Source organism: Bos indicus x Bos taurus, chromosome 23 (assembly GCF_003369695.1).
Source record: "Bos indicus x Bos taurus breed Angus x Brahman F1 hybrid chromosome 23, Bos_hybrid_MaternalHap_v2.0, whole genome shotgun sequence".
Classification (NCBI taxonomy): domain Eukaryota; kingdom Metazoa; phylum Chordata; class Mammalia; order Artiodactyla; family Bovidae; genus Bos; species Bos indicus x Bos taurus.
The window spans coordinates 10,218,152-10,445,910 of NC_040098.1; the positions used below are offsets into that span (position 1 = coordinate 10,218,152).

The 227,759-nt window shown below is 49.1% G+C and overlaps 4 protein-coding genes across 15 annotated transcripts; all 4 read left to right on the forward strand.

Annotated features, from left to right (window-relative positions):
* Nucleotides 1–24,650: 24,650 nt before the first annotated feature.
* Nucleotides 24,651–59,533, forward strand: SCUBE3 (signal peptide, CUB domain and EGF like domain containing 3). 6 transcript variants are annotated; one of them, XM_027524412.1, is made up of 23 exons: nt 24,651–25,237; nt 38,712–38,834; nt 39,811–39,936; nt 41,551–41,685; nt 42,713–42,838; nt 43,010–43,126; nt 45,251–45,298; nt 47,572–47,688; nt 49,399–49,521; nt 50,008–50,124; nt 50,608–50,733; nt 51,018–51,134; nt 51,275–51,379; nt 51,669–51,785; nt 52,102–52,260; nt 52,503–52,718; nt 53,065–53,226; nt 53,434–53,601; nt 54,043–54,255; nt 54,676–54,873; nt 55,308–55,460; nt 55,576–55,655; nt 57,338–59,533. In XM_027524412.1, exons 1-23 carry the CDS (start codon nt 25,153–25,155, stop codon nt 57,485–57,487), a joined length of 3,081 nt encoding a protein of 1,026 aa, XP_027380213.1. In that variant the 5' UTR covers nt 24,651–25,152; the 3' UTR covers nt 57,488–59,533. The 6 variants fall into 6 exon arrangements, with proteins under 6 accessions (XP_027380213.1, XP_027380215.1, XP_027380217.1 ...); XM_027524414.1 differs by having other exon boundaries at nt 54,094–54,255; XM_027524416.1 differs by lacking the exon at nt 53,065–53,226.
* A 12,887-nt stretch (nt 59,534–72,420) lies between these two features.
* ZNF76 (zinc finger protein 76) lies at nt 72,421–102,518 on the forward strand. Of its 5 annotated transcripts, none has more exons than XM_027524419.1 (14): nt 72,421–72,746; nt 87,615–87,782; nt 91,331–91,411; nt 91,528–91,605; nt 92,820–93,019; nt 94,977–95,093; nt 95,432–95,507; nt 96,050–96,175; nt 96,287–96,466; nt 97,260–97,493; nt 97,588–97,751; nt 98,453–98,617; nt 99,376–99,489; nt 101,653–102,518. In XM_027524419.1, the coding sequence occupies exons 2-14, from the start codon at nt 87,710–87,712 to the stop codon at nt 101,755–101,757; spliced, it is 1,713 nt and encodes a 570-aa protein (XP_027380220.1). In that variant the 5' UTR covers nt 72,421–72,746; nt 87,615–87,709; the 3' UTR covers nt 101,758–102,518. The 5 variants fall into 5 exon arrangements, with proteins under 5 accessions (XP_027380220.1, XP_027380221.1, XP_027380222.1 ...); XM_027524420.1 differs by having other exon boundaries at nt 72,424–72,632; XM_027524421.1 differs by having other exon boundaries at nt 72,639–72,746; nt 98,453–98,587.
* Nucleotides 102,519–104,204: 1,686 nt separating this feature from the next.
* On the forward strand, nt 104,205–131,249 carry DEF6 (DEF6, guanine nucleotide exchange factor). The gene is made up of 11 exons (XM_027524418.1): nt 104,205–104,361; nt 114,934–115,074; nt 115,724–115,909; nt 117,565–117,801; nt 117,890–118,036; nt 127,314–127,422; nt 127,611–127,909; nt 128,956–129,122; nt 129,235–129,433; nt 130,377–130,467; nt 130,670–131,249. Exons 1-11 carry the CDS (start codon nt 104,266–104,268, stop codon nt 130,891–130,893), a joined length of 1,896 nt encoding a protein of 631 aa, XP_027380219.1. The 5' UTR covers nt 104,205–104,265; the 3' UTR covers nt 130,894–131,249.
* Nucleotides 131,250–136,854: 5,605 nt separating this feature from the next.
* On the forward strand, nt 136,855–222,574 carry PPARD (peroxisome proliferator activated receptor delta). Of its 3 annotated transcripts, none has more exons than XM_027524188.1 (8): nt 136,855–136,993; nt 140,563–140,647; nt 208,021–208,251; nt 216,674–216,828; nt 217,593–217,731; nt 218,948–219,150; nt 219,319–219,769; nt 220,640–222,574. In XM_027524188.1, exons 3-8 carry the CDS (start codon nt 208,122–208,124, stop codon nt 220,885–220,887), a joined length of 1,326 nt encoding a protein of 441 aa, XP_027379989.1. In that variant the 5' UTR covers nt 136,855–136,993; nt 140,563–140,647; nt 208,021–208,121; the 3' UTR covers nt 220,888–222,574. The 3 variants fall into 3 exon arrangements, with proteins under 3 accessions (XP_027379989.1, XP_027379987.1, XP_027379988.1); XM_027524186.1 differs by having other exon boundaries at nt 136,864–136,993; nt 216,620–216,828; XM_027524187.1 differs by having other exon boundaries at nt 136,865–136,993; nt 216,647–216,828.
* Nucleotides 222,575–227,759: the final 5,185 nt, after the last annotated feature.

Genomic DNA, 227,759 nt, shown 5'->3' on the forward strand with positions numbered 1-227,759 from the left:
ACTGGACCCCCAGGGAAGTCCCCACCTTAAATATTTTAAAACTTATTTTGTAGTTTGTAATTCCACCCTTAGAGATTCACTCCTCTGGGCTTATTGCAACACCCATTTCAGTAAAATAGAGAGGATAGCTAGCTGCTAACCCTTTTTAACATTAAAAGTGATCCTTTGCTTATATATTTCTCTTCACAAAGTTGAAATCATTTTCAGATACAGGATCCCACTTGGGACTGTAACAGTTCAGGAATTAGTTGACCATTGATAAGTTAAGACCTCAGAGGCGGTAACTCAAGATAAGAACCTGGACACAGGTGATCTCCTTCTAGGAATTACCTACATTTTAACAGAGGAACATCCTGAGGGTAAGAATAATCACAAAGGAATGCCTCTCTGGTGGCAGGAATGTCAAACCCTGTGATGCCAGGCATGTGATGTTGTCTAGTATGGCTGGGAATGAAGGGGCCACCCACGAGTCAGTGTGTGCCCGCTCAAAACCCAGAGCTGTTGTCAAATCACCCAACAGGCCCTCAGTGGTTCATTGGACCCCTTGTGGGGGCAGGTCTATTTGGGCAGGTGTCTGGGTTCACAAGAAACACCCAGAGAACAATAATGACTTGAAAAACAGAGGAAGGGAGAGTGTAAGTGCAGAGGGTGGGATGGGAAGGGGCAAGGGTTGGGACAGGATGAGAGCCAGCGTGGAACTTGGAAGGCCACAGAAAGTAACTGCAGGAAGAAGGGGGTGGGGGCAGTGGTGGTCTTCTCCACAAAGGGCTACCTGAGCACAAAATCTCATTTGAAATTGGCCAGTAATAATTGGAGACCAACCCTGAATCAAATTGCCAACATCCATTGGATCATCGAAAAAGCAAAAGAGTTCCAGAAAAACATTTACTTCTGCTTTGTTGACTATGCCAAAGCCTTATGACTGTGTGGATCACAACAAACTGTGGAAAATTCTTCAAGAGATGGGAATACCAGACCACCTGACTTGCCTCCTGAGAAATCTGTAAGCAGGTCAGGAAGCAACAGATAGAACTGGACATGGAGAAACAGATTGGTTCCAAATTGGAGAAGGAGTACGTTAAGGCTGTATATTGTCACCGTGCTTTTTTAACTTATATGCAAAGTACATCATGCGAAACACTGGGCTGGAAGAAGCACAAGCTGAAATCAAGATTGCTGGGAGAAATATCAATAACCTCAGATATGCAGATGACACCACCCTTATGGCAGAAAGTGAAGAAGAACTAAAGAGCCTCTTGATGAAAGTGAAAGTAGAGAGTGAAAAAGTTGGCTTAAAATGCAACATTCAGAAAATGAAGATCATGGCATCTGGTCCCATCACTTCATGGCAAATAGTTGGGGAAACAATAGAAACAGTGACAGACTTTATTTTTGGGGGCTCCAAAATCACTGTAGATAGTGACTGCAACCATGAAATTAAAAGACGCTTGCTCCTTGGAAGAAAAGTTATGACCGGCCTAGACAGCATATTAAAAAGCAGAGACATTACTTTGCCAACAAAGGTCTGTCTAGTCAAAGCTATGGTTTTTCCAGTAGTCACGTATGGTTGTGAGAGCTGAACTATAAAGAAAGCTGAGCGCCGAAGAATTGATGCTTTTGAACTGTGGTGATGGAGAAGACTCTTGAGAGTCTCTTGGCCTGCAAGGGGGTCCAACCAGTCCATCCTAAGGAAATCAACCCTGATTTGGAAGGTCTAATGCTGAAGCTGAAACTCCAATAATTTGCCCACCTGATGCAAAGAACTGACTCATTTGAAAAGACCCTGATGCTGGGAAAGATTGAAGGCGGCAGGAGAAGGGGAAGACAGAGGATGAGGTGGTTGGATGGCATCACCGACTCAATGGACGTGAGTTTGAATAAGCTCCGGGAGTTGGCGATGGACAGTTAGGCCTGGTGTGCTGAAGTCCATGGGGTTGCAAAGAGTCGGACACAACTGAGCAACTGAACTGAACCCTGAATCACATTTGGTATCCACAATGAAACAGAATGACCATTTGCCAGGGCTCCTAGATCCTAGATAGTTTCTATGCAATATCTTGTTTGAGCCTTGACCTACCCTAGAGGCAGATCTTATCATCCAGTTTACAGAGAAGCCAATTGAAGCTTAGAAAGAACATGGAACCTTCTAAAGTCACACAGCTAGTAAGCGGCAGAGCTAGGAATCAAACCCAAGTCAACCCAGGCTCCAAAGCCTGCCTTTCAACCACTTCTGCAAGGGTAACAGTCATCTGCTAACACCGCTTCCTCTTCCCCATAAGGGCATTTTTTTGGCTCGAAGAGCATCCTGGCAATTTCCTGCACAGACCATTCTTGACCATTTTCCATGCAACAAGTAGTGATAGGGTTTCCTCTCTAGCACTTGAAGTTGCCTCGATGATGACAACTTCCAGGAAGAAAGTGTCTTTACACTCTCAGTTAAGTTCAGTTCAGTCGCTCAGTCGTGTCTGACTCTTTGCGACCCCATGAATCGCAGCACGCCAGGCCTCCCTGTCCGTCACCAACTCCCGGAGTTCACTCAGACTCACGTCCATCGAGTCAGTGATGCCATCCAGCCATCTCATCCTCTCTCGTCCCCTTCTCCTCCTGCCCCCAATCCCTCCCAGCATCAGAGTCTTTTCCAATGAGTCAACTCTTTGCATGAGGTGGCCAAAGTACTGGAGTTTCAGCTTTAGCATCATTCATTCCAATGAACACCCAGGACTGATCTCCTTCAGAATGGACTGGTTGGATCTCCTTGCAGTCCAAGGGACTCTCAAGAGTCTTCTCCAACACCACAGTTCAAAAGCATCAGTTCTTCGGCGCTCAGCTTTCTTCACAGTCCAACTCTCACATCCATAGATGACCACTGGAAAAATCATAGCCTTGACTAGACAGACCTTTGGGGATCCAGCAAATTTGTTCTGTGAAGTGCCATATAGTGAATGCCTCAGGTTTTGCAGATCACTCGACCTCTGGGGAGCCACAAACATGTAAATAAATGTGTGTGGCTGTGTTTCAATAAAACTTCAATTACAAACATATCTAATCCATACATTTATCCATCCATTCATCTATTCAGTCCATTCATCTGACCATTTATTTGTTCTTTTTTGTTGAGCACTTTCTTGAATCAGACACTATTCCAGGTGATGGTGTAACAGGATGGAAAGGGATAGGGCACAACTTTTGAAAGAATGACATAGCCCAAGGACACGACACAAGCTGATTAGAATCAAATGGGACCAAGATGGCAGAGAAGACTAGACCTTGATCCTCAGTTAGCAAGTGAATGACTCACCCAGAGGTGCCATGACAGTTCCAAGGCAGTGTCAAAAGACCAAGGAGTGGGCAGTGGCCCAAATCCTGGAAATTTCCACCCCTTCCCCAAAATAGTTGGAGTAATCCTCCCACTCGTTAGCATATGAAATTACCCAGCCTATAAAAACTAACCATGCCACATTTCACCACACTCGCCCTTTGCGATGGCCCACACACTGTCTGTGGCGTGTGCTTCTCACTGAATCTGAATAAATCCACTTCTTACCTATCAGTTTGTCTCTCACTGAGTTTTTTCTGTGATGAGACATCAAGAACCTGAGCTTCATTAGGTCCTAAAACCAGGTACTATAGGTTTTGGCGAGGTTCAAGTCCCAGCCACATGTGTTTGAATCCCAGCCATGTGGGTTCAAGTCCCAAGGAGCGTTTGGGCTGGGTTTGAGTCCCTGCCACATGGGTTCAAGTGCCAAATTGGGTTTTGGCTGGGTTTGAGTCCCAATCTGAGGTAAATGGTTTCAATGGGAATGCTTCACATTCTCTATTTGTAGCCTGATTGGTGACTGATCCGATGTTAAATAGAGTAGAATCTCTGTAGATCACAGAGTGCACATATTAGGCATTATTTGACGGGTTTTTGACTTAGAGGAAAAAGGCAAGTCACATCTAAAGATGAAAGGCAGTATAAGACAGTGGTGAAGTAGAGACTCCAGAGCCACATACTGAGAATGTGTCCTCAGACAAGTTACTTCGCCTCTCTGTATCTCAGTTCCCTCACCTATACAATTGGATAACAACAGCAGAATCTAACTCCTAAGACTGGGCTGAGACTCAGCTGAGTGAAAAGTTTATGAAAGATTGCCTGACTCGTGGGAAGCACATTATAAACTTCTGTTATATAAAGGAGACATCCAAGAGAAAGAAAAAACAGCAACAATTAGGAGATACATCATGAGATAGTGCCGACTAATTCCAATTTTGCAAGTGTACTACACTGGACAAACTTTTTAATCTTCCTTTGCTCCTATTTCCACATTTTAAAGACAAACGTAGGAACTTCCCTGGTGGTCCTATGGCTACGACCCCACACTCCCAATGTAGGGGGCCCGGGTTTGATCCCTGGTTGGGGAACTAGATCCCACAAGCTGTAACTAAAAGATCCTGCATCCCACCGCTAAGACACATCATACCCAAATAAACACAATATTTTTTAAAAACAAGACAAATATAATTTTCACTCCCTCCTTCACTTAGGGGCTTCTCTGGTGGCTCAGAGGGTAAAGCATCTGCCTGCAACGTGGGAGACCCAGGTTTGATCCCTGGGTCGGGAAGATCCCCTGGAGAAGGAAATGGCAACCCTCTCCAGTACTCTTGCCTGGAAAATCCCATGGACGGAGGAGCCTGGTAGGCTACAGTCCATGGGGTTGCAAAGAGTCGGACACAACTGAGCGACTTCACTTTCACTTTCCTTCACTTGGGTAGAGTGAGTCCTCATTACTTGCTGATCCCAAAAAAACAAAAAAACTCTATTTACTAAATGATGGCCTGAGCTACAGTGTGCTAAAGTGCACAATCAGGTTGAAGAAGTAAGATTAAAACAGGTGGAACAATTAAGTCACAGGACTTGAGCAACAGGATGAGTGTAGAGGACTAAGGAGCTTTCATTAGGTGGTGAATATTCTGATTTGTGGCATTTGCATGTTGGGGAAGAGTGCAGGATGAGAGAGGAAAGGCGGACTAAGGTTAGATTCTGGAAGTCTTTGAATACCAGCCTGATCTGACTTCATTTAAACTTTACTTTCAGGACCAGAGGTTCACAATAGTATTCCCCGCTTTGGGATCGCATGATAGGTGACTTTCATATGTGAGACTTACACCTATAAGTATTCACCAGAATGGGCTGTAGCAGAGATAAAGGAGACTTTGAGTTCCAAAGAATTCCCTGTGAATGAGTATACATTTCCAAGTAGATATAAAGTCCCACCTCATCCCACCCTACCATTTTAATGTTAATTGCTTATTTTCATGTATTAAAGACATCCTGGAATGTGAAGTCAAGTGGGCCTTAGAAAGAAAGCATCACTACGAACAAAGCTAGTGGAGGTGATGGAATTCCAGTTGAGCTATTTCAAATCCTGAAAGATGATGCTGTGAAAGTGCTGCACTCAATATGCCAGCAAATTTGGAAAACTCAGCAGTGGCCACAGGACTGGAAAAGGTCAGTTTTCATTCCAATCCCAAAGAAAGGCAATGCCAAAGAATGCTCAAACTACTGCACAATTGCACTCATCTCACACGCTAGTAAAGTAATGCTCAAAATTCTTCAAGCCAGGCTTCAGCAATATGTGAACCGTGAACTTCCAGATGTTCAAGCTGGTTTTAGAAAAGGCAGAGGAACCAGAGACCAAATTGCCAACTTCCGCTGGATCATCAAAAAAGCAAGAGAGTTCCAGAAAAACATCTATTTCTGCTTTATTGACTAGCCAAAGCCTTTGACTGTGTGGATCACAAGAAACTGTGGGAAATTCTGAAAGAGATGGGAATACCAGACCACCTGACCTGCCTTTTGAGAAATCTGTATGCAGGTCAGGAAGCAATAGTTAGAACTGGACATGGAACAACAGACTGGTTCCAAATAGGAAAAGGAGTACATCAAGGCTGCATATTGTCACCCTGCTTATTTAACTTATATGCAGAGTACATCATGAGAAATGCTGGGCTGGAAGAAGCACAAGCTGAAATCAAGATTGCCAGGAGAAATATCAATAACCTCAGATATGCAGATGACACCACCCTTATGGCAGAAAGTGAAGAAGAAATAAAGAGCCTCTTGATGAAAGTGAAAGAGGAGAGTGAAAATGTTGGCTTAACACTCAACATTCAGAAAACTAAGATCTTAGCATCTGGTCCCATCACTTCATGGGAAATAGATGGGAAAACAGTGGAAACAGTGTCAGACTTTACTTTTTTGGGCTCCAAAATCACTGCAGATGGTGATTGCAGCCATGAAATTAAAAGATGCTTACTCCTTGGAAGGAAAGTTATGACCAATCTAGAGAGCATATTCAAAAGCAGAGACATTACTTTGCCAACAAAGGTCTGTCTAGTCAAGGCTATGGTTTTTCCAGTGGTCATCTATGGATGTGAGAGTTGGACTGTGAAGAAAGCTGAGCACCGAAGAATTGATGCTTTTGAACTGTGGTGTTGGAGAAGACTCTTGAGAGTCCCTTGGACTGCAAGGAGATCCAACCAGTCCATCCTAAAGGAAATCAGTCCTGGGTGTTCATTGGAAGGACTGATGCTAAAGCTGAAACTCCAAGACTCTGGCCACCTCATGTGAAGAGTTGACTCATTTGAAAAGACCCTGATGCTGGGAGGGATTGGGGGCAGGAGGAGAAGGGGATGACAGAGGATGAGATGGCTGGATGGCATCACCAACTCGATGGACATGAGTTTGGGTAAACTCCGGGAGTTGGTGATGGACAGGGGGCCTGGCATGCTGTGATTCATGGGGTCGCAAAGAGTTGGACACAACTGAGTGACTGAACTGAACTGAACTGAACTGATGTGCAGAGAAAATGGCTGGTATAATGGAGGGTGGTTTATAATTTGGGGGGAGTTTATTGTATGTGAATTCTAAACATGTATTTGAAAAAAAAAAGTGTTCTCAGTTTGTAGGGTACAACATATATTAGTTAAAGCTTGTTAACTTTGTCACTCAAATCCTCTATTGTTTTCATTATGACTTTTTTCTACTTCACTTGCAGCTTTTGGGGCCTTCATCCATGGCAATAGATTTGTTCATTTATCCTTGATTTCCACTAACATTTGCTTTATATATTTTTAAACTTGACTGTTAAAAATCATAGATGTTAAAAATTTTTGTTAAGACTTTTTTTTCGGTGAATCTTGTTTCTTTTAGAGCATTTTGCCTTGAATTCCAAATTATCTAATGTTAATATATTATTTTTTCTACTTTTGTTATCCTTTGCTTGGTATATTTCCCCCATCTGTTCATATTCAAAATGTTCTGCCACTTGGTTTCAAACGCATCTGTGTAAACAGTATATAGCCGGATTTTGCCCTTTAATAGAAGAACCCCATGGACAGAGGAGCCTGGTAGGCTGCAGTCCATGGAGTCTCTAGGAGTCGGACACGACTCAGCGACTTCACTTTCATTTTTCACTTTCATGCATTGCTGAAGGAAATGGCAACCCACTCCAGTACTCTTGCCTGGAGAATCCCAGGGACGGGGGAGCCTGGTGGGCTGCCGTCTATGGGGTCACACAGAGTCGGATACGACTGAAGTGACTTAGCAGCAGCAGCAGAACTGTCTCTTTTTTCAGGTAATATTAATGATATTCAGGTAAATTAATTCAGGTAAAATTAATGCAGACTTACCCTGTCCTTCTATGCTTCCCCTTTACCATGCTTTCTTTTTATTTTTTAAAAGATCTTTTCTTCATGCTTTTTCTTAGATTAAGTTTTTTGCCCTTTCATTCACTCTTGTGATTTGGAAGTTGATTTTCCAATATCCCATTTTCTGTTCTTGAATTTGAATCCTATATTCTTAAAAAAAAAAAATTATTTTTGGTGTTAGTTGTGGCGCACGGCATCTTTGCTGTGGCCCGGGGGCCTTTTAGTTGAGGCGTGCAGGCTTAGTAATCGCCGCGTGAGGGCTCCCCAGCCAGAGATTGAACCTGGGTCCTCTGCACTGGAAGGTAGATTCTTAACCACTGGACCACCAGGGAAGTCCCAAATCCTGTGTTCTTTAACTCACAATTTTCTATCAGTGTCTAGAGATAATTAGAAGCTTCTTTCTCCATTAATACACGTCAACATTCTTTTTCCTCCACCGTGTTTAGATCTTCTGGGTAGATTATGGATCCAAATTGTTATTTTTGAAGTGTTTACAGTATGCCTCCATAATTCAGACTTCACTAAAAGTTTTACTAATTTCTTTGCTCACCACAGTTTCAGCATTCCACGTCTTCCTCTTTCTTACGTCCGCTTATCATAATTGAAGCATCTCCCCTAGGAATTCTTTAAAGAAAATGAGAGTGGCAAACTTTCTCCTTATAAAACAAAAAATGCCTTAAACTTCCCTCCCACTTGAATATTTCATTTCCCTTTGGAACTTGGAGATTGTGCTCCATTGTCTTTTAACATCCAGTTTCATGCCAATATAATATTATTGTGTTAATGACCTGCTTTTTCCTCTCTGGAAGCTTCCAGTTTTTTTTCCTTTATCTTTGGTGATCTGAAATTTCACCAAAATGTGTCTAGGTATGAGTCTTCCCACCCCTCACCCCGCCCCCTTGGGAACATTCAATCTAGTAATTAATTCCTTTCTTCAACAATGGAAAATTTTCTTTTATTACTTCTTCAATTACTTTCTCTCTTCTATTCTCTTAAGTTATATCCTTTTATAACGCCTATTAGACAAATGGCTCTTAACTTTTCTCTCGGACTTTCCATCTCTTTACGGTTTTCCTTGTGTTTAAGGAGACTTCTTCAGCTCAGTCTTTCTAATAATCAGATCATTAAATTTATCTCAGACCATCTACTGAGATTCAAATTCTGACGATCAGTTTTAAAATTTCTAAAAAATATCTGGTTGGTTTTTTTAAATGGACTTTATTATTATTTTTCATCTCTTGAAAATAACTATTCTTCAATTCAAGTGATCTTACCAAAGACAGTTAAAGAAACAAAACCAACAGTTTTTTGTTCTGTTATCTCTATTTCTTTGGGTGTTAATTCTTCTACGTGTTAAGTTCAGGGCTTTGCTATTCAATACAGTATCTGCTTTCTATTTAAATTTAAATTAGGATACAGTTTAATAAAGAATTCAGTTCCTCAGTTGAAGCAGCCACATTTCAGATGATCACTAGCCACAGGTGGTGTGCAGCTACATGTTGGACAACTCACATGCAGAACACTTCCATCGTCACAGCAGGTTCTGTTGGACAGTGCTGGCCGTGCAATGCACTTTCTCTGTACCATGGTTTTATTTTTCCTTTCCCCTTAGCGATTCCTGGTGTTTTGCTCATTTTTGTGTTTGAGAATATCTGTTTGCCAGTTTTGTGTTCACTATAGCCTTGTCACCGGTTATTGAGGGTGGGAGAGAGAGGTGTGGCCTGCCAGCAGCTTTTCTTCTGAATGAGGACTCCCTACTTCCCTTTCAGAGTGTCAGTAGCTGCTTGGAACGTTGCTCTGCCTCTCTAACCCCAGCAACCTGGGGCAAATCCTCTACTGTGAACTACTAAACACACGTCAGGAAGCAGCAAGGAACACTTCTGGGACCTCCTCTGGTTGTTTTGAGTCTGTCATCTCAGGCTTAGAGCTCCCCTCTGACCCTTGTCTCCCAGACCACTTTTCCCTCCTCCGTGGCCTTCTCCTTCATATCTATTATCCAGTTTTATTCTTATAGCTTTGATGCTATTTGTTCTTTATCTTTCTGGTACCCAACACGTCTGATAGGCTGAGGGTTCTCTTTTCATTTTCTCACACTATAATATAGTTTGTTTGTTTTCTTGTAGCTTCCTGTCATTCTGTGGATTGGGGCAGGAGAAAGAGTCTTCTGCCAGGTTGACCCAAATTTTAACAATGCCTTTGTATCAGCATGATTTTGCTCTTTGTAGACCCATTTCATAACTAATACTTCCCTAAACCTGGGGTTCCCAAATTCAGACAGGTACTGGTTGCATTAGAATCGCCTGAGAATCAATGGGCTCCACTCTTTGGGGATTTGAATGCATAGCTCACTGTGGGAAGCTTCAGCCTACTTAGTGGGATGGGTGGAAATGAGGCTTAAATCCTGGAGACAGGCCACCTACTTTGCAGGCTAGTTTGTGTCCAATGCCCAAATGGCCAGGATCTCTCATAGTCAAATGACTGTTTCTGGAAGTGAATGGGGCACTGAGTGTGTGCAGAGATGGGGAACATAAGGAACCTCTTCCTCCTTGAACTGAAGGAGGGTGAGAAGTTACAAAACCCTCTGAGGATTAACTCAAGGACAAGAGAGATCCAATGCGTGCAACTGAATGGAACTGACGTGAAGGATGGCTGCAGGCCCCTCTCCCTCCCACAACGACATCAATTCTGAAAACCCCCAAAATCAAAATGGGCCAGAAAATTCCCCCATCTAGAGATGTTTTTTAAAGCTTTAATTGCTATCCTACTGAGAGCCCCAACTCCAGCTTTGAGGAGATATATTTACTGGTTAGATTTACAGTAATGATTATTATTGTTACTGTTAAGAAGAATCCACTCATTGTCTCCAGTGAGCTCATAACGTTGCACAAACATGACCTCATTTCTCCTCTGAACGGGGCAGGTATTGTTAACTCTGTTTTCCTAAAGGAGGATGCGGAGGTCCATTGCAGTCTAACGCCTTGAGCAAGGCCACACATCAAGAGAGGGAGGGAAAAAGGAAGCAGGCCCCAGGCCTCTTGCATTGGGGTCCCAGGGTTCTCTGCACTGGTCTAGGCTCCCTTGTCTGGTCAGTTCCCGTGACTTCCTTTGGGGACACAGATCTGGTTCCAGGGTCGAAGGGGATCAGAGCCGTTTGGAGTCATGGACATCAGATACCACAAGAGGAATAATCATTACTTTTCATAGGCTCAGCCAAGTCTAGACTCCAGGCTCAGCAATCAAAATCCTCCCTGTTTGTCTCCAGTTTCACTAGGCTCCTACTCTGCTGACTTTTCTCCCGACTTTTCCATCAAGGGACACAAACACTTCACCCCTGGATCCATTCAGACCGGATGTTGTATTCACACTGCATTTGTTCTTCTGCCCCTCGTGGAATGTCTGCGGCCTGCGTGTTCTTTGGGTCAGTTGCAGTGCCTGTTGCCCACTGTGCTTTCTTTGGGCTTTTGCTTCCGCCATCCTCTAAGCCCAGTCCTAGAAGTCATTTCCCCCTTCCTGCCCTCTAGTCTTCCTACCCAAGAAGATTTCCTTTGATTTTCCAGAGGGGTCCATCTCCCTCTCTGAGCTCCTGCCATCCTCATTTATTCACTCTACAGATAATTATTCAGAGCCTGCTAGGTGGTGGGCACCAGGGGCGGTAATGCAGATACAACGGTGAACAAGCCACACACTGTCCCTGCTCTCAATTGTCATAAGGGTGTATGAAAAGGCTTCCAAAACATAGCCAATACTTGCCAGTGTCTCTCCATCTTCTGTTTTGTCCAAGAAAAAGCTCAGTTTATCTAGGTATATCAGAAAATTCCATGTGTCAAAGACAACATAAAAGCAAAGTCTCAGTTTTGCACAATAATAGCATTTTAGTGGAAACCAAAAAAAGTACAAAATTAAAATATATGATAAATATGGCATGATTCTTAAGATTGGTTCATGCGGTTTGAATTGAGTTTCTTTTTACAACTTATAAATTAAGAATAATTGGTTTTTCTTTCACTCTACTATACACACACACACGTGTGTGTGTATATATATTTAAATAAAAGTAAATCTTTTAAAAAAGCTTCCCTTGACTGGAGGGTGACTGATGGTGGACAAGAGCAGAGAGGCATGCCTGAGGCAAGACAAGCTCACGGAGGCCTTGAGGGCCACGCTGAGTAGCTGGATTTCATCCTCAGAGCAGTGGGAAGGCACTGCAGGATTATGCAGGGAGTGACATGATCTGATTTATACTTAATGACAGAAATCCTCAGTGGGATGGAGGTGGGGAGGGGAAATCTTGCCCCCCTTTCCTGAGTGACCCTTGACAGTACCTGGTCGTCACAGCTTGGGCGGGGGTGCTCCAGTGGGTAGAGGCCAGGATACTGCTGAACGTCCACCAATGCACAGGACGGCCCCCCCAACACATGTCAAGAGTGCTGAGGTTGTGAAACTCTGTTTTTAAGATGACTCTGGCTGCCATGTGAAGAACGGGCTCTCAGACCCCAAGAGTGAAATTAGAGAGACTACTTGAAAGGCCACTTAACTTCATACAGCCATTGCACTGATCTGCTGGAAACTTCTCTCCATGTATGCCAAACCTTATCCTCTGGGGTCTGGGGACTCTGCTTTCTGTTGGGTGACAGCCAGCCAACCAGCCCTACTCATCTTCCCAAGAAGCCCCTTTGCATTTTAATAGGGGCTTTCTGAGGGCAATGCCGTACCCTGTGAGAACAGTCAGCCTTAGCTGAGCAGGAGAGGAGCCGCTCTGAGGCATCACTGTGCAGGGGCCATCTGCTCTGTCTGGGAGTATGCGGGGTCTCAGAGACTAGCTTCCATGCCCTCTTCCCCGGTAGTCACAGCTGTGACCTTGTCATGACAGCTGCAGCCAGCTCAGCGTTCCCCTCCTCCCTGACCTCCTGAATGCCAGGCAGGCCTATATGGGGTTTGCAGAGGATCTGGGCGCCCAAGACATGTGATGCCCGGCACTTACAGTGAAGTTTATGAGTATTTACACCAGGCATGAGAACCTATCATTTACAGCCTTGCCATGTAAATCAGTAGAGTTAAAGGGCTCTGTTCTTGCCCCTGCCCCCAGCTTGAGGTTGGTTTTAAGATTTCGGGGAGGCATGACTGAGCAGTGGTGACTGTGGGAGGTCTGTGGAAGAAGTCTCTCCAGAGAGCGGGGCGGCGGGTTTGGGAGCAGCTCCTCCTCAGGGGTGGGACTGGCCAAGCAGTAGGAGAGTTTGTCTTCTGGGCCCCAGTTATGAACCACTCCTCCCACTTCCAGAGAGGTTTTCTGTCTTGTGTGAGGGGGCGGGAGTGTCATGAAAACTTTGAAGAAAGCTATAGAAAACCCCTCTCTGGAAAAATGACCACTGGGGATAAAAACCCGTATACAGTACAGGAGATTCCCAGATCCCTTTGCAGCCAATCCATGACCTTACAAACTGATTCACACCAAAATGCAAATGACTAACAAGGTTCAGTATATTTCCATTTTAATGGGGAGTAAAGCCCTTAAGCCACACTGGATTTCACTCCAACGGTGGGTTGAGACACATCCTAAAGCAGATGGGAAGCATTTCCTAGCTTCTGAGTTCTTCCCAAATCCCTGCTGTACCAACATAGAAAACTGGGTTTGGAGGAGGAGAAGTAACAGAGGGAAGAAGGGAAACAGGGACCATTCTTAGGCTAATTTGGAATCAAAAGGCCACCTGAGACTGGACCCAATGGGGCTTGTTGGGAACCCACACCAGATATTCCTGGTCAGCCCAGGGCATCTGATCTTGTTAATGGGCCAATAAAAATTAGGGGGACAAAGGCTAAGCCCTGGCAGCTCAAATGAATCTCCTCTGCAAGAGGGAGCAATCTCGTAAAGAGTCATAACCGAGCAAACGGAGAACTCCTTGTGTTTCATTAACTTTAATAGTGCTTGTTAGGTTGGCTTCCAAAGGCTGCAGGACAGGAGAGAGAAGGCCAGACTCATCATCAGGGCTTGAGAGCAGGCAGGCTCGCGTGGACTCCCCCTTTGGCCCCCAGTGCTGAGCTGAAAGTGGCTGCTGTTTGTACCCCTACAGGCTCCCCAGCCCAGCATGACATCCTGGCCACACAGGCAAGGAGCCCAGGCCTCAAGGACTTTTAATTCTTTCCTGTTGGGGTAGAGAAAGACAAGGACAAAGAGCTGGATGCAAACCATCTCTGTGCCTGGGCCAGCCACCACCTGGCTCTGGGTGCCCACATAGAGGCCTCTCCCAGGAACATCCAAAGTCCAGCTCCAACGCCCACAAGCCCCCACTTGAAGAGTCCCAGCGGCCCAGAGCCTGACTTGGGGACCGCTGTCACTGTGAGCCACAGTGCTGATCTCCTCCTTCTTCTCTACCCCAGATGTGTCCACTGCCAGGAAAAAAAATAATAATAATAATGGAAAACAAACAAACAGGGCCAGCAGCAAACACATCACCAAATAAGCCCGCCTCACATTGTCCTCTGTGGTTGCCGGGGCTGGGAGCCAGAGGCCGCTGGCCTGGAAACGCCCAGACAGCTCCCTGAGCACAGCACCGGGCTGAGCCTCCTCCCAGCACAGGCGCTGCCTTCCTGCTCCTCTGCGGCCTCCCGTCCTTCTCCATCTTTTCTTCCTTCTCCATCATTTCCCTCCCTGTCACTTCTTTCTGTGCCTTTCTGCCTTTCTGCTCTCTGTTCTCTTCCCGCATCCTTGATGAAATAAAGTCGCTAAACGTTGAAGAAGTCCCGTAGAGCACATCACATCCAGGGTATGGAAAAGCAGTTTATGACAGGAGCCAGCCCTGCTGCCGCCTTGCTTAAAGTCCTTCGGGTTCTGGAGCCACGGCAACAGGATCGACCCCTTAGCCCCGGCGGGGAACAGGCTCTTCCCCACCCCACCTTTCAGATCTTCCTCTCCAGCCCCTTAAACCCTTGTCAAACCACATTATTAATTCCTGGTAGACATTCCCCCTCAAATCCTTGCTCACCTTGTTTCCGCCACCTGGAAAGCCCTCACCATCTTCACCCAACTCCATGTATAGGAAGTCTACCTATTCTTTGAGGTCGTTTTTAAACCCTCTCCTCCTCTGAGTCGTTCCCCAAGCTTCCAGCTGGAATTAATCTGTCTCTTTTAATGCTTTCATTAGAATTTTATGTTGGCACCTCCGTATTTGGGTATTTACCATGTTCTGCCTTTTTAAAAAAAAATTTATTTCGTGTTGGCTGCCCTGGTCTTCGTTGCTGTGCAAGGGCTTTCTCTAGTTGCAGGGAGTGGGGGCTACTTTGCGGCTGCAGTGCGCGGGCTTCTTACTGGGGTGGCTTCTCCTGTTGCAGAGCACAGGCTCCAGGGTGCATGCTCAGTGGTTGGAGCACATGAGCTTGGCAGTTGCGGCTCATGGGCTCAGCTGCCAGCAAGTGGAATCTTCCCAGAGCAGGGATAGAACACACGTCCCCTCCATTGACAGATATTCTTAACCAATGGACCACCAGGGAAGTCCCATGTTCTACCTTATATTCTAATTATTTAGATGCAAATTTCTCTCTCCTGCCTAATTATGAACTTTAAAAGAGGAACCATGCCATCTTTGAACGCCCATATCCTTTAAGTTCCTGGCATGCAGCAAGTGCACAATCAATGTCAAACTGATTAAAAATTGAACTCTGTGGTTATTCAGAAACACACAATTAATTCCACATTTTAACTTCATCGATGTGGGAGTATCTCATTTATAATAATTTCATTTGCAGATTGTTTGAAGCGCTGGATGCCTTGGGTAGGCTCCCCAAGGTTTGGCTTCGGGACTTCACCAAAGACTGGAGGATGGTATGTTAGACGGCGGCACCTACTGGTGAAGGGTAACATTACAGCTCGGGTCTGGCAAGGAGAAGCAAGGGAGTTCCTCGGTCAATCCCAGCAGGACCCTACCCAGGCCGGGATGGGCGGAAGGGCAGAAGACTACTAGAAGGAGTTCCCCTCACTCTTCAAGAGCCCCGAGGCCCAGGTCAAGGTCAAGACTTCTTCTTCAGGCTCCTGCAGGCTGACTGTTGCAGGACCAGAGTGAGACACCAAGGAATCCCAGCCTGGCTTTGACGCCCATTAGCTTTGCCGAGCAAGCTCACCAAATGCCCCAGGACAGAGGAGAAGTGGCGGCATGAAGAAAGGAGAGCCTGTCACCAGACAAGGGAGGCGCCCTTTGTGAGGGCCTCAACATTCAGCTTGAGCACACAGGCGGCAGAGATCCCAACCCCTTCCTCGCTCTGGGTTTTCGGCTTCTTCTAAATGGATTCTCAGTCCGATAAGGGCCCTTCTTGGAAAACAGAATAGAAGTTACTGGGGGAACCGAGTTTTGTTTTACAGCATTCACTTTATACGTTGGTTGGCGAGTACCATGAACTTTGTCCCGATATCTCCACCTGCACTCATCCCTGCTTTAACCTAGGATGCCCGTGGAAAGTCCTCCTCCATCTCTCCAGCTTCTCCTCTGGGGAGACCTGGGGGAGCAGCACTGTGAGGAAACAGGGCAGGCGGAGCAAAAGCCGAGCCAGTGCTCAGCCAAGTCCAGAGGTCCAGCCAGTGTCCCTGTAGCCCATCCTTTGCCACGGTATTGTTAGAGCTTCAGCTGATAACTAACATTTTAATTCACAAGGAGTAATCTCTCACAGGGATATTTGTATTTGCTGCTGCTGCTAAGTCGCTTCAGTCGTGTCCGACTCTGTGCGACCCCATAGATGGCAACCCAGCAGGCTCCCCTGTCCCTGGGATTCTCCAGGCAAGAACACTGGAGTGGGTTGCCATTTTATTTGTATTTGGGACCCAAGAAATACAATTTTAGCTCAAAGGAGTTATCTTCTAATGATGACATTTGAGGCATCAGTATGAAAGATCTCTGATGAAGGGGTAGAGACGATGAGGTTTCCCCTTCCTGAGTCTGCTTCCCTGGGGTTCAGCTGGGGAACCTGCCTGTAGACACCACCCACCTCATCCATCTTGGTCCCAGGCCTCGGATCACTGCTTCTCGCCCGTTTCTTGCCTCCAGCTGCTTTACCCAGATTGCCATCATCCAGTTCTCCAAACCTCTGGGGAGACCTTGAGTTCTGGCTTGGAAGGTTCCAGCTCGGATTCTGTGCCTCCAGAAGCTCAGAGTCTCTGGCCAGAAGAGCCCCTCCCAGGGTCCCCTGCTCCTCTGTGATCTGTCCTCAGCCTGGCCTCTCCACGCCACCCCTGGCTTCCATGCTGCGCCTCCCTTTAACACCCTCTGCTGCCACCAGTCCTTTAGGTAACACAACTCGGGGCTGGTGGGAGGCAGGGAGACAGGTCAGGGGTGCGCTGCCCACCTCCTTGGGATTCCCAAGAGCTCGCCATTCCTTCATTCACTCGGCACTCACTCACTGAGCACGACTATGTGCCAGGCATATGCTCGGGGCTGGGGATGCGATGGTCCTGCCCTCAAACGTCTGACAGACTACTGAAGAGAAACCATTACAGCGCAGCACACCCAGGGCCATCAGGGTAGGCTTCAAGGACCACTGAGCACCACGCCTGCAGGGGCGGCAAGAAGATCTCATAAACAAGGCACATCTAAACCGGATCTTGAAGGGCAATAGCGGTTTCCCAGCTGTCAAGGCCATGGTATGTGGCAGGCATGGTGTGGCTTGGGTGTACCGACGGTGAGATCAGAGGAGAGACACGAAGTGTCTTTGGGGAAGAGGGCTCAGGACTGGCACAGAGGCCCGTGTGTGTCCACGGGAGACATGCTGAGTGCCTGGAGGCTGAGGCAGCAGCAATGGAGGTGGAGAGGAGGCGTAGAATTGAGGGAGGTTTCAGACGTTTCGCCCTCAGGATGCAGTGACCTCTCAGATGGGAGAGGAAGAGAGAGTCTTTTCAGACTCTGAGAAAGCCAGCTGGGGCCACTGAGTGGTCATGGGGCCATTACATGGAGGTCAAGAAGAGGACAGGTCAGGGGTGAGTGTGGAGAGGGACAACGTTCAGCTGGGGTTGGTTCAGCTTGAGATCTTGAAAAATACCAATGGAAATATCTCTCAGTAGGCAAAAATATAGGGCAAGTTAGAAAAGAGAGAAGAGAGCTAGACATACAGGCCTGAAAACTGGACACACAGAATTAGAGTTACAAGAAAAGTGGGGGCTAGAGATATAGATTTGGGAGTCATCACATTGGTGATAGTTGGCGCCGTAATGTCCCACAGTGGGGCACAGTGCCCCGCTTTGTGCTGGGCCTTCCACTAAAACTAACATTTTAATTCACAAGGAGTAATCTCTCACAGGGATATTTGTATTTGCTGCTGCTGCTAAGTCGCTTCAGTCGTGTCCGACTCTGTGCGACCCCATAGATGGCAACCCAGCAGGCTCCCCTGTCCCTGGGATTCTCCAGGCAAGAACACTGGAGTGGGTTGCGATCTATCTGTTCCCTCCAACAACCAGCAAGGTCAGAATTTCATCCTCCCATTTTCTAGATGAGAAAGTTTATGCTCCAAGAGGTAAAAAAACTTGTTCAAACTCATCCTTTGTTGGGACTGGGATTGAAACCTAGAACCATCTGACTTCAAAGCCGGTATTCTTCCCTCCACCCGCTGTCCCTGAGGGAGGTCACTTAGGGTGAGAAGTGAAAAGAGCCAAGCTAGAAGCACTTAAGAGGCCAGTGAAGGGGGAGTGACTGGCAGGATATGGGGGGAAAGAAAGGACCCAGGAAGGGAAAGGAAACCATTCAGAGGCTTCCGATGATGCAGAGAGGTCAGGATAGGTAAGGACCAGCAGGCAGCCTCAGATATGGAAGTGGGGAGGTTGGTGGAGGCCTGGCAGAGGGGTTAGAGAGGGCCTGGGCCGGATTGCACAAGGGCAAGGGGTGAAGGAAGCAGGGCAGATGGAGAGCAGGAGTCTCCTCCTAGAAGTTCAGGAGACTGGAAGGATGGGGGCATCGAGGTTGAGGGGAGCTTGCGGTTGCTCCTGTGGGATGCTGCAGGTTACACTGTGTTCACAGGAGAAGGAGCCCAGGTGAGGGATTTGGGAAAGGGAAGGGGTAACTGACAGCACCAGCTCCCTGTCGAGGCAAGAGGGGGTGGGATCCTTGTGCATGCATATGGGGGCTGGCCTTGGTCAAAAGGAGGAACCCCTCTCCTAGCAGTGGTGGGAGAGGGAGATAGGAACTACATGCCAGATGGCTTCTGGCTTCTCAAGGAAACAGGAGTTGAGAGCACTGATTGGGGAAGTAAGGGGGCTGAGCCTGGTGGAGGGGCATCTGAAGTGTGGAAGAGCAGCTGTGTCGGAGGTGACAGGGCGAAGGCTCGGGGCAGTTTGGAGACTTGCCTTGCGATGTGGAGAAGTCTGGAACCACACATCAGTGCTCATGCCAATTGGCAGGTTGGAGATTTTTGCTTCCTTCATGAAAGCAGCCAGGGAGCAGGTGGGGAGGAAGCAGGTGGCAAAGTGACTCAGGTGTGGGGGTGGGCAGGGAGGAAGGGCTGGGGGAGGCACCCTGGCATGAGAGGCTAAGGAGGCTGCCCAAGTGGGGAGGTGTGGGCAGCTCAGACCAGGCTCTCCCCGCCCCCAGTAGGTCCTGGCAGGACTGCCAGCAGACCTCTGCACAGAGACAAGACCAGGGGCCTTGGGGAACAAGTTACTCCTAGAATCCCAGGGCCAGGACACATTTTGAGAGACCATTACCTCCAGTCTTTCACTTATCTGCCCAAACGGCTGCTCAGCCATCCTGGACAGGTGGGAAACAAGGACTGGCCAGGGTCGACCTGTCCACTGACCTAGCGTGCGCCCCACTCCTTTCGTCTATTTCTTTTACCGTTATTGTTGTTCTGACTGTTCTTTATCTCTGTCCCTGATTTTTGTTTATATTCCTCTCTTGTCCCTCTCTTTCTAAGTGTCATTAAGATTTACCTCAAGTCCCTCCTAATGTCCACGGAACCTACTTGGATGATCGACTCCTGTTTCCTCTGACTTTCTCTGGCACTCTCTGTCTGGATTGCTTGACGTTGCATTCAGATATTATTTTGCATATACAAACCTTGCCTTCCTGGTGAGATTCAGGGCATTTGGGGGATTTGCTTTATGGTGCAAAGGGGTCTGAAAGCATACCCTGGTGATGAATTGATTTTTGGTGGTGCTGGGTCTTCACTGCTGCAGTGTGGGCTTTCTCTAGTTGCAGCGAGTGGGGTCTACTCTTCCCCGGGGTGTGCAGGCTCTAGGGCATGTGGGCTTCAGGAGTTGGGGCTCGGGCTCAGTTGCTCCGTGGCACATGGGATCTTCCCAGACCAGGGATCGAAACTGTGTCCCCCGCATTGGCAGGTGGAATCTCATCCACTAGATCACCGGGATTCCCCTGATACACCTCTTTGATTGGGGATCACATTTTCTATTTCTTTTGTACATTCTAGAGGGCCTCAGACAGTGTGCACTGGGAAGGCCCTCAGTACTTATTGCAATAAGTACCATATGCCACTTGACAGAAGGATTTGTGTCCGATCAGATCATGAGGAAAAAGAAAACTGAGAACTGGAAGAGGGGAGATTGGCAGCTCTCAGGGTACAGACTAAGGAGCACTGATCCAGGAGTCAGAAGTCAGAGGAGGGACTTCCTTGGTGGTTCAGTGACTAAGACTCCATGCTCCCAAAGCAGGGGGCCCTGGTCCAATCCCTGGTCAGGGAACCAGATCCCGAGTGCCACTAAGAGTTCACGTGCCCCAGCTAAAGATCCCCCATGCCACAGTTAAGACCTGGCACAGCCAAATAGACAATAAAAATAAAATTTTTAAAAAAAAAGACGTCAGGGGAGACATGGATCATGCTTCTAGCTTTGCCTCTATAATATGTCGTGTGACCTAGGGCAGTCATGTGACCTCTCAGTCTTCTGAAATCCTACCTCTGTGTGATCCTCCGGGACAAGGGTACTGCCCTGCTACCTCTTGTACGTAAAGGGGCTGATCTACCCCAAATAATTAAATTGTAACAGTGGCAAGAAGATGTTGAGTCGCTGTGTTTTCAGAGGAGGCAGAAAAGAGAATGGGGAGGCCATACCCATTTCGGAGTCAAGCCTGCATCCCAGATCCTGGCTTCCTCCGTTCTTAGTCAGTCATCTGGGCAGGCTGATGTTTCTTCGCTTCAGTTTTCCCACCAGCAGAATGAGGCTAGCAGTTCTTGCCTGATGAGTTTGTGGTGGAGCGCCTGGCACACAGGAAAGCTCCGAATTGATGTAACCATGAGTTCTCATTAAAGTGTCTGTGCCTTCTGAAGACCGGGTAGGAGGTACAAGGTGGTGGGGAAAGAGCTACTCTACCTGGTAGGTAAGTTTCCTTCCAACCTTCCAATTTGGAAGTGCTGCTGACAAGGGCAGTGTGCTGGAATGCATGGCATTTTTGGAACCTTCTCGGAAGGAATGTGTGACAGACGGGAATCTATGGAGGGTGGTGAGGTTGAGCCCGGTTGGCTGCACTCGTGCTCAGCTGCATCAGAGTCTGGCTGCACCAAGACTGCTCCTTCCTAGGCACTACTATACCTTTACCATCAAACACCTGTGGTCCTTGTTCCTTCTGAGAAGTAGTCGAAATAACAGCAATAGCCACCACCTATTGGATGCCTACTGTGTGCCAGGGTTTCCCCATTCATTAGCTCATTCAGTTAACACCATAACCCGATGAGGTTTCTATTCCCTTTGTCATAAAACTGAAGCTTGCTGAAATTAACTTATCTGAGTCACACAGCTGAGATTTGAACTGCAGTTTTATTTCACTCTAGGGCCGGTGTAATATATGCCTCAGCTATGCGGTTGTAGGTGCATATCCATTTTATAGATGAGGAAGCTGAGGCTCAGCAAAATGAAATAAATTACCCAAAATAGATGGCTGGGAAATGGTAGGGCCTGACATTGACCTTGGGGTACCGTTGTTTCAGTACATGCATGTTCTCCATTAAGACTATATCTTCTGTTAAGATAGAGGCATCGGATTCATATAACAGATGGGGTAGCTCAGGAGCAGAGAGAGAAAAAGCAAAAGCTCGTGGAAAGAGACTTGGCAGCGGGGGTGAAGTCCCTGGAGGTGGCAGAGACCTGGCAGAAGTATTCCTGGAAGCAGAATGAGAACTGAGAGGTATTAGCTGTGGGTCCCCCAGCCCCACCCTTCTCCCTCAACATCTGCAAGAGAAATTAGAATGAAGTGAATGTCAGAGGTATCCCTGAAGGAGAGAGGCACCCAAAAGCAAACTGCCACCTGAGGTGAGTGTGGGAGGCCCCGGAGAATGCAGGGACGTTTTACCCACCCCACACCACCCGCACCCCGCACCCCCTGCCCGCTGCCCCTTGAGGGCGTGGCATGTGCTGCTGCTGTGTAGAAGCACTTGCCTTATTCCTTCCTTGTCACCGTCCTGAGTAACTCTCCCGTCATGAGTCCCTGCAGAAGTGGACAGGACAGAGGGCAATGTGAGCCACACCCCACTTCTACAGACTCCTCTGAAGGGCTGAGGGTAGGCGCGGACTAGAATGGAAGGTGGGGAGCAGGGCAGGGAACTGCCTCTTCTGCCCAGAGGTGGAGAAAGCTCACCTTCCTAGAGGAACAGAGGAACAAATAGAGGAAAGTAAGGAGGGGGGAAAGGAAATGAGTAAAAGACACTGAGCCTCCCAGAGATATAGCAGCTAAGGTGGGGCCACCCACCGTTCCCTCCCTGTGAAGCCAGGGCAATGTCCACACTCAGAGGATCAGGAAATCACGCTGCCCTGGAGAGAAGGTCTGAGTTAACCTATTAATCTGCTCATACAGAACCCTCCATGCCCATCTCACCTGTGCTTTAGAGGGTAGGCGGGAGCCCTCCTCCCTAGGGACCCAGAGGAACTTACTGATGCTCCTGCTAAGTCACTTCAGTCGTGTCCGACTCTGTGCGACCCCACAGACGGCAGCCCACCAGGCTCCACTGTCCCTGGGATTCTCCAGGCAAGAACACACCAGTGTCCAAATCAAGGCAGAGACAAAGCGAGCACAGTGCAATCTCCCCTCCCTGCCTGGGGGGCGCTAATCAACCCTCTGTGCCCCAGTGTGGATAGGCACCCTCTGATTCCTTTTTTTTTTTTTTAAACCACTCTCCTGTTTAGGGCAGAGAGGATGGCAGGTTTGCACTTGTCCTCTAGTCCTACACATAATTGGTGGCAGCAGGCAAAGCTGTTTCAAGGGGAGGGGTTTGCCAGTGGAATGAAGGAGGGAGAGAGCCCTAGAGTGACGGGTCTGAAAGGGACCTCGGAGATCGTCTGACCCAAACGTTTGTGGCCTTCACTCCATTCCCATGTTCTGTGCGCTCCCATCCCAACTGCCATCTCTCATGCCATGCAGGGAGTTCTCAAGGCCTCCTCCCCTAGGCTTCCTAAGGGCATTGTCTCTTTCCAACCACTGTGCTAACCCAGCCTCTTCTTTTCAGTGACGACACTGAGGTATGATTTGCCCAAAGGTAATCTTCGTCCCAGGATAGAGCCAGGACAGGAAACCCAGATGCCTGAGTCCGCATCCTCCCACTTTTCCACTCAGTCCCTAGGGGAGGAACCCCTTCACTCTTCTCCCTGTGGTAACCCTCTGACAAAGCATAACTGTCACCCAAGCTGATACGGGCTGCCGGTGTGAAGGGTCTAAGAACTGAGTTATTTTCAGGGGGATGCTGATCATTATCCCTTCATCCAGGGTACCCTGAAGACAGACCCTTTGAGGTTAGTCTGGGTCCCAAAGGTCTCTTTCCTCCAGAAGTTTGGCTCTGAAGCATAAGTGACTGCCTAGGGCCTGGCAGTCTTATTCCGACCGAACAAAGCTCCATACTCCAGAAAAGCTCTCACCACTATCAAGAAGTCCTTCATCTTTCCCCTGGGATGGAAGGAGAGAAGAGGCAGAGCTGGGACATGCATCAGGTGGCGTTGTCCATGCTTCAGGGACACTGCTCCATTGACACACTTTGCCCCTATTTTTTAAGATATCGTTTATCTTCCCTTTTCTGCCCCTGCAAGTTGGAAGGATGAGGGCTTAAGAATGTTCTGGTGAGGACCACATCTTGAAGGTGGGAGGGCAGGTTTGGAGGAGAGAGTTGCGCATATTTTGGGGGGTCTCTGTGTTTATACACATAGTCAGGTTTCTGCGGGTTAGCTTTTGCCCTGTGCTGAGCGCGAGTGTTTTTTACACATGAGTCCAGGTCTCTACGGGGAGAAGGATGAGCGGGCTACCTCCGAGACAGTAACTGCAGGACAGTCTGCCCTAGAGCTAGCACTTTCAGCTGGGGAAAGGCTAATTTCTTTTTGGTCCTCGATTAAAGAGGACTAGGCACTAGGAATGGGAACTGAGTCCCGAGGGCGTGGGGGTGTGGTGGAGGTGAGTTAGGAGGGCATTAACTCGGCCGCTGTCGGAGCCGCTCTCAGCTTTCCGAGGTCCTATGTGGCTGTGCCCCGCGTATCGGGCTGTGTCGGCGGGCGTCCCGGAGTGCCGGTGCGATTCGTTCTGCCCCGGCCTCCCCGACACCCTTCCCTCTCTTTGTCTGCTCTGTAGGTGTGCGTGCAAACCTGCGTCGCACAGCCCTCGTCGCGTGCGAACGCGGGGGCGCACCCTGGCTCCCCCGCGCTTTCCGCGGGTAGACAGGACTAGCCGGAGCCCGGTGCTGTTTGGTCTGGAGCCGAGCGGGGCTTGCATTGATCCATTGATTGTGCGCGGTCTGCGCCTGACCTCCCTGCTCCCGGGGAAGCCGTCTCCATGGAGACCGGGCCCGCTCCCCCAGCGCCGGATTGTAAATTCCTGCAGGCAGCGGCCCGGCAGCCTGGGGAGGGGGCCGCCGCGCCCGGGCGCGCAGGGGGAGCGGCCGCCGCGCCGAGGCCCCATTTGAAAGAAAAAAGGGCACGGAAAAGGAGGTGGAGGAGGAGGCGGGTGGGGGGAGGAGGAAGAAAACGAAAAGGAGCGAGGAGAGGAGGAGAAAGAGGAGGAGGAGGAGAGAGGCGAAGAAAAAGAGACGGAGCCCGAGAGACGGAGAAAGAGCGAGAGAGGAAGAAAGAGAGGCAGAAAGGGCGTGTTTCTGGCGCTGCGTTTCTCCTCCCCTTTCCCAGGTCCCTCGCCCGGGCTCAGCGCGCTCTCCGCGGCAGCTCTCTCCCGGCGGAGCTGGGAATTGGGTGGAATTGTACGGAGCAGCCCCGCCGCCGCCGCTAGCGGAGCCGGCCTTGGAGAGAGCGGGGGCTCCCCTCCGTCAGCGGCGCCGGGCGCCCCCAGCCCCGTCGCGCCCTCCTCCGCCTCGCTCTCCCGGGCGTCGCGCCGGGAGAAGCCGGCAGCATTGGGAGCCTCCCGCCGAGGGCGCCGCTGTCCGCGCCCCCCGCCCACAGACCCCGGCCCGGCCCCGGCCGGGCGCCCTCGCCCCTCTCCCCTTCGGCTCGCGGGGGCCCGGCCCGCTTCCGCCCTCCCTAGGCTCCGAGACCGGCCCCGGCCGCCCGTAGCTCCAGCCATGGGCTCGGGGCGCGTGCCCGGGCTCTGCCTGCTTGTCCTGCTGGTCCACGCCCGCGCCGCCCAACACAGCAAAGCCGTGCAAGGTAAGGAAGGAGGGGCGCGCGGCCGCCGGGGCTTCAGGGTCCGAGGGCGGGGGCGCGATTTCCGAGGGGCAGGGCAGGTGCTGGGAAGCGTGCTCCTGTCAGGACCGGGCACCGTACACCCACCCTCCTCGGCGGGGGACCTGACCTCTGGGCACTACGCCCCGGGCGAAAGGCTACAGGAGACAGGGGCAGCACGGATGAGTGAGAAGTTTGGGGAGCCCCGGGCAGAAGTGACCACGCGCCTCCGAATGCTGCCCGACTTCACTGCCACCCCAGCATCTTCCAAAGACTTCTTGCCCTCCAAAAAGTATGAGAGAATCTTCTCTTCTCCCAAACATTGCCAGAAACTTAAGTTTTGGCCTGGAGAGACTGAAAGAATGAAAACTTTTTTAGCCATGCCATACATTTCTTCCGCTTGCCCCCAATTCTCCTCAAAGTTAGAAATTTCATAGTTGTCTTATCAGAAAAAAAAAAAAATGTTAAGGAAAAATAGGATCTTTTATGGAAAACTAAAAAAAAAAAAAAAAATCAACTTGTCTCCCTCTGGATGGAAGAGGGCTGAAGAAGTGAAGAAAATTTCTGTGATTCTGGCTCCCAGCAAGAATGTCGCATTTCTGCCTCTTTGGGGGAAATCTTTTTCGTCTTGCATGGCTTTCATTTCTTATCATAATATTTATTTATTAGGGCCTCGGGTTTCCAATTCCATTTAAATCCAGGTCAGAATTGCATTAAAATAACAAAGTAAAATTCCAGGCTGGGAAGCTCTGACAGATCCCTCTAGGAATTAGGGAGAGAGAGAGAGGGAGGCCCTCCCGCCCCCATCTCTGACCCCAAGCTCCTTGCCTGATCAGTCCCAAGGCTGTGCTGGGAGAAACCAGGCTGGTGGGCTCCAGTTCTCTTGGGGACAGCCTCCCCTCCCCCTTGACCTCCTGCTGTACCCTTTCCCCCTCGAGTCCTCACCCAGGAAGAGATTTATATGGACAAAAAGAAAATTCCTCCTAGCAGAGCTTCACCCAGGAGGATATGATTCTGCCTATTGTCCTAGGGGCTCCTTGAAGCCGGGCTGGGGTGTGGAGGTGGCTGGGCCAGAAGGGAAAGTTGAACTTGGGAGTTGGGGAAGCCTGAGTCTCTGGCAGTCAGGTTGCTGCGTCCTGGAGCCTGAGCACTTGGCTCTTAGGCTGCTCTGTGTCCTGGATGGACTCCTGCTCCGTTAAAAGGAAGGTGCTGTATCAGTGCACCCTCTTCCCCCCGGCACTGCCTCTTCAACTACCCTCTTCCTCCTCCAACCTGTTCTTTAACAGAAACAAAACACGAGAGACCCTCTGCTGTCAAATACTAGACCCCCATCCCTACCCCTTCCAAGCCCAACCTACCTCTCTTCCCTAGTCCTGGTTCCAGACAGCCCACTACCACTGCCACCCCCAGCCTGGGAGCAGCCCTTCTTCCACTGTGGATTTGCTTGTGTTTTCATAAACAAAGCTGGCTTTTGTAGTGCATGCTGACTTACTCATAACATGGAATTAGCTAGGGAGTTTAGTCTGAAGGAAGGAACAGATTTCATGCAGTAATCTAGAGACAAGATAAGGGCCTCTTTCAAGTTGGAGCCAGTGTCTGTAGTGGCCTCGTGAGACTGGAGCCAAAACGGGGAGCAGGCAGTATCCTCAAGGGGGTTCCTGGGGCAGATGGAGAGTCTGAGAAGGGACAGGTGCCCTCAAGCCAAGGCTTTCAAGCCTGGGAGATCAACTATCCTTCAGGGACAGAGGGACTCAGAATCTTTCCGAGGTACTTTAGGGCTCTTTCATTTTATCCTGCTGCTGTTGCTGCTGTGGGAAACGCAGCCAGAGTGGAGACCCCTGCCCTCAAGGGACTTACAGACTCTAGTGTTGCCCAGTGCTGAGCTCACGTTCAGCCATGCTTGCTCTGTCTGCACTGCAGTTAGCTTGGCATCTTCCTTCCTTCTGACCCCAGAGTCTAGCTGGGCATAGATTCCAAGCCAGTCACTTTTAACCCTACTATTCAGGGCATTTGTCAACCTGGTCTGCTAGAGTTGCCTAATGACAGGTTTGCTGGGTTCGTGGGACATCTTTGGTCCCAGATCTGCACACCAGTGTTGCAGGAAGGACAGTTACTGAGCGGGCAGGGCAGCCTTACCCATAGGCAGAGCTGTGGCCATCCCTGGCTCTCAAATCTACCTCCAAGATCTCACCAGTGCCAGAAGGTGTGCCTTGACTGCCACATGCTTTCAAACGAAGCTCTAGTGGGTCTTTAAAATACAAATAACCTTGGCAAGTATCTTGTCAAGAGTTACTATAGCACTGGGGATATCTGGGCCTCTGTCCCTATTCTTGAGAGATTCACCGGGGGGGGAGCCAAAGTGGTGTGGACTGGAAAGGAGGGGAGAGACACAGAAGGGAGCCCTGAGTGTACAGGTGAATGTGTGTGCGTGCGTGTGTGTGAGGTTTACCACGATTACCCACAGGTGACATAGTTGGGTGTATGTGTCTGTTGTGACTTTGTTGTTAAGCATGTATACAGATGTTTTAGTGTCTTTGAGAGCTGGTATGGATGAGTGGGTGGGTAAGCTTCTGTGACTAGGAATGAGTGAGCATGAGGGTACATGGTTTTGAGTGTTTTTCAAGTGCCTGTCTGTGTATTTTAAAGTAGACAGACTGGATAACCAGGATAATTGTTAACTTAAAAGCATTAATTTGCTTTGCTTTTTTTTTTTTTTTTTAAGGGGGCTGGTGTGCAGCAGTGGTTAAAAAAGACCTAATCCTTGCATGGGGCTCAGGTTACAGCTGAATGAAAAGGTCTCCTGGGGAAGACTTGTCCCCAGGGCGGCAGGGCGCGCCAGCCTGGACATTTAGTTTACCTGGTTGTTTTCTCTCCTCATTAGGGACAGAATTTTGATAAAGTCGTATATTTAGAGTTTCCAAGTAACACCGTCCCTGGGACTGGGAGCGTTCATCTGGCAGCAAACAGTGTCTCTCTGTCTCGGTGCGTCTCTCCAAGTCTCTGTCTGGGTGTAAGTGTGTCTCTCTCTTTCTTCCCCCCACCCCTCTCTTCCTCTTTAATGTGGCTGTTTCCTCTCCTCCCTGCTTCCCTGGGCTCCTGTGGCTGGCTCTCACAGTGAGGGGACTGTTCCTCCTAGCCCCTCCCTCCAAAATACAAAATGAAAACTATAACCGTGTCAGCGGGTGAGGGTGGCCCCGTGGGCCGCTGGCTGTTGCCCGCGCCCCAGCCAGGCCACGCGGGAGAGAAAAAGGGAGAGTCAGCCCCGACCCTTGGAGCCTGATCGTCCCTTTAAGCCTGACCCCCACCCCTCATTTTTCCAGAGGGTGGAGAAGGGGGGTGGACTGCTTAGAAATTCCTCAGGAATCCCTTTGACCTCTCTTCTCTCAGTGACATGTCCCCTAGGGGGATGGGGAAAGCCCACAGCCAAGGGAGAACTTTTCCCCTTCCTACCTCTCATCTCCCAAGTCTCTGCTGGGTGGAGGGAGAGAGAGGGGACAAGAAGACACAGAAGCCACAATGACTACAGGCGGAGAAAGAAAGTTATCAGCAACCCCTCAGTGAGATTGTTTCCTGAAACCTTCAGGAATCTGAGAGCATGAGAACCGGTTTGAGATGTGAATGGCTGGGACCTGTTGTAAAAGGAGCCAGCCCTGGGTGTGAGTTTGAGAATGCGTGGTGTGCACTCACTAGGGTGTGTGAGCGTGCGTGTGTATGACTCAGGGTGTGTGTGTGTGTGTGTGTGTGTGCGCGCGCGCGCGTGCAGTGCTCCGGTGAGAGGAAAAAGGAAGCAGGCAGTGTGCATTTTGTTTTCATTGGAGAAGTGAAGAAGTGGAATGGCTTGGTCCTGTGCCTTGAACTGGGTGTGGGGGAAGGGAGCAGATGGCTTCAGACCCTCCTGTGAAGATGGAGGTGAAGAGCTGCTGCCTGAACTCACCCCAGGCCCTGCCCCCGGCGCCGGTCCCCTCGTGTCCGGGTGTGGGCCTCCGTTGACAGCCCATACCCCTAGCACATGACCGCTAATAAGAAAGAGTCCCTGTCAGGGCTGGAAACTGCGGAGCTGCTCTGAGGCTGGCAGTGCCCGCAAGAGGCCCAGACCTGGGGACAGCTTCTTCGGGCTTGGCTATTAGACAGGAGTCTGGAAACAGAGGGACTGCCGATCCTTGTGGGGGGAAGTGATACAGCTGCCAACCCAGAGCTGTTTGAGGGGTGGGGGAGCTGGGTGCTTGTGCCAGGAGGGAACGTGGACCCTCCCCTTGCCCCCTTTGCCCCCTCTGTCACCAGACTGCCCATTCTATTCATTTCATGCCCACGTACTGCCAACCCCACAAGGCATGGGGTGGGGACTACGGCAGGTACCAGTGGGTTTAGGTAAATGCAGAGCCCAGGAATTGGGCCCTTTGAGGAGATAACTGAAATTCTCCTCCTCACATATAAAGTGGACGAGAGTATCAGTAGGGTCCTTTTCATCTCTGAGATTATGCATCTCTTCAAAATGCTTCCTGCTGGGTGTGGGGGGAGAAATCCTTCCTGCTGATGGTAGAAGACACTGTAGCAAGCCTCTGTCCTGCAGCCGGGCCTCCCCAGGCTCCTTTCCTGAATCTCGTACCGTTTTCTCCCCGATTCCCGCTTCATGGTTCCCTGCCAAGTCTAAGTCCTCCACCCCAGTTTCCTGGGGCCCCATGTGCCTGGTAGTTCTTACTGTGTCCTTAAGTGGGGTATTTCCCCTTGGAAACAGTCCCTGCAGCACAAGTGTGTGCTTCTATGTGTGTAAATGTGTGTGTCTCCCATAGCATTGGGAAGTAGAGCTGAAATGTTTCTCTTCTGGGAACTGAAGACCAGCTGGGCAAGGCCCCACGGCCCCAGTCCTTGGCCCCACCCTGTATTCTCAGTTCCAAGACTAGCCCTCTCTGTGCTTCTCCAGCCTAGATGTCTCCCCTCTTCAGGCCACGGCACTGCTCTGTAGCTGCCATTGGGTTTGCACTTTGGCTCTACAGGTGGACGGACGCCCCTGACCTAGGGTACCATGGCCCTCACTCTTCCCTGTGCTTTCCCTGTGGCTGGAACCAGGGCCCTGGAGAGCTGTGGGGTTGGGGTTTCAGAGCCCTGGGCCAGGGGCTGTCTGCATCTGGGGACAGACCTGGGCAGGAGCCGCTGGGCTGGGGAGGAGATCCAAAACAAGGAAACAGATCTGAGAGGTCCCTGGAAGAAGGTGGGGTGTCAGGATATGTGGGCTTGGGGGGGAGCGGGAAGGAGCGGGGTGCTTAAAGCACAGACCCTGGGGAGCAGGTTTACAGAGAGGACGCTTTTACAAGTTTCTAATTATATTTATTTGGAGTTTTCCTCTGGCGGTCTGAAGCTGTTAACAGCAGGAACCTGTATCCCTGGTGTTTGTTTTTGTTTCTAACCAGCTGCTTGGCCCAGTCTAGTGACTCCGAGGGCAGGAGACACCTGCCCACAGCCACGTCGCCCACCCCTCCTCACGGCAACGCCGTCTGCACCCACCACGGTGCAGCCAGTGCCCTCCCTGCCCACACTCAGCCCTGCCCTCCTCCCGGCTGCCCCCATGCCCAAAGCCCGGAAGGACCTGCACACCTACTGCCAACTCCCCCCAGGAGCATCCTAGAAAGTTCCAGGCCATTCCGTGATTCTGGAGTGGATGCTTGCTTCATGCTGAACCAAGTGCTGAGCTGGAGTGCGCGGTGGGGGAGGCCACAGTGACAGCTAAGGCATGCGTCTCTCCCTCATGTGTTTATAAAAGGCAGTGTGCAGTGAGAGAACACCAGACTGGGGGTCAGAAAACCTGGGTTTTCAGACACTGGCTGTTTTCTCTTCCCCAAGATATCATCTCTGGGCTTGTTTCTCATCTAGTCAGTGGCAGACAGGACTGTTTAAGGATCACATGAAATGACCTAAGTGAAAGGCCTTTACTGGAATTAAACATCATCTGACATCATCGTTTATCTTGTTATTTTCCACATCAATGTGAAGAGATAAGACTGGTCATCATGAAGCAGGGACTCTGCACGCTGCCTGACTCCCTCTCCAGTGTTCTCTCCTTTCCTCTCCACTCCCACTCCCTCTACTCTACCCATTCTCTAAAGACCTCTGACTCAGGGTGGTGGGTTTAGTCCACACTGAAAGGGAGAAAATTATTGTCCATTTGGGGGCATATTCAAATAAGCAAGGATCTGGATTGGGGATCAGGTAGGACACTATGAGGCTCAGCCCTGCACCTCTCCAGTTGCCAAGCACCAACTGCTTTTCCTGGCTCTTCAGTTGAGCAGGCTAAGCTTGGATAAGAGGGAAGTGCACTTTTTAAAAACAAGAAAGTGCTCTGTCCTCTCTGCCCGTGGGGTCATCTGTGTGGTTTCTGGGCTCTTTCCAGGCCTCCTCACCCCTGCCTGGGCTTTGTCCAGGCTGAGGATGGGCCCAGGCTCTGGCTGGGGTCACATCCCAGTTCCAAATTGGGAAGACGGCCTGATAAGCCAGAGCTGGGGAGCCAGGCTCGCCCAGTTCCTCTAGCTGACCTAGAGGTGGAGCAGATGTGCACATGTCGCAGGTCAAGGTATCACAGGCGACAGCTGGGCTCGCTCTACTTCAAATGTTACTTGGACATGGGAGGCAACATGGAGGAGAGGGTAAGAGAACTGACAAGGAGTAGCAGTGGAACCATGGCCCCTGGTACCGTCATCGGGTGTTAGCACGGAGGCTAGGGAACATCTATCTAACAAGGATGCACTGAAGAGATGTTTGAGAAGCCCCAGGTAATATCTGAAAACCCTGAGGTCCTGTGAATTCTGTAGGATTCCCTAGAAATCCTATCTTAAATTTGTCGGTCCCAATCTCTTCTTACCTCAGCACAACCAAATAGATGCCTTTAAGTGGGTATCTTCCCTTCTCTGAGTTTCCTGTCTGCCTACCCTTAACTTAGGACTAAATTCCTTGGGATTGTCTTCTACCCAGAACAGTGGTAGGGTTACAGAGGAGAAAAGAAATGAATTTTTTCTGTATAGAAACATAGAAAAGATGCCAAAATATAGACCTCATCCACTCACCCACAACCCATTCATCTATCCATCCATCTACACATCTGTTTAGCAAATATTTACTAAGTGCTTTCAATATATTAGTTTGTCTTGTTCACTGCTGAATCCCCAGCACCTAGCACCAGTGCCTGGCATGTTGCGAATGCTGTTTGTTGAATTGTTGCATAAATATGCTCAGCTCTGTTCTAGCTGCAGTACAGGTTTCAGAGATTCAGAAGCCATGGTCTCAGGGAGCTCACAGCTTCCTTTGGAAGATAATACACAGAAACCAAAAGTTAAATAATGGTATCAGTTCAGTTCAGTCACTCAGTCATGTCTGACTCTTTGCGACCCCATGAATCGCAGCACACCAGGCCTCCCTGTCCATCACCAACTCCTGGAGTTCACCCAGACTCACATCCATCAAGTCAGTGATGCCATCCAGCCATCTCATCCTCTGTCGTCCCCTTCTCCTCCTGCCCCCAATCCCTCCCAGCATCAGAGTCTTTTCCAATGAGTCAACTCTTCGCATGAGGTGGCCAAAGTACTGGAGTTTCAACTTTAGCATCATTCCTTCCAAAGAAATCCCAGGGCTGATCTCCTTCAGAATGGACTGGTTGGATCTCCTTGCAGTGGTAGCATATAAGACGGAGAAGGCAATGGCAACCCACTCTGTCTTGCCTAGAGAATCCCAAGGATGGGGGAGCCTGGTGGGCTGCCGTCTATGGGGTCGCACAGAGTCTGACACAACTGAAGTGACTTAGCAGCAGCAGCAGCTGCATATAGGACGTATCTGTACAAGACAGCAATTGGTCAGAGGATGCAAGGACCTGACAGTAAAATCTCCAGAGTTAAGAGAAAGGATAAATTAGAGAAGGCTACCACAGTCAAAGGCAGCTTCCCAGCAGGGGCACCTGCATTGGGTCCAAAGTGATGGGTGAGGTTCGAAGGCATCTCCGGAGAGGAAAATAGAGGGACGAGGCAGACCCCACACACATCTGGGGCTATCCTGGCTGGGCAGGAAGAATGCCACAGCCATGTGAGCACGTGAGGGCGTCAAGCAAGCTGCTCTGGACCTTCTCACTGGGCCCAGTAAATTTGTCCACAACTACCCCCAGCCCCTCTGAGTTCAGTAAGGTGACCATGGTAGTAACCTAAAGGTGGAGTGGACTCTTCCTACAGGCATCTGCTTACCTGCAGCCTGCATTCCTGCTCATTTCAGTGGTGGTTATTCCAGAGCTGGACCTGGGCAAAATTTTTAAGCAGACAAAGTGTTTCCTTGGGTGTCCTCCTGCTTGTCTTTTAGGGTACACTTCTCCATCCTCAGAAGGGAATCTTAGGGCTCCCCGTGTCATATTACTTCACCTTTTCTAGTCTGCTCTAACCCTCGTATTCTCTGCCTCATCCCATCCCTCTTTCCTACATTTATCAGAATTTATGGAGTGCTCTAGTACTCTTGCCTGGAAAATCCCATGGATGGAGGAGACTGGGAGGCTGCAGTCCATGGGGTCCCATGGATGGAGGAGACTGGGAGGCTGCAGTCCATGGGGTCTCGAAGAGTCTGACATGACTGAGCAACTTCACTTTCACTTTTCACTTTCATGCATTGGAGAAGGGAATGGCAGCCCACTCCAGTGTTCTTGCCTGGAGAATCCTGGGGATGGGGGAGCCTGGTGGGCTGCCGTCTATGGGGTCGCACAGAGTTGGACACGACTGAAGCGACTTAGCAGCAGCAGCAACATGAACTGCTCTGCTAGGTGCTGAAGCAAATCCAGAAGAGACATCAGATGGTGCTAGGAAAAGCTGCTGCCATTACAGACCTGTGCATTCATGCCAGGAAGAGTGAGACAGGGAGGTCTTGGCTCGTCTATGGTGTCTCTGCAGCCACCACTCTCCCCTAATTCAGCTTATGAGCCAGCCCGGTGCCTGAAGTTGGGGTAAGGACACAAAATAATTGCCTTCACAAAGGACTGTGGAGGGCAGCTTTGTGCTTCCCAGCTGGCCTCTCACCCGCTTTGCCCTGCTCCCGAACCAGCACAGGCAGAGCAGGCAGTGACGCAGATGCCCCCGAGGATATGTCTCTCCAGATTCCCTGTTGCATCACATGTTCTCCTGGGGCTGCATCTCCCCACACCAGGCCTCCAATGGGGCTTTGATAAGGGGACTGGGGGAGAGGACAGGGGTTCAGAAAGGATACTGTGGGGAAGGTTGGAGAGAAGGAATAAAAATAACAAGCCTTTACTGAGCACTTACTGTATGCCTGCACTGCAGTACTAAGTACTTGCCAGGTATTAACTCATTTGATGTTCCTGGTGGCCCCATAACCAGATGCTATATCATTATTCCCATCTACAGAGGAAGGAGCAGCTAAGTTCAGAGGCTGGCCAAGGACCACACAGACATGCATGCAGCTGGCATCTGAACAGACACAGCCTCACTCCAGAACCCCTTTTCTCAAATACTCTGTCATGCTGTTGCCCCTGGTCTCTTGCTGGCTTGGGCAAATAGTCTATCACATTATCTGAGATGGGAAAGGAAGACAGACAGCGGTCCAGCCTCATTCTGGAGATCCCGATGCAGCTGGTCCAAGAGAGCGACCACACTTTTAAAAGGGGAACCCCAGGGTGCAGCCACTGGTCTAAACCAATCCCCACCCGACAGCATCCCCTGGTTTGTCAGGCCAGCTCATAAACACCTGCACCCTGAGAGAATGAACTAAGATGAGACTGTGCCCACAGGTGCTGAAGGGATCCCTGCAGGACAGGTTGTGAGTGGGCAAGATGTCGGGGGAGGGAGCCTTGAAAGAATGGGCTGGCAAATGGAAGACACTGGATATGATTTGGGGCCCTACTTCAGAAGTCTGTTTTAGGATTGTTCTGCTGCAAAAGATTCCATCCAAACAGTTGAAGGGTCCCTTCCTCAGTCAGTAACCAGTCAAGTGAGGAGAGCTGAACATGCCACACAAGATGAGTGAGCTGAGGCAAACCAGGCAAACCAGTCCCAATGGGACTCACTGGGAATAGGGCTTACTAGGAAGAGCTTTTGGGAAGACAATTTTTGAGCTAGGTTTGGAAAGTTGGGAACAGTGCGTCTACAAGAAAAAAGAAAGGACTGCATCTCAAATGCAAAAAAATGAGAAGTGCAAATGTGTGGAAAGGAATTGAAGGGTTTGGTGTTGGAGAGGGCAAGTATCGTGGGCCGAGAATGGGTGGGGGTAGTCGAGACGGCAGGAAAAGCCCAACTGCCCAAAGGGTCTAAAGGCTCTTCCAGGAGGCCCAGGTTTGCTGCAGTCAGCATCGGGAGCCACTCTAGTACTTGCGAGCACTGGATCAGCAGCCAAGGAGAGAACAAGGAGCTGATACGGACCTGTTGTAAAGCCCCAGATGATTCAGAGACAGGTGGGTACCTCTAAGATGGCCCCAGAGGAGGAGCTTCCCAATGAGTTTCCAAGGTGCCCTGCTGGCTGCTGGGGAAGTGGTGAAGAAGCACACGAGGGGAAGAGGGCTCAAAGCAGGATAACAGGATGGTTATTAGTCACTGGGATTGCCCTGTGCTCTGCACCTGCCTCTGAGACTCACAAGTTACCACAGTAGAGACAGGACCTGACGAGAACATCTCAAACTTTGGATTCCATTTCAAGACTGGAATTAGTTGTTAAAAGATATTTTCCCCACCATGGGGGCGCGTGCAAATAAATGTGGGGAAAGAGAATAAGGACTTGGATCTCAGAGTGCCTTGTCTTTCTTCATGCATCTAACTACACTTGAAATTTCCTTTCCCCTTCTAACACATACCCAGCTTCCAAAACTCAAACTTGAGTCCCACTCCAAAGAGTTTTTGTAGCCTACTTCAGTTCAGTTCAGTTCAGTCGCTCAGTCGTGTCCGACTCTTTGAGACTCCATGAATTGCAGCACACCAGGCCTCCCTGTCCATCAGCAACTCCCGGAGTTCACTCAAACTCACTAGGCTCAGGGTATTTCTCATTCAGAACTCCTAGAGCTGAATAAGGTTCCAATAGAACCTCCTGTGCTGCTGGAAACGTTCCATACCTGTGCTGTCGTCCACTAGGGTAGCCTTTAGCCACATATAGCTATTGAACATTTGGCCTGGGGCCAAACTTTACATTAATTTAAATTTAAAATATCCCCATGTACCTAGTGACTACTATCTAAGACAGCATAGTCTTAGAGCACCTATTGTCTGAACCAATGATTTTATACTTATCATCTCAAGCTTCCATGCATTAGGAACATAATATTTACTAAATACTTTATTAGGTACTTTATACAAATTACCTTTACACAAATTATCTCATCAACTGTTCACAGCCTCTCATGAGAAGGCTACGTTAAAGATTATGAGAAGGCTACATTAAAGATGAAGAAATAAAGAGAATTGGAAAACCCTATTAAGTGGCAGAGCTGAATTTGTATTTTAGACTGAACTAATTCGGGAGGTTAGGCTCTATGATAGGGTGTTTCTTAGTACCACTTTGTCTTCATCAGTTGGACAGACTGATTCTCCATGTAGCCTCTTACTGTCTACAGAGGTCCCTCTTGCCCTCTCCCATGAACTAGAATCCTGTGCTGCCCTCCTCTCTATCCATTCACTTTGGGGTAACTTCCTAGGGTGGACCAGCAGGCAGACACCATCACTGCACAGCCTGAGGGAGGTGAAGAATAAATAAATGTGAATTACAACAATTAAATCACTGGGCATGGTGGGCTGTACAGAGGGGTCAAAGAGAGTTGGAGGATAGAGTGCAGAGCTGAACAGAAGCCCAGAAGACTTGAGGCAGGTGTTTGAGAGCACTCTTCAAAATTTCACTTCTCTTCTTAGCCCTAGGAAGCCTCAGTCTTGCCCCTGAAGTACTTGAAATAAAAGAACAGATAACTGTTTCAAGCTAGGACTCATGGGTGTCTATACATTGGAGCAATTACTGGTCCATTCATTCATTCAGTAAAAAATATATCAAGTACCTTAAGGATTTAGATTCAGTAGGTCAGCAATCGAGCCTGAGAATCTGCATTTTAACAAAAGCTAAGCAATTCTGTGGCCCACAGATCACACTCGGAAGTTATGATCATTTTCTGAAAGTAAAAGAAAAAACAATTTCTTTTTCTTGCAGGTTGCTACACTTTCCTGGGTTTTCCCAGTTCACAGCTGGAAGTGGTCTCTTCCTCTTCTGATCTTCTCTGTAGTGGAGATTCTCAAGCCTGGCTGCATATTAGACTCACCTGGGTAGCTTTAGAAGCCTACTGATAACGACGTTTCAGCCCAGACCAGCTGACCGGCATTTCTGGGGGTGGCACTTGGGCATCTCCTAGGTGGTTGACTCTGACATGAGCCACGGCTGAGGACCCCCTTTCCTTATTCTAACGCCCTCACGGCACTCAAACATATCCTGCTTCATGTTACTCGTGTGTTTCTCCTCTTGGCTGGGCTGAGTCATCTCTGAACCGCCACAGCCTTTAGTTATAAAGCATTTCAGCTGAAACAAACATTTCCCCCTATTTCAGTTCAGCTTTATGGGCATCATAACATTGCCCCAGAAGCTGCAGTCTTTTGCCCAAAGGTGACAAATTATTCTCTTTCCTGTGTCCTTTCTGAACGTCGTCTTTTTCTGCCAGGTCTTGGGTGGCCCTTCTTCAGCGCAGCTCTGTGAGTGGCAGCTTGTGTCAGAGCGAGGTGCACCTGGGATTGGATGACAGCACTCAGGGTGGTGGGATGGAGGGGCTTGGATGAGTCAGCTGGAGAGCTGCAAAGACTGCACTTATCAGGCTTTGGGTTGCTGGTGCCAGCCCCTGCCAGCTCCTAGTCCCTCCGCTGTTGACAGCACAGGGGCCTCGGCAAATCTTCCGGGATGGAGCTTCTTTCCTTTAAAGATTCTTGGCGCCATGGTGGGCAAGTGGGAGCAGGCCTGGTCTCAAACAGAACTGTGAGGCAGAGGAAGATTCCTCAGATGCCCTGTCTCCCTTTCTTCCTCCTTTAATTACCAGCAGTCACTGGACACTGCCACTTGCCCAGAGGCCACTGTCCTCATGCCGTTCTCTTCCCCTCCCTCTAAGCCTGCTCCTCAGAAAGGTAAACTAATTCACCCTAGGTTGAAAGTTTCTAATCAAGTTAAGTGTGCTACCTACCCAGTCCAAGGGTTTTTTGTTTGTTTTTAAATCAAAGAGGAGTGTTTCAAATGATGGAATTTCAGCTGTCATTGTGGATTAAGTATTTTTGAGGGGAGTGGGGGTGCTTTCTGAATTCCTGAAATTACAGGGTCAGCCCACTCTGAAATCAGAGAGGTGTGGGAGGCCACCTGCTTCTGGAGGGATTGCTGTCTGTTGTAGAGGAGAGGGGATTTTGCCCTGAGGAACCACCTTCAAGACACCCCTTGGGAGGCACCAAGAGAGGGTCTCACACGTCCCTTCTGCCCCTGCCAGATGTGGACGAGTGTGTGGAAGGGACCGACAACTGCCACATCGACGCCATCTGCCAGAACACCCCACGGTCGTACAAGTGCATCTGCAAGTCTGGCTACACGGGGGACGGTAAACACTGCAAAGGTGAGGCTGGGAGGGCACCTGGAGAAGGGAGAGCTGCCAGAGGGGGAGACCGTGCCCCCGCTCTCAGCTGGCCATGCTGTGCAAGAAGCCCTGCACTCCCTGCTGGCGTGGGACGGGGCTAGAGGAAAGCAGCTCCTTCCCAGAGAGGGTATCGTTTTCTAATTTGCACAAAGACACCATATATACATGCTCAGGCCCGGGTGGGAACAGTTCACAGCCATACAACCTGACTGGGTGAGGGGATCAGGATCACGGGACTAAGGCCTCAGGTTCCCTGCTATTGGAACTTCTGTCTTTAGACCCTTACACCATGCCCAAAAAGAATGAGAACAGACAATTTACCCTAGGGCAAATTCATACTATAAACAAACACATCTCCTCATAATTAAAGCAATGCAAATTAAAGCAGTCTTGAGATGTTATTTTAAATTTATGACCTTCTGTGTTGGTTAAGACTTCAATAGACAAGGTATACTCATTAATTCCCGGTGACATTATAAATTGAAAAGTGATTTTGTCATACCTAGAAGGAATCTTGAAGTCATTTATACCCTCCAACTCAGGAATTTCACATTTAGGAACTTATTTAAAGGAAATTCAAAGAAACAATATATGAGAGAAGATGTTTTTGATGCATTATGAGAGAAAAATAAATGGAAGGAATCTAACAATAGAAAAAAGGGATTAATAAATTATGATGTAGCAACATAATGGAATATTTTGCAACCATGTACAGTGATAATTGGAAAGATCTGATGAAGTATAAAAATGTTTATGACTGAAGTTTAGATGAAAATAGCTAAATGCAAAATGGTTTGTAGGCAATGAGAGTAACTATGGAAACAGAAATACACACAAGCACACACACATACACAGAGGTTTTGTATTTTTTAAAAAACCACCATAAAGCTGAGCCCAGGGATGGACGGTCAGGGGGATGCAGGTGGGTCCAGCTGCCTCAACTATTTGCCCACAGATGTGGATGAGTGCGAACGGGAGGATAATGCAGGTTGTGTGCACGACTGTGTCAACATCCCTGGCAATTACCGATGCACCTGCTATGATGGATTCCACCTGGCACATGATGGACACAACTGTCTGGGTGAGCGAGGGGTGAAGGTATGGGGGCAGGGGATGTCTTGTGGAGAAGGAGATGTTTTCAGCATTTCCCATTCTCAGGCACGGAGAGGAAAAGTAAACAAAAAGCTGCATTCCCACAAAACAGAAAACAAGGTCAGCCTCCCCTTTGAGACAAGATGCTGAGGATGAAAAAATCCTTCTGAATGAAAAACATTAAAGAGATGCTGCTAGAAAGTGTTCTCAGGGGAAGGGCCAGCAGATGACAATAGTGGCTGAGTCACAGCAGGTGGAGCATGGTGGGAAGGTGGTTTGGCTCCAAGCAGATCCTGGCTCTGCTGCTTACTGGCCGTGCAGACTTGGGCAACAGGGAAGGTAATAACCACCCAAAGGGCTGCAGTGTGATGACACAATGTGCGTAAAGAGCCCTGTACCATCCTTAGGACATTGGGAAGTGCTCAGAAAACAGGAGGAATGTCATCCATGATGATGCTTCCCTACCTTAGGGTTAGGGTTCCGAGTCTTATTAGCCTTTAGCTTTTAGGGGAACCCTGTATAAGTCATCCATCCCCTGGGCCTCAGTTTCTCCACCACAAATTGTAGGAAAGAACTTGGCTAGAGTCACAAAATGACCAGGTTGGACTAGAAGGGAGCAAACAGAAGGATGGAATGTAGGACAGGGTAAGAGTAGGAGGACAGGGATAGGGAGAAGTCAGGGGCATAGGAGATGGGACGGGAACAAGGCAAAACCGAGGACACCTCCCTGGCTTTTCCTCCAGGTGCACTCCTCAGCCAGGAGCCTGCTAGGCCTGGGCCCCTCTGCCCTTGGCCAAAGAGTGAAGGACGGGGTCTCAGGGCTCAGCAGAGAGGAGGGGAAGAGAAGGCCCTAAGGAGTCGGATCCCTTTGGAGCTAGAATGGCCCATTTGGGTCCCTCTCCGATGCCTCCTGCACCAAGGAAAACAGAGAAGGACTGTGAACTTGGGAGGGTAGTAAGGCGCATGAGATGGAGTCAGGGCACTGAAGTGGGAGCCCCGGGATGAGCCTGGGGATGGTGATTTGGGGTTGGTAATTAGGGTGTGGCCTGGCAGCTCTTTCCCCATCCCTCTCCGCCAAGCTACCAGACTTTGTTTTGTTAAACCAAAATAGGAGAAAGGCTAGGGAATGTGGCAGCAAGCCCAGGCATGGGAGAAGGGGAGGAAGGACAGGGCCATGGTCCCTCCACAGAAATGGCCCCTGCCCCACAGTGAGTTGAAGCTCACTACCTTTCCCCACCCGCCCCCTCCAACCTCAGCACCATTGCCAGAGCTCTCCCCGCACACAGAGCCCTGAGTCCCTGGCTGCTCGTCACAACCGCTGCTCACAGGTCTTGCCCCTGACCAACCTCCATCCTTGTCTTCATCTCTGCTCCTCTCGCTCTGCCTCCTTTCCTGATCTCCTCTGCCTTCAGACCCAGTTTCAACAGGTGAGGGAAAGAGAGGCACGTCTTCCCCTGAGTGAGCCATTCTCGCATGTCCCCTCCTCACTTGCCGCCCCCTGAGGGTGGCAGTGGGATGTGAGAACCGCCTGGCTTCCAGCTGGGTGCTGGGTTTCATGGAAGGCCTGGCTGCGCCCGCCTCACCACCCGCCTGTCCTGCGCAGATGTGGACGAGTGTGCCGAGGGCAACGGCGGCTGTCAGCAAAGCTGTGTCAACATGATGGGCAGCTACGAGTGCCACTGCCGGGAGGGCTTCTTCCTCAGCGACAACCAGCACACCTGCATCCAGCGGCCGGAAGGTCAGCCTCTGGCCGGGGGGGGGCCCGGCCCCGAATGCCCGTGCTTCTCTCTGTCTGCTCAGGAGCCCTCCCTCAGTCCCCCCAGGTCTACCCTCCACTGCTCCTTTTGTCCCTGAACCCAGTCATATCCTGAGGGTTCCGTGAACAGATACTCTGGGTTAGAGTGAAGTCTGGGAGAATTCATCCGGGGCTGGGGGTCATGGTGGGATAGAGGCTACCCTGGGACATCCTCTGTGTCCAGATCTAAGGTGGGTTTGTGCCTCACTGTAGAGCACTGACTAGAAAGTTCACTTGGGCTTTTCCATAAGATGGTACAGAAAGACCCAAATGAACTTTTTTGCCAAGCCCGACAGATGGCCAAACCCTAAACCAAGGTCACCTGTCCTTGCCCGTGCCTCAAGTCTTGGGCTGGACTGGAGCGTCAGGTGGGAATATGGGGGCACATGTTGTCTGTTTCTGTGACTCCACCCTCACCCTCACACCCCTGCCCACCCCCAAGGGCAAAGACTAAGCCTAATTCATCTTTGTATCCCCAAAACCTAATATACTGCCCTGCTTGTAGTAGGAGCTTAATAAATATTTGTTGAATAAAATGTATAATAATGACCCTTGCCAATTACTCCTCACTCACATGATAAATGTTATTTATCTTCTTCCCAGTTTGACTGTAAACTCTTTGAGAAAAGAGATCATGTCTTATATATTTCTGGGTCCCTCCTATATCTACCCAGTATAAGCACAGTGCTGGGCAACTATTAGACACTGTTTTTTAGTTGCTTGAAGGAGAGGGTGATCATGTAGAGTTTAGGGGGCCTGGATGTATCATTCAGAATAGCTATGAGCTCTGCTCATTAGCACCGGCTCTGTGGCCAGGACAGGGGACCTGTGAGGGGGAGAGTCAGTCTCTGTGCTGCAGCCTCCAAGAAACTGTTCCAGTTCCTGGGGCTCAAGGCTTCCCTTCTAGTCTCTCCTCCTCTAGGTGCCCAAGAGCACAGCACATTCACCCCGCCCTCCTCTTCCCTTTTAGAAGGAATGAACTGCATGAACAAGAACCATGGCTGTGCTCACATCTGCCGGGAGACACCCAAAGGGGGTATTGCCTGTGAATGCCGCCCTGGCTTCGAGCTCACCAAGAACCAACGGGACTGTAAATGTGAGATGACTGGGATGGCCGTGGGGGAGGAGGGGCATGGGGCCTCGGCAGCAGCAGTAGGAAGAGACTGGCGTGCGGGAGAGGCAGCTAGCTTCGAAGGCCAGTTTCTGCATTACGGAGAGCCGGAGTGCCCGGGGGAGGCGAGCTGACAGGCATGCCCTCTCTGCACAGTGACCTGCAACTATGGCAACGGTGGCTGCCAGCACACGTGCGACGACACGGAGCAGGGGCCCCGGTGCGGCTGCCACGTCAAGTTTGTGCTCCACACCGACGGGAAGACGTGCATCGGTGGGTGAGGCCAGTGGAGAACTCAGTCCACTTGCAATGGGGGTAGGGGTGAGGGCCCTGGGGAACCAGGGGAGGGGGGAGCACCGAGGTGGGGCTCAGCTGCTGAGCACAGGCGCACTGGGGAGTGGGCTGAAGCCCCCAGACAGTGGCAGGTCTAGTGAGAGTGAAGGGCTCACCCAACCTTCCTCCTCTCCCCACCCCTTGGTTCTGCACTGCCCCCCCACCCCCACCCCCGGGGAGCCTCGCCGTCCTCTTAATGCAGGATGAAGTGTTGACAGGTTGGGAACTATCAGCTGAGGTGCTTGCTGACCCCAGGCTGTGCTTGAGAAGGGGGAGAAAAGGTGGGGCAGTCGGTGAATTAAGCCTGACCAGAGGCCCTAGTTGCGTAGTGTGGTGAGATGCGAGCTGTCACAGCCCACCATCCACACTCAAGGGTGGGACAGAGTGCCCTTTCCTGGGACAAGATGAGTGGGGTTGCCTGGCTCCAGTATCTTCCTCTTTCTTCTGTCTCTCCTTGCTCTCCTCCTACAAATCTCCTTTCCAGTCCTCCCAGCTAGGCCCCCATGTTCTCCTCTCTCTTCCATATTCCAGTGGAGCTCGGCCTGGGGTCCTCCCATTTCTTCCCCAACTCTAGAATCCCACCCTCTCACCCTGACTTGGTCTTCTTAATACCTGGACCCCTTTTCCTGAATTCCTAGGCCTTACCTCACATATCTTTAGGTCCACAGATGAGTTCAGTTCTTTGATTCCTAATTCCCTAAATCTTCAGGGGTTTGTGTGTGTGTGTGTGTGTGTGTGAAGGCCAATTACTATGTGCTTACAGAATGCTGAGAAAGATGATGGGACAAGGTGTCCCCTTGGCAAAGTGGAAATTAAAGTAGAGAGTCTGGGCAGGGGAAAGGCTGTGTCTTGGGCCGGGCAGAGGCAAGCTTGTCCTGTGGGCATGGGTGTTTATGAATGGCCATTCATCTCATGGGCTGCAACATGCTAGGGATGGGAAGGTGTGAACACAGTCATTTGGTGTTTATCAGAGACAAGACATTCTGTTTCAGAACCAGACTGTCTTCCAACTCACTCTAGAAACCCCTCTGTCTCTGCAGAGAGCACTCCTTTCCCCCAGACACAAGGACTGAGCAGGTGGGGCTCTTCAAGGCCTCCCTCAGGTACCTGCTCCAGAGACTTGCACACACAGTTCCAAAGTTCCTTAAACTCTTTCTTGCTACATGTTTCCCTCTAAACTAACTCTCTTAAATCTTGGAACATTTTCGGGTCCTCATGTTGCCTTCTTGAGGCTGGTTTGTTCCAGCTCCATTCATTTTTTCCCTCCTAAGTCTAATTCTTCTGCTTTCAAACCTCCTGCGATGCTCTGGACGCGCTTACACACCCTTAGAGACTCCCAGAAGAAACTGCATGCAGCCCCCCAAAAAAGCTGCATGTGTCACGACGGGGCCGTGGATGGGAGGCCGGTCCCTCTCTGATGTTCTCTCTGTTTAGATAGTCCCGGGCATGGCTGCTTTGAACATACTCCCATTAAGCTTGAGCTCTGCTATAATGCAAGACCCATCCACCCTCTGGGCCATGGCCAAGTGAGGCAGAAGAGAGCAAATAAGGCTGTTCTAAGGTTCTATGTCTTTTTCAAGTTCCTCTCCCTCTTCTCCAGAAGAACTTATTTTACCTTGACCTGTATCTTATTTTTCTCCCCAGCCCTGGTAGGAGGAAATGCCATCATTTGAGGCCATCAGGACGTTCAGATTTAGTGGGGAGACTGAGAGGGCAGTAGTTTAGCAGTAAGGGTGGGCGCCCTCTGGGATTTGGGATTCGGCAGCTTGTAAGACTTGAGGTTGCATCCCAGCTCTGCTTCTGGCATGCTGTGTAGTACTGGGACCATGACTGCCCCTCCCTGAGACTCCGTTTCCCACCAGTTGCTTGGTGGGAGCCTGGCTTCTTTGAGGGTACCAGGCAGGGCGAGGCTGGGGAATGAAGTGTAGGAGTCTCAGAGCTCATCATTCGGGGCCAGTGGTTTGGGCCTGCAGGGCGGAGGAGGAGGGTGGGAGGGGGTTGGGGCGCAGAGGGCCACAGTAGCTCTGCCCAGCATCTAAACAGCTTTTTTACAATGTCAAACAGGGGAAAGGCGGCTAGAGCAGCACGTCCCCCCTCAGGCCGTTTCTAATGGTAAATATGTCTGCTCTCTCCGCTTGCTCTCACTGGCTTGCTAGGGGAAGGGCTAACCCGCTGGGGCTCCCACTAACCGCATGCCCATTGGGCCCAGCCTGACTGGGCTCCCCGGCAGCCTGAGCGCTGGGCCCATCGAGTGACAGCAACCTGGGTCCCCAAGAGCTGGCCCAGAAGCCTTCGTGTTGGTTTCCTTTCTGTGATACGGCCATTCTCCTCTCCTTCCTCTCACGTTCCTTTGTCCCACCTTCTTCCTCACCCAGCTTCTAACACCTCCCCACTTCCCAACTCTCTGCCCCCACCCTCCTTCTACACAAGAAGACTGCGCCAGCTCCACGTAGCCAGCATGCCCACAGTGCCACCCGAGATCAGGGTGGGGTAGCGTTAGGCGCCATCCCTTCCTTAGGATCTCTTTCTTGGGTTCTTACCCGTGTTAGCTCACAGGCCCAGCACCTCTCGTCCTTCTCTCCCACCATAACGGTTCAGTGCACGACATTTGAGTTCAGACAGAGCTTGAGTCCTGGCTCTGCCACCTTCTAAGTTTGCCTCCTTAAGCAAGCTCCTTTCCTCTCTGGTCCTCAGCTTACTCGTCTATAAAAGAGGGAGAATGAGAGTCCTCTCTTAGTGTTCCTGCGATGATGGAGATAGCGCACTGGAGCGTCTGCTAAGTGCCTGACACAAAACAAGCACAGATTAAACCATGATTTTAATGCACAACCTGAGGAACAAAGGTTTGAGGCAGCCAGAGAGGCCACTCTGGAGAGCTCTACCCTGGGGTGGCGGGCAGGTTTGCCCAGCTTCCTGTCCAGCCTGGGATGATCTGCTCCCCACCGGGGACCCCCCAGAATTGACTAGACTTGGTACAGGATCTCTGTTCCCCTCTCCCTGCTCCAGGGCTTAGAGGGCTTTAATGCTAAGAACACTCTTGTAGGGGTGGCTGGGCTTGGAACCTGAAGTCAGGGTTCCCTCCCAGGTTCCTCCCATGGTCTTGGAAACCTAAGGAGACTGAGGTGGGAGTGGCACACAGGAGATCCCACTGGGACCAGGGCATCTACCACCGGGGATAGAGGTGGGCTTTTTCTGAGCCCTTGCTTTGCTCTTCTCAGTGACGTGGGTTGGGCCTGAGTTTCAGGAGTCAGAGATTCGAAATGACAACGCTCTCCAGTGCTTTTCTCACTCAGTTCTCTTGATTCTGAGATCCTCTCTTCTCTCTTCCACAGCAGAAGCCTCTTATCTCTCTAATGGGAGAATTCTAAGCCCGCGCCACCCCCCCACCCCCGAGGATGGCCCACACCTCCCTCACAGCCCCTGTGTCAGGGCCTTGCACTTTTTGAGCTGATGTTTTGTTTTTTTTTTTTCCTGGGCTCATCTCACTCTCCTGAGCTGTAGTTTAAACCTATTTTTCTCCTGCTCTGAATTCAGAAAATAGGAAGTGTGGCCCATCTATATTCCCCCCAACTCTAACCTCTCAGCAAAGGGAAAGCTTCAGTCAAGAGGGGAGCAACAGAAGAGAGGCTCTGAGGTTCTCTAACTCTCTCACTTACTTTCTTATGTCCTTCCTTCCCCTCTGGCTTCTTCTCCTTTTGCCCCTTCCCCTTGCCTAGACAGTATCTACCCATTAGGAAAGTAAAATAACAACAGCCAGCTTATCTCTATCTGGAACTAAGAGGACTCAGGAGGAGTTGGAGGTAGCCAGGAAGGGGCTGGGGAATGATGGAGTAGGAGCTGTCTCCTCTGGGATCTTTCTTAAGCTAGCTGAGCAGAGAGGAAGGGGAAGATGAATTGATGGTCATCTCTCAGCTGTCTCAGGAATCACCAGGCTCACTCTCCTCAAGACTGTCCCACCGTGACCCCACCCGCCAACGAGACAGTGGGGGGAAAGAGGAGGAAACTCCTGTAGCCCCTTCCTGTTCCCTGGGAGTGAGCACCACCCTTACGTAGCTTTCCCTCCCTGCACCCTCCCCTCTCCGCCTCCTCCGCCCTCAGCACATTCCTGCCTGACAGCTCTGGCTTGTACCTGCCTCACCGCTGTCCACCTTGTTTCAATCAAGTAGGGGGCAGGGAAGTGGACTGCTTGGCTGCACTTGTGAGGGGCTGGGGGCTGGGAGCGAAGGGAGGAAGGGGGCTGGGAGCCTCCACTTGATGCTCCTTCCGCAGCACAGGGAGGCAGCCGGGGCCTCCTCTTGGGCCTCTGCGCCCCTCCTCTGCCCTCTGCTCTGGGACTCCTCCATGCTGATAGCCAGGTGACCATCCCCCACCTCCCTCCTAAACAGAGACCTGTGCTGTCAACAACGGGGGCTGCGACAGCAAGTGCCACGATGCAGCGACGGGCGTCCACTGCAGCTGCCCTGTGGGCTTCATGCTGCAGCCAGACAGGAAGACCTGCAAAGGTAAGGGTTTTCAGAGGACAGGAGTGTAAAGATAAGGAGCTAAGACTGCGACCAGAGACAGGGTACCTCATTGTGGGACCTCCTCAACCCCCGCAAGTTATCCTGACTCTAAAGAACTGAGGCTGTGACGAAGGCTTGTCTCCTGTCCGCCTTCCCCATCTCAGTCCAAGAGGCACCAAAGTCCAGCCAGTTCCTTAGCGCCCCTGCCCCGCTTTGTTTTCCTTCCTCTTGTTCCTCTTCTCCCTGCAGGTCCCTAACCCTCTTGGTTAATGAACATGCTGTTCACGTTTGTTCCTGAGTCTAGAAGGGTGTTTGCGCCCTGATTATGTATGCACAAGGTGACAAGTGTGTTCCTTCTTAGCCCACAGTCCCCAGACCTTCCCCGTGGAAAGGCTCTCCTGATCAGAGGGAGATTAGGGGAGCAGGTAGGAGCACTGACACTAGAGCCTGGCTCCCTGGCTCCAGATTCCAGCTCGGCCTCTTATTAGCTCTGTGATCCTGGGCTAGCTCTTTAGTATCTCTGTGCCTCAGTTTCACCACAGTAAAGGTTCAGTGCCTCACAGAAATGCTACAAGGATTAAACAAGTTACATTTCAACCATCAACTATATGTAAAGTCTTAGGACAGTGCCTGGCAAACGGTAACAATGTGTTAGCTACTATTATGATAGAATTTCCCACACTGTCCATTCTGTTTCCCTTTCCTTTTGATGAGCCCGCTTTAGGGGAAAGGCACAACAGGGGAGGAAAACGGGAGGGTGGCCCTACTGAAAATACGATTCATCAGGTCTGTGTCCCTCGTCACAAGGTGGAGGGACTGGAGCAAGGCCGGGTGTGCTCTTTGTGCCTCTCGGCCCAGCAGCTGGCAAACAGACCAGGGAGGAGGCTGGGGCCGGGCTGGGGCGGGGGTGTTTGTGGCTGGGGCAGCAGGTCAGACAGCCAGAGTTGAGAAGTTTGCTGCTAGGAAGGACTGCTGACAGGTATGCTGAGAGTAAAGTGCAAGACTGCCCTCTCTGCCCCTTCCCCCAAGTCAGGGTGAGTAGCCTGGGTCCTGTCTGCCACCAGCTTGGGGAACTTGACCTCAGGAAGGAAGCCACTCACGCGCCCCCTCCTTCCCTTCCCTTCCCAGTGCTGAAAGCTGCCTTGGGCCTGAGTCTCTCCAGACCTCCCCAGTCCAGCCCCCTGCCTGGCCCCCACCCTCCCCCAGCAGCTCCCCTGCCTCACTGGCTTTCCTGGAGGTCCTCCCGCCTGGCCTCTCTTCCAGCTCCTCCTCTCTGATGCGCTACCCCTTTGGGTCTCCACTTCTTTGCCGCCCCCACCCCCGAAGGCTCTTACGACAGACAGGAAAGGGATAAATCCTGTCTACCAGCGTTTTTGGAGAGGGGCCATCAGTGGCAGAATGAGGGGCAGAGACTAGCCCTGTAGGTCAGATGCCCACCTACTTCTAGGCCACTCCCTGAGGGTCTGACACTGGTTCCCATCTCTCCTGTTCTAAGAGGACTCAGACCCAAGAAACAAGGTGTTAACTAATGGCCACAGATATCCTGAAGAGGGAAGAAACAGAGATGGGAGAGAAAAAAAAGAGTCAGCAGAGGCAGACCCAGGGCTCTCCTTGATGTTCCCATCTCTGTGAGGGAGGGAGGGTCTTGTCTCCTCATTTGTCCCTAGTCTTCAGTATTACCTTTGGTTCTGTTTTGTCCTGCTTCCCCAGACATAGATGAGTGCCGCTTGAACAACGGGGGCTGTGACCACATTTGCCGCAACACAGTGGGCAGCTTCGAATGCAGCTGCAAGAAGGGCTATAAGCTTCTCATCAACGAGAGGAACTGCCAGGGTGAGCAGACCTGGGCCAAGGGAGAAGCCTCTGGAGAGTTTCTAGAGTAGGAGAGCTTCAAAGAGGCCAGAGGGCCAGAGTCTGAGAGGGGAGACTCCACAGGCAGTGTCATGCTGTGACCTAGCAAACATGCTCCTTCCTCTTGGCAAACCAGCCCTTCTGGGGCACATGGCTCAACAAGGAGGGAGAGTGGATTTCACCCCAGTTCACATCCTTGGCAGGATCCGACCAGCCTAACCACACATGGTGGCCCTAATCCACAGGCACAGATCTCAAAGTTCCTGACTTCAAAGGCTCCAATGGAGGGGCCTAGGGGAGTGGGTAGGCATTGCTGAGTCACTGATCTTAGGGCTGGGCCAGAGGTAGGAACTCTTCAGTTTGAGGAACAGAGCCAAGGCCCCTCCCTGGGGCCCTTCACCTGAGTAGGAATCACAGGGTCAAGTGGCCCCAAGACAGATGCAGTGGCTTGAAACCTTGCTCTTCCAGATATAGATGAGTGTTCCTTTGATCGGACCTGTGACCACATCTGTGTGAACACGCCAGGGAGCTTCCAGTGCCTCTGCCGTCATGGCTACCTCCTGTATGGCGTCACCCACTGTGGGGGTAAGCTGGCACCTTTGACCCTCAGCCCCTCACCTCCTCGCCTTTCAGCTGAACACACCCGAGGTGGCTTGCGTCTGTGGCGGTCCCCAGGTGCATGTGCCATGCCTACATCCATCATGAGGAAATGGGAGAAGTGAAGACAGTGGAGACACTGGGGTATCAGGGAACAGCATCCTGTTTCCAAAATTTCTATCTCCCATCCCCATCACTGTCCCTTGACTCCCATCCTCAGCCCCCAGATTACAACTCCTCTGCTAGGTAGGCATGGAAAGCTTTAAAAACTTTGTTAGCTTGGTCCCTTCTTAATCCTTCTTTGGACTGAGAACAGAGACCAGGGAAGAAGGTCTTAGGTTTGAACTCTTCTCAGACTGGGAATCATCTTAGGGTACCTGGAACTCTAACGAAAGGCCCCCCACTCACTGCCCACGTCCTGGCTCCTGCTCCCCCCATTGTTTGTCTGTGTCTCCCGCCTCCTTCCCCCAGATGTGGATGAGTGCAGCATCAACCGGGGAGGCTGCCGCTTTGGCTGCGTCAACACTCCTGGCAGCTACCAGTGTACCTGCCCCGCAGGCCAGGGCCGGCTGCACTGGAACGGGAAAGACTGCACAGGTGGGCGGCGCCCTCTGCTGGCGGAAGCTTGCACTGCAATTTCAGGGAAGGGGGTCGCTGGGGTCCTGGAAATCGTGGAGTTAGGGTATGAAGGATTAGGGGATAGAGAATGTAGCCGTTTGAGACATGGAGTTCCTGGTAAATAACTCCTTCGTCCATTTCCATGTACAACTGCAATTCTGCATGTAGCTCATTCTCTTCCTCCAATTACACACCTGACTGACAGGCTAGAGCGGGTAGGAGAGGAAGAGCCTCTCTTCCTCAGGCTTCTCTGCCCTTCCTAGAGCCAGTGAAGTGTCAGAGTAGTCCTGGTGCCTCAAAAGCCATGCTCAGCTGCAACCGGTCTGGGAAGAAGGACACCTGTGCCCTGACCTGCCCATCCCGGGCCCGGTTTTTGCCAGGTACATAGAGGAGGTTGCTGGAGGGCTGGCTGGCAGGGAGGAAGACTGGCTGTTTAGGCAGCTCCTCTGCTCCCCTTGGGTTCCGTCAGCCAGTGAGGGGCAGGGGGCAGGTCAGAGTGGTGACAGCCCCCTTCTCTCAGAGTCTGAGAATGGCTTCACCGTGAGCTGTGGCATCCCCAGCCCCAGGGCTGCTCCAGCCCGAGCTAGCCATGCCGGGAACAGCACGAACTCCAACCACTGCCATGGTGAGCACCAGCCCAGATGCCTTGTCTCAAGCTATTCTCTGGCTTATTAACCCCAATTTCCCTTCCTTATTAATCCTCCTGGCCTTACTTTTTCCTGGATCCCCTTCTTTACTCTGTATTTGTCTAGCCCTGCTGCCTTGCTCCCTCTGCCCTTGACATCTGATGCTCTTGGCTTTAGTAACCCCTCTCCTCCAGCCAAGACCCCGGCCCCAGCTTCCCAATACCCTCTATAGCCGCCCCCACCCTCACGGGGCCCCCAGGCTATGCTGAGCTTCTGCCATCCCTCTAGAGGCTGCAGTGCTGACGGTTAAACAGCGGGCTTCCTTCAAGATCAAAGACGCCAAGTGCCATTTGCACCTGCGAAACAAAGGCAAAACGGAAGAGACCAGTAGAATCACGGGGCCAGGTCTGGACTGGGGACCCTACTCCAGTGGGCTATCTGGCCACCAAACCCTTCCCACCCCTCAACTCCTCAGCTTAGTGAGAGCTCCAAAAACCCGCTGACACCCTGAATTCTGGACAGAGCAGGGGAAGAAGTGGTTGCAGGCGTAGGGTCCAAGGAAGTCCTAGGATGTTCCCCACAAACTAATAACTATCCTAGACTAAAAGGACAGTCAAAGATCTGGTCAGATCTGTCTGGGTTGGGATGGAAAAATGAAAGCCAGGAGTGAGAACACTGTCTCCAGGGGGTACCCCTGAGGTTGACTAGGCCTCTTCCCTAGGTGGCGCCCCCTGCTCTGACTGCCAGGTCACCTTCATCCACCTCAAATGTGACTCCTCTCGGAAGGGCAAGGGCCGGCGGGCCCGGACCCCTCCAGGCAAGGAAGTCACTCGGCTCACTCTGGAACTGGAGGCAGAAGTCAGGGCCGAAGAGACCACAGGTGGGACTGGGGACACCGTTGGGAGGAGGATGGAAAGGGGAGGGCAAAGGTGGGCAAACAGCAGGTCTCGGCAGCAAAGGGAAAGGGCAGAGCCTGTCAAAGGGCAGAGCCTGCCTAAAGCTAAGTCAAGGACCGGTCCCTCTCCCCAAGCCCCTCCTAGCTCCTCGCTTTGCTGTCTCGCCCTCCTGCTCACAACCACTCTTTCTCTTTCTTCTCCAACTCATAACACCATCCATCACCAGCTGGCTGTGGGCTGCCCTGCCTCCGACAGCGGATGGAACGGCGGCTAAAAGGATCCCTGAAGATGCTTAGAAAGTCCATCAACCAGGACCGCTTCCTACTGCGCCTGGCAGGCCTCGATTATGAGTTGGCCCACAAGCCAGGCCCAGTAGCTGGGGAGCGAGTTGAACCAGTGGAGGCCTGTAGGCCTGGGCAGCACCGCTCTGGGGCCAAGTGTGGTAAGGGAGCTTGCTGGGGAGCAGGGGAGTAGGGGAGTAGGGAAGGCTCAGCTTGGGTCTGGTTCAGAGCAGGACACTTTACATCTCTCAAGGTGTGAGGCAGCCAAGACCCTTCTGCCCATCATCTTCCCCTCCTTGGTCCCAGACTGAGATCTAGAGGGCCATCATGTGGAGCTACCAACCCTCCTGCACATGGCTTTGGCCCCTGAGCCTCCCCAGCAGGATTCTGTCTGATCCCAGACCAAGAGGTTCTCCTTGAATCTGGGGGAGAGGGAAGGGGAGCCCCAGACCCGGGTGGTGGGAAATAGGTGGGGGTGGGTGGCTAGCGCGGCCGACTCTCCCTCAGTCAGCTGCCCGCAGGGAACGTATTACCACGGCCAGACGGAGCAGTGTGTGCCATGCCCAGCGGGCACCTTCCAGGAGAGAGAAGGGCAGCTCTCCTGCGACCTTTGCCCTGGGAGTGATGCCCACGGGCCTCTTGGAGCCACCAACGTCACCACATGTGCAGGTGCCAGGGGAACAAACAATACAGAGTGGGGTAGGGTGGGCACTGGGACGCCCATGGGCATGGGACTTCCCAAGGGCAGGCCCAGGCTCCAGGCCACTCTCCTCATCAACATCCTATTTGTGTGTGCCTCTGTCCCCTGAGACTGGGTTACCCTGTGGGGATAACCAGGACCACCCCCATCAGAGTTGGGCCCTTGGCTCATTGCAGGTCAGTGCTCACCTGGCCAACACTCTGCAGATGGGTTCAAGCCCTGCCAGCCGTGCCCACGTGGCACCTACCAACCTGAAGCAGGACGGACCCTGTGCTTCCCATGCGGTGGGGGCCTCACCACTAAGCATGAGGGAGCCATCTCCTTCCAAGACTGTGACACCAAAGGTGAGTGGGCTGCTCATCCTGGTAGGATCCCCAGCCCCAACTACCTCCCACACTCTCTCCAGGTCCCCAGAGTAGACCCAAGTATGCTGCCCTACCATCTTCCCCAAACCACTAAAGGCCCAGCTGCATGACCAACCCCACCATCCTACTCACAGGACGCATCCTGGCCCTCCAGCAGTCCTAAGCCTAGGAACTGGGGAAAGAGTAACAGCTCCACTTAGCCCTCTGCTTTGGGAGTGGCGCCACCTCTCCTCAAAGCTGCAAACGAGTTTCTCTGCAGGTGCTCAGTGCCCGAGAGAACAGGCTGACACTGACCAACCGCGCTGGCTAGTTTGTGTCCTCCTGGGCCTAAATTCTGGAGTGACTAGGGAAGGCTGGGACTCCAGAAGGAACTCTGGTGTCTTTTGTTTACTCTCTATGATGAACGTGTCCCTGCCCCAGAATTCCTTCTGGCCTGCCATCTTAACCCCTGCTCCTCCCCGCTGCCTGCAGTCCAGTGCTCCCCTGGGCACTACTACAACACCAGCATCCACCGCTGTATCCGCTGTGCCATGGGCTCCTATCAGCCTGACTTCCGTCAGAACTTCTGCACCCGCTGTCCAGGAAACACAAGCACTGACTTTGATGGCTCTACCAGTGTGACCCAGTGCAAGAGTATGTGGCAGGCCAGGCTATGGAAAATGGGGCGGAGAGGCCTGGGAGCAGTGGGCATGGGAAGAGGTGGGAGGTGGGCAAGGTAGTGAACCACAGGGAGCAGGGCTGGGGGTTGGCTAGGCAGGCAAGTCCCACCCTCCCTCTCTTCCCAGCCCACCTACACTCAAGGCCTGTTGTTGGGCTGGGCCCTGAAGTGCCCTCTCCCTGCAGGGGAAGGAGACAGGTAGGAGGGAGGTACGGACAGGTAAAGTGAGGCAAGAAGGTATTAAAAGGGCAGGAAGGAAAGGGGAACCCAGAACTTGGAGGAGATGACGAACTCCATGTGTCTGAATTCCACTTCAGAACTCTTCAATTTCCCCAACCTGTTTACCCACTGACTTCCCTTTTCTTTCTTGCTTTGTCCACTGGGCTTGGCTACAGATCGCCAGTGTGGTGGGGAGCTGGGTGAGTTCACTGGCTATATCGAGTCCCCCAACTACCCAGGCAACTACCCAGCTGGTGTGGAGTGCGTGTGGAACATCAACCCCCCACCCAAGCGCAAGATTCTTATCGTGGTACCCGAGATCTTCCTGCCATCTGAGGATGAGTGTGGGGACGTCCTCGTCATGAGAAAGAACTGTGGGTGGCTGAAGAGCTGGGCCAGGGAAGGGGGGAGAGAGAGAGAGAAAATTGGTGGTGGAAGAATTGGGGCCATGATGAGTAAGGCCTTGGAAGCAAAGGAAAATAGCAATGAATGCTACATGTCCAATGGAGGGCAGAGTTAAGAAAGCCAGCTTTGGAAGTAGAATTTCAATAGTGTTACATGTGTTACTTTCCTATTCTAGAATTTTTACAGCTCCATTCATTTAAATGTTAAACTTTTCACACTGTGTGAGTGCCTGGGTGTCAAAGAACATGCCGAGGGCCGTGAGAAAGGCTATGTGTATGGGTGTAAGGAGGGGGCTGGGGGAGCTACGCATATGAGGGAGGGCCTCTGTCAGCCTGAGTCCTCGCTCTAGGAGGACTTGGGGAGCTTGCCTGGCTCTCTCCTGACCTGCTGCTTACCTTCCCAGCCTCCCCATCCTCCATTACCACCTATGAGACCTGCCAGACCTACGAGCGCCCCATCGCCTTCACAGCCCGCTCCAGGAAGCTCTGGATCAACTTCAAGACAAGTGAAGCCAACAGTGCCCGTGGCTTCCAGATCCCCTATGTTACCTACGATGGTGAGCAAAGGCAGGAAGAGCCAGGGAGGTGGGTGAGGAAGGGGAGGTTCCGGAATCTCAAAGGGAGGAGCAAGAGTTCTCACGCATGGGCTCCTCCCCTTCATGGACTTTGCAGAGGACTACGAGCAGCTGGTAGAAGACATTGTTCGAGATGGCCGGCTCTATGCATCTGAAAACCACCAGGAAATTTTAAAGGCAAGTGAATATTAACAATAATGACAGCCAGTGTTTAATGAGCATGTAACAATGGGCAGGCAATATGCTAAGTGCTTACTTGAATATTCTCTTTGATATACACAACAGGCCTATGGAGTAGGTACTTTCATCATTCCTAACAAAAAGCCTTTCATCTTTACCGATGAGAAAGCTCAGGCACAGAGAATTATAGACCGCGCCCCAGGGGTAAAGCTGGAATTTGAGCCCAGACCCATCTGACTGCAGCGTCAGCCATACTATCTTACACTCTGGGGGAAGAGAACAGGAAGATGAGATGAAATGTCCTCTGCCTCTTCCACCAAGAAATATATGGAAAATAAGGTTTAGAAAGATGCTTTTGGGATTTCCCTGGCAGGGAGCTCCCTCCTCAGTTCCCAGAGAAAAACAGTGCTCCTGTACAGCGTTTCTCAGGGTTAATTCAGTAGAGACCTCTTTTAAAGGAAAAGAAATGTTTCCAACATTGAAGGGTGGTCTGGATACTCAGGTCCATGGATCCCAGTTTGAGAATGTCTTACTGAAGAAACTATAGTCCTAGTCACAGTATTATCCTTCATAAACTATCAATGCAAAAAATGTTATTTTATGATAAATAAAATAATTTTTTATTATTAAAATGAGACACAATGACAAAAATCTCCTAGAACTGGTTGACTGCAAAGAATATCGCAGCAATGCTTCTCAAAAAACTTCAGAGCATCTGAATCCTTATTTCAAATGTGCTGTGAACTCCAATGCATAAAGTTGAGGTACCATTTTGATTAAAGTGGAGATGAGAGGCTGGAAGCTCCACCTCCTGTTTTAAAAAATCTCCTGATGCAATGTGAAGAACACTAGCCCAAAAGCCGGAAGAGCTGAGTCCTAATGCACAGTGCTTGGCACCCAGTAGGCTCTCCACACATCATACTGCTGTTTCAGACAGGTGGTCAGGAAAGGCCTCTGAGAAGAGACCTGAATGAGGTAAAAGGCTACCTATTAGAAGATCAAGAGAGGATCATTCCAAACTCAGGAGCATGGGAGTCATACAGCATGTTCAAGAACCTTGAGGCCAGTGTGGCTCAGCAAAGCAAGGAAGAATCAAGGGGGGATACGGGAAAGACAACGGGGCACAGATCACATCCCATCGATGGGGCATGCCAGGGATTCAGCTTTGCTGAGTCATAAAGAACCCAGAGAAGTTTTTAGAATAGAAAAAGGACATGATCTAATTAAAAAACAAAAGTCATTCTGCTGCTCCTGGGGATAGGGAGGGAGAACAGTCTATAGAAGGACAAAAGTAGGTGGCAGTATGGCAACCAGGTAGGAGGCCATTGCCAAATGAAATGATGGTCTTGGACAGGGTGGTAGCTGTGGAGATAGTGAGAAGTGGTCGGACCCCGGATATATATTTTAAAGGTAGAATCAACAGGTTTTGCTGTGGTTGTGAGTGAGAGAGAGGAGTCAAGGATGGCTCCAAAGACTGAGACTAAGCAATGGAAAGATGGAGCTGCCACTGACTTGAGTTGTAGAATTCTAAGGAGCAACAGATGGTGGGAGGGGATCCATAGTTCACTTTTGGATGTGCCTATTAGGCATCAAGAGGGACTGCTGCTGGGTGGAGGCCAGTGGTCCTCTTTCCCACCACTGACATTGATGCTGATATTGCCACTTGCCATCCTCTGCAGGACAAGAAGCTCATTAAGGCCTTCTTCGAGGTGTTGGCCCACCCCCAGAACTACTTCAAGTACACAGAAAAGCACAAGGAGATGCTGCCAAAATCCTTCATCAAGCTGCTCCGCTCCAAAGTTTCCAGCTTCCTAAGGCCCTACAAATAGTGCCCCTAGGCCCAAGACCCAGGTTTTGAAGCCCCCAGACTCTTTAGCCTTCAGAGCCAGCAGCCCCCTCCCTCAGATGAGGGACTCCTTCTGATCTCTCTTTTTGGAGAGGAAAAAAAATCTCCATATAGACTAAGCGCTCTCCCTTTCTGTTCCTCTAGCTTCCTTTCCTTGTCTCCTTTGGCCTCGCTGTTTCTCTGTCCTTTCTCACTTCCTACATGCTCCTGGAAAAGCCATCCAGTGCTGGCTCTGTTCTCCCGAGGGGTGGAGGGATGGTATCCCGCTCCCCTCCCTAGCCACACTGCCCAGTTCACCAGCCCATATCCTCGGCCCTGTCATCTTGGAAGGGTGCTCGAGGCCCACAGAGGAAGTGGGTCTACTGGGGGAAGGGGAGGAGGGGCTTCTGCTGTTAGAGGTTGTGCCTAGCGAATCAGGAGCCAAAATGTCCCCTGACTGTGCCCCCCCAGGGATATTCTAACAGCCCAGGGTTCTGCCGAAGAAGCCTTTGACTTGGAGGCTTAATGTCAGCACTCATCCTCTGGGACGCCTGGTTTGAGCCCTGGACCGCCCACATAGCCAACCTCCCTGTCTATGTGCAGCTCCTCTCCTTCTTGGCCCATGTCTGCCTGGGGTCCAATCCCTGAGGGCTTACAAAAGACCCACACTACTGGCTAGTGGACACCAACTGAAATGAAGAAGAGCAGCAGGAATTACCATGTTGAATATGCGGCTGTTGCTCCCCAGACAAAGACTCTCTCTGCAGGACAGAAACCAAGTTTTCAAGCATCGCCCAAAAAAGAAAACAAAAAGAAAATGTGTCCTTTAAAGGACTAGACTACAGACCAATTGGAAGCCAGCCTCAAACACTAATCCCTTTTCTTACTTGTCTTCCCTGGCCCAGCCATTCCCTTACTCCCACCTGAGTGCTCCCTGGGGGAGCCCCACTCCCCATGCTGAGTGTTGCCCTTAAAGAAACATGACTGCTGACCAAAAGCCAGTCTGGGCCTTGCCCCCAGAGTTGTCTTTCCCTTGCAGTCCTGGATGGCTTGTGGGCTCCACCAAAGAGGACCCCGCTCTGTAGCCAGCCCAGAGCCACCTACCTCTGGCCCCAGGCCATAGGCAGCAAGAGGAATGTGTGCACTTGGCGAGCCTTCTGCCCACCTTGTCCACATCTAATAAGTGCAATCATTTTGAGTCTTTCTATGTTGACTAGAGGGAGGGGTTTTTGTTTTCTGGTCTTGTTTTTTGTTTTTGTTTCTTTCTCTTCAATTAGAACAACCCTATTTATAGCTGCCCAAGAGAGAAGAGTGTATGTTTGGAGTGGAAGAAAAAAGGTTTTGAATCTCATGAGCCTTGAGTGCTGGAGCATCTGATCTGTCTCTGCTCCACCAGCAGAGACCTGATGTGTAGGACAGTAACTATGGGGACTTGGTGGAGCAGTAAGGAGAGGGACCTGTGTTTGCTAAACCAACCCCACCATCCCTATGCCTCCATGGATTCAGCATGGACCTCAAGACTGTAGAGGCCGATGGAACTGGTTAGCAATCCTCCACCCCGAGTAGGGAAAGCCTCCATCTTTTCCCTGCTCTCATCCAGTTTTCCCCTGATGTGCACGAGGAAGAGGACCAGGACAAACCCCCTGGGGACAGGCTGACTCAGGGCCCTGAGGCCAGAGACGAGGCTGTGGGAGCCAAGAATAGGACAGTTATCCAGGCATGGAGTTGTTTGCCTGACCTTGGCCATTCTGCCTACCCCTGTTTGCCAATTCCTCTTGGAGCTGACTTCAAGCCTAGCTTCCTCAACTACTGCTTTTCAAAAGGAAGAAGAATCACGTCCATGTCCAAGTCCAGATCCTTCACACACTCCACCTTCAGTCAGTGCTGCCTGTAAAATTATTTTCCATTTGCTCCTTCTAGTTCCCCCAAAGCTGTACCCCTATTCAATCAAAAGCTAACAGTTGACTCCTATGGCTCACTTCTAATGACTATCTCAAGCTATTGTTCCTCAAAGAGGCTCAACAGTGAATAAAGGAACCGGCAAGCGCTCCCCTTTGCCCCACCCCGACTCCCGCCCCAAGTCAGTACCATTCACCAACCTTAGGCAGTAGGTAACCAATGTCATAGCTAGATCCACTGACATCCATTAGCCAACACCATGGCCTGGGGGTGGAGGATCTGGCTGCCTTTGTCTCTCTGGGCCAAAGAAGGCTCTGCTATAGAGATACAAAGTGGTTGCTTCCAAGCAGGTAAATGGTCATTTAGTAGAAGGATACACACTTTGCAGGAAATGCCATGAAAATTGCTTTAACCAACTCTGACCATCCTCATTCTCCACTAGAAGCTAGGATAACTTTCTGATTCCTCTCTCCCTACCATTTTGCATCTCTCTCAAAGCCAGAGTGCTTCCCAATGCATGCCTTCAGGGCCTGGCTTCTTGCTCTTCTTTCCTTTCCTGTCACCCCATACACAGAAACACACTTCCTCTAACCATTTATTCCATGGTTTCTGTGGCTTACAAATGATTTCCACAGTATGGAAAGTACAGACCACCAAGATTCTTAAATAATGTCAAGACAGATCCTGGAGACCAGATGAAGACCTACTAATGTCCACCAAATTTGATTTTTAATTTAGGTTGTCCAAGTTGGGAGTTAAGAATCCAGGCAAAGTTGCTTCTGTAGGCCCAGGGGCATTAAACTAAGAGTTAGTAGACTGAGGGGTCCACATTCAAAGACTCTCTAGGCCTTTACAGGTCAGAAAAAGAGGTTTTTTTTAATCAGTGTAGGGAAGTAGGAAGATGGTGTAAATGGGAACCCTTCATGAACAAGCCAAGAGGTATTTGTAGGGTCACAGTATTGACCCTACATAACTGAGGCCTCATTTATCTTAGTACAAAACCTGTCCTGATTTGAGTCTCAGAATGGGAAGCCATTCCTGCAAGGGCTCCAAGCACCAAGTGATGCATATCTGAAAGGCACTTATGACTTCAGCAACATGGCAATCTCTTTACTTCTCTTCCTCCATCTTTTTGTATTCTTGGGCCAGGCCCATTCCCAAAACCTAGAGGAACAAAGTCAGGAGAAAACTGACCAGAGCCTGGACTTGAACTGCCCTCCCAGGCCTGCAAATTCCCAGAGGCTGACATCAAGCTGTGACTGCTCTGACTCCCTCAGGACTGGATTAGTGTGAGGTGCTGGAGGTTCAAATTCATTGTTGAAAGTTCAGTAGTATAGCCCTGGTCTTTAGCCCTAATGAAAGTTTTCATATCTAAGAAGTTCTCTCCATACGCATGTTTGAGGTGACTGGAGGTTACGGGGCCGTATCTCAAAATGTCAGAAAACATAAGAGTGCTGAAACTTCTGTATTTGCTGCTTAACCTCAATATAACAGGCTCAAACTAGAGAAAAAGAGACAAAGTATAACTGACCATAAGCAGAAAATAATGTTAACCTGCTTGGCTTCTTTCTTAAGCATTGTAAAAGAAAAGTGGAAGCAAACAACACAAGGATATCCTTAAATTTTACTTGTCTCAGAGGTAGCATACTCTGTCCTTGGGCCATTATTTGGACTAGGAACCCTCTACAAAAATGTGTGATAACAGGGACTATAACCCCCAGTTCTGTTATCAGCTTAGCTAGACAACACAAATTATAACTGTTTAGACAAACCAAAAACATTCTTCTGTGTGAGCTGAACTTAAGTTTCAAAAAATAATCATTACCATGTGGGAGGCTTTTTTTTTAATGCATAATGCAGAAGAAATCTCAAAATATTTGTATTTATATCTACCTTCCACTGCTGCCGATATAGTAAGCATCTCCTACACAACAATAAATGATGCAGTTCATAGAGTATTTTGCACTTGGGGAAAAAAAATGTATCTGAACTTGTAAAAAGAAATGTTTGGATTTTGTATTGTCCTTTTTATAATTATTATTAAAATACTAAATGAAACGCCTCAGCCTGACATCTTTTCCTGTCTCAACAGTTTACCCTAGAACTGAAAAAAGCTTTGAAGAAAAAAATGTGTCTTCTGGCTTTCAGACAGGACTTACCCCAATTTTTCATTTATCCTTCTTATTCATAATGATTTTAGAATCTGAAAAGGCTTGTCTATTTTAAAAAGCAATATCGAGAATTATCCTGAGTGCAAGAAATTTGGAGTATCATTGCTCATCATAGTACAGGGCCCAAAATCTAACCATAAGACTTCCCTAGCTATCTAGTGCTTACGGCTTCACCTCTCAATGCAGGTGGTGCAGGTTCCATCCCTGGTTAGGGAGCTAAGGGCCAAAAACCCAAAATGTAAAACAAAGCAATACTGTAACAAATTCAATAAAGACTTTAAAAATGATCCACATTAAAAACAACAACAAAAATCTAACCATGGTTCACCTTCCTAGTTTAGATGTCCCATTTCTAGCAAAGCACCAACACAGAGTCACCAGGGTTTTCTTTTTATGCAGTACACTCTTGGTTACAAACAATATTCTGAAGTACAGATCATTCAGGGTCAATGATTAGTACATAGGTCATGGGAAAGTAATCTCTGTTGCTGCTAAATCGATTCAGTCGTGTCCGACTCTGTGACCCCATAGACGGCAGCCCACCAGGCTCCCCTGTTCCTGGGATTCTCCAGGCAAGAACACTGGAGTGGGTTGCCATTTCCTTCTCCAATGCATGAAGGTGAAAAGTGAAAGTGAAGTCGCTCAGTCCTGTCCGACTGAGTGACCCCATGGACTACAGCCTACCAGGCTCCTCCGTCCATGGGATTTTCCAGGCAAGAGTACTGGAGTGGGGTGCCATCACCTTCTCCGAAAGTAATCTCTAATCTCTTAAAAATGAACAGTCTCAATTTCTAGGCTCAGAGATGATTGTTGCAATTATATAATTCCATGACATGAAAGTTTATTGGATTTAACAGTTCTGTGATATAGCCATTTAAGAGGAATAAGGAAAAATCAACCTGATCAAAAACTACGCATCTAAAAAAAAACACATCTATAAAGCACATCGGTGCATTCTATTGCAGTTACTGAGCTCATCATTATTAGGCTATCATAGCTTGATAATAATAGCCATGCTCAAGATCTGCATTCTTCATGTAAGACTGATTACAACTGACCTTTCCACATGGATCTGCCACCAGGCGAGAGAATCCAGTCTACTTGGTAATTATGAGTATAAATTAATTCAATGGCATTCTACTTCATACATTAACTTCCTGTAAGTTTGATTCACACCTTTGTGTGAACTGACAAAATCACATTTTTAGAACTGCAAAGCTGAGGACCATATCCAGGATCATAGTGAATGACTTCACCAACTTGGGGTCATCTTCTCTGACTTCTTTCCTAACCCTCTTCTATTCCAAACACACCAAGCCTACTCCTCCTCGCTAGGACACTTGCAATTATGTCCTAGAATAATGTATAGTCAGGACCAGTGGAGTATGGGTCTGTCTATATCAAGCAATCTTTAAAGTGAAGCACATGAAGACTTTCCAAGGAAATCTTCCTAAAGTATGTGAAGACTTTCCAAGGGATACCTGGACAAGGAAATCAATCTGAGGAGAGTTTTAAGCAAAAACACTCCAGTTTCTCAACTTCTGTAAGAGATCTTCCCTAAAACTAATCTGTTTGAGATCCAGCCAGTATATATATATATTCGTGTTATCTCCATTCCACCTCCTCTTTCACCATAGTCCTTGTCTTACTTTACAAAAGAAAGGTGTTTCCCTCACCTACACTGAATCTTGACGCATGGCCCAGAGTGTAAAAACCTGGGGAGTAGAAGGAAGGAGTTGTTTTTTCCCTTCATAACAAAATATTCCCATTATAATCAGTACTCTTGTTTCATCTTAGAAAATGTTTCCTATTTTCTACCACCAGCTAACAAAAAAATGAAATTGTTAGCTGCTCAAATGATTTCCTACTAAAATGCTTTTTTTATTAAATACTTAAGTTTGATCATGAAGTATAACAAAATTATTGGAGTTCTTTCTTTCTTCCGTTACATGATTCTTTAATTGTTCCCAAAAGCCAAACATGAGAGTTCAACACAAGTAGATACCTGTATTTGCCAAGGAACTAAATAACACACCTTCTATCCTACTTTTAATTTAATAAATTAACTAATAGATTTAGCTATACATTTTACAGCATTATTACAAATTATACAATGAGAAAAAGTACCATCTTGGTTTTACAGTTTTTATAGTAATATTAGATCTATATAATTTTAATCATGACTGACTTTTAATAACCTATTTTATAAGCTACAATTAATAATTTATTTCCCAGTGATTTTATAATATTCTTTAAAATGAGTATTAGTTAATTATTTAAACTGAAGAATAAAGTCAGATCTTTCCCTAACAGAAAGTAAGTCTGATTTGAAATGAAGACTGGCTTTGCTGATTCTACAAATGGTAGGTATTTTCCATATGGATATGAATCTGCGCTTCAATATTTTAATAAAATGATACTGAAAGCATGTAACGATAAAAGAATTTTACCGGTGAATTCTTCTCTCACCACAGCGTGTCAGCCTGGATTTTTATTCCTCTTTCTCAGCTCTATAGTTCTTCTGGAAAAGGTCAGTTGTCATTCCAATCCCTAAGAAAGGCAATGCCAAAGAATGCTCAAGCTATCAGACAATTGCACTCATCTCACACACTAGCAAAGTAATGCTCAAAATTCTCCAAGCCAGGCTTCAAGAATATGTGAACCGTGAACTTCCAGATGTTCAAGCTGGTTTTAGAAAGAGGAACCAGAGATCAAATTGCCAACATCCGCTGGATCATCGAGAAAGCACAAGAGTTCCAGAAAACATCTATTTCTGCTTTAGTGACTCTGCCAAAGCCTTTGAATGTGTAGATCACAATAAACTGTGGAAAATTCTTCAAGAGATGGGAATACCAGACCACCTGACCTGCCTCTTGAGAAATCTGTATGCAGGTCAGGAAGCAACAGTTAGAACTGGACATGGAACAACGGACTGGTTCCAAATAGGAAAAGGAGTACGTCAAGGCTGTATACTGTCACCCAGCTTATTTAACTTATATGTAGAGTACATCATGAGAAACTCTGGGCTGAAGGAAGCACAAGCTGGAATCAAGATTGCCGGGAGAAATATCAATAACCTCAGATATGCAGATGACACCACCCTTATGGCAGAAAGTGAAGAAGAAATAAAGAGCCTCTTGATGAAAGTGAAAGAGGAGAGTGAAAAAGCTGGCTTAAGCTCAACATTCAGAAAACAAAGATCATGGCATCTGATCCCATCACTTCATGGCAAATAGATGGAGAAACAGTGGAAACAGTGGCTGACTTTATTTTTTTGGGCTCCAAAATCACTGCAGATGGTGACTGCAGCCATGAAATTAAGACGCTTACTCCTTGGAAGAAAAGTTATGACCAACCTAGACAGCATATTAAAAAGCAGAGACATTACTTTGCCAACAAAGGTCTGTCTAGTCAAGGCTATGGTTTTTCCAGTAGTCATGTATGGATATGAGAGTTGGACTATAAAGAAAGCTGAGCACCGAAGAATTGATGCTTTTGAACTGTGGTGTTGGAGAAGACTCTTGAGAGTCCCTTGGACTGCAAGGAGATCCAACCAGTTCATCCTAAAGGAGATCAGTCTTGGGTGTTCATTGGAAGGACTGATGTTGAAGCTGAAACTCCAATACTTTGGCTACGTGATGCGAAGAGCTGACTCTTTTGAAAAGACCCTGATGCTGGGAAAGATTGAGGGCAGGAGGAGAAGGGGACGACAGAGGATGAGATGGTTGGATGGCATCACCGACTCAATGGACATGAGTTTGAGTAAACTCTGGGAGTTGGTGATGGACAGGGATGCCAGGCATGCTGCGGTCCATGGGGTTGCAAAGAGTCGGAGACGACTGAGCAACTGAACTGAACTGATAGTTCTTTTAGGTTACTTGGTAGCAGTCTGAGCCCAAAGCATCGCCTTCCTCTGGAACCCAAAGACCTAGGAGGATCTTCAAATTCTTTTAGGTTACTTGGTAGCAGTCTGAGCCCAAAGCATCGCCTTCCTCTGGAACCCAAAGACCTAGGAGGATCTTCAAACTGTGACTAGACTCCCAATGGATTCATCTGAGGATAACCCAACCTGGACCCTGGAGTATCTTAAAATGTTGATGGATGAAGCTTCCTAAGCAATGCCAGTTGCCTCTTAACTCTGAAATGTTAACAAAGAACCTCAGTAACTTGACTCTCAATCCTAGTACCAAACTGGCATATCTACCAGAAGATCCACCTCAGCTGATTGGGAAGTTTCCTGGTGAGAAAAAAACCCAATAAGAGGAGAGGCATGAGGACACTGTTGAGTGAGGAGAGATACAGGATCCAAAGGTTGACTGAATCTCTCAGACTTTGCTATGGCAAAGGAGTTCCTCGGTGTGACTCCCAAAGAGAACTACAGCAGGAGGAGGACATTGAGACTAGATCAAGAGTTCGAAGATTTCAATGCACCTGTAGTTACTGCAGGTTTAACAGAGATCCTTCTGAGGAAAATTATGAGAATTATCACAATACAACATACAGTAATTATGCCATGGAGTTGAATGAGTCATAAACTTTATTCCTGTATTATTTTTTCTTGTTGGTAATTTTAGGATCATTATGAAGCAGCTTGGGAAAGACTGTGTACCAGTATTTTGATAACCTATAACTTGGTCTTTTTTTCTTGCAGTTTTTTTCTACCTTAATCTGGTTATGAAGAATCTATGTAGCTTGTATTTGAAATGATTTGAATATACTTTAGTTCCACTTTGATTTGACAAAAAGAAATACTAATAAGTCTCATTAACTCCAGAAAGAATGAAGGGATGGAGCCAAAGCAAAAACAATACCCAGTTGTGAATGGGACTGGTGATAGAAACAAGGTTCAATGCCGTAAAGAGCAATATTGCACAGGAACCTGGAATGCTAGGTCTATGAATCAAGGCAAACTGGAAGTGGTCAAACAGGAGGTGACAACAGTGAACATTGACATTCTCGGAATCAGCGAACTAAGATGGACTGGAATGGGTGAATTTAACTCAGATGACCATCGTATCTACTACTGTGGGCAGGAATCCCTCAGAAGAAATGGAGTAGCCATCATAGTCAACAGAAGAGTCTGAAATGCAGTACTTGGATGCAATCTCAAAAATGACAGAATGATCTCTGTTCGTTTCCAAGGCAAACCATTCAATATCACAGTAATCCAAGTTTATGCCCCAACCAGTAATGCTGAGGAAGCTGAAGTTGAACAGTTCTATGAAGACCTACAAGACCTTCTAGAACTAACACCCCAAAAATATGTCCTTTTCATTATAGGGGACTGGAATGCAAAAGTTGGAAGTCAAGAAACACCTGGAGTAACAGGCAAATTTGGCCTTGGAGTACAGAATGAAGCAGGGCAAAGGCTAATAAGAGTTCTGCCAAGAGAATGCACTGGTCATAGCAAACACCTTCTACCAACAACACAAGAGAAGACTCTATACATGGACATCACCAGATGGTCAACACCGAAATCAGACTGATTATATTCTTTGCAGCCAAAGATGGAGAAGCTCTATACAGTCAGCAAAACCAAGACCAGGGGCTGACTGTGGCTCAGATCATGAACTCCTTACTGCCAAATTCAGACTTAAATTGAAGAAAGTGGAGAAAACCACTAGACCATTCAGGTATGACCTAAATCAAATCCCTTGTGATTATACAGTGGAAGTGAGAAATAGATTTAAGGGACTAGATCTGATAGACAGATTGCCTGATGAACTATGGACAGAGGTTCGTGACATTGTACAGGAGACAGGAATCAAGACCATCCCTAAGAAAAAGAAATGCAAAAATGCAAAATGGCTGTCTGAGGAGGCCTTACAAATAGCTATGAAAAGAAGGGAAGTGAAAAGCAAAGGAGGAAAGGAAAGATATACCCATTTGAATGCAGACTTCCAAAGAATAGCAAGGAGAGATAAGAAAGCTTGCCTCAGCGATTAATGCAAAGAAATAGAGGAAAACAGTAGAATGGGAAAGACTAGAGATCTCTTCAAGAAAATTAGAGATACCAAGGGAACTTTTCATGCAAAGATGGGCACAATAAAGGACAGAAATGGTATGGACCTAACTGAAGCGCACAATAAAGGACAGAAATGGTATGGACCTAACTGAAGCAGAAGATATTAAGAAGAGATGGCAAGAATACACAGAAGAACTGTACAAAAATGATCTTCACAACCCAGATAATCACAATGGTGTGATCACTCACCTAGAGCCAGACATCCTGGAATGTGAAGTCAAGTGGGCCTTAGGAAGCATCACTATGAACAAAGCTAGTGGAGATGATGAAATTCCAGTTGAGCTATTTCAAATCCTGAAAGATGATGCTGTGAAAGTGCTGCACTCAATATGCCAGCAAATTTGGAAAACTGAGCAGTGGCCACAGGACTAGAAAAGGTCAGTTTTCATTCCAATCCCTATGAAAGGCAATGCCAAAGGATGCTCAAACTACCACACAATTGCACTCATCTCACATGCTAGTAAAGTAATGCTCAAAATTCTCCAAGCCAGGCTTCAGCAATATGTGAACAGTGAACTTCTAGTTGTTCAAGCTGGTTTTAGAAAAGGCAAAGGAACCAGAGATCAAATTACCAACATCTGCTGGATCATCGAAAAAGTGCAAGAGTTCCAGAAAAACATCTACTTCTGTTTATTGACTATGCCAAAGCCTTTGAATGTGTAGATCACAATAAACTGTGGAAAATTCTTCAAGATGTGGGAATACCAGACCACCTGACCTGCCTCTTGAGAAACCCGTATGCAGGTCAGGAAGCAACAGTTAGAACTGGACATGGAACAACGGACTGGTTCCAAATAGGAAAGGGAGTACATCAAGGCTGTATATTGTCACCCTGCTTATTTAACTTATATGTAGAGTACATCATGAGAAACTCTGGGCTGAAGGAAGCACAAGCTGGAATCAAGATTGCTGGGAGAAATATCAATAACCTCAGATATGCAGATGACACCACCCTTATGGCAGAAAGTGAAGAAGAAATAAAGAGCCTCTTGATGAAGTGAAAGAGGAGAGTGAAAAAGCTGGCTTAAAGCTCAATATTCAGAAAACAAAGATCACGGCATCTGATCCCATCACTTCATGGCAAATAGATGGAGAAACAGTGGAAACAGTGGCTGACTTTTTTTGGGGCTCCAAAATCACTGCAGATGGTGACTGCAGCCATGAAATTAAAAGACGCTTACTCCTTGGAAGAAAAGTTATGACCAACCTAGACAGCATATTAAAAAGCAGAGACATTACTTTGCCAACAAAGGTCCGTCTAGTCAAGGCTATGGTTTTTCCAGTAGTCATGTATGGATGTGAGAGTTGGACTATAAAGAAAGCTGAGCACCGAAGAAATTATGCTTTTGAACTGTGGTGTTGGAGAAGACTCTTGAGAGTCCCTTGGACTGCAAGGAGATCGAACCAGTCCATCCTAAAGGAGATCAGTCCTGGGTGCTCATTGGAAGGACTGATGTGAAGCTGAAACTCCAATACTTTGGCCACCTGATGCAAAGAGCTGACTCTTTTGAAAAGACCCTGATGCTGGGAAAGACTGAGGGCAGGAGGAGAAGGGGATGACAGAGGATGAGATGATTGGATGGCATCACCGACTCAATGGACATGGGTGGGTGAACTCCAGGAGTGGGTGATGGACAGGGAGGCCTGGCATGCTGCGGTTCATGGGGTTGCAAAGAGTTGGACACAGCTGAGCAACTGAACTGAACTGAGTAAGTCTCAGGTAATGTCTGTTTCATAAGCCTGAAGTTCTGTAAGATGAAACTCAGTATCAAGAATTTGAAACAAATTAACTTGTGGAAGGAAAGTAAAGAAAACATTGGTTGGCTTGGCCAGAGCATTGTTAGCATGTTGAAATGTAATAAAAATTTTTGATGTGCTATTTCAATTTTCAGTAGTGAATAAATATGTTTATAGAGGATCTTAATAAAACGTGAGACTTATTTGAACACCTTTTAAAAAAAGGAATTTTATCCAAAAAATTGTATTGACAAAGAAATATGAAAACCAGTCTGATTAGCTGCCTCTGAGTGAAAAGATGACATAATTATTTTGATAAGACTGAAATCGATACTCAAACGACTAACAAATCCTTTTGCAAGATCTGTGGTTTCCAATTCTTTTAATTAAATAAAATTTTTAATACAATTAAAGGAGGAGTCTATTTGGTAATGTGACACTTATGAGGAATTGTTGTGATTGTTGGCATGTAATTTAGAAGTAGTTCAAAGGCTTTAGGGATATCATTTTAACAGTCTCTTCCTTTCCCAATGTGAACATTCCTCAACATTCATGTCTATAAAAATAAAAAACAGGTAGAAAATTGTTGGGCTTCCCTGGTGGCACAGCACTAAGGAATCCACTTGCCAATGCAGGGGACACAAGAGATATGAGTTCAATCTCTGGGTCAGGATAATTCCCTGGAGTAGAAAATGGCAATCTACTACAGTATTCTTGCCTGGAAAATTCCATGGGCAGAGGAGCCTAGCGGGCTTCTCCGAAATGGATGCTGGTGGGCATCAAATATTTAGGGTATTTGGAGCCCACTAGGAGAAGGCCATGGCACCCCACTCCAGTACCCTTGTCTAGAAAATCCCATGGATGGAGGAGCCTGGTAGGCTGCAGTCTATGGGGTTGCTAATAGTCGGACACGACTGAGCGACTTCCTTTTCACTTTTCACTTTCATGCATTGGAGAAGGAAATGGCAAACCACTCCAGTGTTCTTGCCTGGAGAATCCCAGGGACGGGGGAGCCTGGTGGGCTGCCGGCTATGGGGTTGCACAGAGTCGGACACGACTGAAGTGACTTAGCAGCAGCAGCAGATACATTTAAGAATGATATAATGGTTATATTTTAAAACATCAAAATTTGCGGTAAGTCAGAAATTATATCCTCTACAAAAATTTATATGATGGAAAATTTAGGTGTCAACTTAGGAATGAACAAGGAGATACATAGTTCTTTAAAATTCTTTTATAGAGTCCATTTCAAAAAATGTCTGAAGACCACCAGCCTATACAGTATATTGTGGAGATGGGGTTCAAAGGTAGAACAGAAGCTGCTAGAAATGATCTTCGATCCTGCATTCCAAATTATATTCCTCCCCAGTTCTCCTGAGTACCTGAAATTACCCATCATCAGAGTCCTAATACTTCAAATTCAGACACTGGTTTCCCACAGTTTTTGTTGTGTAAGAGGAGAGGTGATTACCAAATAGATTAGGATCTGCAAGGAATATGAGAAAGGATAGATGTATTTTTTATTATGGAAAAAGGTGGTGGGGGTACAAATTAGGACACCTGAGTATTAGTCTCTGCTCTATGTCTATCCAGAAGTTTAAGCTACAGGACAAGCTACTATATTCTCTATCTAGGTATTAATAACTTGTTAAACTTCCACCAAAAAGGAACAGGGAGGGGGCACCTTAAAGGTCAGGCTGCTTATCTCTGTATCAGGAGGTATAGAAAGGATTGGGACTTCCCAGGTGGTGCTAGTGGTAAAGAGTCTGCATGCCAGTGCAGGAGTTAAGAGATGGGTGTTCGATCCCTGGAAGAGGGCACAGCCACCAAATCCAGTACTCTTGCCTGGAGAATCTCATGGACAGAGGAGCCTGGCTGGCTCCTCTGACCCCCATAGGGTCGCAGAGAGTCCGATACGAGTGAAGCAACTTAACACACAGCACATAGAAATGATTAATTATTAACCACAAGAAGAGGCCATCAAGTGTCACTCACTGCCCCCCTAAGCTGAGAGCTTGATGAGAACTATAGCCCCAGTTCCACCTCTGGAACTGTGGTGCCCAAACTAGGAAGATGCGGAACAGAGAATGTCTAAAGCTTTGTGGTTAAGCTTTGTATAGACAAGGGAGGAAAGCAATCACCCATGCCTCCTATGGCATCTTTAGCTACCACAGACCCCAAACACAGTACTTTGTAAACGTTTCTAGTTTATTGGAACACTCCCTTCAAAAAAATTTTTTTAAGTTAAATTTTTTTTGGGGGGGAGGGGAGAGAGGAGACAAAAGAAAGGAGTTAAAGTCTAAAAGGACAGAGAAGGTAAAGCTTCTCACCTCATTCCTCCAGTCACCCAGTTCCTCTTCTAAGAGGCAACCTTTACCAGTTCCTCATCTAACTTCTCTCTTTTATTTATTTTTACCAAAAGCTCACTCTCTTTTACTTTGTTTGAAAATTCTCCAATCATAGTCCCTCCTGGTGACAGGGGTAAACCATAAAGGGCCTGGCTTTGTTCACCCGAAACGAACCTACGAGGGTCAGTGGTAGCTGGTTTCGAGGCTGGGGGTGGGACTGACGGGGGAATGAGCGTGAGAGAACCCGAGAGGACCGTCAGGGCGCACTCCCTAAACAGGCGAGTCCCTCACGGCTCCTCGACGTCGTCCTTTTCAATAAGGTGCTAGTAATACCTGCAGTTGCTTCCTTCAGGGGGTGGGTCGAAGATCGCAGGCCGTGCGTGCGGACTGCGCACAGCAAGGCGCCTCAGGACCCTAAAGGCGCAGGAGGCCGCCTGGCGGCTCTGAGCCCTGAGGAGAGGCACGGCTTCCCTCACAATCAGCCCCTCCGGCCCTCCCCAGCACCAGGAGCGCACCTTCTCGCCCGCAGGCGGCCGACGAGACGGCGCAGAGCCCGCGGGGCCTCGGACTCCTCCCCGCGCCCGCCTCAGGCCTCAGGTGACCGAGTCCCCTCTTCAGGAACAGGTGGCGGCTCTTTATTGCTATAGAGACGACCCGGCTCGTGAGCCGCGCCCAGGCCCTGACCGGGGCGTCGTGACGTCATCACGCCCTCCCCGGGCGCCCAGCCTGGCGGGCGGCGCGTCACCCGGGTCGGGGGGCGGGGCGGGGCTCTGAGGGGCACCGTTCGAGACCCCGGCCGCCCGGGCTCCGGCGGCCCGGGAACCGGGATAAGTGAGACGGCGGCCGCCGCCACTCGGGGTGCGGGGTGGAGCCTGCCCTGTATTTTCTATACGGGTTCCGGGGCCCGGTGGAGGCCCGCCGAGAGGAGAGGAAAAGTGCGGCGGCCCTGGAACCTGGATATCGCGCGAGGCAAGCGGCTCGCGGGCGGGCGGGCTATGGCGCAGGCGGGTTGCGGGGCCGGCGCTGGTGGCGGGGCCCGGTGCATGGCGGTCTGTCGGCGGAGTCGCCCTCGGGGGCTGTCAGGTTGGTGGCTACGGGAAGAGTGGGTCCACCGTGCCCAGGTGGGAGGCCGGGCGGGCGCAGGGTCCCGGGAAGGTCCCGAGCCTGGCGTGCCCACCCTCCTCTGGCCCTGTAGCTCGGTGGCCGGACTGCTGGTCGGCGGCCTGGCCCTCCCGCACCTCGGGTCCCGGCTCCCATCCCTGCCTCCCAATTCCGCCCTGTGACTCCTGCCCCGTGACTCCCACACCCCACCGTGTGACTGCGCCCGCCCCCACCTCTGACCCCCCACCCACTGACCCTAAGACCTCACCAGGTAATCCTCACTTCTTACTCTTTGACTCTGCCAATCCAGGAACTTCCCCAGCACTGCCCAGGGGCCCACCAACACAGTGACTGACCACCGGACATCCCCACATCCCTTCAAACCTTACTGACTCCACTAGTCTGGTAACCCGTCCAGTTCTACCCTGTATTCCCCCCCACACACAAACTTGGTGACTCCCCTCAGACCTTTTCTGGTAACTCCTAAACTCAGCCGTCTAAAATAGTTTCTCAGCCAGTCATCTTCTATGTAACCCTCAATGTCTGATAATCCATTCTTTTCCCTATAACTTCATGACCTCATTCCATGTTCCCCCTCCATCCTGAAGTCACCTCCGCTGACGTCCCTGTCTGCACTTCAGCCCCCCAGTATCAACCAGCACATGACTAAACAAGTGCCCTAGCACGGAGCTGGTGCCCAGGAAGTTATAGAGATGAATATGAAGTAGATGCAGTTGGAGGCATCAGAGAATCTGGATTGAGTATGTGGTCCCAGATGGAAGTCCTAGCTCTGCCACTAGAACTCCTTTCCTCTCTCTCGACCTCAGTCTTTCATCTATGATAAGGTTGGGTTAAATGACCTCAGTTTTCTTCCAGCTGTGAAGTTGTACAATTCTCAATCAAGATAATATTTGTTTGCAATCGTTTTTGTATTCCTAGCTAGAAGTTTACTTTTGTAACCTCACCCCAGGGTCAGTAATGTATTCAAACACTTGGCACGAAGCCTAGCCTAAGGGAGCCCTTAAATATATGCTGAGAAGCTCTTATGGGTCTTAACTCCATCCTGGGTGCTAGGGAGTCAGCAGATAATGAATGCAGGGCCCACACTTTGCATTATCTTTGTACCCCTGAGCTCTTGGAATCCCTGTCCTCTTAGGTCTCCTATGGCCTCCTCACTTCTTTGGCTCTTGACTCTGGTTATCTCCTTAATGAAGATTAGCACTTAGTGCTAAGCACCTACTGTGTACCACACTTTGTATGTGTAAATTAAGTTTTCCCTTCACAAACCAAAGACATGATTCTTCCTATGTCTACCACTGTTTCCCTTATTTTGTTTGTTTTGGTTTAGTTTTAAACAAATGACGAACCTGGATTCACACAGATGAGTAGCAGAGCTGGCATCTGAACACGATCTTCAAAACTCTGTTGATCCATAGCTTCTCTTGCTCCTAAACCTACCTGGGTTTCCAGGTTACCCTCAGCCCCTTGTTCCTTATTTTCTAATAATTCCTAAGCCCAACATCAACACTTGCCACGACCTCCAAGGTTTCTATTAATATTAACCTTTCCTGCATGGCTTGGTGTCTTCCTCAACCCATTATTCATAACTTCTGACCCCAAGTGTCCTGAGACCCCTGCACCTTAGTACCTCTCTTTATCCTTTGTCCAAATATCCTCTCACCCTATGAGTCCTTGGAGCTCCCGCTTATCGTAAGGTGTCTCCCGTCTCACTGGCACTTTACCCCAAATCCTCTCATCCTAAGTCTGCTTACCCCCAGGAATTCATATAAATAAGAGATTTCCAATCTCTTATGAGTGTTCCAGCTGCCTCCTTTCTGCCATCCATAGCTACATCCTATTACCCAAAACCTTTATCTAGTGACCACTTCACCCAGCTTCAGTGAAGTGACCCCCTTCCATTCCAGTGGGAACCCATCCTTCATAATCTGTACACCCTCCCATTCAAAGGTCCCTCTTTTTCACACCCTGTTAGTATCTTGTGAGATCCTGCCTCTCAAGATCTTGGGTCATGTGGCATCTTTTTCACTTCCATCAGTGATCTCCTTTTCAAACCAGAATCGTCCCTTTACTAATCCCTATTCTTGTGCCCCATCCATTGTCACAGTGCCTTTTTCCTACCTTACTCCTTCTCTCTCATGCATCCTTACCTCACCAATCTTGGTAACATTGATTATGATGTAAACCTTTCTTCCATCTTAATTCTGCCCTTCTTCCACTCTCCTGTGCACCTAATTCCAGGGGCATATGAATGAGCATGCACTTTCTCCTTCCTACACAACCTGGCCAACCAAACCTCATTGGTTTGTCCAAAGAGCTGCACTCTTCTGGTAATAGACCACTAAGGTCACAGTCCTTTAGGTAGCCAGGAGAGAGTTCTTGGAAGTCCTTCTGAATCCATCTAGCCATGTCTCCTTGACACAGTCTCTTCTGTTTATAAAGCTGCTTGCTGTATATGCTCTCAAAGAGTAGAACACTTTGAGTGTCGGCCCTGAGGTAGCTCCATTGTTTTCCAAACCCTGGGATGACTTTCCAGTTCTCTGCCACCAGAAGACTGGATGGTAAGTAGCAACATGTGACATGAAAGATCCACTTCCGAAAGTCTATTCTGTGGATCACTGAATTCTCTGACCCCATATAATATATGTATTGGCTGTATAGCAATAAATTCAGCAGAGGGCAAAATTAGAGTTAAGGAAGAGGTAAATCTCGGGGTCTGCAAATTCTGTGGATTGATTTTTTTTTAAGGAACTTTTGCCTTGGGTTTGTTTAATCTCTCAGGCTAGAATGTATTCTGCCTTGGATGTTAGCTATTCCCACTACACTCTTCTCACACAACACCCATCCTCCACCCCACACTGATTTCCTTAGGAACAGAGGCTGGGTTTTCTTATTTTCTGTCTTCTTAATCCTGTCCCTCATATGTAGCAGGTAGTCATTAAATACTTACTGGATTGAACAAGTTCATTCAGAAGTTCTGCCTCAGATACAAACAAGTGAAAACAGCTCATGTCTACATCTATTTTGTAGCTACAAAACCCTTCTCCCCAAATCCCTCCAAACATGATAAGTGACAAGTCCCTTGATTTAAACAGTTTGGAATTTAGATACTTCCTTTTTTAGTCATTGCTTTGGTGAGAGAATGGGTGTAAGTGCTTTTTTAGTGCTTTTTTTTTTTAACTGTATTTCTAGTAAAACTAGAGAAATTGGTTGACATAGTTGCTAGAATACAGTGTTAACAAGACCAGAGTGTGTCATATGTAGATCAGTTCTCAAGAAACAGCTTCATGAAATATTCAGTGGGGGTTGCAGAGACAGAGAACAGAAGAAACCAAATTGACATAATGTTGGTAATTGTTGAATTTGGGTAATGGGTTCATGGAGTTCATTATACTATTCTTTCTACTATTCTGCATGTTTGAAATCCATAATAAAGAGTTTGAGAAAGAAGAAGAGGACAGATAGGTGAACACATGCAAGTTTAGCACTGGTCCTTGAAAGATATCTCAAAGCAGATAGTTGCTGTTAAACTGAGTCAGTACTACTATCTAGTCCCAACCTATTTTTGACCTCTTCTGTTTATGAGGTATCAGGATGCCAAAGCCAAAAATTAGCACTATGCAGAATTGTACCATCCTGGCAACAAGCACCTGTTGCCCTGGTCCTGCCTTGCTTCCCAGCCCAGACCTGGTTTCTTGTAGTAAGGGACTGGGCTGGACCTAAGAAGAAGGAGAAGCTGTGCGGGGAGTGAGGGTGAGGTCAGAGCTCAACCAGGGTCTTTCCCTTCTGGCCTGAACCCTTTAGATTACTGGGAGATTCTAAAGGTAAGGATGTTCATTCATTCATTCATTTACTCATTCATTCATTCCACTAATGTTTGCTGAATATCTGCTAGAAGCCAGGTACTTTTCTAGTACCTGGGGATAGAGTAGTAAATAAAACAAAGCTCCAGGATTTAAGTAGCTCACCTGTTGGGATGAAGCAGAAGCATATGATAAACAAGTGGAATATATATGGAGAAAATTAACCAGAGAAGGAAGATAAAGAGTACCAGAAGTCAGGGTATTAAATTTTATTAGGGTGGTCAAGGAAGGTCTCACTGAAAGGGTAGCATCTAAGCAAAGACCCACAGGAAGTTAAGGGGTGAGCCAGGCATTTATCTGAGGGAAGTATATTCCCTCTGCTGTCAGAGAGCAAGTGCAAAGGCCCTGAGGCAAGAGTACACCTCGTATGTTCAAGAAACGTGAGGACACCAGTCATTATGGCTGCAGTAGTGTGAGAGAGGAGAAACAGCAAGAGATGTGGGTGGGAGTAGATTTGTGGTAAATCGTATTAGGCCTTATAGGCCCCTGGATTTTCTGTGAATTGTGAGTGAGATGGGAGCCATTGGAGGGTTCGAGGCACATAAGTGACATGATCTGACATAAAGGATCATTCTGGCTGCTATGTTGAGAATAGGTTGTAGTGGGCAAGAGGGGAAGGAAGGAAACTGATTAGGGAACTGCTACTGTGGTCCAGGCAAGGAAAGTGGGTAGCTCGGACCCGAAGTAAAAAGCCAAAGAGTGAGAAGTGCTTGAATTCTGGATATGTTTTGAAAAAGGAGCCAGTAGGATTTGCTGAAGGATTGAAAGTGGCATGTGAAAGAAATAGAGAAGTTGAGGATTGCTCCATCACTTTTGGCCTGAGCAGTTTAACAATGGAGTTCCCATTTACTGAAAAGGGGGAGCCTGGAAGAAGGGCACACGGTGAGGAAGGGAGCTAAGGTATTCACTTTTGAATATGTCAAGTTTGAGATGTTTGGGGACAAGGAAATATTGAGTAAGCAGCTACATATACAAGTCTCTCCGACTTGCTGGTGAATGTCTGCCCTTCTGGGAACTGAAAGAACACTGTTACCGGGCCAGAGACAAAGGAGCAGAGTGGAAGAGCACTGACGGCTCTGGCGTGGGACTCGGCTCTGCCCCCAGGTAGCCATGTGATCCTTTGGGACTCCTCTGGCAGCTCTGGCCTCTGTCTCTTCATCTGCAGAATGACTGCTTTAGACTAGAAATGAGCTGTCTTCTCAGCCCCTCCTGCTGTGAGAGCTGATGAAGCAAGCTTAGAGCAAGTGAGATAATGTATCTGTATATCTGAGAGCATGTTGTAAACTGCTGAGCTCTACACAGGGTAATATTATTGGTGCTGAGTCCTCCCTTCCTTCACTAAAGCAATACCCAGTGAATGCCTGCCATGTTCTGGGCTCTGGACACAGAGGATCCAATAACAGGGAGATATATCCGTGCCCTCATGGAACACTGCAGACGAGCCACCTGGTGTAGTAACTTCATTGCTGAGTGCAGAAGAAATGGCTGGGGTCTCACGGTCTGCTGTGGTGTTGGCCAGGGAAATCTTGTTCTTGAACTGGGTCTGGGAGAAAACTTTGTGGATGTCATAGATGAGGCAAAGTGGTAATTCAAGTGAGGAAAAAGTTGGCGTCCTCTTTGGGGCTGGAGAAAGAGCTGGGATGGTGGGATTCAGTCCCTTCCCTCTTTCATTCCTTCACTCAGCATTTACTCTTCTGCCAGGAACTTCTTTTAGGGAGCTTATGTCTCTACAGTAGATGAAGGATTTCAAAGCCAATTTCAGAAGTTTCAATCAGATCTGATTCACAATAAGTGGAGCTGATTTAGGATTCAAATTTGAGCTAAAGAGCTCAGTTAGCTATGTGACCTAGTAGTGTTATTCATTTAGTATCTGTGGGCACATTCTTTGTAAGGTGCTAATTAAGCCGAAATGCTTGCTCTCTAAGAACTTGAATTATAAGCAGTTTAACTGTAAGTAGGAGTGTGTTATTTTCATCCCAAAAGAGTTAAGTTTGAGGGAAAAATAACATAACTGGCAGAGTAATCCCTTCACTGCATCTGGAAGCACAAACATCTTACCCTGTGTCATTTAGATGTTTATGTTTCTATTTAAGGAGAGTCTCTGACCAACTAAACAAGAATATAAGATATAAGGACTTCTTTGGCAGTCCAGTGGTTAGGACAGGTTAGGACTCTGTGCTTCCGTTGCAGGGGGCACAGGTTCAGTTCCTGGTCAGGGAACTAAGATCCTGCATTCTGTATGCCTTGTGGTGCAACAAATAATAATATTTTTTTTAATACAAGGTATAGCCCATCTTAATGAACAGGATCCCTGGAGAAGGGAATGGCAGCCTACTCCAGTATTCTTGCCTGGAGAATCCCATGGATAGAGGAGCATGGTGGGCTATAGTCCATGGGGTCTCAAAGAATCAGACACGACTGAGCGACTAACACTTTCAACTTTCAATGAACAGGTCACTCACAAAATGAGAGTGGGTATGTAACCAGCATCTTGTGCAAGTAGCTCTTGTTTTCTGTCCTGTCTTTTTCTGGGATGAATGTTAGACCTCAGCACCTGAACCTTTTCTGGTGGGGTTAAGCATTGACCGATTGTTCTCTGGAGAACCTGGAGCCCCTATAGTGCCATCAGCAGTGCACACTTGCACCCGCCTCTCCTGGCCTTGCCAACATCGATGGTTGGATATTTCTTTTTTTTTTTTTTAATTAATAGACTATTTCTTAGAGCAGTTTTAGGTTTACAGAAAAACTAAACAGAAAGTACAGAGAGTCCCTGTGTACTCCCTTTTTACGCAACCCCTACCCTAAGCCTCCCAGTTTCCCCCAGTTAGCATCTTACACTGGTGGGGTATATCTGCTACAATTGATGACCCAATGTGGAGGCATTATTATTAACTAAGTCTATAGTTTACATTGCTGAAACTCCAGTACTTTGGCCACCTCATGCTAAGAGTTGACTCATTGGAAAAGACTCTGATGCTGGGAGGGATTGGGGGCAGGAGGAGAAGGGGACGACAGAGGATGAGATGGCTGGATGGCATCACTGACTCGATGGACGTGAGTCTGAGTGAACTCCGGGAGTTGGTGATGGACAGGGAGGCCTGGTGTGCTGCGATTCATGGGGTCGCAAAGAGTCGGACACGACTGAGCGGCTGATCTGATCTGATCTGATAGTTTACATTATGGCTCACTCTTTGTGTTGTACACTCTGGATTTTCAAGTATCCACCATTATAGACTTGTGCAGAATAGTTTCACTGCTCTAAAAATGTGTTATGCTCTGCCTATTCATCCCTCCCCTCCTTCCCCTGCACCCTTGACAACCACTGATCACTTCACTGTCTCTTAAGTTTTTTCTTTTCCAGAATATCATATCATTAGAATGATACTGTATGTAACCTTTTCAGATTGGCTTCTTTGACTTAGCAAAGTACATTTTAAGGTTCCTCTGTGTCTTTTCGTGACTTAATAACTTTTCTTTTTATTGCTGAATAATATTCCGTAGTATGAATGTACCACAGTTTGTTTATTGAAGGATGTATTGATTGCTTCTGGTTTAGGGCAATTATGAATAAAGCTGCTAAATAAATAAACATCCATGTGCAGGTTTTTCTGTAGACATAAGTTTTCAACTCATTTGGGTAAATACCTAGAAATAGGATTTCTGGATCTTATTGTAAGAACATGTTTAGCTTTGTAAGAAACTGCCAAACTGTCTTCCAGAGTGCCATTTTGCTCTGCCATTCTGCATTCGCACCAGCGTTTGGAGTTTGCAGTGTTCTGGGTTTTCAGCTCCTGTAGTAGGTGTGTGGTGATATGTCATTGTTTATTGGCTATGAATACTTTCACTTTGATTTTTGGTAATTCCATAAGTATAATATCATCATGATTATTCTTTCTTGTTCTTTAATTACTAATGAGAATGAACCTTTTTTGTGTGTTGTTTACTTAATATTAGTGTTTTTTTGCTTGTGTGAATTCATATCGTCCAGGGGAAATTTGGTATTATTCTTGGAGGTTTGTAAGTGTCTGCACGTGGCTTTTTCTCTGCCTGGGTTTTTTTTTATTGTGGTAAAATACACAGAACATAAAATGTACCATATTAACCATTTTTAAGTGTACAGTTCAGTTACATGTTTGTTTTTTTTTTTTTGGAGTGTAGTTGATTTACAGTGTTGTGTTAGTTTCTGCCAAACAACAAAGTGAATCAGTTACACATGTGCATATATCTGCACTTTTTTATATTGTTTTCCCACATAGGTCATTACAGATTATTTAGTTCCCTGTGCTATACAGTAGGTCCTTATTAGTTATTTATATGTGTTTTTAATATCATGCCTTATATTTTATTTCTTTAATATTTCCCCCTAATGCTGAGGGTTTTTTTAAAGCCAACTCTTCTGACTTAGATTTCTTTGCTTCAGAGGGCCAAAACTACCTTCTCTTCCTGTTTGAGATCTGGATATTATTCCATTTTGATTAACTGATAATATAAATTTAACCTTTTTGTCCCAGAGTGATGTTTTAAATAACACGATGTTTCTAAATAACTGTGATGATCCAGTCCCTTCTGAAACTGTCAAATAGCCTGTCTCAAGCACGCAGTGACCCCAAGCTGAATTCCAGTAACAATTCAAATGTAACCTCCTCATATCTGTATTAATTTGTTTGTTGATATAAAGTGATATCCTTAGGATAACCCTTCCAGATTGCCTTTTTTTCTGGACTTTTCTTTTCATGGACTAAAGGTGAGTTTGAAACTAAGCCATGATTGCTCTGTAGAGTGTTTACAAACTAAGGTGCTAAATTCACTTAAACATTTGTCTGAAAATTAGATTTTTAAGTTATCTGTTTTAGTTTAAAATGAATGCCATTTTGCAGTAAAGGAGACTGTATTTTCATTGACTTTTTTGGAATTAAAAATAATCCATTTTGCCCAATTACTCCCTTTTCTGTGACTACTTCAAACCTGTAAAATTGCAGTAGCCAAATAGGAACCATACTAAAAAGCACTTTGGGCTTTTAACATCAGTGTGCCTTTTGGAAAGAGATGTTTAGCTGGTGTTTTAAATGTGTTTCTGTTATTAATTTCCTGTTTTCTCTTTAGTTTTTGGAAACCCACAGAACCAAGCCTGTTTCACTACGGGTTTTGTGTGTGCACTGAAGTCTTTTTCTATAATAACAAACACGGAATCATTTTACTACAGCCCTTCCAAATCTGCTTCTCATTTGTTTGCCACTTGACTCCCTCAGTCTTTGTCCCTCCCAACCTAATGTCGCTTTGTCCTTTCTGAGAAGTTTTCTATATTTCCACATTAGTAATTATCTGAGTGAAAATTGTCATTTTTCCCCCCAAAGTTGAACATTTCTCTGTTTCCAAGCAAACGTTTTCTTTCTTTCTTTTTTTGGCTCCTCAGTACCCTCTGGGCTGACAGAGTCCAGAAACCCTATTTCAAATGTTCCCAGAATTCGGGTTAGTAGAAAATGATAGACTAGCAAACAGGTGCCTGTAGTCCAGGCGAAGCCCTGCTTAGGTGTGGGTCAGATTAGATCTGAACCATGACATAGTGGAGAAGCACGTGGCTACTCTTTCATTTCCCATCTGTCATACCTCTTATTTTTCTGCTTTAAGGACACAATTTAAGCCCATCTTTTTTCACAGGGAAAGATTCAATGTATCTAAAAAGTTTTCGTAAATGTTCTCTCTCTGGTAACTATAATTTATGTTTACAAGAGGAAACACATTTATATATTATGAAGTCATGGAGCTGTTTCCTGCACCAGAACCAACAATATGTTAAGTTCATTTAAAAATGCAACAAACAGGAACTGGACTTGCTGCTAATTCTGGGTGTGTCAGTCTCCCTTTTCATCCCTACCTTTTGTCTTGGCTCTTATTCCTCACCACACCTCCCCCTAGACTAGCTCTCCATTCGGCTCAGGTCATTAGGGAGCTGGTAAAAATTACACGCTCCAAAAAGAAAAGGTAGCAGCTACTCCTGCTCCCCCCGCCCAGCTCCCCCCTGCCCTTTGTCAGAGGGCCAGGGGAGTTACAAATCTGAAGTGTCCAGTACAGGCAGGAACTGCTCAGACCCAGCCATCCTCAGGCAGTGACAAGCCTTCTTTGGCTCTGCCAATGTCCCTGCGGTAGTACTGGCACAGGAGGCTTCGGAGTTGACCATTATTTAACAAAAGAAAAGAAGAAAAATGGCAATCAGACACTTGTATGTGCCTGGCCGCCAAGAAGCAACTTCTCACCATCCGCAGTCAGGCACTTTTGGAAGGAGGATTCAGCGATCCGGAAGGGCTAGAGAGCAAGAGGGGACTGTTTTATTAAAGGTTTATGTTATGAGGCTTAAGGAGGAAAACTGAATATTTAGCCTGGACATGAGAACATGTAAAAGAGTAGGGATTTGTTTTCTTTGAGTCTAAAAAGCGTTATTTTGGGAAATGTGGCTGCTAGCTGTTCCCTCCTTCTATGTGGTCAGGTTGAGAAGAACCAGGATTAAGTTGCAGTGGGTGAGATGAAAGTTAAACAACCAGTATTCAAGTGTTCTAAGAGCTGATGTTGTGTTACAGTGGATTAGCAAAAGGAGGAAATAAACCAGATATTAAGAGGTATGGACTCTGGGGCCAGCCAGCCTGGCTTAGATCCTGGCTTCAGCACTAACTTGTTCTAGGACCTTGAGCAAATTACTCCACCTCTAAGCTTCAGTCACCTCAGCTGTAAAATGGGGATAGTGTACTCATTTCCTCATAGGATTGTTTTTAAGATTAAAAAAGATAGTATAGATAGAGTACTTTAAACAGCAGCTGACATGTATTAAGGGGTGTATATTTAATAAATGTAATTACATGAATGGTGGCAAGGATTTTAGGGTCATTTGGGCCAACAGTTCATTTTACAGATGAAGAGGCAATAACAGGAGGTGAAATTGAGGTTACGAGCCTTTCTACAGATCCCAGGCTGTTGTCAGTACTCCTAGCTGTTACAGGAATACTCATTGCTTCAGAAGCATATCCCTTTAGGTTCCCCTTTCACCCGCTTCCCTAGAGCCAGCATTTCTCGGGTAATCCCTGTGTGCCTTCACTGCGCTAAATGCTGACGTATGTGACCTCATTTCATCCTGACAGTAACGTGACAAAGACGCCACTGTTATCCTCATTTTGTTTTTAAGATGTATCATCTAAATTTCAGAGAGGTCCAGTTACTTCCAAGGACACACAGCTTGAAAGAGGCAAAGTCTGAGTTAGAACCAAGACTGACAGCAGAGCCTGTGTTGTTAACCATGGCACAGATTTTCCTCAGAAAATCTCAGTAGAATACAGATGAGCTAAGTTAAACCAGCCATTGCCTCAGCAGCCACAGGGCCCAGCCATAAAGATCTGAGGCTGGTTTGTAATCCCGACATAGGTCTCTCAGGTGTATTATTTCTGATACAGTGCTGTTAATATGAAAACAGTTCCCCAAAAGAACTTATCTCCCTGGTTAAGAGAATGAAAGTCGAAGGTCCTGGAGCAGTCCAGTAGTGGCCAGGCCCAGGGCTTTCATGAGGTAGGGACCATGTTGGGGGTCATCAGGACTCTGGGCAACACTGAGGTCACTGCCAGGATCCGAGCAGACCAGAAAAGATGAATCATGTATCGGAATTCCTACCTAGACCAATGGTTCCTTACCTCCTTCAATCCCTGTAAGACTCCAATGACAGTCATGACTCTCCCCTCTTCAGAAAAATGTGCAAGCTCACACACCAAAAACGTGTTATCAGGTGGCTTCAGGGTTCATAAACTCTAGCTAAAAACCTCTGTATTAGGCAGCAGAATAGACTCCTTAGGAGTACTGCTCTGGTGCCAGGTGGGCTGGATTCAAATCCTTTCTTTCATTTACTAGCTGTGCAACCTTGAGTAGAGCTTCAACTCCCTCAACTGTAAAATGAGGATAATAGTATTTAATTAAAGGGTCAGTGTGAGGATTAAACAGGTTACCAAATTTAAATGCCTAGTACATGGTTAGCTCCCTGGCCGTGTTCACTATCAGCGATAGTAGCATTGCTGTCCCCAGAGCTTAGCCCATTCAGTAAATGTTATGGACAGAAGGTATGAATCATTCTGGTGGAGATGCCGAGTCTAGCAGAGACCGTCCCCACCAGTGTGTCACAGACGGGCTGTAGTTATGTCAGGGTGCTTACCCACTCAGCCCTTGGAACTGCCAAAGCTCTAGCTGGTTGCTCATGACTTCAAGCACCAGCACCCAAAGTGTGACATACAAATATCCTCTCTGGGTGCCCTGATGTGATAACAGGTTGGGCAGCACTGATTGAGAAGATGAGCTGGCAGCTAGTAAGAGTCCAGTAGGCCGTGCAGACTTCGAGCCCGGGAGAATCCTATGGATGGGTGGCAAAGAGAACCTTGCCCTGGAGCAGGGCTCCGGTACTCCGTCCCACAGCAGACGCGCGTGTCAGTGCTTCCCTACTGGGACAAGGACTGGCACGTCACAGCTCGAGGATTTGTGGAGAGCCCGCAGTGAGCCAGGAACTGGGTTTGGAGCCCGAAGTCTTGTGTAGGCAACGTGTATTAAAGAAGAAGAGGTAGGCATGTGACCCTGGGACTGTGAGTGCCAGGAAAACGTGGTGGCCAGGGCTGCAGGGACTTCTGAGGGGAGCAGCCTTGCCTGCAAGGTGAATGAATTCTTAGGGTGATAGGAAGCCACTGAAGAGTTTTAATCAAGGAAGTAGTAGGTTTAGATTTGTCCTTTAAAAACAAGGCATTCTGACACAAAATTTGAGTGAGAAACAGGCAAGAATTTATTGACACATATTAGGAGGTTCTTACATTAGTCAACAGGTGAGGTGGTACTCACCTGGAATTAGGTACCTTGACCTTCTTGTCTGTCTTTTAATTATTTAAATTGAGGTATAATTGACATGCAACATTATATTTGTTTCAGGTGTACAACATGCAGCAGTATCTGTATATTGTGAAAGGATCACCACAGTCAGTCAGTTAACATCCAGCACCATATGCAGTTACAGAATTTTTTTCTTGTGATAAAACTTTTAAATTTTATTCTCTTAGCAACTTTCAAGTATGCAATACAGTTTTATTAACTGTAGTCATCATGCTGTACCTTACATCCCCCGGGACTTATTTTGTAACTGGAAGTTTGTGCCTTTTCACTCCCTTTACTCATTTTACCTACTGCCAACCCCTGCCTTTGGCAGTCACCAATCGGCTCTCTGTATCTATGAATCTAATTTTTTTAAGGATTCCACATATAAATGAGATCATACGGTGCTTATTTTTTCTCCGCCTGACTTATTTCACTTATCGTCATGTCCTCAAGGTGCATCCATGTTGTTGAAATGGCAAGATTCTATTCTTTTTGTGGCTGAATAATATTCCAGTCTGTGTGTGTGTGTGTGTGTGTGTGTGTGTGTGTGTGTGTGTGTGGTGTAGCTCTTTCTTTATCCATTCCCCCATCAGTGGACACTTAGATTGTTTCCATGTCTTGGCCATTGTAGATAATGCTGTAATGAATATGGAAATGCATATATCTTTTCAAGTTAAGGTTTTTGTTTTCTTTGCATAAATGCACAGAAGTGGGATTGCTCAATCAAATGGTAATTCTACTTTAAATTTTTTGAGGAATCTCCATATTGTTTTCTATAGTAGCTACACCAATTTACATTCCCACCAATAGCACACAGCGTTCCCTTTTCTCCACATCCTTGCCAAAACTTATTTTTTCTTGTCTTTTTGGTAATAAAACATTCTGATAGATATGAGGTGATATCTCATTATGGTTTTGATTTGCATTCCACTGGTGATTAGGGATGTTGAGCATCTTTTCATATACCTATTGGGCATAGAAAGCTGTCTATTCATATCATCTGCCTGTTTTTTCAGTTGGAGTGTTTGGCTTTTTGCTACTGAGTCATTTGAGTTCTTTGTGTATTTTGCATATTAGCCTCTTATCAGATACAGGATTTGCAAATATTTTTACCATTTAATAGGTTGCTTTTTCATTTTATTGATGGTTTCCTTTGCTGTGCAGAAACTTTTTAGTTTTTTTAGTCCCAATTGTTTATTTTTGTTTCCTCTGCTTTTGGTGACAAATTCCAAAAAGAAATCATTGGCAACTTACCACCTATGTTTTCTTCTAGGAGCTTTATGGTTTCAGGTTTTAAATTCAAGTCTTTAATCCATTTGAATTAATTTTGTGTATGGTGTAAGATGGTGGTATTCCTAGACTTCTGAGGATAAAGGGGGAATCAAGAATGACCCCACTGGGAATCCCTTGGTGGTCCAGTGGTTAGGACTCTGTGCTTTTACTGCAAAGGGGCTAGGATCAATCCCTGGTCAGCAACTAAGATCCTGCAAGCTGCATGGCCCCCCCAAAAAGAATGACCTCACTGATTCTTGGTGAATGGATGGATCTGAGCACAGGAGAGATGTCAGAATGGTCACAGAGAACCAGCAACCCCGGAGTTGGCCTCCTGCCTTCAGTGAGTCTCCCTTCTAGGGGAGTGAATTTAAAAGTGGGTTTTATAAACAATTGACTTGTTTATTTACTGATGTGTTTGGCTGCACTGGGTCTTGGTTGCAGTATGCAGGATCTTCAGTTGTGGCATGTGGTTTCTAGTTCCCTGACCAGGGTTCAAACCCCTGCCCTGTGCTTTGGGAGCACAGAGTCAGCCTCTGGCCTAGCAGGGAAGTCCCTAAAAGTGGGTTTTGATTAATGAAATCTTAATTTACAACCAGTTTGGCTGGCATGTTTCTCTTGAATGCTCAGTTTTTAGAATTCTTAAATGTGTATATTTCGAACTCTTAATAAAAGCCAACATAGTTCTCTACTTTGAAGAATTCATCTCTTTTTCTTCTTCTTCTTGGCTGGCCTCATTCACTGTCCCTGTGTGTCCTTGTGGCAGGAGGAAGCCATGCAGCTCATAATATGACACTGTCCATTTTCTCAGATCTGTGACGCAAAAGGAAATCTCTAACCTCAGCTGTGGCTCCGGTGCTGGAAAGAAGCCAACTTCATGTCTTACTGCACAGGCAGGAGTTTGCCATGGAGAGCTTGGGGCTGCAGACGGTGACCCTCAGTGATGGGACGACGGCCTATGTCCAGCAAGCTGTCAAAGGTATTTCCGCGGACTGCAGAATCCTGCCCTGTCCCGGTCCAAGAGTCTCATGACCACCCTGCCCTCTTGCCTGCTTGCTACAACTTTCTCTGCATGAGAATATCTCAAGGTGATTGATGAAAAAGTAACTCTAAAATATAATGCCACCTAGGGAGGCTAGAAAATCAGATTAGCCTAGCTACAGGAGCCAAGATTCCCTTATGTGTGGTAAGAGGTTCATAAATATTTCTGGCATGGATGAACACAGTGCTGCTTGTGACTTCCTGCTTTTCAAATATTCCCTTTCCAGTTTTCTCAGTTCTTTCTAGAAGCAGTTCATTTTAATTTAAGCAAGTTTAAGCAATCAAACTATCTTCTGAGCATGTGCAACATACTCTTTAGGTTCAGGGTAGGGGGCCCCACTAGGGTGACCAGAAAAAGTCTACAGGGCACATAGTTAAATTTTAATTACAGATAAACAATGAATAATTTTGTAGTGTAAGTATGTTCCAAATACTGCATGAGAAAGCTATGTATAAACATAAGATTAAATACTAAAAGCAATAACATAGTAATACCAAGTACTAAAAAAAAAAAAAAAAAATCCTTCACTGTTTATCTGCAATTCAGATTTACCTGAAATTCAAATTCTCAAGGAACTTAAATTCAAGGGGGCATGGAGTCAGAACAGAGCATTATTGAAGAGCAGGGGCTTTTGGCCAGGACACTCAGTGTCCTGACAAGCTCCTTCTTTTCGCCAGCATTTACAGGCACGCCAGATGGCATGTGGGTCTTTCTTGGACAGCACTGGCCAAACACTGCCTCGTTCCTTCTCTTTATTTTGCCTTTTCTGCACTCTGTGAGCACCGCCATCCTCATTTCTCCACTGTCATTGCAACAGTGCCCTCCTTCATTTCAACACATTGTCAAAATGTATTTCAAGTCCCAAGCTTATAAATTGTTGATTTCATTTTAAATCGGCTGCTTCCTGATGACAACAAAGAGGCTCCTTAATAGCATCGATAGGCTTTTTCCATATGATGACGTGTGGAGCTGGCTGGCTTTATTTTCTTGAGAATGGACTTCTCTAGAATACTTGTGAAGCCTGCAGCCTTCCCATTGGAGGTCTTTGCCCTCTCACAGCAGTCTCAGCGGGATGGAAGAATTCAGGACCTGCATTTACTCTATGGACCCGGCTATTCCCCTTGCCTCAGTCTTCTGTTACGAATTAATGGTTGAATGAATGAAAAAACAAACAAGTGGCTGTGCTTGGCCTTGGAAAGCCACTCTCTTTTCTTATGTCTTTCCTTCTTATGTCTGGATGATCTCTTTACCTCCCCCACCTCCCCATTTATATCTTTCTCTTGTCACTCTTCCTGGCTCTGTTCTCTTCTTCCTCCATGGTGCTATAGTGTGTCCTTACATGCATGCACACACACACTCACACCCAACAGATTTCATACTGCTTAGAGTAGAGTTGGCCTTGAGGAACCAGAACTTCACTGTCCGGAAAGGCAGCTCTCTTGCAGGTGAGCTCCTTTGATGCTCTCAACCAGTGCACTTTCATCTCTGTCAGCAGGCAGCTCTGTCTGGGCCCAGCTTAGCCAGCCGGAAGCCCTAAAATGTTATGAGACTTACCTATAAACAGGGTAAGCATGAAATGTGTTATTCAAAGCTGACACTTTGGAGAGTGGAAGAACATGCTCTGAATAAAGGCACCGGGACCACTCTGGGCAAAACGGAACCTACAGTCACCTCTGCAGTGGGGTGTAAGGGTCCTGACAGCTCTTCTCTCCACCACCAGCACCCCACTCCTCTCCGCATTGTCATCTCTGCTTGTTAGAAGTTCTAGGTTGAGAGTTTTCCCTTAATAACTCTTCTCGGCATCTTGTTTCCTGTCTTGCAACAGTACCCACTCTCCTAGCAGAAGCTCTGCTGATACTTTCAGATCCCCGAGTACTAGTGCCCTTGGCAGGGCAGCCTGCTGCTTGCTGGGCAGGAGGGAAGAGGGGGTTGCTCTCCCCTCGTCTCAGCTGTGTTTCTCTCCTACTTCCTACCTTTGTCCCCGCCTTACCTACTCTGGCTGGGTTGTGGAACTATTAGTTACAGACCCAAGAAAACTCAGTTTGGGGACAAGTTTGAGAATTCTTCTGAGGGGTAGACATCAGCAGAGGTGAGCCAGAAGTAACTGTCTGGTCTTGAAACGTGTAAGTAAATGAACAAAGAAACCACTTGTCATTGAGTCTTCAGTCTCCCTTCTTTGCTTTCTCACTTCCTTTATCCCTTCTCCCTCTCAAACTCCCTAGACATAAGGAGAGGCCTATATAATTCTAATTCTAAATCTAAGAGCCTTTTGCTCTTAGGAGAGGAAATGGAGGCACTGCTGCTGCTACTGCTAAGTCGCTTCAGTCGTGTCCGACTCTGTGCGACCCTATAGACGGCAGCCCACCAGGCTCCCCCATCCCCAGGATTCTCCAGGCAAGAACACTGGAGTGGGTTGCCATTCCCTTCTCCAGTGCATGAAAGTGAAAAGTTAAAGTGAAATCGCTCAGTCGTGTCCGACTGTTAGTGACCCCATGGACTGCAGCCTACCAGGGTCCTCCATCAATTGGATTTTCCAGGCAAGAGTACTGAAGTGGGGTGCCATTGCCTTCTCTGAATGGAGGCACAGAGAAGTTAAATAAGTTGTCTAAGATCACACAGCTAGTAAGAGGTAGAGCTGAAATTCAAACCCAGGAGGTCTGGACTGGTTGTAGAGCCCTGTGCTTTTGTGTGTGGGCGGGGGTGCTGTGCCGGGCACTTGTTGCTGCACAGGCTTTTCTCTAGTTGCAGCGAGTGGGGACTGCTCTCTAGTTGCAGTGGCTTCTCTGTTGCAGGGCTCTATGGCACTCAGGCTTCAGTAGTTGCTGCATGTGGGCTCATTTGTGGCTCCTGGCTCTACACCACAGGCTCATTAGTTGTGACACATGAGCTCAGTTGCTCCATGGCATGTGGGATCTTCCTGGACCAGGGATCAAACCTGTTTCTCCTGCATTGGCAGAGGGATTCTTTCCCATTGAGCCACCAGGGAAGCCCCAGAGCCCATTGCTTTTAACCTGTAAGTTATACTGCCTTATCAGAGGGTCTTGGTCTTGGCATACTGCCGCAGTGGGAGACAAGGGAACATATTTTGATTTAGTTAATTTGAGTCAGATCTGAATTTGGATCCATTTGGGGCCTTTCCAGATTTCAGGGAATCCTTTGCTGTTTAGCTCAATCTCAGCAGCATACTGCCAGGTTGGAAGTCCCTGCTTTGTGTGGCATGGGTAGAATAATAAATGAAGTTGCTCCTCCTGTGAGTGACTGAAGGGGAATCTTCTGGGAGCTTAGGATTCTTCATGGCAGGATGTCTCTGCCTTGGTACCTCTGAGGCCCAGACCTGGGAGGCAGGGAGTGAGGTAACATGGAGAATGTCTAAGCTGTGCTTAGACATGCAGACTGTGCCTCCAACAGGCCTGTACTAAAGCAGGCAAGTGTTCCTCAGCCCTCTTCTGGGCCTGGCCCACTTCTCTCCATTTCTGCCCCCGCAGGAGACAAGCTTCTTGAAGGGCAAGTGATCCAGCTTGAGGATGGGACCACTGCATACATTCACCAAGTGACAGTGCAGAAAGGTGAGGGCATCCCAGGACGCCCCTGCCACATGAGCGAGGCCAGGCAGCCTCCACTGAAGGAGCCCTGCTCCCTGACCCCAAGCTCCAGAGAAAGGCAGGCATTGCTCTCATTACAGAGCCTCTTTCCTTTGAGGATGGACAACCCGTGCAGCTGGAAGATGGCAGCATGGCCTACATACACCGCACACCCAAAGGTGGGGTTACAGTCCTCATGACTGGTGAGAAGGAAGGGAGGCAGAACTGGCCGTGGTTGGGGGATAGCATTGTGCACCCTGGGAGCTGGGGCGGAGACATGGAGCCGTGGGCCCCACGCTCACCTGGATTAGCAGGCACCCCTGCCTTTCCTGGCGTGGACCGCAGGAGCAGCTGCTTCTGCCCCTAGGAGCCTGAGCATGGGAGTCCATGGCCTGGGCCTGGCGGCTCTAGCTACAGCACAGCCACAAAGTGTTAAGGCTTTAAATGGGATCCAATAATATCCAAAACCAGGACCACATACTTAAGTCACATTTTTTAAGAATGAAGCTTTTAAGGTACTGAAGAATAATGGTTTATTTCTTCTACAAGTAGTTTTTTGAGCAATTGCATGCCAGGCACTAGGTGTGGAGTATACAAAAGAGAACAGGGTCAGACATAGTCCCTGCTCTCCTAGAATCTAGTGGGGGAAAGGGCTTGAAATGAACCATCATGAACTGATCACTACAAATGGGGTTCAGACTCAGGGAGGGCTTTTCTGAGAAAGTGACGCTTGGGCTGGGAGCTGGAGGATGGAGTGGGCCTAGCTGGGAAAGAGCAATGGCAAGAAGGGTTCAGTACTCCAGACGGAAGGAACAGCATGTGTGACCCGGAAACAGGGGTGGAGGTGGGCAGGGAGAAAGAAGGGCACATTCATGGAACTGCCAGGAGCTTGAGTCTTGGAGGGGAGGGCAGAGTGGGTGAGGTGAAGCCAAACAGAGAGGATGGGCCAGAGCACTGGGGCTGCAGAATAAGGGTTTGGGTTTTTATCCTGAGGCCAATGGACATGGTTGAACTGTTTAGGCTGTTGGGTAACAAGACCACACGTGTGTCCTGCAAAGCTCCCTCTGGATGCTGTGCTGCCTGGAGGGAACTAGATGGGGTGAGGGGCCACCAGTCAGGAGGTTCTCATGGTCATCTCAGCCAAGATGATGGTCCTTTCAGGTCCTCACCAAGCTTGTGTGTTCCCAGTGAGTACTCCATAGGAGACCTCATCCTTAGGAGAGGTGGCCCCAGAGGGAGGGCCAGCCAGAGTGGACCACCAAGGTGAGGGAGCAGGAGAAACCAGAGGCTAAACCCTCCTCGGTATATGTACCTCTCCTTACCTCAACGCCCAGGTCCCAGCCGCATCTCTTGCCCTTGTGCAGCTTCTGGGCTAACCGCATGTTCCCTGCAGAGGGCTATGACCCCAGTGCCCTGGAAGCCGTCCAGCTGGAAGATGGCTCCACCGCCTACATTCACCACCCCGTGGCTGTGCCGTCAGATGGCGCCATCCTGGCTGTGCAGACAGAGGTGGGCCTGGAGGGCCTGGCCGCAGAGGATGACGAGGGCTTCAGTGCGGACACAGTGGTGGCCCTGGAGCAGTATACCAGCAAGGTGAGCTCTCTAGATGACAGGGTTAGTCCTGTGCCTGCACATGACCAGGGCTACTCCCTGTGACCCGCAGCCTGGCTCCCCCGACTCATCTCTCACGGGTCATCTTCTTGGGCAAGAGTCACAGCCCAGCTGGGGCCCGCCAACAGCTGTGTACACTCCCACTTGTTTATGCGTCTCTGCAGAGGGAAGGCAGCTGTAAGAAACAGTGATACCATACGGTGGGAACTTAGGCCCAGCTTCACTTTGGCTGCACTGTCTGAGAAAACCTTTGCCAGCGACTTTTATTAGTTTTCCAGTTCTCTGAGGTCAGATGTTCTTGTGTTTATTTCTTTTCTGCGACTCATTAAGTCATTTGGGAAAATAACCTCTGTAGGCAGTGACGAGAGCAGATGTAGCGGAGCAGCTGGGATTCTTGGAACCCAGGGCTTGCACAGTAGCTCAGCTGCAAAGGAAAAGGATCTTGGCTTTCCAAACATTAGTCAGTCTAGGCTCTCTTTGCCTGGGCCGTGGTCCTGCCTGTAGGGGAAGCCAGTTCAGAGATCTGAGAGCCTTCCAGACCAGGGTCCTCCCTGCCCGGCTGAACTCCAGCACCTCAGGGTGGATGTAGCAGGGCTTCCTGGAGTGCGCATTTTACCCAGGGGACTGGGGGAGTTGTTTTTATAATTAAACTAGAATGGCTATATCATAGAGGAGAAGAGGAAGTTGAAAAGACACTACAAAACTTCGCAGTAGGCCCCTCTGGGCTATGCCCACTCCCACCCCCATTCTGTAAGGTGTATTTTAGAAGCTTACTGCTGTTGGGAAGACAACCAAGCTTTAACTGTAAGCCTTGAAATCTGTGTGGGCTCTGCCTCTGCCATGTGCTGCCTCAGTCAGTCCCCTCCGAGGCCTCAACTTGTTCCCATCTCATATGATGAGTTGGGGCCAGATGATCTCAGAGGGTCACTTCTAGCCCTGAAGTTTTTTGATTCCCTCAAGAACCAGTGGGACATGGGAGTGAAATCTGAACGCTTGACTGGGTTCGCCTGCCGAGCAGGCCCAGCCACCTGTGGCCCTCTCCTGCCACCCACCAGCTACTCGAGTGTCCAGGAAACTTTGTCAGCTGCCTGACCCCTTGACCTGGAGCTGACTATACAGACCCGCTGTGGATTTGGCCTCCCTCCTTTGACTCCTGCTCACCACGCCTTCCAGAGTTCAGTTTCAAGAGCTCCTGGGAAGGCCACAGTGTCCCAAAAACAAAGGCTAAGGGACAGTTCCAGCAGGACTGTGCCCAAGAAAGCACAACATTAAGGCTCCCTGAAGCCAGAGGCTGGTGTGGAATGGTTTTTGGCAGGAGAGAGGGAAAGGAAGGGCTTGTCAGTAGCCAGGTGCTACAGGTAGAACGGGGCTTCTGGGAGGACTTGCAGGTCCCTGCCCTGGGCACCTGTGCACTTTGTTGGTTGTGGCCACCTCGCTTCTGGTGAGCCGAGGTGAGCTTGTCCCCATAGCCAGCCCCTTGGCAGTGCCCCTTCCAAACACGGGTTTCCCCAGGGAGGAAGGAATCTCTTCCTATCAGAGGATAAACGTGTCCAGAGCAGCAGCCTCCACGGTCAGAAGGGGGGCAGCTGGCCCTCAGCCCAGCTCAAGTGTGGCCGTTGCGGCCACTCCTCCCCCCGCCCTACCTGCCCATCTAAGAGATGCCCTTTCTCCCCAAGATATCAGAGCCCCAGTGACATTTAATCGTCTCTCTGTCCATCAGAGCTGGTGGTGACTCCACTGGCCAGCCCTGTTCCTTCTGCAGCAGGCTCAGCGTCTGTTCCATCTGTCTAGATCGATCACCCAGGTTGCGCATCTCCCCCTTGGTAGGTTTAACCCTGTTTATTGGGTCTTAAGCTGCCAGCTGGGCCCTGTGTCCCACCTCATCCCTTCCTTCTTTGAGGAGAATACATATAGGGACCCCAAGATTTTTTCCCCTCAGGTTCTGCATGAGAGCCAGGCTCCTCATAATGGCAAAGGACAACAGGTTGGGGACAGAGCGTTCCGCTGCGGCTACAAGGGCTGTGGGCGTCTCTATACCACCGCGCATCACTTAAAGGTAAGGTGGCTGCAAAGAGCTCTCAGCCTTGCTGTCTTCCCAGCAGGCTGCAATCCTGCCTTCCTGCTTTGACTGGAACTGGTCCCTGACCTCAGGTTGCTCATTGCCTCCTGGAAGGAAGAGATGAGCGTACAGGAATGTCAGCACGGGGGGCTGTGACACGCGTGAAGAGTGCATGAGGGAAGAGAATCAGGGAAGGCTCCCTGGAGGGGGCATCTCCACTGAAGAGGAAGCAAAATAAAGGAGGTGGCCAATGCTAATATTCTGGGCCCTAAAGAAACCGAAGAGCCCATTCATACCCTCTCGCCTCTGAATGACATGGTTGCTTGTCCTCACAGGTGCACGAGAGAGCTCATACCGGTGACCGTCCATACAGGTGTGATTTCCCCAGCTGCGGAAAGGCCTTTGCCACAGGTAACCTACCTGGATGGAGACCAAGGTGGACTGCTTCCAGTTGAGGGTAAAGGGCCCTAGATTAGCTCTGAATGTTCCCTCAAGGGAGCCAAGCACCAGGCTGCCTTCCGGAAGAAACTGCTGTCTCAGTGCTCCAGCTGCAGGGCACTATCACTGCAGGAAACCTGTCATGGAGGCAAGAAGCAACCCTGACACAGACCAGTGGGGGGTGCCAGTGGTTGGAGGGCTTGCCTCCCTCTGGACTTCATTTTCCCTCAGTTGAGGCCCTGAGGTCATAGGTTCTCTGGGTCTCCTCTTCCACGGGTTCTGGAATGGCGCCAGCTGGCCCTGGACAGGGCAGGGAGCAGGAACCGCTGCCGCAGCCCCACTTCTGTGCCCAGACAGCGGCAGGACGGAGGCAGACATGGGCGCTTTGTGCCAAAGGAGGCCCGGAGCCTCACGGGGCACACCTTAAGGGAGAGCGCCTCTGCCTTAGGAAGGCAGATGCTAAAGATGAGGCCCCACCCAGTGCTTTTCTCACCCCTCCCCTTCCCCCGGGACAGGATATGGGCTGAAGAGCCACATGCGCACCCACACTGGTGAGAAGCCATACAAGTGCCCAGAGGAGCTGTGCAGCAAGGCCTTCAAGACCTCAGGAGACTTGCAGAAGCACGTCCGGACCCACACTGGTAGGCCGGGCCCTGCCCGCCCAGCCCAGTTAGGGCCTGGCCCCAAGCCCGGGGCTCACCCTGCTCTGCGGGACCCCTTGCTGAGCCGCCCTCACACGTGGGTCTCCACAGGTGAACGCCCCTTCCGGTGCCCCTTCGAGGGCTGTGGCCGCTCCTTCACTACATCTAACATCCGCAAGGTACATGTGCGCACCCACACAGGCGAGCGGCCCTACACCTGCCCCGAGCCCCACTGTGGCCGTGGCTTCACCAGCGCCACCAACTACAAGAATCACGTGCGCATCCACACAGGTGGGCCAGCTGGCATGCGCGGGCCTCCCCCTCTGAGGCCCCAGCCCCTCTACCAAAGGCTTCTGACCTGAGACACCTTCTCAACAGAGGGTCGTTGCAGGCTGGTCCGCGGGCGGGGCACAGGGTCCCGAGGTTCCAGCTGTGCCCCCAGAACCGCTCTTTCACTTGCAGTGAGCGAGCAGTTCCTCCATTACCAGTTGGGGCTGATCTGATGGGCACTGCTGGCCTTGTCAGCCCCCTGCCCCCATCTGCACCCACCTGAAATCCGCCCCTCCAGCGGAGCTCCCAGATAAAGGCCAGGGTCAGGCACAATGGGGAGAGAGCAGAGTGGAATGTCTTCAGCTCCTCACGTCGTCCACTGTCCATGTGACTCCCGTGTATCCTCACCCACCCCAGTGTTACGTCCCTGTCTAGCTTCTGTCATCTCTCGGACGCACGCGTCCCCTCCCTCTGCCGTCATACCTGGCACGTCCCCGTCAGTCATCCCTCTCTGTCTCCTGCTGCTTCTGTTCACAAGGCCCTGGTGCCCCTCACCAGCCCCTTCACTAGCCTCAGCCTTGCCCACCCCCCTGTCTTCTCTCCCCCTTGTCTGCAGGCCCCGTGGTCCCACACTCACTTCCTCTGTCTCTGCCGCTGGCCATCTTCCCCAGCTCTGTCCCTTCCGAGTTCCAGATCCCAGTCCCTCTTCCTCCCTCTGGCTCTCTCTTCACCAACCCTGTCCCTCACTCCTGCTCCCTTAGTTTCCCCCTTGCCAGCCCCAGGTCCCACCCCCCTCACAGCCCAGTGTCCCCAGGGGAGAAGCCATACGTTTGCACGGTGCCAGGCTGCGGGAAGCGCTTCACCGAGTACTCAAGCCTGTATAAGCACCACGTGGTGCACACACACTGCAAGCCCTACACCTGCAGCACCTGTGGCAAGACCTACCGGCAGACCTCCACCCTGGCCATGCACAAGCGCAGCGCCCACGGCGAGCTGGAGGCCACAGAGGAGAGCGAGCAGGCCCTTTACGAGCAGCAGCAGCTCGAGGGTGAGGGGCGTGGGCAGGAGGTGAGAGTGGGGACAAGCCAGGTCTCCCCATGACCACCTGGGGGCAGGTGTCAGCCTTGGCTCTCCTTTCCCAGCTGCATCTGCAGCCGAGGAGAGCCCGCCACCCAAGCGTCCCCACATTGCTTACGTGTCAGAGGTGAAGGAAGAGGGCGATGACCTCCCTACCCAAGTGGCTATGGTGACCGAGGAGGACGGGGCCCCCCAGGTGGCTCTGATCACTCAGGATGGTGCCCAGCAGGTACAGGCCGGGGGCGAGGGGTGGGGTGGGCCCCTCTGGCTGGTAGCCCCTCCCTCTCTCTCTGGGGAGCACCAGGTTCTAACAGCCCCATCTTCACCCAGGTTCTCTTTTTCACCCTTCTGGATCTCAAGAGCTGAGGCCGAGGCTCCCAACTCCCTGTAACACAGGCCGCCTGCTCGTGCGTCCAACTCAGTCTCTGGGGCTTCTGGAGCATAGCTAGTAGTTTCCCTTTTTACTTGAAGGCTGACAGGTCCTGTTTGCCTGAGTGAAACACTTGGATGTCCTCTTCCAGAGAGGCATGTTGGTGTACGGGCCAGAGCACGGTGTGGCCTCTGCAAGCCTGGGCTTTCGCACCAGCAGCATAACCCGGCCTCTGTCTGCACGCTCAGTGTCAAGCGCACCTGTAACTTTCAGAGTTGATGACGAGGGTGAAATTGGGTAGAGACCCTGAATTGCATGGAACAGAGCCCTGAGGCAAAGTGGTGGTGAATAGACGTGGTCAGCAGATTTCTTCCAGTGTAGCCTCTCTTTGCAGCCAGGGCCTGTTTCACTTGCTTGTCCTGATCCCTCCACCCTGTGACAAGAAGCTGATCCTCTAGTCTACCAATAAGCAAACCTGAGAGAGCAGGCTCATCTGCCTGGGGGCTTTCAGACAACCCTCCCCTCCACTCCTGGCTCATCTTCCTCCTTCCCATTGGCAGGTCAGCCTGTCCCCAGAAGACCTGCAGGCCCTGGGGAGCGCCATCAGTATGGTGACCCAGCATGGCAGCACCACCCTCGCCATCCCCAGTCACGACGACACCCTCGCCACCTCTGGCGCCCACACAGTCGCCATGGTCAGCGCCGACGGCACCCAGACGCAGCCCGTACGACCAGGCCGCTTGCTTGGGGTTCTTCCTCTCTTGTCCTTCCTTTCTGTGCGACAGGCCTTAAAAAGTGCGGGCTAAATTAGTCCAGCCTTCTTAGGAGGACCAAGATTCCCACAGATAAAGCGTCTTCCCTACAACTCTGGGTCATCAGCAACTCTCCTTTGTTGACAAGCATTGATCTGAGAGTCAAGAGACAGTTTGCTTGCTGCCGTAGGCATGTTGCATGTTACTTTTCCATGAGCTTTAGTCCATTTTCAAATGAGGGTATTAAATTACCTGTGGGGCCTTTTACAGCTCTGTCCTTCTGTGGCTCAAAATTCATAAATTAAGTTGGCTGTAAGTTAAAGAAACATACAGCCCCCACTTAGAGCTTCCCTGGTAGCTCAGTCAGTAGAAGAATCTGCCTGCAATGCAGGAGACCCAGGTTCAATTCCTGGGTTGGGAAGATCCCCTGGAGAAGGAAATAGCAACCCACTCCAGTGTTCTTGCCTGGAAAATTCCATGGAAGGAGAAGCCTGGTGGGTTATAGCGCATGGGGTCTCAAGTTGGACACAACTTAGCGACTAAACCACCACCGCCACAATCCCCACTTAGCTCTGAGCCCCAAGCTAGCTCATTAATCTGACTCATAATGATTTTATTCATTTCCTTCTGAGTTGTTCCCAGCCACCTTGCTTGAAGGGATTTTTTTGGATTGGGGGTTGAGAGAATAATGTAAGTAGGTTGGAAAACCTCGTTCTTAATATATGTTTCAGGTCACGATCATCACCTCTGGGACTGTGGTGGCTGAGGACTCAAGTGTAGCATCCCTTCATCATCAACAGGTGGCACTGCTGGCCACAGCCAACGGAACCCACATTGCAGTGCAGGTGAGGAGACTGGTGGCTGCAGAAAGAAGCACGAAGGGCAGGGGAACTCGGTGGAGGGAAGAGGACAGCACTCGGGTCTGAAGGTGCCCATTTCAGAGGACAAATCCCTTTCTGCCTGCAGCCACACACCTGTCTCAGGCCCAGGCTCTTCCTTCACTGAGGCAGGGTGGGGAGCCCCTTCTGACCTTCACGGTAACTTTCATGGCATTCTGCCTTGCAGTCTCAACTCTTCATTTCTTCGTGTCCCTGTTCCTTCATCTGGAAAATAAGGGGGCTGAGTCAGTTCAGTTCAGTCGCTCAGTCGTGTCCGACTCTTAGTGACCCCATGAATCGCAGCACGCCAGGCCTCCCTGTCCATCACCAACTCCCGGAGTTCACTCAGACTCACGTCCATCGAGTCAGTGATGCCATCCAGCCATCTCATCCTCTGTCGTCCCCTTCTCCTCCTGCCCCCAATCCCTCCCAGCATCAGAGTCTTTTCCAATGAGTCAGCTCTTCACATGAGGTGGCCAAAGTACTGGAGTTTCAGCCTTAGCATCATTCCTTCCAAAGAAATCCCAGGGCTGATCTCCTTCAGAATGGACTGGTTGGATCTCCTTGCAGTCCAAGGGACTCTGAAGAGTCTTCTCCAACACCACAGTTCAAAAGCATCAATTCTTCGGCACTCAGCCTTCTTCACAGCCCAACTCTCACATCCATACATGACCACAGGAAAAACCATAGCCTTGACTAGACGGACCTTTGTTGGCAAAGTAATGTCTCTGCTTTTGAATATGCTCTCTAGGTTGGTCATAACTTTCCTTCCAAGGAGTAAGCGTCTTTTAATTTCATGGCTGCAGTCACCATCTGCAGTGATTTTGGAGCCCCAAAAAATAAAGTCTGACACTTTCCACTGTTTCCCCATCTGTTTCCCATGAAGTGATAGGACTGGATGCCATGATCTTAGTTTTCTGAATGTTGAGCTTTAAGCCAGCTTTTTCACTCTCCTCTTTCACTTTCATCAAGAGGCTTTTTTAGTTCCTCTTCACTTTCTGCCATAAAGGTGGTGTCATCTGCATATCTGAGGTTGATATTTCTCCCAGCAGTCTTGATTCCAGCTTGTGCTTCTTCCAGCCCAGCATTTCTCATGACGTACTCTGCATATAAGTTAAATAAGCAGAGTGACAATATACAGACTTGATGTACTCCTTTTCCTATTTGGAACCAGTCTGTTGTTCCATGTCCAGTTCTAACTGTTGCTTCCTGACCTGCATACAAATTTCTCAAGAGGCAGATCAGGTGGTCTGGTATTCCCATCTCTTGAAGAATTTTCCACTGTTCATTGTGATCCACACAGTCAAAGGCTTTGGCATAGTCAATAAAGCAGAAGTAGATGTTTTTTCTGGAATTCTCTTGCTTTTTCGATGATCCAGCGCATGTTGGCAATTTGGTCTCTGGTTGCTCTGCCTTTTCTAAAACCAGCTTGAACATCTGGAAGTTCACGGTTCACGTATTGCTGGAGCCTGCTTGGAGAATTTTGAGCATTACTTTACTAGCATGTGAGATGAGTGCAATTGTGCGGTAGTTTGAGCATTCTTTGGCATTGCCTTTCTTTGGAATTGGAATGAAAACTGACCTTTTCCAGTCCTGTGGCCACTGCTGAGTGTTCCAAATTTGCTGGCATATTGAGTGTGGCACTTTCCCAGCATCATCTTTCAGGATTTGGAATAGCTCAACTGGAATTCCATCACCTCCACTAGCTTTGTTCGTAGTGATGCTTTCTAAGGCCCACTTGACTTCGCATTCCAGGATGTCTGGCTCTAGGTGAGTGATCACACCATCGTGATTATCTGGGTTGTGAAGGTCTTTCTCGTACAGTTCTTCTGTGTATTCTTGCCACTTCTTCTTAATATATTCTGCTTCTGTTAGGTCCGATGATTATTCCAGCCCGCCATTCCCCTTCTATGAGCAAGCTGCTCTGTCTGACCCTGAACCGTTCCATGGCTCCTCACCATACCTAGCCTAATAGGGTTCTATCAGTGAACTTGCTGTTTCCTGGGGCCCTACTGAGTGCTCAGGTGTGTGTGACACTGGGTGGGCGGAGGACATTCAAAATAGTAGACCACATACCCTACCACTGGGACCTGGGAGGGAGAGTCTCACTCTCTCCTTCCTTCTCCACAGCTGGAGGCGCAACAGACCTTGGAGGAGGCCATCAGCGTGGCCACTGCTGCCATGCAGCGGGGGGCGGCGACCCTGGAGACTGCAGAGTCGGAGAGCAGCTGCTGAGCCCGAGGGCTGCGTCCCACACCATGTTGGAGGATGTGCCAGGCTGCACAGGCATCCTTGCCTCCAAGGGCCCAGGCTGTGGCTGACGTGCAGGTGGCCACAAAGGTCTCTGGGGCAAGAAGGCAGCAGGAAAATGGCCTGAAGGGCACAGGAGCCCTGCCCCCAAGGAGGGCCAGGCAGCTGGAGTCGGGGGAGTGCGTCATCCTCAGGAGCTAAGGAGGACAAGTTTGATCAGCAGGCTGCACTGGGGTGTCCTCCCCCCAGAATCAGCTCAGCACCCTCTCTCTCTGGAAAACACCTGTCCTGGCCTCGGTCCATCCCCTTTCTCAGGTGGCGATTGGGGCTGCTCTGGGACTGGTCCTCTACTCCCAACTGGTCATTGCCCACTCTGGGAGCAGTCAGACAGCTCTTCCGCCCAGTAGGGGCAGAGTGGACCCAGCCCTGCCCCTCCCAGCAATAAACACCTCCCCAGAGGCCAGTCGAGGTGTCTGGCCCCTTGGCAGTAGGGACTTTCTGCCACCACAGTCAGAGTTGCTCAGGGGCCCGTGGCTGGAGAAAGGTGCCCAGCCCCACGCCCACCCCAGCTGCTCCCCAGCCTCTCCACAGCTGTGGCAGAGAGGCCAGGAACAACCTTGTACATACTGGGGATTGGGTGTAATTTGTTTTATTTTTTTTAATTCCATTTTGATAATTTTTTTTCCTGCTCTGGATGGTGGTGGCAAATGGGTGAATGAGTATTTAATAAAAGTTCCAAGTTTCCACCTGGGTCTTTCCTCCCTCCTTTCAGCTTTGGGCCCTGGTGCCAGGGCTGGTCAAATCAGGCTCTTGGTCCTGTATCCCAGGCACAGACCTCACTCAGCCTTAGTGTCGGACTGGAGGGCCTGCCCTGCCAGGAGTCCTGGGGAAGGAAGCCCTAATGTGAGAAGCCCCAAGGAGTTGCCAGTGGCTTCCTGCCCGCAGCTGAGCAGGTGGGCTCCGGGCAGCCAAACAAGGCCAGTGTGACCACTGCTTCCAGGCTCTGGTTGGATCTCAAGCCTCAAGATGACTAGACTGGAGGAAGTCTGTTTTCTTCTACCTTGCCTTGTGATACATCATCACAGCCCCTCCAGACCCAACCGCTTCTCTACACATAGCACACAGTCCACTGCTCCAAGTGAGCAAAGTCCCAGGGACTGGGGGTACCCTTGCCAAGGCACCAAAATCTCTGATGGCTCTGCTGCCCTGGTGCTAAAGTGCCAGCTTCGATACCCAGCTCTGGGGGTACCCACCTAGGTGTCTGGGACTATGCTGTGGAAGTCTGAAGACACAGTTGGAGTCTTCTGAAAAGTATGTGGTAGGACCAAACCAGCCCTGGTGGGAAGGGCGGAATGCAGGAGAGGGAGGTGGTGAGGAGAACTCGTGGCTTTGACCCCTCCTGCTTGGGAGCATTGCAGACGTAGGTGGAGGTGTCTCTTTTCCTCTCTTGTCCACTGTCACAGATGTGCCCCCTCTCCCCCAACACAGGCATCCTCTCCTAGGATGCCTAGCAAACTCTCTTTTGCACCTGCTCCTTGGAAGGACAGGTGCTGGGGCATGCCCCCAAGTAGGGGTGCTTCAGTTACCTTCAACATCCAAGGCAACTGTTAGTGGCAGGAGTATGCGCCAGCCCTCACAGGTACTGAGTCTAAAGAAACAGAAGCACTGATGTGGAGGGCGCTGGGTCCCCACCCTCCTGCTCCCAGCGCCCTGGAAGCTGGGCCCCACCACGGGGCTCACCCTATGAGCCTCAGAGTCTCTGGGTCAGAGCGACTGGGCCCCAGAGGGGGCAGTCCTCTGGGTGCCTTGTTAGAGCCAAGGCCAGGGGATAAGGAGGCAGCCAATCACGTGCCAAGTCCTCCGGACCTAGAGAGGTGCTCTGGCCCAGTTCCTCCTTCAAGTTCATATTGGTGGTGGTGGGAGGGGCCCCGCCACCACAGTAGTGTTAGATGGCCTTAAAAGAAATGCTCTACCCAGAGCCTAACCCAGCTTTACACCCATCCTCAGACCTCTTTACAATCTATGAGGTGAGCATTTCTCCTGCTTTACCAATGAGAAGCTGCTTGAAGAGGTTACGTTGTTCATCCAAAGCCTCCCACCTGGTAAGTGTGGGATTGGTACACCACCTGGTAAGTGTGGGATTGGTACAGGACCTGCCCCTTGCTGTCTGACTCCAAAGTCAGGACGGGCTCACTTTTCCTTCAGCAAGCTGCCTCTGGGGGCCCAGGAGGCTCCCAAAGGGCCTCACGCCCAGGGAACCAGGTTGAATAGAGCTAGGGCCATAGCTCCCCAGGGCTTGGTCCCCAGTCCCAAGCAGGGAGCGGGGCCACTGAGCAACAGGCTGGGTCCTGCCAGCGCGGGAGCCTGCGAGAGCAGGCAGGTGGAGCTCTTGGTCCGCGCCGTGGCCCTGCTGCGGTCTCTGCTGCCGTTTGCATTTCCTGAAACCGGATCTTGGTGTCAGAGCCGCCCCTGGGCCGGGCGGGCGCCTCAGCCATGGCCCTGCGCAAGGAGCTGCTTAAGTCCATCTGGTACGCATTCACCGCACTGGACGTGGAGAAGAGCGGCAAGGTCTCCAAGTCCCAGCTCAAGGTGAGGGGCACCCGGGGCGCAGGGGAGGCCGGCAGCTGCGCCTCAGCAGCCCTTGCTTCCTGGGAGCTAGGCGCGAACCCTGCGCTCCTCCAGGGGCACCCCAGCTAGCCAGGGGCCTCGGGAGGGTGAGGGGCCGGTGCTGGGTAACTGGGGTGACATGGCCTGGTGGATGCTGCCGCCCACCATCCAGAGGCCCCAGTGAGGTGTGTGCAGGGCCCCGACCCAAACTCTCAGGAGAGCAGAGGCGGCATCATGGGGTTCTGAGGTTTCTGAGGGCCATGAGCCAAGCTACATCCCAGATTCCATGTGATGAGCACATGTCTCCCCAGAGTCAAGCTTGGGCATGCACCTTACTCCCTCCTGCTGCTTCCTCCTGGCTTTGAAGAGAGACAGTTAGCTAGTACTTGTCAGTCACTTCCTCCCAGAGCTGAGAGAAAGGGTTCAAGAGCCTCTCATGGCCCCAAGGGCTCAATCGTCCTTGGCAGGAGACCATCTACTCTGCACCCTGCCTCCTAGGTGGGACAGAACTGGGAAGGGGCAAGGACTGAAGACCCCATCATACTGCCGTTCACCAACCCCCTCACGCCCACCAGGTTGGAAAACTTATCTTAGGCCTTGAGACCTCTAGCAGGGAAGGGGTAGAATCTGAGTCCAGGAAGAGCCCCATCAGTGATGGCCCTGAAGTTCATTGCTTGGTCCTAGATAATTCCTGGGAGACCAAAAAGTTTCTGTCCTGCACTCCTGGGTTAGTGCTGCCTTCACGCTCATTAGCGGGCAAGAAGCAAGGCCCTAGGTCACTGGAGCTGGGGGCACAGGGGGACAGGATGAGGGAGGCCTCAGCCCCCTGGGATCCGCCTTCGGGGTTCATTCATTCACTCTACAAACATTGAGCACCAGGTATGCGCCTGGCATGAGGCTAGGCCACAGACTCCTGTATCTCTTCTGTCGCCCTCCCCTCCCCCAACAAAGGAGGAGTATAGTCTCAAGGAAACCTCCATTCTAAATGACTGAGCAGGTACCTGGAAACCCTAGAGACGAATGGGACAGGATAGGCATTGTTTCCCCTCCCTCTACTTTGCTGAACTTGGACATGATGAACTTGGATCTCCCAACCTGGTCCTATCCCATAATCGACCCCTTAGCCAGACTTGTGAGCATCTAGTAAATGATTCTTGGCTCTCCCAGGAAGGAGAGTCCACGACCACCTTTGATCATCTGAGAGAATCTCCCAAGAGGCAGGTTCTTCCTCACATTCTACTTAAATCGTCTTATTGCAGGTTATGTAGTCTAGTGAGCTCTGCAGGGCAGACAGAGGAAAAGCAGATCATTCAAAACCCATCCTTGCAGAAACTCCATGTCCTATATCCACTTCCCATGTCGCCTCTTTAATATCTTCCAGGAACAATCCCAACCTCCATAGTTTGTTGTCTCCGTTTTCCACCACTCCATTAGCTGTGGCCCCTGTGACACCTCCAGGCTCTCTATTTCCCTCATAAGTGGAAGGTACTGCATTTAGATTTCCTGAGCCCACCAGGCAGTAAGCCTCTTAGTTGGAGCTTCTGTCTTGGCCTCTAACTGGGCAGATGCCTGTGCCACCACCCCCACCCGTTGAGTATTTACAAGGGAGATTGCAAGGGGAGGATGCATAATCGAAGCATCCATCCACTGTCTTTGTACTACATCACAGCTCACAATGAGCCCACTGCCAGCAGCTTCTGCGGTCATACAGGATTAGTGGTAGATTTCAATCCATCAACAGAAAACGTGTCTATTCTGGGAACTCGAGTAGCAGTGGGAGTCTCAGGCCCGGCGGCAGGTGGACCAGAAACTGCAGGGCCCATGTCATAGGAGAGAGAGATGAGGAAGGCAGTCCTCCCACCAGCCCAGAAACTGCAGGGCCCGTGTCATAGGAGAGAGAGATGAGGAAGGCAGTCCTCCCACCAGCCCGTGATACTAGAGCCTGGGATGGGAGGAAGTAGTGATAGTGCTGGGGGTGGGGATGCCGGAAAGGCAAAAGAGCAATAGAGAAGTGGTCAGAAGGCAGAGGAAGAAGCAGATGAGAGATAGAGACCAGCAGGGCACACTCCCTCCCCGGAAAGACTGGGTGAGGAGGGAAAAGACCTTGGGGTCAGCCTGTCCTCACCAAAACTGTCCCTGGCCTTGGCGTCCTCTCTTGGGAAGAGGCCGGGGGACCTGCACCAGCCCAGAGCAAGCTGGGACAGTCACCCACTTCTCTCCAACATGTTGGCAGAAAGGCTGCCACCGGCCATCCTAGGCAGAGCCCAGAGGGGGCCAGAAGGAGGAGGAAGAACAGCAAATCCTCTGAGAAGTACCCCCAAGGAGTCAGGATTGTCTTCTCTGAGGGGCCTGAGACTGGGTGTATGGTTAGAGCAGTGTGTGTCGATGAGGATCCTAGGAGGCCTACCACTTCCCCTTGACCAGCAGGAGCAGAGGCAAGGCAGGGAGGGTGAACTGGGGCCTTTCCTGCTTGACTCTGTGGGGTCCCAGAATCCTGAGCCTCTAGTTGGCACTCGGGGCAGTCCTGGGACCCAGGGAGGGAGTCATGCCCACTGAGAGCCTCTGAGTTTCGGGCTCTGCCTCCTCTGGAGAGGGACAACAGGCTTCCCCTAGGTGCTGCTGCTGCTTTAGACGTGTCCAACTCGGTGCAAACCTATGAACTGCAGCCTGCCAGGCTCCTCTGTCCACGGGATTCTCCAGGCAATATTACTGGAGTGGGTTGCCATTGCCTTCTCCAGGGGACCTTCCTGACCCAGGGATCAAACCCAGGTCTCCTGCATCACAGGCAAGATTCTCTACTGCTGAGCCCACCAGGGAAGCCCTCCTCTAGGTGAAGGGAAGTTAATAACAACTCCAGTTCAGGAATCTGATGACAGGTCCTCAGCTTTGCCCTGACATCTGCCTGCTGTCATCTTCTCAGTCTAGAGTGTGAAGGAGGGAAGGATGATTCAGTGATACAGAGCCCTTGACTCAGAGCCATACAGGCCAATACCTATATTGTTGCTCCCCAGCAGGGTGACCTTAGGCAAGTCACTGCCCAGCTCTGAGCTATAAAGCCCAAGGGCTGAACTGGGGATCACCAAGCTCTCCAGCTAGCCTAGAAAAGTAAATTTTAACAAAGTTTATCAAGTAGGTGAAACTGATCCTGACACAGCCTCTCCTCTCTGCTTCCTTCTCTGAGCCTCCATCTTTCCTGTGATGCCTACACCCAATCCCTCCAGCCCTTTCTTGCTCTCAACAGGCAACCAGCCAATCCAGAGATTGGCTTTTAAAATTCCTGGTGCTCCTCCCTCATGTTAGTAGTTTTGCTTTAGTACCCACTAGTTGAGGAAAATATATTCAGTGACTCTTAAAAAGAATCTATAAATTTTAAAAGAATCACTTAGCACCTGGATACATTTAAAGACTACGGGCCATGTAAAAGAGAGAAATTAGTCATTCTCTTTGCAGTTAGTGATTGGTACTTTTAAGGATGCCCAAATGCTCTGTATCTTCATCTACTCCTGAAGTCTAAGAACTACAGGATCATGGGCCTGGCACCCACTGTATCGCTGCACTTGAGTTTTTAGGGAACTTTCCAGGTAGCGCCAGTGGTAAAGAACCCGCCTGCCAATGCAGGAGACTCAAGAGACGCAAGTTCGATCCCTAAGTTGGGATCGAAGGAAATGGCAACCCACTCTAGTATTCTTGCCTGGAAAATCCTATAGACAGAGAAGCCTGGTGGGCTACAGTCCATGGGGTCACAAAGAGTCAGACATGACTGAGCTGCACACAACACACACATACGCCCCCAGGGGAGAACCACCCCCCCACCCCCCTCCCCCCCCACCCCCCCCCACACACACACCACATGCCCCCAGGGGAGAACCACTCCCCCACACTCCTACAGAGGAAACAGTGAATAAATGATGCCTCTCAAAGGTCAATGGCTGCCAACCCAGAGGTCAGGGGCTGCCTGGGTGGGTGGGGGAGACAGAGCCCTCCCTGGGGAAGCCCGAATGCCAACTTGTGAAAACTGCAGACACCTGGACCCCACCCCTGGAAACTCTGAGTCAGTAGGTCTGGGCGGGCCCTGGCAGATTTCAGTTTCAACCAGCTCCCCAGGTGATTCTGATGCTTAATCTGAGCCCACGTAGCTTGAAGGTCTAGTGTAGGGCTTTAGGGTCAGACTTGGACTCTAAAGAAGACACTTCACTTCTCTGAGCATTGGTTTCCTCCCTTGTAAAAGCAGGATCAGGAGCATCCCCGCCTCCGGGGCTAAGGAGTGATTGAAATCGGCAGGTGACTGCTGCGCACGCTCCCGCCGCCGTTTCCTTTCCTGCAGGACCCTCCTCTGGTCACGCCCTCTGCCCGCCCCCAGCCCCTTCCCTCCCCTCCCCGCCCCTCCGCGCCCAGCCACAGGAAGCCTGGCAATCTGAGGTCAGCTGATTTCTCCAGGGTTCACCTCAGTGTCTGGAGCCTTTGATTCCTCTTTGTCCTGATAGCTCACAGGAGTCAGAGCCTCTGCCGGGGTTCCTCAAATTCCACTGGCATAAGGTACAAGTGACAGAGGTCTTAGAGGACAGCGTGGGCCAGCGAACCCAGGAGAGGAACGGTTCAGACAGCTGTGTGCTGCTGGGTGGCAGCTCTTGTCCTGGCGGGGAGAGGAGGTCTGCAAAGTCTCCTTGAACTCCATTTTTAGAGGTGTGAAAAGTAAAGCCCAGCGAGGTTAGTGTAGAGAGATTCAATCCACATCCATCTGACTTTTGTGTTTCTCCCATTTCTTCTCTTGAAGCACGTAAGTTCATTCAGTAGATATTTATTGAGTATCCATTATGCCAGACCCAGTGGTACAGCCGTGAATAAAATAAAACAGACAAAAAAACCTGCACCCTTGGGTTGACCATTCTAGTCAGAGAACGCAGATGAATAAACACAATAAGTCAGAACTCATGATACATGACATGGAGGAAAAATAAAGCAGAAGTGAGGATAGGGAGTGTGGGGAGTAGAGGGATGAGATTACAGATTTAAATAAGGTGGTCAGAGAAGCCCCCCACCCCCACCCCCCCGAGAAGGTGGAGAGGGTGTGAGCCGTGCAGTGGCCGGGACGAAGAATGTTTCAGGCTGAAGAAATAGAAAGTGCCAGGGCCCTGAGACAAGGGCATGCCTGGCATGTCCGGGGAATGTCTAAGGGGTCAGAGTGGCTAGACAGAAGGGAGCAAGAGGGATGAGGTCAGAGAAGGTATAGAGTGAAATCTCTGGAAGGACTCCAAGATTTCACCCTGAGAACCTTGGAAAACCACTGCAGCACTTACGTTAGACTTAAGGGGAGTTTAATCAAAAACATTGAGCGTGTAGGGGACACGCTGCTGAGCTCTGGAGTCAAGGTTAAGATGAGAGTCCTTGCAGCCCTCAAGGAATGTAGAACAGCCAGAAATGCTCACACAAACAAGAAATAGCAAAAGAACATTATTACAAAGCAACTTAATAGCAGGGTATATTAATAACAGGGGTTAATGGCACCCTGTGTTTTCTATCACTAGAGTTTACATTTTTTGTCATAAAAACAATAAAAAGCACAGAAAATTGTGCTTTTTAAAGAAGTTGAAATTTGTTATAAAAGTAAAATATATTTTACTGGTTAAAAAAAATTCAAAGACAAAAATAGTGTTAAAGAAGGTGAAAGTCCCTCCCTTCCCTGGGGAGGGTGGTAGGGTGATAGTTGTTAACAGTTGCTGAGTCTTCTAGATTTTTTTCTATGTACAAATAAACACATTAGATAGAACCATATGAAATCGCTGACATTTGATTGTTTTGGCCTACTCAAATAGCAGTTTAAAATGGTTCAACCTAATATTTGCACACATATTATTTTAGAGATAATTCTTTCTAGAGCGTACTTTTTTCCACCTGCCAGTATAGTATACATATCTTTCCATGTCTGTTCACACAAATATAATAATAAAAATAGCTCACAACCTTTATTAAGCAATACCTTTTATTGCACTGTGTGCAAGGTGCTACGCTTTGTTCTAAAACAGCCTGTGGAGCAGGCCCCCTTATTTTCCTCAAAGAGGAGACTAAAATCTTGGGGAAGTTAAAAATCACTTGCCCGAAAGCACACATGTAGCAGAAGTAAAATTTTTCAACCACACACGGGTCCATGATGTGGTATACCTGTCCCCTCTTGAAGGAGACTCAAGCTGTCTCCAATGCTTTATATATTCTCTTTTTTTGGGGGGGGGGTGGTGGCAGATTGTGCCAGGGCATGTAAGATCTTAGTTCTCTGATGAGGAATCAAACCTGCGCCCCACTCACTGGAAGCTCAGAGCCCCAGTCACTGAACTGCCAGGCATTTCCCAATGCTTTGTATTCTAAACAGCGTTTCAGTGGGCATTCTTGTACAGTTAGCTCTGTTCCCTTGAGCATCTGTAGGTTGGATGATTAAAAATGCTGGGGTCATGCCCAATTTTACATCTGATAGAGTCTTGCCCTCTAGAAAGACTACCGATTCACACCTTGGCAGTAAGGCATTTGAATCCCCATTTCTCCACAATCTCCTCAATACTGGATAGGATCAGTCTTTTGCATCTTTGTTAATTTGTTAGGTTAAAAAAAAAATCACACTTACTATACAAGGAGGGAACTTATATTTGCTCTGGCACTCTATCTATATATCATCTTACTCTGCCCTCACGGGCCCTCTGCGTGGTGGGTATTATCCCATTTTACTGACAATGAAACTGAGGCTTAGGGAGTGAAGAAGTTTCTTCAAGGCCTCACAACTAGAAAGTGAAGGTCCCTGGCCTTCCATGTTCCCCCGTCACTAGAGTGTAGCATTTGGCTGGGCTATGCAGGAAGCTTCCTCAAAGAGGTGCTCTGGGAAACTCGAAGAAACATAAGGACATGGTTAATTTGAAGAGGCCAGGAGACAGCAGGTAGAAGTGTGTGAAACTTAGAATAACACCTGTCTCTTCAGAAGTGGGTATTTCTCTTGTGTTGGTCACTCTGGATTTTAAGTGCAAGCATTTAGCAGTGGCACCTCTTGGAGTGTGGATTAGTATCCTATGACCATAGATGTGTTAATCATGTCTTCTCTGATTACAGGTGGTAGAAACCAAACTCAAAATAGCTTAAGGGAGATGTTATATCTTGGCTCACATAAACGAAACTCCAAGCATAGTATTGGCTTCAGGCTTGGCTGGATCTAGGTCCTCAGATGACGACTCTCTTTATTACTTGACCTGATAGCTTGATAGTATTCTCTGTCCTTGTTGTTGTCGTCCAGTTGCTCAGTGGTGTCCGATTCTTTGCAACCCCATGGACTGCAGCACGCCAGGCTTCCCTGTCCTTCACCATCTCCTGGAGTTTGCTCAAACTCATGTCCATTGAGTCAGTGATGCCATCCAACCACCTCATCCTCTGCCGCCCCCTTCTCTTCATGCCTTCAATCTTTATCAGCATCAGGGTGTTTTGCAATGAGTCAGTTCTACGTATCAGATGTCCAGAGTTTTGGAGCTTCGGCTTCAGCGTCAGTCCTCCCAATGAATATTCAGGGTGGACAAAGATGTTAGCTGCATCTGTCTTCCAGCACCTTAACTCTTTCCAGGTTTACCCATGGAAAGAATATACCTCTTCTCCCCTAGAGGAAGCAAAAATCCCAGGACTGCTTCTCAGTGGTCTAGAATTGGTCATGTGTGTTCTCAGACCAAACACTGTGACTCAAAAGTGCCCATCCCTGCAGCCAGATGGGGTAGGGGTGCAAACGGCTAATACCACAGATACTGAAAATGGAGGAGAGGTATTTCTCAAAGGAAAATCAAGGCTATGTTACCAAAATAAGAAAAGAAGGCAGAGTTCATCAGGAAGAAACTCCAGATGTCCTTTAGAATAAGAGAAAAGCAAAACTATAGATGGCACATGAGATAATTTGAAGATGATGGGAATGAGGGTTGGGGTGGGGGCCACAGATAACTGCCCAGGCAGGGAAAGTGAGGGAAAATAGAAATACTGACCCCATCACTGGGCCCCCCAACTTCCCACTTTGCTGAGTTGAACCTGAGGCTCAGGAAAATATTGGGGAGAAGTCTCAAACCCTTGTCCCTCTCCTCTCACAAAAGAGAATAAGGAAATCAAGACAGTAGGCACACCAGCTGGGAGGCGTTGCCAGCTCCTGCCTCAGAGGAGCTGCCTCCAAGCTGAACTGCTGGTGGTGAAGCAGCCCTTGAATACAGCATTTATTGACTACCTTGGGTGTGCAGATGAAGACATGGTGTTGTCTCCAGAGTTTACTATATAATTGGGAGATGAAGGTGAGGTCAATATTTTAATAGGGAAGCTGCCTTCAGAGTCAGGAACACCTGTTTCCAACCTCAGCTCTGCCACTTACTTTTTTAAAATATTTGTTTATTTGGCCATGCCAAGTCCTAGTTGCGGCATGGGGTTGGGGAGATCTTGGATCTTAGTTGTGGCATGTGGGATCTAGTTCCCTGACCAGGGATCGAACCCAGGCCCCCTGTGCCGGAACTGTGGAGGCTTAGACTTAGCCACTGGACCCCCAGGGAAATCCCTCTGCCACTTATTCTTAACTTCTCCAAGCCTGAGCATCTTCATCTGGAAGACAGGGACACTAATGTCTGGATATCACGGTCGCCGAGATTAGATCTGGGGTATAGAAAGCACCTCATACAGTGGCTGGCACAGAATAGGTGACAGTTTTTCCTCATTCACACTTTCTGTGATAAGTGCTAAAACCAAGACAGTTTTATTTTTTTCCTGATCTCCTTGTTCAAGCTTCAAACTCTTTGTGCTAATGTGATGGGTTTGTTAACCTACCCGTTTCCCCCGTCATCATCCCTTTTAGCCTTGTCATCCACACCCCATGGACCATTTCTTGTGCCCCTTCTTGGCACCCTCTCCAGCTTCCTTTCATCTTTAGAAGGGCAGTTGCTGGAACTGAACACGCCTTTCCTGGAGCAGGCTCACTGGACTCCAGGCACAATTCAGCCTGACCCCGAGTCTCTGACGGTAGATGTTAGGTTTCTGCCCCTGAACCTTGGGATCTGCTGAGCTGAACTGGAATCTTAGGCTTTTGTTCACTGAGTCCTTATGCAAGTAACTGAGTCCCTTGAACCTCTGTGTCCCCATCTGCAGAAAGAGGACACGCCTGCCTAATGAGTGCCAAAGAGCATGGCTACCTGGGCTTGAATCCCAGCCCTGCCAGCTCTGTGCCTTTGGGTGAATTACTTAACATCTCAGAGTCCAGGGGTCTTTTTCATCTGTCAAATGAGGATGTTAACAGTTGTTCTGGGCGTTAAGGGAAATATATGCAAAGTACTGAGCACAGTTCTTGTTGCATAGCAAGTGCATGTGTTTTTACTTTTTTGGTTTTTATTGAGGTATAATTGACACTTTAATTTCAGGTGTACAATGTAATGATTCTTTATTTGCATATATTGTGAAATGATCACGAGACGCCTAGTTAACATTCATTGCCATGCATGGTTTAAAAAATTGTTTTTCTTGCAATGAAAATTTTTAAGACCTACTCTCTTAGCTACTTTCAGATGGCATACAGTATTACTCATTATGGTTACCATGCCGTGTATTATGTTCCCATGACGTATTTAAAAACTGGAAGTTTGTACCTTTTGAGGACCTTCACCCATTTCTCTCACCACCGATACCTCTTGCAACCACCAATCTGGTCTCTGTATCTGTGGATCCCTTCTTTTCCCTTTTTATAAAATTCCACATTTAAATGAGATCATACTGTATTTGTCTTTCTCTGTCAGATTATTTCACTTGGCATAATGCCCTCAGGGTCCATCCATGTTGTTGCAAATGGCAAGATTTCATTCAGTTTTTCATGACTGAATTACATTCCATTGTGAGTGTTCAGTTCAATTCAGTCACTGACGTGTCTGATTCTTTGCGACCCCATGGACTGCAGCACACCAGGCTTCCCTGTCCATCACCAACTCCTGCAGCTTACTCAAACTCATGTCCATTGAGTCAGTGATGCCATCCAACCATCTCATCCTCTGTCGTCCCCTTCTCCACCTGCCTTCAATCTTTCCCAGCATCTGGGTCTTTTCCAATGAGTCAGTTCTTCACATCAGGTGGCCAAAGTATTGGAGTTTCAGCTTCAGCATCAGTCCTTCCAATGAATATTCAGGACTGATTTCCTTTAGGATGGACTAGTTGGATCTCCTTGCAGTCCAAGAGACTCTCAAGAGTCTTCTCCAGCACTGCAGGTCAAAGGCATCAATTCTCCGGTGCTCAGCTTTCTTTATAGTCCAACTCTCACATCCATATGTGACTACTGGAAAAACCATAGCCTTGACTAGATGGACTTTTTATTTATTGTATGTGTATATGTGTATATATGCATATGTGTGTGTATATATATATAAAGAGAGAGAGAGGGAGAGAGAAGTTTTAGTTATGATTGAGCTAAATAATGCGTGTAGAAGGCTTAGCCGGATGGGGGTGAGGACGACAGGGGAAGGGGAGCAGCCCTGTGGCCCAGCTCTGCCGGGGCTCAGGAAGGCAAGCCCCGCTCTGTCTCAGGTGCTGTCCCACAACCTGTACACCGTCTTGCACATCCCTCATGACCCCGTGGCCCTGGAGGAGCACTTCCGAGACGATGACGATGGTCCCGTGTCCAGCCAGGGATACATGCCCTACCTCAACAAGTACATCCTGGACAAGGTGAGGGCCCCTTTCACCTCTCTCCACTTCCCACCCTGGCCAGCACCCTAATTCCTTGCCACCCCAACTCCTCCCTCCATGAACCCCATCTCTGTCCCCTCTGTCCACCCATGCCCCCATCTCCACCCTTCACATCCCCGTCACTTGCCCCTTCTTTGCCCCCCTTAAAACTCACTCCAGCTCCCTCCTCTCTATCCTCGCCTCCACCTTCCCCACAATCTTCACCCCCCCCCCCCTGCCTAGCTTTCAGCTGTCATTTTACAAGCGCTTTCCAGCTCCGCTAAGTCTGTCCCCTCCACTCCTCCTAGCTGTCACTGTCTTCTCAAGTTCTTCTTGACTGTTCATTTCCTCCTGGGCTTCCCCTTCTTTCTCCCCAGCCTGAGGGACTGAGCTCCTCTATGGATCGGGAACTTGGGTGGATGTGGATGTGGGGAAGTGATGCATGTGGCAGGGCTGGGGGTTTGGGGGTCAGGCTGGTTGGCCAGACAGCTCCCTGATCATCAGCTCAGGGATTACTCAGGTGAGAGTCCCAGCATGGCAGGGTGGGGAGCAGGGAAACAGATGACCCTGAGAAGCCAGCTGGAGCCTAGTTGGGTGGTGGAGCTGGGCCAAGGCAGCCTTCGCAGCTGACTTGCAGGCCTGGGGGCAGGTGGAAGAGGGGGCTTTTGTTAAGGAGCACTTTGACGAGCTGTGCTGGACCCTGACGGCGAAGAAGAACTACCAGGTGGATAGCAACGGGAACAGCATGCTCTCCAATCAGGATGCCTTCCGACTCTGGTGCCTCTTCAACTTCCTGTCTGAGGACAAGTACCCTCTGATCATGGTTCCTGATGAGGTGAGCCCCAGGGACTTTATCACTTAGGGACAGGCCTCAACAAAACCATGAAGGAGGCCAAATTGTCTCTTGACTTCCCCACATCCTCTGTCTTCTTTATCTCTCCACTGGCTACCTGTTACACCCACTCATCTCCAGACACTTAGACCTGCCCATGTCAGAGCAATGATACCTTCTCCCAGGAGGTTCAAAACTATACTTCCTTCAAGGCCCTGCTCGCTCTCACAGTAGGAAAATGATTCTGCAAACTGTTTACACAGAGGTGTGAATGCCTGATACATTACTGAGCGTTTTGAAACGAAAACATTTAAAATCAAATGGCAGGATTTCAGGCACTGTGGCAAACTGAGAAGGGTGCTATTTTAGGGGAATAGAGACCTTCCAGGGACATCTCTCCAGTCACTCCCAAGTGGGCGACCGAGTCTGGCCCTGGTTCCAGATTTTCTCTTCCTGTCTCCTACAATACAGGGGGGAGCCAGGACGGAATCAGCTCAGACCCCAGAGAGAGGGCATCCTGGGAACATCAGCCTAGAACCCAGCTTCAACCTTCTCAGTTCATGGGTGAAGCTGGGGCAGGTGACCCCTTCGGCAGCCAGCCTGCCCCCTCCCTCCACTCCCCCACTCCCCTGTCCACTCAGCCTTCTCCTGACCCTTTCTGCCCTCTGGTGGTGGTAAAGATCCCAGGGCGAATCTAGATCTTTCGAGTAGGGCACAATGGTGGGGGAGGCGGTCTGCTGTATTTACGAGAGGTCTTGGCCTGTCTAACTGCACTCAGGTTCATGCCCTCACTTCTGTCTGTGGGAAGAGTGGGGGTGCCCCCACCCCACTCCCAGCCAAGACCCAGTAGTCCCCAGAGTGAAAGTCCTGCAGAGAGTTTTCCAAGAAGCTGCTGGGACAGCAGAAGGACATGTGTCTGTCTTCACAGACACAGACACCTGGCCGGGTACCTTTGTCAGACCCTTGCCAGCAAGGCGAGGTGGCCTCTCTGAGGCCAGAAATCTGCTCACTTTTGTGATCAACACGCAGTGTGAACAAACTGCAGCAGGATGTACCCCAACCACCACTTCCTGTTCCTCTGCAACAGGTTTCCTGTCCCTGCCCTGCTCGCTCCCACCCATCCCCTTGCCCTCTGACAAGGGAAGGATCCCCAGGGCTGGGGCTGGGGGCGTGGAATAAAGACTCATGGGGTGTTGATCTGAATTGAGCTCTGGCTGCTACCAACTTGCTGTGCGATTCAAAACAAGTCACTTCCCCCTCCCTTGAACGTCAGTTTTGCCTTCTGCAGAGTGAGGAGATTGAACGAGAGGGCCCTTGTCCCCCGCTGACGTTTTCTATGACTCGCTGTCTCTGCCTGGCCCCCAGTCCTCAGCTCCCACCTCACCGTGCCCTTGATTCAAGGCAGGAAGGACTGGAGCTTGGGGAGGGGATATCTGAATTGAAGCTGGGGCCCCAGGATCCCCTCCCAAATCTCTACTCAGGAGTCCACCCGTGTTTAGTCATTTAGTCCTCTGACACTCATCCACCCCCCCAACCTGCCATCTCCTGTCCGTGGTCACTTCTGCCCTAGCTCTGGGAGCCTGATGGTAGCGACCCCTGGTGTCGACACCAGAAACACCACCTACTGCGGCCACCAAGCCTTCCCTCCTTCCCTCCAGGTGGAATACCTACTGAAGAAGGTGCTCAGCAGCATGAGCTTGGAGGTGGGCTTGGGGGAGCTGGAGGAGCTGCTGGCTCAGGAGGCCCAGGCAGCCCAGAGCAGTGGGGGGCTCAGCGTCTGGCAGTTCCTGGAGCTCTTCAACTCAGGCCGCTGTCTGCGAGGCGTCGGGCGGGACACACTCAGCATGGCCATCCACGAGGTCTACCAGGAGCTCATCCAAGACGTCCTGAAGCAGGTCAGGCCTGGCTGGGGACCAGGGGCGGACCCCAAGGAGGGTGGGGGCGGGGCCGAGGATGCCTCTGACTTTGCTCTGGCTCTGGCAGGGCTACCTGTGGAAGCGAGGGCACCTGCGGAGGAACTGGGCAGAACGCTGGTTCCAGCTGCAGCCCAGCTGCCTCTGCTATTTTGGGAGTGAAGAGTGCAAGGAGAAGAGGGGTATGATCCCGCTGGATGCGCAGTGCTGTGTGGAGGTGAGGGCGACAGGTGAAGGGGTGGAGCGCATACTGGAGCAAGGCCCAGAAGGGCTCTGGTGTAGCCTGAGGGCAAGGGGTCAGGAGGAGGGCAAGGCGGGAAGCCCCAGTGACTTCCCCACCTAAGATTCCTGCTTAGGTGAGTGCAACCCAAAAACAACTAACCCCTGAACAACGTGGGTTGGAACTTGGTGGGTCTACTTATACGTGGATTTTTTTTCAATAAATACATACAGTACTGCACCATCCACAGTTGGTTGAATCCGCAAATGATATAACTGGATACTGAAAGTGAAAGTCACTCAGTTCTGTCTGACTCTTTGCGACTCTGTGGACTGTAGCCCATCAGGCTCCTCTGTCCCTGGAATTCTCCAGGCAAGAGTACTGGAGTGGGTAACCATTCCCTTCTCCAGGGAATCTTCTCAACCCCAGGATCAAACCCAGGTCTCTTGCATTGCAGGCGGATTCTTTACAGTCTGAGCCACCAGGCTGACTTTAAAGTTATAAGTGGATTTTTGACCCGGCAGAGGTTTGGTACCCCTAAACCCTGAGCTGTTCAAGGGTCAACTGTATACCTGAATGCCTCAGGGCCATTCTCAGCCATGTCAGCACTTTTTTTTTCTTTTAGAAAAGTAACACACTTTAGTTTTTCCTTCCAGTTTCATTCAGATATTATGGACATAGAGCACTGTGTACATTTAAGGTGTACAGCATAGTGATTTGACTTATACATATCATAAACTGATTAGCACAATAAGTTTAGTGAACATCTGTCACCTCATATAGGTACAAAATTAAATAAAAAAAATTTTTTTTTCTGTGATGAGTAATCTTAGGATTTACTCTCTCAACAACTTTTATATATAACATTTGTTGTTGTTTAAGCTTCCCCGGTGACTTATCCATAAAGAATTCACCCCCCAATGCAGGAGCCACGGGAGATGCAGGTTCAATCTCTGGGTTGGGAAGATCCTCTGGAGGAGGGCATGGCAACCCACTCCAGTATTCTTGCCTTGAGAATCCCCATGGACAGAAGAAACTGGCAGGCTACAGTCCATAGCATCGCACAGAGTGGGACAGGACTGAAGCGACTTAGCATACACGCAGTTGCTAAGTTGCGTCTGACTCTTTTGTGGCCCCGTGGACTGTAGCCCACCACGCTCCTCTGTCCATGGGATTTCCCAGGCAAGAATACTGGAGTGGGTTGCCACTTCCTTCTCCAGGGGATCTTCCCAACCCAGGGACAGAACCTGAGACTCTTGCATTAGCAGGTAGATTCTTTACCACTGAGCCACCAGGGAAGCTTCATATTTTAATATAATCTACAGCAGTGTTTATTATATTTTTCATGTTGCATGTTACATCCCTAGTAAACTTTCTTATTTTATATCTGGAAGTTTGTACCTTTTGACTGCCTTCATCTAATTCCCCCTCCCCTATCCCCTCAACAACCCCCCTTCCCACCTCTCGGTAACCACAAATCTGATCTCTCCTTATATGGATATTTTTGTTTGTTTTTGAAGTATAATTGACCTGCAACACTATGTTAATTCCTGTTACACAGCATAATGATTCAATATTTCTATGTATTTCAAACTGATGTCCACGATAGTTCTACTTACGATAGGTCACCATACAAAGATAACTATGTAATCATAATTGTTGACTGTATTCCCCACACTATTCATTTTATACCCATGACTCACATTTTGCAACTGGAAGTTTGCACCACTTAATCTCCCTCAACTTTTTCTTCCTTCTTTCTACACCCTTACCCTCTGGCAAACAAATCTGTTTTTTTTCTCTGAAACTGTAACTCTATTTAGGTTTCATTATGTCTGTTCATTTGTTGTTGTTGTTATTTTAGATTGCTTATGTCAGCACTTTTTTTATTTTTTTATTTTTTTCCTAATTTTATTTTATTTTTAAACTTTACATAATTGTACTAGTTTTGCCAAATATCAAAATGAATCCGCCACAGGTATACATGTGTTCCCCATCCCGAACCCTCCTCCCTCCTCCCTCCCCATACCATCCCTCTGGGCCGTCCCAGTGCACCAGCCCCAAGCATCCAGCATCGTGCATCGAACCTGGACTGGCAACTCGTTTCCTACATGATATTTTACATGTTTCATTGCCATTCTCCCAAATCTTCCCACCCTCTCCCTCTCCCACAGAGTCCATAAGACTGTTCTATACATCAGTGTCTCTTTTGCTGTCTCGTACACCGGGTTATTGTTACCATCTTTCTAAATTCTATATATATGCGTTAGTATACTGCATTTATGTTTTTCCTTCTGGCTTACTTCACTCTGTATAATAGGCTCCAGTTTCATCCACCTCATTAGAACTGATTCAAATGTATTCTTTTTAATGGCGGAGTAATACTCCATTGTGTGTATGTACCACTGCTTTCTTATCCATTCATCTGCTGATGGACATCTAGGTTGCTTCCATGTCTTGGCTATTATAAACAGTGCTGCGATGAACATTGGGGTACACGTGTCTCTTTCCCTTCTGGTTTCCTCAGTGTGTATGCCCAGCAGTGGGGTTGCTGGATCATAAGGCAGTTCTATTTCCAGTTTTTTAAGGAATCTCCACACTGTTCTCCATAGTGGCTGTACTAGTTTGCATTCCCACCAACAGTGTAAGAGGGTTCCCTTTTCTCCACACCCTCTCCAGCATTTATTATTTGTAGACTTTTGGATCGCAGCCATTCTGACTGGTGTGAAATGGTACCTCATAGTGGTTTTGATTTGCATTTCTCTGATAATGAGTGATGTTGAGCATCTTTTCATGTGTTTGTTAGCCATCTGTATGTCTTCTTTGGAGAAATGTCTATTTAGATCTTTGGCCCATTTTTTGATTGGGTCGTTTATTTTTCTGGAGTTGAGCTGTAGGAGTTGCTTGTATGTTTTTGAGATTAGTTGTTTGTCAGTTGCTTCATTTGCTATTATTTTCTCCCATTCTGAAGGCTGTCTTTTCACCTTGCTAATAGTTTCCTTTGATGTGCAGAAGCTTTTAAGGTTAATTAGGTCCCATTTGTTTATTTTTGCTTTTATTTCCAATATTCTGGGAGGTGGGTCATAGAGGATCCTGCTGTGATGTATGTGGGAGAGTGTTTTGCCTATGTTCTCCTCTAGGAGTTTTATAGTTTCTGGTCTTACGTTTAGATCTTTAATCCATTTTGAGTTTATTTTTGTGTATGGTGTTAGAAAGTGGTCCAGTTTCATTCTTTTACAAGTGGTTGACCAGATTTCCCAGCACCACTTGTTAAAGAGATTGTCTTTAATCCATTGTATATTCTTGCCTCCTTTGTCAAAGATAAGGTGTCCATATGTGCATGGATTTATCTCTGGGCTTTCTATTTTATTCCATTGATCAATATTTCTGTCTTTGTGCCAGTACCATACTGTCTTGATAACTGTGGCTTTGTAGTAGAGCCTGAAGTCAGGTAGGTTGATTCCTCCAGTTCCATTCTTCTTTCTCAAGATCGCTTTGGCTATTCGAGGTTTTTTGTATTTCCATACAAATTGTGAAATTATTTGTTCTAGCTCTGTGAAGAATACTGTTGGTAGCTTGATAGGGATTGCGTTGAATCTATAAATTGCTTTGGGTAGTATACTCATTTTCACTATATTGATTCTTCCAATCCATGAACATGGTATATTTCTCCATCTATTAGTGTCCTCTTTGATTTCTTTCACCAGTGTTTTATAGTTTTCTATATATAGGTCTTTAGTTTCTTTAGGTAGATTTATTCCTAAGTATTTTATTCTTTCTGTTGCAATGGTGAATGGAATTGTTTCCTTAATTTCTCTTTCTGTTTTCTCATTATTAGTGTATAGGAATGCAAGGGATTTCTGTGTGTTGATTTTATATCCTGAAACTTTACTATAGTCATTGATTATTTCTAGTAATTTTCTGGTGGAATCTTTAGGGTTTTCTATGTAGAGGATCATGTCATCTGCAAATAGTGAGAGTTTTACTTCTTCTTTTCCAATTTGGATTCCTTTTATTTCTTTTTCTGCTCTGATTGCTGTGGCCAAAACTTCCAAAACTATGTTGAATAGTAATGGTGAAAGTGGGCACCCTTGTCTTGTTTCTGACTTTAGAGGAAATGCTTTCAATTTTTCACCATTGAGGATAATGTTTGCTGTGGGTTTGTCATATATAGCTTTTATTATGTTGAGGTATGTTCCTTCTATTCCTGCTTTCTGGAGAGTTTTTATCATAAATGGATGTTGAATTTTGTCAAAGGCTTTCTCTGCATCTATTGAGATAATCATATGGTTTTTATTTTTCAATTTGTTAATGTGGTGTATTACATTGATTGATTTGCAGATATTGAAGAATCCTTGCATCCCTGGGATAAAGCCCACTTGATCATGGTGTATGATCTTTGTAATGTGTTGTTGGATTCTGATTGCTAGAATTTTGTTAAGGATTTTTGCATCTATGTTCATCAGTGATATTGGCCTGTAGTTTTCTTTTTTTGTGGCATCTTTGTCAGGTTTTGGTATCAGGGTGATGGTGGCCTCATAGAATGAGTTTGGAAGTTTACCTTCCTCTGCAATTTTCTGGAAGAGTTTGAGCAGGATAGGTGTTAGCTCTTCTCTAAATTTTTGGTAGAATTCAGCTGTGAAGCCATCTGGACCGGGGCTTTTGTTTGCTGGAAGATTTTTGATTACAGTTTCAATTTCCATGCTTGTGATGGGTCTGTTAAGATTTTCTGTTTCTTCCTGGTCCAGTTTTGGAAAGTTGTACTTTTCTAAGAATTTGTCCATTTCTTCCACGTTGTCTATTTTATTGGCATATAATTGTTGATAGTAGTCTCTTATGATCCTTTGTATTTCTGTGTTGTCTGTTGTGATCTCTCCATTTTCGTTTCTAATTTTGTTGATTTGATTTTTCTCCCTTTGTTTCTTGATGAGTCTGGCTAATGGTTTGTCAATTTTATTTATCCTTTCAAAGAACCAGCTTTTGGTTTTGTTGATTTTTGCTATGGTCTCTTTTGTTTCTTTTGCATTTATTTCTGCTCTAATTTTTAAGATTTCTTTCCTTCTACTAACCCTGGGGTTCTTCATTTCTTCCTTTTCTAGTTGCTTTAGGTGTAGAGTTAGGTTATTTATTTGACTTTTTTCTTGTTTCTTGAGGTGTGCCTGTATTGCTATGAACTTTCCCCTTAGGACTGCTTTTACCGTGTCCCACAGGTTTTGGGTTGTTGTGTTTTCATTTTCATTCGTTTCTATGCAAATTTTGATTTCTTTTTTGATTTCTTCTGTGATTTGTTGGTTATTCAGCAGTGTGTTGTTCAGCCTCCATATGTTGGAATTTTTAATAGTTTTTCTCCTGTAATTGAGATCTAATCTTACTGCATTGTGGTCAGAAAAAATGCTTGGAATGATTTCTATTTTTTTGAATTTACCAAGGCTAGCTTTATGGCCCAGGATGTGATCTATCCTGGAGAAGGTTCCATGTGCGCTTGAGAAAAAGGTGAAATTCATTGTTTTGGGATGAAATGTCCTGTAGATATCAATTAGGTCTAACTGGTCTATTGTATCGTTTAAAGTTTGTGTTTCCTTGTTAATTTTCTGTTTAGTTGATCTATCCATAGGTGTAAGTGGGGTATTAAAGTCTCCCACTATTATTGTGTTATTGTTAATTTCTCCTTTCATACTTGTTAGCATTTGTCTTACATACTGTGGTGCTCCCGTGTTGGGTGCATATATATTTATAATTGTTATATCTTCTTCTTGGATTGATCCTTTGATCATTATGTAGTGACCTTCTTTGTCTCTTTTCACAGCCTTTGTTTTACAGTCTATTTTATCTGATATGAGTATTGCTACTCCTGCTTTCTTTTGGTCCCTATTTGCATGGAAAATCTTTTTCCAGCCCTTCACTTTCAGTCTGTATGTGTCCCCTGTTTTGAGGTGGGTCTCTTGTAGACAACATATGTAGGGGTCTTGTTTTTGTATCCATTCAGCCAGTCTTTGTCTTTTGGTTGGGGCATTCAACCCATTTACGTTTAAGGTAATTACTGATAAGTATGATCCCGTTGCCATTTACTTTATTGTTTTGGGTTCGAGTTTATACACTGTTTTTGCGTTTCCTGTCTAGAGAATATCCTTTAGTATTTGTTGGAGAGCTGGTTTGGTGGTGCAGAATTCTCTCAGCTTTTGCTTGTCTGAAAAGCTTTTGATTTCTCCTTCATACTTGAATGAGATCCTTGCTGGGTACAATAATCTGGGCTGTAGGTTATTTTCTTTCATCATTTTAAGTATGTCTTGCCATTCCCTCCTGGCTTGAAGAGTTTCTATTGAAAGATCAGCTGTTATCCTTATGGGAATTCCCTTGTGTGTTATTTGTTGTTTTTCCCTTGCTGCTTTTAATATTTGTTCTTTGTGTTTGATCTTTGTTAATTTGATTAATATGTGTCTTGGGGTGTTTCTCCTTGGGTTTATCCTGTTTGGGACTCTCTGGGTTTCTTGTACTTGGGTGATTATTTCCTTCCCCATTTTAGGGAAGTTTTCCACTATTATCTCCTCAAGTATTTTCTCATGGTCTTTCTTTTTGTCTTCTTCTTCTGGAACCCCTATGATTCGAATGTTGTAGCGTTTAATATTGTCCTGGAGGTCTCTGAGATTGTCCTCATTTCTTTTAATTCGTTTTTCTTTTATCCTCTCTGATTCATTTATTTCTACCATTCTATCTTCTAATTCACTAATCCTGTCTTCTGCCTCTGTTATTCTACTATTTGTTGCCTCCAGAGTGTTTTTAATTTCACTTATTGCATTATTCATTATATATTGACTCTTTTTTATTTCTTCTAGGTCCTTGTTAAACCTTTCTTGCATCTTCTCAATCCTTGTCTCCAGGCTATTTATCTGTGATTCCATTTTAGTTTCAAGATTTTGGATGAATTTCACTATCATTATTCGGAATTCTTTATCAGGTAGATTCCCTATCTCTTCCTCTTTTGTTTGGTTTGGTGGGCATTTATCCTGTTCCTTTATCTGCTGAGTATTCCTCTGTCTCTTCATCTTGTTTAAATTGCTGAGTTTGGGGTGTCCTTTCTGTATTCTGGCAGTTTGTGGAGTTCTCTTTATTGTGGCGTTTCCTCACTGTGTGTGGGTTTGTACAGATGGCTTGTCAAGGATTCCTGGTTAGGGAAGCTTGTGTCGGTGTTCTGGTGGGTGGAGCTGTATTTCTTCTCTCTCCTTTCGAAGAGTTGGGTTGCTTTTCTGGGTGCCTGATGTCCTCTGCCGGCATTCAGAAGTTGTTTTGTGGAATTTACTCGACGTTTAAATGCTCTTTTGATGAATTTGTCGGGGAGAAAGTGTTCTCCCCGTCCTACTCCTCTGCCATCTTGGCTCCTCTCCTCAGCACTTTTTTTAAAAAACAAAACTGCAAATCAAATCCAATACTAAAGTCAATGGTGAATGATGTGGACTTTGCTAAAGATTTCAGAGGCGATAACTTATGACTCACTCTATCCAGCAAAATTTTCTAAAAGTCCTCTTTAAAGGTCTCTCTCCATCACTCAAATTCCATTCCCTTTGGCAACAGACCAGATAAGGACTTCCCTGGTGGCTCAGATGGTAAAGAAGCTGCCTGCAATGCAGGAGACCCAAGTTTGATCCCTGGTTGGGAAGATCCCCTGGAGAAGGAAATGGCAACCCACTCCAGTATTCTTTCCCAAAGAATCCCATGGACAGAAGACCCTGTTGGCGACAGTCCGTGGGTTGCAAAGAAGCAGACATGACTGAGTGACTAACGCTTTTACTTTGGCCACTCTGTATTCCCCTATTCTTTCTCCTTTCCTATCCCCTTTTCCTCCTTTGACTCTGTCCATTATTTTAGAGGCTTAAAGCAACAATTTAAAAAACTATAGTAAAAAATATTTATATAACATGATATTTGCTATTTTAACCATTTTAAGTGTTACAATTCAGTAGTATTAAGTACATTCACATGTAACCGTCCCAATTATCTATTTCCAAAGCTTTTTATTTTTATCATCCTCAATAGCAGCTCTGTACCCATTAATCAATAACTCATTCTCCCCTCCCTCCAGTCCCTGGTAACCTCTATTCTGCTTTCCATCTCTAGGAATTTGCCTATTCTAGGAGCCTCATATAAGTGGAATCATACACCATTTGTCCTTTTGTACCTGGCTTCTTTCACTTAGTATAACATTTTCAAGCATGTTTTGGCATGAATCAGGACTTCATTCCTTTTAATGGGTGAATAATATTTCACTGCATGGATGGACCATATTTTGTTTATCTATTCATTCATTGGTGGGTATTGGGTGGTTTCCATCATTTTGCTATTATGCATAATGCTGTTATGAATATCCATGTACAAGTTCCTGGGTGGATATATATTTTCTTTTCTCAAGGCACATACCTAGGAGTAGAATTGCTGAATCACATAGTAATTCTATGTAATTTTTGAGGAGCAGCCAAACTCTTTTCCATGGTGGCTGCACCATCTTACCTTCTCACCAGTAGTAAATGAAAGCTCCAATTTCTCGCTAACACTTGTTTTTTTACATGAAAAACATTATTATAGCCATTCTAGGCTGTATCCATCTTTGTCATGTAAGGAAACAGCTATCATTGTGCAAAGAGCACAGATCTAGGCAGAAATCCACCTCCACCACTAACATGCAGTGTGAATCAGGCAGGTTCCTGGACCTCTTAGAGCCTCAGTTTCTTTCTGTGTAAGATGGAGCTAATAATCTATGCCTGGTACAGACTCTAGAACACATGAAGCTCAGTGGGTAGCTATTATTTTCCACTAGAATGTAAGCTTAGGCAAGGCAGGGATTTGGTCTGTTAGGCACATCTTAGTAGTATCCCATATGAGCAATGAGTAGCCTGTAGACACTACAGAATATCTGTGGAACGAATGAATGGAGAACTTTCTCAGCAGGCAGGCTTCTGTGGAAATGAATGGTCTCATTAATGAGGACCCTATCATGAGAGATGTTGAGCCCTGATCTAGATAAACACTCAGTGGTCACTGTGTGTAGGCCCCACAGAGAGATAGTAATAGAGCTGTCCCATCTTCAAAGAGCAAAGGCTGTAAGAGTTGTGGGCACACTAACGTCCAAACCAGGCCACGCAGGCTCCTGGCAGAGTGGGTGGAAGGGGTGCCAGGAGGAGATGATGGTCAGCCAAAGGGGTAGGGGCTGGAGCTGGAGCCCCCCTGGGGCGGGTGTGGCCCTTGACCCCAGTGAAGCCAGCCTGTCTGGGCCTTCTCCCAGGTGCTGCCCGACCGAGAGGGGAAGCGCTGCATGTTCTGTGTGAAGACTGCCTCTCGCACCTATGAGATGAGCGCCTCCGACACGCGTCAGCGCCAGGAGTGGACAGCTGGTGAGTGCTAGCGGGGTGGCCTGGACCCGGCTGGACCCCAGGCGCCTCATCGGTGAAAAGGGAATGAGAGCCCTTTGCCCAGCAGGGGGCCGGAAGCTGAATAGGAGCCACTCCAAAGGCCCCTTTCTGGCGGTGGGCTCCCTGGAGGCCCCCCTGTCCCTGGCTAGCCCCTCCCGCTCCCTCCGCAGCCATCCAGACGGCGATCCGGCTGCAGGCCGAGGGGAAGACGTCGCTGCACAAGGACCTGAAGCAGAAGCGGCGCGAGCAGCGGGAGCAGCGAGAGAGGCGCCGGGCTGCCAAGGAGGAGGAGATGCTGCGGCTGCAGCAGCTGCAGGAGGAGAAGGAGAGGAAGCTTCAGGAGCTGGAGCTGCTGCAGGAGGCGCAGCGGCAGGCGGAGCGCCTAATGCAGGAGGAGGAGGAGCGGCGCCGCAGCCAGCACCGGGAGCTCCAGCAGGCGCTCGAGGTCCAGCTGCGCGAGGCGGAGCAGGTGTGGCTGCACCCGGGGGGAGGCGGTGGGCCGAGGGGTGAGGGCCCGCCAGGTGCTGAGCGCCGGGGGGCGGGGCCTGGGCTGGGGGCGGAGCCACACACTGTGGGATATGCGTAGAGGTGGGGCTTGTCTTGAGGGATTTTGGCGGGGAACAGAGATAGGTACGGGATGGGGACAGGGCCTATGGGGTAAGGGACCAGGCAGAAGGGTGGCTTGAGAGGAGAGACGGTGTGGGGCGGGGCCCGAGCCTTCGAATTGGGAAGGATGGAGCAGAGTGATAGGTGTAGAGTGAAGCCAGGTTGGGAGACCTTGACTGGCTAGGGGGCGGGACCTTGACAGAGGAGCTGCTAAAGACCTTGTGTCTGGGGATGAATTTGGACCGAGGTTGGACTATGTGGGACCTGACTTGATCTGAATTTATAATAAGGCCAGTCTGGAGAAGGTAGGATGGGAAGAAGACAGGATGAACTTGGAGACGGACTAGAGGTGTAGAGGCAACTAGATTTAAGATTTAAGAGATCTAGATCTGGAGTCGAGACACTGTGGGTTCCATACCAGCTCTGCCTCTTAGGAACCCTGTGATCTCAGGTAAGTTACTTGGCCTTTCTGTGCCTCAGTTACCTGTGACATGTTGATGCCAATAGAACTTGGTTTATAGAGGTGTGGAAAGGAGGATCAACTAAGGAAATACTTCTGAGTTATAACTGCTCTAACAATTATAATTATGGTCGTTTCCTTGCTAGCACTAGCCTAATTATAATTATAAAACATTATATTACAATGTATAATAATAACTATTAAGGCTGGTGCTAATAAGGGGATGACTTGAGCCCCTTTCCCCCATGTGGTTCACTGATCCTTATCTGACCTAGTCAGGTTTTCAGAAGGGGATCAGATCAGGAAAACCTGACATGAAGGAACTCCCCAGACCCTCATCCAGAGATAACTAGCTGGGCTGGCCTCACAAAGCCCTGGGGAAAGGGCAGCATACCGGCAACCTTCCTCCGCCGGGACCCCGCTGACCTGGCTCCCTGTCCCCCATGCAGGCCCGGGCCTCCATGCAGGCTGAGATGGAGCTGAAGAAGGAGGAGGCTGCCCGGCAGCGGCAGCGCATCAAGGAGCTGGAGGAGATGCAACAGAGGCTCCAGGAGGCCCTGCAGCTGGAGGTGAAAGCTCGGCAGGACGAGGAGGCCGTGCGCCTCGCCCAGACCAGGTAGGACCAGGCGGCCCCTTCTGCTTCCCCTCCCTGACGCCCCCACCCTCCTACCTGTTGAGCACCTGTGAGGTGCCTCGGCCTCAGAGGTGACACAGTGGACACCCCGCAGACTGCTAGAGGAGGAGGAGGAGAAGCTGAAGCAGCTGTTGCAGCTGAAGGAGGAACAGGAGCGCTACATCGAACGGGCACAGCAGGAGAAGCAGGAGCTGCAGCAGGAGATGGCCCTGCAGAGCCGCTCCCTGCAGCAGGCCCAGCAGCAGCTGGAAGAGGTGCGGCAGAACCGGCAGAGGGCCGACGAGGATGTGGAGGTGAGGCCTGGGGTGGAACAGGTCGCAGGCGGCAGGGTGAGCCATGGCACAGGCTCTGGAACCTTCCCTGGTGCTCTGTCCCTCAGGCTGTACCATTGCCTGACTGTGTGGCCTCTGACAAATGGCCTAACCTCTCTGAGCTCCAGGTCCCTCATTTGGGAAAGGGGACTGGTAATTGCATTGCTATAAAGGTTAAACAAGATAGCACATGATACTTAATATTCAGTAAGCACTGAAGAAACATTAACTGCTCTTTTTATCATTGTTACTCATCTGGGCAAAATTTTTTTCCTCCTACTCTTCCAGCCCCTACTTTTCTAACCCTGCACTTTGGTTCCACTCTTTGGAGCCCAAATCTCCATAGAAGATTTTTTTTAAAGGACAAATGTTTGATGTTTTATTTTTATTAGTATTCATTATTTTATTTTGCTTTGTTGGCATACATGGTCATTGTAAAAAAATTCAAACACAGAAATAAGTATCATAAAAAGAGAAAATTCCTCTGTGATTCCCCACCCCACAGCCGCTGCTAATGGCTAGATAAGCACTGGAGCAGAGGTTTCTGCATCAGGTCCTGGACAGGTGATGTGACACAGTGGTTCAGAGCTCCATGTTTGTCCCTGGGCAAGTCACTTAACCTCTTTTGAATTTGTTTCTTAGCTTCTTCTCTGGAAGTTAAGTAAGATATTAGTACATTTTAGTTGCTTGATAAGTAGAAACTATACTTATGATTATTTTTGACTATTTGAGGGTCTTTGAGTCCCCTGAAATTGGATGCCAACTTTGTTCATACACATAGCTCTTTATGAACATACATGAGTTTTTCTGGGGAGATGATCAATAGCCTTTGTCGGATCCTAAGGGGCCTGTGAACCTGAAAAGGTTGAGACTTGCTGTCTTGGATGGTGGCTCTGACCACTCTCCACTGGTCCTGTCCCCACAGGCTGCTCAACAGAAGTTGCGCCAGGCTAGTACCAACGTGAAACACTGGAATGTCCAGATGAACCGGCTCATGCATCCAATTAAACCTGGAGGTGAGAAGGGTTAGACCCTGGAGCTTTCCATGGAATGGAGAGGGACAAGGGAGGGAGGAGGGAGACCCCCACATCTGCAGAGCCAGCAGAGCACTGCAGGTCAGGGGGTGCTCCTCTCCCCTGAGGGCTGAGGTGAAGCCCCTCAACTTCTCCCCTTTGTGCACACCTTGCTGCTTCCTCATACCTGCCTTTTCTCTGCCAGACAAACGTCCCACCACCAGCAGCTCCTTCACAGGCTTTCAGGCCCCTCTACTTGCCCGCCGCGACTCCTCCCTAAAGCGCCTGACTCGCTGGGGATCCCGAGACAACAAGACCCCCTCACCCAGCAGCAGTGACCAACAGAAGTCCCTCAATGGTGGGGAAGACGCTTCCAGCTCAGCTTCTGCCTCTCAGGAAGATAAACTGGACCTGGCACCAGAAAACTAATCTCTTGCCCCCAATCTCACGCCTATCAGGACCTGGCCACAGCTGGCCTGTGGGTGACACCAGCCTCTGCAGAAGAAGAAGCTGCAGCCCTGGTGCCCAGGGCCCAGGCCCTCGGACCGTGAAACAGCCTGGATTGGAAACTCGTTCTTTTTTTTTTTGCACCAGCCCCAGGCCTCAGACCACTGAGGCTGTCAGAGATGTTGATCCTTGAGAACTTGACCCTGTGCCTTAACTCCAAGGGCCCTATGCCCTGGGCTGGGAAAGAGTCAACAAGCAAGCCAGGGACCACCTGTCCCCAGACTGCCACCAAGTTTGGAGGCACACTTCCGAATAAAAACTGCTGTTAGAATAAATTATGCAGCAGGTTTGTTGTCTATCTCTCCTACCATTTTCTCTCTTCTTAAGTCCAGTTATAGATCCCAGGAAGAATACAGTATAATACAGTGGCTAGGAAAGTCCACTCTGCCACTTACCAACTGGGCGACTTTGGTCAAGTTATTCACTTCCCTGTGCTTCGGTTCCCATGTTGATAAAATAGGGAAAATAATAGGGCTTCCCTTATAGGGTTTTTCTGAGGATTAAGTGTTTGGCACATGAGAAAGCACCACTGTTGATATTGCCCAGAAGTGTTTATTGAACATATATTCTGTGTCTGGAAATTTCTCAGGTTATTTGTCATGGCAACCCTGAGAGATGGATATTATTATTCTCTTTTTTATGTATGGGGAAATTGAGGCTCAGAGAGGTCAGGTAACTTGCCTAAACCTTTCAGACTTGCTTCCTTCCCATATTGCCTGATTACCTACCTTACTACCTAAGACAGAGATCTGGGAGTCTAGGATAACTTGCTTCCTCCCTGACACCCCCTTATGAAAAATCCGTCATCAAATCCAGTCAATTCTCTCTCCTTCATGGTTTCATATTTATCTCTCCATCTCTAACCCCATGGTTATTGCCATGGCTAAGGCCTTCATATCCTCCACCTGGGATTGAATCTGGGCCCTTGGCAGTAAGCGTGCAGAGTCCTAACCACTGCACTACTAGGGAATTCCCTAAGGTTAGATTTTTAATGGGAAAGTGGAATGGAAATACAAGTATAAGGAGAAAAGGAGACAATGTAAAATTTTTGATTGCTGAAGAAGAGCTTGTTCATGTATATTTTTTTTTTACTGTCTTGACCATTTAAAGAAATTGAAGTACTGTTAATTTACAGTGTTGTGTTAATTTCAGGTGTACAGCAAAGTGGCTCAGATATATTTTATATATATATATTTTTTTCAGATTCTTTTACATTATAGGTTAAGATATTGAAAATAGTTCCCTGTGTTGTACCGTAGGTCCTTGTTGTTTATCTGTTGATTCACTATGGGATTTGAGTCTTATTCAACACATTTAAAAGGGTAATATAGTAGTTTTATGGGCACACCAGGTGGCACAGTGGTAAAGAACCCGCCTGCCAATGCAGGAGACACAAGAGACACTTGTTTGATCCTTGGGTTGGGAAGATCCCCTGGAGTAGGAAATGGAAACCCACTCCAATATTCTTGAAAATTCCATGGATAGAAGAACCTGGTAGACTGCAGTCCATGGGGCGACAGAGTCAGACACAACTAAGTACATACGCCCGCCATAGTAGTTTTATAATAAGATGTTAATGTTTATAAACTAGTAGAAATTACATCCAGAGAAGGCAATGGCACCCCACTCCAGTACTGTTGCCTGGAAAATCCCATGGACGGAGATGCCTAGTAGGCTGCAGTCCATGGGGTCGCTAAGAGTCAGACATGACTGAGCGACTTCACTTTCACTTTTCACTTTCATGCATTGGAGAAGGAAATGGCAAGCCACTCCAGTATTCTTGCCTGGAGAATCCCAGGGACAGGGGAGCCTGGTGGGCTGCCGTCCATGGGGTCACACAGAGTCGGACACGACTGAAGTGACTTAGCAGCAGCAGCAGCAGCAGAAATTACATCCATACTCTGCAACTGTTTGAAACCAATATGAAAAACATTAGATGTCACCTTAAGAATGTGCAAGGAGCTGCATTAGTTCTTATATATTCTTTTAGGGGTAGAGGGGCAAAAATTTTGAAGACTACTAACTACAAAGGACTGTGACTAGAAAGATAGAACGGGAACTGATTAAACATTCTTGGAAGCCAGGTAGTGTTTAGACTTGAGGTGGCAGGACAATCTCTAAACCTCGGTCTCCTCACCTGTAACCGGAGTCCATTCCCAGCTTTTGACCATTCTATGACGGGACACGGGAGGTGTTGCTGGTTGTGGCGAGGCAGGGAAAAGAAAACCACCCTGAACTGGGACTGGCATGAGAAGCTGACAGTCCTGAGGGACATTTTTAGGAGCAGGAGAAGATATTTTGCTGTCTTTTGATTGCAGGGTTAGAAAAGAATGCCCTTGACCTTACCAATATCCTGGACGAAGGAGAATGTATCCAATCTCTGATGCCTTCAAAGATACCTATAAACTTGAGGCCATGTGCAAAGTGCTCATTGCTGCCCCAGGTCACCACTCTGAGGGTTGGGGAGGTCGGGCAATGGACTGGAAGGGCTGGAATGTAACAGGCTTTTTGCAAACTGTTGTCAGGATACATAAAGTGCCTATTTCTTAAGCCCAGTGTCACTCCGGGCCAAAGAGGCACCAGCTCAGTGATGCCTCTCTGGCCCCTGCTGTAGCTGAGGACAGAGAAGGGCTGAGGAGGCCGATTTCAGGAGGCCAAGGAGGACTCCATCTGCTGGCTGGATCTTGAAATGGCTGTGGAGGCAACCGGATCCAATAATTCAAAGCAGGTCTAGCCTTATTCCACACCGTAAGTTACCATTCCGTTACACTGTAATTGGGCATCACAGCAGGTTTTGGTAGCTGAGCTCTCTGGCTGGTCTGAAAAGGCTTGGCAGGAACCAAATTTTCCCATTGTGAGCTATGCCTGTGGGCAAATCTAGTCAAAATGAAGATCTGGGGAAGCTGTATTGGTCTGTTTTGGACTCAAGCAACAGAAGCTAACTGATTTAGGTGAATGTATATATATACACACACACATACTTTTAGTATAAAAATGAAGTGAGGTTTAAAATGTACTATCAAAAAAAAAAAAAAAAATGTACTATCTTTGGGACTTCCCTGGTGGTCCAGTGGTTGGGACTCCATGTTTTCAATGTCGGGGATACTGGTTCGATCCCTGATAGGGGAACCAGGATCCCACATGACTTGTGGCAAGGTTAAAAAAAAAAAAAAAAAGGAATAAAAAATGTACTATCTTAACAGTGTTCCCAGAATTTCTTTTAGAGAAGGAGCTGTCTTTAGGGGAAATGAGTCTTTTAAAGGAAGGAAGTGAGATCTTCAGGGCATGAATGTTGGCAAGAACCCTAGCAATGAAGAGATGCGCCTAGAAAGCCAGAGGGATTTGTTTTTTTCTCTGGACACAGTTGGGCAGAAGGGAGAATGGTGGGGCAGGGAGGAGAGGTAGTAATTTGGGAAAAAGCCAGGCCCTAAGGGGAAAAACGCCAATCAGAAAACATCAACTTTACGAAGAATGTCAGCTGTGTGAGTTTAAACTATTTGCAATGCATCATGTGATCCTGCCCCAGGGCCCGGAGCATCATACCATCTATACCCATGAATGTTTTGTGTGGGAAGAGGTTTGGGCAGTCCTCAGGAGGGGCTGAGTTTCGTCTCTACATTTCTGAACTGTGACTGCAACAGCCTCGCAGAAGCTGAAGCCTGGAGGCAGAGAGATTTATGAGAATGTAAATCCCCCAGAAATTTGCAGAAATCTTAGGGAAGGCTTTGACTTCCACAACCCATTCTTCCTTCCATCTCAAAGGCAAGGAGGTTGACGTCTGAATTACAAAAGTATTGCACATTCATTTCACAAAGTGGGGGGTGAGGTCGGGAAAGAGAGAAGCAGAGAGAAAAAAATCACTCAGTTCTATTAACCAGATATCTGAGGGTGTATCCTGGGGAGTATATGAGAGAGCGGAGTGTAATCTTTATTTTAAAGATGATGGAGAGGAGATAATATACCTACAGAGTTTGTTCAACTCCAGATGACAAATCCAATCTCTTTCATAAGATTGCCTTCCAGGGACTTCCCAGGTGGTCCAGTGGTCAAGAATCCATCTGCCTGGAGAATGGATACATGTATATGTATGGCTGAGTCCCTTCATTGTTCACCTGAAACTATCACAATATTGTTAATCGGCTATACCCCAACACAAAATGTTTTTGGTGTTAAAATACAAATAAAATTAAAAAAAAAAAAAAAAAAAGAATCTCCCTGCTAATGCAGGGGACATGGGTTCCATCCCTGATCTGGAAAGATTTCACCTGCTTCAGGGCAACCGAGCCCATGCACCACAACTACTGAGACCACAGGCCACAATTACTGAAGCCTGTGCCCCTAGAGTCCCTGCTGCACAAGAAAAGACATTGCAATGAGAAGCCTGGCTACCACAACTAAAAGGAACTAGAGAAAGCCCGCATGCATAAATGAAGACTCAGAGAAGCCGATAAATATTTATTTATTTTTTAAAGACTGCATCCCAGCTGCTAGGTACTTTACAAAAAAACAACAAACTAACAACAATCATTTATGGCTGCACTGGATCTTTAGTTGCTGCATGCAGGATATAGTTCCCAGAGCAGGAATCAAATCCAGCCCATCTACATTGGGAGAGCAGAGTCTTAGCCACTGGACCACCAGGGACGTCCCTGCTAAGTACCTTTTTATGGTATATCTGAAGGTTGGGATGACAAGTCCCTTCCAGGTCCTAAAGACCTGGATTAAAAAGGGACAACAGAATTTTCTACAACAGAAGGAAGGATGTTCCCCATTTACAGGGCAAGTATATTAGATGAATAGGAAGATAAGTAAGAAATCCAGAACCACAAATTTCTAGTTGTGGTGGTTTAGTCGCTCAGTCGTGTCCGACTCTGCAACACCACGGACTGTAGTTCGGCAGGCTCCTATGTCCATGGGATTTCCCAGGCAAGAATACTAGAGTGGGTTGCCATTTCCTTCTCTAGGGGAATCTTCCCCACCCAGGCATCAAATCTGGGTCTCCGCATTGCACCCGGATTCTTTACCGACTGAATCACCAGGGAAGTCCAAATTTCTAGTTACAGAAGCCTCTTAAAGGCCGAAGAATTGATTCTTTTGAACTGTGGTGTTGGAGACGACTCTTGAGAGTCCCTTGGACTGCAAGGAGATCCAACCAGTCCATCCTAAGGGAAATCAGTCCTGAATATTCATTGGAAGGACTGATGCTGAAGCTGAAACTCCAATACTTTGGCCACCTGATGGAAATAACTGACTCATTGGAAAAGATCCTGATGCTGGGAAAGATTGAAGGAGGGAGGAGAAAGGGACGACAGAGGATGAGATGGTTGGATGGCATCACCGACTCGATGGACATGAGTTTCAGTACGCTCCGGGTATTGGCGATGAACAGGGAAGCCTGGCTTGCTGCAGTCCATGGGGTCGCAAAGAGTCGGACACGACTGAGCGACCGAACTGAACGAACTGAACTTGAAGGACAAAGCCCTTTTGTGAAAATCAGAGGGAGCATAGTCTTCTTCAGCGGAATATCCAGGTTCCAGCCTCCGTATTGCCTCTCACTGCAAGTCACACACCTTCTCTGGGGCTGTTTCTTCCCTGGAAGGATAAGGAGACTGTGCTAAAATAATCGCTACGTTCCCTTCCAAGTTCCAATCCTCTTCTGTGATATCTGCCAGACGTGTCTTACTGGTCCTGGAGCTTCCGCCCCGGCTCCTCCCTGGGCACCAGAGGGCGCTGCAGGTGGGCCCGGCGCAGCGTGCGGTGGGCGGAGCGGCAGGGTCAGGGGGCGGATCCCAGATGTGCGGTGATTGGCCGCGGTCGAAGCGGAAGGGGGCGTGGAAAAGGGGGCGCGGACGAGCGGCCCGGTGACGTCGCTCTGGCGGGGGCGGGGCCGGGCCGCGCAGCGTGTGACGCCGCGGCAGCCGCGCGGAGCCGGGGATTAATGGGAAAAGTTTTGGCAGGAGCCGGAGGCGCCTGCGGAGCCTGCGGAACGGCGGCGACGGCGGCGCTGGGGCAGCCGAGACAGGTCAGTCCGGGTCCTGGGAAGTGGGTCGGCGGAGCGGCGGAGGCGGGAGAGCCGCGGGCCCGGGCTGAGGCGAGCAGCGAGGCTGGTGCGCGAGGCCCTGCGGGGAGTGGAGTGAGGGGCGAGAGGCGCAGGGGGTCCGCCGACCCGGCGGCCGTCGCTTCCCGTCACTCGGGCCCGGGCGGGCCGCGGCTGTCCGTGGCTCTCCGGGCACGCCGCCCCGCTGCCGTTGCGCCCCCAGCCTTTGGACGCCCGTCGCTTTTCGAGCCCTAACCGTGGGCCTCCTCCCCTCGACCCCCAGACTTCTGCGGCCCCATCTGGGCCTCGTGTCTTCGCCTCTTCCCACTTCTGTGTTCTGAGAGCCGGCGTCTCAGGCTCTGGGTCCCCTCCCACCCTTGCCTCTCATCTCTTCCTCCATCCCTTCTTTGGTGTCCCCAAAGCCTTGACCCTCTCTGCACAGGGTCTCCTTGGAGAGCTTCTGCGCCCACCCCCGCCTCATCATCCTTGTCTTCGTCCTCCTATCCTTGCCCTCCCAGTCTTTGCTCTCTTTCCCCATCCCCGTCTTCTCTTTCCTCCAATTGCCTGCCCCCCACCCCCACCCCCACCCCCGTCACTATTACTCCTCCCCCACAGCTTTCTCACCTTGTTACTTGGCTTTTTCAGCCCATGCCTTCAATCCCTGTCTACCTAAGCCTCTCCTACCCTGGTTCCCCGCAGAAGCCCTGTTTTTTTTGCCCCACTCTCAGGATTTCTTTCTAGTCAGCCCTGTCTCTTGCATTCCTGTCATCCACCTCCCTTTCCCTCCCAGTTCCTTGCCTCTGCTTCTGGGAGAAGCATTAAGCTCCAGACACTACTTTGTTTTCCCATGACCCACAGATGAGATCCACGTGGGGTAGGCTGTGCAGCCCCTTGATTGAAGTAAGGCTCTGAATGTCTGAGGTGAATATAACGTGTGTCTGTGTGGGAGAATTTACTAGGGTGTTGCGTCAGGGATAATGTCCAGTTTATAGACCATTCTCCCAGTCTCAGCTGAGTACTTCCCCTTTATGGGTTTGTTGACTTCCAGGAACCCTTGAGGAGAGACCAGCCGCTGAATTGGGTGTGTGCCAGGGGCAGTTGGAGGCCTTGTCCAACTCTTTTCCCCTTCCAGGAAACAGGGCTTTGTGGCTTTACACTCTGGACATATTATACACATTTAAACCATGATACCCCAGCCTGTCTCTGCCCTTCCTCCCGCCCTCCACCCTATGCCCATCCCAGAGAGCTAAGAGAAGTCTCCAGAGAATGCCTGTGGACCTCAACCTGTTTCCTCTGTACTGGCTCCAGAACATTTTTTTCCTGTTCAAGTTTTGAAACAGATTGCCAGCCTGATAGCCCTGGGGCTGGCAGCTATCTATCCCTTTTGTTATTGGTGGCTCAAACCACCTGCTGCTTTTTCCCTCATGCATCTCTTAACCCACTGAGTGTGTTCTGGGCTTCTGATGTCAAATCACTGAGCAGGTTCTCCTGAAGGTTTTTCTCCCTCTGTTTCCCTTGGGAGCTTCGTTTCCTGTGGCTCTAAGAGGGAGGCTGACACTGAGGCTCTGTTCCCCTTGCCCAGGCGTAGCTGAGGCTATCAGGTCATATCTGCCGGAGCAGTCTGTGGGTCTGCATTAGGAAGACAGTGCCAGGAGCTTGCCTTGCTTCCAGTCACAGGCATCGTCTTCTCTGGGGCTGGAGAACCCACCATGTTCGTGGTGCATCTGGATGTTTAAACTTCTTGCCAAGGTGAAAGTTCGTCACAAATGTGTTAGTTCAGTTTGAGCTCCTTTCTTTGGTGTTAGTCCTCTCAGGGACTCAGGAGATGTTGAGGAAATAACATATCCTCTGTCTCTGTCCAGTCTGATCTTGAAGGATTCTGAAAGCGTGACCCACTCGCAGGTTCAAAAATGAAAGCCTGTTGTTTCACCTGGCTCTGGGTTTCTGGGTCTCCTCTTTTGAGGATCATGCTCTCTGCCTTTGAGCCAGAATTGAACACAGAATTGGCAGCCTTCAGGAGCTGTGGTGGAGAGCCAACTGAATCGGCCAGACCAAACTTTAAAGTTTTGGAGCCCTCCTGTGCACAGACCCTTTTCTGTGAGAGTGAATAGGGCTGTGGAAGGCTGAGCCAGTCCCCTTTCCCAAGCAGCACTAGGGGAAGGATTTGGGCAGACAGGACCAAAAGGGATCCCTTGTTCCTATAGGAAACGTCCCTCTGGTGAATCCTTCTGATGAAGCTGGGGTTGTGTGTTTGGTGGTCCTTTTGTCCAGCATCTGGCTCCCCAGGAGTTTATCCAACTCTTTTGAGCTGTTTGCTGCTGCTCTGGCTGCTTACCTACTGGTAGCACTCTCCACTGAGGTGGCCAGTAAGAAGGGCCCAAGAGGAAGTCAGGCCCAGTCCTTGGGGAGCAGCTTGGGCACCAGCAGCTCCGGCCAGATAGCTTCTTGCAGTTTGTTCACCCCATCGTCTTCTGCGTAGGTAGTCGTCATTATCCACGACCAAGTGCCCATTCGGTGATTTTTGCAGAGCTCGGCAGACAGGCCCCTGACATTATCCCACAGATGGGGTAGCCCAGCAGCTCCTTAGTTCAGTGACCCGCTCTTTTGTTCGGCTGCCTTTCTCCTCACCTCTCCACTTCTGCTTTCCTCCTCCAAGTACTCAGGAAGAGTTGCCCCCCACTCAGCCTTCCAGTCCTACCTGTGGTCCCTCAGAGCCCGCTCCCCAGGGCCCGGTGAGAGGACAGCCAGTGTTGGGCCCTGGCCTGGGAAGCTCGTAGGCCTCTTTTTTTGGACAGAATGCCACTGTCCTGGCTGTTGTGCAAGCTGTCCCCAGGGCCTGCAGCTCCCGGCGTGTCCTGGGATGGTGCAGCTTCTCTCAGGAGGGCCTGGCCCTTTGGCTGCTAAAGGCTTCAGCTGTCTTCTGTCACTGAGGCCCACCTTCTAGGGTGCTGCCTGCAGGCTGGGAAGCCAAACTACAGGGCCTTCCTCTGTGCCTTTGGATCCAGAGGGAGGAGCCATTCGCAGCAGCTGAGTTCGGTGATGTCAGGAGAGCTGGGCACACGCTTGAGCCTGGCAGGGAGAAGACGGCCTCTCGCATCAGGTTTCAGATACCGGGTCTTCTTCCGTGGCACATGGCCCTTGGCCTTCATGGCTCAGAGGCTGGTGATGAGGGTGTGACTCGAGTGCTGTCTCCACTGGGCTCTGGTCAAGGAATCAAGTATGACTCAGGCCATCTCCGTTTATGAGCTGCCACCCATGGGGAGTGTTGGACTCCGGCTTCTCCCTCACCTCACCAGCTCCTCCCACCCACCTGGTAGAAGCAGCAAAGCCGGTGTCTGCTGACTTGGAAATGAGCAGATGACTTCCAGGATTGGGAAATATTTGCTGACTCAGGTTCAGAATCACAACATCTCAGGGTATGTGTCAGTGACAGAGAAGGAGCCATCCTGGGAGCACCCTCTGAGCCCTCGTGTTTCATTATAATGTATCAGAGCTGTTTTTCTGACCCCCAGTGCCTCTCAGCTAAAGATGTGCGGTTTCTTTCACTCCTGCAGCCTTGTGTGGTGTTTTGGGGTATGCACATGGTACTCACGCAGTGGCTTCTGTTCACCGACAGATGAGGACAGATGCACCAAAGAGGTAATCCTGTCTTTCTTACCTCGGGGCCTCTGACAACTGATGGATGTGATTTCTCTAGCGCGGGGTCCCAGATCCCAGGCGCCTGTCACTGCATCTGGTAGTGACAGTAATTAATTAAATAATTATTGAATCTGTGGCTTAAACATGGTTTTTTTGAGGAGCATTAAGCTTTTCACCTTTACACTCACTGAAACATAAACTCCACAAGGGCGGGGTCTTATTTTATTTCCTGTTGTGTCTAGGACAGTGTCTGGTACAGAGGAAATGCTAAGTAAATATTGAATGAATAAAGGTACAGACTTTCTTCCCTGTCCATACGGGTGCCAGGCCACAATGATGGTGTGCACCTTTCTCTTCCATTTATGCAACAAACATTTTTGAGTGCCTGCTGTGCGCCACGTGTATTACTAGGCACTTGGAAAATGATGATGGTAAGAAATTAGATTCTGTCCCTGTTCATGGGTCTGTAGTTTGCTGGCATGTATGTGGGAGCTGGGCGTGATACGTAGAATTGTTTCTAGCATCTCTGCTGGGATATCAGGTCCTCAGGAGAGTCAGAACAATGCTCCGCACTTCCCATTGCTGTTTCCCTATTTGGCTCTCAGGATGCCTGGCAGGTTTTGTAAACTCTCAGAAGGGGAGCGCCATGGAATTCGACGTTCATTGTCCCAACTATCTGGGAAACCTGGCCGTGGTGGGGTCTCTCCTGGGGGCCAGGGGAAATGTGGGGCTCCTGTTTGATTTGTTTTAATCTCTGAAGCTCAGTAGTTTTAATAGCTGTTTATGGGTTTCACTTCCCTTTCTCTGCCTCTAACACCCCGTGGGTTTTCCTGTTGCCAAACAGGGTGCTGAGCTCATGAGTCTGACAGTCTGTGGGGGTCAGGCTGTTTGTGGATCTTGCAGGAAGGTCTCAGGCAAGGGCCCCTCCTATTAATCCCATACCAAGTCTTTTTCTTTGAAGGAAATGTGAGTGTGGAAGGAGGAAGATCTGGGAGGACTTCTGAGGTTCTCTAAGAGAAGGCAGAGAGGGAAGTTCCCCAGAGTCAGGGAGAACTGCTGCGTTGACTTGATTTGCTTGGTCATTTGTTTGGGCAGGAGCTCGCCACAGTGGCAGCTGTTGTCCATGTCCAGGGTCAGTTGTCCTGTTCATCTCTTAACTTTGAGCTCCCGCCCCCAGCCGGAAGTTTTCTTTCTTTAGTTTCCACTGGCAAAGATGAGGCTGTAGCTTTATTGGATTTTTCAGTGTTAATCTCAAAAAACTGGTGTTGTCATCTTAGTCTTTCCCACCTAAGGCACTTTTTTGGGGCCAGATGCTGTGACAGATGATTTCAGACCTGGTCCATGGCTGTCCTCACGGCCTGGACATATGCATAAAAACATTTTTTGAACACTGAGAGCCAGTGAGTACTAAAAACATGTGCCGTACAAGGACACTCATTGATAGGAGCGAGTCATCCGTGAGGGTTGGCTTTGTCCTTAAAGAAACTGGGTGTCAGATTGGCCACCTTGAAAGGAAGCTGGTTTATTCTGAAGTCAACTTCATGCTCTTAAAAATTGTTAAGGATGTCATGAACTTTTGTTTACTGTATTGGAAATTAAAACCAAGGCAGTTTTTAAAATTACTAATTTATGAATTCATTTAATATAATAATACAACCATTACATTTATCACAAATGACATTTTAAATGAAAAATAACTATTTTCCAAAACAAAAATGTTGAGGGACATTGTTTTACATTTTTGCTAATGTCTGGTTTAATAGAAAAGAGCTGGATTCTCACAGCTATTTCTGTGTTCAGTCTCTTGAAGTACAGTCTCAGTTGAAGAATATGAAGAAAATCTGACCTCATACAGATAGGTAATTGAGAAGGAGAAGGGTATTTTAATAGCTCTTGCAGATAATTATGGATATTATTCTTTAATACTGTACCAACACCGGACAAATGGTAGTTTCTTAAAGGTTAGTTGGAATGTGGAGTCTGAAACCTTATCAACAAACTTCTCATATTTTGTGACATTTATAATCCATTGGCCCATCTTGCACTTCGAATGGATCTTTTATTTTGGTCTTTGGAAAATATTGGTTCACTGATTTATATATATTTTCTAAGTGTTGACATATTTCATTTTATGACATCAGTAAATCGTATTCAGACCACTGTTTTTGTCCTTCAAGTATTAGGAAGCTGTGAAGCTCACAATGGTGGATACAAGCTTTCTATAATTTGGATTTTTTCTTGAAAGCTAGATTTGTTATTGTTGGTAACATACTGTCAGTTTCTTTTCTTGAAGTGATAGCTCACTTCATTTTCAAGAAAAAGTTTGTTAAACACCCAGTCTAAATAATCATAATTTATTTGGCTGTTATTCTTTTGTTTGAAGTAAAAATGGTACTTTATGAAGGAAAAAAAAAGTGGCTAGTTTAGCTTGCAACTCAAACAATTGCACAGTTGCACAATTGCTTTTCTTTGGAACAGTCTTGGAACTCCTGATTTATTACAAAGGACATTTAAAAGACATGTACTTGGGACGTTCCTGTTCCTCATGGTCCAGTGGTTAAGACTCCTCCCTTCCACTGCAGGGGGCACAGGTTCAATCCCTGGTTGGGTAACTAAGGCCGTGCATGCCTCGTGGCACAGCCTAAAAAAAGACATGCACTCAAGGGGCATGATTTAATAAAGTTAGTTTTTTATTGGTTCATCTAGGACATTCTTAAGTGAAATTGGCATGTTATTATTTTTCATGATTCTGTGGGTTGACTGGGCTCAGCTGGGTAATTCTAACTTGGAGTCTCTCATGTTGCTGGAGTCAAGTGGAGACCAAGGCAGGAGTCATCTGAACACCCAGCGGGTTGGATGTCCACACTGGCTCACTCACTGGCTCACTCACATGGCACTTGATGCTCGGTTTTGACTAGGGTACCTGCACGGGGCCTCTCCATGTGCCCTGTGCCTCTCACAGTATGGGAGCTGTTCTGAGCAGAAATATACAAAGACTGAGTGTACTGAGAGATACAGGCAAGGTTTCTTAGGGCCTCACCTTGGAAGTCATACAGTGTCACTTTGTGTCTTCTTGGTCATGGGACCGGTTCAGATTCAGGAGAGGGCTGCACAGGGGTATGAGCAGCAGGACTCGTGGTTCATTGGGAGGGAGAGAGGCCTCCATGCAGGCCAGGCAGTGCTTTTTATTAGCATTCCTTCTGTGAGGTAACCTGGCCTGTAAATGAATACTCAGAGGAGAAAAGTGTGTTTTCTCACAAGTTACATTTCTGGAAACCACTGTTAGGAAACTTCTAGTAGCTTTATAGATGCCATTGAATACCAGGTGAGGAAATCTGCACTCTATGTTCTTTGGGCAATGGGTGACTGCTGATGGTTTTAGAGCAAGGAGTCATTATGTTAATATTGCACAAAGGTTGACTAAATGGAGATAGAATGAAGGTAGAGAGATTAGGTAGGAGATTACTACAGTTGTCTTAAGTATGAGGAAATTCTTCCTCATGTATAATCTGAGTTCCTCTGGTTGCTGTTGAAATTAATTGATGCTGAGCTGCCAGCCACAGAGATTAAGTACACAGAGCCTGGGTGGAGTAACGCACACACACAGATACACAGGTGTTGTTTAGGGGTGCTGATACACCAGAGAGGTTAAAGGGCTCACGAAAGTTAGAAGGCAACTGAATTTAGGTTTTATTGGCAAGACACATTAAAAAGTCCATAATTTATCAAATAAGAAGCAGGAAAGATAAAGCTTCATGTGACACCATTGACAGTTTCAGTATCACCAACCAAGAGGAAGTGAGGAAAAGAGTGAGAAGAAGGGGACAGATGAAAGGATGGGAGGGAGAGGGATGAAGACGGGGAAGGAAGAGGGTTGAGGGGGGAAACAGCAAACAGAGGGACGGAGGACGAGGCTGGAGGAACGGCTTGAGACCCAGCTAAGACTGCTCTCACGGGTCTCCAGCCTTAGGGCAGGGGCTGGCTGCTCCCGCAGTTCCCGGGGCCCTGGCTGCCGTTAGGCACCTCATGCCCTTGACCTGTCTCTGTGGCTCTTTGCTGTCTGAGAAGACGCCCGGGAAGTGCTGGAGCGGCATTAGTGTCGGGCAGAGCTGGATGTGACTCTTAGCGCTCAGGGTGTGGGGTTGTGACTTGGAGACTGAGGAGCCTCCGTAAGTGCTGGTTTCTCCAAGCCAGGCTCCAGGGCCCTGAGCTCAGGAGGAAGTGGTTTCTTGCACCAGGCCCCTCCCCCATTGACAGGAGTCTTCATCTGCTCCTCAGGAGTTCCTGGAGTTCCGGGCAGTATGTTGCTCTTCTTTTTCTTTCACGTGCCATCTGCAAAGCCTGACTTCTCCCAGGCCTTGGTGTCGTCTCAGCAGCTCTGAGACGGGAAGGAAGCTCCCCTTCCCCAATTATCTACAGCTCACAGCAATACAGCTTTGAAAGATTTCCCGCATGGGACGGATCCTGAAGGGAGAGTCTCCCAGGTATTATGGGAAAATGACCTCATGTTTAAGTTCATTTCTTTATTATTGTATTGTTAGGGACCTAAAAACAGATTTTTGTTGCTTTTCTTTGTAACCTGCTATAACTCTTTGGTCCTTATCTTATGACTGCTTTTGGCATTTCCTTCATCCAAGAATTGTGACCTCAGTGGCCCAGAGTTTCTTGGCTACCTCTCTGCTGGAAGCACAAGCCAGCTCTGCCTGCAGCGGGGGCCAGGCAAGCTGCTCTGCGTACACAGCTGTCTGCGGCCCACTCGCCTCCCAGACAGGCCGTCCTTGAACTTGCCAGAACCCAGAGCTCACTGATCATCCCTTTTTCCAAACAAGCAGGCCAGGTGTGCCTTTACTGTTTCCCTTAATCCCATAAAGCATTCCGTGATTGTGACCGTCACTCTGCTTTCTTCACCTCCACTTCTGTTTTCTCTGGCTTAGGATTTCTCAGCCCCAGCACTGTAGACATTTTCGGCTGGTACCTCTTTGCTGTATGGGCTGTCTGCATATTGTAGGATGTCAGGCATCATCCCTGGCTTCTACCCACCAGAGGCCAGTTTTACCCCCCCAACCTTGGTGAAAACCTAAAATGTCTCCAGACATTGCCACATGTCCCCTTGGGACAAAGTCACCCCTGGTTAAGAACCATTCCTCTGTCATTTCCCTACTAAATATTTTTAGCCAGCTGGATCCACTGGTGACCCAGTGGATCAATAAAACCCACGAGATAAGCATATCATTCTTACAGTGGAAATTTATCATCCTCAGTCACCTCCCTGAGCCCTTGAAGGCTTTGAGGGGAATGAGCAGCACATTCCAACCAAGAGCCGTGTGGTGGTACACGGCAGAGGGACCGTGTCCCAGGTGTAAAGCCGTATCCTGAAGCGGCTGTGTTTATCTTGCTTTGCTTCTCTGTGTCTTTTGATGTCTGGGCAGAAGCCACCTTGCTGTAACTCTCAGAGGTGCCGTGTGGAGCAGAGTGGGTAACATGCAGCATTTGGACTGTCGTTAACCTGGCCCTTCCTGGCATCAGATAGCACCAGCTGATCTGGAACTTCTCTCTAGACTCAGATGAGTTCTCATAGCCCTCCTCCCAAGGCAGGTCTCATGGGAGAAAACTTACCTACCATCCCAATCTCGAGCTTGTTCATCTGGCCAGATCATTTCTTTGTAGCTTCCCCTCCTGACTTTCCTGGTGGCTCAGACAGTAAAGCCTCTGCCTACAATATAGAAGACCCGGGTTCAGTCCCTGAGTAGGGAAGATTTCCTGGAGAAGGAAATGGCAACCCACTCCAGTATCCTTGCCTGGAGAATCCCATGGACAGAGGAACCTGGTAGGCTACAGTCCATGAGGTCACAAAGAGACCGACACGACTGAGCGACTTCACTTCTTCTTTTTCCCCTCCTGTAAAGGCTTTTGGGATAGTCCAGAGACCCTTGACCCTCAGCATATGCATCCTGAGATAGACTTCTGCATGGTCCTCCGGGGACTTCAGGTTGGAGAAGAGAAAACTACCCTTCCCTTCTAAGAAGGCCCTTCAAAGGCCAAAGTGCTCAGTTGCCTGAAAATAACTCCCCACCCCCCTAATTAATAGTATCCAGTTAGAGCAAAAGAAGGACCCTGATCTAGGACCTTGCCAAGATTCCAGACCTGACTCTTCTTTGCTACAGACCATTGGTCTGCTGCTGCTGCTGATGCTGCTAATTTGCGTCAGTCGTGTCCGACTCTGTGCAATCCCATAGATGGCAGCTCACCAGGCTCCCCCGTCTCTAGGATTCTCCAGGCAAGAACACTGGAGTGGGTTGCCGTTTCCTTCTCCAGTGCATGAAAGTGAAAAGTGAAAGTGAAGTTGCTCAGTCGTGTCCGACTCTTAGCGACCCCATGGACTGCAGCCCACCAGGCTCCTCCGTCCATGGGATTTTCCAGGCAAGAGTACTGGAGTGGGGTGCCATTGCCTTCTCTAGACCTTTGGTCTGAATTTCTTCCAAATTCTTGGCACCTGCCTTCCGTGGTGGTGGACTGAGTAATGGCCCCCAGAGATATTCAGGCCATAAGCCCTGGGCCCTGTGGGCATTGCCTTATATAGCAAAATGGATTTTTCAGGTAAGGATTTTGAGATGGGGCGATTATCCTGGCTTACCTCCATTCCAGGTAATAAAGAACCCGCCTGCCAATGCAGCAGATGTAAGATATGCTGGTTCAATCCCTGGGTCAGGAAGACCCCCTGGAGAAGGAAATGGCAACCCACTCCAGTATTCCTGCCTGGAGAATCCCATGGACAGAGGAGTATGGTGGCCTACCATCCATAGGGGCGCAGAGAGTCGGACACGACTGAGCAACTGCGCGCACAGCACGCACACCCTGGCTTACCCTGGTGGGCCTGAGTGCAACCACAGTGTCCTTAGAAGAGGGAGGCAAAGGGAAAAGGCGTGTGACTGCCGCAGCAGGATGCTCTGCTGCTGGCTCGAGGATGGAGGAGAGGCCAAGGAATGCTCGGAATGCAGCTGTGTAAGCTAGAAAAGGCCAGGAAACAAGTGCTCCCCTAGAACCTCTGGAGGAAGTGCAGCCCGCCAGTACCTTGATTTTGCTCCAGTGAAACTAATTTTGGTTTTTTGACCTTCAGAATCCTAAGAGAATAAATGTGTTGTTTTAAGCCACTGAGTTTGTGGTGATTTGTTACAGTGGCAGCAGGAAACTGCTACAGGGCTTATCCATCTCCAAGCACAGGTAGTGACTTGGCTGACCCTTGTTCTTAGTCTGAGGCAGTTGTAGAGCATCCATTTTATGGCACTTGGAGATTCTAGGTCCAGCCTTTTTGCAAACTAATATTTAAAGCAATATGCTGTCTGTAGCTCAGTCGGTAAAGAATCTGCCTGCAGTACAGGAGACCCAGATTCAATCCCTGGGTTGGGAAGATCCCCTGAAGAAGGAACTGGCAACCCAGTCCAGTATCCTTGCCTGGAAAATCTCATGGACAGAGGAGCCTGGTGGGCTGCAGTCTATGGGGTCGCAAAGAGTTGGGCACAACTGAATGACTAACACTTACTTACTTACTTACTATCTGGGGTAACCTTTTGGGGAGTTCTTGGGGGCAAAAGAGAAGGCCTCAGATAGTATGTGCTCCTTGCTTTTTGCACTCACCCCACACCTTCATTCAGTGTTGAGGATCCAGGATTAGTTTAAATCTGACCCTGGTTCCCTCTTCCCTTCCGCTGTTCCTCCCATTCATTCAGTGGGTATTTACTGGCTCCCTCCTAGGTGCCAAGCTCTGTTCCAGGCACTGGGAATGAAGGAGTGAACAAAGCAGATAAACAGATCTCCTGCTCGCCTGGTGGTTGTGGTGGGGAAGGAGGAGGAGCCAGAATTAACTAAATAGCATGTCAGATGGTGAGAAATGCTATATCAAAAAATAAAGTAGAAAAGAGGTCATGGCAGTTTGAGATAGAGGGCTTGAGGAAGGCCTCGCCGAGAAGGTAATATTTGAGCCCAAAGAGGAGAGTGAGTCATATGGGGGAAGAGTCTTAGAGGCAGAGGGAAAGGAAGTGCAAAGGCCTTGAGGCAGGAACCTGGCTGGTGTGCTGGAGGAGGAGCCAGGAGGTCTGGTGGCTAGAGCGGTGCAGGAGGAAGAGAGCAGGAGAGGAGGTCAGAGGCACGCCTGGGGCCCGGGCCACGACCCTGAAGTGCCATGAGAATGTCTCCACGTGGGCCCTTCCTCCGTTCCTCCCTCGCCCCCCCCCCCCCCCGCCACCTCTCTGCCTCTGTGTCTGTGTCCTCAGCTCCTTTCTGTAGAACACTTGTCACATCACACCAGTGGAGTTGAGTTCAGTCATTTCAGTCGTGTCCGACTCTTTGCGACCCCATGAACCGCAGCACGCCAGGCCTCCTTGTCCATCACCAACTCCCGGAGTTCACTCAGACTCACATCCATCGAGTCAGTGATGCCATCCAGCCATCTCATCCTCTGTCGTCCCCTTCTCCTCCTGCCCCCAGTCCCTCCCAGCATCAGAGTCTTTTCCAGTGAGTCAACTCTTCGCATGAGGTGGCCAAAGTACTGGAGTTTCAGCCTTAGCATCATTCCTTCCAAAGAAATCCCAGGGCTGATCTCCTTCAGAATGGACTGGTTAGATCTCCTTGCAGTCCAAGGGACTCTCAAGAGTCTTCTCCAACACCACAGTTCAAAAGCATCAATTCTTTGGTGCTCAGCCTTCTTCACAGTCCAACTCTCACATCCATACATGACCACAGGAAAAACCATAGCCTTGACTAGATGGACCTTTGTTGGCAAAGTAATGTCTCTGCTTTTCAGTATGCTCTCTAGGTTGGTCATAACTTTCCCTCCAAGGAGTAAGCGTCTTTTAATTTCATGGCTGCAGTCAGCATCTGCAGTGATTTTGGAGCCCCCCAAAATAGTCTGACACTGTTTCCCCATCTATTTCCCATGAAGTGGAGTAGCAGCAGGCAAACAGCTTAAAATACTAGAAGAGGGAGAAAGGCGCCTTCCTTTTTCTGAATAATAAAAGCAACTCCTGAGGAAGGCGGTCCGCTGCTCTCACCGGGCAGGTCCAGATGGCCCCTGAGGGTCCTCCCTCCCCTCATCCAGGCCCCGAGGCTGCTGCCCACCCCACTCTGCCACCTTCCTGGTGTGGAGCCCGCCACCTTGCATGCTTTCTTAACAGCCCCGCGCCTCCCGGCTCTCCCCCGCCCAGAGCAGCACGGTGGGTGCCTGGGGGCTCCCGGGGCGGGGGGAATGCGAGCTGGGCCCCTGCCTGTTCACGGCTGTCCCTTGGGCCCCCAGCCTCACAGCCCCAGGTCCCTGTGCCACCGAGTCTCCCTCTCCTGCGAGTGGCCGTGCCAGACCTCAGGACTCTGCCTCCGCTCAGTCCTCCCGGCGCAGCTGGGATTTCGAAGAATCAGATTCCAGAACGTCTAGTATGCCCAGCCTGAAGAGTCACTCTCCCTGGATAGTGACCCAGGACAGTTCTGGTGCTCCGGCAGCTTTCCAAAGTGACATTTTGACAGCTTTGATGTCACTGGGAGGTTGGGTACAGACTGTCTTCACGGATTAAATCCTTCATGCCTACGTCCCTGATTTTAGAGTTAGTCCTAGGTGACTCTGTAGAACCTGTTCTGAGTAATGGCATCATGGGACTTCGCTGGCAGTCCAGTGGTTGAGACTCCACGCTTCCACTGCTGGGAGCGTGGGTTCGATCCTTGGTCAGGGAACTAAGATCCTGCATGTCATGTGGTGCAGCCAAAAAGGATAAAAAAATACATAAATAAATAATGGCACCAAATCAATTGCCATTGAGAAATGAGAAGTCAAATTGACCAATGATAACTTTGCTTTCCCAAGAGAAAATCACTAGGTAAATAAATTCCCAAACTGCAGGCTGCATCCAGTCAAAATTGTATTAATCCAGTCCTGTTTACATGCTGTTACAGCGTGTGATTCCTGTAACTTCTTTTCTGGCTCTTTAACACTCCAGTGTATTTACATCACCTACGTATAGTTTGCCTCCTATAATCCTCGCAGTGGGTCACCTTTTAGAAAAACATTTTGTCTGTTTTTTAGCCCATTCCCTGACCCAGTGGACATACATGCCCCAGGCCTGCCTCTTCCCCGCCCGCCCACTGTGGCTTTGTCCTCTGCACCATAGGACCGTGTGCTGTGGACTCGCGTGTGTGCCCCCGCCCTGGGCACCTCGTGGATAACCAGGGGGTACCTCTCGCGAGCTGCCTTCAGTACTCCTAGGGCTTCTGCCCGCGTGTTGCTTCCTGTCTGCGGACTGCAGCCTGAACTTTGCCTTCCTTTCTGCTTTCTGCTTCCATTGTGAGAAAGAACCAGTCCATCCATCCTATGGATGGATGAGTCAGACACCTTGCTGAGTCACAGGGGAGCAGCCTGCCTTGCATGGTCATGTCAGTCCTGATGGGTGTTCCCAGCCCCATCAAAGGTCTTCCCAGAAGCTGGCTGCTTGCAGGGCCAGTGCCGTGTGCAGAAAGGCTCACCGGGCACTTGCTGGATGGACGGGAGACTGGATGGCTGGCCTAAGTGGCCCTCTCCCCACAGAGCGGCGCTGGAGCCAGCCCACCACAGAGCCATCTGGCAAGGCACCTCGGGGAGCAGTCAGAAAGCTGCCGTGTTCTCTCTAGGACCCTTTCCCAGTTGTTGCCCCTCCCTCTGGTTGAGGCTCAGTGGAAACATCCGAGATTTCTGGCTTTGGCGGTTTCTCTCAATTGCCTCCTTCTCCCTGCTCCCTCCACGGGGCGTCTAGTAAGGCTCCCTTCTCACACCCCTGGCTTTGCACCTGCTGGGGTATATGATGGTGGGGTGACTGCCTGCAGGCTAGGCTCTGACCCTGACTGTGGCCTCGTCAAGAGCTGGGCTCACCTGTGTCTAAGCCCCTTTCCATCCCCAGCAAACGTCAGTAGATATCTGAGTGGTAGCTGAGTCGAATATGTGTTGAATGCACTGTACTCATCACATTCTGTCACGGTACCTTGTTTCACCCACACCTCCCTGAGAGGTAGAAATCATTGTACCGTTTTACAGATAAGAATGCTAAGGCTCAGACTGGTTAGGAAAGCTGCCCGAAGCGGCACAGCTAATAAGTGGCAGAGCTGAGATTTGAACCCAGGGGATTGAAGCCTGCTTATTTGATCGCCACGCAGCAGGGCCTCCGCTCAGAGTGGTGACTGGCCAAATCCAATTCTTCCACTTCGGAAAGTACCTGCCTGACCAGCCAGACTAATGTTGCCTTAGAGAACACTCCCTGCTTTCAAGCACAGCAGAGCCTCTTGTTGGTCACTGAGCAGAAGCAGAGCGTTGGCAGGCTTTGGGGCCCCCCGCAGAGCCTCATTTCAGGTCAGCGGGCAGAGGAGGCCCTGAGAATGACTGTACTTAGTGACTCCCTGGATCTGCCCCAAGGCAGTGAGCAAGCCCCCTAGAATCATAAGAATAACCAGCCAACTGTTGGGCCAGGCATGGAGGGTGGGACGGGCTTGTAGGAGCCGGAAGCAGTCCCTGCTGCAGTGACAAACCCGCCCGCTTTCAGCCGAGTGAAAGAGGAAAAAGAAGAGGGCCCATGTGTGCACACATGGAGAGAACGGAGGAAGGGAAGTTGTCCCTGTTCAGATTCTCCCTCGCTGCGGAAGAGCTCGCTACTCTCACACTGTGGACATGGTGTGTTGGATGAGGTATAGGTATAGGATCAGAGAAGCTGAGCAACTCGCTCAGGTCACACAGCTGACAAATGATAGAGCTGGGGTTGAGCCCTTTGGAGCCCGTGTTCTTCTCAGCTCAGTGACTCTGCCCTCCCTGCTCATGTCCCCTTAGCCTGAGCTTTCTAGGCGTGTACAAATGAGTGCCAGTTTGCATCAGCAGGCTGGGAGCAGAGGCAGAAGGGGACTCGGGGCTCCTGGCACCTGTCTTGCTCAGCAGCACTGGCCCTGCCTGCACCAGGAGAACGTCTCGGGCTCAAAACAGCAGTGGCATTCCATTTTCTTCCTTTCTTGTACCTTGCCATCCCTGGTTTATTTTGGGAGAGCTATATTTATTTCTGCTCCCACTTCCTCGCTGGAGGCAGGGGTTGGTGTGCAGGGAAGGTGTTGGGAATCAGAGAGACGGACCTGAGGGGCATCTCTTCAGGGGCCCTCTGAGGGGGCCTTCGCTGGACCCTGGGGGCTGGGCCTTGATGGCCGTTCCTCCACCCAGCTGTAGGAGCGGAGGTTCTGGAGAGGGGACTGCTACACTCCTTATTTCTTTGGCTTCTCAGAAGGGAATGGGCTTTCACCTAGAGCAGAGCAGGAAGGAAGTAGCATGTGGCACTCCCTGGCAGCGTCTAAGGATAAGAACTTTGAGGGAATGTGAGGTGCTGGTTAAGAGCCAGACTGCTTGGAACTATATTCTGGCTCAAGTCACCTTATCCCTGGATGGCTTTCCCATCTGTAGCAGGGGGAGGTAACTATAGACCTTACCCCTCAGGGAGGACTTAAGGATTAAAATTGCTTTTAAAATTACATGTTGAGGCACAAAAGAGACATTCATTGAGTGTTTTGTTTCATTGGCCCTACCACATGGCTTACCAGATCTTAGTTTCCTGATCAGGGATTGAACCCAGTCCCTGGCAGTTAAAGCACAGAGTCCTAACCACTGGATCGCCAGGAAGGTCCCACTTGCTGACAGCTGAGTGTTTTATTGTTAGCATATCTCTGCACTGTCGCGTCCAGCACCCTAGGGGATGCCAGTAAACACTGGTTGGACTGAACAGAACTTCAAGACTCTTGGTCTTCCTCTCTGCATCTGAGTGTTGGCTGGAGCAGGTATTGACTCCTGTGGGACCTTGCTGGGTGATGCCTATGGCAGCTGGCTGAGGGTCACCCCCACCCTCCCCGGCCTGGGCCCTGGAGGAGGCAGCCAAGTCAGGTGAGGCATTGTCCAGCCTGAGGATGTCAGGGCCCTGTTTTTCCTTTCATAGTTTTCTGAGGCTCTGGCTTTGGGGTGTGAGCTCTGGCAGGGTTGGGACCTATGTCCCATGGATGCAGTTACTGCTGGCTGGTTCTGTGTGGTTGGGCCTGAAGTTTTAGAGGAGGGACTTGCCACTAGCAAGCTGTTGAACTCTCTAATAACAGTGAAAGACACCTTTGGAAACTTGTATCTGGGGACTTAGGACTTAATCAGATGTAACCAATGTATGTGGGCTTCTCTTGTGGCTCAGTTGGTAAAGAATCTGCCTGCAGTGTGGCTGATCTGGGTTCGATCCCTGGGTTGGGAAGATCCCCTGGAGAAGGGAAAGGCTACCCACTCCAGTATTCTGGTCTGGAGAATTCCATGGACTGTATAGTCAGTGGGGTTGCAAAGAGTTGGACACCACTGAGCAGCTTTCACTTTTGTGCATGTATGTATATGTATGTGCTTAGTCGCTCAGTCGTGTCTGACTCTTTGCGACCCCATGGACTGTAGCCCACCAGGCTCCTCTGTCCATGGGTATTCTCCAGGCAAGAATACTAGAGTGGGTTACCATTCTCTCTTCCAGGGGATCTCCCCAACCCAGGGATTGAATCCAGGTCTCCTGCATTGCAGGAGGATTCTTTACCATCTGAGCCACCAGGGAAGCCCATATATATATACATGTTAGTCACTCAGTCGTGTCCAACTCTTTGCGACCCCATGGACTGTAGCCCACCAGGCTCCTCTGTCCATGGGATTCTTCTGGCTGTCCCCACAAACCAAAAGCCAGGATTGTGGGAATTTGGGGAACTTTTTTGGATGTGGGGCTGGCATTCAAGCACAAGAATTTCTCTATATGTGGTTTTTAATTTATTTTAAAATGTTTTAACTATGTAAATAATGATTATTCATTGTAGACAATAGGAAGATACAGATTATTACTGAGGAAAAAAAGTCATACATGCACACACCTGTGGTCAATTAATCTACGACAGAGGAAGCAACACTGTACTGTACGATGGAGAAAAGACAGTTTCTTCAATAAGTGGCGCTGAGAGAACTGGAAGCCACGTGTAAAAAGAGTGAGATTAGAACATTCACTCACATCATATACAAAAATAAACTCAAAATGATTTAAAGACCTAAATGTAAGACCTGAAACCACAAAACTAGAAGAGACCATAGGCAGGATACTCTTTGACATCAATCATACCAGTATTTTTCTGGATCAGTCTCCTAAAATAAAAAGCAAATGATAATAAAAACAAGAATAAACAAATGGGGCCTAATTAAATAGCAAAGGAAATCATCAACAAAACAAAAAGATAACCTACAGAATGGGAGGAAATATTTGCAAATGATGTGACCAACAAGGGTTAATACCCAGACTATATAAAACATACAACTCAATATTAGAAAACAAACAACCCAATCAAAAAATGGGTAGAAGACCTGAATAGACATTTTTCTAAAGAAGACATACAGATGGCTTACAGGCACAAGAAGATGCTCAGCATCACTGATTATTAGAGAAATGCAAATCAAAATAACAATGAGCTATCATGTCAGGCCTATCAGAATGGCTATCCTTAAAAAGTCTACAAATAATAGATGTTGGAGAGGATGTGGAGAAAAGGGAACCTTCCTACACTGTAGGTGGGAGTATCAATTGGCACAGCCACTATTTAAAACAGTATAGAGGTTCCTCAAAAAACTAAAAATAGAACTACCATATGATCCAACAGTTCCACTTTTGGGTATGCTGCTGCTAAGTCACTTCAGTCGTGTCTGACTCTGTGCAACCCCATAGACGGCAGCCCACCAGGCTCCGCTGTCCCTGGGATTCTCCAGGCAAGAATACTGGAGTGCGTTGCCATTTCCTTTTCCAATGCATGAAAGTGAAAAGTGAAAGTGAAGTCACTTAGTCGTGTCCGACCCTCAGCAACCCCATGGACTGCAGCCTTCCAGGCTCCTCCGTCCATGGGATTTTCCAGGCAGGAGTAATGGAGTATAGATCCAGAAAAAACAAAAACGCAAACTCAAGAAGATACCTACACCTCAATATTCGTAGCAGTACTCTTTATAATAGCCAAGGTATAGAAGCATCCTGAGTGCCCATCAGTGGACACATAGATTAAGAAGGAGGGTATACATTTACAGTGGAACATTACTCAACCCTAGAAGAATGAAACTCTGCCATTTGCTGCAGCATGGATGGGCATAGAGAATATTATGCCTCATAAAATAAGTCAGACAAAGACAAATACTCTGTGATGTGATTTATATGTGGAATCTAAAAAGTAATACAAATAAATGTATACCCAAAACAGAACAGATTTGCCGATACAGATAACAAATTTGTGGTCACCAGAGAGGAGAGGGGAGGGAGGAGAGGGCAAATTAGGGGCCTGGGATTAAAAGGTACAGACTACTGTATATAAACTATTAGAGCAACGAGGGTATATTGTGTAGCACGGGGAGTTATAGCCATTATCTTCTAATAAATTATAATGGGGTATAATCTGCAAAAATACTGAATCACTATGCTGTACACGTGAAACTAATATAATATTGCATATCAACTGTACTGCAAAGAAAAATTTTAAAAGTCATACCTAGGGAATTCCCTGGAAGTCCAGTGGATAGGACTCAGCACTTTCACTGTCGGGGCCCCAGGTTCAATCCATCTTCCGGGAACTAAGATCCCATAAGCCAAGAGGTAGGACCAAAAAAATCAAACATAATTATGCCATCTGTAAGTGACTGCTATAAATTTTTATCTTTGTTCATTCATTCGTCTATTAATGAATATTATCTTTTGGTGAAGAATGTGGGTAACAATCTCTCACAAGCCAAGGACTGTGTTCTTTGAGGTTTTAGTATGATTGTATATACCTAATCTTTTTTTCTTTCAAAAATGGTGTGTTGTTTCTCAGTTTTATGAATTGCCTTTCCCGTTTCTCAGGTGGTTTCATTATGTCTCTGCTCTCTGACCTTCCTTGCCTTTTATGAGTGAGCGAAGAAAGGTATTTTGCCCAAAGAGAGGCATTTGGGAAGAGCCACCTGTTGGTGTAGTTGCTTGAAGGGTGGATGGCAGGGAGGTGTGTGAGCTGTGTCTCTGCCTCTCCGCATCCGTCCCTGTCTGCTGTCCCTCCCCACTCCTCTGCCTTTCTTTTTCCTCCTATGCAAACCCAGGAAAGGATACTGCCCCCAGTCTGAAGGTTTCTTTTCATGGCTTTCAGAGGAAAACCTCTCAAGAGCTCAGAAAAAAAAGTACACAGAATGAAGATGGGAAGGGTGGTGCCCAGCAAGGGGTGGGGCTGGGGAAGAGTGGCAGACCAGAGGGCCTGGGTCCCTGCCGTCTTGCAGCAGAGAGAAGACACTGAGTGCTGGGCGGAGCGGAGGGGGCGGGGCAGCTGGCGGGCAGCCCCCAAGGTAGCCGGGAAGAGCCTGACGTTCAATATAAGCGGCCCGGATATGGGCGGAAGTAAGGGGGAAGGAATTACATCTTGAGGGGACACACTCCTCCACCCAGGCCCTGCCCTTTCCATGAACCTCTGCCTGTCTACTTTCCCCACCTGGCAGCGCCTAGGTTGGGTAGTTTGACAGGGCTGACATACCCAGCCACAGAGCTCCACCGACCCTGTTCCCTGGCCCCTCCCTGGGCAGTGGGTGGGGATCTGAGCACGTAGTCAGGCTTGGAAAAGATGTCCCCAGCATCCTCAGAGTTGGGGGAGATGTCCCCGGCATCCTCAGAGTCGGGGGAGATGTCCCCGGCATCCTCAGTTGGGGGAGATGTCCCAGGCATCCTTAGAGTCGGGGGAGATGTCCCCGGCATCCTCAGAATCGGCCGCTCAGATTCCATTCTAAAACGACAGCTCAGAGCTGGGGGGAAATTGAAGGTGGGGTGTTCTAGGAGGAACAACGATCCCTCCACTTCACTTCCTCTCGAATAAAGTGGGGTCTCTGGCATTAGGTGAGGAGGAGGCCTCTGAGCCCTGAGGGTAGGTAACACTTGGCATCTCAGTCTTTTTCTGAACTACTCTGGTCAGTACACAGACTGGTGTTTCATGGAGCGGGTGGCCAGGACTTCACGCTTGTGAACAGGATGATTTCTGTAAGCCGTGTGTCCCTGTGGGCCTCTCTGGGTCATGCATGTTCTCCAGTGGAGCCCGGTCCTGGCGAGACCTGGTGGCCGGCTCCTGGGCTGCAGAGCAGAGCAGCTTCCTGTGCAGCCCCTCAGAGCCTGCGGTGTTCCTCGCCCCTCCTCCACCCCTGAACTATAATTAAGTCCCTACATGAAACTGTATCCCTCAGCTGACACACGCTCAGAATCACAGTCCCGGCCCCGGGCAGCTCCTCTGGGGTGACCCCAGGGGCTGCGGTCTCAACCTGCAGACCCGCTTGGGTGGGGCTGAGTGATGGTGGGCGCCTGCCAGGAGAGACTTGGGTTCCATGGGGCAGGGGCAGGCCTTGCCCACGAGGCGGAAAGTGGGGAGTCAAGGGGGAGGTGAAGGTCTGGCGAGCAGCCCGAGTACAGGGCACCTGGGGTGGAGGGGAAGGGCAGGCGGCCCTGCAGGACAGGAGGGCACGGACCGGCCGAGATTCTGAATCACCGGGCCACGAGGCAGAGTGGGAGCAGTTCCTTTTATCTTATCATCTGTACGTTTCTGTGGCATTTGAAAATTGAGGTACACCTCACATAACATAAAATTCACCTCTTTAATGTATGCACTGTAGTGGTTTGGGTAGATTTACTGTGTTGTACAGTCATTGCCACTATCTAATTTCATAACATTTCTGTCAGCCCTAGAGCAAACTCTGTACACATTAGTGCTGATTCCTGATACCACCGTCCCCTCATCAGTTCCCTGTCAGCCACTAGCCTGCTGTCCTTCTCTGTGGGTTTCCCTGTTTTGGACATTTCATATTTACAGGATCATACAATATGTGGCCTTCTGTGTCTAGCTTCTTCAATTGGCATAATGTATTCAAGGTTCATTCATGCTCTAACGTGTAATAGTATTTCATTCCTTTTTATGGCTGAATAATACTCCATTGTATGAATATCACTTTTTGTTTATCCATTCTTCGGGTGATGGACGTTTGGGTTATTTCCATTTTCTTGACTTCTGTGGACACTCGTTTACTGGCTTTGTGTGAGGATATGTTGTAAGTTCTTTGGGGATTATTTATAGGAGTAGAATTGCTGGATCATATGGTAACTTTCTGTTTAATATTTTGAGGAACTACCAAACTGTTTTCCAAAGTGCCTTCAGCATGCCCTCACTCACTTATTTTCGTTTGTTTCTTGTATTTATTGGCTTTGTATTTGCTTATGGCTCTGCTGGGTTGTTGTTGCAAACGGGGGCTGCTCTTCGTTACAGTTCTCGTGCTTCTCATTGTGCTGGCTTCTCCTGCGCAGCGTAGGCTCTAGGGTGCGCAGGTTTCAGCAGTTGCGGCTCCCGGGCTCTCAGCACAGGTTTAGTGGTTGTGCTGCACAGGGTTAGTTGCTCCACAGCTTGTGGGATCTTCCTGGACCAGGGATCGAACTCGTTTCCCCTGCATTGGCAGGCAGATTCTTTACCCCTGAGCCACCAGGGGAACCCTATGTATTTATTTTTTATTGTGAAACATCCATAACAAAAATTTTGTCGTTTTAGCCATTTTTTCAAATGTAAGTTCAGTGGCATTAAGTACCTTCACATTGTTGACAACTCTCACCACCATCCATCTCCAGAACTTTTTTCATCTTGCAGAAATGGGAATTCCCTGGTGATCCAGTGGTTAGGACTCTGAGCTTTCACTGCTATGGTCCTGGGCTCAATCCCTGATTGGGGAACTAAGATCCCACAAGCCGCACAGCATGGCAAAAGAAAAACCTGGAAACCATCTTGCAAGAATGAAACTCTGTACCCTAAATAAACTCTCCACTCCCCCCTCCCCCAGGCCTCTGGCAGCCACCATTCTACCTTCTATTTCTATGAACGTGACTACTCTAAATCCATCATATGAGTGGAGTCATACAGTGTTTGTCCTTTTGTGACTAGCTAGTGTCACTTACTGGAGAAGGGCGTGGCAGCCCACTCCAGTATTCTTGCCTGGAGAATTTCATGGACAGAGGAGCCTGGGGTGCTGCAGTCCGTGGGATCACAAAGAGTCAGACTCGACTGAGCGACTGCCTAATGCTGGTGTCACTTACAGTGTCCCAGAGTTCACCATGTTGTAGCGCGGGTCAGAACTCCATTTGTTTGTAAGGCTGCATAATATTCCATTTAGGAATGTGCCACATTTTGTTTATCCATCTGTGTATCATCCATTTGTGTATCGTCTGTTGATGATCCTTTCATCTGGGTACATACCCAGAAGTAGAATTGTTGGGTTACATGATAAGTCTATTTTTAATTTTTGAAGGAACCACCATGCTGTTTACCGTAGTGGCTGCACCATCTTACATACCCAGCAGCGCTGTCCAAAGCTACCCACGCCCGCCCTCTTGATTGATAGCACTGTTGCGTATAGAATCAGAATTTGCGGGTTACTGCTCCATGTTTCAGTACGAATAGTGGATAAGAAGACTCCAGTATGAAGTTGGATTGTAAGTCCTCTGTAAGTAATCTGTTTTTTTCCTTCTCTGAAAGGTGTAAGAATTTTCGTTTTTCTTGGAGTTCAAGATATATCACCAGGATGTGTGCTAAGTCAATTTAGTCGTGTCCAACTCTTTGTGACCCCGTGGACTATGGCCCACTAGACTCCTCTGTCCATTGGATTCTCCAAACAAGAATACTGGAATGGGTTGCCGTGCCCTCCTCCAGGGGGTCTTCCCAACCCAGGGATGGAGCCTGCTCCTCTTAGTCTCCTGTGCTGGCAGGCAGGGTCTTTATCACTTGCGCCGCCTGGCAAGCCCCTGTGTCACCAGAATACATCTACGTATTTGTCTTCTTTCCTTAACTCCTGTAGAGCCCTTAGTTGCTAAAGACAAATGTTTTGGAGTCTCCAGGAAGTCTTCTATTTATTTTCCTTCATTGTCTCCTATCCTCTGCTTCTAAAAAAATATTTATTTTATTTATTATTTATTTATTTGGCTGTTCCAAGTCTTCGTTGTAGCATGCAGGATGTTGAGTCACGGCATGCAACCTGTCAGTTGCGGCCTGTGGGATCTAGTTCCCTGCCCAGGGATCAAACCCTGACCCCTGTGTTGGGAGCACAGTCTTAACGACTGCACCACCAGTCCCTGCTTCTAGTGTTTATTAGACACTGTGGACTTGTGGACTTACTGCTTCATTGCTAGTGTATAGAAATACAGTTAAATTTTATATATTCATTTTGTATACTTCAACCTTCCTGAACTTATTTATTAGTTCTGTTTTTTAAGTGGATTTCTTAGGATTTTCTATGTATCAGACCATGTCTTCTGCTCATAGAGATCGTTTTACTTTTTACTTTCCAATCCGGATAACTTTTCTTTTTCTCACTTAAGTGCGCTGCCTAGAATCTCCAGTATAATATAGAATGAAGTGGTGAAAGTGGAGATCCTTGTCTTGTTCCTGGTCTTAGCGGGAAAGCTCTTTCTTAGGAGTTGCTTATTTTTGAATTGAGAATTCCTTTTTAATATTTATTTATTTGAATGCACCAGGTCTTAGTTGTGGCATGCAAACTCTTACTGCAGAGTGTGGGGTCCAGTCCCCTGGTCAGGGGTCACACCTGAGCCCCTGCCTTGGGAGCAAGGAATCTGAGCTGCCGGACCACCAGGAGGTCCCTTGAATTGAAAATTCTTGACATGCTACAAAATTCAGAAAGTATTCCCTCTTTCCCTCCCCGTCTCTCAGCTGCCCAGCACCCCTGGCGGAGGCAGCTGTCTTCGCCACTTTGGTTTATGGGTGCGTACTTACTTCTTTTCTGCTATGGCATTATTACTTTCCAGGCAGATGACTGTCTGCTGTGCGCACTGGTCTGCTCCTTGCTTCACGTCTTGTGTCTTGTCCACCCTTGCATGTCAGTACACCTGGAGCTTCCTCATTCTTTTTCACTGCTCCCTCGTCTCTCGCATGAGTGTGCCATCCTCTCGTTTATTGATGGGCGTGCAGGTGATTTCCAGTCTTTTGCTGCTGTGAATAACCCTGACAGATATTTTTGCACATGAATATAACAAACAGATTGATTCGGATACAGTGCGACAGTTGCCATGGTGAGGTGTGGAAGAGGAAGCTGGTTTGACAGTTGCTGGTTTGACAAAAGCCTTAAGACAGGGAAGCCTGGAGTGCTGCAGTCCATGGGGTAGCAAAGAGTCAGACACAATTGAGCAACTGAATTGAACTAAGAACGGCTCAGGTGAGCATTTAGCATCTGGGGTGGGCCTTGTAGGCTGGGCAGGATTGTGGTAGGCAGAGATGTTGTAGGAAAGGCAGCTGTGAGTAAAAGAGCAACAGCTGTGATGTGATTGGGGAAATCAGGAGGATTATCCGTTGCTTCATAACAGATTACCCCAGAACTTTGCTGCTGTTGTTTAATCGCTCAGTCACGTCTGACTTTTTGCAGCCTCATGGACTGCAGCACGCCAGGCTACCCCATCACCCTGTCCTTCACCATCTCCCAGAGTTTGCTCAAACTAATGTCCATTGAGTCCGTGATGCCATCGAGTACCATCTCATCCTCTTGTCCTCCTGCCTTCAATCTTTCCCAGCATCAGCTTTAAACAACATTAGGATCCGGCAGTGTCTGAGTCAGCAGGCTATTACACGAGGGCCTGAATACTAGGAGGCGGGTGTGTTTGCGGGTCCTTTTCGAAGGCTGCCTCCTATAGCAAGTTGCCCTGAGGGTGGGATTGGCTTGGAGGGCGCCAAGGGGTGGGGCAGGGCCTTGAAGGCAGACATTCTTCCAGGCCTGGCTGGGAAGCTGAGACTGATGCGAGAACATGCGAGACGTGGGAGGCCTTTGGGCAGGAAAGTAAGCTGGTGGCTCTTATCTAGGACGATTAACTTGCTCAGATCATATAAGAGGGGTCAAAATGGAGAGTGACACCCAGTCAGAGACTTAGGTTAGGAGAGGTCTGTATTAATAACTGAGGGGAAAGTTTCTGGTCTATAGTAACCGTTGCTTCGTATGGAGCGCCTTCTCTGTATTATGTACTTTGGCTGTGTTTTCTTGACTCATATCTGGGAAACCACCTCAAAAAGAAGGTGTTACTGATGTATATTGTTTGCAGCTGAGGAGACTAAGCCCCAGAGAGGTCAAAAAACTCATGTGTGGCGCACAGCTAGCAACTTGAAGAGCAGCACTCTCAGGTCTGCCTGCCATGAGGACCGTGCCTTTGGGCGGCGGGGTGGAGCGGAGAGGTGTGGAGGCCAAGTCTTGTTCCCTGGATGCTGAAGGGAGACAGCGGCTCCTGCGAGGTTGATGTTTTGCCCCGAGGTGGCCAGGACAAAGATGACACTGTAACGGGAAGAAGGGAGGCCAGGGGGGACGCGGCTGTGGCGAGGGACGGTGAGTCATCCTGGAACGCTGGGTGCCTGCTGGCAGGGTCCTTCCCCGTTACAGGGGATTGTAAATAGTTCCCAGACCTGAGGTATGGAGACGTGCCCCTGGCCAAGAAGGGCACTAAAAGTGGGAGCTCCTGGTCAGAGGGTTCTGTGACAAGGTTATTTGGTAGAACACTGGGTTTTCGTTCCCTCAGCCGTCTGAGTGGGGGCCCCTGCCACATGTCAGAGCAGATCCTGGACCAGCCAGATTCAAGGAGGGAGTCGCAGCAAGGATGCCGTCTTTAACCACTGACGACGATGGTGCAGAGCAGGGATTAGAACCCACAGCTGTGACTCAGGCCCAGGGCTCGCTCTGCCACACCGCACTGCATCCCTTTCTGCTTCCTACTCCTTGGCGCCTGCAGAGCTGTTGGCTCGCGTGTGGCGTTGGAAGGAACTAATTTCTCTTGACCTCCCAGGGCAGAAGCGGCACGGTTGTTGTTGTTTAGTGACTCAGTCGTGTCTGACTCTTGTGACCCCATGGACTGTAGCTGCAAGGCTCTTCTGTCCTTGGGATTTTCCAGGCAAGGATACTGGAGTGGGTTGCCATTTCCTCCTCCAGGGGATCATCCCAACCCAGGGATCGAATCCACGTCTCTATCATTAGAGGCAGATTCTTTGCCACTGAGCCACCAGGGAAGCCCAGAAGTTGGACTTCTTACTTCTTTTTCACAGGTTAGCATCTCAGATCATTGTGCCCAAGAGAACCTTCCAGCATTGGCTTTGTCTTGGGGATCTGCTGGCTGTCCCCCAGGCTCTTCGGCACTGACTGCGGAACACGCCCAGAATTTCCCCGCTGAGCCTCCCCTCCTGCGCTTAGCTCTCGCCTGTGGGATCCCGGCACGGCCGCCAGATGTGCAGACGGGCCCTGTTGCGCGTCGTCCCAGGGGGTGTCTCGTCCGGTGATTCCCAGACAAGACTCAGCTGGCAGATTCACTAGGGAGTTTTGGAAGAAACGTAGCTTCCTGGGCCTTGTCTCAGGCCTCTGATTTCTCCTGGAAATTAGAATTTCCAGGAATGAAGTCCAAGGATCTGCGTTTTAAAGCTCCCCATTGACCAGAGCGGGCAGCCTGATGGGAGGACCACTGACTTTTCAGACGAGATCGGGCGCGTTCAGGGTGGTATGGCCATAGACACCACTGACTTTTCAGAAAGGCGTCTTTGAAGTCACTGATCAGAGCAGTTCAAGTGGGACCTGAGAGATTATCCTGAGGGCCTCACACATCGCATCCAGGCGTGTGGTTGTGACTTCTGACGGCCTCCAGGTTTCAGACTGCATCTGCTCAGCTCACCCTCTTCTGCATTCTTTGGTAGTATCTGAGCTCTCTGGTGACTGCTGGTTTCATTTTAAAGTGTTTACAGAAGGGAGCTAGCTCTGCCAGTGCTCAGGAGATCCTTAACTAGGGCCTACTGGGTCTCATTTATCTGGAATATAAAATCCCTTTGCTGAGCTGCCTGGTTATCTTTGGTGCAAAGAACATGACTCCACTAGATATATCCAAGCTAGCACAGCAGTTGGATCCTTCTGGTTTTGTGCCTTCTATCTACTTTAAGGTCCCCTTGAAGATTTGAAAACCCAGGCTGATTGCTTTTGTCAGTTAAAATAATGCCTACATTTTAGAATATTTGGAAAATATAGAGGGAAACAGAAATTACCCAGAACCTTCCTCTCAGAGAATTGCTCAGTTAATGTTTTGATGGTTGGAGCATTTCCATGCTTTCTCTCTCTCTCCTGTACATAAACGCCTTCATATACCCTCTTCTTGTTTTTATTTTTTGCCCAGCCACACAACATGTAGGATCTTGGTTCTCCCACCAGGGATCAAACCCAGGCAGAAGTGCAGAGTCTTAACCACTGGATAGCCAAGGAATTCCCACAAAATCCTCTTTTTGAAAAACCAAATTGAAGTCATATTGTGATACTGTTATTCAGCAGCTTTATTGGGGTATAATCCATATACCATGAAGTCCATCCATTTAAAGTGTACAATTTGATAGTTTTCAGTATATTTTCAGAGTTGTGTAACCATTACCATAATTAATTTTAGAACCTTTTCTCATCTCAGAAGGAAATCTTGCGTCCATTAATGTTCACTGTCTCCATGCACCACCCCTCTGCCCCAGACAATCTCCAGTCTACTTTGTTTCCACAGATTCGCCTGCTCTGGACATTTTGTATAAATGGGATCATATGGTACGTGGTCTTGTGTGGTTGGGTTTTTGCACTGAACGTAATTGTGATGCTGTTTTGAAATCTGCTTTAAATATTCATATCACTAGCAATTTGAATATAGTTTTCAAAAATGCATTTTTAAGCAGAGCAGTGTCCCTTCTTAGGAGTTTACCTGAGCTTACTTAACCAGTTCTGCTGATGCACATTTGGGTCGGTTCTCATTGTTTGCTATTATATATACTACTTCCTATACTCAAAATTGATCTTATCTGATTGGTTAATAAGATAACCTGGTATCTTTTCTGGTTGATACCTTATCCGGTTGTCTGAATCCCTGACTGGAACAGAAGTTCTTTGAGGGCAGTCACGTTGTCTGCCCTGGTAAGAACTAACCCACTACCTGGCGTAATTCCTGGCACTTGGTAGATACTTGGTTTTAAAGGAGAGAGAGGCACTTCCCTGGCAGGCCAGTGGTTAAATCGCCCTGCTTCCAGTGCAGGGGTCACGGATTCCATCCCTGTCGTGGAATTAACGTCCCAGATTGTGCTGTGCAGTGCAGCCAAAGAGTTAAAAAGAGAGAGAGTGTGTGTATCATTCTGAATGAGTCAAAAGTAAGGATATTGGGACCTCCCTGGTGGCCCAGTGGCTAAGAACCCACCTTGCAGTGCAGGGGATGCCGCTTTGGTCCCTGGTCAGGGAACTGAGGTCCCACTTGCTGCGGAGTGACTGCTGAGCCACAGCTAGAGAGCTCACTCACCACAAAATGCAACCAAGACCCGCCGCCGCCATATGTATAAACATTTTTTAAAAGTTAGGAGATTGATAAATTTTGCCTAACTCTAGAGAGTTACACTAATTTACCCTGTCTCAGCAGTCTCGGAGAGTTTCTGACTCCCTGTTCCCTTGAATCTGAGTTAACTTAAGAGAGGAAGTCCTGTGGTCTTCTGAACTCTGACACTCTCTGACCCAGGAACCCCTTAGTTTAGTCACATGCCCCTTTCCTTGGGCCACCGAAGTCCCACCTGTTGGGGAACCGGTGGTGGCTGAGCGGAGCTCGGACCTCCTGGGCCCTCACTGTGGCCACGGGCAGTGCCACATCATTTCCTGTCTCCCTCAGGCCCTGGGGCACCCTCTGGCCACTTCCCCTGTCGAGTGTGGAGGTGTTGGGGAGTGAGTAAAGTTGGGTTGGTCAGGGGTGTGTAAGAAGACGTGGGTTCCAGTGGCTGCTTGACATGCCCTCTTTAGTCATCAGGAGAGATGTCACTCTGGAAGTTGCAGGTCTGCAAAAGGAGAAATGAAGAAATGCTTCCAGGAAGCCAGACGCAAATGGCGCGGGCTGCCCCCTCTGGAGGCGGCGGGCACCCACGCTGCCTGAGTCACCACTGGCCGCAGTCCCTGCTGCCGTCCACACAGTTCCTGTCCAGGAGGGCCTGCCCAGGACAGGGGCCAGGAACGTGGAGGCAGGTCTCCCCGGGTCACAGCGGCAGCCTCTTGCCTGTGGTCTCACAGCAGTTCTTTTTTCCAAAGATGAGTCGTGTTGTCTGCTTGTTTCTTGGCTAAGTCTGCAGATAGTACACTGGGATTTGAAGGAAGAGCTGGATGGCCAAGGCAGCGCTTGTTGGGGGCAGAGCTGTGCCCTTCGTGGAGTCAGTTACGGCTCTCTAGCAGTAGTTACCCTTTGTTCGTCACTCACGGGTGTCGTGTCCCATTCCCCGGGAGCTTGCTCCAGTCCTCCCCCTCACCCCCGTCCCTGTAAGAAGATGCTGCCCCTGGTCACCGTGGAGATCACAGGCCTTACAGATGGCACAGCTTCTTTCCTTGCAGCTCTGAGACCTCTCTTGTTTGGTCCTCACCTACTCGTGTATTGTTTTCTTATCGCTCATGCAGTTACCAGCGCCTGCTTTGTGCCTCGTACCTTATTAGACTCTGGAAGGATGCAGCAGAAAGAGATGGGCCCTGCCCTCTGGGAGATGAAGCTTCCGTCTCCCCTCTTGCTCTCGGTGCTGCCCGGATTCCTCTCCCTTTCCCCCGCCTGTGTGCGCGCATCCGGGGGCTTCTACCCCTTCTCTGCCAGACCTGCTCTCCCCACCGCCCCGCCTTACCGGGAGCATCTCCATGCCCTCGGTCACCTTATGGTTGCCCTCCATGTCCCTTTAAATCAGTCACCAAATCTTATCGTTCCTGCTTTTTGCCTTAAAGTCTGATGACACTAGTGCTAGCCCAGCTGGTGGTGGTTGTTTTCCTTGTATTTTCAACCTTTGCGTGTCATTGTGTTTTAGGAGTTTCTTTCATAAACAGAATGTGGCTGGATTTAAAATTTTAAGTCAGATCTGAAACTGTCTTAAATGAGTTTATTTACATTTGGGGGTTTCACTTAAATATATTATCATGTTTTTGAGTACTTTTAATGTGCCTTCCTTTTCTGCTTGTTTTTCTCCTTTCCTGCCTTCTGTTTGAGATTTTCTTCCCCTGCCGTGGCATGTGGATCTTCCTGGACCAGGGATCGAACCCATGTCTTTTGCATTGGCAGGTGACTTCTTTACCACTGAACCACCAAGGGAGCCCCGATTGGGTTTTTTTTAATTCTCTTTACTAGTCTGAAAATTATACATCTATTTCTGTTCTTACTCCTACATTTTCTCTTCTTTCCCGCTATCTTTTTACTTTCAAAAAAACATAAAAATAGTATAGTGAATATTTGTATTCTTTTTACTTAAACTTAGTTAATGCATTTCTGTATCTCTGTACTTTTGTTTAGAACCATTTTTAAACACCATTTTTATTTATTTGGCTCTACCAGGTCTTAGTTGTAGTATGTGGAATCTAGTTCCCTGACCAGGGATTGAACCTGGACCCCCTCCACTGGGGCTTGGAGTCTTAGCCACTAGATCACCAGGGAGATCCCTAGAACCATTTGAAAGTAAGCGTGGATTTGTTTTTCTTTTTAAAAATAATTTTATTTATTTATTTATGGCTGTGCTGGGTCTTCATTGCTGGGCAGGCTTTTCTTTAATGGTGGCGAGTGGGGGCTACTCTCCATTGCAATGCATGGGCTTCTGATTGTGGTGGCTGCTTTTATTGCAGGACACGGGCTCTAGGGCACGCAGGCTTCAGCCATTGTGGCCCGTGGGCTCGATAGTTGCAGCTCCCAGGCTCCAGAGCGCAGGCCCTGTAGTTGTAGCGCCTGGGCTTCGTTACTCTGAGGCATGTGGGGTCTTCCTGGACCAGGGATTGAACCTCCTGCATTGGCAGGTGAACTCTTCACTGCTGAGCCACCAGGGAAGCCGTGTTTCTCTTTTTCTTGCTCAGAATTTGGTGTGCTACTTCTACCCAAAGACTCACTTAAAATTTTTTTTGTTTGTTTTTGTATTTTGGAATAATTTTAGATAAATTTAGACTTGGAGAGTCCCATTTTTTGTACTGTAGTCTCCTGGAATTCCTTAGATATCTGTTGACCATTCTACCATCCAAGTCTCTCTCTTTTTTTTTTTTTTTTTGAGAGTTCTAATTCCTTTAATAATGTTCAAAAAATATTGGTACATGTATATAAAACTTAAATTGAAGCTTCTTAATGATACAAATTAAGTTGGAAGAACAAATGTTTAATTGCAAATAAGTATACAGCATTTTCTAATTAGCCCCTTGGGTTAAAGAAAAAGTCGTATATACCTTTTTATAATACAAGCCACTATTTCTAAAATTAATCTTCACAGATACTTTTATACTGTAACTACTGCTGGAAAGCTGGTGATAGAGGACTCTGCCCTCTAAGACTCCTGAGGCAGGGAAAAAAAGGGAAATTAGGAGTAGTACACAGACTCAGAATTTTTCTCTAAGCTCTTACGGTGCTATTATAGCCAGTTTAACACTGCTGCTGCTGCTGCTAAGTCGCTTCAGTCATGTCCGACTCTGTGCGACCCCAGAGATGGCAGCCCACCAGGCTCCCCCGTCCCTGGGATTCTCCAGGCAAGAACACTGGAGTGGGTTGCCATTTCCTTCTCCACCATCCAAATCTCTTATCTGTTTTTTCTGTGCTGCTCTATCTCTTTCATCATCTGAATCTTCTCATTTTGTCATCTCTTTCAAATTAGTTTATTATTCCTGATTCTTGAGATGCTTTCTCCCTTTTTATGTCCAATGCTGCCCCTCTTGGTGGTCTATTTCCCTGTGTGGTTTGTAACTTTGGGTTATGAGCTCAGAGTCCCTCAGAAAGGATTCTTATGGGCAACTTTTGTGTCCTGGGAGGTGAAAGTTTCCCTTAGAAGAGTTGGCATTTGGTGGGCCCATGGGGTTAAAGGTCCTGGCTCAGTTGTTATGTTCATTTCTCAGTTTTGACACCCCTTTCACCCTTCCACAGAGCCTCGGAGCAATGGCCAACTCCTTGTTGTTGTCCTGCTCTGGGCAGCCCTTTGAGGCTCTCATCTTGATATCCGGACTCAAAGTCACAGCCAGACATTAAAGCCACTTCATATGGGGGTTCAAAAGTCCACAGGTCATTCTGGTGTCAGTCCCACTCAGTGTTCATGTTTCACTTTTTCTTGTCATTTCCGGCACATGGGGTATTTTTCTTTCAAATTTGGCTGTATGTTTAGGGATATCATTTATCTTATCTAGTATTTCTATTAATATGACTGTGACTGTGGCAGGAAGGCGAAGCTCTTTCACTGTGTTGCTGCAAGTTCAGGTCCAAGTCCTTAGTATAGTGTATGCAGCCCTTTGTGATCTAGCCCCCATTTACCTTTCCTGTGTAAGCTTAGCTTTAAATTTTACACTTAAGCAAATTGAACTATTGCATACCACAAACTAATGTTTAAAAGCTCAAGTTTTAGAGTTCAGCTATTTGGTTTGGAACCTGTCTTCATCCTTTCAACTTGTGATCTTGGACAAGATTCTGTGCCTCAGTTTTCTCATCTGTAGAATGGCAGCCTCTGGCATATAGTAAATGGCTTCTGGCTCCAGGAGGCTACACCCCGGGCTTCTGCACCTTTGCACATTTTTGTTCCTCCCAGGAAGTGTCCGTCTCCCCTGACTGCCTTCCTTTATCCCTCTTGACAGTGGCTTTTGCTGTTTCTGTGCTTGAAGTCTCTTTCTATAGTAATTATCACTCTGTAGGTCATTGCTGGTTTACCTATTTCCCGTCTTTTCCAGGTGCTAAGACCCTTGAGAACAGGGCCCTGCTTTTCTTGGTGCTTAAAGCTCCTGGCATTCTCCCCATCGCTTGATGACTGCTCAGTGTGACCTGTTGAGTTGAATTTCTCTGGTTGAGTAGAAGCAAGAGCCTGAGAGTTGTTTGAGACCCAGATGCAGGGAAAGACAGCAGGAAAGATGATTTTTTGGCAGGTTTTGTGCCAAGTTGATGGAAGTGTGGCTGGGACCCAAGGTAGCAATTCTCAGTCTAGCAGAGGGTGCCAGAGACTAAAAGCAAGCCAGTGGCCAGAAAAAGCCACTAAATCCTGCAAATTAGTTTCCAGCCTTAAGAATGCATGCCCCACTTTCCATCCCCAAACTTGGCTTCTCTGAGTACCAGGCAAAGGAATACAAACTAATTACGATCCCTAGTGAACCCTGAGAACCTGTAATTTTAGAATAAGGTCACACTTCTGAAAGGGACAGTTGCTCTAGGAGTGGGTGATTCTATACCCACTCGGGTACCTCGAAGGAGACAGGATGTGAAGGTGCAGTAGCCAGCTGCTCAGAGCTGAGTGTCGCCCATGCCTGCCTATTGCATCCAGCCCAGTTAAAAGCTCTGCCTCTCTGAGATTTCAGCAGCTAAAAGGGGCAGATTGGATAGGCCTGGGCAGAACTAAACAGGGCCTGTGCCATCCCTCCTCCGTTCTGCCTGAGTTCTCTGAACTCTTGGGATTCTGTCACAAGAGTAATCTCAGAAGAGAAGGGAGTTGATCTTTGACGATCACGAGAGGATGTCCATCAGACTGTAGTCTGGTGGGAGTGGTGAACAATGACAGCTCTGACTCTCAGTCCTCTTGGCTGAGATTTCAGGATTCAGTTCAACTCAGAGGTAGGCACAGGGCTGGGGGTGGCAGATAGCCTGGGCCAATACACACGATTCCTAAGAGATAGCTCCTTCCTGGACAAGAAGAGCTTGCTGTCTAGTTGGAGAGAATTCCTAGTGCACAGGAAGCTGCAGCCTATCTTGTAAGAAAGTAATTCTGCATGATGCTGTTGTGTGCACATCTGCCCCTTGGACAGGCTGGTGCTTTTGCTCAAAAGGAGCTCTTCTCTTTCTGAAGCTTAAACATCAGTTTATTTTTTTTCTTGGGTGGTTGTGAGCACCATTACAGACTGGCCTGAGATTATAGAACCACTGTTTTGTTTCTGAAAATGGGCCCAAGTGTGTCTTTAAGAACTCCTCCCCTCTTCCCTGTCTTTAAATAATGACAGGTTTACAGTGTCACATGCTTATCTTCAGGGAATCCTAGGGGCAGATCACCAGCAGTTGCTGGTTTTGAGGCATCAAGATTTTTTCTGTGGACTCTTAGATCATTTGTTTGCCTTTTCTAGTCTGATGCCATTTTTCTAGGAGAGTGACTACTGAATCAGTCTCTCTAGGAGTGAGTCTTGGAATCTGTTACTGAAGATTGGAAGAAAATTGAGCAAAGTGAGATCTGAAACATTTATAGTTAGATTTATGGGTGGACTCCAAGTGGCATAAGTGGAGTCCCAGGCAGTTATAGAAGCTCCACTAGGTTGTAAAGAACGCAGGTTCCTTCCAGTTCCCTGCTTTGTCATTCTTGAAAGTGAAAGTGAAGTTGCTCAGTCGTGTCCGACTCTTTGCGACCCCATGGACTGTAGCCTACCAGGCTCCTCAGTCCATGGAATTTCCCAGGCAAGAGTACTGGAGTGGGCTGCCATTTCCTTTTCCATTGTCATTCTTAGGGTGTGGCTATTGTTTGCATTGTCCAAAATGGCTGCCTTGGACCAGCTATCACACCCACATTCTAGGCAGCAGAACAGAGAAAAGAGAGAGGGAAGGATGATGGCCCCCCATTCCCCTGCATTAAGGCTACTTTAAGAATGTCTTCTGCCTCTACTTTTTTCTGTGACTCAGGGGAAGTTATTTAGTATGTCAGAGCCACAATTATAATGGGCATGATAATACTTACCTCAGAAGGATGAGGATTAAAGAGAATGGTACAGAGTGTCTGGCACTGTGCCCAGCCCACAGTGAGTACTCTTTAAGTGGTGACTTGCCACGGGACACATTGACTCTTCTTTTTGCCTTCTTTCCTCCTCATCTCTCCATGGTCTCCACCTGCCCTTATCTTCCCCTTTCCTTTGCTCTGTCACCCTTTACACTTTCTTCTTAGCCCGCCACCCCCCACGTCCCCTCTCTTGTCTGCCCCTCATTTTCCTGCTTCTCCTCCTGCCATCATCCCTGATCATCTTCATCCTCTCAACCTGTACTATCTCATCTTTGTATTGCTTTTGTCCTTCCATCTTCCTGATGTCCATAATTAATGGAAAATCATCATTGTATTACACAGACCAGAGATTAAAGATGGTGACTGGCCTTTGAACTGAAAGTCAGCAATGAGTAATTTAAGAAAACCAGGTTTAATTGCTTTATTCATGGATTTGTTGAATTATATTTCGCAGCTAGTAAGCAGAGACCAGTGGCTTAAACCACTAGAAATTCATTCTTTGTTAGGTACTTAAAAGAAATCTAGAGGAGACAGTCTAGGCGTGCTCCCTGCTTTGCCACTCTGAGTGCATGGCTTCCAGCCCCAGGGTTGCATGTGGTCTGTGATGGCTGCTGGAGCTCCAGCCGTCATGTCGTCCACAAGGTGATATGGGGGGAGGATAAAAAGGACATACGCTAACTGTGTTCCCCTTACAGAGCTTTGCTGACTCCCGTGTCTTTGGCCTCCCATAGCTGTAAGGTAGGCTGAGAAGTCTTTTAGATGGACCCATTGCCAAATGAAATAAAATGTGGCTTCTGTCACTAAGGGAGAAGAAGAGAGGTGATATTTGCAAGGTCTGCCACCATTCATTCAGCATCAATTTAGAGCCTTCTGTCCGCTAGCTACTAGGACCAGTCAAGGAGTCCCCGTTCCAGAGGGGAGAATAGATAAGTCAACAAATGCAGGTCAGAATGGGGGTAAGAAGGCCGGAGTTGAGGAAGGTGTGAGGAATCACCCCTTACCCACCAGCTTAGTCGGCACCCAGACAGGCCCCAGGGTTTATACCAGCGTTCTCTGTTGCTCAGTTCTCCTGTGCCCTTTCCTCTGCTCTTTGCCTTTTATCTTCATCATCATTGTTACTGTTGGGGTGGTTTTTGCCCCTTCATTCTAACGCCAGCAGTAGTCCCCCAGAACCTGAGGAAGTGGGAACAGCTGGCAGCTTTGTGGGAGTTTCTGGGCTGGGAGCCATGTATTCGAAGAGCCAGGTTCCAGGCCCATAGACAGTTGGAGGCTGGCGGCAGGAGTGCAGCCTGTTCCTGGACACACCGCGGCCCTGCCAGGAGACACTGCTCCAGGAACGGGGTCGCCATTGGGAGCGGTGTTTCTGGCCAGGCACCTGGCAGGGCTGCACTACGCTGTCCCTGGCAGCTTGTCACAGCGTAAACCTTTGGAAGTAGTAAATCCTTCTCCTGGAAAATAGGTCCCGTAAAATAGGCATAAATATTTTATGCACACTGGTTAATTAGGAATCCCAGGATGCTGCAGTTAATTGTATGTAAAGAAAATACAGCTTTTATTTACTATAAAATTTCTAAACCGTTAAACATGGATATTCCTTCTTAGGACTAAAATGAAATTGTAGGAATAATTTCTAGGACCCACAGCATCTTTGATGTCCATCTCAGAAACACCTATTGTGCACTCTCCTCTTCCACCCCTCTCTCAGTTCCCTTTGGGAAGTCAGGGAGGCAGCGCGAAGCTTGCCGCAAAGGTTTTTTTAAAAGGCACATCCCAGCCCTTAAAGATCCAATCTTTCAGGGAAGACTGAAGGATTAAAAAGTTAGTTCTGACCTAGGACACTGCTCATGAGCCTCGACTGTGACCCTGGGCAAGTTACTTAGCCCTCCTGTCCTTGGTTTCCTCTGTAAAATTGTAGTCCTGATTATTAAAGGGATTAAGAGACACGTGGGAAGCACTTGGTACACATCAGTTGTTTTGCTGCTCTACCCACTGTGGTTGGGCTGACAGGTTGTGGCCAGCGGGTGGGAGGCCTTGGATGCTGCATTTAAGGAGTTGAATTGCATTCTTTGGGCACAAGAGAGCTGCGGAGATTTGTAGGCAGGGTTGTGACAGATCACATCTGGGTTTAGGAATGTCATGAGCAGGAGAAGGGAGACTGGAGTGGATCAAGGGAGGGTCTAGAGGAAGGGCCAGGTGCAGGGTGGGCAGGGCCTGAGCCAGAACAGCAGGAGAGTCTGCGGAAGGGAATAGTGGATGGTTGAAAAGTCAGTGGTGAGGAGGGACCCAGTGGTGCTGTGTTTCAGCCTGTGTGACTTGGGGTGGTGTCCCATTGATGGCGCAAGGAGCCTTGGAGGAGTCGCAGGTAGAAGGTGGCAGGAGAGGAAAGAAGCATGTGGCGATCAGTTCTGCAGACTCAAGCTGAGCATGTGCCACCTGCCGGGCGCTCTGCTGGGCGCAAGGGTCAGGGCTGCCAGGGTCCCAGCGCAACGATCACTGGTTACATTCTGGATGCATGAGGAGGCCCTGCCAGGCCTCCATCTGCAAGACAGCAGCCCAGGAAGAGGCGGAATATGCAGCCACAATGCAGAAAACCCCAGCAGGTGGTTTGTGTGGTGAGCAGGGAGACCAACCAAAGACAGGTACGGGGAGAAGCATGTGTCAGGGAGGTTCAGGCAGGGGTAAAGTAAAGCACGCAGCAGAGGGCGGAGCCCCCGGAAGAGAGGGCTTCAGGGTGGTGGTCAGTGGGCCTTGGTACTGTGTGACGGAGGCAAAGGGCAAGGAGAGGTCGTGGGGAACCTGGGAACCGAAGGCTGTGGAAGCGAACTCACTGTGGTGGTTCTGATACTCCAAGTTCTGTAGTACGGAGCAGTTTGCTCTGAGCGTTCACTGTTCACATGCCCTCTCACCAGCCTGTCAGGGAGGGGTGTGGCCTCACTTGATGGCCGGGAAGCTGAAACAAAGCCCAGTGGGCTCACCTGACCCTCAGTGGGCTGGGGGTGGAGGGGCTTCCTCCCAGACACCAGGACCTCAGCGAGGTGAGGGGGGGGCCTGGCAGGAAGGGTGTGGCTAAGGCCTGGGGCCATGTGTGGGGAGCACAGCACACTCAGACCCCCGGGCAGAGGGGAAAGAAGGCAGAGGCTGAATCGGGAAGGGTTTTGGGGGGTTTCTCTGGTGGTCCAGTGGTTAAGACTCAGCGCTTCCACTGCAGAGAGCATGGGTTGAATTTCTGGTCTGGGAATGCATGCCCCACATGCCTCGAGGTATGACCAGTTGTAAAAAAAAAAAAGAAAGGCCTTGGACAGCACGACCAAGAGTCTGGGGTGTTTCTTATGGTGGCGAGGAGTTTTGGAAGAGTCTTAAGTAGGGAAGATGTGACATGCTTTGTGATCTAGAAAGACATCCTGGCTGCAGCCTCGGGAGAGGGCAAAAGAGTGGAAGCTGGGGCCCCCTGACAGACTTTGGAGGAATTCAGATGACAGAGGAAGGGGGTGGGGTGGGGAGATATTTGGCACTTGGATGACAGTACTTAGTTCATTTGGTGCTTGGGTTATTTGGATCTTGGGAAAGATTGGGGGATGAGGGGATAGCTTCAAGGAGTATGACTTGAAGATTGAGACCCCAGCCCAGAATCCACCCAAACATAAAGCAAAAAGGCAATGGCGGAATCCACCTCCCTGTCGACCTTTCTGCTGGAGTGTTTTGGTTGACCCTGAAGGTCCTGTGACTCCTCAAGATCAAGGGTGAGGCTTTGGCATGGGTGGCGCTGGAGATGAGACAGGCAGACAGTCGGGCCTCAGGGCAGACAGGTTGCTGCCGTCTGTCTCCCCACGTCTAGCTCGTGGTTGTTTCTGGCCCCAGGAAGCCCTGCCCTGTGCTGCGTGGAGTCTTAGAGCTGGGAAAACGAGCAGCCTCCCGGAGGCCCTTGTCCTGCCTTCTCCCTCCAGTTGCTTCTCCCGGCCTTTGTCTGGAGGTAGGGAAGCCAGGCCCACACTCATCTGGGCCACTTGACCGGGTAGTGACACTGATCCCCAGACCCCCTGCTCCCCGTGGCCCTAGCTTTTGGCCAAATAAAAGCTGGAATTGTATCAGCTGTTGCTCCTTGTGAGGCTCCGGGTCACTCTGGGTGTGCTCACATATGTTTCCATCTCTCCAGATTTGATGGGGGCTGAAGTTCTGCCTCCAGGCCTGTTGCAGTGTCTGTCTGGCTTCTGGGGCCTGAGCCCACGTATCAGTAGGCTGCCCTCCATTTACCCTCAGGATGAGCTTTAGGCAGCTTAGCTTATTTTTATGGTAAAACATTAATTAATATAAAAGTAACACATAGACAAGAAAGTTATATGACAAAAAGAGACTGACGGACAAGACGTAGGACCCCCAGCCCCATGCCCAAAGGACAAAGGTGAGGACGACCAGTATCCTGTGTATTCTTCCAATATTTTCCCATGCATATACTCCTGTGTACATGTATATTTCCTGTTCCTACCTCTGTCCCCATGGTAGTGGGGAACATGCTGAATTGTTTGTTTGTTTGTTTTGATACCTAGCTTCTTTTTCACTTAACTGTATATTGGGAATGTTTCTTTTGAACCATTTTTTTGGTAGAGATAATGTATATATAGTTTGACCAATAATTTTCCAATAAGCATTCATGTAACTAGAGCAGTAAAATGCTTTAGATTTGTTGAGTGAACTGTGGGTTATAAAACATGTTCATAGCTGCTTTCTGGTATGATCCTCAGAGCCCTGTGGGGAAGACAGAAAAAAAGAATCTTTTGCAGGTTAGAGCAGTGAGGAGGTGAGAGTGGTGGTGCTCCATTTAATGAAGAGCAAAACAGGGTCTCTTCTTTGAAAGGAGAAAAATGAAGATCATGGCATCCAGTCCATCACTTCATGGCAAATAGATGGGGAAACAATGGAAACAGTGACAGATTTTATTTTCTTGGACTCAAAATCACTGCAGATGGTGATTGCAGCCATGAAATTAACAGATGCTTGCTTCTTGGAAGAAAAGCTGTGACAAAGCTAGACAGCATATTAAAAAGCAGAGACATTACTTGGCTGCCAAAGGTCTGTCTAGTCAAAGCTGTGGTTTTTCCAGTAGTCATGTATGGATGTGAGAGTTGGACCATAAAGAAATCTGAGCACTGAAGAATTGATGTTTTTGAGCTGTGGTGTTGGAGAAGACTCTTGAGAGTCCCTTGGACTGCAAGGAGATCCATCCACTCAATCCTAAAGGAAATCAGTCCTAAATATTCATTGAATGACTGATGCTGAAGCTGAAGCTCCAATACTTTGGCCACCTGATGCAAAGAGTTGACTCATTGGAAAAGACCCTGATGCTGGGAAAGATTGAAGGCAGGAGGAGGAGGGGACGACAGAGGATGAGATGGTTGGATGGCATCACTGACTCGATGGATGTGAGATTGGGCAAGCTCCAGGAGATGGTGAAGGACAGGGAAACCTGGTGTACTGTAGTCAGTGGCATCACAAAGAGTCAGACAGGACTGAGTAACTGAACAACAGCCTTTGAAAGACTTAGATTGTTTGAGGAATAGAATCTAAACGTACATACCCAGAAAGCACGGGAAGCAGCATGTGTGGGGTGAGCATGGTGGGTGGCGGATACTTGGGGGCAAGCTTCCTGAAAGGGGAGCAAACCTGAACCAAATCTTTGAAAGAGAAGGACTGTCAGAGTGAGACCAGTGACAAAGGGAGGACACTCTGGTAGGATAGCTCGGGCAGAGGTGCAGAGATGCAACGTGCCCCCTGGACACCATTCCCAGCCTGGTCTGCTCGTTCAGTAAGCAGGTAGTTAAATCCCTGCCCTGTGCCCAGCACTTCCCGGGTCCAGAGAGCAGCAGGAACGACTCAGTGTCTGTCCCCTGTGGGTTCTCACTCAGGAGATGCTGGATGCGCACCAGGCAAAACTAACAGACGTTGATAGACATCAGAATAGTAGTTAGCTCTCCGTGGGGACATTGACTGGGAAGAGGCATGAAGAATCTTCTGGGGTGCTGGAAATGTTTGCTGTCTTGAACTGAGTGATGATTTTGTGAAGGATAAAAATGTAAGACTTTGTGGATCTGCATACTTAAGACTGACACAGACAGCACACTCTTAACAGTGGATATGTTATACCCCTGTTATAAAGCAAGCAAGAAAATAAATAACACATCTCTAGATTAAATAACTAAGTAAAAGGCAATAGCAAGAAAGTGTGGGAAGGGACGTGCTTGGAGATAGAGATCTCAGGAGCACACTGCAGGAGGCTTATCTGAGGAGGTGATACAAGCTGAGATTGAAGGACAAAGAGAGTTAAGGGGATGAGATGGCTCAGGTGGGAGGAACAGTCTATGCCAAGGCCCAGAGGCAGGGAGCTCCTGGTGTGCTAGAAAGTTCTGGATGAACAGAGTGTAGAGTTTTGAAGGGATGAGAGAGATTTCAGACCCTCGCTGTTGTTTCAGAAGCCCCCCAGCGAGTCTCTGCCTCTCTCTGCTCGGGTTCTGCCCACCCCCGGCCTCAAGAGTTAAGTCCACCCTTAGTAACGAGGACGTCAAGGCTGGCCTTGTCTGGACCCCTTATCTGTCCTTCATAGAACTGCACGCTCCAGTGAAAGGACAGCTCGCTATTCCCGGACGCGCTCTGTGCTCTCGGCCACCTGGCCTGGCTCACCTGGGCCTTCACCGGGAGGGCCTTTCCCAACCTTGCCGTTGGGCTGAAAGAAGGACCGTAACACCTACTCCGCAGGCATCCCTGCCTCTCCCGAATTGGAAAATCTCTTCCTCCCAAGTGTCTTCCTCTTTGCGGCCTCCATCACACAGTTGTTTGTGCCCTCACCCTCTTCAAGGGCAGTCTCTGTCTTCCTGCTCTTGGCATCTCCTGTGTAGGACTGTTGTATACAGTCAGTTCCCAAGCCAGTCCCATGAACGATTTTTTAACTGGATGGGGCTCTGGCTGGAAGTAGGTAGAAGGGTGCCAGAGGGGAATCATAGTAAAGGCTGCCTGGGAAAGTGTCAGGAGCGGTGCTTCCAAACTCCTGTCAGTTACTAACTTTCAGGATTCGGAAACGAGGAATAGAATTTCCTGGGAGTTCCCCAGATCATAAATTACTTGATATCTTTAACACTTAATTTATGAGTGTTAAGAAGGGATGAGACTCTAGTAGACTGAATTATTTTTCTGTGGTGAAAGTTTCAGAGGTTTTACTATAAAAGAAAGTAAAGATGTATAAGAGTAAATGCGTGGTTTGTTAGTACTAGGAACAATATATTGTAACAAGATTATGTATTAACATGTGAAAATGATCCCTACCCAACATAGATATTTGATAATGGAAAATGTTAAAGGAAGAAAACATTAACACAAAATACAAAATAAAAATCATTTAATAATTTAAGGATAGTACTACAAATACTGAATATTTAAAAGTTATTTTTAAAGTGAAATTAAGATTTTTTTATTTTTAAATTTCCAGACACTGAAATTTGCCCGTTCTGGTATGTAGTTCTGTGAGTTTTGGCAAATTTATACTAACCACTGCCATAATCCAGATAAAGAACTGTACCATCACCCCCTAAAGACAATGACATTCCTTGGTGCCATCCTTTGTAAATCAGAGCTGTCCATATCATTAACTTCTGGTCTGTTCTCTCTTCCTATAGTTTTCCCTTTTCCAGAATGTCATACACATGGAATCATAAAGTATGTAGCCTTTTGCGTCTTTCACTTAGCATTATGTATTGAAATTTATCCGTGGTTAGTGCATATATCCATAGTTTGTTCCTTTCACTGTTGAGTAGTATTCCACTGTAAGGAAGTGCCTGAATTTGTTTGTCCATTCTTCAGTTCAGGGACATAGAGGTTGTTTTTAGTATTTGATGATTTTGAATGAAGATTCATGCTATTTTGAATCATATGCTAATTTGAACATAGGTTTTCATTTCACTTAGGTAAATACCTAGGAGTGAGACTGTTGGGACTATGCTAAGAATATGTTTAACAGCCAAACTGTTTTCCAAGATAGCTGACCATTTCACATTCCGCCAGCAACGTATGAGAGTCCAGTTCTCCGCAGCCTTGATGACTCTTAGTCTTCTCAGTCTTTGTTTCGACCATTCTACTAGGTACATAGTGATATCTCTTTGTGGTTTTAATTTGCATTTCCCTAGTAACTAAGGATGCTGAGCATCTTTTTCATGTGTTTATTTGTCATTTATGTAGCTTCTTTGGTGAAGTATCTGCTCAAATCTTTAGCTCATTTCCTAATTGGGATGTATATTTTCTTATTGCTGAGTTTTGGGAATTCTTTATTTGTTTTGGATACATATTCTTTGTCAGATATGTGATTTACAGAAATTTCCCTCACTGAATGGCTTGATTTTCCATTCTCTTAATGGTGCCTTTTAAAGCACAGAAGTCTTTAATTTTAATGAAGTCCAGTTTATCAAAAAATGTTCTGATATGAGTTGTGTTTTTGATGTCATATCTCAGAACTTAACCGAAGGACTTTCCTGGTGGCACAGTGGATAAGAATCCGCCTGCCAGTGCAGGGGACGTGGGTTTGATCCCTGGTACGGGAAGATTCCACGTGCCGTGGTGCAACTAAGGCCATGTGCCACCACCACGGAGCCCCCACATTCTGGAGCCTGTGTGCCACAGCCGCTGAGGCCCACGCGTCCTAGAGCTGCGACAGGAGAAGGCGACACAGTGAGAGGCCCTCACGCCGCCACAGAGCAGCCCCCGCTTGCCGCACCGGAGATGGCCCACACACCGCAGCGAAGACCCACCACAAGCAAAAATACAGAAATGAATACAGACATTAAAAGAAAACAAACTTAACCCAAGGTCACAAAGTTTACAGTCTCTTCTAAAAGCTTGTGGTCTTTTAACTTTTATTTAGATTTATGATCCAGTTTTAGTTTTTATAAAAGATACAAAACACAAGCCAAGGTTTTTCTATTTACTTTTTGTATTTGAGTTGCTTTAGTTGTCTCATCACCATTTACTGAGTTCTCATTATTGAATCGCTGTTTCCTTTTGTCAAAATCAGTTGGTCATATTTATGTGAGTCTAAAATGAAATTTTAAAATATGCAAAGCATTTATTACTCTTTCTAATAATCTTGATCTTTGTTTCATGACAGATGTTATCATGTAGAAGATTCTTCATGATGTAGACTTATTCCAAATGTAGAAAAATGTTTTCATTTTATGTTGATGGTGGCTGACTTGTTAAGGATGCATCCAAAAGTATCTTTAAATTGGACATCAAGAGACATGTATAAATAATTCCTTCTTTAATGATAAAAATACTTTGCTTGCCCCAGTTTTAACTATTGCTTTATCTAATCAATACTGCTTTTACTAATTCACATTCTAGATCAGCCTCTGATTTAGTGTTGTAGAATTCCACTCCATTCAGTCACTCAGTCATGTCCAACTCTTTGCGACCCCGAGGACTGCAGGACACCAGGCCTCTTGTCCATCAGCCTCTCCCAGAGATTACTCAGACTCATGTCCATTGAGTTGGTGAAGCCATCCAACCATATCATCCTCCATCATCCCCTCCTCCTCCTGCCTTCAGTCTTCCCCAGCATCAGGGCCTTTTCCAGTGAGTCAGTTCTTCGCATCAGGTGGCCAAAGTATTGGAGTTTCAGCTTCAGCATCAGTCCTTCCAATGAATATTCAGGACCGATTTGCTTCAGGATTGACGGGTTGGATCTCCTTGCAGTCCAAGGGACTCTCAAGAGTCTTCTCCAACACTACAGTTCAAAAGCATCAATTCTTCGGTGCTCAGATTTCTTTATAGTCCAACTCTCACATCCATACATGACCACTGGAAAAACCATAGCTTTGACTTGACAGACCTTTGTTGGCAAAGTAATGTCTCTGCTTTATAATATGCTGTCTAGGCTGGTCATAACTTTTCTTCCAAGGAGTAAGCGTCTTTTAATTTCATGGCTGCAATCACCATCTCCAGTGATTTTGGAGCCCCCAAAAATAGTCTCTCACTGTTTTGTTTCCCCATCTATTTGCCATGAAATGATGGGACCAGATGCCATGATCTTAGTTTTCTAAATGTAGAGTTTTAAGCCAACTTTTTCACTCTCCTGTTTCACTTTCATCAAGAGGCTCTTTAGTTCTTTGCTTTCTGCTATAAGTGTGGTGTCATCTGCATATCTGAGGCTGTTAATAATTCTCCCAGCAATCTGTTTTTTTTTTCTCCCAGCAGTCTTGATTCTAGCTTGTGCTTAATCCAGCCCAGCATTTCTCATGATATACTCTGCATATAAGTTAAATAAGCAAGGTGACAGTAAACAGCCTTGACATACTCCTTTCCTGATTTGGAACCAGTTTGTTGTCCTGTGTCCAGTTCTAACTGTTGCTTCTTTGATCTGCATACAGATTTCTCAGGAGGCAGGTCAGGTGGTCTGGTATTCCCACTTCTTTAAGAATTTTCTACAGTTTGTTGTGATCCACACAGTCAAAGACTTTAGCTTAGTCAGTAAAGCAGTAGATGTTCTTCTGGAACTTACTTGCTTTTTCTATGATCCGACAGATGTTGGCAACATGATCTCTGGCTCCTCTGACTTTTCTAAATTCAGCTTGAACATCTGGAAGTTCATGTTTCATGTACTGTTGAAGCCTGGCTTGGAGAATTTTGAGCATCACTTTGCTAGCATATGAGATGAGTGCAATTGTACGGTAGTTTGAATTCCACTACTCACATATTTTCTTCGTATTTCTCATATAGCCAATAGTCAAATACTATAAAATGCCAGTACATGTTATTTTAATAATCTAACATGTGAATCTCCTAACAACTTTAACAGCAGTACTAGAATCACATGTCATAATCGCCAGCTTAAAACTAATTTTGCCTCCAAACTTATTTCTTAGGAAATCACTGGGTGGATTTGTGTATACTGTGTAGGCGTGCTCAATCGCTTCAGTTGTGTCTGACTCTCTGGGACCCCATGAGCCTGCCGGTCCATGGGATTTCCCAGGCAAGAGTACTGTAGTGGCTTGTCATGCCCTCCTCCAGATCTTCCCCACCGAGGGACTGAATCCAAGTCTCCTGTCTCTCCTGCATTGCAGGCAGATTCATTAGTCACTGAGCCACCTGGGAAGCTGTATATAAATATATTAATACATGTTTGCAAGAATGACTGTTAGCAACAGAAGGGACCATGAATACACACTTACAACATTGGCAGTGGCTTCAAGGAAGACATGGTTAGATTGTTGCCACTTCTTTCCTATGCACTCCTGTCCTGGTTCCCAAAGACATCAGCCTCAACCTTGAACTCTGCATGTTAGTTTCTTGCTCTTGATTTGACTTACAGCAGTGGATTCCTTGGATTGGTTGTTAAGCTTTAATTCTCATGAGAGGATTATAATACCTTTTCCCAGTTTCTCAATTAATATCTCTCAGACTTCAGGATTGAGTAAAAACAAATCTCCCAAGAAATGTTAAGAAGAAAGTCTTGCATAGAAATACTAACTGAGGGCTTCCCTGGTGGTCCAGTGGTTGAGAATCCACCTGCCTGTGCAGGGGACACAAGTTCCATCCCTGGTCTGGGAAGATCCTGCATGTTGCCAGGCAGCTAAGCCCTCAAGCTTTAACTCCCAAAGCCCGCGCTCTGGAGTCTGTGATATGAACCCCTGCAGCGAGAAGCCCGTGTAACCACAACTCGAGAAAAGCCCTTGAACAGCAAAGAAGACCCAGCACAGTCAAAAAATAATTTACAAAATAAATAATTTTTAGAGGGAAAATACTAATTGAGATATCTCAAGGCAGGACTTGATGAAAGCCAAGCTTCATAGGTTCCTGGCTGGTAAGCCCCCCAGGGCAGCTGCTGTGTCTCGTATAGCACAGAGCCTCTGGGACCCTGCCTGGCACCAGATCCAAGGTGGGTGGGTGCCTGATCTGTAGAGGATGCTTCTTGAAAGTTGCTGGCTGAACATAAAGCGTTTCCAACCAGTGGCAGGAAACAGCGTGTAAACAGCTTTGGCTGACAAACATGATTCACATTGTAGAGGTTCATGGCAGATGAACTTAGAAAACTCAGATCTCTTTTGTGCCAAGCCTTCAACAACATTCGAAGAAGCTTGGATTTTTATATTCTGGATCCTCGCTGGGGAGAGGATCGAACATGACACAGCTGAGTCTTCATTGGCTTAGAGCCCTGTACTAAGCTGAAAGCAGAACCGCCTTTTTTCTGTTTTTTATTTTCTTTAAAAAAAAAAAAAAAAGACCAAAGCTACAGAAAAGTTGAAAGGATAGGGCAGTAAACTGATTTCTTTCACTGAGGTTCACCAGTTGCAACAATGTTGCATTCATCAATGTTGTAACATCATTCCATAGGTGGTGGTCCACATTCCATGTTTGTTGCATTGTTTCCTTGTGATCAGGTCCCGGGAACATTTCTTCCGGAACCAGAGAGGAGACGAGTGCTTCCTGGTACTTCACATCAGGAGGCAAGACACAGAGATGACGACAGGTGCCCCAGCAAAGGTGATGCTGACTTTAGTCACCTGAAAAGTTGGTATCTGTGAAGGCTACTTTTAGGAACTTTTGATGACTTTTAGGAATAATTGACAGCCATTTTGGAAATGAGGTATTTCTCTGTCAATTACTCCTGCTATTGAAAAACATCCCTGGTGGTCCAGTGGCTAAGACTTTGCATTCCCAACGCAGGGGACTTGGGTTTGATCCCTGGTCAGGGAACTAGATCCCACATGTTGCAACTAAGAGTTCAGTGCCACAACTAAAGATCCTGCATGCCACAACTTAAGGCATGGTGCAGCAGCCAACTAAGTAAATGTTAAAATATATATATATCCCGGTGTAGTCAGAAAAGCTCTGAGAGCCAGGAAACCGGGATTTGGGACCCAGCTCCCTAACCATGTCTCCCCATGACTGTAGACCTGTAGACGAGCCATGTCATCTCTCTGGGCTGAGCGACTGAGTCATGCATATAAGGAAGTTGTTGCTCAGAGAAATGAAGCAACTTGCCCAAGGCCACCCAACCAGTAAGTGGCAGGTTGTTGTTGGGCTGAAGCCCTGCCCTTGCCTTCACACCAGTCTGCCTCCTCTGAGGTGGCTGGTCATCGTCGAGGTGGTGCCAGGTGCTAGGGCCCGGAAGCAGGCGAGCCCCAGTGCCTGGAGAATGTGGGGAGAGCGGGCAGAGGGGGCACCTGTCCTGCCCAGGTCCCCTCCACACCTAGCAGGTGGCTCCGGGCACCTCGGGCAGGCCAGTCAGGGGGCTGCTGGCTGCTGCTTGAGCACCCTTGGAATAAAGGCTCTTGCGGGTTTGACAGGTGAGCTGCCAACGCCGCACCAGCCCCTCCTGCCCAGACGGGGGTGTGGGCCTCACATCACTGGCCTGGGCCCAGTTCAGGTCTGTGCCCAGGATCCCCAAATTTGCCTGTGAACCCCCACAGTGGTCCCGAGGGACGGGGGAAGGCCCTGCCTAGGGGCCCGGGGCAGGGAGGAGGCCAACAGGAAGTGTTGATGAGGGAAAGGTGAGCAGAGCCTTGCCAGGCAAGTCGCCCTGGGTGGGGAGACACTGCCTACCTGCTCCGGTCGCCCCAGGATTGGGGCAGAGGTTCTGGAGCTGGCAGCCCGGGAGGAGGGCCGGGCAGGTTCCGGAGTCCCCTGGGCAGCCCCTGGCCAACCCAGCCTGTGCCCTTCCTTCCCTGTTAGCAGCCCTCCCCAGGCAAGTGGGACCCACACGCCCGGGGAGTAGTGTCTCTTAGGCTTCTGTGGTGTCCTTCCCTGGAGCAGTTGTTTAGAGGAAAACAGTGGCTCTGGATCAATCCGGATATGGTTTGTCAAGGCCATGTTTTCCTGTTGGTGCGGAGCTGCGAATCCAGGAGAACCGGCCTTCCCGAGCTGCAGCTGCCTCTCCCTCATTGTCGATCCCCACAGGCCTCGGGGACGGGGCTGAGTTCAGGACCGGGGCCCAGGCAGCCCCGCGCAGAGCACACCATCCGGGTCCTGCAGGGAGCTCTGGGAAGGTCTTCTGCCCCTGGTTTGTGGCCTCCCAGGGCCCTGCCCCTGGAGGGACCTGCAGGGCTCGGGCAGCCAATCAGGCAGAGGCCAGGGAGCCTTGGAGAGAGAAGCCTGGAGGGAAACAGTGTGAGCAGACCCTCGCCCCCTCTGCTGGTGATAACACTCGGGGACCTGGGCAGTGCTCTACCTGATGCTTCTGAGGAGCACCTTCTGTCCTCCTGCCAGAAACGGCTGGAATCCTTACTGGGAGCCGGACATGACCCAACAGGAGGCCTTCCACTCCCTGAACAAATTCCCCAAGAGTCATCACTAAGTCACTCAGTCTTGGTGTTTCTGGGTCTCCCTGGGGTTTCTGCACACCCCTCCTCCTGGCTCCGGAGTCCTGAGGCATGAGATGGCAGGGTTTTGACCAGTTTTCTCCCTGAGAACTTTTTCAGGCTATCAATGCAAGTGTAAAATCCAGAAGCTGCTGTCAGAATGTTCTGAGAATTGGAAGGAGAGGGCATAGGCCAATCTTCTGACTCTCCGAGGTGCTTCAAGGTTTAAAAAAGTCTGTTCTGGGCTCCCTGAGATTTGAATGCTCTTGCTTTTTGTCCTTTCCTTCCCTGACCTTTGGTTCTCCCTTTGGGAGACTGCACGCTTTCCAAATATTTTTGAACTAGGTGCTTATCCGGGACCTTAGAAAGCAAGTAGACAGGTGTGCACTCGAAAAGGAAAGAGAGTACAGAAAGCAACTGAAAATGCCTTTGAGAGCTTCCACCGGGCCAGCTTTACTTCACTTCTGCTGTCGGTGCTCGTTCTCAGTTCCTGAGCTGATTTCTCAGTGAGACCCTCAGCTTGTGAGGGAGAAAGGAAGAAATTTCTCAAGGCGACTCCTGGCTCTTCTACTCAGACTCGTTACAGAAGTTACAATTAGAGCTGCAACAGTGTAAAAGCAGTTGTCTCCCCACCGTCACCCTTTGCTCTCTCTCCTTCACCGTCACCCTTTGCTCTCTCTCCTTCCAGACTGTGTTCCCTTCACAGTCGTTCATGCTGTTGGGCGAGCATGTGTCAGCTCTGCGATGCAGGCAGATAAAACGGGCGTGGGGCAGGTATGCGGTTCAATCACTTGCTGTTTCCGCCCAGCCATGTGTCTCCGCCATCCTGCTGTGGCACCACGTCTCTGCCACCTGCAGGGTTGGCAGAGAAGTCCATGAGGTGCCCTTGCAGGATGTTGCATCTTGAGGTAGACTTCCTCAGCTTACCTCAGCTACTCTCTAAAATAATGGAAGTCTCATGTTTATATCTTGCTTTTAAAAGTTCTTTTTTTTTTTTTTTAATTTTGCTTATTAAACACAGCACATATTCATCATAGAAAATGCAGGATTTCCTTGACGGTCCAGTGGTTAAAGACTCTGAGCTTCCAATGCAGGGGGCTCAGAGTTCAATTCCTGGTTGGGGAACTAAGATTCCACCTGCCACGAGGCATGGCCAAAAAATCTAACAAAGAAAATTTAGGAAAATCAGATAAGCAATAAGAGAGTAAATAAAAATTACACCAGGACGTCCTTGGTGGTCCAGTGGCTGAGACTCTGTGCTCTCAATACAGGGGGCCCGGGTTCACTCCTTGGTCAGGCAGCTGGGTCCCACATGGCACAGCTAAGACCTAGTTGTTCAGTTGCTCAGTCGTGTCTGACTCTTTGCAACCCCATAGACTGCAGCACTCCAGGCATCCCTGTCCTTCACTATGTCCCGGAGCTTGCTCAAACTTGTGTCCATTGAAATGGTGATGCCATCCAACTATCTCATCCTCTGTCGTCCCCTTCTCCTCCTGTCCTCAATCTTTCCCAGGATCAGTGTCTTTTCCAGTGAGTTGGCTCTTCGCATCAGGTGGCCAGAGCATTGGAGCTTCAGCTTCAGTATCAGTCCTTCAAATGAATATTCAGGGTTAATCTCCTTTAGGATGGACTGGTTTGATCTCCTTGCAGTCCAAGGGACTCTCAAGAGTCTTCTCCAGCACCGCAGTTCGAAAGCATCACTTCTTTGGCACTCAGCCTTGTTTGCTGTTCAACTCTCACATCCATACATGACTGCTGGAAAAACCACAGCTTGGACTAGATGAACCCTTGTCGGCAAAGTGATATCTCTGCTTTTTAATATGCTGTCTAGGTTTGTCATAGATTTTCTTCCAGGGAGCAAGGATCTTTTAATTTCATGACTGTAGTCACTGTCTGCAGTGATTTTGGAGCCCAAGAAAATAAAATCTGTCACTGTTTCCGTTGTTTCCCCATCTATTTGCCATAAAGTGATGGGACCGGATGCCATGATCTTAGTTTTTTAAACGTTGAGTTTTAAGCCAGGCTTTTCATTCTCCTCTTTTACCTTCATCAAGAGGCTCTTTAGTTCCTCTTCGCTTTGTGCCATTAGGATGGTGCCATCTGCAAATCTGAGGCTATTGATACTTCTCTTGATTCCAGTTTAAGCTTCATCCAGCCCGGCATTACTCTCAGGTACTCCTTTCCCAGTTTGGAACCAGTCCATTGTTCTGTGTCAGGTTCTAACTGTTGCTTCCTGACCTGCATACAGGTTTCTCAGGAGATAGGTAAGGTGGTCTGGTATTCCCATCTCTTTAAGAATTTTTCACAGTTTGCTGTGATTCACAGAGTCAAAGGCTTTAGCATAGTCAAAGAAGCAGAAATAGATGTTTTTCTGAATTTCCTGGCTTTTTCTATGATCTAGCAGATGTTGGCAATTTGATCTCTGGTTCCTCTGCCTTTTCTAAACCCAGCTTATACATCTGGAAGTTGTCGGTTCACGTACTGTTGAAGCCTAGCTTGAAGGATTTTGAGTGTTACCTTGCTAGCATGTGAAATAAGTGCAGTTGTGGGTAGTTTGAGCATTCTTTGGCTTTGCCCTTCTTTAGGATTGGAATGAAAACTTTTCAGTCCTGTGGCCACTGCTGAGTTTTCCAAATATGCTGGCATATTAAATGCAGCACTTTAACAGCATCATCTTTTAGAATTTGAAATTCCATCACCCCCACTAGCTTTGTTCATAGTAATGCTTCCTAAGTCACACTTGACTTCATACTCCAGGATGTTCTTCTGTGTTTTCTTGACACCTCTTCTTGATATCTTCTGCTTCTGTTAAGTCCATACCATTTCTGTCCTTTATTGTGCCCATCTTTGCATGAAATGTTCCCTGCTAAGACCCAGAGCTACCAAATAAATAGATAAAAGTAAATATTAAAAAAAAATTATCCCAAAGGGTAACGGTCATTAACATTTTGGCATATACATTGTATAATATAAATGTTTTTCATATTTAATGTCTCAGTTAAGCTTGAAACCATTTATCTCAGAGTGAACCCATGTGCTGGGGCTCAAATCCAGCCAAAACCCCGTTTCGGACTGTAACCCATGTGACCGGGACTCAAACGCAGTCAAAACGCTGCTCTGGACTTGAAGCTGTGTGACCGGGATTTGAACCTGGCCAGAAGCCCCAGTCTTCCAGCTGAGATCACACACCTCGTTTCAAGACCTAATGAAGGTCAGGTTCTTGATGTCTCATCATAGAAAGAATTCAGTGAGAGATAGAGTAGAATGTAAGAAGTGGATTTATTTAGAGAGAAACACACTCCACAGAATGTGGGCCATGTCAGAAGGCAAGAATAGGCCTAAGAGAAACACATTGCACAGACAAGAGTGTGGGCTGTCGTGGAGGGTGAGTGTGGCCTCGAAATGTGATGTGCTTAGCTTTTATGGGCTGAGTAGTTTCATAAGCTAATGAGTGGGAGGTTTATTGCACTTTTTAGGGGAAGGGGTGGAGATTTCCAGGATTTGGGCCACCGCCCACTTTTTGGTCTCTATGGTCAGCCTTGGAACTGTCATGGTGCCCCTCTGTGTCATTTATACTGAGGATTAGATCTAGTCAAAGTTGACTTGTCTGCCATCTTGGACCCACTTAGTTGTAATCATTTTACATTGTATCCTACAGATACGTCATTCTTTCAAAGGTTGTGCCCTGCTCCCTTGCCCCTTATTTCAGTTCCATCTTACAGATGGATAACTGAGCCAAGGGGCTTCCCTGGTGGCTCAGTGGTAAAGAATCTGTCTGCCAATGCAGGAGACGCGGGTTCGATCCCTGGATCAAGAAGATCCCCTGGAGTGGGAAATGACAACCCACTCCCAGTATTCTTGTCTAGAAAAGTCCATGGACAGAGGGTATAGTCACTAGGGTATCAAAGAGTCGGACACAACTGAGCGACTAAGCCACACACACACACAACTGAGCCACAGAGAGGTTAGAAGGTTGCCCAGAGGTGCACAGCATAGTAAAGAACTGGGAGTGTACTTGTCACGTGTCCAGCACCTCTCTCTCCACTGTTCTCTTCTACCATCTAACCTCCAGATAGAAGCTGTGCTGGGGTCTGGATCTCGGTAGGACCTGGGCAGTTGCTGTCATTTGTTGAATTGCCTCATCTAAAGGTTAATAAACACCTAGAGGAAAGAGCGTCTCACTTAGACCCTCATTGACTTAGGAGAAAAGAAAGAAGGAGAATGTAGTCCTGAGATCTAATGTGTTGCCCTTCTGCACTTGGCTTCATCCCCTTGATTATTGGGGGTTTCAGGAGCCAGAGCATGACAACCCAGAGAGGAGGAGGGGCCAGGAAGCCATCTAAGGACAAAGTGATGAGAGGCTTTGTCTGGAAAAGATGGCTCTGGGGATGAAGACAGTGCGGGCAGAGCCTTGGTGATCAGATGTCAGACAGAACAGCACCAGGAATGGAAGGCAGCTGAACGTGGGCTCTACTTACCAGGATGGTGGAGACTATGGCATTAGGGGGCTTCCAGGAATGGAAGTGAGAAGCAGGACCCTGGAGTGGCTGAGAGCTCCCAGCCTGAAGGCAGACCAGCTGCTGGTTCCCCGCCTTTTCTGGCCCCTGTCGCCCTGCTCTGCTGTGTGTCTCTCTCCACCCAGCTGCCAGGAGCCTGCGTTGCCCCCCACCGAGAACACCATGTCCCTCAGTCCCTGTGAACAAGTCATCTGCCCACTCCTGGACTTTATTTTCTTCTCGGAACCCTTCAGTGTTCCCTCTAATGAGCATATTTTACCTTTAAGGTCATTTCTGGATGACCTAGCTCTCCTTGGCCTTGACCCTTCCCCGAGGCCTCCGACAAGAGGCCATTTCCTCCCGCTGAGGACTCAGCCCCCTCCTCCCCTTCCCTGTTTGCGTGCAGCCTTCCCCAGGGTGGGTGCAGGTATGGGTCTTACCTTCCTCCTGGACTGGAGTGGAAACGCTCAGAAAGATCCTGAGGGTTTGTCACTACCTCCCTGCCCCCACCCTGAGAGGAGCTGAAGTCTGTGAATGGCCTGGGGCCTCCTTCCATTGGGTTCTGCTCTCAGGGCCTGCTCTGTGCAAGGATTTTAGAATTAAAGGGGTTGACAGGCCCAGCACTCCTTCCCTGTGGGCACAGTGGAGCCGAGAAGAATGAGCCACCTCCCCCAAGGTCCCCTGGCAGCTTAGTAAAAAGAGCTGGGCAGCCTACAGCGAGGCCCTCACCAGCCGCTTCTGGACTCCATGTTTTCCCTTCCACCAATGTCTACCAATTGATCGTAACCCTGATAAGCTGTTCTTTTGGAAGGATCTGGAGAGCAGGTTCCAGTGCCCTTGGGAAACTGAAACCAAAGGCAATGATATCCATCGGGCTGCTTCAGGCTGAGTTGGCTTTTTTTCAGTTGTAAAAGTGTTGCGGGAAGGGGGACCCCAGGGCCCAAGCGTGGGCCCTTGTCTAACACTCGGAAATGAATCATCCAAAGAGACACACGAGCTGACAGAGCAGGAGGCTTTACTGAGAAGGCCGCCCTGGCGGAGAGCAGTGGGGTGAGGAGGCCCAGGAGGGCCGCTGGGCCACTGGCCCAGTCTCGGGTTTTCTGGTGATGGGATTCGTTTCCAGTTGTCTCTGGCCCAGCATTAAGACTCAGGGTCCTTCCAGGTGGTGCCCACATCGCTCAGCCAAGATGGATGCCAGCGAGGATTCTGGGAGGTGGTCGGACATGTGGTGTCTCCTTTTGACCTTCCCAAACTCTTCTGGTTGGTGGTGGCTTGTTAGTTCTGTGTTCCTTACCAGGACCTCCTGTCGTAAAATAATTCACGCCAAAGGTTGCTATGGTGCCTGGCCAGGGTGGGCAATTTCGGTCAGTGTGCTTCCCCCAATAGAAACTTAGCTATTACTGTGTGCCAGTCACTCCTCTCTAAGACTTGAGGGTCAGCATGATTTTAACAGACAAGAATCTCTGGCTTGTGGAATTTCTATTCTTCTGAGGAGAGACGAGCAGTAGACAGATGAGTAAAAAGTACACACACATAGAGGCGTGCTCAGCCGGTAAGTCCTCTCCGACTCTTTGCGACCCCATGGACTGTAGCCCACCAGGCTTCTCTGTCCATGAAATTGTCCAGGCAAGAATCCTGGAGTGTGTTGCCGTATCCTTCTCCAGGGATCTTCCTGACCCAGGGGCCAAACCTGTATCTCCTGCATCTCCTGTATTGGCAGGCAGATTCTTTACCACTGAACCACCTGGGAAGCCCTATAGGCACCTTCACGTTATATCTGTACGTGTGGGTATATGCATAAATGTGTACATGCATGTGTGCATACACACACATCCCAGATGGTAGTAAGAACTACCGAGGAAATTGAAGCAGGGAAGAGAAAAGGAAGTACCCGAGGCTGGGCTGGAGTGGTTTTAAATAGGGTGATCAGGTTGACTGTCACTTTTGAGCAAAGCCCTGAGGAGGTGAGGCAGCAAGCCTTGGGGCAAGGGCATATTCAGCTGGAGGGGACAGCTGCAAGCTCCATGAGGCGAGCTATGCCTGTTGCGTTCAGCACCAGCAAGGAGGCAGTGATGCCTAGTATCCTGGCGGGGAGGTCTCAGGCAGGGGCCCAGTTCCAGAAGGCCTCCTCCGGGCCAGTGTGAAGGTGGGAGGATATGATCACAGGAGGGGCACAATCCGACTTAAGGGGATCACTGTGACTGCTGAGTGGAGAATCATGGGGTGAAGCCAGAAGCAGAGAAGCCAGTTAGGAGGCCATCACAATAATCCAGGCAAGAGATGGTATTGGCTTGGACTGGGATCCTAGCAGTGGAGGTGGTGAGACGGGATTAGATTCAAGGTGTTGATTAGAGGCAGAGACAACATTTGCTGACTCTGACATTTTGGCCTTACCATCTAGAAAGCTGGAGTTGCCACTTACTGAGCTGAGAAAGACTTTGGGGGAAGTACCAAGAGCTTAGTTTTGGGTGTGTTAGGGTCGTGATGCCCTTGGGCATCCAGTACAAAGATCACAGAGAAGCTGGGAGTGGAGGAGTAATAGGGGAGTGCGGAGTGCATGGAGGGCCATGAGCTCCGACGAGACCATGCAGGCGGGGACTGAGGGGAGAGGAAAGGAGCCCTTTGGAGACTGGGCCTGACTGGGAGCAGCCACTGAGGTCGGAGGAGAACCTGGGAGCCAGGTTGAGAACAGACACAAAGGGGGAATGGTCCAGCCATGTCCCCCGTGCTCTGCTGAGTCAAATAAGATGAAGGTAATACGTGTTCAGTACGGGAAGTTTTAAAAGTAGAGCACCGTAAAAATAATAAATCACCTGCCACGCTGTTTATGTAAGGAAACTTCCTTCCATTCTTTTGCTCGTCATTTCTATGGAATCATGCTGTCTCTATAGTTTTGTATTCTGCTACTTCCCACTTAGCAAGCTTTTAAATAGTCTATGGAAGCATGAGTATAATGGCTGGATAATACTCCATTTTCTGGGAGTGCCCTAATTTAATTATCCATTCCTTTATTATTGGGCACTGAGTCATTTCTGTTATTTTTCATTATTATAAAAATTGATTTTGTTATTATGAATAACGTTGCCTTGAACAGCCTGGTACAGTTTCCTTAGAGAGGAATTACCAGGTCAAAGGACATGATTACTTTCAGGTGAAGCTGACATGCGGGAGTCACAGTTTCTCCTGGACAGAACTTGGCTGTAGGGCTCTTCTGCGTCTCCTCTCCCCTCGGGGAGGTTCAGAAGCCACTCCCCCATGCCGACCCCCATTTCTGCCTTTGTCCGCTCCAGCTGGAGTCACTGCGTCTCCTGGGCTGATCTGAGTTCCCTTCCCTCTCCCGCTGCCCCTCTCCTTGCCACCGTCCCCCACCCGGTTGGTTCGCGTGGCAGCAGGGGTCAGAGCTGCCCTGAGGCTCACTGAGCGTTAGGATGAGACAGCCCAGCACAGGTGCTCAGCGCGCTTCAGTGCTGTGCCCTGCTCTGCCTGCGTCAAGTAAATGGGATCGTGTACGTGGAGGTGCCTTATGAGCTTTAAAGGCCTGGCTGATGTCCAGATCTTAGTTATTGTTTAAAAAGAAAAGGTTTTGAGTAGCAGTGTCCCATCCACGCCCTGTAAACACGTACCCCCGCAGCAGGGCTGCGGATACACAGGCTGGTTGGACTTGCTGGTGGAGACGAGGTGTCAGGAGTCGGGGGGGCTGCGGTGGAGCCGTCAGCCCCGGAATGTGGTGGCTGTTTGTGGTCACTGGCCCCCTGCCCAGCAGTGCCAAGTGCCACATGTGCTCCCGGGCGGGTGGGTGTGGCAGCCGAGGAGCAGTGAGACCAGAACCACGCTGGGAGGCTGGAGCCGGGCCCGTCAGAGCAGCAGTGGGTCTTGGAGTGCCCCGTCCTGCCCTGACCTTCAGCCCCAAGCGGGGCATGGGCGAGGACGCAGGTGAAGTGCCGGAGCCGCGCTCAGCTTTCTGTAAGGCCCCCGTCCCTCGGCTCCTCAGCCCAGACCCTCCCAGGAGTGGGACGGGGCAGCTCCCCACAGCCAGCCCGCCTGGGCTCTGGGAGGTGGCCCCTGTCTCACGCTGATGCCCCTCCTGGGGGTGCCAGCACCTGCAGCCCGCCCTCCACGGCAGCAGAGGAGTCCGTGTCTGAACACTGCTCTGGTCCTGCGCGTCCCCCTCAGAGCCCTCCTAGGCACTCTGCTGCTCTTCACATAAACAGCCGAGCCCTCAATCTGCCCCTCGAGGCCCCAGGTGGTCTCCAGGCTCAGCCAGATCAGCTGCCCCAAGCTCCCAGCAGGCCCGGCTCAGAGGGTCTCTGCCACCCTCCTCCCTCTGAGGGGTCTCTGTCACCCCCTTGCCCGGTCACCTCACTGCCTGCCTCTCAGTCAGAGGCCACGTCCTCCTGGGGACCCTCCCCAAGCACCCACGCCAGGCCCGCGTGGCAGTGTTGGTCCTTCAGGGCCCTTCTCATCCTTCAGAGTCTGGCGTTTGCCTTGGGCACATGGTGGTGGGTGCTTCACCAAGTACATTAAAGCAGCTGACAGCAGAGGAGGGCAGAGAGGTGCTGGCAGCATCATAGCTCCTGCGGTCCTTGAATGAGAACGTTCTGGAAGCCCCTCGCTGTGGCCCTGTGCCTGCTTGCACCCCCTGCGCTCACCTCTGCAGCTCCTCTGAGCAAGGAGGGTCCTCAGCTCTCAGGCTCCCAGGGAGCCGTCTTGCTTGCTTCTCAGCACACCCTTCTTTTACCTTCTAAGAACCTTAAAGCATTTATTCAGTTTTCTTTGTTCAAAGCATATCTTCCCTTTGTCCCCCCCCATATTGAAAGTGTCCCATGCTCATTGTAAAAACTTTGAGGAACACAAAAAGTATAGTTAGGAAAATAAAGATCACCCATAACTGCACCCCTCAGAGGAAAGCACCATTAACGATTTGGCCATGTCTTTCCGGTTTTATTTCTATGCATTTTGCACGTTTGTTTGTTTCTCCCCTCCGCTCCAGCTTGGTGTGAGATTATTTTTCATATTTTTTTTAAATTTATTAATTGAAGGATGATTGCTTTACAGAGTTGTGGTTTCTTTGGTTTGGTTTCTCCAAACATCAACGTGAATCAGCCGTCGGTACACGTGTCCCCTCCCTCCTGAACCTCCTTCCCACTGTGTCTTGCGGTTCTGTTGTCTGTGAAGCCAGTACTTGCAGCATCTCCTCGGTCCTCCACGGTGATGCACGGGGCGGCTCAGCACCCTGACCCACGCCGGGCTCGGAGGCCCGGAGCTGGCTGCCCCCAGGCCTCTCCCTGGTCCTGCCTGGGGAGCTATCCTGCCCACTCTGACCTCTTATCTGAGCACCTCCTCTGTGGCTCCCTGAGGTCTTGTTTTATTATAGCTTAGCTCCATTCCACAGGGCTGATGGGTTAACTCTTGATGGAATTGGAAAAATTCTAGAATGGTGGGGGAGGGGTGGCTGGCTGGCCTCCTCTAGTTCCCACAGGCTCTGAACAGGATCAACCCCTCATTCCTTGGGCTTCTCCTCCGGGGATTCCAAGGCCACAGTGCCCGGAGCGGAGTGGGGTGACCTGGGCTGACGAATGAGAGCAGAGAGCACCATGGAGCTGCTGGTCTGGAAAACCAGGGCACTGGGTCAGCACCAGGTTAATGATTGAGAGGGAAGCTTGGAGCCAAGCGGCCAGGCCCTGCTCCCACGGGCTTTCTCACCGCTGACCCAGAGGTCCGCTGCCCACCGCTACAGTGAGGGAAGGACGAAACGCAGCGACTGGGTCTTCCCAAGGGCCGGGCGGGGGACAAAGGCTCCGAAAGAAGCCCAGACCCAGAGCAGGGCGGGCCCTGTCAGCACTCCCTTCTCACGGTTGATTGCAAGGCAGGGAATTGTGAAATTCAGGGTGTAGGTCCCTGGAACTCCAGAGGCCAGCACTTGTCCACACTGGAATACCGCTCGCTCTGTGTCAGCCCCCGAGGCGGCGGCAGCCGCAGCCCATTTGCTGCCTGTTGCGCATTTGCTGTGTGGTTGTCTTCTCCGCACGATGGCCACTCAGATTAAGTGGGCATACCCCAGCTTTAGGGCTGAGAAACTGAGGGGTTGGTGTCTCCCCCAAGTCATGGAGAGGGAGGAGCAGAACCAGGGTTTGACCCCAGGCCTGATACGCAAGGCTGCGGGGCACTGCATCTCAAGGGCAGCAATGGGTGAGAACAGATACAGTGGCAGCTCTTACAGCTGGACATGGTGTGGCTGAGGTTAATGTTTTTGGTCTGTTTATTCATTCAATGAGTGCATGCTGAGCACCCATTAAGTGCCAGGCACTGTGTCAAGTGCTGGGGACCTAACTCTGCAAGATAGATGGAAGGCATTATCTGGGAGACTGATTACATAGTGAGAACAAACCAGCTAACAGATGTGGCAGTTCAGTGTGGTAATCGCAGATCTGGAGGGCCTGGCTCAGGGTTGCAGTAGAAAGGACCACTGTGGGGCTAGTGAAGGTGAGCTCCTTTAAGAAGGAAGTGCAGGCGGCTCTGGAAAGAAAGTAGCCCTTAGCTAGAGGCGGGGATGGCATTCCAGACTGAGGCTCATGGATCTAACAGGGCAGGAGCATGCCAGCTGCTGGTCCAAGGCTAACCCAGCACCACATGCACGGCACACAGTATAATGATTAAGACTGGAGCCAACCTGCCTGGCCTCAAGTCCTGCTTTTCCAGTTACTGTGTGACTTTGACTCGATTACTTTCCCTCTCTGTGCCACAGTTTCCTCATCAGTTAAATGGAGATAATAACAGCACCTGTTGGTTATCCCCTATGATTATACAGTGGAAGTGACAAATAGATTCAAGGGATTAGATCTGATAGAGTGCCTGAAAAACTAGGGACGAAGGTTCATGACATTGTACAGGAGGCAGGGATCAAGACTATCCCCAAGAAAAAGAAATGCAAAAAGGCAAAATGGCTGTCTGAGGAGGCCTTACAAATAGCTGAGAAAAGAAGAGAAGCCAAAGGCGAAGGAGAAAAGGAAAGATATACCCATTTGAATGCAGAGTTCCAAAGAATAGCAAGGAGGGAGAAGAAAGCCTTCCTCAGTGATCAATGCAAAGAAATAGAGGAAAACAATAGAATGAGAAAGACTAGAGATCTGTTCAAGAAAATTAGAGATTCCAAGGGAACATTTCATGCAAAGATGGGCTCAATAAAAGACAGAAATGGTACGGACCTAACAGAAGCAGAAGATATTAAGAAGAAGCGGCAAGACTACACAGAAGAACTATACAAAAAAGATCTTCATGATCCAGATAATCACGATGGTGTGATCACTCACCTACAGCCAGACATCCTGAAGTTCGAAGTCAAGTGAGCCTTACAAGGCATCACTATGAACAAAGCTAGAGGAGGTGATGGAATTCCAGTTGAACTATTTCAAATCCTAAAAGATGATGCTGTGAAAGTGCTGCACTCAATATGCCAGCAAATTTGGAAAACTCAGCAGTGGCCACAGGACTGGAAAAGGTCAGTTTACATTCCAATCCCAAAGAAGGGCAGTGCCAAAGAATGTTCAAACTACTGCACAATTGCACTCATCTCACATGCTAGCACAGTGAGTAATGCTTAAAATTCTCCAAGCCAGTCTTCACCGTGAACCGTGAACTTCCAAATGTTCAAGCTGGATTTAGAAAAGGCAGAGGAATCAGAGATCAAACTGCCAACATCTGTTGGATCATCGGAAAAGCAAGAGAGTTCGAAAAACATCTACTTCTGCTTTATTGACTACGCCAAAGCCTTTGACTGTGTGGATCACAACAAACTGGAAAATTCTTCAAGAGATGGGAATACCAGACCACTTTACCTGCCTCCTGAGAAATCTGTATGCAGATCAAGAAGCAATAGTTAGAACCAGACATGGAACAACAGACTGGCTCCAAATCGGGAAAGGAGTACGTCAAGGCTGTATATTGTCACCCTGCTTATTTGACTTATATGCAGAGTACATCATGCAAAATGCTGGGCTGGATGAAGCACAAGCTGGAATCAAGATTGCCAGGAGAAATATCAATAACCTCAGATATGCAGATGACACCACCCTTATGGCAGAAAACAAAGAAGAACTAAAGAGTCTCTTGATGAAAGTGAAAGAAGAAAGTGAAAAAGTTGGCTTAAAGCTCAACATTCAGAAAACTAAGATTAGGGCACCCAGTCCCATCACTTCATGGCAAATAGATGGGGAAACAATGGAACAGTGAGACTTTATTTTGGGGGGCTCCAAAATCACTGCAGATGGTGACTGCAGCCATGAAATTGAAAGACACTTACTCCTTGGAAGAAAAACTATGACCAACCTAGACAGCATATTAAAAAGCAGAGACATTACTTTGCCAACAAAGGTCTGTCAAGTCAAAGCTATGGTTTTTCCAGTAGTCATGTATGGATGTGAGAGTTGGACTAGAAGGAAAGCTGAGTGCTGAAGAATTGATGCTTTTGAACTGTGGTGTTGGAGAAGACTCTTGAGAGTCCCTTGGACCGCAGGGAGATCCAACCACTCAATCCTAAAGGAAATCTGTCCTGAATATTCATTGGAAGGACTCATGCTGAAGCTCCAATACTTTGGCCACCTGATGTGAAGAACTGACTTATTGGAAAAGACCCTGATGCTGGGAAAGATTGAAGGCAGGAGGAGAAGGGAACCACAGAGGATGAGATGGTTGGATGGCATCACTGACTCAATGGACATGAGTTTGAGTAAACTCCAGGAGTTGGTGATGGACAGGGAGGCCTGCCATGCTGCAATCCATGGGGTCACAAAAAATTGGACACGACTGAGCAACTGAACTGAAGCGGACATCACCTCTCAGAGCTGTTGTGAGGGTGAGATGTGTCAGTATACCCACAGCCTGGTGTGTACTGAGCCCTTGGTGAATTGGATGCACCACAGCTGAGTGGGTCAAGCACGTGGGCTGACCCTCCTCAAAGCATTCAGCCTGCTGCTGGCATCAGGGAGCGCCGTTTCCTGGGGATGACTTGGTAGGAGGATTAGGGTCCCAGGTGGCTTGGTTGGTCAGGCTCCAGATCAGGCCTCTCTGGAGCTCTGGGCCATTTGGGTTAAATTGCTCACTCCTTCTGCCTAGGAAGTCTGCCTGCCACGTGCAGAATGGATGGAGTGGTGCTGCCTGCCCAGCTTCAGCTCCCAGAAGGGCAAGAGGGCAGGGTACTTGCTTAGCAGACTTGCCTGAGTGTGTGTGCAGGCTAGGATGCGTAGCCCAGGCGTGTGTTTCGTGAGAGCTTTTGATGGAGACTTCATTTGCTGTCCAGAGGCTGCAGAGCAGCACCCCTCTCATTCTGGCTGCAGGACCCGTGTCCTGTTGGAGGGCAGCACCAGCTTCTCACGTGGGGCCAAGCTGTATCCCAGGGAGACGGTGTCTGGCCCTGGCACAGTGCTGGGGATGCAACAGCAAAGACCAAGGTTTCTCAGCCACATAAATGTTAAACCTAGTGCCTGGTGCTGTTTTTAGTCCCAGAGCCAAAGAAAGGAAGAAGGGAACCCGGTTTATTGCAGGGAGAGTGGTGGGTGGGTGGCGGCTACCTGCGAAAACCCAGCCTCTGGGCCTGGGCTCAGGGGGAAGGGCAGACTTGGCTGTTGGATAGAGGGCAGACCTCAGCTGCAGACAGGCTGTGTGACAGTGGACGGCTTCTGGCAGATTGCAGGGATAGGCCACAGCTTAGGGTTACATCTGGGTGAGCAGCAGCCCCAAGGGCTGTGTTTGTGGGTTTTAGAACAACCATACTGCACCTCCCCCTCAGCAGTCACAGGCGAGGGACAGCTCCAGGCTGGACAGGGACATCCGCCTGGAATCCAGAGACCCCGGCCCCAAGCCCCGAACTCTAGCCAGAGCCCAGAGTCGCATCTGATTTTAGGAGGCCACCTCTTGTCCCCCAAGAACCTGAGAAGAGCTCCTCTGGTTGTGGTGAAAGAACATTCTGCCAGCGGGTCTACGGACAGAACGCCGGGGCTCAGGGCTGTTGGGTGCATAAGGCGGCCTCGCACTCGCAGCTCCTAGGAGGCTGGCCAGACTCGGGCCCTGTGGGTCTGCAGCCTGCGGTCCTCTGCTGCATCCTCCAGCGTGTCCTCTGAGAGATGCTTGTCAGGGCGGGCGGGCCTGCGCTTTTGGTCTCTTTGTTCATCTGCCTAGGGGAGCCCCTGGGGCTGGCCTTGGCCAGGGGTTGGGGGATAGTGTGCTTGTGAGGACTGGGCCAAGCCTGCCCCGCGGAGGGACCTTGGTCAGCTCCTGCCCCCCTCCAGTATCGGTCCTGACAGTGAAGTCTGTACTGTGCCCCGGGGTCACTCAGAGGGTGCGAGGGAATGTGTGAGAAAATACTGTGTCAAATATCTCTACGGGGAAATGTGGTTTTTCCTCCTGTTTTCCTCCTCCAAGGGGGCCCCAGTCCTCGTGGCCCTGTGGGATTTCCCTGTCTCCACCGACAACCCGTCTACACAGATCCCAAAGCAGTCTGTTCCGATCGGCCTCTTGCACTCATTTGTGTGGTCAGGGCCCCCAGCACGCCTGGGGCTCACGGAGGTCCCGTTGCCCGCCCCCGGCACCACGTGGCACAGCCCCCGACACTGCTCGTCAGAAGTCTCCTGGATGCCTCAGCCACGAGCCTGGCCGGAGGTCTCGCCCCTCACCTGGCCTGCCCCCCCCCACCTCCAGGCTTTTTCGTTCTGTGAAGCGAGAGGAATCCGTGTTTCCGGTCCTCGTTGTTTGGATACTCGCTAGTTTCTGTCGAGGGTTTCCTACGTGCCAGGAGAGGCGCACACTGCTCTCGGTGGTCACCGAGGTCCTTTCCAGCGCTGCCACCACCCTCCCCACGCTCCCACTCTCCCCTTCTGTCCTGCTGCTGTGTCAGCTCGGGCGGTGTTCAACTGCACGAAACTGAAATCTGGCAAACAGAGCCTTGGGATATTAGCATTTAATTTTTCCACCTAATAAGTGGTCTAGAGACCGATGTTCCAGGGCTAGTTCCACAGTTCCGCGATGCTGTGGCGATCCGCAGCTCCTTCCTATTTTGAGCCTCACCCTCTGGAGCTGTCTTCTCAGGCTTGTGTTTCCAGCAGACCCTTCTAGCAGATTTCTGTTTGCATACAGTTGGTGAGAATCGTCACCTGAGCACTGTAACTGCTAGACAGCATGGGAAATTCAGTGTGTAGCTAGGCACATAGCTGATACAAGAAGGTGAGAGGGCTCAGTGAGAAATAAGGGGAGTTGGAATCGGTAGCACCTGGGGGTGACTGCCCCAGGTGGCCGCTCGCTCATCAGCCAGGGTCACGCGGCAGCACCTGAGCCTCTGAGCACTTCCCTCACTCTAGGTCCAGTGATTCCCAAATTGAGTGCTCAGGGATGATCAGAGAGTGATCCTTGAGGAACCAGTTTACACTAACTAGACTCCCATCCCTGCAAGTGAACACAGCAGTTCATGCTTCGTGAATGAGGGAAGCAGCCCAGGAGTGCGTGCATTGGCCAGGTCTGCTTAATTTCTAAGAGAAACAAGAAAGCCAGATTTTTTTAAGGTTTTTTTTTTTTTAATCTGTATTTTGAAAAAGTCTAGGGTTATAGAAATGCTGATAAGATTGTACAGAGTTCCCATATACCAGACACACTTACCAAAATTGAGAAATGAAGGCTGGTGCAGTACTGTTCATACTAGCTGAATCAAGCAGACTGCAGACTTGACTTGAAACTTCCCACTTTTCCCACCACCACGGCCTTTCTGTCACAGGACCAGTCCACCGTCCTCCACTGCATGCAGTTGTTAAGGCTCCCGTCCGTGAGACTTTCGTCAGGCAGAAAGCCAGAGTTTCACATGACTTCTCCCAAGTTCTCCCATTCTGCTGTAATAATATGGAAAAGGTACATTCTGTTTACAGTGTCTTAGTGCTTACCTTTGGAACTTTTCTGTGTACATTTGACTGAACCGTAATGCTCATCAGCATCTCCATGTCTCCTGAGAAAGGGCTTGAGCAGTTTATTGCTTATCACGTCCTCTCATCTTCCACATTATTGTTTGTAAGTTTTGCCTTTTCATTTTATTCCAATTTATTTTCAGGAATTTAAAGTTCAGAATTTAAAAGGTATCATAGTAACACAACATTGTAAATCAACTATACCCCAACAAAATTTAAAAAAATGAATGGTATAGTGAAAAATCTCTGACCCAGACACTCAGTCCCCCCCCACCCCCCCAGAGGCAACCAGTGTTCCTAGTTCTTATGTAGCTTTCCAGCACTATCTTATCAGACCAAATCCAGCTTCAGTATACCTTTTTTGCACAAAGTATAGCTCTTCCCTGGTGGCTCAGACGGTAAAGTATCTGTCTACAATGCGGGAGACCCTGGTTTGATCCCTGGGTTGGGAAGATCCCCTGGAGAAGGAACTGGCAATCCACTCCAGTACTATTGCTTGGAAAATCCCATGGACAAAGGAGCCTGGTAGGCTGCAGTCCATGGGATCGCAAAGAGTTGGACACGACTGAGCAACTTCATGACTTCACTTCATAGCTCTTCACTTCATTTTGCAAATTGCTTTCTTCTCTAATTAGTATATCTTAGAGATACTCCCATATCAGTCCATAAACATCATCATCCTTGTTTATGGCTGTCCCTTGTTAATGGATGTCTAACTTGCTCCCCACCCATGCCAGGCAAATAATTCTGTAATGAGTAGCCTTGTGCTAACACTGTGTCACTATGCTTCAGTGGAAGGGTGACTGTAAGAGACAACCTACAAGTGGTGTCTCTGGGTCAAAGGGAACGTGTCCAGTAATGTAAGAGATATAGCCAAATTATCCTCTTTAGAGGTCATGCTAATTTACCTTCCCACAAGGGACATGTGAGATGGTATTTCCCCAAGTGCATAGCCAGGGTGTTAGCGTTTGTTTTAATCTGATTGTAAAAAGCATATTTCCGGGAATTCCCTGACAGTCCAGTGGTTAGGCCTTTGCACTGTTACTGCCAGGGGCCCAGGTTCAGTCCCTGGTCAGGGAACTAAGCTCTCACAAGCTGCCATGGTGTGGCAAAAAAAAAAAAAAAAAATGTGTATTTTAGTGATGTTTTAATTTGTATTTCTCTTTTTATAAATGATGTTGAGTGTGTTTTCATATGTTGAAGGAGTAAATGTATACCTTTTTTCTATGTTTTTTGTATCTTGGGCCCAGTTTTTTGTTGGATTGCTGGTCTTTTACTTAATTTTTAGAAACGATTTTAGAGCAGTTAGCCCTTTGTCTGATGAATTGCAAATATATTTCCCAGTCTGTTACCTGTTTTTGTTTTTTCTCTTCTGGGTTTTGTGTGTGTGTTTGGCTGTGCTGGGTCTTAGTTGCAACACAGGAACTGTAGTTTACAGCATGTGGGCACTAGTTCCCTGACCAGGGGTCAAACCCAGGCCCCCAGCGTTGGGAGTGCAGACCTTAGCCCCTGGACCAGGGAAGTCCCTGAGGGGTTTTTTTTTGGTTTGTTTTTTGGTTGTTTTTTGTTTGTTTACTTTGTAGTAAGTTTGTATTTTTATGGAATAGCATTTGTTAATTTTTTTACCCATAAGTTTTTACCCATTAAATTTAGTGGATTTTAGTATCAATCTTCACTTTTCCTCCACTTAGCTTTTCATCACTTTTTATATAGTTCAAGTATTTTTGTTTTAACTTTAAAACCTTTGATTTATTTGGACCTTGTCTTGGTATAAGATATAAGGTAGGGATCCAGATGGCTACTCATTTGTCTCCATATTATTTCCTGAAGAATCTGTCTTTTCTTTTTGGAGTGCCATCTTTTTAAAAAAATAAATGTATTTATTTTTAATTGGAGGATAATTGCTTTACAATATCGTGTTGCTGCTGCTGCTGCTGCTAAGTCGCTTCAGTCGTGTCCGACTCTGTGCGACCCCATAGACTGCAGCCCACAAGGCTCCCCCGTCCCTGGGATTTTCCAGGCAAGAACACTGGAGTGGGTTGCCATTTCCTTCTCCAGTGCATGAAAGTGAAAAGTGAAAGTGAAGTCGCTCAGTCGTGCCTGACTCAGCGACCCCATGGACTGCAGCCTACCAGGCTCCTCCGTCCATGGGATTTTCCAGGCAAGAGTACTGGAGTGGGGTGCCATTGCCTTCTATTGTGTTAGTTTCTGTCAAACAGCAACATGAATCAGGTATACACATGTCCCCTCCCTCCTGACCCTCCCTCCCGCCCCCTAGGTTGTCACAGTTTGAGCTCCCCGTGTTATACAGCAAACCCCCACTGGCTGTCTGTGTCACACATGGTAATGTATTGTTTCAGAGTTACTCTCTCCATCTGTCTCTCCCTGTAGTGCCATCTTTATAACATTAAAGTCCTGTCTGGTATGCATTTGTATCTGTTTATGGACTTTGTATATTCTCTTTCAGTGATTATCTGTTCTTGTGCCAGTGCCTCGGTGGTTTATTTACCATAGCCTTTCTATGTAATTCTTTTTATTTCTCTCCAGTTAATTCCCTACCTCCACCCAGGGACAGGGGAGCCTGATGGGCTGCCGTCTCTGGGGTCACACAGAGTCGGACACGACTGAAGTGACTTAGCAGTAGCATCCAGCCTCTTTGCTTTCTTCAAGTCCTATCTTTTACTCTCAGTAGACAACTATGCCTTATACTCAGGTTAACTAAAAAGTGTGGCCGTTCCCTGTGAGCTTTAGCACCCCTCCACACAGACAGTGCTGCAGCTTTTCGTGTTTTCCTCATCCTGTGCCTTTGAGTTATTCCCCTCCCATCAGTCGTTCTGCCCCGGCTTCCCCCTTAACTCTTCAGACTGTCTTTCTCAGAAGACCTCTCCTTCAGCCACAGCTTACTCGAGTCTCCTCTATTCCAAAAAACCTTCTCTTGGCTTTGCTAGTTTTCCAAGCTACATCCTCTTATCATTTTTTCCCCTGATATAATCATTTAACAGTAAGTCTCCTTCACTGTCCCAGCTTACTTGCTGCCACTTACTCTTCGGAGCCCTGCTTTCTGTCCCACCCACTTGGTTGAAATTTGTATAACAAGGTCAGAGATAACCTCACAGTCACCAAATTCAGTGGCCGTGTATCTCTTTATCACCCTTAAACTCTGCAGCATTTGACATGGTTGACTACCCTCCCCCTTGTCCCTGCCACTCGTCCATCCCGAGCATCTCCGTGTCTGGCCGCCGCCTCGTCCCCACTCTGGCACCCGTTCTCCTGCGGCACGTCAGTCTTCAGTGAGCTGAACTCCGTCCTGCAGCTATCCTGTCAGTGACTGCACCCACACACGCAACTCCAGATTCCTAGCTCCCAGGCGCTTAGAGTCTGGCATTGAATTTCCAAGCTGCCTTTGGGAGACCAGTTTAAGAGGTCATTGTGTCAGTCCACGCAAGGGAAGATTAAGGCCTGGTGGGAAGCAGTGATTAAGAGGAAACGATTTACCGCCAACTGGAAGTTGCTTTACTGTAGCACAGGGTTTCTCAAGCTTGGCTGTGCATTACGATCCCCAGGGGAATTAAAAGTCCTGATGCCAAGCCGCTCCCAAACCAGTCGAATGAGAATCTATGAGGATAGCTCCCCAGTGATTCCAGTATAGCCAAGTTTGCAAGTCTAGAACAGGGTGAGAGAGGTGAGTCTCGAGTGGCTCCCACTTTCCGGCTTTGATAGGTGGGCGGTGGGCGTCTGGGTCACAGAGGTAGGGATTACCAGAGGAGGGAAGGGCCAGCTCGGGGCCAGAATGTGGCTTCTGTTTGGATTGGTTGAGTTTGAGCTGCCTGGGACATCTAGGGTGCGGTCCCAAAGGTCCTTGAATTTCTCTGAGCCAGGTCTCTCCTGCCGTTAGTTTCCCGGGTCTGCACCGCCACGGGAGGGTCTAGTCCCTCGCCCTGTGGCGTGAAGCGCGCATGCCGGGATTCAGCCCGCCCTCCCAGCCATCCCTTCAAGCCCCCTCTCCTATGGCGCCCCTCGCCCTGCCAGCAGGGTTCCCTCAGTGTGCCGCCTCCGCGTCTCTTCTCAGGCTGTATCCCCGAGAGGCGTTCCCTGCCAGACTCTCCCCACATCTCGTGGCCTCACTCCCCCTCGCTTATATGTGATTTGTGGACAAGACTGGTTGAGGGTTGGAACTGCCTCCTCCAGGCTGACATATGGGGGTCACCAGATTCCGGGACAGTGTGCATCGCCCCTTGCCCGGTGGCTCTGTGCTGACGGTCTGGTTGCAGACCTGTCAGCTGCCAGCCTAGTGGGCAGGGAGCATGTCTTTTTCCTTCTCCCAGAGTCAGGAAGGGTGGGATCCACTGCCTTCAAGCTGGGTGCTTAGGAGAGAGATAATTCTCGGGCCTGGTGGGGACAGGATGGGGGTTGGGGGGCCGGATGCATATGAGGACCTCCAGCAGGGGGTGGAGAATTTGACAAAGGCCCTCGGGCCGTTCCCATGTGGCTCCTGCAGGCTCAGGAGGCTCAAAGAGCAGGGCTCGGGGAAGGATTCACGGGGGCATGTCGCCCGCCACACCTGGCTCACAGAGACTGCTCTGAAGCCCACAAACCTGCTGTAAGAGCCAGGTGGGCAAAGGGTGGAGGCGCAGTGACCTGTGATGCCAGGAGTGGAGACTGGCTCACTGCAGGCCTGAGGCCCTCCGGCCCCAGCAGGGGCAGCAGGACGTGCCCCTCCCGGGTGGGGGCTCCTCTCCCCACCCATTCCCACTCTGTCACCCTCTCATCCTCCCCAACCTCTTCCTGTCTTCCCTTTCGTCCAGGCTGACGGGAACTGCCCTGTAGAGATCCATCTGCGTTCAGACCCAGATGATGCCAGAGCTATGACCGGGCCTGCAGGCGTGGCGCCCAGGGGAAGTCAGCCATGGAGCAGCCCCCGGAGGAAGCCCCTGAGGCCCGGCCAGAGGAGGAGAAAGAGGAAGCGGCAAAGGCAGAAGGAGCCCCAGAGCTCAACGGGGGACCAGAGCACTCACTTCCTTCCAGCAGCTACACAGGTGAGGAGGGGCCGGGGACGCAGACAGAGTCAGGACGGGGAGCCTGGCCCGCCGCAAACAGTGTCATCGTGGGGGGCAGGGGAGCAGGGTGGCTAAGGGCCGGAGCCAGGCAGCCCGGGGCCACACCCTGGCTCTGCTGCTCATCAGCTGCAGGATCTTGGGCGAGTTGTCTCCCTTCTTCCTGTAGAACATGAGTTATAGCAGGTGTACAAGCAGGCTTTTGTGGGAATTGAACGAGTTAGCGTTTGTAATGCGTGTGCTGTTGATATTCCACCTCTCATACTACAAGGGGCCCAGCACAAACGTGTATCAGCATCATCCAGAAAGATCACCTGTATGTGTGATGATTAGGATTAGACAGAATACACAACTCAGTTCATCTGGTGCTAGTGACACGTCGTCAGGGTGCTTTGTAATTTGGCAGATGCTAAGCAGTTAGTGAGAATGACCGGAATTAATAGTACTTTTGTGCAGCCAGGCAGATTTTAGCTTCTCTTGCCTCACTTGTTGGTTCCCCGGTGTCTACTGCCAGCATCAGTGCAGACGCCTTCCTCTGGTACCTTGTGCCGCTCCGTCATCCTCCTCCTCTCATCGCTGTGATGTTGGGTCCACCGCTAAGGTCTCCCGGATGCCCCCTCTCAGCCCCTGGCTCTCCCTGCTGCTGATGCCGCCCCTTCCCTCGCCACCTCACCCCAGCTCTCTCCCGCCCCCTCCACCCGAGTGCTGCTACATTCACTGATCCTTGCTCCCTTCCCGCAGAGGGAGCTCTGGGTCAGTAGAGGATGTGCTGCCCGGAGGGGCATCCCGACCTTGCTCCTGGTTTCAGCTGAAGGGGATCCCGACTGCAAGTGGTGACGTGGGCAGAGGAGCAGGCTGGCCCCACAGAGATGGCTCTGGCCCCCTGGGTCTGCATGGGGAGAAGGAGGCAGATGGGGTCTGGAGTTGAGGCAGGGCAGATGGGGGCTGTTGAGGTCGGACTGGCCCCCCTGAGACTCAGCTACAAGAGGCCTGGATCCCTGGGTCACACTGCTCTGAACCTGCACAGCAGGAGCCCGGCTTTTGCAGAGGTTCCTCCTCCTCGGGGCACAGGGTGGGGCAGGGCAACTGGAGAGCCATCATCCAGTCCCTCCGGTCCCACCAGACACCCAGGCATGAGGGAAGTACGCTGCTGTGACTTCAGGCTCCGAGAGAGGGTGTCCCCCCACCCCCAGGGTCACCTGCTCCCTGCTGGGTGGCTGGTACCTGGGATGGCTTTGCAGAACAACCTTCCTCAGAAGAGAGGACTGGCTAAACCTGCAGCTGTCCGTCCTGCAGAGCTAACGGCCCACGCTGTCTGAACTGGAGACAGGCCCGGAGGGTTAGGAGGCAGAGGGGAGCCACTGGGGGCGAAGAAGGAGTGAGAGCTGTCACCAAGGACGCCACGGGGGAGAGAGGGGAAGAGAGGGCCTCGGGTCGGTGGCCTCACGGCCTACCTGGCCCACACCCTCCCCGGGCACGGAGAAGTTACCAGCGTGGTGTCCGGTCCCGTGGTTCCTGCACACCTTGGGGGACCGTATCCCCAAGTGGTAGCCTGTCCACATGCAGAGCAGCGTGCAGTAGCCGGTGCAGAAGCAGGCGAGGCAAGTGAGGTGATGGAGTCTTGGGGAGCTGGTGGGCTTCCGGGCACACAGGGAGGTGTCTGAGGCAGAATTTGCCCAGCCGGTCTCACAGTGCTCTGTACGATGTGGCGTTCGGTAGATTCCGTGTATCAATAAATGGATGACTTGGTAGTAGAAAGACCTACTTGTTCAGTAATTGAAACAGGAGGGGATTGTTTAACCTAATCACTCAAGTGAAAGCCATAGTATATAAAATTCTACAAGGCAAGTCCCCCACCAGAAAAGCGGGAGCAGGCAGTTGACAGTAGGACAGACAGACAAATGGCCAGAAAAGAAGAAACATTTCTCAGTCTACTAGACAGCCAAGACGGACTCTTCAGATGAGATGTCATTCAGCGTGTGAGTTTGGTGGCGTGTGAGTTTGGTGGCGAGGACCGGGCTGGCCTTGCAGCCCCCGAGGCAGGGAGGGTGTCTTGGCGGTGCAGGCCAGCACTTCTGAGCGTGTGCTGCTTCGCTCCTGCGGCTTCTCTTTGAGCCAGTGTATCCAGTGTAAATACTTGCTCAGGGTGCACAGATATTTCCACACTCATCCACAGCCACGGCGTTCATGATAGCAGAAAATTGGAAAGCGCCCATGTGTGGGGAGCTGGTTATGTAAACTGTGGGAGAGCCGTGCAGTGGGGTGCCGTGCGGTCAGTAGGAAGACTGAGGTGGGTCTGTATACACTGACAGGGAAGTAAGCTCCCAACTGCTTGAGGATCCCACTGTTTAAAAATCCTCATGTACCTCGGAAGGCACTGGAAGAGAACAACCAGAGGACTGGGGGCTGCTCGGAGGGGTAGGATTGTGGCGGCGGGGCGGGGGGGGGGGGGGTCTGTCACGCGCCACATGTGTGCCCTTATATGTTTTTCCCAGCAAGCCTGCAGCAGTCTCATAAAACTTAAAAAGCAAATGAATCGCTTTCTTTAAAAGGGTGAAATAAACTAGTTGTTGTTTTCTTAAAAAAAAAACAAAGCAGCCAGCAGGTGAGGGGCCCAGGGAACAGAGCTTCTTGTGTCAGGGATCCCAGCACCCAGGGCAGGAGCCCCAGATCTACCAGTCTGGACCGTGGGCCTCTGGAGAGGGCCTCACCTCTCCAGTCTCAGTCTCTTCACCCTTTAAGGCTGCGTCCTGGAACTTCCCTGGTGGCCTCGTGGTCAGAATTTCCGGCTTTCACCATAGTGGCCCAGGTTCAATCCCTGGTCGGGGACGCTGCGTGGTGCGGCCAGAAATCCTGCCCATCTCAAGGGCTGGCGGGTGAGGAGTCACGGTGGCATGTGACCAGCCTCGGGTGTGCCAGCACCTGCCGGTTCCCTGTTCCTCCCATGAGTCTGTGACTTTGGCCTCTGGAGTCCCCTCAGGGACCCAGGAAGATGAGGCGCCGTCTCAAGCCCTGAAACAGCAGGCAGGCCGCATAGTTTGGCTCCCTCTGACCCCCCCAGAGATTCTGCGCTGATGCTGTGCACCTCTGTACTGAGCTCAGCATCTGCCAAGCACCCCCGCTTCCAGGAGGTGGGCAGGACGGGCCTCACGTGAGCACTCAGCAGCGAGGACGCTTGCGTGCCCGAGTCCTTGGCCGGCAGGGTCGCTGAGCCAGCCCTCACCCACCTCTCCCACCCCCTCCCCTCTGGCGGCAGTGACGAACCTCCCAGTCACGCCCAAGGGGGAGGTCAGGGGTCTCCGCGCGGGACTGGGGGAGACAAGAGTGTCCTTCCTCCTGGCCTTGGCACTTCCTCTCACTCAGCAGTGCCTGACGGGGGTCCGCAGGGGCTGGCCATCCAGGGGAGGGCACGGCTGGGTACCTGCTCTGAGGAGCCCACAGGCCAGGCGAACAGGAGACTGCCGGGTCACCCAGCCCCAGAGTTCCACAGAACTGGCCCTGTCTTCAGAAGCTGTTTGCTGTGGGGGCTCTGCCAGCAAAGTAAATAGACAGGGCTGTTCCCTCTGGGCTGCCCTTCCAGCTCTAACAACAGCATGCCTCCAGTGATGGAGACTAGATAGGCAGGCAGGGGGAGCGATGACGTGAGTAAGGTCAGTCGTGTCTGTTTGCTGAACTTGTAATCAGAGATGGTGTAACTGATACTTCACTCTCTTCGTGATGGGGCTACTGCTTATGCTGAGTCCAAACACTCCAGTAATACACTCGGCAGTGACTCATCTCCTCACTGATCCTAGTCACAAACTATTGATTAGTAGTTATGAACACAAGTACACACACGCACGCACACGTAGGTTTGGGTGGTCATCCAGTGCAGGGGGTCAGAGCTCAGCCCTGGGGGTTCTGAGCTATAATTCTTAGTCTGCCACAGTGTTAGGGTTCTGTGGAGAAAGAACCAAGACCGAGTGTGTGTGTGTGTGTGTGTGTGTGTGTGTGTGTGTGTAGAGAGAGAGAGAGATTTATTTTAAGGAATTGGATCATGTAATTATGACGACTGGCAACTTGAAATTCTGCAGGCAGGCCAGCAGGCTGGAGGCCTGGGGGCAGTGATGATGGCACTCGAGTCGGAAGCAGCCTGCAGGCAGCATTCCTTCTGCCTTGCGGAGGCCTTGATCTCGTTTTCCTAAGGCCCTCAGCTGACCGGCAGGGGCCTCTCACATGTGGGGAGTCCTGATTTAAATATCAGTCATATCAAAAAATACCTTCATAGTAACATGTTAGACTGGATTTGATTAAAAACTTGATTTCATGGGTACCTAGCCTGGCTGAGCTGACACAGAATTAGCCACTGTCAGCACGTCACCTAGCCTTCTGAGCCTGTTTCCTCATCTATGAAAGAGTCTTGAAGAAGACCTGCTTGAAGGGTTGACGCATGGGTCACGTGAGGCTGATGTGTGAAGCGTCCAGTGGCTGTCCTGACACACTGGGCGTGCACTGACAGAGGGTGTTGTTGCCTCAAACACGCAGGCCTTGCAGGGGTTCTCGGATTCAGGGTCCAATCCCAGTCCTGCCATGTACTGCACAGGTGACCTTGGACAAAACCTGTAACTTCCTGGGCCTCGGTCCCCTCATCTTTAAATGGTGGCAGTTACTGCCTCCCAGGGTGGTTTGAAATGATGTTCATGCTCAATTGCTCAGTCCTACCAGCTCTTTTGTGACCCCATGGACTGTGGTTCGCGAGGCTCCTCTCTCCCTGGGATTCTCCCACTGGGAGATCACGGGTGGGCAAGGAGCCTTCAGAAGTGGGTCCCTTGAGTGGGGAACACTCTGCCATTGTCACTTTTGGGTAGGATATGGTGACGATTGGAGAATAAACTTTTAAGCCAGGTGGTGAATAGGGAAGAAACAGAACCTTTGTCTTTGGAAAGCGCACCATGAGGTGCCAGGAACACCCCAACACACCGGTTCCCCACAGCAAGACCTCCCCTGCAGGATACATGCACTCCGTGCATCCCCGCCCCTCAGCTCCCCGGCCCCTTCTGCCGTGTGTCAGCTCCTCGTGTTCTCTTACCCCCTCAAACAGGCAGGGTCTGGGGGCTGGCGCTGTCCCATCACTCCTGCCCTAGGCCTCCGTGCCTCCCCGTGGCCTCCCACCACCTGGCGGGGAGCAGACGTACCGGGGCACTGGCGCTACCCTGTGCCTGTCTCTCCCCAGTCCAGTTTGCAGCTCTCTTGAGTGCTCCCTGCCACCCCCGGGATACTCACCAGGGCCTCTCCCTGCCGTCCAGAGATTGCCTGCGTCGCTGGTACAAGGGCTTGGCACCTTGGCTTCTTCCAGGCTGAGCAGGGCAGGCGGAGTAGGGGTGCCCAGTCTCGTTCAGAGCTCTCCCAGCCTCACAAGCAGAAGACCCTCCACCTCTGTCTTGGTTTCTGTGAAGCCGTGGAGAAGAGGAGCCAGCAGCCAGAGGAAGGAGAAGGCCTGGCCCCTGCCATGTGGGCACAGGCTTGAGAACTGCAGAACCTTAAGTCCCATCCTCACGGAAGCGGATTTACACAGCACCGCCAAGGTCCAAGAGCTTCTCTGTTAACTCCTATGCTCCTCACCATGACTCTAGACAGACGCTGCTGTCAACTCCATTTGCAGAGGGGACAGGCCCAGGGCACAGAGCTTAGGTCTGAGCCTTGGACTCTGACCTGAGCTGCCCATAGGGCTCTTGAGTCCATTCTCACCCCCGACACCAGGCCTGCTGCTTCTGAGAACCTGGAACCAAGTTGGGGGTCGTCCGAAGCCCTGACCTTTGAGCCCAGAGAGGGGAGCGGTCACGTTCCCTGACCCCCTCGCCCAGCAGCAGCTCCCCCGCAGGCCTGCACCTCACTGCCTGCCCCGCCGCCAGCCAGCCTTGCCGCTCGCTGCCTTGGGTCCTGGTTTCCTCACCTCCGCTGATTGAGGGCAGGGTCCAACTCCAGCTCTGTGCTCAGCAGGTGCACAGCAAATGTCTATTGAGTGAAGAGAGAGGATGACATTGCCACAAGCAGTGCCAGCAGCAACCAAGTGACCAGACGCCTGCCAGCCCTCCAGGGCCACAGCAGGGACAAGGAAGCACCCCTTTTCATGGGGAGGTGGGAACAGCCTGGGGTGATAGGTCACTGTGAACCCAGGTTCGGTGCAGGAGGTGGCCTTCGAGATCCAAAGAGAATGTGAGTAGAGACGTGCCGAGGCTAGCAGGGGAGGCAGACGTGCAAACCACAAAAGCAACACCGTTTACGAGAAGTGCCAGAAAGCGAACACGCACACAGACCACACAGATCGGGAGGAAGTGCCGGAAACCCTCCCTGCCACATCTGCGCAGGTCTCCACAGAGCCTCGTCACGTGTTGTCTCGTTTTTCTCCCAGCAGCTGGTGACGTGAATCCCATGCCCTCCAGGAGTGGCGGGTCCTGCCCAGCCCCTCCAGCCAGAGGGCACTGAGGCCCGGGCACCCAGGCGGCTGGAGGACCCTCAGTCCAGAGTCGCGGGGCACCTGCCCTACGTCCAGCAGCAGCACCCCGGCAGATGGAGGCCCTGCCCTGTGGCCCTTATGTCCTGACGGGGGTGCCCAACTCTGAGTGCACTCAAGGGTCCCTGAGACCGGAAGGGCTCCCTCCCCCAGGCCACCCGCCCCCCGAAGTGAGCACCCCTGTCCTCAGGCTGAGCGGCACAGCTGCAGCCTGTGGAGCGCGTGGCCTCTGTGACCGGCCCAGCTTTTCAGGAAGCAGGGGCTGTGTCACCCCTACCCTCACAGCCGGGAGGCAAGCAGCTGCTGCAGGCTGCCGTTTCCTTCTCCCAGGATCTTCCCGACCCAGGAATTGAACCTGTGTCTCCTGCGTCTGCTGCACTGGCAGGCGGATTTCTTTACCACTGGCCCACCTGGGGAGCCCTGTTTGTTTGGCGCATCAAGTCCAGTGGCGGCATGCAGGGTCCTCATGGCCGCCCTCGGGCTGTCTCTCTAATTGTGGCTCTCGGGCTCAGTGGTTGCAGCACCCCGCTTTAGTTGCCCCGCGGCATGTGGGGTCTTAGTTCCCCGGCCGGGGATTGAACTCATATCCTCTGCACTGAAAGGCAGATTCTTAACCACCAGGAAAGTCGCAGGAGTCAAGATCTTGTGCAGAGTGACCGCACTGTAGAGAGGGCAGAAGGCAGCCCGGAACACGTTACGTCTGGGCTGACCACCATGGCTGGGGTCTCCCTGCAGCACCATCTGCTCCCAGCTCCTCTGCTCTGGGAATTTGGCCCCTGCCTCTGAGGAGGGTGCGCATTCATCAGGGAAGAAGGCAGAGGACGGCAGGCTGTCAGGCTAGCCTGGCAGAGGAGACGGGCTACCCATGGCATCACGAAGTAGCGTTGTGCTGGGGCTCAGTCAGGCCCCCTTGCCGGGGAGGGCTCTTTTCTGAGCGTCCGAGGAGGCGTTCAGGAGAAGGGCCCCAGCCCTCCTTAATGAGTCAGCCGGCAGCACTAATACCCCAAAGCCCCCCTTGGCCAACTGCTTTCCTCACTGAAACTCTCAATCCGGGGCTCAGATGTCTTTGCCTTTATTAGTAATAGGAAAACACTCAAGGAAGTTCAGCCTGCTGCCCGGTCAGCGTGACTGAGACTTCTGCTTTTTCTGCTCAGTCAAGCAAGAAATTTTGTGGGAATGAGCTTGAGCTTCTTGAGAGACTCTTCACAGCATCTCTGGAGTCCATGCAGGAATCAGACTTCTGGGGTGGGGGCACTTCTGAAGCCCCCGCAAACCATGCCGCACACTGTCCCCCATGGGCCCACCCCGTGGAGCCTTGTAAACCAGGGATCCACTTCCTAAGGACAGTCTAAGAGAATCTGTCTGCTTTTTCCCTCTTGCTGCCCTCCTCCCAAAACACAGCCATCCCCCATGCCCTCTCTCCACCAGTGGTGAGTCTGCCCAGGCAGGCTCAGACTCGGCCAGATAGTGAGCAGAATTTCTGGAATACCTTCAGGGTGTCAGGTCTGGGGGAAAGGCTTTGGACACATTCACCCTCCTCCCAGAGAAGCTGTCATTAACCCCACATTCTAGGTGAAGAGACTGAACCTCGGAAAGGTTGACTCCCAGAGGTCACATAGCCCTTAAGTGGCTGAGCCAAGATTGTGATACATAGGTGTCTTCTCACCACCTATGTTCCCCCAAGGGCTCTGGTCACCTCCCCAGGTCCCTAGGCCTGGCAGGAGGTGGAGCCACTGTGTGTGTATCTGCAGACCTCGCCCAGTGCTGTGTGTCCGCAGACCTCACCTTGTGTTGTGTCTGCAGACCTCACCCCATGTTGTGTGTCTGCAGACCTCGCCCCGTGTTGTGTGTCCGCAGACCTCACCCCGTGTTGTGTGTCTGCAGACCTCGCCCCGTGTTGTGTGTCTGCAGACCTCTCCCAGAGCTGCTCTCCACTCTCACTGCTGGACCAACTGCAGATGGGCTGTGACGGGGCCTCGTGTGGCAGCCTCAATATGGAGTGTCGGGTGTGCGGGGACAAGGCGTCGGGCTTCCACTACGGCGTTCACGCTTGTGAGGGATGCAAGGTACGGGCTGAGGGTGGGCTGTGCTCGCATGGTGAGTTGACCTGACAGAGCTTTCCCACCTCCAGGCAAGGCCCAGACCAGATCCACTGCGAAATTCCTGCCTGGGAGGCAGCCAGGCCTTTGGGCCAGTTCCAGGCTGAGTTCTGGGTCCTGCAGCAGAGGAGGGGTTCCCTCACCTGGCCTGGACTGGGCACCGGCAGTGCTGACCCAGCCTCTCACCTGGGCCGCTGGCGCCCCCTGGGGACCGGACAGGAGAGGGCATGCAGGGCCAAATGCGGGCCTTGGGCTTGCATCTCCTCCTGGAGGTCAGGGCTTCCTGCGCCTCAAGGCCCCAGGAGGGGCTCTTTTATAATAAAGGAAACATTTTAATTATTTTTCCAGGGGTGCTTTTGGGTTTTTTCTCCTAACTGCACACCCATCAAACTTTCACAGATGATTTTACTAAACAACTGCGTAGAAAACTGTAGAACCAGATGCTTTACAAGTAAATTAAGTTAGCCATAGTGTTTGGTGTCATCAAATGAACAAAGAAGCACTTAAATATGGTATTTTATTTTGAATTATTTCAAAAGTTTTAGAATTGTTTTACTTTCCTTCTGCCTCTCCTCTCCAATGATATTCCCCCATTACTTCCAAATTCAGGAATTGTTTCATCTTAATGTATAATCAAGCCCCTGAGTGCAACCCAGCGGGCAGGGCTGGAGCCTCAGCCTTTCTCCCTTCCTCGTGGTTTTTCTCTTCCTGATGCATCTGCACTCCCTCAGGGCTTCTTCCGTCGGACGATCCGCATGAAGCTGGAATATGAGAAATGTGAGCGGATCTGCAAAATCCAGAAGAAGAACCGCAACAAGTGCCAGTACTGCCGCTTCCAGAAATGCCTGGCACTGGGCATGTCGCACAATGGTGAGCTGACCTGAAACCAGGTTTCCAGGAGCCCAGAAACAGAAGGGGGTGCCCTCAGAGCAGTGCCCAGTGTGCAGGTCAGCTGTTGACCTTGCCCATCTGGACCTTGAGTCTCAAAGTCAGCACAGGCTGGCCTGAGGTCTGCCTTCCCAGACTGCCTGGGACCTGCCACGCTCCCAGGCCGGGGAGTCGCCTGTCTGCACCCAGGTCTCACCCTCTTCTGGCCCAGAAGGGACCTGGGAACTGACCCCAACTCCAGTAGTGTTGGAACCACCACTCTCCTGGAGCCTGTCCTGGATGACCCGACAAGGTGTGAAAAGCCACTGCCAAGGCCCAGGACCCTCAGGCCTTGGTTGTTGAGGGCAGGCAGGAGCCAGTAGCTGACCATGTGTATCAGCTGCCAGGACCCAGGTTGGAGTTTCCTGGAGGCCAGTGCTCCAGGAGACAGAGCCTGCCCTGCCCTGTGCACTAGGTGCCCAACAAAGTCTTGTCGTGAGACTTGGTAGGATTTTGCATAGCCCGCCTGCCCCGTTTGCCCCTCTGGGCCAGACCTCCAGAGGACGGGGAGGCCCTCTTGTATACTTGTCTCCACCCACAGATACCTATCTGTCTTGTGTCTTGGAGGGGGGCAGGTCTGGAGTTTGATCCCTCCCCTTAGTCTGTATCAGCCGGGACCCCTATCCCTTGGGTGGGAAGAGGCAGCTTTTCTAGGAGATCTCAGGGGTAACTGAACACTTCTCAGGTTTTCTCTGAGAGAAGCCAGATTCACATCCTGGTCTGTTATTTTTGAATGCTTCCTATGTGAATACTCTTACTTAATTCTGGTCATCTGTTTATTAGCTGCACTTTTCTCATGAGAGAGGGTGAGGGGGCCTGCCTGAAGCCAGCCACACTGTGGGCCACCTGCCAAGCTGGCCCTCAAGCACAGGCCTCTGATACCAGCGATTGTCCCCCCGCCACCACGCAGCACAGCCTCCCGGCCTCCCGGCCTCCCAGCCACAGTGGCTCAGTCACCCTGTGAGTTAGGGCCCGTGTGTGCTAGACTCTGTGAACAAGATAGCCAGCAGACCTGCCCCGCTCCAGAGCTTGTATTCTGGAGGGGTACCCCAGCATTCCAGCTTGCTGGCTCTCGAGCTTCTGAAAGCATGTCTCTGTCTCTGGCCCGCGTGCCTTAGAGGTGCCAGGCCCCTCCATGACGGTCCCCCTCCCTGCGCAGCCATCCGTTTCGGCCGGATGCCAGAGGCAGAGAAGAGGAAGCTGGTGGCGGGGCTGACAGCCAATGAGGGGAGTCAGCACAACCCCCAGGTGGCCGACCTGAGGGCCTTCTCCAAGCACATCTACAGCGCCTACCTGAAGAACTTCAACATGACCAAAAAGAAGGCCCGCGGCATCCTCACCGGCAAGGCCAGCCACACGGCGGTGAGTGTCACAACTCAGCTGGCAGCTCTGGGCCCTGCTGCTGCCCGCCTGCCTGCGGGGAGAAGTGGGCCTCCTCCCTGCTTACTCCTTGGTAGAGGCAGAGGGTGTGGGAGCACACACGGGCGGGGGTCCCCCGAGGCTGGGCCTCTAATGGGGCCTGGTTTGCAGCCCTTTGTGATCCACGACATCGAGACGCTGTGGCAGGCGGAGAAGGGCCTGGTCTGGAAGCAGCTGGTGAACAGTCTTCCGCCCTACAAGGAGATCAGCGTGCACGTCTTCTACCGCTGCCAGTGCACCACGGTGGAGACCGTGCGTGAGCTCACCGAGTTCGCCAAGAGCATCCCCAGCTTTGGCGACCTCTTCCTCAACGACCAGGTGACCCTGCTCAAGTACGGCGTGCACGAGGCCATCTTTGCCATGCTGGCCTCCATCGTCAACAAGGACGGGCTGCTGGTGGCCAACGGCACCGGCTTCGTCACCCGGGAGTTCCTGCGCAGCCTCCGAAAGCCCTTCAGTGACATCATTGAGCCCAAGTTCGAGTTTGCCGTCAAGTTCAATGCCCTGGAACTTGATGACAGTGACCTGGCTCTCTTCATCGCGGCCATCATTCTGTGCGGAGGTAAGTGGGGCGGGGAGGGGGCGGGGGGCTGGCCTGCGCAGAGCCAGCCTGGCAATGGCAGTGGGACACGCACGCACTAACTTGTGTGTGCAGGACCTGCTCTGTCTAGTACATGCGGATGAGACAGAAGGAAAAGGAGACGTATCAATGTGTTGATGGGGGTTATTTCTGGTGGCAGAGAAAGTTTCTGTTTTACCTGAATTTTTCAAATTCCAGCACACCAAATATAATCAGACTCATGCTGACAGTGGCATAGCGCTTGCTTCATGCCAGGTGCTATTTCAGTTTCTTTTTATTTATTTATTTTTGGCTACACTGGGTCTTTGTTGCTTTGCACGGGCTTTCTCTAGTTGTATCAACCAGGGCTATTTTTCGTTCTCATCATGGTGGCTGCTCTTGCTGCAGAGCACAGGCTCTAGGCATGTGGGCTCAGCAGTTTCAGCTCTAAAGAGCAAGGGCTCAGTGGTTGTGGCACACAGGTTGAATTGCTCCACGGCATGTGGAATCTTCCTGGACCAGGGATCTGACCCATGTCCCCTGCATTGACAGGGAGATTCCTATCCCCTGTGCCATCAGGGAAGTCACCAGATTTCCCTAGATTATAACTCTTTAATCTTCATAATGACTCTATGCCAGAGGCACTTCTGTTATTCCCATTTTACAGATGAGGAAACTGAGGTCCAGAGAGGCTGAGTGATCTGCCCATAGCCTTGTTAGTAGTCTGTGGTAGAGAAGGTTTGGATCAAGGCGGGAGGCCCACTGTCCCCAAGGCCAGGTTGCCCACACCAGTGTGGGGTAGGGGACTGCCCCGCCCTCCGAGCCTCCAGGTGGGCCTCCTCCCCGCCACGACCCTGCCCTGTGTGCCCACAGACCGGCCAGGCCTCATGAACGTGTCTCAGGTGGAGGCCATCCAGGACACCATCCTGCGCGCCCTCGAGTTCCACCTGCAGGCCAACCACCCCGATGCGCAGTACCTCTTCCCCAAGCTGCTGCAGAAGATGGCCGACCTGCGGCAGCTGGTCACGGAGCACGCCCAGATGATGCAGCGGATCAAGAAGACCGAGACCGAGACCTCGCTGCACCCCCTGCTCCAGGAGATCTACAAGGACATGTACTGAAGGCGGCGGTCGGCCCCCCCCCCCCACCCCGCCCCCTGCGGGGCTTCTCCCATGACCAGCCCCTGAGCGCTGGGCGTCCGAGCAGCGGGATCGCTCTCACTTGGCAGGACTCACGGCTTCTGGCTCCCTGAGCCCCAGCCTCCCTTCCCTCCTCAGCACCTCCGTCTGCTCTCGTTCCTCTGCTGCTCTCCTTCTTCACTGTAGGTCTCATGCTTCCTGCCTCGCCCCCTCCCTCTCTCTCCCCCTGTCCCCGTGTCTGTCCCTCTTTGTCTTCCTCTGAGACAGTTTGTGTCACTTCACCAGCAGCTTGAACAGGGCCCGAGCAGGGGGGTGCGGCCTGCCCTTTGTTCCACGGTCACCTTCTCCCGTCTTCATAGCCGAGGACCCCAAAGAAACACTAAGCGCTCTGGGCCTGGCTTCCTGGGGAAGCCAAGCAGCCCTGAGTTGACTGCAGAGCAACCCCTCGTACCTGGGTCCCTGGCAGGGGCCGCCTCCCCAAGATGGTCACTGCCCTGCTGAGGCCGCGGCTGCCCCCCGATACCTGCCATCCTCCTGGTCTTTTCACTGAGCTTCCAGGCCAGCGTCACTGACGGCCCCCTGTGCTGGCCGCTGGGGTACACTCCTCCAGCCTGGATAGAGGTGGCGTTCCCTCCGGGTGGGGGTCCCCACACCTCCACTGAAGAGAAGCGAGATTCACGGGAGGCGGATGTTGATGGGGTGGGTCCCCCACCAGCACCCCAGCTCTCCCCCCCGCCCCACCCCCTGCCGGGGCCTGGCTGCACACCCGCCTGTGCCTGCAGGAGGCGGCCCTGCTCCAGCCCAGCTGCAGCTCCTGCCCACACACTCCCCCCAGCACACACCCCAAGAGCACTGAACTCACTTTACCTGGGGCCTCCTCGCCCCTCTCCCTCACCTGGAGGCAAGTGAGGGCCCAGAGGGGCCAGGGATGGCCGCAGAGCTTCGCCCCAGTTCCCTGGGCTGGGCCAGATCTCTGGGTGGGCGGGCGGTGGGGTCCTGCGAACCCAGCCCAGCACCTGCTCACAGATCCTGCACATCTGTGACCCCCATTTGTTGCAACAGCTCTGCTGAGCTCCCCTTTCCTTGTATTTGGCCCAGCCGGCCGCCTGGAACTCTCCCTGCACCGCCTTGGGTGACCAGGACCTCCAGGCCCAGCCCCACTCCTTGCCCTGTCTGTCCCCCAGTGACGAGCACTTGCCACCTCCACCTCGGGATGGGGCCCAGCTTGGAGGCTGGCCCAATGGAGAGCAGAGCCTGCCCAGGCTGCCTTTCCAGAGGGAAGTGGACCTGGAGAGGTGTGAGGAGCTGGCTGGGGTCTCTGAGAAAGGTGGCAGGAGATGCGGGGTGAGAGCCCAGGCTTCCTGGGTCCTGTCTGGTCTTCCCCAGGGGCCCTTCCACACCCCCGATCACTCTCTATGGCAAAATTCTTCCCTCCGGTCCCTATTCTCTCCCCGCCCTCTCTCCCCCACCACACACACCATCCTCATCCCCCACCTGGTCTGATACTGAGGAATGCAGCTCTTCTCAGTGTCTGAACAGTCTCCAAAATTGAAATGTATATTTTTGCTAGGAGCTCCAGCTTCCTGTGTTTTTAATATAAATAGTGTATACAGACTGATGGAACTTTAAATAAATGGGAATTAAATATTTAAGAATTGATTTAGACTAACTCAGTTCTTGATAGTCTTTTTCCTGGGGGCTGAGGGGGAGTGGTCCTTTTTCCTGAGGGCCCGTGCATGCAGGGGGAGACACTGGGCAAATGAGCCTGGGGTTCTGGTGGGGGTGGTCGATTCTAGCTGGTGGGGCTGCCCATCATTCCCCCCACTTCTGGGCTCAGCTCACCGCTCATCAGCCAGCAGGGTTTGTGGAGGACTGAGAAGGTGCCGTCCCACCCTGAGGAAGCATTTGGGGCGGGAGCGTAAGAAGAGGGGTGTGGAAGCACAGCACAAACCAGACTTGGGGCCGCGGGGGTCGGGAGGGGCTCAGGAGGGCCCAGGAGGAGACAGTCCCTCTGGGCCGCTAGTGGGATGGGACTCACAAAGCCAAAGCCTGGCGTTCACTGCGGGACACTTCTCTCCTTAGCTGACACCCCGGCTTTCTCCTTTACTTCCAGCGGCACCATCTTCACAAAGGTTCAGGATAAATGAGTCCAAAGTTTAGACTAAAAAAGAAGAAAGCAACCATGAGAGAATTAGAAGATACTGTCTTCTGAAACCTGTAAACGTTTATTTTTAAATAAAGGAAGAAATGGGGCCCCAGGCTGGTAATATCCCTGGGGAGCCTGGAAGAAGCAGACACAAAACTTTTCTGAAGGACAAACACAGGCAGTATAGAACTTCCACAAAATGATAAACGGGAAGAAGCAACCTGCATGAAAATGAACAGGACAACCAGTGAAATTAGAGCCCCAGGACATCAAGAAATACAGCTGTTGGTTACAGTATAGGAAACAGGGTTTTTTTGTTTTTTGTTTGTTTTATTTTGCCTGCGGTGGGTCTTAGTTGTGGCTTGTGGGATCTTGTTCCCTGACCAGGGATTGAACCTGTGTTCCCTGCATTGGGAGGGCTGAGTCTTACCCACTGGACCACCAGGGGAGCCCCCAAATAAGTTTTATATCATTTAAAAATATATAAAGATTTGAAAATTATACACAAGATACAGTTTGCCTTTTAAGGGAAAAAAATGATAAACATTTTTAAAGAAATACTTGGAACTTCCAGAGAAAGAAACTCAGTTAAAAACATCAGACACAGCCAAAGAGATCATTTTTTGCACCTCAAAAAAAGATCTATAGAAATCATTAAAAAATAAAAAAAGCACAGGAAAACCAAAAATACGGAAAGGAAGAATAACAATACAAATTCTCAAATACTGCAGAAGGGAGTAGAAGTTGATAAAATCAACTTGAAAAACAATTTGGCAAAACGTCATAACGTTAACATACACCCATGGAAGCTGTGAAGTGTCACCCAGGCTCCACCCCTCAGAATCCCTGAGGTCCTTGACTGCCTGGCTCATAGCTGAGTTCCATCCCTGAGGTCCATGACTGCCTGGCTCATAGCTGAGTCCCTCAGGAAGTGGCCTGTAGTGAAGGGAGCCTCCTTGCCCAGGATGAGAACATCTCCTCAGGAGCAGCCTGTAGCCCGCGTGTAGGCCAGTGCAAGCCCCACTGCCTCAATTTGAGACGATGCAAAGAATCGTCCCAGCTCCTAAGTGGAAGCTTCTGTCATAACTACATCATGGTTTAACTTCTCTCTCTACCCAATCCTGCCTCTTCCAGTTTCTTATAGGGGTTGTTCTCAGACGCACTCCCCAGTGAGAGTCCTGTAAGTAAAACTCCAAATCTATCCTGGGGAAACCAGCCTGACACACCACCACCAAATTATACCAAGACTCACATACGTGTTCATTACACCAAGAGCAAAAACTTAGAAACAACAAAAATGTTCATCAACAGGAAAATGGATAAATTTATACAATGTTAAAAATAGAGTAAGGAGGGGAGAAAACTAGAAGAAACACATGGAGAAAATTGTATATAATCTTGAGGTGAATAGACGTTTCAGATATTTTTTGAAACACATGAAATTTATTGTACACCTGAAAATGTCTTAAGTTCCAGGGGGTATACACAAAACTTAGAATCTATAAAATAAAAAGATAAGATCTTAGTATATACACATTTAAAATTTTTATTCTATTGAGAAACATAAAGGAAAACATTTAAATCAACCATATTTAAAAATGTGTGACGTACAATGTGGTAAGATTAGATGTCAACTACAGGAAAAAAACTATTAAAAATACAAACATATGGAGGCTAAACAACATGCTTCTGAATAACCAACAAATCACAGAAGAAATCAAAATATGCATAAAAACTAATAAAAATGAAAACACAACAACCCAAAACCTATGGAATTCAGTAAAAACAGTGCTAAGGGGAAGGTTCATAGCAATACAAGCTTACCTCAAGAAACAAGAGAAAAATAACCTAACTCTACACCTAAAGCAACTAGAAAAAGAAGAAATGAAGAACTCCAGGGTTAATAGAAGGAAATAAATCTTAAAAATTAGGGCAGAAATAAATGAAAAACAAAGGAGACTATAGCAGAAATCAACAAAGCTAAAAGCTGGTTCTTTGAAAAGATAAATAAAATAGACAAACCATTAGCCAGACTCATCAAGAAACAAAGGGAGAAGAACCAAATTAACACAATTAGAAATGAAACTGGAGAAATCACAACAGACAACACAGAAATACAAAGGATCGTAAGAGACTACTATCAGCAGCTATATGCCAATAAAATGGACAACTTGGAAAAAATGGACAAATTCCTAGAAAAGTATACTTTCCAAAACTGAACCAGGAAGAAATATAAGAAAATCTTAACAGACCCATCACAAGCACGGAAATCGAAACTGTAACCAGAAATCTTCCAACAAACAAAAAGCCGGGACCAGATGGCTTCACAGCTGAATTCTACCAAAAATTTAGAGAAGAGCTGACACCTATCCTACTCAAACTCTTCTAGAAAATTGCAGAGGAAGGTAAACTTCAAACTCATTCTATGAGGCCACTATCACCCTAATACCAAAACCAGACAAAGATGCCATGCAAAAAGAAAACTACAGGCCAATATCACTGATGAACATAGATGCAAAAATCCTTAACAAAATTCTAGCCAACAGAATCCAACAACATATTAAAAAGATCATACATCATGACCAAGTGGGCTTTATCCCAGGGATGCAAGGATTCTTCAATATCCGCAAATCAGTCAACGTAATACACCACATTAACAAATTGAAAGATAAAACCATATGATTATCTCAATAGATGCAGAGAAAGCCTTTGACAAAATTCAACATCCATTTATGATAAAAACCCTCCAGAAAGCAGGCATAGAAGAAACATACCTCAACATAATAAAAGCCATATATGATAAACCCACAGCAAACATTATCCTCAATGGTGAAAAATTGAAAGCATTTCCCCTAAAGTAAGGAACAAGACAAGGGCACCCACTCTCACCACTACTATTCAACACAGTTTTGGAAGTTTTGGCCACAGCAATCAGAGCAGAAAAAGAAATAAAAGGAATCCAAACTGGAAAAGAAGTAAAACTCTCACTATTTGCAGATGACATGATCCTCTACATAGAAAACCCTAAAGACTCCACCAGAAAATTACTAGAGCTAATCAATGAATATAGTAAAGTTGCAGGATATAAAATTAACACGCAGAAATCCCTTGCATTCCTATACACTAACAATGAGAGAACAGAAAGAGAAATTAAGGAAACAAATTCCATTCACCATTGCAACTAAAAGAATAAAATACTTAGGAATAAATCTACCTAAAGAAACAAAAGACCTATATATAGAAAACTATAAAAGTGATGAAAGAAATCAAAGATGACACAAATAGATGGAGAGATATACCATGTTCATGGATTGGAAGAATCAATATAGTGAAAATGAGTATACTATCCAAAGCAATCTGTAGACTCAATGCAATCCCTATCAAGCCACCAACGGTATTTTTCAGAGAACTAGAACAAATAATTTCACAATTTGTATGGAAATACAAAAAACCTTGAATAGCCAAAGCAATCTTGAGAAAGAAGAATGGAACTGGAGGAATCAACCTGCCTGACTTCAGACTATACTACAAAGCTACAGTCATCAAGACAGTATGGTACTGTCTTGAAAATAGATCAGTGGAACAAAATAGAAAGCCCAGGGATAAATCCACACACCTATGGATATCTTATCTTTGACAAAGGAGGCAAAAATATACAATGGAGAAAAGACAATCTCTTTAACAAGTGGTGCTGGGGAAACTGGTCAACCACTTGTAAAAGAATGAAACTAGAACACTTTCTAACACCGTACACAAAAATAAACTCAAAATGGGTTAAAGATCTAAATGTAAGACCAGAAACTATAAAACTCCTAGAGGAAAACATATGCAAAACACTCTGACATAAATCACAGCAGGATCCTCTATGACCCACCTCCCAGAGTAAAGGAAATAAAAGCAAAATTAAACAAATGGGACCTAATTAAACTTAAAAGCTTTTGCACAACGAAGTAAACTACAAGCAAGATGAAAAGACAGCCTTCAGAATAGGAGAAAATAATAGCAATTGACAAAGAATTAATCTCAAAAATATACAAGCAGCTCCCACAGCTCAATTACAGAAAAAATAAACAACCCAATCAAAAAATGGGCCAAAGAACTAAATATTCATTTCTCCAAAGAAGACATACAGATGGCTAACAAACACATGAAAAGATGTTCAACATCACTCATTATCAGAAAAATGCAAATCAAAACCACAATGAGGTACTATCTCACACCAGTCAAAATGGCTACTATCAAAAAGTCAAACAATAAATGCTTGAGAGGGTGCGGAGAAAAAGGAACCCACTTACACTGTTGGTAGGAATGCAAACTAGTACAGCCACTATGGAGAGCAGTGTGGAGATTCCTTAAAAAACTAGAAATAGAACTCCCATACGACCCAGAAATCCCACTGCTGGGCATAAACACCAAGGAAACCAGAATTGAAAGAGACGCATGTACCCCAATGTTCATCGCAGCACTGTTTATAATAGCCAGGACATGGAAGCAACCTAGATGTCCACTGGCAGAAAAATGGATAAGAAAGCTGTGGTACATATACACAATGGAATATTACTCAGCTATAAAAAAGAATGCATTTGAATCAGTTCTAATGAGGTGGATGAAACTGGAGCCTATTACACAGAGTGAAGTAAGTCAGGAAGAAAAACACCAATACAATATATTAACACATATATATGGAATTTAGAAAGATGTAATGATG

Coding starts and splice junctions, on each gene's coding strand:
- ZNF76 (XM_027524419.1), top strand. CDS start 87,710: ATGGAGAGCTTGGGGCTGCAGACGGTGACCCTCAGTGATGGGACGACG. Junction 98,618..99,375: donor ACGGCACCCAGACGCAGCCC/GTACGACCAGGC, acceptor TATATGTTTCAG/GTCACGATCATCACCTCTGG. Junction 99,490..101,652: donor GAACCCACATTGCAGTGCAG/GTGAGGAGACTG, acceptor CCTTCTCCACAG/CTGGAGGCGCAACAGACCTT.
- SCUBE3 (XM_027524412.1), top strand. CDS start 25,153: ATGGGCTCGGGGCGCGTGCCCGGGCTCTGCCTGCTTGTCCTGCTGGTC. Junction 25,238..38,711: donor ACACAGCAAAGCCGTGCAAG/GTAAGGAAGGAG, acceptor TGCCCCTGCCAG/ATGTGGACGAGTGTGTGGAA. Junction 39,937..41,550: donor TGATGGACACAACTGTCTGG/GTGAGCGAGGGG, acceptor TGTCCTGCGCAG/ATGTGGACGAGTGTGCCGAG.
- PPARD (XM_027524186.1), top strand. CDS start 208,122: ATGGAGCAGCCCCCGGAGGAAGCCCCTGAGGCCCGGCCAGAGGAGGAG. Junction 216,829..217,592: donor ACGCTTGTGAGGGATGCAAG/GTACGGGCTGAG, acceptor GCACTCCCTCAG/GGCTTCTTCCGTCGGACGAT. Junction 217,732..218,947: donor ACTGGGCATGTCGCACAATG/GTGAGCTGACCT, acceptor CTCCCTGCGCAG/CCATCCGTTTCGGCCGGATG.
- DEF6 (XM_027524418.1), top strand. CDS start 104,266: ATGGCCCTGCGCAAGGAGCTGCTTAAGTCCATCTGGTACGCATTCACC. Junction 127,910..128,955: donor AGCTGCGCGAGGCGGAGCAG/GTGTGGCTGCAC, acceptor TCCCCCATGCAG/GCCCGGGCCTCCATGCAGGC. Junction 129,123..129,234: donor GTGCGCCTCGCCCAGACCAG/GTAGGACCAGGC, acceptor GACACCCCGCAG/ACTGCTAGAGGAGGAGGAGG.